The 288,358-nt window shown below is 42.3% G+C and overlaps 4 protein-coding genes and 1 long non-coding RNA gene across 8 annotated transcripts; 3 read left to right on the forward strand and 2 right to left on the reverse strand.

Moving 5' to 3' along the window:
- Positions 1 to 584: 584 nt before the first annotated feature.
- Positions 585 to 24,127, reverse strand: zbtb11 (zinc finger and BTB domain containing 11). The gene is made up of 11 exons (XM_063050563.1): positions 23,660 to 24,127; positions 20,679 to 20,917; positions 18,098 to 18,329; positions 16,080 to 16,987; positions 11,918 to 12,094; positions 10,951 to 11,157; positions 10,104 to 10,248; positions 8,301 to 8,418; positions 5,813 to 5,971; positions 3,428 to 3,603; positions 585 to 2,436 (listed from the first exon to the last, which is right to left on the reverse strand). Exons 1-11 carry the CDS (start codon positions 23,967 to 23,969, stop codon positions 1,865 to 1,867), a joined length of 3,243 nt encoding a protein of 1,080 aa, XP_062906633.1. The 5' UTR covers positions 23,970 to 24,127; the 3' UTR covers positions 585 to 1,864.
- Positions 23,801 to 26,070, forward strand: LOC134347927 (uncharacterized). The gene is made up of 3 exons (XR_010018300.1): positions 23,801 to 23,930; positions 24,101 to 24,279; positions 25,559 to 26,070. It is a non-coding gene; the product is annotated as an uncharacterized LOC134347927 (long non-coding RNA).
- A 4,366-nt stretch (positions 26,071 to 30,436) lies between these two features.
- rpl24 (ribosomal protein L24) lies at positions 30,437 to 46,697 on the reverse strand. The gene is made up of 6 exons (XM_063050568.1): positions 46,644 to 46,697; positions 46,441 to 46,516; positions 40,630 to 40,740; positions 39,486 to 39,622; positions 31,309 to 31,372; positions 30,437 to 30,564 (listed from the first exon to the last, which is right to left on the reverse strand). The coding sequence occupies exons 1-6, from the start codon at positions 46,646 to 46,648 to the stop codon at positions 30,484 to 30,486; spliced, it is 474 nt and encodes a 157-aa protein (XP_062906638.1). The 5' UTR covers positions 46,649 to 46,697; the 3' UTR covers positions 30,437 to 30,483.
- cep97 (centrosomal protein 97) lies at positions 46,691 to 120,069 on the forward strand. Of its 2 annotated transcripts, none has more exons than XM_063050566.1 (11): positions 46,691 to 46,936; positions 51,746 to 51,888; positions 52,769 to 52,927; positions 72,137 to 72,238; positions 72,798 to 72,911; positions 73,145 to 73,311; positions 81,735 to 81,899; positions 85,214 to 85,347; positions 96,303 to 97,077; positions 105,619 to 105,694; positions 114,611 to 120,069. In XM_063050566.1, the coding sequence occupies exons 1-11, from the start codon at positions 46,885 to 46,887 to the stop codon at positions 115,271 to 115,273; spliced, it is 2,550 nt and encodes an 849-aa protein (XP_062906636.1). In that variant the 5' UTR covers positions 46,691 to 46,884; the 3' UTR covers positions 115,274 to 120,069. The 2 variants fall into 2 exon arrangements, with proteins under 2 accessions (XP_062906636.1, XP_062906637.1); XM_063050567.1 differs by lacking the exon at positions 46,691 to 46,936 and adding an exon at positions 47,059 to 47,313.
- Positions 120,070 to 236,938: 116,869 nt separating this feature from the next.
- LOC134347930 (NXPE family member 3-like) lies at positions 236,939 to 277,748 on the forward strand. 3 transcript variants are annotated; one of them, XM_063050571.1, is made up of 9 exons: positions 236,942 to 237,229; positions 237,376 to 237,517; positions 238,225 to 238,359; positions 240,551 to 242,638; positions 246,953 to 247,112; positions 259,415 to 260,202; positions 263,094 to 263,182; positions 269,956 to 270,165; positions 276,033 to 277,747. In XM_063050571.1, exons 5-9 carry the CDS (start codon positions 246,984 to 246,986, stop codon positions 276,581 to 276,583), a joined length of 1,767 nt encoding a protein of 588 aa, XP_062906641.1. In that variant the 5' UTR covers positions 236,942 to 237,229; positions 237,376 to 237,517; positions 238,225 to 238,359; positions 240,551 to 242,638; positions 246,953 to 246,983; the 3' UTR covers positions 276,584 to 277,747. The 3 variants fall into 3 exon arrangements, with proteins under 3 accessions (XP_062906639.1, XP_062906640.1, XP_062906641.1); XM_063050569.1 differs by lacking the exon at positions 240,551 to 242,638 and having other exon boundaries at positions 236,939 to 237,229; positions 263,094 to 263,218; positions 276,033 to 277,748; XM_063050570.1 differs by lacking the exons at positions 237,376 to 237,517; positions 238,225 to 238,359; positions 240,551 to 242,638 and having other exon boundaries at positions 236,939 to 237,229; positions 263,094 to 263,218; positions 276,033 to 277,748.
- Positions 277,749 to 288,358: the final 10,610 nt, after the last annotated feature.

Genomic DNA, 288,358 nt, shown 5'->3' on the forward strand with positions numbered 1-288,358 from the left:
GTGATCTTCCAAAACCACTCTTTACAAGATGGGTTAATACACCAGATACTGGGAAATGCCAGCTAGTCAGACTTTCCTTCCAAAGATATGCAGTGCAGACAATAAGGTGCAAGGCCATGGAAAGATGGAGTCTTGATCTCGCAATGTACCGTCTTGGCCGTGTACCCTGTTGTCTGCCTGCACCATCTCTGTATCTGTATCACTATATCCTGAATTCCATTATTGTTTATCATTTATACTGCCTCAGTGTAGGGATATGATGGAATGGTCCAACTGGGTCTTAAAAAAACTGTACCTCTGAACGTGACAATAACAAGCCCATTTACTTGGTGCTCAATTTAATTTCTGGAGCCCAGTCTGGTGTCCTACAATTATTTTGCATTAGCATCAATATACTAACATTCAAGGTGGCATCATCTTCAAGGCATTTGTGGTTGGGTACTAAAGGCAGTCTGTGATATCTTTAAATGTAATTCAATTCAGGACTCAAGACAACCGAAACGTACTGACACCAAAACAATTTTAATATAAAATTGGTCATCTTTGACAAATAAGAAAATAAGACAAATTAATTGAGATTTTACCTTTTTAATAATTATGCATGAAAGCTTACAGCCAGACAAGACAAATTACAATTGAAAAAAAAAATCCTGATTGCACTTTTAAATAGTTTTTTCCCCTAATATATATTTCTGGAATGCCAAGATCATTAGGAAAACAGCCATTTTTTCTGTGTTCTATATTACATGGAGGTCTTTTGCAAATTATTTTTAAAGTCACATGTACATACACAGTTTGATTAACAGTGACTGAATTAAGAAAATTATAGACATGCATAAAGTCATAAACATATAAACCTATTATATGCACATTTATTTACATCAATTACATTTCACGCATTTGCCCACCAAATGCCTCCTATTTGACAAAGAAAAGTAAACCAAATCTTGTTACCTGAGATTAGTATTTCTAGATTTACAACACTTTCCTTACAACTGAAATTGTGCAATTTCACATAAGAATATAACTATCTTGCGGAATTTCCAAATGCATTCAAGATAGACTTTATCCAAATAAATTCATCACAACTAGCATATGTTCAGATGATGATCCTTTATTAATGATTTTATGGAAGTTAATAGTTGTGGAAGAATCATCAGAACTTAACTTGTCCAAACATTTCTTTAAATAATCCCAACAGGCCTCAAGTCAAAATTAAATTTCAAATCTGGAAATCTACTTTCTACTTATTCAGAACAAGCACTGTGTTTATAAATACATCACCCTGTTCATTTCTAATTCTACTGAATCCTTGCAAAATATACAAGTTAAATGAGGTAAGTTCTTCACTTTCATGCTCAGTTTGTGTATCTGACCCATTCTTGCCTGAATAGTATACATGAAATTTGTTATGAAACATGTGCCCATTTTAAGAATTTCTATGTTTATGTGTTGCAATCTACAAAATTCTGATCTCCTGGATAAAATGCTGAAAAAGGACAGTTTCCACTGATTTTACCAATGCTTAAAATAAGGAAACGACGAAAAAAGCTTGCAATTGCAACTAAAATTGCTGGAAGCTCAAGCTTTACTGCAGAATGCTACTGGCACATCTCATAAATGTAAGCAGTTGAAAATATATTTTGGTTTTAGAACTCAGACTTTTCCTTTATTATTATCGTCACTTACCAACTTTGAATTCCTTCTCTGTGAGGAGTTCAATATACGTTTGTAAAAGTCTGCCAGTTACATAATGCTAACCTTTGTAGGATCAGGATATGATCAGGGAAAATGATTGAACATGAACAAGTTCCCACATTATCTAATGCACACAATCAGTTATCAGGATACGTTCCAAGTATTTTCAGTTTTCTTGCACATTTTCTTCAGCCTCTGCAATATGGGCGACCTCAACTTCCACAGTTTCACCAATTTCATTAAGTTTCTGTCCGTGCTGTTGAGATAGTACATAGTTAACCACCTGCATAATTCCATGATCTGTTAGTGTGGGCAATGCTTCATCTTGGCTTTCCACAGCCACAGCTTCAACAGATTCCACTGAAGTCACTGCTTCAACGGCTTCAACCGCCTCGACAGCTTCTCCAGCCACTATGACAGTCTCAACTTCTTCACCAATTAAATCTGATTTGTCCAGTTCATCTTGCATATCAGCAGCTAAGATTCTGATGGCATGTTCTACTTGTGTTCCCTGATTATGGAACTGAAGTGTGTCTTTCTCTAACATTATTTTGCCAGGAACGTGCTCTTTATGAAACTTAGTCATATGTTTCCGCAAACTACGAGCATCAATGTAGGCATCGTTACATATTGGGCAGACGTAAGGTCGTTCTCCTGTATGTGTTCGCACATGCCGTTTAAGTGAGCGTGCATCAGCCCAGGCTACTCCACAGGTCAAACATTCAAATGGCTTCACACCTGAATAAAAATAAAATCATAATAAAATTATTCAAGCAGCGGAGAACCAATATTATTCTTCAAATATTATGCTGATTTAGCTTTGTCCCTTTTCATGATGGCTGCAGCACCTTTAAATGTTGCTGACCAATTAACATGCAGCCCTCTCTACTAACTACAGCATGTTTTTAATATATTCTATATTAGTTTAGTTTTATGTACAGGCAGTAGAGAAGGCAAAGCATAAAACTGAGAGCTAACTTCCCATTTTAAGACTACTTTTTACATTATTTGTCATCAATAATTTTTCTGCAAAGGTAGTAGGATTTCTGAATAGCATGGGAGTAATTATATTAATAGAATTTTAAAAGTTTCTTTTATCAAAATAACTTTAGTTTTACAGTAATACACACAAAATGCTGGAGGAATCAGCAAGTCAGGCAGCATCTATGGAGGGGAATAAACATTCGATACTTCAGGCCGAGAACCTTCACCAGTCCTAATGAAGGGTCTCGGCTAGAAGACGAGAAATCCAGCACAAAAGAAATGGGAAAAAAAAGCTAAGAGAAAAACAAAATAATTTCTAGATACTAGCTGGAATTGCACTCCCCCATTTTTTTTTTTGCCTTGTACCTCTGGAGGGATTTTCAGTATCAATTTAAATTCCATCCACTTAATCCTACTACTTCAGAAATGTAACTGCAACCCAGCAAAAAAACTTCCACTTCAGTTGAAGAAGGGAGTACAGGAAATTTGCTCCAGCAAGTTTAAGGAGAACATGGCAAACATTATCTAAATAGCAAAATGCCAAACCATTGCGAACTTTGAACAACAGGGCAAGCAGAGGATCAAAGCTTTACATAAGAGGTCATGTAAAGGGAATATAGACAGTGGATTTATTTTGAAACTTCAGTTTTTTTCATAATTATCACAGCATTTCAATCCTGTCATGTTGTTAAAGTATGCGATAATAGAAAGGCAAGGTTTAAAGCCAATAATGACTTCAGTTTACCTTGATGATTATTCATGTGCCTCCGGTATTCTCTAAGTTGTGAAAATTTCTTCCCACAGTGTTCACAAGTACGATCCAGCATCTGCTTAGCTCTGCCTTTCTTGCCATGTGTGGCTTTTTTGACATGTCGCCTAAAAAGAGCTTTTTCGAAGAATTCTTTTCCACAAACATTACATCTGAAAGTAGAAAATATCAACATGGGACTTCCATATGTTTCTTAAAAGTCTCAGCTGATTATTTTTCCACGAGTGGAATTCAGACCTCAACAAGCCAGAGGAATTATGGCAACGAATAGACAACTCTAATCAGAATTAAGTTTAGTTACTTGGCTTTCTAGTAGACACAAAGTATAAAGGTATCTATAAATTAATAAGCAATTTCTCAGGTACAAGTTTCTAATTTGGAATCATGATCTCCTGGCAGACTGACAAGCAGACATCAGTTTTCAACTGCACTGAGGGAACAAGGAGCCCAATCCTGGAAACACAAATCTGGATGCACAAATTACCAATGCAAACCAGAGGTGATAAAAGGATGAGCTGTTTATATCACAGGTTGTACAATTTCTAGATCTCAAATTAGTCATAGAGTTATAAAGCACAGAAACAGGTCCCATAGCCCACTACGTCTATGCTTATCTATACCAATCCACCTGCCTGAATTAATTCTGTATTTGTCTATGCCTTGCCCATTCAACTACCTGTTCAAATGCCTCTTAAATGTTGTTACTGTCCTTGCCTCCACCATCTCCTATAGCAGCTCATTCCAGACAGCAATGATTTTTTCACCAATTTATCCAACCTCTCCTTGTAACTCAGGTCCTCCAATCCAGATAACATCCTTGAGAATCTTTTCTGCACTCTCTCTAGCTTAATCACATCTTTACTGTAGTGGTAGTGTGGCAACCAGAACTGCACACTGAACACCATGTGTGTTGTAACCAAAGCTTTGTCAACTTTAATTATACATCACAACTCTTGTACTCGATACCTCAGCAAATGAAAGCAAAGATGTCAGATGCTTCCCTCAAGTCTATCCGTGCTGCCACTTTCTGGGAAACATAGAAATCTACAGCACATTACAGGTCTTTTGGCCCACAATATTGTGTCAACCACGTAACCTACTCTAGAAGCTGCCTAGAATTTCCCTACCACATAGCCCTCTATTTTCCTAAGCTCCATGTACCTATCTAAGAGTCTCTTAAAAGACCCTATTGTATCCCCCTCTACCACCGTCACTGGCTGTGCATTCCACGCACCCATCACTCTGTGTGGAAAAACTGACACCCCCCTGACACTTCCAAGCATCTTAAAACTATGCCCCCCCGTGTAAACTACTGCAGCCCTGGGAAAAAGCCTCTGGCTATCCACATGATCAATGCCTCTCATCATCTTATACACCTAGGAAATATATACCTGTACCCCTAGCTCTCTTTGTTCAACACTATTGCCCAGGGCAACACCATTTACTATGTATGTCCTTATTTGACTTCTCATATGAGGGGTGATTGATAACTTTGTAGCGTACGGTAGAAGGAGTCAATTTTAGAAAACCCAGCACATTTATTTTTCAGTATAGTCCCCTCCTACATGTACACACTTAGTCCAGCAGTCGTGGAGCATACAGATCCCTTCTTTGTAGAAGTGGTCCACAGCAAGGGTGATTGATTAAGTTAGTGGCCTAAGGTAAAAGGAGATGAGTTATTAACTTCAAACTTTCTGCATTATCACTGAAAGAGTTGAACTGCATGTGCGTGTATCGAGCAGGTCTTGGACCTCCAGGGGGTCCACAGCAGGGGTGAATGATAAGTTCGTGGCCTAAGGTAGAAGGAGATGAGTTATACAGCTCTCGTTACATGCACGTGCAGGTCAACTCTGAGTGAAAATGCAGAAAGTTTGAAGTTAATAACTTACCTCCTTCACCAGCACTTGCATCAGATTTACACTTTGGAGGCATGGTTACAAGGGTAAAGAAGAGAAAAATTTAAGCCAAATACAGAGCTACACACACACACACAACAGTGTTAACGGCAATGTGATCCGACTTAAAATGGCGGATGGTGTTCTCCTTCCTCGAGCCAATGAATTGCTGAAGCCGCGCAATGTTTTCATGAGCATCAAAGTAGTGCGTGTGTTCATTATTACGGACCATTGTATTTAACTCAAATTTTTAATATAACAGGCTTTATGGCAGTCCGTTCATAAGTACGAGTTGTCTGTAAGTTGGACGTTCTTAACCCGGGGACTTACTGTAAACACATCTGATCTTGCATTCTTTAAAGTTTTCATTTAATATTCAAACCATTACGTACATTGATGTAATATAAATAACATTCCTACAACCGAATTGCTATAACTTTTGTAACATACACTGCACTGTACTCACTTGTATGGCTCAGTAACAGAATGTGCTTTTACATGAGAATACCAGTCCTTCTTCCAGCTGTAGCACTTCCCACAGATCTGGCACTGAAATGGTTTAACACCAAGATGCTTGTACATGTGTTGCTGCAGGTCACGTGCTTCGTAAAAACTTCGTTCACATCTACAAAAATGAAGGTATCCTCTCAAAGAAAAAGTTTTCATTTCAACTATAATGAATCTTCCAATAGGTTTGCAGTATCATGATAAATTAGCAATACAAAACTTAAACAGTAAGTGTAAAAATGAAGCCAGGAATCTAAAATTAAATGGCACAATAGAGGATCTTAATATTGAATAATCCAAACATATCAGTTCTGAACTACATTAACACAAAACCATAAATGTAATAATCTCCATCCATTTTTCTACCTTGTGCCCATTCACTCTGACATAAAACAGAACAGTACAACATAGGAATAAGCCCCTCAGCCCACAATGCCTGTACCAATTATAATGACCATACATGGTCTATATCTCATGCCTGTTCATGTGCAGGTATAAATGTCCTTTAAAAGTTGCTATCATATCTGCATCCACAATCTCCCTTGCAGTGCCTACCAGGCACCTCCCAGTCTGCAAAAATACTTAGCTCACAAATCTCCTTTAAACTTACCCCCTTCCCCCTTAAGTTATGCCTTCAAGTATTTCACATTTTCATCTGGATAAAGGCTATCTACCCTATCTACAGTCTCTCATAATTTTATATACATCTACCACATTGCCCTACAGCTTCCAACATTCCAGAGAAAATAACCTAGACTTGTCAATGTTGCCTCTATTCCAAGCAATATCCTATGGAACTATTCTGCACCCTCTCCAAAGCTGCAACATTCTTCCGATAAAGCAGCAAGTAGAACTTCACAAGAATAGTCGCCTCACCATAGCTTTATACAGCTACCACGAGTTTCCAACTTTTATACACAATGCCCTGATCAATGAAACCACACAAATCGTGAGCCACAAGGTCCCTCTGTACGTCAAATCTCCTAAGGGTGTCTTTTATTATATACTTCCCTCTTACATTTGAACTCCCAAATTGCACCATTTCATACTTGTCTAGATGAAACTCCACCTGCCATTTCTCCGTCCATATTTGCAAATGATGTATGTGCGACTATCCATTGACAACGGTCCTTACTATTTACAACTCCAATTCATTTGCCTTCTACAAACTCATTAATCAGCTTACCTAAATTTTCGCCCAGATCTCATCTCATAAATGACAATGGTCCCATCACTAATTCCTGTCAAAACCACTGGCCACAGATCTCCAGTTAGGATACACCCTTTGTTTTCTATAGCCAATTCCAATTTTTAAATTAACCCACCAAGTCACAATGGATCCCATATGCCGTCTATGTAGAGAACTTCCATCGTCCTGCCCTCAATCAATTCATTTTTGCATCACTTAATAAAACTCAATTAGGAATGTGAGGCATGACCTCCCCACACAAAACCATGCTGACTATTTCCAACATGCCCTTGCTTTTCCAGATACGAGTAAGTCCTGTCCAGTAGGTTTCCTATCACTGATGTCAAGGTAGGGAACTTATTTGAGAAGATTCTTAGGGATAAATTCCAGAATTATTCATATTTCCCTTCTAAAACAAGACTGGCTGTAGGACCTTGCCTGTACCTGCAGAAGATGCAAATATCTGTGTCAAAGACACAGAGATATCCTCACACAATGCTCAGGAATAGATCTCACCAGGCCCTGGGTACTACTTCAAAAGACTGAACACCACATCATCCCTCCCAAACATGTCCTAGAACAACATAACCATCCCTGATCTTATTATCATCCGCATTCATCTTCTCCTTGGTGAATACACACATGAAGTAGTATTAAATATCTCACCCATTTACCCTAGTTCTAGACACAAATTCCCTCCTTTGTCCTGGAGTGGTCCTACCCTCGTTTTCAACATAAATATAAAACGACAGATTCTTCGATTCTGCTTCACATATAGTAATGTAATGGAATAGAAACTAATCCTTTACAGAATCCATTTATTTTTATTATGTGAAAATCAATTTTATAAAAAAGCCAGCTCTATAAAAGTATATAATAGCTCTTCTTAATTATTCCAACTTTAAAGATGAAGAATTTGTCAGAGAACATAAAGTGACTTCAGGGAATCACAACCTCATAGAGCATATATGTTGAAAGTAGTCAAGGTGATAAATCGTATCAGAAATTCCCTATGTCAAGCAAATATTAACCTGGATTTTTGTTTTTGTTATCAGTTTTTTTTAAAAAGAAAGATAAATATTTTATAATGATTCTGAATGGCAAGGACATTAAAGAGTCTGAGTTATTTCCAGTTCCTATTTTTTTGTCTCCCTGTCAATGTGCAACCCAAGTATATACACCATTTTCAAACCTAGTTTTCATTGCCATGTAAATCCTATAAAAGACCATTTGTAAATGAATCATTCCACTAACTTACTGGGTACATTGAAAGCTTCTGATTTCAGGTTTCGGCAAATGTCTTTTTAAATGTTTGCTGAGACCGGAGGCACGTTTGAAACATTTTCCACAAGTTGGACAGAGGTACTTGGATTCACCTGAAATGTCAAGCAAAACTTAATATCACTTAAGCACAATATTGAAACAGAATATGAAATGGGGATCAAAATACAAATCAAATGTCGATATAACTGTAGTAGTTGTTTCCCAGTTTATGAAAACAATTAAGGAGAATGAAAACGATAGGCAAGACTAATTAACTTTTGTTCAAGAGTATTCTGTCCTTTTATTCATTGATTAGAGTCTTACGAAGAAACCAAACTCCTTCACATAGTTAACCAGAAATTCATACAGAAGCCAGGGAAGGAGAGCCACAGATGAACACAAGTAGGCTCTTAAGGCCACCTAGTCCACACTGACCATTAACCACACATTTACACCAATCCTACATTAATCCATTTTTATTCTCCCCATTTTCTCATCTACAGCCCACAGATTCTACACTTACCTATACACTAGGGACAATTTACTGTGGCCAGTTAACTTACCAATGTGCAAGTCTTTAGGAAACCCGTGCATTCACATGGAGAACCAGTAAAGCTCCATTCAGACAGGAGCCAAGTCAGGATTGTACCTGTTCTCTGGCACTGTTGAGCAGCAGCTCTACCAAATGTACCACAGGGCCTCATGGTGGTGGTGGGGGGGGGGGGGGTGGTGTAGAAAGAGTTAGGGAGGCAAATGATATTCAATGAACAGACATAGTTAATCTTAGCAACACAGAGAAAATTAAGTAAAAAGTTTATACTGTGGGTGCACCCAATCCAGTGCAACCTGAGACAACTGCTGTGGAAAGGACATGGTAAGAGAATAGAGTTTAGAACACATTTTCAATTTTGAAAGTATCTACAATGCAGCAAAATATTCTCATACCACTTCACAAGGTTGTCAGACGTTTGCTGAGGAGACGTTAGACAGCTAAGAATTGTGGACCTGAAAAGTACATAGACATGAAAAGAGCTGAAGTAAGGATGAAAATTTAAAATCCAGACATTGCTCGATCTGGAAGCAAGAGGCAAACTGGAATTGCAGGAGATTTAAATGTTTGCTGGTTTATAGAGAAAAGAATAAGGAAAGGTTTGGAATAGTGAAGTGTAGTGGTAACAAGGCTATGGAAGAGAATGCAAGTATTCAGATGAGTCCAGAGGCACACTGTGGGGCAAGGAGGTGAGATAGGAGGTCTGAAGTTCAGCTCAGGATAACATATGAAAAGTCACTGAGCCACAAAGGCACAGAAACAGTCCCTTTGGCCATGCCAACTACCAAGTACTAGTCTATCTGAATTCCATTTACCAGCCCTTGCTCAATGGTCTTCTGTTCCTGGCCAATTCAAGTGATTGACTAGATGCTTAAATATTGTGAGAGCACCCATTTTAACCACCTTCATAGGCAGTGCTTTCCTGTTTCCAATCATTCTTGTGGTGAGAATTTCCTCATCATTTCTTGTCTAAACATCTCCCCCGGAACTTAAATCTGATAGGGAGAAATATTTCATTTATCTGGCCTGTCCAAGCCTCTCTGTTTTGTACACCTCAATCAGGCCCCCCAAGCACACACCTCCCTGCCCACCTGAGCATAATTCTAGCTAATAAGATATAACACCACCAAAACAAATGAAGCAAGGAGAGATATCATAATCATCGAAACCTTTCTGGAGAAAGTACACTGAGAACTCATACATTTTCTGCAAACTAGCACGATGGATTCTAACATTTTGTTCCCTTACCTGTGTGAACACTACTGTGCTCCTGAAGACTGCGCTTTGTAGCAAATGATTTTTCACATATTTCACAGCTAAATTCCCTTTTACCTTCATGGTGAGCCATGTGTAGTCTTAGACTGTGTTTATAGCCAAAAGTCTTCCCACATATCTAATGAACAGTGAAAGTTAAATTATTATAACATTTTTTGTTGCCTGATCAACAACCTAAAATTATCCATTCCCATCCTGAAACGTCAATCCCCTTCAGGATTTCGACATTAAAGCACTGTCTACCTTCTCATTTGTTGTTCAACCAGCTGTTATTAGCAATCAAATCTGATCCTGTCCTTAACCACTGTTCACACTTGTAGAAGTGACTAATGTACAAGTAAGAGGATATCATGGTGTTTTCTTTCTTTGCGCAGTGGTGCTGTTTCCCCCTGCATTACAACTATCAGTTTCTGTAGCTGACACCATATCAAAATGAGACCCTGAACATTTCTTTCTTAAATTTGAAGATGACAGTTCCATAATACCTGATTAGTTATTAATTTCTAGAAACTTAGCAATTATAATAGGAATTTATGATCTAAAAGTATATCATTCAAAGAGAGAAATAATATCAAAATAATAGACATGCAATTAGAAAGTTTGCAGAAGTATGCTGCATGTGACTTTTTTCTTTAGCTATTCCAATTAAAAGCACCTTAATTCTCCAAGATTGTCAAATTTAGATGTCATTTCAAAACTTGCTATTATAATATTAAATCTCTGGAGACTCATAGCACTTTTAACAAAGAAAACACTCTGTTCCAGTAGTAGCCACTATTAAAAGGTTCTTCTTAAAATGCAGATAAAAATAAATTCTCACCTTGCACACATGTGGCTTGACACCCGTGTGCTTAAGCATATGAAGTCGCAGGTTATAAGGCTTTGGCAATGTTTTTCCACAGATGTCACAGATGAACTGCCGCTTCGTTCTACCCGCAAGACTCTCATCTATTTGCTCAGTGGTCCTCCTGTGGCGCAGAAGATGTGAAAGCAGGGAAGCTTTGTAGAGGAACTCCTTCTCACAGAGCTAAAGCAACAGGAAATGAATCTGATATTTTGCTCATAGTAAAGATGTTAGAATAGAATATGTTTCACTATTTGCATTAATTCTACTGTCCATTTGTTTTTTTTTCAACAGAAGCCCAGCACCATCTTGATAGAAAGCGTACGTAGACAGCCTTTATTTTTAAAATACAGAAAGTGTGTGCTGGTACTTCACAGGAAGGCATTATAGAGAGACCTAATCACTGACCTTCAGACAAGAACAATGGAGCTAATTCAGCATAGACCATTCCATCTGAATGGATCAATACTGTATCGTATAATTGATGTATCTGTTAAGTTATAATTGAACACAGACCATGAAAATACAGACAATGGCAAGTGCTCTCAATCTGTAAAAATTGCAACTTGCTCCACAAATCTAAAATTCTTCCTATCAAAAGCATAATACTGATACATGCAACACACACAAAATGCTGGCGGAATGCAGCAGACCAGGCAGCATCTATAGGAAGAAGTACAGTCGATGTTTCGGGCCGAGACCCTACGTCAGGACTAACTGAAAGAAGAGATGGTAAGAGACTTGAAAGTGGGAGGGGGAAAGAGATCTGAAATGATAGGAGAAGACAGGAAGAGGAGGGATGAAGCTAAGAGCTGGAAAGTTGATTGGCAAAAGGGATACAGAGCTGGAGAAGGGGGAGGATCATGGGACGGGAGGCCTAGGGAGAAAGAAAGGGATACATTTTACAGGAAGAAGTTATTTTTCAATTTCTCAGAATTCTTACTGGACATTTAAATTCCTTGATTCTGTTGTGGGTCATCATGTGCATCATCAAGGTGTAACGCTTGGGGAAAGCCTTTCCACATTCATTACATTTATGCTCCGCCTCTGCATCATCTCCTTCAATGGTGGTTCGTTTTGGTTGCATCTTTCTACCTCTCTTCACCAGTTTCTGGGCAACCTGTGGAAGAAGGTTTTTCATTTTTTTAAATATAGATACGGGTATCAACAAATACAAGTCTCCAGCAACATAGCTCTACTGTTCACTTGAGCAAAATAAAGCCCTAATTTATACAACAATTCTGATGAAAGAAGTCAAACATGCTGACTATCCCTGTGCTTGTCCAAGGGCAAACGTTATGTGCAGGTGATGGTAGGCAAATAATCTATTCCCAAGTCTCTGAAACGTGGCTCTGAATCTTGCCAAGGAAACCGCTTTGATATGCATAAATATTTGTTATTTATGCAAGTGCTCACAGACTAACAGGCAGGATTAGCACAGAGAATCTTTGTCTATTTCCCTTCACAAAGTCATCAATTAGTAGAGTTAACCATACACCTCAAACCATGACTGGTGCCCAAACTTTGGACATCACCATTATACAGTTTCGCAACTCATTATATGTTGCATTTCATTGAATTACTTGTGGAAAAGATATACATTTTAGCATGCACATAAGAAACAGAAGGCAGCCATTCAGCCCTTCAGTTTCACTTCCTCTATTCCTCAAATGCTTGATGACTCTAATATTCAAAAATCTATTGATCTCCATTTTAAATATACTTAGATACTGAGTATCCACAGTCCTCATGGGTAGAATTTTTTTGTTTAAGATTCACTAGCCCCTGGATATAGAAATTTCCTTTCATCTCTCTTTGAATTACCAAACCTTTATTTTGAGAGAATAACACCAGGTTCTGGACACTGCAGGTGGGAGAGACATCATCCCTGAATCTACCTGGTCAAGCCATTACGATTATGCACATTTCAACAAAATCATCTCTGATCTTCCCAAACTCAAATCCTTCCTTCATGCCACAAACCCACCATCTCAGAAATCAATTCCCAATACTGTGTTTCTTGTTCCCATCGTAGGGGAATGACCAGATGTGTTCAAATATTCCAGATATAGTCCCTTCGTAGCACATAAAACTGTGACAAGACTGCTCAAATGCTATTTACCTTGCTAAACAGAAACTGCATATTAATTCTCAGTGATTCATAGACAAGGACATTCAGGTCTCTCTAGCTATTCAACCTACCATCCACACACAATAAATGCCACTTGTGATTTCAAATCTACTCCAATTCCCTTTTCTCAGAAGCAGCTTAAGTCATTTGGTCGTATTCAACCACTGAAGATGGTAGTTTATCATTAAAACTTCAGGGTAATTATGATGAGCAACAAACGTTGCCATGAACAGACATGTCACAGCACAAGAATGAAATAAAAGTGCCAAACAATGTTACCCTAAAACAAACCAAGAAAAGCAACAGAGAATATTAAATACATTATATGCAGTACAATATTTAGAAAGTTATAAGGGCATTGACAATCAATTCTAGCGCATTTATAATCAAAATCAACCCAAAACTTTTAGTGCTGTAATAAAACAAGGCCTTCACCCTGCCTTGTGCAGCTGGATCCTGGACTTCCTGTCCGATCGCCAACAGATGGTAAGAGTGAGCTCCCTCACCTCTGCCCCTCAACACAGGTACCCCTCAGGGCTGTGTCCTAAGCCCCCTCCTTTACTCTCTGTACACCTATGACTGTGTCGCCCCCATAGCTCCAATCTGCTAATTAAATTTGCTGATGATACTACATTGATTGGCATAATTTCAAATAATAACAGGGCACCCAACAAAGAAATCATCACCTTGACACAAAAAAACCTCTCCCTCAATGTCGCAAAAACAAAGGAGCAGGTTGTGGACTATAGGAGGAATGGAGACAGGCTAACCCCTATTGACATCAATGGATCTGCAGTTGGGAGGGTAAACAGCTTTAAATTCCTCGGCATACACATCACCGAGGATCTCACCTGGTCTGTACGTATGGGCTATGTGGTGAAAAAAGCACAACTACGCCTCTTTCATCTCAGACGGTTGAGGAAATTTGGTATGAGTCTCCATATCCTAAAGACTTTCTACAGGGGCACAATTGAGAGCATCCTGACTGGCTGCATCACTGCCTTGTATGGGAACCGTACTTCCCTCAATCGCAGGACTCTGCAGAGAGTGGTGCAGACAATCCAGCACATCTGTGGATGTGAACCTCCCTATTCAGGACATTTACAAAGACAGGTATGTAAAAAGAGCACGAAGGATCATTGGGGACTCAAGTCACCCCAACCATAAACTGTTCCAGCTGCTACCATCTGGGAAACGGTACCACAGCATAAAAGCCAGGACCTACAGGCTTTGGGACAGCTTCTTCCACCAGGCTATCAGACTGATTTCTTCACGCCGATCAAATTGTATTTCTATGTTATATTGACCGTCTTGTTGTACATACTATTTATTACAAGTTACTATAAATTGCACATTTAGACAGAGATGTAAATATTTTTACTCCTCATGTATGTGAAGGATGTAAATAATAGTCAATTCAATTCAAAAAGTCTAAATATTGCTGAGTATGACACATGAAAACTATAGAAGAGAACTCCCTTAGTAGATTACATCAAAAATATCATGTTGCACTAAATTTTATATAGGTGTCCCCTGCTTTTCGAACACTTTACGAAACCTCACTGTTACGAAAGACCTACATTAGTTACCTGTTTTCGCTAACAGAAGGTGTTTTCACTGTTATGAAAAAAGCAGTGTGCGATAAAAGGCAGCGCGCGCCCCGAGCAGCCAAACTCCTCCCCGGAACTACATTCTAGCTGGCATTGCTTAAACACGTGCCTGTGAGCATCTGTGCTTTATGTCGATTTATTTTGAGCATCTGTTAGCAAGGTGAGTTCTAAGGTATCGGAAAAGCCTAAAAGAGTTCTCAAGGGCGTTACACTTAGCGTAAAACTAGACATAATTAAGCGTTTCGATTGTGGTGAACGAAGTAAGGACAAAGTGAGTTTGGCTTGTGGAAGTTGACAAAGATGATGTTGAAGAGGTTTTGGCATCCCATGACCAAGAAGTGATAGACGAAGAGCTGATGCAATTGGAAGAGAAAAGGATAACAATCGAAACCAAATGCAGTAGCGAACGGATCGAAAGTGAAGTCGTCCAGGAACCGAACGTGAAGCAACTGTGTGAGATTTTCGCTGCAACGATAAAGTACGACTTTAATTTTGAAAGGGTACGTTGGTTTAGGGCATATTCGCAGGATGGTTTGAGTGCTTACAAAGAACTGTATGATAGAAAAATGTGCGAGGCTAAGCAGTCAAGCAAGCCTTCCACATCAGACGACAAACCTCGACCTTCGACATCGAGGCTGCCCTGATCGACAATGAGGTGACACCCCAGTGCCCCACCATCCCAATCCCCGGGCCGTGGACCGATACATTGCCGCGGAGAATGCAGCGGTAGCCGGGACGCACCCAGCACATCTTTAAGAAAAAAGCCGAAATAAACAAGCTAATTAATTAGGTGCCGCCCGGCACGTAAATGTCGTCCCAGATCAGAGGCAATTGCTGACTGCGTCGCCTCTGATCTGCGCTGCGCCGACATTTACGTGTCGGGATGCACCTAATTAATTAACTTGTTTATTTCGGCTTTTTTTTATTAGATGTGCTGGGTGCATCCCGGCTACCGCTGTACCGCTGTTATTTGATATGATTTGGCAGCTTCATAGTTTAAAGGTTACTGGAGAGAGTGTTTCTGCCGAGAGCACTTGCGTGAGACTTTTGCTACGGAGAACAGTGTGGCAATGGTTGTAGAGAAGTATTTCTACTTTATATAGGCTGTGTATTTATCATATCATTCCTGCTTTTACGATATGTTACTGTTAGTTTAGGTTTTATGTGTTATTTGGCATGATTTGGTAGGTTATTTTTGGGTCTGCGAACGCTCACAAATTTTTCCCATATAAATAAATGGTAATTGCTTCTTTGCTTTACGACATTCCGGCTTACGAACCGTTTTATAGGAACGCTCTACCTTCGGATGGCGGGGGAAACCTGTACCTGCACATGAAAAACTCATTTGGAGTTACATTTCATACCTGTTGTGTTGCAGATTTTAGGTTGCTTTTCCTGGCTCGCAATTTCTTCTCTGTGCCTTTGTGTAACCGAATATATCCACCTTCAGCTAAAGTACGTTGTCGTAACCTGCTTTTGTAAGTATCATCTAAGAGGCATTTGGAAGAAGAGGCTACAGCAACTGATTTCTGTTTGTCATATAATTTTGGTGGCCTACCACGCTTTCGTTTTGGCACATCTGACGTACAAGAATTTTGGATCTCTGTCAAATTCTCCTTCTGCTGATTCTCACTCTCATTCCCATTTACAATAGGCACATCCGTCTGTTCACTGGTAGTTGGGGTTTCTGCCACATCCTGGGCATTATTCTCTGTACTTTCCAGATTTGGCGTGCTTACACTAGGCTCCATTGGTTCAATTTGCTCATTGACATGATTGTTTTCAGCACCACCGTTTTCCACAGAGCAGTCGAGAATACCCTGAATTTGCTGAACCGTCAGTTCTTCAGTTGTGTGTGTCGTTTGTGATTCATACATCACAGCATCTTTTGGGGCCTCATCTTCCACACCAGATGCAGGGGCTTCAACAGGTACGGGAATTTGTATAGGCTCTTGCAGTAACACAGTTATGGAGCCATCAGCAGTGCTTTCAATAGCTTCAGGCTCTGGTTGTTCTAAAGTATTAACATCCACAGGCAGCTCCACCTCGGTGGCATGGACTCTGGAATTTACAGTTTTTACATCTCCCTTTTGGTACACAGTAATCTTCCTTTCCTCTAGCTGTTTATGCACATGTTCACACATCTCCAGAACTTCATACATTAGTAGATGACGTGCCAACGTGGCAACATCAGCCATATGACAGAAATCAAATGCTAAGACAGACGTATAAGCAAATTCCAACAATGGAAGAAAACTTGTTTTATTAAAGCCTGCAAAAGAATGTAAAAAGTGAAAAGATTTATAAGGATGTTATTTAAAACTAACAATAATTATAAATATACTACCCAACAGTTTGGTCACTTACTACGTTGGAGCACTCATGTCAAATGTCCAAAAGCAAAAGAATACTAGTACAACTGTCCCTTTTGCAGAATCTCTGGTTGTTATAACCAAAAGTCAGGAAAATGTTGGGAGAACTAGGACACTGTAACTACATATTTCATGGTGTTTGCTTCAACGTTTTAAGAAAAGTATCAAGGATTAAGTTGCACAATTTCTGGGAAAGATATTGTGTATTCATGAAACTTACCGCAGTAAATAGTATAAAAAAACAAGCACAATTCATATTTCAATTAGTTGCTCATAATCAGAAACATGCAAGTTACACAAATCTTTCCATTAAAGACTCTTAAATCCCAAATTTAATATTTATCACAGAAATGAAAATATAATCTCCATTTCTTTATAAAAATCAAAGCAGTTATTTACCCATTACAAGGCAAATTTATGACAATTCACCACAGTATACCAAAAGTCAAATGGAGAAATTTAATAACAAGATAATGAGATGCCCACAAGGGAAAACAAGCACGCAAGCAACCTCATCAAATTTCAGATATTAAAAGTGAAAGATAATAGAAACAAATGATTCCATCATTTCTTCAACTTTTTGAGGAGGGGTCCAGTGGTGAATAAAACGATAAGTAATGTGTTCTGCAAATGAATAGCTGATCCATCATAGTGTCATCAGGGTGCAGAGCATCTGTCTAATTGCACTGGGCCATATGGGTGTGGTAGAGAGGACTCGGGAGAAAAATACAAACAAGAACAAAAAAAAGGAGGAAGCAGGATCACAGTCAAAGAAAATAATAAACATCGTACTTTCCTGGTTTCACTACATATAGCAGCTTTAAAATACTACAATCAAGGCCGCATGAAGGTCAATAAGCGTAAATACTTTTGATTTAAAACATCATCTTTGTTGCCATTATTTCCTATCATTTGATTAATTTCCCACATTCCTTTGCAAGATGAAATAATAGTGCTATTTCTGTGATTTCCAGACATGATATAAACATAGATACTCGATTTTTTCGTACCTGAAAGGTCCACAACCGCTTCATGACTGGAGACTGCTCCCTTTTCAATGAAGAGGTCTCGAAAATATTCACTGCTTGCTGCCAGAACGGACTTGTGTGCTTTGTACTCCTCTCCCTCGATCAGGAGCGTGACATCACAGAACTGGTTGGACAGTCTCTGAAAATTCAACTGTTCTAGCACTATTTGGCAGTGTTTTTCAGATTCCTGTTTCACAAGGCCCTTGCTATCCACCTGAATAAAACAATTTACACGGCAATTCCAAATTTGTGTCAACATGATTTAGGTCAACCAACAATTGTCTGGTTATGAACTTCTTCAGAACTACTAAAAGTGCCATTACTACTTCAACTTGCACTGCTAGAGTGCTTTCAAATTACAGATTGGTTTGATTGTTTCAGGAATCAGAGCAATACTTCTATTTCTGGGGCTATCCACAACAAGTGGTCACAAATATGCAAAACATGCAATAAACAATAAATCATATAAACAATTCTGCACAAAGAAATTTGTCCTGAAGTATTCATTAAACCTACATGTGGCTTTGGTACTGTCGTGACTCCAGGCTTTGGTATGAGAACAGGCAAATCACTAGTTTTAATTACTGTCTTTTTTAAAAAGCTTGGTAGATACAGAAGAAAGAAAGGAATACAAGGGAATCTGGGTAGGTGTGAGATGAAATGACAGATGAGGTTCTTTATATAGAGCATAAACTGGCAGAGATTATTGAACTCAATGGCTAGTTTCCATGCTGTGTAATTCTGTATGACAACGGAATGTGCTGCAAGATATAAATACCTCAGAAAGTGGGGAAAATCAAATCTAGGTTATTACCTAGTGACTTCAGTTTCTGTAGTTGTTTTTAATTGTTTCTTAGTGGTTGGTGTAGGTCAATTAACAGAAATTATCCATATTGCTGGTCATGAAAATGAAGTTGAGCATACTTTTCATAAGCAAGATGTAATAAGGCCAAACTTAAGCGTGCACTGAGTTAAAAATTGAAATAATTTACCTCAAAATTATAGTTTCACATGCTTTTAAAACATTATTTATCTAACTTCAGTTGGAAAGCTTGGAACCATTGGTACTCAAGCCATTGAAACTGAAATCTCGTACTTCAAGACAAGCACTGTGAAATGCAGAAGTCCAGGGCAGACTCCACTACTGACCTTCTTATAGCATCTAGTACTGGAGCTCCTGGTCTTCCTGGGATTACCCAGGATAAAGATTTGGTGGGGGAGGCAGGTGGCACTTGGCTCACAGATCATAGACTGTTTAATCTTAATGGGGACTGAGAGAATCGGAGGCAATAAATAGAGAAGATAAAAGAAAATTGCTTTGGAAAAAATTCACTTAAGGCTTAAAATTATTCCTGTGTATTTTGCATTTTGGTTAACTTTTTAAAAAGCTGATTTTTATTTTAATTGAAAAATATTCAATGCCATGGAGCCTTAACAAGAGTGGATTGAAGAGGATGTTAAATTTTGTAGAAGAACACAGAATGAGGGATCACTTTTTAAAAACATGGTATATAAGGGGTTGTTCATTTAACATAGTGATGTGATCAAATTCCCTCACAGATGATCATACATCTTTAAAATTATCTTCCTCGAGGAGGCAATGCAAACAGAATCAGAATCTTTAAACATTTTAAAGGTTGAGATAAAACAGATAATCAATTAGCAAAGTGGGGGGGGTGGTTCAAAAGGTAAACAAGAGGCATAATTAAAGTTACACAGAGATGAATTGTGATCTTTTAAAAGGCAAAACATGCTTGAAGTTCTGAATGATGAGCTCTTAATATTTTGTATTTATTTTATCATTTAAAAATATCTAATTATCGAGATGCAAAACCCTCTGCTAGCAATGTCAAGCCTAAACTGTGTTGTTGTGAATATCACTAGTATTTTGAGAGCATGGCCTTTTTTAATGTTCTGCTAATGCTTTGATACAGTTCAAAGCAGATCATTAGATTCAGCAGATCAGTTTGGGATGACTGGCACATAATTCTAGGTGGGATGAGTGGGGATGCTGTGATGTGGCCAAATGGATTGCATGATATTGAATATTTATCATCATTTTCTTTATACATCTGGATATATAGCAGCCACAACATACTGCTTTGATCTCTACTCTTAGACATATTTGTTTTCCTACTTCTTATTCTTTGCCTTGACAAGTAAAAAACATGACATAATTGTAGCTTTCTTATCTGCCATATTATTGTCTAGCATCATTGTTAAGTTTACCAGTATGAATGATTATTAAATCTTAACCTTGGTGCAACATGGGAGCATTGAGAAATTTGAGTACAAAAAAACTTATACAGGTGGTTAATTGGTATTACAAGCTGACTGAAACAGCTACCTGCATTCCACACGTAGGTTAGGTTCTTTGTGACTAAATGAATCAAATACTGTGCAAATGGGGCATTTTCTAATCTCCTAGGCTAGCCTAGAAATTAAAACAGTCTAGTTATTATACGTTTTAATAAATAAAACTTAAAATCAACGTGTAAGACTCATACTTTCAGTTGAAGCTCCCCAAAGTCCCTTAAGTACCCATAGAATCAATGGTACTTACAAACACCAACTCCTGCTTTGGGGCCGTTTTCTTTCTGGTAGGCTTCGGGGGAGCTTCAGCTCTTCCCCCCGAGTTACTCAATTCATCATCAGTTTCATTGCCATTACCCGCCACTGGAACGTCTATGCCTAGCTGTTCCAACATTTCCATTGTATCGGCACATACTGACTTGTTTCGATCGATCTTTTCCTTGCATTGAATACATTCCTTGATATAGTCTTTCACTTGCTTAAATATACCTGAAAATGAAACAAAATGGCACTGCTAATTTAGGAAATAAAAGAGAGTTCAATTCATCAAATCTATGAAAAAAAATGGAAAAAAGTGATTTTAAAAAAGACTTCCAAAATTAACCTGGAGGGGACATGGTTAAAAATGATTCACTTGTACTTCTTCCAGTTTAGTGTATTGCATTGAAGAAGCTCACATTCAATCTTTCACATTGAAGTTCCGTTTCTATTCAATACACACAGGTGCCAGGATAATCAAGGACACAACCCAACCAGCCAACACACTTTTTGTCCCTCTTCCCTCCGGGAGAAGGCTCAGGAGCTTGAAGACTTGTACAGCCAGATTTGCGAACAGCTTCTTTCCAACTGTGATAAGACTGCTGAATGGATCCTGACCCGGATCTGAGCCATACCCTCCAAATATCCGGACCTGCCTCTCGGTTTTTTTGCACTACCTTACATTCCCTTTTCTGTTTTTTATTTATGATTTATAATTTAAATTTTTAATATTTTACTATCGATTTGTACTCCAGGGAGCGCGAAGCGCAGAATCAAATATCACTGTGATGATTGTACGTTCTAGTATCAATTGTTTAGCGACAATAAAGTATAAAGTAGGTGATGCTGAGCATTAGTTGCCTGTCATTTCAATTCTCTATACTGGACCTAGTTGGCACAGTGTAAGTCACCAGCTCATCTTTCGGGCAGCCATGTTACAGAACTTCAGCACAACAGTGGCTTCATTAACTTCAGATTCAAACGTTTGCATTAGAACTGGACAGATTTTTCTTTCTCTCTACTGACCTTACCTAAGCTGCTCACTATTTCCAGCATTCTCACTACATCAGATTTCCAGCAACTGCAATGACACATAGCTCACACTACAGGCATTTCCCCTACATGCATCTCCTCCAATTAATAATCTTTCCTCACCACGTCTCAGTTAACCCCTTTGTTCTCCCCACCCCTTTACTTCTCCAAAAGCTAGATTTCTGAATTTTCCTGGTTTTGATTAAAGGTCAGTGGCCGGAAGTGTTATCCCTGTTTTCCACACCACTGATAACGCCTGACCTGCTTTTATAATAGTCAAGAGACTCGTAAAACTTCAGTGCTAAAGTTATGGGAAGGAAAATCAAATACTTCCAAATATCATTGCTTCTCTGAGCATCAAACGCCAATCGATGTCATTCGATTCACTCTCAAAACACCTTTAAAAAGACTTTTTCGATGCTGTCACTGATTAGAATACCCATTACTGATCTTCATAACAGACAATTATCGACTCCATTTACTGTCACCGCCTACTTATCAGCAGTCCCCTCTCCCTTCACCACTGCCCTTGCCCCACCAAATAAACCACACACCCAAGTCACTCGACCGCTAACACATAGGACCACACTCCCCCCATTTCTTCACCAATTATTTGGCATGGAAACGTTCTAAAATCAGGTTGTATTCAAAGTAAATTGTCTTGCCATCACTCTTGTTTTTCCCATTTTCTCAACTCCCTCCACATTCCGATCCCTGTTTTCTCACTCCTCTGCCCACTGTCCCACAACTTTCCTCCAGTTCTGATCCTGTTCACTTTTTCCCCAAAACACGGCTGCTGTCTATACGTTCTCTGCCACCTTCACCGCCTATTCTTCAGAGGTTCTTGATGCCTTCTTCACCACCCGCCTTCCAACAGGTGCTTCAAATAATGTTTTTCCACACTCGTCCCGAGTGAAGTCGAAGCCCCCTTGTGATCGCCCTTCTATGCGCCATCTCCACTAGTACTCTCTCCAAGAAGACCGCCCCTACACCTCAAATACATGGTGGAGGATTACAAATACCTGGAGATACGAATTGACAATAAACTGGACTGGTCAAAGAACACTGAGGCTGTCTACAAGAAGGGTCAGAGCCGTCTCTATTTCCTGAGGAGACTGAGGTCCTTTAACATATGTCTGACGATGCTGAGGATGTTCTACGAGTCTGTGGTGGCCAGTGCCATCATGTTTGCTGTTGTGTGCTGGGGCAGCAGACACCAACAGAATCAACAAACTCATTCGTAAGGCCAGTGATGTTGTGGGGATGGAACTGGACTCTCTCACAGTGGTGTCTGAAAAGAGGATGCTGACTAAGTTGCATGCCATCTTGGTCAATGTCTCCCATCCACTACATAATGTACTGGTTGGGCACAGGAGTACATTCAGCCGAAGACTCATTCCACCGAGATGCAATACAGAGCGTCATAGGAAGTATTCCTGCCTGTGGCCATCAAACTTTACAACTCCTCCCTTGGAGGGTCAGACACCCTGATCCAATAGGCTGGTCCTAGACATTTCATAATTTACTGACATAATTTACATATTACTATTTATGGTTCTATTACTATTTATTGTTTATGGTGCAACTGTAACGAAAACCAATTTCCCCCGGGATCAATAAAGTATGACTATGACTATGACTATGAAAGTAACTTAGCGTCTGATTCAGGGTGAAGCAAAAAACCCGATAACCACCCCCCTTCCACGTCTCGTCCCTTCTTTCCCGCTCCCTGCATCTCCGTTCTTCCAATTCTTAACCAGCAGCTCTGCCAGATTATACCCTACGGCAGGTCCTGAGGGATGTGCACTCCAATTTTCTCACTCCTCCTCCTCTCACATGTGGTTGCCCTTCTCACTATCCTCCCCAAAGTAACTTCCGGTCATGTCTCTAGTCCGGGGTGAGGCACAAGCCCCGTAGCCGTTCTCCCTCCGTAATCCTCACCTCTCCACCAGTAGCTCTGCGAGATGTTCCTCCAAGTCTGGTCCCGGGTGAAGTGGATGCCCTCGGCGCTCTCGTGGAACGAGGCGATCAGCTCCCGGCGAGTGCTGGCCTCCAGCACTACCTCCAACTCATCGAACTCGTCGCGGTCCTTGCGCTTCTTCTGGTAGTACAGGGTTCCGCGCCGCACCACGTAGCAGGCGGCGGCCTTGCGGATCTTCCTCTTGACGTTGCCCTCGGTCCCCGGCGCATAAGGTTCCTTCTCGTTGGTCAGGTACCGGATGATCGCTTTGTAACTCTCCTCGTTCGACATGTCACTGCCCCTGCGGTCAGGCCGGCTGCCGCCGAGGCCTCCCCGGTTTACGTTTAAAAACAAATAATATTTTTAAACTAAAAATTGTTTAGATATTTTATTTATTAAACGTTGGTTGGTTTCGGCCGTAGGGAGCGGGAAAGGTTCCTCGGAAAGATAAAATGGCTGCTGCACAACCGGAGATGACATAAGGCCATCGTGACCCTTGAACCGGACGACCATTCTTTGGCACATGGCTGCTATTGCTCTGTTGGTTAAAGCCGCGACTTTCTTGGGGACGGTCCCTCACGGGACATGTCAGGTGATACGGGTTCGTTCTCAGTTCTTCAAATTTAAAAAAAAATTCATCTGATATTTGTCCTCAGGATAATGGAGAGGGGCCATGGTAACGAGAGGAGTGTCGGCCTTCTCTCCGCGGCCAATGCTGGTCCGAAGTCAGAATGGCTCGGCACTTTGAGGGTGAGAGAAAGAAAACAAACGAACGATCTACAGACAATGAATAAAAATCTTTGATTCCGAAGTCCTGAAAAAAAAAACAGCTCGGCAGGGCAGGTAGTGGCTGTGAAGGACAAATGTCCAATATTCCAGGTCAAAGACCTTTCATCAGAAATGAGAAACGCCCAGTACCTTCCTATTAAAAAAAATACCTGAATTTGTTGCTAAATATAACAAAGCACCCAGGAAAAGTTATTGAGACAATCAACGGCCTTATGAAAGGCCTATATATGTGCCACATCATTCTATAACAGACATCCCACCCTGCAAAAACTCATTTCAGGGAGGTTAGCACCCCCACCCCCTCGCAACACCATATCCCACGCACCCCACCCCCGCCCGTCGACCTCCAAGGGTGTATGTAATACTTTGTTTAGTGATTTTGTCTAATCTGTAAACCAAGTTGGGTATATGCAGCAAATGCGACATTAAAATATGTGCTTATATTATCATGTTTATTCTATTACAACCTTAAGCAAGTCTACAGGGAGTTTGGCCTCATCACGTAGGACATCAATAGCGTAGCTCCTTAGCAGCTAGCCAGCTAGTTTAAATAACGTTAGCTATGCTGTAATGACACCTGTTAAACTCACCTCAACATGTCTTTTACATTTTAACCCACCATGGGCAATAGAAAAGTCACTGTTGCAAACAGTGCAGCGAGCAACACTGTCATTATTTTTGAGGTCGACTGTAAAACCCGCCCACAGAGAAAACTGATAGGTCTACTTAGCAGGGGTCCCCAACATTTTTTGCACCGCAGACCGTTTTAATATTGATAATATTCTTGCGGACCGGCTGACCCGGGGCGGGGGGCGGTGGTTGTTAATCACGACCGGAATATAGGTGATAAGTCAATAGCATCATAACATTTTAAGTAACGTTTCGATATTAAACACACAGCACATATTTTCCACGTTTGAACAGATAAAATCATTGCAACACACCAATATTGCTGAATCAGTACGAGCCCTGGGCTTGTTTTCCTGCAACAAGGCGGTCCCATCGAGGGGTGAGGGGAGACAGCGATACTCGAAGGGGGGTCCTTATGTCCAGTCTATTCCACAATTTAGTTTTCGTTGCATTCATTGCAGAAAACTCCGCTTCGCAGCGATATGATGTTGGAAATGGAAGCAACGTTTTCAGTGCTTTCGTGGCTATCTCAGGATATTTAGCCTTGACTTTGATCCAGAATGCCGGCAGAGATGTTATGTCAAACAAACTTTTCAGCCCGCCGTCATTTATAAGCTCGAGGAGTCGATCTTCTTCCCGCGATGACATGGATGACGCGCGCGTAATGATCTTGCGTGCGTTCAAGTTCAACAGTGCTTGACAGGGAATGAGGAAAGGTGCAAATGACTCATATCGTTACATATCGCCAAATCATATTGTTTCCTCACGGCCCGGTGGTTGGGGACCACTCTCAGCACGAAGAGAGATCAATCAGGATGCTCACTCTCCCTCTCAAAAAAAATCTATTTCCGGGATATTGTATATAATTTCCGGGCATCAGGGAGCCACTATCGATATGCGGGAGACTCCCGGATCTTCCGGGAGAGGTGGTATGTCTGCTATAATACTAATTAATACTGCCAATAAAATGCCATTGCTTGTTGCTAAAAGAACTTAGTACTATAAGAGGTATACATAAGTTATATTGAGAATTAATGAGAACTGTAATGTGTAGAGCAGGGGTTCCTGAACTGTTTTTAATCAAAGGTAGCCTTTTCGTATTCCATTTTCCTTGCAAATTACATTCCCAGAATTGCACAAGTTGGAAAATGATCTAGTTTGCCCTCAACTTGTTGTTCACTAACCCCTTCACCTTCCTTCTGCCTGATACTTGATGTGACTATATATATACCGAGTCAAGATTGCACAAAAGAGCAAACTTTCGTAGACACTGGCCCGCCCTTTATAATCATGAATGTGTTAATTTCGGTCCACATTGTTCAAGCAACGGTAATTGAGCCCACTGAGTCACTGTGGTAAAGCACATTACTGTACAGTTCATTCATGCCTTCTGGATAATTTGGGGATTAACCAATTGAATACACAAGAACATATAAAATTTAGTACTGGCATCGTGAATTTCCAGTGGCCAGAGATGAATACTGTGGTTTTGCCTTGTTCATCGATCCAATAAGGCTATCAATCAGCCTGGCACTTTTCTGTCATGACTCCTGTCACAGTAATAGCACTTCAAATGAGAAGGCCTTGGCGAGCAGGATCAAGGAAAACCCCAAGGCATTCTACAAGAATGTGAAGAGAAAGAGGATAAGACGTGAGAGAATAGGACCAATCAAGTGTGACAGTGGAAAAGTGTATGGAACCGGAGGAGATAGCAGAGGTACTTAATGAATACTTTGCTTCAGTATTCACTACGGAAAAGGATCTTGGCGATTGTAGGGATGACTTATAGCGGACTGAAAAGCTTGAGATATTAAGGAAGAGGATGTGCTGGAGCTTTTGGAAAGCATCAAGTTGGATAAGTCACCGGGATCAGTCGAGATGTACCCCAGGCTACTGTGGGAGGTGAGGGAGGAGATTTCTGAGCCTCTGGTGTTTTGCATCATCAACGGGGATGGGAGAGGTTCTGGAGGATTGGAGGGTTGTGGATGTTGTTTCCTTATTCAAGAAAGGGAGTAGAGATAGCCCAGGAAATTATAGACCAGTGAGTCTTACTTCAAGTTGGTAAGTTGATGGAGAAGATCCTGAGGCAGGATTTGTGAATATTTGGACAGGCATAATATGATTAGGAATAGTCAGTATGGCTTTGTCAAGGGCAGGTTGTGCTTTACGAGCCGGATTGAATTTTTTTGAGGATGTGACTAAACACATTGATGAAGGTAGGTGTAGTGTATATGGATTTCAGCAAGGCATTTGATAAGGTACCCCATGCAAGGCTTATTGAGAAAGTAAGGAGGCATGGGTTCCAAGGGGACATTGCTTTGTGTATCCAGAACTGGCTTACCCACAGAAGGCAAAGAGCGGTTGCAGATGGGTCATATTCTGCATGGAGGTCGGTGACCAGTGGTGTGCCTCAGGGATCTGTTCTGGGACTCCTTCTCTTCGTGATTCTTATAAATGACCTGGATGAGGAAGGGAGGGATGAGTTAGTAAGTTTGCTGATGACACAAAGGTTGGGGGTGTTGTGGATAGTGTGGAGGGCTGACAGAGGTTACAGCAGGACATTGATAGGATGCAAAACTGGGCTGAGAAGTGGCAGATGCAGTTCAACACAGATATGTGTGAGGTGGTAGGTCAACTATGATGGCAGAATATAGCATTAATGGTAAGACTCCTGGCAGTATGGAGGATCAGAGGGATCTTGGGGTCCGAGTCCATGGAACACTCAAAGCTGCTACACAGGTTGACTCTGTGGTTAAGAAGGCATACAGTGCAATGGGCTTCATCAATTGTGGGATTGAGTTTAAGAGCCAAGAAGTAATGTTGCAGCTATATAGGACCCTGGTCAGTCCCCACTTGGAATACTGTGCTCAGTTCTGGTTACCTCACTACAGGAAGGATGTGGAAACCATAGAAGGGTGCAGAGGAGACTTACAAGGATGTTGCCTGGATTGGGGAGCATGCCTTATGCGAATAGGTTGAGTGAACTCGGCTTTGCTCCTTGGAATGATGGAGGATGAGAGGTGACCTGATAGAGGTGTATAAGATGAGAGGCATTGATCATGTGGATAGTCAGAGGCTTTAATACAAATTATTAGAACTAAGACCTCTAAGAGACTAAAGTGCTGTTTCTAGAGATGCTGCCCAATCACAGTGCGTGCAACATTTTCTAGTTTTTTTTCCAGATTTACAGTTCAAAATCAGATCAGGTTTATTATCACTGATGTCATTAAATTTGATTAGTGGCAGCAGTACAAGACAGAATTTGTTGTTACAAAAATAATGTAAAAGACAAAATGATGTAGTGCTTATGGGGTCACTTTGAAATCTAAATAGCTATTTCTGAATCATTGAGCACAACTCTTCGAGCTCCTACATGATGGTAATGAGAAAAGGTACGTCCCGTGTCTTGATGATGGATGTTGCCTTCATTGAGGCATCTTGAAGGTATCATTAGTGGACCTGGTTGTGCCAGTGAGAGTTGGCTGCATCTACAGTTCATACCAGCCTCTTTCAATCCTGCAGTGGAGCCTCCATACCAAGCAGTGATGTGACCAGTCAGAACGCTCTCCACGGTACATTAGTAGAAATCTCTGGTGACATACAAAATTTTAAGTTCCTAATGATGTAGAGGCAGTGGCATTTTTTTTTCATGATTTCATCAATGTTTCAGGCCTGAGATCGATCATCCCAAGATGCTGATGCCCAGGAACTTGGAGCTACTCTCCATTTCCACTACTAACCCCTCAATGAGGACTGATAAGTTTCCCCCCAATTTTCACTCCCTTAAGTCCATCAATTCCTTGAACTTGATGAGGTTCTTGTTGCAGTCCCGCTCAACCATCCTCTACACTTCCTCATTGCCATTTGAAATTTTGCTAACAAAAGCAAATTTATAGATGGTATTTAAGCTATGCCTAGCCTTACAGAGAGCAGAACAATGAACATAGAATCTACAGCACATTACAGGCCCTTCACCCCACAATGTTGTGCTGATCATGTAACCTACTCTAGAAACTACCTAGAATTTCCCTAGTGTATAGCCCTCTATTTTCCTAAGATCCATGTACCTATGTAAGAGGCAACACCTATTGTATCTGCTTCCACCGCCGCTGCCCACTGTACATTCCATGCATCCACCACTGTGAAAAACAATGAGCTAAGTACACATCCTTAAGGTGTAGCTATGCCGGTTGTTAGCGAAATGTTATCACTGACTAGTCTGATGAGGAAGTCAAAGATCCAGCTACAGAGGGAGATATAGCAGCCCAGATTTTGAACCTTGTTGATTAGTACTGAGGGGCTGATAAGTGTTGAACGCCAAACAGTAAACCACGTTTTGCTGTATGTGGTTTTTGATTCTTTGGAACTTTTCCTCAAATGCAGTGAAAGCAAGAATCATTGAGTATTTTTAAGCTTGTTGACAGACAAGAGTGAAATATTAAACAATGCAGGAGACCACAATTTATTTCATCAGTTTGAAGCCAACTCGGGAGCAATATTGCTAATTCTTCCTTTTCTCACAACAATCTGCTGGAGGAACTGATGGAAATTTGCACCCATCCTTTCAGTTTCTTATCCAATAGTTACCTTGCATTTTGCCAGTAAGTGTTAAAAATTAACTTTGTTTTTCTTACAGCCTGTTAACCCACCAGCATCTTTTTGTAACATGGGAAGAAACTGGAGAACCCAGCAACAATGTACATACAAATACAGAGAAGTTCTGGAGATAGTACTCATGGTTGTAATCATGCCACCCTACAGTCAAACCTCTCATGTCCCAAGCCCTTTTCTTTTCTCTAATGCCACTGGTCTCATTCCTTCTGAACAAGGTAGGGCAATCTTCTCGTTCTCTCGCACATTGCGTGTATTTAGGTAAATAATCCCCCCATATCAACTTGGCACATTAGGCCATTTTTCTCTGCAAGGGGTTTCATGGCTTTCTGTTCTAAAAAGCTGCAACATTTAGTTGAAGTTCATAAAACAACAAAATTCCCTTAACCATTGATCAAGCCAACCATTAAATCCTGATCGCTTTTAAGACATTCCATAAACACAAATAGTATGAGCACCGACTACTTGCCACACACACTCCATCTTTTATACCCCACCAGTGATAGCAATTCAATATCGCCAAGCTGAACAGAAATGATAAAAAAAAAGGGTTTCGGTCCATTTATAGGACAAGTCTGCAAAGGACCATCAGCTATATTCCAACCACTCTGACCGTTCTCTCTTTAAAATACATGAAGGTACTAAGATATCAGTTAACATGGCCCAATTTCAAAGATGTACACACAAAAGTTAACTTTTGGCTGAATCAGTAAGATCAAAAACACCACCAGAAGTTATTCAGGCTTTATTTTACAACATACAACTGTAGGTTCTTTCAGCGTTTTCCACCAACACGCGGAGCCTGAGACTTCATCGGCTTGGCAAATTTCTGTTTCGGTGCCGTTTTCTGAGCAGCCTAGAAACAAGTGTAGAAGTGGTGAAATGGATACCAATTCTGAAATTTATATTAACATGTTTAGAGTATCAGTAGATCCATTATTCCACATAAACGACCCCCCCCAAAGCTATCGATTTTTGTCATCTACTTTTCCTCTTAAATTTATGCAATCTTCCTCACCTACTCAAGCAGCTCATGGATTCTACTCACTCTGGGAAAGCCTCTTTCAAATTTGCCACTGTTATTTACACTATCAGTAACCCAGTTACATTTCCTACATCAGGTTATAGTACCAGAGAAATAATCTCGCACATCTATGCTGTCAAGGTCAAGACTGGTTGCCTCTTTTACTCTCCTGGACAGAGTACCCTAGCTTTCTCAAAATTTACTGATACAGCACCAATTTGGTATCTTCACTGCAAAATCATTTTCACTTTCTTCAGTCCCACCAATTTTCTAATCCAAGAATCATTTAAACGAATGTGGTTGTACGAAATTGCTTGCATAAAAAATCTCACCTTTAGTAAAAATATTACTACACTACTAAATTTTAATGTGATTCCAGATTTTCATTCTTCCATCCCATAAAAAAGCAACTTGCATAAATGTTTCATCATATTACTAGTAAATGTTTTATCTATTACTAGTAAATCATACATCTCAATTACATGTCCATTTCTCCAAAGATTATTAATGTCCTGTTGTCGCAGTCCTTTATATAACGAGCACCTTCACAATTAGAAAACAGTAAGAATTTCATACCTTGGCCGTAGGTGCGCTGACTTTCTTTGTTGCAGCTTTGGCTTTCTTAGCCTCCTTGGCAGCTCTGTTATCAAAATAAAAATGCGAGAAGCTTCAGTAATGTTTTTCATTTAATTTCTCCCTATTCCCCCCAATCAATTTTTTTCCTCTACTACCTTGTGTCTGTAATCAAAGAGGATTAACTTTAAATGTTTATTCTTCATAGATGATAGATGCTTCTCAATCTGATGTGCAATGATTTTCTTTTACTCTAACATTACCGACACTTTATCCACGAATACCCAGCACGAAGCCTTGCTCCTCTTTTTGGCAAGCTACCTTCATTTGTTTTCCTTCTTACCTTCTGCCAGAATGCTTTCACCTACATATTATCTCCTGTCAGCAACAGACCTGGGTTGTTTCACACACGCAACTGAAATTCCATTTGTCAGATCTTAGATTCACCTTTCATTTCAGATGTCTCCTAGATTATTCTGCAATCTTAAATGTTCCTCATCACATCCTTAGATTTATGTTCAGTGACTTACATCATTTCATCCACAATAAATTACTCAGCAGCATAAAATCACCTCAAAATTATCTCCTGCAATCCTATATCGACGGAGGATGAGAGGTGACCTGATAGAGGTGTACAAGATGAAGACTGTGTGGATAGTCAGAGGCTTTTCCCCAGGGCTGAAATGGGTAGCACAAGAGGGCATAGTTTTAAGATGCTTGGAAGTAGGTACAGAAGAGATGTCAGGGTTAAGTCATTTTTTACGCAGAGAGAGTGGTGAGTGCGTGGAATGGGCTGCCAGTGGCGGAGGCGAAAATGATAGGGTGTTTTAAGACCGGTCTCTAACCACCAGGCTGCAAAGCATGTGCTACTGGGCCGCAAGGAAACGATATGAGTCAGCTGCACCTTTCCTCATTCCCTGTCATGGCCACTGTTGAGCTTGAACGCACGTGAGGTCATTACACACACGTCATCCATATCAGCGCAGGAAGAAGATCAACTCCTCGAGCTTTCAAATGATGACGGGCTGAAAAGTATGTTTGACATAACATCTCTGCCGACATTCTGGATCAAAGTCAAGGCTAAATATCCTGAGATAGCCATGAAAGCACTGAAAACGTTGCTTCCATTTCCAACATATCTCTGCAATAAATGCAATGAAAACTAAATTGCAGAATAGACTAGACATAAGGAACCCCCATCGAGTATCGCTGTCTCCCATCACCCCTCGATAGGACCGTCTTGTTGCAGGAAAACAAGCCCAGGGTTCCCACTGATTCAGTGATATTGGTGTGTTGCAATGATTTTATATGTTCATACGGGGAAAATATGTGCTGTATGTTTAATATCCAAACGTTATTTAAAATGTTATGATGCTATTGACTTATAAGTGACTGATATAACCATATAACAATTACAGCACGGAAACAGGCCATCTCTGCCCTTCTAGTCCGTGCCGAACGCTACTCTCATCTCGTCCCACCGACCTGTACTCAGCCCATAACCCTCCATTCCTGTCCTGTCCATATACCTATCCAATTTTTCTTTAAATGATATCGAACCTGCCTCTACCACTTCTACTAGAAGTTCGTTCAACACTTAATTCAAGCTCCCCTGTCCTCCAGATAATTGACTTATCACTCTATTCATGCGAGGAAAATATGCGCTGCGTTTAATATTAAATTCCTTAGATAAACCCTTTTAGAAACAAAATTGAGCACAGTAGCCACTTATCATCTATATTCCGGTCGTGATTAACACCCCCCGGAACAGAATCGCCAAAAACGATTTGCAGAAAAAAAAAATCGGCACATACACACATGCGCACTGGTGCCCATGCAAGGCTTCATGGTCATTGTAGTCTTTCTCGGGGTAAGCATAACGTATCTGACTGCTACTCTTGTCCGTTGGCAACTCTACGCCCCCCCCCCCCGCCCGGGTCGGACAGTCCGCAAGAATATTGTAAATATTAAACCGGTCCGCAGTGCAAAAAAGGTTGGGGACCCCTGGATGGATACATGGAGCTTAGAAAAATAGAGAGCTTTGGGTAAGCCTAGGTAGTTCTAAGATAAGGAGATGTTTGGCACAACTTTGTGGGCCAAAGGGCCTGTATTGTACTGTAGGTTTTCTATGTTTCTCTATCCTAATTCATGTCATCAGATATTTCAACAAAGCATTCTATGGCAACTAGAATTGTAACCTGCAACAATTCTTGGGTACTACAGAAGCTTTGTCAGCAAATCCTTCCTTCTGGTCTTGCCCTTTATCGTTCACTTTCTGGACCCGAGAGGGCTAAAATAAAGATTGCAACTTCATTCTCTATGTATTAAGCGTTGCTTCTTTGGCCAAGGGCATCCCACTTCCAACCCTCAGATGACCATTTTATCATATTAAATTTAAACATCACTCTTGATCATTTCAATGCAAATGACATTGACCATACACTGAACATTCTTCCTCTCACTTTTACGATCCAATCTTTCCTGACTCCATTGTTTGCCAAATCAGGCTCTTCCTTGTAGATTGAAAGCAAACTTGCCAGCACTTCCTTCTATCTCCCCATATCGTAAACTCACCAAACACCATGCCCATCTCTCCAAAGTGGTCCCAACTTTTTAAAGGTCATTCATCTACAAAACCCTCAATGCCATTCCCTTTAATTCAACAAGATACTTACTTCCTGTTCATAATCACAGATCTATTTTGCCCTGGCGGTGATATTGTTCAGATAGTTTTGGTGTAAGCTGTTTTATCCACCTCCCTCTGTTTTACTTGTAATAGATTGTTTCACTTTTCTAACCATTCACCCACTGTACATGACCCCACATCCTTACTCTCGAGACCTACTCCCAGATCTGAAGACCACACAAAGGTGGCTTTATTGTCCTATTCTCCATAACTTGGCTGAACTCGCTGTCATATTTGACCTCTCTAAATGAGAGCATGACCACCCTCTTCTCACTGCTACCATCAAGGTGGTAAAGGAGCCTCAGGGCCCATACCACCAGGTTCAGGAACAGCTATTACCCCTCAACCATCAGACTTTTGAACCAGTGGGATAACTTCACTCAATTTGACTTGTCCCATCAATAAACTATTCCCGCAACCTATGGACTCACTTTCAAGGACCCTTCATATCATGTTAGAAACCACAGAAACCATAGAAACTACAGCACAGAAACAGGCCTTTTGGCCCTTCTTGGCTGTGCCGAACCATTTTCTGCCTAGTCCCACTGACCTGCACACGGACCATATCCCTCCATACACCTCCCATCCATGTATCTGTCCAATTTATTCTTAAATGTTAAAAAAGAACCCACATTTACCACCTCGTCTGGCAGCTCATTCCATACTCCCACCACTCTCTGTGTGAAGAAGCCCCTGCTAATGTTCCCTTTAAACCCCGCCCCCTCACCCTTAACCCATGTCCTCTGGTTTTTTTCTTCCCTTGCCTCAGTGGAAAAAGCCTGCTTGCATTCACTCTATCTATACCCATCATAATTTTATATACCTCTATCAAATCTCCCCTCATTCTTCTACGCTCCAAGGAATAAAGTCCTAACCTATTCAACCTTTCTCTGTAACTGAGTTTCTCAAGTCCCGGCAACATCCTTGTAAACCTTCTCTGCACTCTTTCAACCTTACTTATATCCTTCCTGTAATTTGGTGACCAAAACTGAACACAATACTCCAGATTCGGCCTCACCAATGCCTTATACAACCTCATCATAACATTCCAGCTCTTATACTCAATACTTTGATTAATAAAGGCCAATGTACCAAAAGCTCTCTTTACGACCCTATCTACCTGTGACGCCACTTTTAGGGAATTTTGTATCTGTATTCCCAGATCCCTCTGTTCCACTGCACTCCTCAGTGCCTTACCATTAACCCTGTATGTTCTACCTTGGTTTGTCCTTCCAATGTGCAATACCTCACACTTGTCAGTATTAAACTCCATCTGCCATTTTTCAGCCCATTTTTCCAGCTGGTCCAAGTCCCCCTCTGCAGGCTTTGAAAACCTTCCTCACTGTCTACTACACCTCCAATCTTTGTATCATCAGCAAACTTGCGGATCCAATTTACCACATTATCATCGAGATCATTGATATAGATGACAAATAACAATGGACCCAGCACTGATCCCTGTGGCACACCACTAGTCACAGGCCTCCACTCAGAGAAGCAATTCTCTACCACCACTCTCTTGCTTCTTCCATCGAGCCAATGTCTAATCCAATTTACCACCTCTCCATGTATACCTAGCGACTGAATTTTCCTAACTAACCTCCCATGCGGGACCTTGTCAAAGGCCTTACTGAAATCCACGTAGACAATATCCACCGCCTTCCCTTCATCCACTTTCCTGGTAACCTCCTCGAAAAACTCCAATAGATTGGTCAAACATGACCTACCACGCACAAAGCCATGTTGACTCTCCCTAATAAGTCCCTGTCTATCCAAATGCTTGTAGATTCTGTCTCTTAGTAGATTCTGTCTCTTAGTACTCCCTCCAATAACTTACCTACTACCGACATTAAACTTACTGGCCTATAATTTCCCAGATTACTTTTCGATCCTTTTTTAAACAACGGAACAACATGAACCACTCTCCAATCCTCCAGCACCTCACCTGTAGACAGCGACATTTTAAACATTTCAGCCAGGGCCCCTGCAATTTCAACACTAGTCTCCTTCAAGGTCCGAGGGAACACCCTGTCAGGTCCCGGGGATTTATCCACTTTAATTTTCCTCAAGACAGCAAGGACCTCCTCCTTTTCGATCTGTACAGTTTCCATGATCTCACTACTTGTTTCCCTTAATTCCATAGACTTCATGCCAGTTTCCTTAGTAAATACAGACGCAAAAAACCTATTTAAGATCGCCCCCATTTCCTTTGGTTCCGCACATAGCTGACCACTCTGATCTTCAAGAGGACCAATTTTATCCCTTACAATCCTTTTGCTCTTAATATATCTGTAAAAGCTCTTTGGATTATCCTTCACTTTGACTGCCAAGGCAACCTCATGTCTTCTTTTAGCCCTCCTGATTTCTTTCTTAAGTATTTTCTTGCACTTCTTATACTCCTCAAGCACCTGATTTACCCCGTTTCCTATACATTTCATACAACTCTCTCTCCTTCTTTATCAGAGTGGCAATATCCCTTGAGAACCAAGGTTCCTTATTCCTAACGAAGGGTCTCGGCCTGAAACGTCGACTGCGCCTCTTCCTATAGATGCTGCTTGGCCTGCTGCGTTCACCAGCAACTTTGATGTATGTTCCTTATTCCTATTCAATTTGCCTTTAATCCTGACAGGAACATAGAAACTCTGCACTCTCAAAATTTCCCCTTTGAAAGCTTCCCACCTACCAATCACATCTTTGCCAGAGAACAACCTGTCCCAATCCACGCTTTTTAGATCCTTTCTCATTTCTTCAAATTTGGCCTTCTTCCAGTTCAGAACCTCAACCCTAGGACCAGATCTATCCTTGTCCATGATCAAATTGAAACTAATGGTGTTACGATCACTGGAACCAAAGTGCTCCCCTACACAGACTTCTGTCACTTGCCCTAATTTGTTTCCTAACAGGAGATCCAATATTGCATCCCCTCTAGTTGGTCCCTCTATATATTGATTTAGAAAACTTTCCTGAACACATTTTACAAACTCTAAACCATCTAGACCCCTAATAGTATGGGAGTCCCAATCAATGTATGGAAAATTAAAATCCCCTACCACCACAACTTTATGTTTCCTGCAGTTGCCTGCTATCTCTCTGCAGATTTGCTCTTCCAAGTCTCGTTGACTATTGGGTGGTCTGTAATACAATCCCATTAATGTGGCCATACCTTTCCTGTTTCTCAGCTCCACCCATAAGGACTCAGTAGACAAGCCCTCTAATCTGTCCTGCCTGAGCACTGATGTAATATTTTCCCTAACAAGCAATGCTACTCCCCCACCTTTCATTCCTCTGCCTTGATCACATCTGAAACATCGGAACCCTGGAATATTAAGCTGCCAGTCCTGCCCCTCCTATAGCCAAGTTTCACTAATTGCTATAACATCATAATTCCACGTGTCAATCCATGCCCTCAACTCATCCGCCTTCCCCGCAATACTCCTAGCATTGAAATATATACACCTCAGAAGATTTTTACCACCACTCACAACCTTTCTATCAGCGGACTTGCTTAAACTTTCAACATCATTTATTTTCACCCCAGCACTCTGGTTCCCATCCCCCTGCAAATCTAGTTTAAAGCCTCCCCAATAGCACTAACAAACCTCCCTGAAAGGATATTGGTCCCCCTGTAGTTCAAGTGTAACCCGTCTCTCTTGTACAGGTCCCACCTGCCCCAGAAGAGGTCCCAATGATCCTGAAATCTGAAACCCTGCCCCCTACACCAGTTCCTCAGCCACTTGTTCCTCCTCCAAAGCATCCTATTCCTACCCTCACTGGCACCTAGCACAGGTAGCAATCCTGAGATTACCACCCTTGAGGTCCTGCTTTTCAACTTCCTACTAAGCTCTCTATACTCACTGTCCAGGACCTCCTCACTCTTCCTTGCTATGTCATTGGTACTGATATGCACCACGACATCTGGCTGGTCACCGTCCCACTTCAGAATGTCATGCAATCCATCAGAGACATCCTTGACCCTGGCACCTGGGAGGCAACAAACCATCCTGGATTCTCTGTCACGACCACAGAACCTCCTATCTGCACCTCTAACTATCGAGTCCCCTATCACTACCGCTCTCCTCTTTCCCCCCCTCCCTTCTGCACTGCAGAGCCAGACTCAATGCCAGAGATCCAGCTACTGCATAGTCACCCCCTCCAACAGTATCCAATGCGGTATACTTGTTGTTGAGGGGAATGGCCACAGGGGAACCCTGCTCTGCCTGCCCTTTCCTCTTCCCTCGCCTGACAGTGATGCAATTTCCTGTCCTCTGCTCCTTTGGCGTAACTACCTCCCTGTAGCTACTATCTATAATATCCTCATTCTCCCGAATGATCCGCAGGTCATCCAGCTCCTGCTCCAGTTCCCTAACGCAGTTTGTTAGGAACTGCAGCTGGATGCACTTCCTGCAGGTGTCGTAGTCAGGGACACCGGAGGGCTCCCTGACTTCCCACATCCTGCAAGAGGAGCATTCCAACATCCTGCCTGGCATTCTCTCTACGCTAGACAATCTGAACAAAAAACTTACCGGAACCTACCCTGGCCTCTACCTGTTCTCACCGAAGCCTGTTTGAGCCAAAGCCGTCCCACTCTGATGACGGCCGCTGTATATGGTGGTTGGCTTTTTAAACCTTGGCCCGCTACGTCACGCGCCTGCGCAGCGCAGACCCTTCTCCCCGAGCAGTGTTTAGGAAAAAAAACAACTTTTTCATTTCTTCCACTCTTTCTCAGCTGCTTGCTTCGACTGAAACAAGAACCGTTGAAAATTTCTCTTTTTAAACCTTGGCGCGCTACGTCACGCGCCTGCGCAGTGCAGACCCTTCTCCCCGAGCAGTGTTTAGGAAAAAAAAAACAACTTTTTCTATAAATGTTCTCAATATTTATTGCATATTTATGTATTTTTTCTCTTTCATATTTGCAGTTTGTTGCCTTTTGCACATTGGTTGTTTTGTCTACCCTGTTGGGCATGATCTATCACTGATTCTATTATAGTTCTTGAATTTATGGAGTATGCCCACTAGAAAACAAATCTCAGGTGACATATGTACTTTGTTAATAAACTGACTTTGAAGTTTGAATGATCCTACTGGGAATACTATGGGAATCCATTTGAACCAGAGCCAAGCTCTATGCAGGTACTTTTCTTTTCTGGTTCAATACACTATTCAATCTGAAAAATTTCATCAACTTTGCTTCCAATTTCACCCTTTCCTAAACTAGTTTTGATTTTTGGTGATTGGGGTCGATCAATATGTCTGAAAGCCCAGTAATCTTGGCTGAACTTATGTGCTTGAAAAAGCTCCCCTCCTTTCTCCTAGTTGCTTTATCCCAGTCACTTCTGCAAAATACCAATAATCTTCCTTAATCATGCTTGAATAAAAGAAATTAAAATATGAAAAGATCTTGTCCTTAACTTTGGTTGCTGCCCAACCTGAAAGATCCTTTTATATTCCAATGGAGGCAAACAAAATCACTCACCAACACACATTCAGTACCCACCTGATTGCTTGTTCTCGTTGAGCCTTGCGCACTTCAGGCTTCTGATTCCTTTTGGCCATTATCTCAGCCAGAGAAGCACCCGTGATAGCTCTTTGAAACTTCACTGCACGACGAGAGCGCTTTTTCTGTATCTCTTCCTGAAAAAGAAAACGTTTTTAGCCTCATTTCAAGTTGTTAATCGAGCCATTTTGATTACAAGATTCCTATATCTTGCATTTCTTAAACATCCTCTTAGCATGTTATAGAAACATACAAAGTCATAATCCTACATTTTACAATTAAGCCTAAAACCAACCCAGGATTCATAATTATAAGGAGCTTGTAAGATTTTACAAGGTGCTTAATCAGCCACGTCATAGTATGTTATAATGGCAAGGTGTCACTATACAAGGAGTTCTTCATTTTTTTTCACTATTGAACCGAGAAAGGTGTTGGGCCATAAACTATCAAATTAGCCTCTGAAAGAGACAGGTTTCTTCTGGGTGTTTTTTCTAAGACTTAATAGTTATTTGCAAATTAAAATATCAATAGCCAATTCAGTGAGAATTATGCATCTTATTAAAAGAACAAATTGACAACAAAAGATAGAAAAAAAAAATTAAGGACCAATAATTTACAGGTCACACAAAAAACTAATAGTATAACTACCAAGTAAAATTCAGCCTATAAAGTATTTGTGGAGGTGATACTTTAAAGATAAAATACTCCAAGTACACCTTTCTGAGAACACTAAAAATCATGGTATATTCAAGCCGGCAGCATCCATCACCAAGGACCCTCAACATCCAAGAGATGTCGGGTATAGGAGCCCAAAGAAAGACACTCAATGATTCAGAAGGTTCTTCCCCTCTACTCCCAGATTTCTGAACGGTCCATGAACTCAATACTACCGTTTTAAAGAAAAATTTGCATTGTACTGTTACTGCAAAATAGATTTAATGTCGTAAATAGTGAAATCTGAATCTGATTTTCCAAGACCCAACCAAACCATAATCCAAACTTCGGATTTTACTTGATTTATTGTCTCTAAGCACATCCTACCAGAACAAATGTTATAATTTTAGCTGATAAGACCGTACACCTAATTTAATTCAAAAATTGCTGAGAGGTAGTTGCAGTCTCCAAACAATAAAGTGTCACTTACAGACTGGCCCTTTTTGTGTTTGCGCCTGTACAACACAGTCCAGTTGATTTGTCGAGGGTTTCTCTTGGACAGAAATGCAGATTCGCATTTTGAGTTCAGAAACTGGAAAACCTATGAATTGGGGGAAAAAAACAAAACATAATTGACTTTGCCCAGATAGATCCAACTAAGCCAGCGATTATTTTTTAAAGCAGTATATCTGTTTTCAAGAGTGAATTCATTAACTGTTTTATTTGCATAGCTCCTTCAACACAGAAAAAAATGTAGCAAGGGTATAACCAGAGATTCAAAGGTAGATACAAGAACATAAGAAATATTAGTAGGCCATCTGGCCCATCAAGCCTGAGCTGCCATTCAATAAGCTCCACCTACCCACCTTTCCCCCATAACCCCCAATTGCCCTGCTGTGCAAAAATCTATAACTGTGCATAAAATATGTTTAATGAAGTAGTATCTATTGCCTCCCTCAGCAGAGAATTCCAGAGTCATAGCTCTCCAAGAAAAGCAATTCTTCATCTCCAACCCAATTGTATTCCCCTGAATCCTGAGACTATGTTCCTTGGTTCTAGTGTCACTTGTCAATAGAAATAAACTTCCCTGCCTCCATCTCATCTACCCCTTTCATAATTTTATATATTTCTATAAGATCCCTTCTCATGCTATAGAATTCCAGAGAGCAGTCTTAGGTGACTCATAGGCTAACCGTACAATCTCCACAATTGACCTGGTGAACCTCCTCCACACTATCTCCAAAGCCAGTGATCTTTCCTCACGCAACACCAGAACTGCACGCAGTACTCCAGGTGCAGCCTCACCAGTACCCTGTACAGTTACAGCATTACCCCCCTCTTAAATTCAACCCCTCCAGAAATGAAGGCCAATTTGCCATTTTCCTTCCTGATATCCTGTTGTTCCTACAAACCAACTCTTTGTGATTCATGCAGAAGCAATCCTAACCCCCTCTGCACAACAGCACGCTGCAATCTTTCACCATTAAATAATGTTGAAATCCTCGCAGACCTGGACTACATATCAGTATTCTGATAGTAAACAGTTACAATAACAATACCATTTAGAAAGGATGCTATTCTTCAATTGTTTTAAAAGATTATTACTAATTTTTTGAACAGGTTTTCTAAAACGCTTCATTTACATTTCAATATGCCTACTATACATTTAACAATTAAAACAGTGAATGCATGTAAATTAGCAACAGAATTTATGCTTCTTCCTTAATAAAGTCCAATAATTATTGCCACCAATTCATTTAATGATGACCCATTGCTCAAAATTACCATTGCATGTGAGAGAATTTTTTAAAGAAAATTATTGCCAAGTGGGCACACACTCAAAAAGATTCGCCACCCCTGCTTGTGTCCACCCACTTCCTGTGCCCCTCAACTCTGCACCCACCTCCCTAACTTGCACCCCTCCCCATATCTGTGACCCTGCCCCTCCTTGTCTGTGACAACAGTAATGACATCTATCTCCCACAGAGAGGGTATTCCACTCTGACTGAGGAGAATGATTCTTTAATTAATGCAATACATGCAAATGTTGAAAATATAGACGACTATTCAGGGGAAACTGTTAAGTGTGGAGGAAGCTTCATTCTGTTGCCCAACACTGGGAGTTTGTGATAGGATGGTACAGAAAGAGATTCAATGTGTGATTAACACTCTCTTTGCCACTTTCTAAAACACCTCTATATCTGCCTCCACCACCACCCCTGTCAGTGCATTCCAGACACCCACTGCTCTCGTAAAATAAACTTGCCTCGCTCATCGTCTTTAAAATTTTCCTTACTCACTTTAAAACTCTGCCTTCTAGAATATAAAAAACAAGAAACTGGGGGCCAGATTTTTTCTGAATGGGCTACAAGTTTACAGTTTTAATGAAACATTACCAATATATATATAAAAAATAATTTAAACACAAGAGGCAGCAAGTCCAAAGCAATACATACAAAATGCTGGAGGGACTCAGGCCAGGCAACATCTATGGAAAAGAGTAAGCAGTCGACATTTCAAGCCTAGGTCCTTCTTCAGAATTGGAAAGGAAGAGGGAAGGCACCAGAATAAAAAGCTGGGAAGAGGGGAAGGAGGATAGGTGATAGGTGAGTCCAGGTGGGTGGGAAATATATGTAATTGGAGCGAACCCTGAATGAAATTCATGGGAAAATAAGCTATATGATGCAAATGAGGCAGAAAAAATTGCAATGCCATATCACACAAAGGCTATTGCTGCTTTCCATGGAAAACTCAAACTTTTCAGCAACAATACTGGACGCCGCAAGTTTATGCAATTTCTTGCACTGGTGACTCTTTATTGAGCTGCATAGTGATATGACAGCTCAAGCAAAATTCAAAACGCAGCAAGCAAAATTTTTGGATAACGAGCGATATTCGATATTATTTTCCACAGCTCAGGGAGAAAGCAAAGTTGTTTTAAATTGGATTTCCCACCTCTTAGCTTAGTTGAATGTGGTTTTAGTCAAGCTCTTCATCCGTGATCAAAAAAACCATTTTGATGTTGTGAAAAGAGGTGACCTTTAACTAAGTTGCAACCAGATATTCAAAAACTCACTAGTTTGCATCAGTCATCAGGATCTCACTAGATACCCAAAATAACAATATTAAGCGCCTTTTCGTCATTGGTTGGAAGGGTATTAGATATCATAAAGTATCATATTCAGAGCTCTGAAATTTTTTATTTTTCCATATACACCTGTAACATTATTTAACATATAATACCTATAATCTGTTAAAACATAAATAATGACTGTTATAGTAGGATAATTGGTACAGATAACCAAATAAAAAAGACTTTAGCAACCAACAGAGACTATGGATGGTGGAGGCTACAGAAGAAAGGAAAGTCACAAATGGGCCAGAAGCAGAAAAAAGTTGAGATCCACTAGTCTACTGTACATTTGTCTCTCATAAACTTATAAGCTCCATCACATGAGGAATTCTGCAGATGCTGGAAATTCAAGCAATACACATAAAAGTTGCTGGTGAACGCAGCAGGCCAGGCAGCATCTCTAGGAGGAGGTGCAGTCGACGTTTCAGGCCGAGACCCTTCGTCAGGACTAACTGAAGGAAGAGTGAGTAAGGGATTTGAAAGTTGGAGGGGGAGGGGGAGATGCAAAATGATAGGAGAAGACAGGAGGGGGAGGGATGGAGCCTAGAGCTGGACAGGTGATAGGCAGGACGAAGGGTCTTGGCCCGAAACATCGACTGTACCTCTTCCGAGAGATGCTGCCTGGCCTGCTGTGTTCACCAGCAACTTTGATGCGTGAAGCTCCATCACATCTCCTTTCAGCCTCTGCCACTCCAGCAAAAGCCCACGTTTGTCCAACCTATTCCTAAAGCTCCTACTCTAACCCAGGAAGCATCCTCGTTAATCCCTTCTGCCCCACACCCTTCCTGTAATGGGGTGACCAGAACTGCACACAATAATGCAGCCTGTCTGGAGTTCTATACAACAGCAACGTGAATTTCTAGCTCTTAAGACTTAATGCCTTGACCAAAGGCATGTATGCCTTTATTGCCACGTCTACTCATGCAGTCACCTTCAGGAAGCTGTGGACTCGGGCCCAAAGATGCCCCCCCGCCCCACCCCCGGTACCTTGATGTTTTATAAAGCCACAGCACAACCTTCTGACTTGGACTCAGTAGTGCCTCAACCAGGAAAGGCAAGCATGCCTTTATCACTCACCCTCCTCACCTTCCTGACAGTCCAACATGGGAGATATCTTCATGAAACAAGCCATTCATACCATCAATTACTGTCTCAGTTGCATTTCAACACAGCCTCTGGTGAATCACTTCACAAAATAAGCCAATAAAATGAAAAGTAATGTTCATAAAAAGCAGCCCTGAACACCTGGAGGGAAAGAGGGCGCACATGTGCGCACACACACAGTAATTCTACTGGACGGGGCCCAGAAGACAAGTACCAAGCCACCACCAGTGAAACTACTGAACCTGCAGATTTGAGGACACCACAAATGGTGGAGCGCAAACTTGAGGTGTTGGACTGAAAATGATTAAGTCACTGAGTGGAGGCCATGGAGAGATGCACACACAAGGGTGAGAGATTTTAATATTAACAGATTGCTTAAAATTTTTTTGGATGACTTCAAGTTTCTGTAGAGTGAGGAAGGTGAGTCAAGGGTGCTTTAGAATAATTCTGACCAAGAGCAAACAATAGACAGGGATGTGCATCAAATAAGCTGAGCCAAGCCTGGGTGATCTAATCATTAGATTTAAATAGAAGTCAATAGACTTAGCGCGGTTAGAAGGCACAAAAATCTTGAGGATCAAATATAAGTGAACAATTATTTTAATATCCTCTTTCCAGGAATTTTATCTTTCATTGATTCCACTGTATTTCTTTGTATCTTACTGTGAATACCCAAAGAAAATGAATCTTGGGGTAGTACTGTATATGGTGACATATACATACTTTGATAATAAATTTGAACTATGAATTCTGTACTTGGTGCCATTCTTTCCATGTCCCCTAAAATCACAGGTGACACTCACTAGATATTTATTCACACATTTCAGGTTCTCTGCTCTTTCACCAGATTACTGATCAAGATTTGGCAAAATTAAGTGATTTACCTCTTCCTAGTCAGGGATTTGTGGACAACACCCATAAGCAACAATACAGACCAGAGATGAAATCTAGAATCCTGTATACTAAATCAACTTCACGAATTATAAGAACCAAACCTCATTTATAACAAAATATTAAGGAAATGCCATTGGTTTCCATCTCAACCACAGCAAAATCCTAATAAATGTACATGTATGTATCACTGGTTAAACCCTTCACCCCCATTGAGCACAACTACACAGGAAAGCAGCATTCATCATCAGGGACCTCCAACACCAAGGTTATGCTCTCTTCTGACTGCTGCCATCAGTAAGAAGGGACAAGTGCCTCAAGACTCATACCACCAGGTTCAGGAACAGTAACTACCCCTCTTGAACCAGAGGGGCTAACTTCACTCACCCCATCACTGAACTGTTCCCACAACCTATGGACTCACTTTCAAGTCTTCACCTAGTGCTTACTTTATTATTACTATTTCCTTTATTTTTCTATTTGCACAGTTTGTTGCCTTTTGCACACTAGTTGGCACCCTGTAAGTGCGATCTTACTTTAATTCTATTGTGGATATTGGATTGAGAATGTCCACAAGAAAGTGAATCCAGGGGGTTGTATATGGCGACATATATGTACTTTGATGATGAATTTACTTTGAACTTTGAAATGCATATGGCAAATAAAGTTGACACTTGAACAATACTGACTTTCTGTAAAACTTTTGTTATAAAGGAAATTGAAACCTAACAATGCAAGATCCAGATAAACGCATTGGGAAAATTTCATCGAGACCCGATCTCAAATTATTTACCAAGCGATAAAGAATATGGACGACCTATTACATTAGAAGCACCCATTTGAACTTTTCCAGTTAGACAAAACCCAGAAAGCAGACTTCAGTAAAAATATCTTACTACCACGTAAAATAAGAAAGATCAGCAAAGTAGGCAGCCAAATAATAAGTTTAAAGTTTAATTAGCTCAATTATATATAGAAATCCGCCAAATTAACGATAGGGCAGCATCCGATCCAGATGCAAATTTACAATGAAACGTACTAATTAATAGAAATACTTGAAGCTAATCACATACGCTACTGAATCAAATTCATAGATTACAGTTACTAGAAACGAATGTCTATGGGACAACTCCTAAACCTAATGAAACAGTACAATTTGGGCTATTTCATTACCTTCCCGTCAATCCTGGCATAGCGCTTCCCGTGACCGGGGTAGATCTTATACCCGCTAAAACTGCACAGTTCGACCCTGGGAGAGCAAATAGAATGTTACCATTGTTGTACGCATGGAGTCGACACAAAATATAATTTATTTTAGCGTTATTTTGAAATTAAAACAGCGGATGGAAACCGATTAAAATTCAGCTGAAACTTACTTCATGTCGACAACTAAAATGGCAGCGTAGAGAAAGAGGTGGATTGTGGGTAGGTCGTTATGGGGTTCCGCAAAACCATAAAGCAAATTTTACTTAGAAATTTGATCCTCTCAGATATTTTGGAAGAGAAAGTTGCATTATTTTCTTTGAAAATACAAGGATATTTTTTGTTCTTGTAATTAAAGTAGCCAATCAGCTGATATAGCGGTTGCTTGGCGTTCACCAAGCGGGAAGTTGTGTGATGGCGGTTGGGAAGGAAGAAGCTTTCGAGATGACAGTTAAAGCGTTGGAAAGTAAGTGTTTATTTGAAAACCAATGGACACATTACGCGTTTTTTTGAATTTACAAGACTGTATTTTGTATAGCAGCATAATTTATCTGTTGTTAATTCGAGGTAGCGAGTGGATAACGGTGATGTACGCTTTACTGGCCTAGTATTATGCGTATTTGTACCCGTTGGAGTCTGGGTATTGTAGTTGTCTGACTATCCAATTGCTCTGATGTGAAGGGAATGGTGAGAACACTCTGACTACAGCTACCAGGGGACAACAAGCACAATACTTAAACCACTAATGCAAACTGTTATTTCTTTGATAATTTCGTTATAGACAATGTCGCACGATCGCTTTGTTTTTCTTTTGTTTCTTTGTTTGATGCTCTAATTTTTAAGGTGAGTAATGAACGTAAAAACAATGACAGATATAAATATAGAAAGTGCTGGAATACATCAGCATGTCAGATGATATAGTGGAAAATTTAACATTTCATTTCTGAGACCGTTCGTCAGAATTGATGATATGAAACGTTAACTTTGTTTCTCTTTACACAAATGCCGCCCAGTCTATACTTTTAGGTTTATTTTTGGGACTTGCAACATTTACAGATTTTCATTTCAAATTTGGTAGAAAAATATTGATCTTGAAAATCTGAAATAAGAGCAGAAAATGCTGGATATATATACTCAGTAGGTTGGGTGGCATCTGTAAAAAGAGAAACTGAAATTTCAATTTCAGATTGGAGTATAATTACCCCAAAATACATGTATGTTGGAATTAATGTTAGGACTTCTTATGAAACCTTCAGAATCAGACTTATTATCTCTAATTTATGCCATTAAATTTGTTGTTTTGCAATAGCAGTACAGTGCAAAGTCATAAAACTATAAATTACAAAAATAAACAATTTAAACAGCAATAATGTTCATGTTCACAGGCTGTTGAAAAATTGGATGGTGGAGGGGAGGAAGCTGTTCCTAAATTGTTAAGTTGGATCTTCAGGCTCCTGTACCTTGTCCCTGATGGTACAAAAGAGGGCAGGTCCCGGATAGAGAAGGTCCTTAATGATGCATGCCACTCTTTTTGAGGCACCACCTCCTGCCAATGGTTCCCAGTGGTGGGGAGGGTTGTGGCTGTGATGCAGCTGGCTAAGTCAATAACCCTAGCAGTCCCTGGTGATCCTGTGTATTGGAGGATCCATAACAGGATACAACTAGAATGCTCTCCACTAAAAAAAAACTAAAGAAATTTGTAAGCATCATTTGTGATGTATGAAACCCCAGTAAAGTAATGAACTAAAGTCCCTGTTTAAACAAAAGCATTAAGAATTTAAAATACAATTCTGTTTAGTAAGCAACTGTTCAAAACAGCAGATGCTGGAAATCTAAAATAAACAGAAAATACTCAGTCACACTGCTTCTATAGGATGACATAGGTCAAAACATTTCAAAACTTTTTAGAATGCATCTTTTCTAGCCTGCAGACTGCAGGACCCTGTGGTAATTGCAGTTGTTCTAACTGGAGAAATGAGTTGCCAGTAGAATGAAGACGAAGTTAAGTTATAATATAATTTTAAAACATTCAATTTTAACTCTGATTCTCAGCAATGTTTTTTTAAAAAATTATTTGTCTAGCAATTTTGACTGAGCAATTGAGTAATGAACTGGATCTTCCTGTTTTCTTTGGGATCTCTTAATATCCACCCCCTCCCCCCAACAAAATGGAAAACTGGACTTTGATGTCTTCTGAAAGGCAGCATATGCCTGCACTTGAATGTCTGATCTGGGTGAAATGCTGAAACCAAGTAAAATATTGCAATATAATGCAAGCTGTGTTAGTTAATGCAGAGCAGAGTGGTGGGGGGGGGGATATTTAGGAGAAAGCCAAATGTAATGAAACTGTGCTAACCTTCTACTCAGTGTTTTGAAATTCCAATGGTTCAGCATTTGGATCATCAGGTAATAATTGCAGTGCTTCCTGCCAGCTGCTTTAGGCCCCAGATCCCAGGTTCTCTTTATTAAATTTAACGGATATACTGAAAAATTTATTGTATTGAGTAATATCAAAAAAGCAAGGTAATTAAAAGTGTATTCAGGTATTAACAAAATAAGAACATCTGGTAATCCAGAAAATCTTAAACACAAAATAATCCGCAGATGCTGTGATCAAAGCAACACTTGCAGTACGCTGGATGAACTCAGCAGGTCGGGCAGCATCAGTGGAAACGATGAATCGACGTTTTGGGCCAGAACCCTTCGTCAGGACTGAAGAATGAAGGAGGTGGAAGGATTTGAAGAATGCTTGTAGGTTCATTTGAAAGACCAGTAATTTGAAAGACAAAGGGGTGGAGGAGGGGAAGCATCGACATCATAGGCAGGAAAACAATGGGTAGTAGAAAAAACGCAAACAACAGGAATTCTGCAGATGCTGGAAATTCAAGCAACACACATCAAAGTTGCTGGTGAACGCAGCAGGCCAGGCAGCATCTCTAGGAAGAGGTACAGTCGACGTTTCAGGCCGAGACCCTTCATCAGGACTAACTGAAGGAAGAGTTAGTAAGAGATTTCTTACTAACTCTTCCTTCAGTTAGTCCTGATGAAGGGTCTCAGCCTGAAACGTCGACTGTACCTCTTCCTAGAGATGCTGCCTGGCCTGCTGCGTTCACCAGCAACTTTGATGTGTGTTGCTTGAATTTCCAGCATCTGCAGAATTCCTGTTGTTTGCGTTTTTTCTACTACCCATTGTTTTCCTGCCTATGATGTCGATGCTTCCCCTCCTCCACCCCTTTGTCTTTCAAATTACTGGTCTTTCAAATGAACCTACAAGCATTCTTCAAATCCTTCCACCTCCTTCATTCTTCAGTCCTGACGAAGGGTTCCGGCCCGAAACGTCGACTCATCGTTTCCACTGATGCTGCCCAACCTGCTGAGTTCATCCAGTGTACTGTAAATCCAGAAAATCTGCTTGTCTAATGCAATATGTGTGGCTATTGTTTTGGAAGCTTTGAAAGAAAGTAGATAGAATTATTCCAGAGACCACGATGGTGTTTGAAAGGATGTTGTTAAAAGTGATGAGAAGAAAGTCAGAATGGCCAATGCAACAGGAGATTCATTGGGGACTTTCAGATGTCTAGGTCAGTCTCTGAATGCAATCTAATTTTAGGTACTGTTATAATCCAGTCTTTCACAGATCAAAACTGTAAAACTTAAGTCCTCGTTTATTTTTTGTTTCACTGTGCTTATAGTCTTTTAAAATTGTACATTTGCTGCTGTCTAATCATCTGCTCAGGGTCACAGTCCAAAGTGTACATATCCGTCCGTCCTTTGAGGTTTTTTTGTCATTGATTTGCCTGATGACCTAATCTGTCAAATTTCTGATTTTGCTAACTACAGAACCATTGAACTTTAACTGTATATAAGGAGACTGTGCAAATCACGTGCTAGAAGTTAGCTCGAGCAGTACTAACTAATGTCAATGTTCCACATTCTTGTGCAGTCGAATACTTTTTTGTCCCTAATATACTTGCACACTGTGGTACTGAATTATCAGGCTTCTCTGTGTCTCTATAGTTTCCTTTCCTAGCAAATCTACACTATGTCTTATCAAAGGCTTTAATGTTCTGAACTGCAGCCTTACTAATAGTTATTTTATATTTTCCTCCTAACATGTCTGGAAATTTAAATATACTTCCAAATCTAAATTATTTCATAAATCTAGAATATGCAATCAATTTATTGTAAAATATGACCTTTATGTAAGGCATTACAGCTATATTTCTCTCTTGTCCTGCTGAGAGGTCTCAGCCGAAACCTTGACAGTTTATTCTTTTCCATAGATGCTACTTGGCCTGCTGAGTTCCTTGAGTATTTTGTGTGTGTGTTGCTTTGGATTTCCAGCATATGCAGATTTTCTCTTGTTTGTTTCTATCTTGTTTACTTGTCACATGTGAACTAGTCATGACGTCTGCCATGGTCTCCCGTGGTGCTTCTATTAAATATGTGGCTTCATAGCACCACTTCGCAGAAGTTTGTTAAAATGTGCTCTCTTGTGCCTCTGGAAGTCTTTCATAAATTCTGATGTTTTAGGTATGTTTTACACAATAACTGCTTTAGATGTTCTGCTATACATATTCTTTTCCTGCCCTCCTCCACCATGTTGATCTGCCCAGATCTTTCAATTAATGAGTTGTTTTCCAGGATTTCTTGACTATGTTTGTATAATTTATGTTTTTCTTGTCAGTGTTGAGGATCTGATGCTATGTGCCTATGCTTCTGCTGCAAGTAAGTCTTTGCACCTGTGAATATATGTACTTGTGCACATGACAGTAAGCTCAACTTTGCCTCTACAAATGCTTGCTAGCCTGACCAGGTGATGTTTAGTTTTGGTTGACCTAATAGAGAGCTGACAGAATTCCCCTGAATAAGGCATGTTATGCCATTATATTTACATGGTTCAGTTTATTATCAGAGAATGTATACAGTATACAACCTGAAATCCTTAGTCTTTGTGGACACCCATGAAAAACATCCTCTCCTCCTCTAGCAGCAGCAAAGCATCAACCTCCCCTGCACCTATTTCAGCAAAAATGCATCAGCACCCACCACTCACTGAGCAATAGCAAATGTATTAATAGCATTATATTTTTAAACCTTTGATTATTTTCACAAACATTGTATGCATTTGAATTTCAGTAAAATTCTGATTGGTTAAGTGCTTGCTATGATATAACCATACAATTTCATTTAAAAAGAAACAGTTGTAGATGATTAAAATGCATTATATTTTAGGAAATAGGTGCTAATTTTAATCTTTACAATTATTTTTAAGGTTGTGTGGTTGATTTATCAGAGATGGGATTGCAGCATTTTGATACAGCTTCCCTATGCCCGGCAAATATTTTCACCCTAATTTTGGACAAGAACCAACTGACTAAATTGGAAAATGTGGAAAAATGCAGCGACTTAGTGCAAGTAGGTGGTGAAATGGTTGTTCTTCTCTTTGGAAATTTCTAGAAAAGGCATCATTGTTTTGGGTCATTTGACTATTTAATTCAGCTTTCAATTACTTGATTTAAGTTCTCATTTTTATTCTAGCTTGGGATATTTTTCTGTATTACATGGGTTAAATGTGCAAGTTATCTTAGTGTGTGTAATTAAATTAAAGCGTCCGTTAGTTTTGAGAGACCATGTATCTGTGCCTGGAAAGTCTTCACTCTCCAGAGCGCAGGCCTGGGCAAGGTTGTATGGAAGACCGGCAGTTGCCCATGCTGCAAGTCTCCTGTCTCCGCGACACCGATGTTGTCCAAGGGAAGGGCAAGGGCTGATATAGCTTGGCACCAGTGTCGTCGCAGGAGCACTGTGTGGTTAAGTGCCTTGGTCAAGGACACAACATGCTGCCTCGGCTGGGGATCGGACTCACAACCTTCAGGTCGCTAGTCCAATGCCTTAACCACTTGGCCATGTGTGTACAGTATGCCAAAATCAGAGGTCTTCTGTACTGTAAGAAGCAATTCATCTGCTAGGTACTAATTTATGAATGTCTTTGTAAGAGTAAATGGATATTAACAGCTAACAACTTTGCACTTAGAATACTGTATTAGCAGATTAAAAAATATATTATCCCTTAACTGTGCCTGTCACATGGAGAAGCTGGTGGGTTCTGTGGTTGAACTATCAATTAGATCTGTTGCTATTCACAGAAAGTGCAAATTCCATGCAAGTATACTATTTGAAACATGTTTAATTTTGATTAGATGAAAAAGTAAAGTATCAATGAAAGTCTACTATATTGTGGCTAATTCAAATCCTCATTTACAAGTAATGTACTAATTGCTTTTGGTTCTTTTTGCAGTTATCTGCAGCTAACAATCGTCTAGTCCGGATGATTGGTGTAGCAAAGCTTGTCAATTTGCGAGTTTTAAATTTGCCTAATAACAGCATTGGAACTATTGAAGGTCTCAAGGACTTGATCCATCTAGAATGGCTTAACTTAGCAGGGAACAACATCAAGGTACTGTACATTTGTTTATTTCAATCTCAGTTGCTACAACCTATGATTAAAGTGATTGTATTCTGATAATTTTTTCTTCTAATTTCATGACTGAAGTTCAAGTTTAATTGTCATTCAACTGTACACATATTCAGCTAAATGAAACAATGTTCCTCTACAACCAAGGTGCACAATACGGCACGTACGGTCCCAGTACGGTCCCACAGGGCGTGTACGGTCACACAGTACAGTCACACATGGCACATACGGTCACAAAGATAACATAAGCACAAGTCCCTGAGTGCCATGGCCTGAAGATTGTTGGTGCATGGAACTTGAGTGTTTATTGAAACTTTTAAATATTTTAAAGCAATAGGAAGTTAATTTACATGATTGGCAATGTTAAACATTCCTTTAATCTTCCCAGTCTTCTTGATCTATCATTACCTCTACTTGAAACTTCAAATAATTCCAACAGCAATAACTGTTCACCCTCTTTTGAAGAACCTTTGCATCACATTCCTTGCTAAAGCTGCTTCTCATAACTTTTACAAATGTACTTTTTAATTTATCTTGCTTCCTGATAGTACAGTTGCTAACTTATTATTTATATTTTACAAAGGAGCACTTGTTTGAAGCTAAAATTACTGAATGTTTATTTATACATAATGACTGCCAGTATCGTATTTTGTCATTGCTTTTCCTCTGTTAGTTCTATTGCCTGCAGCTTGTGCTGCTGAAACGTTACCCGATAATGCTGAAGCTGTAGCCCACAGACCACACTCTGCACGTCCTGCTAAAAGGGAGGTCTTAATTGTCTACTGTGCATGAAGCTCAGGGTGCTACATATGTTTCTGTAATGCTGAGGAAGTGATCTGGGGTGAGGATCATGGCAGGCAGAGTTGGGCAGGTAAATGGGAATGAGGGTAGATGGGGAAAGAAGTGTTCTGAGGACAACTGTAGCAAATTGTGATGGTTGGCTATGTGGAGACAAGCACTGACAAATGAAATAAAGCATCTACCTGCTGGGAGAAGGCTTTCTTTTGGTCTCTCTGACACCATTACCAACAGGGTCAGTCCTTTTTACCTAACACTGAAGAAAGCCTTTAAGAGTTGAGTCTGGTTCAGTGTTCTTGTATGTCTTGCATGTGTAATAGAATTTAGTTTGCAAGTAGACAGCCATGGTATGTCTGTCATTGGCATTACAGTGCATGTGCTGGAAGCTGTCTGTGCACAAGTGCAGGTGGGAAATTCAGGTAAATTTCTTTGTCACCCCTGTTCAGCACTTACCATCATTTTGTTATTACTGAGGAGAACTTCAAAGGCTTTTTAATGAGGGGGTGATGGATGGTTAAGGTTGAGGGGAAGTTCAAACAGACTGTTATGACCATGTGGTTTCAGATGTTAGAAGTAAATATGAAATGGTATCCATCTGCCCATCATCCTCCATCCCTCCTTTATGTACCAATTCCTATGACCCTGTCTCACTACATCCTTCACTTTATACAGTCCATGTTTCCTTTTCTGTCCTGAAAAAGAGATTCAGTCCAAAATTTTGCCAGATCCTTTCTGCTCAAGGATGATGTTCATCTTTAAAGGACGTGCAGAACAAAGAGAGACATGGGTATAGAGGAGTATAAGTCTATAAAAGTGACAATGTTTTAGACCATAAGAGATGGAAGCAAATTAGGCCATACACCCAGCGAGTCTGTTCGGCTGTCCTTTCTGAGATATGGGGCCCAAAGCTGTTGACAATACTTCAATTGCGCCCTGACTAGTGTCCTTTAAAGGTCTGCATTATCTCCTTGCTTTTGTGCTGTTCCCCTTGAAATAAATGCCAACATTGCATTTGCCTTCTTTATCACAGACTCAACCTGTAAATTAACCTTCTGGGAGTCTTGCACCTCTGATGTTTGAACCTTCTCCCCATCTATATAATAGTCTGCACTATTGTTTCTTTTACCAATTTACATTATCATACATTTCCCAGCACTGTATTCTATCTGCCACATTTTTACCCATTCTTCCAATTTGTACAAGTCTTGCTGCAATCACATTGCTCCCTCAGCACTCCACCATCTTTGTATCATCCACAAACTTTGCCACAAAGCCATCAATTCTATTATCCAAATTATTGACAAATGATGTAAAAAGTAGTGGTCCCAATACTAACACCTGAGGAACACCAATAGTCACTGGCAGCCAACCAGAAAAGGTCCTTTTTATAGTAAACACGAGGAATTCTGCAGATGCTGGAAATTCAAGCAACACACATCAAAGTTGCTGGTGAACGCAGCAGGCCAGGCAGCATCTCTAGGAAGAGGTACAGTCGACGTTTCGGGCCAAGACCCTTCATCAGGACTAACTGAAGGAAGAGCTAGTGAGATACCAGCTCTTCCTTCAGTTAGTCCTGACGAAGGGTCTCGACCCGAAACGTCGACTGTACCTCCTCCTAGAGATGCTGCCTGGCCTGCTGCGTTCACCAGCAACTTTGATGTGTGTTGCAAGGTCCTTTTTATTCCCACTCACAGCTTCCTGCCTGTTGGCCATTCCTCTATCTATGCCCGTATCTTTGCTGAAACGCCAGAGGATTTTATCTTGTTAAGCAGCCTCATGTGTGGCACCTTATCAAATGCCTTCTGAAAATCCATGTAAATGACATCCACTGCCTCTCCTTTGTCCAACCCTGCTTTTTACTTCCTCGAAGAATCCAGCATACTTGTCAGGCAAGATTTCTCTATATAGAAACCATGCTGACTTTGACTTATTTTATCATTAGTCTCCAAGTACCCTGAAACCTCATCCTTAATAGACTCTAATACTTTCCCAACATCTGATATTAGGCTAACAGACCTATAATTTCCTTTCTTTTGCCTTCCTCCCTTAAAGAGTGGAGTGACATTTGTAATCTTCCAGTCCTCTGGGACCATGCCAGAATGAAGTGATTCTTGGAAAATCATGACTAATGCATCCGTCATCTCTTCAGCAACCTCTGTTGGGTCTCTGGGATGTAGTCCTTATGGTCCAGATGACATATTTACCTTAAGATCTTTGAGTTTGCCTAGTAATATATCTTTTGTAATAGCAATGGCACTCACTCCTACACCCTGACACTCACGGACCACTGGCACATTGCTAGTGTCTTCCACAGTGAAGATGGAAGCAGAGTACCCATTAAGTACATCTGCCATTTTTTTGTCCCCCATTACTACCTCACCAACATTATTTTTCAATGGTCCAATATCAACTCTCACTTCCCTTTTACTCTATATACAATGGAAAAATACTTTCAGTATCCTACTTTATATTATTAGCTAGTTTGCTCTCATACTTCATCTTTCCCCTACTTATAGCTTTTTTAGTTGCCTTTTGTTGGATTTAAAAAAAAGCTTCCCAATCATCCAACTTCCCACTCACTTCTGCTACCTTATAAGATTATAAGACAAAGGAGCAGAAGTCGACCATTCAGCCCATTGAGTCTGCTCCGCCATTTTATCACGAGCTGATCCATTCTCCCATTTAGTCCCACTTCCCTGCCTTCTCACCATAACCTTTGATGCCCTGGCTACTCAGATACCTATCAATCTCTGCCTTAAATACACCCAATGACTTGGCCTCCACTGCCGCCCGTGGCAACAAATTCCATAGATTCACCACTCTCTGGTTAAAAAAATTTCTTCGCATCTCTGTTCTGAATGGGCGCCCTTCAATCCTTAAGTCATGCCCTCTCGTACTAGACTCCCCGATCATGGGAAATAACTTTGCCACATTCACTCTGTCCATGCCTTTCAACATTCGAAATGTTTCTATGAGGTCCCCCCTCATTCTTCTAAACTCCAAGGAATACAGTCCAAGAGTGGACAAACGTACCTCATATGTTAACCCTCTCATTCCCAGAATCATTCTAGTGAATCTTCTCTGTACTCTCTCCAACGTCAGCACATCCTTTCTTAAATTAAGGAGCCCAAAACTGCCCACAGTACTCCAAGTGAGGTCTTACCAGCGCCTTATAGAGCCTCAACATCACATCCCTGCTCCTATACTTTATTCCTTTAGAAATGAATGCCAACATTGCGTTTGCCTTCTTCACCACTGACTCAGCCTGGAGGTTAACCTTAAGGGTGTCCTGCACGAGGACTCCCAAGTCCCGTTGCATCTCAGAACTTTGAATTCTCTCCCCATTTAAATAATAGTCTGCCCGTTTATTTCTTCTGCCAAAGTGCATAACCATACACTTTCCAACATTGTATTTTATTTGCCACTTCTTTGCCCATTCTTCCAATCTATCCAAGTCTCTCTGCAGACTCCCTGTTTCCTCAGCACTACCGGCCCCTCTACCTATCTTCGTATCGTCAGCAAACTTAGCCACAAAGTCATCTATTCCATAATCCAAATCGTTGATGTACAACATGAAAAGAAGAGGCCCCAACACGGACCCCTCTGGAACACCACTGGTAACCGGCAGCCAACCAGGATAGGATCCCTTTATTCCCACTCTCTGTTCCCTGCCAATCAGCCAACGCCCTATCCATGTATGTAACTTTCCTGTAATTCCATGGGCTCTTATCTTGTTAAGCAGCCTCATGTGTGGCACCCTGTCAAAGGCCTTCTGAAAATCCAAATATACAACATCCACTGCATCTCCCCTGACTAGCCTACTTGTAATTTCCTCAAAAAAAATTGTAATAGGTTTGTCAGGTAGGATTTTCCTTTAAGGAAACCATGCTGAGTTCTGCCTATCTTGTCATATGCCTCCAGGTACTCTGTAACTTCATCCTTGACAATCAACTCTAACAACTTCCCAACCACCGATGTCAAGCTAACAGGTCTATAATTTCCTTTTTGCTTCCTTGCCTCCTTCTTAAATAGCAGAGTGACATATGCAATCTTCCAGTCCTCCGGGACCATGCCAGAATCTATTGGCTTTTGAAAGATCATTGCTAATGCCTCCGCAATCTCCACAGCTACTTCCTTCAGAACACGAGGGTGCATTCCATCTGGTCCGGGAGATTTATCTACCCTTAGACTATTCTGCTTCCTGAGTACTTCCTCTGTCATAATTGTGACTGTGCACACTTCTCTTCCCTGCCACCCTTGAGTGTCCAGTATACTGCTGATGTCTTCCTCAGTGAAGAATGATGCAAAATACTTGTTCATTTCCTCCGCCATCTCCTCATCTCCCATTACAATTTCTCCAGCATCATTTTCTATCAGTCCTATATCTACTCTCACCCGTCTTCTACTCTTTATATACTTGAAAAAGCTTTTAGTATCCTCTTTGATATTATTTGCTAGCTTCCTTTCATAATTCCTCTTTTCCCTCTTAATGACCTTCTTAGTTTCCTTCTGTAAGCTTTTAAAAACTTCCCAATCCTCTGTCTTCCCACTAATTTTTGCTTCCTTGTATGCCCTCTCCCTTGCTTTAACTTTGGCTTTGACTTCTCTTATCAGCTACGTTGCATTCTTTTTCCATTCATTACACAATACCCAATCCAGTACAGCCGATCCCCTAATGGGCTCAACAACAAGCTGTTCTAAAAAGCCATCTCGCAGACATTCTACAAATTCTCTGTCTTGAGATCCAATGCCGACCTGATTTTCCCAATCCACTCGCATGTTAAAATCCCCCACAATTATCATAACACTGCCCTTCTGACAAGCCTTTTCTATTTCCCATTGTAATTTGTAGTCCACATCACTGCAGCTGTTTGGGGGCCTGTATATAACTGCCATCAGGGTCCTTTTACCCCTGCGATTTCTTAGCTCAACCCATAAAGATTCTGCACCTTCCGATGCTACGTCACCTCTTTCTAATGATTTAATATCATTTCTTACCAATAAAGCCACGCCTCCCCCTCTGCCTGCCTTCCTATCCTTCCGATACACCGTGTATCCTTGGACGTTCAGCTCCCAGAGACATGCATCCTTTAGCCACGTCTCAGTGATGGCCACAATATCATACCTGCCAATCTAGCTGTACGACAAGATCATCTACCTTATTCCTTATGCTATGTGCATTTAAGTATAACACCTTAAGACTAGTATTTGGTACTTTTTGCTTTGATTGCACTGCAACTCATCCCAATGGCTGCAAATTTGCCCCATCACCTGCCTGTCTTTCCTGACGTCTTTACTGCTCACTATTTTAGATTTATTTCTGTTTTCCCCTTCCTCCACTCTATCATTCCGGTTCCCATCCCGCTGCCAAATTAGTTTAAACCCTCCCTAACAGCTCTATTAAACCTTCCCGCCAGGATATTGGTTCCCTTTGGGTTCAGGTGTAACCCGTCCATTTTGAATAGGTCATGCTTCCCCCAGAAGAGATCCCAATGATCCAAGAATCTGAAGCCCTGCCCCCTGCATCAGTCTCTCAGCCAGGCATTCATCTGCCTGATCCGACTACTCTTGCCCCCGCTAGCACGTGGCACAGGTAGCAATCCCGAGATTACTACCCTGGAGGTCCTGCTTCTCAGCTTCCTTCCTAACTCCCGGAAATCTCTCTTCAGGACCTCCTCCCTTCTCCTATCTATGTCATTGGTACCAACATGTACCAAGACAACTGGCTGCATGTCCTCTCCCTTCAGAATATTCTGGACCTGATCTGAGACATCCCATACCCTGGCACCTGGGAGGCAACACACCATGCAGGATCTCTATCAGGCTCACAGAATCTCTTGTCTGTTCCCCTGACTATGGAATCCCCTATGACTACCGCATTCCTCTTCTCCCTCCCTCCCTCCTTAAGTGCCCTTTCCTTGGCTTTTATGCAGTCCCTAACTTCTCTTGTCAGCCATAGTTGCCTACCTCTGCCATTTGAGAACTACTTCTTCTATGGGCCATATGCACCTTGTGAACTATTTCCATTAACTTCAGCCATGTATGCCATACCGTCATCCCTGCCAGTATCCTCCTCCAGTCCATCTGGGCAAGCTCCTCTCCCAAGCCTCTGTAATTCCCTTTATTCCATTGTGATACTGATACATGTGACTTGGGCTTCTCCCTCTCAAATTGCAGTATGAATTCAATCATATTATGATCACTGACTCCTAGGTGTTCCTTTACATTAAGCTCCCTAATAAGGTCTGGTTATTACACAACACCCAATCTAGGATGGCCTTTCCTGAGTAGGCTCAAGCACAAGCTACTCTTAAAAAGCCCTCTCATAGGCATTCAACAAATTCCCTCACTTGTGATCTGACACCAACCTGATTTTCCCAATACCCTTGTTTGTTGAAGTGCCCCATTACATTTGTGTCATTACCCCTATTACATGCCTTTTCCAGCTCTCTTTGTAATCTCAACCCCACATTTTGGCTACTATTTGGGGGCATGTATATGGTTCCCATAATGGTTTTTTTAACCCTCGCAGTTTCTTAACCACCCACAAAGATTCAATATTCTCTGATCCTATGTCATCTCTTTCTAAAGATGTAATTCCATCTCTTAACCATAGAACCACACCACCGCCTATGCCTTCCTGCCTGTTCTTTTGTTACAAGTATATGCTTTCACGTTAAGCTCTCAACTATGGCCTTCTTTCAGATACAACTCTGTGATGCCCACAGCGTCAACGACCAATCTCTAATTGTGCCATGAGTTCATCCACCTTATTACGAATGCCCCGCACATTCAAATACAGCACCTTTAGTCCTGCATTCTTCACCCTTCTAAATTTTACCTCTGTGATATGATTTAACTCTTTGCTCTGACTGCATTTGTACCCAATCATTGGGTTGTCCATCCTTGCATTCATGTTACATCCATCATCTATTTGTAAAGTGCTGGCTCATCTTCAGCTCTATCATACTGGTTCCTATCCCCCTGCCATATTTCTAACAACAGTTTATAAAGCACAAATGCCTCATAAATAAAGACATAGAATACATAAGCAGCTAAGTTATGATGATCCTTTATAAAATGTTGGTCTCTGAGTGACACTGTGCTTCCAGATGCCTGCCACCTTTTCACTTTGACCTTGTCATTTGAGGCCTCCTGTTCTGTTATAATGAAGTCCAGTTCAAGCTTCAGGAACAACACTTCACTTGTCATCTAGGCATGTTAAAGCCTTCTGGACACTATTAAATTTTCTATATTTGGAAAGCATCAAGTTGGATAAGTCTCTGGGACCGGATGAGATGTACCCCAGGCTACTGTGGGAGGTGAGGGATGAGATTGCTGAGCCTCTGGTGATGATCTTTGAATCATCATTGGGGACGGGAGAGGTTCCGGAGGATTGGAAGGTTGCAGACATTGTTCCCTTATTCAAGAAAGGGAGTAGAGATAGCCCACAAAATTGTAGACCAGTGAATCTTACTTTTGTGGTTGTTAAGTTGATAGAAAAGATCCTGAGAGGCAGGATTTATGAACATTTGGAGAGGCATAATATGATTAGGAATAGTCAGCATAGCTTTGTCAAAGGCAGGTCGGGCAGGTGTGACGTCGGGCAGTGAAGCGCGGAAGATTTAAAAGGACAGAAATCCTGCTTCGGGTTTGATTCGAAGAAGGAAGTCTGAGAATCGGAGCGGGAGTGTGGAGGAAGACATTTTTGAATTTTTCGGGTTTTTTTTCCATTGGCGTTCAGAGAGGCGGGACTGCGCAGGCGAGTGACGTCGGGCAGTGAAGCGCGGAAGATTTAAAAGGAACAGAGCCTCATACAGCGGGCAGCGTAGTTTGCGGGCTGCGGAGTGAGCCAGGAGCAGAGTGAAGGCTTAAGGGCTTTGGCTCAATGGGCTTAGGCAGAAACGGGCGAGGCGAGGAAGGTTTGGTATTCATTTTTTTTTGTTGTTATTTGAGGAGAGGGGCAGAATGAGTGTGAGGGCAGTTTGTTGTTCTCGGTGCCGGATGTGGGAGGTCCTGGAGTCTCCAAGCCTCCCAGACGTCCACATCTACGCCAGGTGCACCGAGATGCAGCTCCTAAGGGACCGTGTTAGGGAACTGGAGCTGCAGCTCGATGACCCTCGTCTGGTCAGGGAGAGTGAGGAGTTGATAGAGAGGAGTTACAGGCAGGTGGTCACACCGGGGCCACGGGAGGCAGACCAGTGGGTCACGGTTAGGAGTGGGAAGGGGAAGAGTCAGGTAATAGAGAGTACCCCGGTGGCTGTGCCTCTTGACAATAGGTACTCCTGTTTGAGTACTGTTGGGGGGGCAGCTTACCTGGAGGAAGCGACAGTGGCCGTGCCTCCGGCAGAGTCCGGCCCTGTAGCTCAGAAGGGTAGGGAAAGGAAGAGGAGGGCAGTTGTAATAGGGGACTCGATAGTAAGGGGGTCAGATAGGCGATTCTGTGGATGCAGTCCAGAGACCCGGATGGTAGTTTGCCTCCCTGGTGCCAAGGTCCGGGATATTTCTGATTGTGTCCAAGATATCCTGAAGTGGGAGGGTGAGGAGCCAGAGGTCGTGGTACATATAGGTACCAATGACATAGGTAGGAAAAGGGAAGAGGTCCTGAAAGGAGAATATAGGGAGCTAGGAAGGGAGCTGAGAAAAAGGACCGCAAAGGTAGTAATCTCGGGATTACTGCCTGTGCCACGCGACAGTGAGAGTAGGAATGCAATGGGGTGGAGGATAAATGCGTGGCTGAGGGATTGGAGCAGGGGACAGGGATTCAAGTTTTTGGATCATTGGGACCTCTTTTGGTGCAGGCGTGACCTGTACCAAAAAGGACGGGTTACACTTGAATCCTAGGGGGACCAATATCCTGGCAGGGAGATTAGTGAGGGCGACTGAGGTGACTTTAAACTAGAATGGTTGGGGGGTGGGAATCAAATTAAAGAGGCTAGGCGAGAGGAGTTTAGTTCACAACAGGGGGATGGGAACCAGTGCAGAGAGACAGAGGGGTGTAAAATGAGGGTAGAAGCAAAAAGTAGTAAGGTGAAAAGTAAAAGTGGCAGGCTGACGAATCCAGGGCAAGCACCAAAAAAGGCCACTTTTCAACATAAGGGCTAAGAGAGTTGTAAAAGCGCGCCTGAAGGCTTTGTGTGTCAATGCAAGGAGCATTCGTAACAAGGTGGATGAATTAAAAGTGCAGATTGTTATTAATGAATATGATATAGTTGGGATCATAGAGACATGACTCCAGGGTGACCAAGGATGGGAGCTCAACATTCAGGGATATTCAATATTCAGGAGGGATAGACATGAAAGAAAAGGAGGTGGGGTGGTTAGAGAGGAGATTAACGCAATAGAAAGGAACGACATAAGCTGGGAGGATGTGGAATCGATATGGGTAGAGCTGCATAACACTAAGGGGCAGAAAGTGCTGGTGGGAGTTGTGTACAGGCCACCTAACAGTAGTAGTGAGGTTGGGGATGGTATTAAACAGGAAATTAGAAATGTGTGCAATAAAGGAACAGCAGTTATAATGGGTGACTTCAATCTACATGTAGATTGGGTGAACCAAATTGGTAAGGGTGCTGAGGAAGAGGATTTCTTGGAATGTATGCGGGATGGTTTTTTGAACCAACATGTCGAGGAACCAACTAGAGAGCAGGCTATTCTAGACTGGGTATTGAGCAATGAGGAAGGGTTAATTAGCGATCTTGTCGTGAGAGGCCCCTTGGGTAAGAGTGACCATAATATGGTGGAATTCTTCATTAAGATGGAGAGTGACATAGTTAATTCAGGAACAAAGGTTCTGAACTTAAAGAAAGGTAACTTTGAAGGTATGAGACGTGAATTAGCTAAGATAGACTGGCAAATGACACTTAAAGGGTTGACGGTGGATATGCAATGGCAAGCATTTAAAGATCGCATGGATGAACTACAATTGTTCATCCCAGTTTGGCAAAAGAATAAATCAAGGAAGGTAGTGCACCCGTGACTGACAAGGGAAATTAGAGATAGTATCAATTCCAAAGAAGAAGCATACAAATTAGCCAGAAAAAGTGGCTCACCTGAGGACTGGGAGAAGTTCAGAGTTCAGCAGAGGAGGACAAAGGGCTTAATTAGGAAGGGGAAAAAAGATTATGAGAGAAAACTGGCAGGGAACATAAAAACTGACTGTAAAAGCTTTTATAGATATGTGAAAAGAGAAAGATTGGTTAAGACAAATGTAGGTCCCCTACAGACAGAAACAGGTGAATTGATTATGGGGAGCAAGGACATGGCAGACCAATTGAATAATTACTTTGGTTCTGTCTTCACTAAGGAGGACATAAATAATCTTTTGGAAATAGTAGGGGACAGAGGGTCCAGTGAGATGGAGGAACTGAGGGAAATACATGTTAGTAGGGAAGTGGTGTTAGGTAAATTGAAGGGATTGAAGGCAGATAAATCCCCAGGGCCAGATGGTCTGCATCCCAGAGTGCTTAAGGAAGTAGCCCAAGAAATAGTGGATGCATTAGTGATAATTTTTCAAAACTCTTTAGATTCTGGACTAGTTCCTGAGGATTGGAGGATGGCTAATGTAACCCCACTTTTTAAAAAAGGAGGGAGAGAGAAACCAGGGAATTATAGACCGGTTAGCCTAACATCGGTGGTGGGGAAACTGCTGGAGTCAGTTATCAAAGATGTGTTAACAGCACATTTGGAAAGCGGTGAAATCATCGGACAAAGTCAGCATGGATTTGTGAAAGGGAAATCATGTCTGATGAATCTCATAGAATTTTTTGAGGATGTAACTAGTAGAGTGGATAGGGGAGAACCAGTGGATGTGGTATATTTGGATTTTCAAAAGGCTTTTGACAAGGTCCAACACAGGAGATTAGTGTGCAAACTTAAAGCACACGGTATTGGGGGTAAGGTATTGATGTGGATAGAGAATTCGTTGGCAGACAGGAAGCAAAGAGTGGGAATAAATGGGACCTTTTCAGAATAGCAGGCAGTGACTAGTGGGGTACCGCAAGGCTCAGTGCTGGGACCCCAGTTGTTTACAATATATATTAATGACTTGGATGAGGGAATTAAATGCAGCATCTCCAAGTTTGCGGATGACACGAAGCTGGGCGGCAGTGTTAGCTGTGAGGAGGATGCTAAGAGGATGCAGGGTGACTTGGATAGGTTAGGTGAGCGGGCAGATTCATGGCAGATGCAATTTAATGTGGATAAATGTGAAGTTATCCACTTTGGTGGCAAAAACAGGAAAACAGATTATTATCTGAATGGTGGCCGATTAGGAAAAGGGGAGGTGCAACGAGACCTGGGTGTCATTATACACCAGTCATTGAAAGTGGGCATGCAGGTACAGCAGGCGGTGAAAAAGGCGAATGGTATGCTGGCATTTATAGCAAGAGGATTCGAGTACAGGAGCAGGGAGGTACTACTGCAGTTGTACAAGGCCTTGGTGAGACCACACCTGGAGTATTGTGTGCATTTTTGGCCCCCTAATCTGAGGAAAGACATCCTTGCCATAGAGGGAGTACAAAGAAGGTTCACCAGATTGATTCCTGGGATGGCAGGACTTTCATATGATGAAAGACTAGATGAACTAGGCTTATACTCGTTGGAATTTAGAAGATTGAGGGGGGATCTGATTGAAACGTATAAAATCCTAAAGGGATTGGACAGGCTAGATGCAGGAAGATTGTTCCTGATGTTGGGGAAGTCCAGAACGAGGGGTCACAGTTTGAGGATAAAGGGGAAGCCTTTTAGGACCGAGATTAGGAAAAACTTCTTCACACAGAGAGTGGTGAATCTGTGGAATTCTCTGCCACAGGAAACAGTTGAGGCCAGTTCATTGGCTATATTTAAGAGGGAGTTAGATATGTCCCTTGTGGCTAAAGGGATCAGGGGGTATGGAGGGAAGGCTGGTACAGGTTTCTGAGTTGGATGATCAGCCATGATCATACTGAAAGGCGGTGCGGGCTCGAAGGGCCAAATGGCCTACTCCTGCATCTATTTTCTAAGTTCCTATGTTTCTATGTGCCTTACGAGCCTAATTGAATTTTTTGAGGATGTGACTAAATACATTGATGAAGGTAGAACAGTAGATGTAGTGTATATGGATTTCAGCAAAGCATTTGATAAGTTACCCCATGCAAGGCTTATTGAGAAAGTAAGGAGGCATGGGATCCATGGGGACATTGCTTTGTGGATCCAGAACTGGCTTGCCCACAGAAGGCAAAGAGTGGTTGTAGATAGGTCATATTCTGCATGGAGGCCGGTGACCAGTGGTGTGCCTCAGGGATGTGGTCTGGGACCCCTTCTCTTCGTGATTTTTATAAATGACCTGGATGAGGAAGTGGAGGGATGGGTTAGTAAATTTGCTGATGACACAAAGGTTGGGGGTGTTGTGGATAGTGTGAAGGGCTGTGAGAGGTTACGGTGGGACACTCATAGGATGCAAAACTGAGCTGAGAGGTGGCAGATGGAGTTCAACCCAGATAACTGTGAGGTGGTAGGTCAAATATGATGGCAGGATATAGTATTAATGGTAATACTTGTCAGTGTAGAGGATCAGAGTGATTTTGGGGTCCGAGTCCATAGGACACTCAAAGCTGCTGCGCAGGTTGACTGTGTGGTTAAGAAGGCATACGGTGCATTGGCCTTCATTGAGTTTAAGAGTCGAGAGATAATGTTGCAGCTAAATACGACCCTGGTCAGACCCCACTTGGAGTACTGTGCTCAGTTCCGGTCACATCACTACAGGAGGGATGTGGAAACTATAGAAAGGGTGCAGAGGAGATTTACACGGATGACCTGTTGGGGTACCCTTTGAGAGAAGGGTAGTGCAGTCTGATGTGACCAGAATGAACATTAAATTTTCCTGAATGCTATTGGTATCGCTTTGCTTTGGAAACTGAAGTAGAAAACCTCAGTTTATTGAAGATGAACGACGTGTAGCAAAGCAAATATAGCTCCTCCTCATTTAACGAAGGACATTTTTGATGACATCATTTTTGGTTTATCTGCCACCCTCGTGCCTCTTGTTGTCATTCGGGAGACGTGCAGTCCTTTCATCCCCCGTCTCTTCATCTCTTCTGCTGTTTGTTGTTTGTCTCTAATCCTGGAGACGTGCATGCCTCTCCTCCTCTGTCTCTTCTTCTCTCATCTTTTTTGTCCTGACTCTTTGATCCTGGAGTCATGCGGCCCTGGCCTCATCCGATTCTTGTTCTGTCCCTCTCCTTGCCACTTCCCGACGATGTTTGGCGTCATCTCTTGACCATAATGTCCCCCTTCCTTTTCCACGTGGCATAATTAGGCTGACCATTTTTTTTACCCTAATGCTGGATAGAAGATACGAAGCGCTAACAGTAAAGGATGGTGATTATTCTTGATGATGTAGTTGGCGCTCTCCTAAATGGATGTGATATATTCACCGCTGTCCTTTGACTGTAGCAAACGGTTTTATGGGTGTCTCGGAGTACGTCATTACAATAAGATTTAATTATCTCTTATTGATGGGTGGCAGTTAGATTTGTCCCAATCCTACACATGCTGATGGTGATCAGCAGAATGTAACCCCTCGAAATAGAGCTGCCCTGCCCTTTTGCTCCGGTAGGTGTCGCTGCTGAGGCTGGCCGTGCGCATGCGTCGGGCTGTCGCGTCCCGATTTCCATGATGGCAGATTGGCTCACAGGTTGAAATGGAGACTGTTGATTTTTGGCGAATGAGCAATTTTATACAAATGTATAACCTTGAACTTTGCCTGCATTCTGTAAGTTAGTGCATTTTAACTAGACTTAGCCAAAAAAAGTGCCGCTGTAATGCACCGTTTGTGCTAATTGGAGGTGACAGACAGACAGACAGAGCATGAGAGTTTTAGTAGTATATAGACAGATAGATGTTGCCTGGATTGGGAACATGGCTTATGAGAATTGGTTGAGTGAACTCGGCCTTTTCTCCTTGGAGTGGCGGACGATAAGAGGTGACCTGATAGAGGGGTTTAAGATGATGAGAGGCCTTGATTGTGTGGATAATCAGAGGCTTTTTCTCAGGGCTGAAATGGCTAACAAAAGAGAGCACAGTTTTAAGGTGCTTGGAGGTAGGTACAGAGGAGATGTCAGGAGTAAGTCTTTTTACATGGAGTGTGGAGTGGGCTGCCGGCAACAGTGGTGGAGGCAGATATGATAGGGTCTTTTAAGAGACTCCTGGATAGGTACATGGAGCTTAGAAAAATAGAGGGCTATGGGTAACCCTAGATGATTTCTAAAGTAAGTACATGTTTGGTACAGCATTATGGGCCGAAGGGCCTGTATTGTGCTGTAGGTTTTCTATGTTTCTATCTATGATAGCACATGCTGTTCCTACCTGTTACCATTTTGTCGGTTTTTCTTATTCTGTTCATATATTCATTGAACTTTGCCATTAGCAACACATTTCACAGTTAAAGAAACATAATGTGCTGGTGACTGCCCCATTAACCCATTTGGACTTGGCCTAGAAGGGATATTGTTTCTGTTATAATCATCCTTACCCGATGTTATATCCTACTGAAATTGGGGTTTGACATATATTTGACCTTTATCCACATTCTACCTTTATCTTTGCTGATGAAAATCATAGAATTATACAGGGCAAATTAAGATCCTTTCAGCTTATCTTGTTTATGAGACAAAATGATACAAGTCTGAGATAAGATGGTGCAGATAAGTAAGTGGCCATTCTTTGCATGCAGCTGTGATGGGAATTATCAAATATTTCTGTTTCGGACAACTACAACTGAAATACAGTCACAGCTATGGGTACTTCATTAAGGAACATTGTCTTAAGACCATTTAAAAAAAAAACTTATCATTACTCAAATGTAGCAATATTGGCAGATCCCGGACTGCAGTCTTGGGTCGTGAGTGCAGTTCCCATTTAAGAAAACGGAAGCATTTAAAATGAGTCGATTTGTAGGTAAGATTGAACCTCCAGGTTCTTAGATTTCTCCCCCCCTCCCCCCAACTCTCGACTATTCTGCTGGTGAGTGTACGTTCTTTGGAAAATAAAATTGAAGACCTCAGAACAAGATTGTGGTACCTGAGGGACATCAGGGTAGTCATGGCAGCACTGTATCAGTCCTACTCACCCGACCTGTACATCTAACGGTCAAATGTCATCTATTTTATCTGCTGAGGGAATTTTCTGCCATAATCCTGGTAGTGGTGTACCTTCTATCTCAAACCAACATCAGGCAGGCACTGGAAAAGCTGAGCACTATGATCAGTGGTCACAAAACAGCAAACCCAGATGCCTCCCCTATCATTGTGGGGATTTCATACAAACCAGCTTGAAGAATTATTTGAACAACTGCCATGACCATATCGCCTGTGAAACCAGAGGAGCCAGTACACTTGACCACTGTTATACTGCCATCAATTCATCTAATATGCCATCTTATGCCCTCTCCTGCCCTCTCTTTGGAAAGCCCAATCATCTGGCTGTACTCCTACTCCTGGTGTATAGGCAGAGAATAAAGGTGGTGTACCTGTTAGAGGATTGAAAACCTGCACCAACTAACTGGTGGGGGTGTTAAAGGACATCTTCAGTCTTACTGCTGCAGTTGGAGGTTCCCACCTGCTTCAAAATAATACCAGTGCCCAAGAAGAGCAGGATGAGGTGCCTCAATGACTGTCGCCCAATTGCATTCACATCTACTGTAAAGGGTTTCGAAAGGCTGGTCGTGGCTAGAATTAACTCCTGCACAAGAAAGGACCTGGACCAGCTGCAATTTGCTTATCACCACAGTGGGTCTACAGCAGATGCACTATCACTGACTCCTCACTCAGCCTTGGATTACCTGGACAATAGTAATATTTTAGATTATGAAGACACACAGTCCTCTTTTATTGTCATTCAGTAATGCATGCATTAAGAAATGATACAATATTTCCTCCTGTGATATCACAAAACACAGGACAGACCAAGACTGAAAAAAACTAACAAAACTACATAATTATAACATATAGTTACAACAGTGCAACAATGCCATAACTTGATGAAGAAGTCCATGAGCACAGTAAAAGTTCAAAGTCTCTCAAATGTCCCACATCTCACGCAGACGGGAGAAGGAAGAAAAACTCTCCCTGCCATACCCGACCACGGTCCGACTCTGAGTCATTCAAAAACATTGAGCTCTGATCAGCTCTCCAACACCGAGTACTGAGCGCCATCTCTATCCGAGTGATTCGATCTCCATCTCAGTCGCCAACAGCAGACAAGACCAGGGATTTTGAGGCCTTCCCTCAGGAAGATTCCCGACCACGCAGTAACGACAGCAGCGAACGAGCGTTTCAGAAATTTTTCCAGATGTTCCTCTGTGCTTTCACGGCTGTCTCCATCAAATCAGAATTGTCCACAGCCCCTATTTAACGGATACAATATCATTTTTCACCGGAGGGCTGCGCACGTGCGGCACGCTGCTTCTCTCTCCTCCTGCCTAATACCTATGTCAGGTTGCTGTTTATTGATAACAACTCAACATTCAACACAATTATACCCTCAGTTCTAATCAACAGACTATAAAACCTGGGCCTCTGTACCTCTTTCCAACTGCATCCTTGACTTCCTCACTGGGAGACCACAGTCAGTGTGGATTGGAAATAACATCTCCTTGCTGACGATCAACACTGGCACCCTTGAAGGATGTGTGCTTAGCCCACTGCTCTAAGCTCTGTGTGGCGAGGCAGATCTCAAACGGCATCTATAAATGTGCTGATTACACAACTATTATTGGTAGATTTTCAGATGTTGTTGAGGAGGCATACAGGAGCAAAATAGATCAAGTGGTTGATTGGTGTCACAATGACAACTTTGCAGTCAATGTCAGTAAGACCAAGGACTTTAAGAAGGGGAAGTTGAGGGAAGACACACCAGTCCCCATTGAGGGATCAGCAGTGGAAAGGGTGAGCAGTTTCAAGTCCCTGAATGTCAACATCTCTGAAGATCTATTCTGGGTCCAACGTATTGCTGCAAGTACAAAGAAGTCATGACAGTGGCTATATTTCATTAGGAGCCTGACAAAACTTGGCACATCACCAAAGACTATCACAAATTTCTGCAGGTGTACATTGGAGAGTATTTTACCTGTTTGCATCAAAGTCTGGTAAGGAGGGGGCCACTGCACATTCAGAAAAAGCTGCAGAAAGTTGTAAACTCGCCAGTTCCATTATGGGCACTAGCCTTCCCAGCATCAAATTCACCTTCAAAAGGTGATGACTCAGGAAGGTGGCATCCATCGTTAAGGACTCCCATCACCTAGGACATGCCCTCTTCTCATTGCTACCTTCAAGGAGGAGGTGCGGGAGCCTAAAGACACAACTCAACGTTTCAGGAATAGCTTCTTCACCTCTGTCATCAGATTTCTGAATGGGCAATGAAACCATGCTCACTATCTCATTTTTTTTGTTGTTGCACTCTTTCTGCACTACTTACTTAAGTTAATTTTTAAATATATATTATTGTAATTTGTTTTATTATGTATTGCAATGTATTGCTGGTGCAAAACAACAATTTTTATCACATATGATAGAGATACTAAGCCTGATTCTGATTCGTGCTGACCCTGAAAATGTATATAATATCATTCCTCAGCATCCAGTGAAAATAGATCCAGTCTGTCCAATCTCTCCACTCTGGGCAATATCCCAGTGAATCTCTACTGCACTCTCTCCATTGCTACTACATTCTTCCTATAGCATGGTGATCAGAACTGCACAATACTCTAAATGTAGTCTAATTTAACAGCTGTAACATGATGTTCTAAGTCTTATACGCAATGCAGACATTCATACCAAAAGCCTTCTCTACTGCATTGTCACCACTTTCCGCGAGCTTTTGACCTGCATCACAAGGGCCAAAACTCCTGGTGTCCCTGCTGTTTACTCTGATGTCTTAACAGAATTTGACCTCACAAAGTATATTACTTCATATGTCTGGATTAAGATCCATCTTCCTCCACCCTGCCCTACTTCCCAGCTGATCTATGTCCTGCTATATCCTTTAAAGGCTTCTTTTGCAACCTCTCTCACCAATTTTCATGTTTGTTTGTGAACTTACTAAATTGACCAAATATTGCAAACAGCAAATGCCCCAGCACTGACCTTTGTGACACAGCACTTGTGGCATATTTCAAGTCAGAAAAATGCCCATTCACAACTATTCTATCTCTTATCACTGAACCACTTTTAAATCCTATTTGCCAATGTACCTTGGATTTCACATGCTTTAACCTAAAGGACCAACCTAACATTGGACCATGTCAAAAACCTTACTGAAGTTCATGTAAACCATGCCTATAGCACTGCTTTCATCAATTTTCTTAATGAAGATTCAAAATCCTTCTCCATAATCAAGGATTTGTTCTTCTTGCAGACTGTGGATGCTGTGAATAGCTGTTTATGTCTTCGGCATTTGGACTTATCAGACAACAACATTTCCCTGATTGGTGACCTATCAAAACTACTGTCTCTGAAGGTAAATTGTGTATGCAATTCTCCATTAGATGTTTAAAAATATGTTCCGATCAGTACGTGTTGTTCTCCACTTTTCCTCGGACTGTGAAATACAATATAGTGCGATTCTGGATGCCCTTTGTGACCTGCTATTGAAGGTAGTGGTTTTCATTTTTAAAACAACCTGTCAGTCAAAGGTGCCATACCTAGTAAATGAGCCGTGTATAATTTTTATGTTTGATTTGGACGTAGTCATAATTAAACAGAGCACCTGGAGAGCAGGTGGGGAATTCACAAATTCAAGCCCAACTCATCCACCTCTGGTTTTTGTTGGGGTGGATTGAGCACCCTGCCGTCAGGTTGAGAGGCAGACCTGAAAGTGCGTTTGTCAATAAACCATACTACTAAGGAGATGCCCAGCTCAAATTTTGAGCATTTATATATTTATTACTTCAAAATAAAATGTAATTTATTTTCGATAGCTAGAGCAGAGGCAATTGATGCCTTTCAGTTTGTAAGAAGTTATGGTGTAGAGCTATGTCAAGAAAATTTTCACTCTTAAATTATATTTTGCTCAACAGGTTTTACTTTTGCATGGAAATACTATCACTACACTCCGTTCTACTTCCAATCACCTTCCTCCAGAGTTAAACATTCTATCCCTTGCAGAGAATGAAATAAGAGATCTGAATGAGGTACATCATACTTGATATCATTAAAGTAACAATGCAAGAAGAGCTATTCTTCAATTCTTATGGAATTAATCTATTTGTAACTGTAATGTTCACAGCAAATATCTGTTTACTTTTCAGAAATAACTTACAATAACTTTAGGAACAATAAAATACATTTCCTGGTCTTTCAAGTATCACTTCACATTGCAATTGTTTTCTCCTTGCCTTAAATCACATGTGATGTTGTATGATAGGTTTCCTACCTGGGGTTCCTTCATGAACTGGAGCAGCTGTCAATCATGAATAACCCTTGTGTCATGGCAACACCTTCCCTTCCTGGATTTGACTACAGACCTTATATTGTCAGTTGGTGTTTAACCCTACGGATTTTAGATGGTTATGTGATCTCACAGAAAGAAAGGTAAATAGTTTTCAAGTAATTTGATTTTTTTTCATAACTTATACAAGGTGTTGCTTTAGTTATGACAATTTTTGAATACTGGAGTGTTTTCTATATTAACTTTGTGCAAAAGAATACTAGTAGTAAGGAATTAAATATTTTAATGCCAATACTGTATCAGTTATTCTTGAATTTCATAATGAATAATTTCATGCAACGTAAATTGGTAAATTAAATTAGTAGATTGTTGACTTCCAACAAAATTTCTTAACTCCAATGAACCCCCAGATATACATTCAGTGACCACTTTAATAGGTACTTACTGTACCGAATAAAGTGGCCATAGGGTTTATGTTTGTGGTCTTCTGCTACTGTAGCCTATCCACTTCAAGGTTTGATGTATTGTGCATTCAGAGATGCTCCTCTGCACACCACTGTTGTATTTGAGTTGCTGTTCCCTTCCTGTCAGGTTGAACCAGTTTTCCCATTCTCCTCTGACCTCCCACGTTAACAAAGCATTTTCACCCACAAAGCTGCAGGTCACTGGATTATTTTTGTTTTATCAGCAGCATTTGCTGTAAACTTTAAAGACTGTTGTGGGTGAAAATCACAGAAGTTTTTGAGATACTCAAACCACCCCTTCTGGCACCAACAATCATTTCATGTTCAAAGTCACTTAGATGACATTTCTTCTCCATTTTGCTGTTTGGTCTGAAAAACAACTGAACCTCTTGACAATGTCTGCATGGTTTTATGCATTGAGTTCCTGCACTTGATTGACTGATTAGATATTTGCATTAATAAGCAGGTGTACAGGTGTACCTAATAAAGTGGCCACTGTATGTCATTTTTAAAAAGCATTTCATGTTAAAGATTTTGACTCATTTCAAATTAATTCAGAACCATCAAATTCATTATTTATGAGTATTGTTAGAGTGTAAAGTAGAGCTAAAGTCCAGATTGGATTTATATCAATGACTATAGTTGTTCCTATCCCTGTTGACCTTGCAAGGTACTCAGAAAAATCTAAACATGCAAAGTCCTCATAAATATCAACTACTCTGTTACTAAGTTGAGTAACAGCCTGATGTGGTTGTTGTGACTGACAAAGTGCCAGTCTCTTCCATTGTAATCCTTGGGAACATTATGTCTCTGCAGCACTGTAGTTTTTAGGTGGAAAGGAGCAACCCTTGGAGCCCTAGTCATATGAAGTCTCATAATTGAAGTTCAGCTCATCACTGAACATTTTCCCCCCACTGAAGAATCAGTGCTCCTCCAATTCAGAAGAAGCACTGAAAACAGCAAGGGCACAAAATGTACTCTAGCTGGGAACTTCAATGTCTGCATCCAAGAATGGGTCCCCGTTGTCACTCTTTAACCAACTTGACTGAAATCCATTTAACAGGTTAAATGAAAATGATGAAGACTTCTATGTAATTGGCATTGCTGAATTATTAATAAATTTATAATTTCATAGTTATATTTATCTTCTGGTATGAATGCAAGTATATTTATCTTCTACATGAATGGGACCAAAGGATGAAGAGAAATTTTCGAAAGGAAGTGTATCACATGTAAAATGGGCTTTTGAGTGCCCCTTGGTACATTTGCCTTGTTATGTTTGGTAACTCCAGAAACTAATTGAAACAGAAACATGGGAGCTGGGAGATGCATGTCTACTTTGTTTTACTTTGACATGGCGTAATGACATATGCCATTCATATACCTACTACGTACATATAACCTGTAATGAATTATGTAAACAAAGAATGCTTAATCAAATAATAGTTACAATATTCCTCAAATATTACTGAAATATTAAATACTCTACACTCCTCCCTGTGTAGCTATGAACACCCACTCAATATAGAATCCACAGCGTAGAAAATTTTAAATCATCCCATTCAGGCCTAAAGATTTAACATTGTGAAGGATGCTTTACTCTTCAGGGATAACATCTTTCTGACGGTGCGGGGGGGGGGTCATTCTGTTTGGCAGGTGAAACTTGTGGCTGTGAAACAACCTGGTTCTGGGTCCTCCTCCATGATGGTTGTAGGAGTTGACTCTAGGACTGAAGGAAGTGGTTCTGACAGCTCTGGACACCTTTCTTCTCTAACAATTGACTCTACTCTCCTCAACTGATCGATGCGTCTGATGTCGTTTAGAGAAGACACAATCTCCATCGTGTGGGAGAGTGGCCCAGTTCTGTCCTTAATCTTTCCAAGTACCTATTTTTGATTACCTCTGTAGTCCCTTGCCAGAACCGCTTGTCCAGGAGTGAAACTTCGAAACTCCTTGTTCAATTTGTCTCAGTTGCTTGTCCTACGTACTCCTGAGACTGGGTTTCAGCAAGTCCAAGTGTAAGCACAAGTGACGACCCCGGAACAATATAACTGGTGAGTTGTTGGTTTCGGAGTGTGCTGAATTGCGATATGCGAGGAAATTGGCAAGCTTCTGATTCAGTGTTAGTGTAGTCTGTTCTGCTGTTACTGCTTGCAGTATGTTCTTTAGACTCTGGACAAACCTTTCCCACCAAGCCATTTGTAGCAGAGTGGTACAGTGTGGAGATAATATGTCTTATTCCATTCATTTTCAGGAATGACTGAAACCATCTTGCAATGAACTGTAGTTCATTGTCACTGACTAAGTGTTCTGGGATGCCAATCCTGAAGAAGAGGCTTCTTCACACATCAGCAGTGGCGGCTATCGGAAACAGTTCTGGCCACTTTGTAGCTGCAACCACTACAACCAAGACATTTGTGCCCATGAATGCTCTGGCAAAATCCACATGAATCCTCTGCCAGGGGAATGCAGGCTATTCCCAGGAATGGAGAGGTGCTGCTTTTTGACATCTTCGTGACATGTTGGCATCCTGAACAGTGCATGGCGAGCTGCTTGATCTGCTACGCTATCCCAGCCACCAGGCAAAGCTATAAGCTAACACTTTCATTTTGACCATTCTTAGATGACCACCAACACTTTAGCGCTCAGCTTGGATAGCACAACAATTTTTAATCCCCACATAACAAAATCTCCATCAAGGGCAAGTTCATCCCGGCACTGGTAAAAATGGGGGATCTGGAATTTCTGCTGCACATTCCAGCCATTTTGGGTTGCCATGTAGACCTAAGACTGTGTGGGGTCTTTTTTGGTTTCCCTTTGGGTCATCTCTGCTATAATCCGGAGACTTGATTTTTATTAGGGAGAATCCATCATGAGGAGTGTCCACTTTGGTAAATTTTTCAGGTATTTTCTTTGCCAAGGGTTAATGGGACAATCCATTAGAATTTCCATCATTAGTTGTCCTCTTGAATTCAATCTTGTAAATATGTACTCCAAGAAGACAGAGCCCATCTCTGCAATCAAGCAGCTGCTGTTAGTGGAACACCAGTCTGTTGATTGAAAATGGACATGAGTGGTTGATGATCAGTAACAAGGGTAAACTTTCTCTCATACAAGTACTTGTTGAAACATTTTGCATCCCAAACCAGACTCGAGGCCCCTCTGTCAATCTGTGTATAATTTTTCTTTGCAGTGTCAAGGGAACATTATGCAAAAGCTTTGGGGTGTTCATTTCCATCATTCATAACATGTGACGTGACTGCACCGATACCATAAGGTGAGGCTTCATAGGTAAGCTTCACCAAACGACATAGACCAAAATGTGTGAGTACAGTGTCTAATGTCACTATTTCCTTTGTCTTTTGGAAAGCCACCTCACATTTGCTATTTGCTTTGTCCATTGCCATTTCTTCCTAATCTGTAGTAATGAGTTCAAGAGGTGCAGCGCAGTAGTCGGGTTTGACAGGAACCTGTTATTCTAATTGAGAAATCCTAAAAAAGACTGCAACTTTGACAATTTCTTTGGTCTTGGGGCATTCACCACCACTTGAATTTTTTCAGCATACTTGTGGAATCCTTGTGCATCAATCGTATCACCATAGTAAGTGATGCTTGGTTTAAAGAATTAACACTTGTTTTGTGCTCTGATCTCATAATCTTCTAATCATTTTTATACTGTCCTGAGATTTTGGAAATGTTCTTTGTCATCCTCACTGGTAGTAATGATGCCATCCGCTGAGTGCCTGGGCAACCTTGGAGCACCTGGTCCATAGCTTTCTGCTGGAGTGCAGGTGCACGTGCTAATTCCAGAAATAAGCTGTTACAGCGATAAAGCCCTTTGTGAGTGTTTATAGTTTATACACTTTGGATTTTTCTTCCAGGTCCTTCAGTAGGTAGGCCTCAGCTAAGTCCACTTTGCTGAAATGTTTCCCTCCAGAAAGGTTTGCAAAGATGCGCTTTATCCTGGGCAGAGAGTATTGACTTGCTTTTAGTACTAGGCTGATGGTGACCTTAAAATCACCACAGATCTTGACAGCCCATTCTTCTTCGCTACTGGGAGCACTGGGTTTGACTCAACTTTGGAAAGAATCCCTTTAGCTTCCATGTGAATCTAGCTTACTGGCTGCTTTATCACAGGTGTTATAAGGAACTGAATGGTATTTGTAAAACTTCGGTGTGGCAGTTTCATTTAAAACTGTTTTACCTTAATACGTTTGAGTGTTCCACTGCCATCCTTGAACACTGCTGTGGTGTCATCCAGCACCTTTTGTTTATATAGAAACATAGACCTATCTAAATGTCTCTTAAAAGGCCCTATCTTACCATCCTCCACCACCGTTGCCGGCAGCCCATTCCACGCACTCACCACTCTCTGAGTAAAAAACTTACCCCGGACATCTCCTCTGTACCTACTCCCCAGCACCTTAAACCTGTGTCCTCTTGTGGCAACCATTTCAGCCCTGGGATAAAGCCTCTGACTAATTTGCTTTCAGTTGACTCTTTTGCAGGGTATGTGCCATGCAAATTGTGGATGGATATCCAATCATGGCCCAACAATGCTTGCTGTCCTGTGTTTACCACATACCATTGCGGCTTATTGGTTGTTGTATTTCACTGTTAAATGATTGTTATTCTGACAGGGGTTATCTTTTCTCCAGGGTAAGTCTCAGGTAGATATCTACAGGCTTCAGTTCAGTATCTTTTGAAATGTCATTCAAACTCATTTGTGGAATGACTGAATTAGCTGAGCTAGTGTTGAATTCCATTTTAATTCATTTGCCATTCGCTTCTCATGTAAACCATTTTGCTTGGCTTTTGTTAGTTTTCACATTGTAAAACTCAGGCTTCTGAGTCCTGCATTGTTCTCATTGTTACCAGATTTTTCATCAACAGTATCCTCTTTTTGAAACTACAATATGATTTTTTTTTTCTTTTTCTCTTTCCTGTGAAGTCCATTTATTTTTGTCTGCCTGACATACTCTTTGTATGTGTCCTACTATGTTGCATTTTCTGCAAGTTTTGCTTTTAAATCTGCATTGGTCTGGTGTATGTGAGCCCCTGCCCAATGGTAATACAATTGTTCAGTTAGGCAAGTTTCTGTTTAGACGTTGCAGTTTTGCTCACGCTTACTTTAATTCCTGACTACAACTTACTTACGTCTGACTGCTATTTCCATTGATACAACAATTTTAACTGCTCTTTTAAATATGAGTTGTGCTTCAGTTAAGAGCCATTTTTGAATGCTTTTTTGTGAGATTCCACAAACTAAATGATCTCTCAATCCATCATTAAGCCCAGCACTGAACTGACAATGCTCAGACAATTTCTTCGATTCAGCCACACGAGCTGAAATGGACTCCCTTTCTTTTTGACTCCGCTTATGAAACCTAAAGTGTTCTGCAATCAACAATGGTTTTTGTTCTAAATGTTCCTGCATTTGTTCACAATGTCAGCAAGCTCATTTCAGCTGGAACAATTAAGCTCCTAAGCAAACTATATGCTCTGCTGCCAATTGCACTCAGCAAAACTAGCACTCATCAGCTATTCCATTTGCTTTAAAATACTGCTCAATTTGTTCAGTATACATATCCCAGTTATTTGTTGTGCAATCAAACACGTCTTTATTTCCAATGTAGCCAGCCTTTTCAGCTTTTTATTTTATTTATGGTAATTATCACTTGCTACTCACTCTTTATAAGCCCATGAATTTTCTCCGTTTTCTGCTTTTTAAAGAAAAAATTCTACAGTCTCTGACCCTTGGCGAACTAAAAAGTGTTATGGTTTTGTTTTCCCCTTGCGAAGGAAAAGACATACTGCACTTCAACAGTTAGGTATTCGTCTTAGGTTCATTTTAAAACTTACAAAACATAACACTGGTGGCAAGTAACACCAGAAACTAATTGGAAGAAAAACAAACACGGGAGCCGAGAAATGAGTGTCTACTTCATTTTACTTTAGTGAGGTGCACACATGATGTGGTGGTGTAATGATGTATGCCATTCACTTTTTTTTTAACATATAAGGGGAGGGAACATGGACTCAGACCATGAGAGGCCTGCGTCGGGCACAAGGCGCAGATTGGAAGTCTGTGTGGGGCGCCACTCCTCACACAGACTGGACCAATGTGTGATTAAGTGCCTTGCTCAAGGGCACAAACACACCGCCACAGCTGAGGCTTGAACTAGCGACCTTGAGATCACTAGACGAACACCTTAACCACTTGGCCACGTGCCCAACAATAAACCTGTAATGAATTATGTAAACTAACAAAGAATGTTTAATCACACAATGTATTTACAATATTATTCAAATATTACAGAAATATTAAATACACTACAGATGTCCTCTAAACATTCTTCTATGTACATGAATCAGAATCGGGTTTATTGTCACTGGCATATGTTGTGAAATCTGTTAACTTTGTGGCAGCAGTACAATGCAATACATGATAAATATAGAAAAATGACTAAATTACAGTAAGTATATACAAGTAAGTTGTATATAAGTTTTACATTATTTAAGTAGTTAAAATAAGTAGTGCAAAACAGAAATTGAGATAGTGTTTATGGATAAAAAGTCCATTTAAAAATTAGATGGCAGAGGGGATGGAGCTGTCCCTGAGTGTATGCCTTCAGGCTTGCATATCTCCTTTCTGATGGTGACAATGAGAAAAATGAGAACGCTGCCTGGGCAGGGCGAAAAGCTTTATCAGGGATGCATCTCACCCTAACCATGGACTTTTTACTCTCTTCCCATCTGGTAGGTGCTACAGGAGCCTCTGCTCCCGCACCAGCAGGCCCAGGAAGAGCTTCTTCCCTGAGGCTGTGACACTGCTGAACCTCACATCACAGCGCTAAGCAATATTGCACCCATATTGTACTGTCTCAGTACTTTTATATTTGTGTGCTGTAGCACCTTTTTTATTCGCAGTTATTTTGTAAATAACACTATTCTTTGCATTTCTGGTCAGATGCTAAATGCATTTCATTGGCTTTGTATCTGTACTCAGCACAATGACAATAAAGTTGAATCTAATCTTAAAGAGCCATTTCCTGTGTAGTGGACACCACCTTCCTTGATGCACCACTCCTTGAAGATGTCTTGGATGCGATGGAGGCTAGTACTTTTACAACTTCCTGCAGCTTCCTTCGATCCTGTACGGTAGCCCCCCCCCCCACCCCACCCCACATACCAGACGGTGATGCAACCAGTCAGATTGCTCACCTGTAGACCTGGAGAAGTTTTCAAGTGTCTTAGGTGACAAACCAAATTTCCTCAGACTCCTAATGAAATACAGTCGCTGTCTTGCTGCCTTTTTGTAGCTGCATCAATATGTTGGAACCAGCTTAGGTTCTCAGAGATATTGACACCCAAGAACTTGAAATTGCTCACTCTTTTCACTTATGATCCTTCTATAAGAATTGGTTTGTATTCCCTCGTCTTACCCTTTCTATAGTCCACAATCTACTCTTTGGTCTTACTAATGTTGAGTGCAAGGTTGTTGCTATGACACCACTTAACTAGCTGGTATATCTTGCTCCATATGCCCTCTTGTCACCATCTGAGATTCTTCCCATAATAGTTGTATCATCAGCAAATTTATAGATGGCATTTGAACTATGCCTAGCCGCACAATCATGGTGTAGAGAGAGTAGAGCAGTGGGCTAAACACCCTGCTTGACAAGGTGGATATTTTCAGGTGATAGTAGACTGGAGGAATACTACAGAATATTGCAGATGAGGGTAACTTGAAATATATAAAGATTCTTAATGCTACTATTCCTGAAAAAAGTTTAGAATTAACTTTTGTTTTAATTTTTCTGAGTTGTCACTGAGAAGGCCACTTATTGGTCCAACCCTCATTGATCAATGGAATGATGCCAAATAATTTTGAAGTTTGTGTCATATCCTATTCTTGCTGTCTGTTTGTTATCCATAGAATTGAAATATGGGCTATTAGCTATTTTTCTTCAAGTTTTGCAAGAGGTAAAATTGTTTGTTCAGTTAGCTGTTACTTATTGAATACTTTGCAGCTTCAAAATCTCAACAATATGATCAATAGTGTTTCAATATGCTGTATTAACCTGTTTTGTTTGTTTTAGCCTCAAAGCAGAGTGGCTATACAGTCAAGGGAAAGGTCGATCATTTCGACCAGGCCAACATGTGCAGCTGGTCCAATATTTGGCTTCAGTTTGTCCTCTCACATCAACTCCAGCACTGCAATCTGCAGAGGATGCTAAACTTGAAAAAATTCTAAATAAGCAGAGGTAAATAAAACAGTATCTGTGGTAGATTATCATAGTTCTAAAATGGATAAATACAAAAATTACATGGCAAAATTTTAAATGTTCTCCTTTTTCAAGATGGGGATATTTTTGCATGTTGAATTAGTATTAATGAAGGTCTTTTAATGAATTTTCATATAGCCACACAGAAGCAAAAACTGCAACAGAATTTAATGACTAACTTAATATGCAGAAAGCAGTCATTGTGTAGGTACCAGCTTTCAAAAAAGGACCAGAAGCCGTTGAAGTTTAAAGGATGTGCAGGGAGTTTTGAAATTATATCATTCTGCTTGTATATATTTCAAGTTATTGTATTTGTTTCCCCTCATACAAACGTGAAACCCGGATCTTCATTCTTCTGGCTAGCTTATTGTTTAGACTGAGTCTGACATGACAAATCCTCTATCTCCTGTTTGATCTTAAAGAAACTACTCCACTGACTTTAAGACATCCTTGTCAATCTGTAGCCTCCACAATCTCTTGTTTTAGTCTGCTTTTCACGGGAATACTTATCCTTGTTTCAGATAGTCTCTTCAAGCCTGGCTAATCCAGTTGTTACACAAATACAGATTTCATCTTCCATATGATTTATTATAGTTCATTGCAATTTGTACCCTCCCTACACTAGGTTCTGCCCCTTATTATCATTGATTGTAACTTTGAAATGGAAATTGCAAGTTTCCTAATACTTGTGAGAGAAAACAAGTAATGTGGTTTTAAATGTCTAAAGCTAAAGATATTTGTTGCTACAATCTTCCTTGGGTATCGTATACAAATGGATATTGTAAGTAGATGATGAAAATCATCATTTATAATCCCCATGCAGCTCAAGTAATACTATAAGACATAGGTACAGAATTAGGCCATTCAGCCTATGAGTTCCACAGGTACACTACATTCTGTTTAAAGAAATTTATTCTCATTTCTGTTCTGAAGGGATATCTTTCTATTCTGAGTCTGTGCCCTCTGGTCCTAGACTCTCCCAATATAGGAAACATCCGCTCATGTCCACTTTATCTATGCCTTTCAATATTCTATACACTTCAGTGAGACTCCCCCCCCCCCCCCACACACACTTCTAAACTCCAGTCGGAACAAGCCCAGAGCCACCATTCTTTTGAACCTCTTCTGGACCCTCTCCAATGGCAGCATATCCTTTCTTAGATAAGGGGCCCAAAACTGCTGAGAATACTCCCAAGTAAGTTCTGACCAATGCTTCAGCATTATATCCTTGCTCTTTTATTCTAGTCCTCTTGAAATGATGCTAACATTGCATTTGCTATCCTTACCATTGATTCAACCTGCAAGTTAACCTTCAGGGAATTCTGCATGAGGACTCAGAAGTCTCTTTTGAACCTCTGATTTCTGAACTTGTTCTCAGTTTAGAAAATAATCTACACCTTTATTCCTCCTACCGACGTGTGTGACCATACACTTCCTTGCAGTCTATTCTTACTACCACTTCTTTGCCCATTTTCCCAATCTGTTTAAGTTCTCCTGCTTCCTCAACACAACCTGTCCCTCCACCTATCTTTGTATATTACGTAAACTTGACCACAAAGCCATCAAATCGTCATCCATATCATTGACATAACAAGAAAAGGAGCGATCCTAATTCCAAACCAGATGGAACACCACTGTCACCGGTAGCCAACCAAAAAAGGCTCCCTTTATTCCCACTCTTTGCCTTCTGCTATCTTTTGTGTAATGCCGTGGCTTTTATCTTGTTAAGTAGCTTCAGATGCAGCAGCTTGTCACAGGCCTTCTGAAAATCCACGTAGACAATATCCACTGACTCGCCTCTGTCCTTCCTGTTTCTTATTTCCTCAAAGTATACCAACAGGTTTGTCAGGCAAGATATCTTCTTAAAGAAACCATGCTGACTTCAGACTTTTTGATCATGTGCTGCCAATGCTGCCAAGTACCCTGAAATCTCATCCTTAATAATGGACTCCAGCATCTTACCAAGGAATGAAGTCAGGCTGACTGGCATATAATTTCCTGTCTTTTGCCTCCCTCCCTTCTTAAAAAGTGGAGTGACATTTTAATTTTCCAGTCCTCTGGAACCATTCCAGAATCCGGTGATTCTTGAAAGTTCACTACTAAGACCTCCTGTAATCTCTTCAACTACATTGTTCAGAATCCTGGGGTGTGGTTATATGTTTCAGGTTACTTATCTATGTTTAGCCCTTTCAACTTCTCAGACACATTCTCCTTAGTATAGCGAGTACACTCACTTTTGCCCCCTGACACACTTAAATTTCTAGCATACTACTAGTGTCTTCCACAGTGAAGACTGATGCAAGATACTTATTGAGTTTGTCCACCATTTCTTTGTCCCCCATTGGCACCTCTCCTGCATTGTTTTCTAGCGGTCCGATATCCTCTCGTATGGCAAAAACTTTTGGTATTTTCTTTTATACTGTATTATTGTCTAGTCTATTACTCTTATTGCTTTTTTTTAGTTGCCTTCTATTGGTTTTTAAAAGCTTCCCAATGTTCTAGCTTCCCACTATTTTTTTGCTATCTTTAATGCCCTCTCTTTCGCTCTTATGTTGTCTTTGAATTCCTTTGTCAGCCAGTTCCCTCATTCTCCTTTTACAGTACTACTACTTTGGGATGAATCTGTTCTGCACCTTCCACATTGCTCCCAGAAACTCCACCCATTGTTATGCTGCTATCATCCTTGCTAGTGTTCCCTTCCAATCAACTTTGGCCAGCTCATCTCTCAATCCTCTGTACTCCACTGTAATACTGATACATCTGATTTTTAACTTCTTCCTTTCAAACTGCAGGGTTAATTCTTTCATATTATGATCACTGCCTCCTAAGCACTCATTTACCTTAAGCTCGCTTATCAAATCTGATTCATTACACAACACACTATCCAGAATTGCCTCTCTCCTAATGGGCTCAATCGCAAACTGCTCTAAAAAGCCATCTTGTAGGCATTCTACAAATTCCCTCTCTTGAAATCTACCACCAATCTGATTTTCCCAATCTACCTGCATGTTAAAATCTCCTATGACCTTCATAACATTATCCTTTTTATATGTCATTCCTATCTCCTGGTGTACTTTGTACCTCACTATTCCCCATTTAAAATTAAATCCTTAAAATTATACGTGTATGAACATTTTTCAACTTCAATAAAAGGTTTGAACATATATATATATATTTTATTCAGTGAATATATTCCATAGAATTATGGAGCGATTGCAACTACCTTTGTAAACAAACTGCATTTTAGATTTAACTTAGTAGCTAATATTATACTGCTTTTGGTCTGGCACCAGGCTTCACCAATTAGAATTGATGGAAAAGTTCCAGAACAACAACCATATTCCATGTTCAAGTCCCAATTTGGAGCTGTCATTGTCAAGCGAATACAGCAGTCCAACACAAAGTCACACTGTCTGTAACATGAAAGGTAGGGAGAATGCAGGAACTACAATATATTTTGATTCCAAGTGACTTGATGGTGATTCTCATACCATGCATTCAAAAATCATTCAATCTGTTCGTTATAAGGTGATAATTCTGTCTTTTAAATGTGCTTATTTGACAACTTGTAAGATATTGGCACTTTTTTGAAAAAGCTGCTCATAGTTTTAGAGATTTAATATTGAATGGAGAAGTAAAACAATATTTTGTAGCAATCTGTTTGACTAACTTCATATTTTTTAAAAAGGTTTAACATATCAGAAGACCTCTAACATGTAGTAATCAGAAATTCAGGCACATGAAGTTGGGGCAAATAGATGAACAGATAGCAGTTCAGTAAATGTATAAAATTATTGAGTGGAGTACAAAGAATGTATCTGAAGGTTAGAGGAAGGGTAGATAACAATGTTCATATTTTATTATCATGGTTTGGATTCCTATTTGACTTGCCTGTGGAAGATGCATTTGTTGCCAAAACTGGGAGGAATGAGCATTACATAGGATATTGTTTCCATTAAAACCATCTTGACAGGAAAGATGCCTCCATATGATTAAAGTGTCATTGAGAAACATTCTCACTGCAGATGCTACCTGACCTGAGCATTTCCAGCATTTTGTTTTTATTTTCCTCCAGATAATATGGCACTCTGTTAAATTCAATGGATTCAAATCAAATGTAGCAGCATAAACTTGGCCATTGTGAAATGTTAAAGGATATCAACAGCTGCAAAATTATATCCCACTCTCTGTAACCTTTTGTCTTGACATCTCCCTCCTCTACCATTTTCATCAAACGAGGAGATCAATATTGGTTCAGTGAGGATTATTGAAGAATGAGGTGGATACATTTAGACTTCAGGGGGATAGAGATGAGTAATGTCATATAATGGAATACCGTATAATGTGGAAATTGTGAGGTCGTCTACTTTGTAAAAAAAATTAGAAAGTAGAGCTTTTTAAAATGAGAGGTGAAATGTATTCATGTTTGGAGGGATATGGAAGTTCTTGTAGAAGAATCACTGAAAATTAACATTGACTCAAAGTAATTTGGAAGGCAAATAGTATATAAATCATTATTGAAAGAGGATTTGAGTACTAGAGTAGAAACCTCTTGCACCAATTATATAGAGCCTTGGTGAAACTTTTCCTAAAATACTATTTACAGGTTGGTGGAAAAGATTCAAAGTTATTCTTAAAGCCACATTTTTTTTTGTGTGGAGGGGAGATAATGTCATTTCGACTAATACTTTGAGAATATCTGGTCCAAGATGGTCTAAAGTGGAGGAGGAGTATTTTGAATGGTATTGACAGCCTCAAATTTATGCATCAGCTGTGCACAGAAAGGCTTTCAGACGTTTCTTGCCGCACCTGCAGAAGAATCTACAGTTACCACGTTTTCGGTTGCCTTAGGTCTCACAAAATCAGACTGAAAGTAAGTCGCCCTCAATCCTGATAAACTAAAGACGAATAAGAGACAAGGATGATGAATAGTAATAGGGCATCAGATTGGTAACTATCAAATGTTAAGATGAATGTCAAAGAAAAGTTTAATGTATTAAGATAATGATTGCATTTGAAACCCCCGGTTTCCTTGGCTGCGTAAGTCTAGGGAAGACGACCTCTGGCCCCGCCAAACTCGTGAGATTGAGGTGCCCTTCCACTCAAACCCCTGTTTGTGTGGATGCTGTGTCATTTGCTACCGTTACAAATTAGTGCCACCAAATAACAGACAGTGCTCCGCACACAATTAAAAGATTATATTTTTGAACCTTAATTTGACTAAAAGGATAGAAAAGAACAAAAACCTGCAATCGCCGTTTTTTTGACTTTGTCATGTTAGGCAAAGATCACAAAATCCTACATCTACGGACTCCAGAGCCTGCTGGCCCTGAAACTAGCAGGCATGAACTTCAGATTGCGGCCCCTGCCATTGATGTCGCCGGCGCCAACACCTCAGGGCATATTCAAAACCCGGACTCCAGCAACGACCATGGACACCTTCACAGCGATTGCGCAACCACCAACTGCAACGCCAGCCTTGAACTCCAGGCTGGGTCTTTATGTGCTGCTATTGTGACTCCCGTCTCCCCTTCCCCCACCACCACTCTGCAATCCCGTCTCCCTCAGATCCCACCGTCAGCTCCTGGGTACTCAGAGGCTCCATCTTCCTCTCACCCCAACCATCTCCTCTCCATTGACACCCCCAGCCTCCCCCCTCCCGCCTCTGATCCCAGCTCTCAAGATTCCAGCCTTGAGCTCCAGGCCGGGTCTTTATGTGCTGCTGTTGTGACTCTCGTCTCCCCTTCCCCCACCACCATTCCGCAGCCCCGTCTTCCTCAGAACCCACTGTCAGCTCCTGGGCCCTCGGAGGCTCCACCTTCCTCTCACCCCAACCCTCCCCTCTCCATTGACACACCCAGCCTCCCCCCTCCCCCCTCTGATCCCAGCTCTCATCCGTGCCGGGTCTTTACCATCCCCTCCGACCTTCAACTGTCGGAGGCAGAATGCTCTGTTCTCAGTAAGGGCCTCACGTTTGTCCCCCTTCGCCCACACCTCAGCGAGTTCCGTGTTCGCCATGATGCGGAACTTTTCTTCCGCCGTCTCCGTCTCCGAGCCTACTTCTTCGGCAAGGACTCTTCCACCCCCACCGATGACCCCTTCTCTCGTCTTCAACCCTCCTCTTCTTCATGGACACCCCGCTCTGGTCTTCTGCCTGCTCTGGATCTCTTTATCGCTAATTGCCGACGGGACATCAACCGTCTCGACTTCACCGCACCTTGTCCCCATTCCAACCTCACTCCGTCGGAACGCTCTGCTCTCCACTCTCTCCACACTAATCCTAACCTTATTATTAAACACGCCAATAAGGGGGGTGCTGTTGTAGTCTGACGTACTGACCTCTACCTTGCCGAGGCACAGCGACAACTCGCGGATACCTCCTCTTATTTACCCCTCAATCGTGACCCCACTAAGGAGCACCAGGCCATTGTCTCCCACACCATCACCGACTTTTTCCGCTCAGGGGATCTCCCATCCACTGCTACCAACCTTATAGTTCCCACACCCCGCACTTCCCGTTTCTACCTCCTACCCAAGATCCACAAACCTGCCTGTCCTGGCCGACCTATTGTCTTAGCTTGCTCCTGCCCCACCGAACTTGTTTCTGCATACCTCGACACGGTTTTATCACCCCTTGTTTAATCCCTTCCGACCTATGTTCGTGACACTTCTCACGCTCTTAAACTTTTCGATGATTTTAAGTTCCCTGGCCCCCACCGCTTTATTTTCACCATGGATGTCCAGTCCTTATATACTTCCATCCTCCATCAGGAAGGTCTCAAAGCTCTACGCTTCTTTTTGGATTCCAGACCTAATCAGTTCCCCTCTACCACCACTCTGCTCCGTCTGGCGGAATTAGTCCTTACTCTTAATAATTTCTCCTTTGGCTCCTCCCACTTCCTCCAAACTAAAGGTGTAGCTATGGGCACCCGTATGGGTCCTAGCTATGCCTGCCTTTTTGTTGGGTTTGTGGAACAATCTATGTTCCGTGCCTATTCTGGTATCTGTCCCCCACTTTTCCTTCGCTACATCGATGACTGCATTGGCGCTGCTTCCTGCACGCATGCAGAACTCGTTGACTTTATTAACTTTGCCTCCAACTTTCACCCTGCCCTCAAGTTTACCTGGTCCATTTCCGACACCTCCCTCCCCTTTCTAGATCTTTCTGTCTCTGTCTCTGGAGACAGCTTATCCACTGATGTCTACTATAAGCCTACCGACTCTCACAGCTATCTGGACTATTCCTCTTCTCACCCTGTCTCTTGCAAAAACACCATCCCCTTCTCGCAATTCCTCCGTCTCCGCCGCATCTGCTCTCAGGATGAGGCTTTTCATTCTAGGACGAGGGAGATGTCTTCCTTTTTTAAAGAAAGGGGCTTCCCTTCCTCCACTATCAACTCTGCTCTTAAACGCATCTCCCCCATTTCACGTACATCTGCTCTCTCTCCATCCTCCCGCCACCCCACTAGGAATAGGGTTCCCCTGGTCCTCACCTACCACTCCACCGGCCTCCGGGTCCAACATATTATTCTCCGTAACTTCCGCCACCTCCAACGGGATCCCACCACTGAGCACATCTTTCCCTCCCACCCTCTCTCTGCATTCCGCAGGGATCGCTCCCTACGCAACTCCCTTGTCCATTCGTCCCTCCCATCCCTCCCCACTGATCTCCCTCCTGGCACTTATCCATGTAAGCGGAACAAGTGCTACACATGCCCTTACACTTCCTCCCTTACCACCATTCAGGGCCCCAAACAGTCCTTCCAGGTGAGGCAACACTTCACCTGTGAGTCGACTGGGGTGATATACTGCGTCCGGTGCTCCCGATGTGACCTTTTATATATTGGTGAGACCCGACTCAGACTGGGAGACCGCTTTGCTGAACATCTACGCTCTGTCCGCCAGAGAAAGCAGGATCTCCCAGTGGCCACACATTTTAATTCCACATCCCATTCCCATTCTGACATGTCTATCCACGGCCTCCTCTACTGTAAAGATGAAGCCACACTCAGGTTGGAGGAACAACACCTTATATTCCGTCTGGGTAGCCTCCAACCTGATGGCATGAACATCGACTTCTCTAACTTCCGCTAAGGCCCCACCTCCCCCTCGTACCCCATCTGTTACTTATTTTATGCACACATTCTTTCTCTCACTCTCCTTTTTCTCCCTCTGTCCCTCTGAATGTACCTCTTGCCCATCCTCTGGGTCCCCTCCCCCCTCCTTGTCTTTCTTCCCGGACCTCCTGTCCCATGATCCTCTCGTATCCCCTTTTGCCCATCACCTGTCCAGCTCTTGGCTTTATCCCTCCCCCTCCTGTCTTCTCCTATCATTTTGGATCTCCCCCTCCCCCTCCAACTTTCAAATCCCTTACTCACTCTTCCTTCAGTTAGTCCTGACGAAGGGTCTCGGCCTGAAACGTCGACTGCACCTCTTCCTACAGATGCTGCCTGGCCTGCTGCGTTCGCCAGCAACTTTGATGTGTGTTGCTTGAATTTCCAGCATCTGCAGAATTCCTCTTGTTAACAAAAAAAAAGGGCTCATTTTAATGAAACAGTCAAATGTGCAGAAGTTGGAGCTCAAAGTTTTTCCATAGTCACCGATCCTTAATCGGTCTTGCCTCTGGCTTCGTTGAATCATGGTCTTACTCCAGGTCGAATCCCATGACCTCTTCTCTCCTGTGACTTCCCTTTTCATCTCCTCTCAAACAAAAACCCCAAACCCAACCTCAGTGATCCTCACTGGAGAAACCTCCCCTTAATTCGACCATCCTAATTGGATGACACACATTTCTCCTCATCTCTTATCTTCAACAGTAACCCAAACAGGCTGAAAACAGAACAGACTGATCTTACAGAACTGCTAAATGAAATACGTACAGCATAACAGCAAAAATATGAACCAGAGCATTACATATAAATGGAAGTCAAGTTTATTGTCATTTAACTATATACATGTATATAATGTATACATAAAAAAACAAAATAATGTTGTTTTGAACCAGGGTGTAAAGCTTAACACTTGATAACTTATGAAGGTACAGATAAAATCTACAGATGAATCGCACATAAATAACAAACTAGAGTGCGTTAATTTTAAATATTGGAAGCTGTGGAACAGGTTTACCTGTGACACTTTGAATGCAATGGGGCTGGGAGTTTTAGAAGCCTGATTGCCTGGGGAAGAAACTGTTTCTCATCCGAACGATTCTTGTTTTATTGCATCATAGTCTTCTGTTTGATGGTAGAAAGTCAAAGAGGATACTGGATGGGTGGGATCCTTAATAATACTAAGGGCCCTGTGTATGCAGTGCAGTGCTCCTGATAAATGTCCCTAGTGGATGGTAGGGAGACCCCAATGATTCTCTCAGCTGTTCTCACAGTTGTTTGTAGGGACTAATGCTTGTATGCTCCCATACTTGATGGAGATGCAACTTGTCCAGATGCTCTCGATGGTGCTCCTGTAAAACCCGGTTAAGATGGGGAGGGGGGAGCCTTGCTTGCCTCAATCTTTTTAGGAAATGGAGGCACTACTGTGCTTTCTTGTTCAGGGAGGTAATATTAAGAGACCAGAGAGGTCATTCATGATGTGAACTCCCAGGAACTTGGTGCACTTCACTCTCTCTATGGAGGAGCCATGTAGTCACAGAGAGGGATGGCTTGTCTGCACCCTCCTGAAGTTCACAATGGTTTCCTTTGCCTTCTCTATGTTCAGGCTAGGTTGTTCTTCTCTCACCAATGCACCAGTGCTCTATTTCTTCTCTATACTCTGTCTCGTTATCGTTCTTGATAAGGTCAACAACTGTTGTGTCATTCGCAAATTTGACACAATTTGAGCTGGATCCTGCGACACAGTCATGCATCAGCAGCATGAACAGTAGCGGGCTGAGCACACAGCTTTGGGAGGGTGCCAGTGCTCAGTGTGATAGGATGAGAGATGTTGCTGCCCACACGGACGGACTGTGGCCTTACTGTTAAGAAGTCCAGTATCAAATTGCAGAGGGAGATGTTGAGACCCAGCGAAGACAGTTTCCCCACCACTAGGGTATGAATGTTGAACTGGAGACTATAAACAGCAGCCTGGCATATGTGACCCCATTTTCCAGGTGGGACAGGACAGAGTGGTGCGTTAGTGGATCGATTTGAGCAATAAATGAATTGGAAAGGATCCATTGTAGCCAGGAGGAAGGCTTTAATGTGCTCCATGACCAGCCGCTCAAAGCATTTCTTAATGGTTGATGTTAATGCCACTGGACAACAGTCATTTAGGCAGATTACTGTTGCTGCCTTTGGCACTGGAATGATGGTTGCCGCCTTGAAAACCGAGAGGACAGTGGGTGTTCTAGAGCAGGGGTCCCCAACGTTTTTTTGCACCGGGGACCGGTTTAATATTGACAATATTCTTGCGGACCGGCCAACTGGGGGTGGGGGGGAGGGGGGGTGTACAAGTAGGGCTAAACTCACCTCAACATGTCTTTTACAGTTAGGGTTGCCAACTTTCTCACTCCCAAATAAGGGACAAAAGTAGCAGTCAAATCCTGGGACACTTTACCCCAGGAAAGACTACCATGACCATGAAGCCTTGCGTGGGCACCTGTGTGCGCATACGCGTCCGTGCCGATCTTTTTCCCCACAAATTGGTTTTGCCTTCATCTTCCCGACTATACTGTAAATACATTATTTCTACTTTATATAGGCTGTGTATTTATCATATCATTCCTGCTTTTACTATATGTTAGTGTTATTTATTTTTGGTTTTATGTGTTATTTGGTATGATTTGTTAGGTTATTTTTTTGGGTCTGGGAACACTCAAAAATTTTTCCCCTATAAATTAGTGGTAATTGCTTCTTCGCTTTACGCCATTTCGACATGAAAGGTTTCATAGGAACGTTCTACCTTAGCGGGGGAAATACGGGACAAGGGAGGTCCCATATAGGACAAACCAATTTAGCCCAATATACGGGATGTCCCAGCAAATACGGGACAGTTGACAACCCTATGTTCAAGTTCAACAGTGCGTGACAGGGATTGAGGAAAGGTGCAGCTGACTCATATCATTTCCTCACGGCCCGGTAGCACATGCTTTGTGGCCCGGTACCAGTCCACGGCCCGGTGGTTGGGGACCGCTGTTCTAGAGAGAGATTGAATATATCTGTCAGCAGCTCTGTCAGCTGGCCTGTGCAGTCTTTCAGAACCTGACCTGTTATGTTATTGGGCAGCTTTGCGTGAGTTGACTCAGGTCAGGGTCTTCCTCACCTCAGCTTCAGCCAGGCAGAATCTCTGCTCCCCTGGAGGAAGGGGTGCCTTCCTCGCCAGCACTTTGTTCTGCGCATCTAACCGGACGTAGCAGACACTCAGCCTTTCAGCGAGTGAAACATCCTGGTCACTGTGCCACATAGTAGATTTGTAGTCCGTAATCCTCTGAATTCCCTGCCACGTGCCACATGAGACTCTGGTATTGCAGAAGTGGTTGTAAATTCTCTGAGAATGCTCCCATTTTGCCTTCCTGATGGAGTGGGAAAGTGCAGTTCTTGCTTCCCTGAGAGAGGTTGCATCTCCCAATCTAAAAGCAGCATCACGATCCCTCAGCCGTGCACGGACCCCTGCAGTAAGCCATGGTTTCTGATTTGCCCTCACCTGTGTGTGTTTTGTGATGGTAACATCCTCAGTACTCTTCTCTATGTAGCTGGTCACAGAATCCACATATTCCTCGATGTTAACAAGGTTGCCATAGGTAACAGCCTCCCTGAATATTCTCCAGTTCATATTATCGAAGCAGTCCTGCAGTGCAGAGATTGCACTCTCGGGCCAGGTTTTCACCACCTTTAGACCCATTTGATCACTGGTTTGTATGCTAGAATTAACATAGATAAGTGATCTGAGAGTTTAATGTGAGGTTGAGAGACTACTTCATAGGCACCTGATATGTTCGTGTAAACCAGGTCCAGCTTATCTTCTCCCCGGTAGCAAAATCAACATGCTGGTGGAATTTAGGCAGAACTGCCTTTAGGTTTGCATGGTTAAAATCACTTGCAATAATGAAAATACCATCGGGGTATTTAGTTTGAAAGTCACTGAGGTGAAAGGAAATTACTTATACTACTGTATTCCTGGTTTAAGAAATGGGAAAAGATCCACTTAATTCTGATCACAGCCATTAATTTAAACATGCACTTCCACCATCTCCATTCTGCTCTGTGAAAGCAGTGCATCCAACCTCACACAAGGTATTCATATGTATTCTCCAGTGTAAGTGATGAGTAATTAATACAATTTTGGGTGCAGCAAGAAGATTAGTGTGAACAAATGAACGTAACTTGTTCCTGTTGTGTTCTTGTAGAAATCCTCACAGTTATATTGAATTGAGTTAACCTTATTTCTTACATTCTTCACATACATGAGGAGTAAAAATCTTTACGTTACATCTCCATCTAAATGTGCAATGTGCAATCATAGTAAATGAAATCATAATGAATAAAACAGTCAATGTAACATAGAAATACTGTTGGCCCTCCTTATCTGCGGGTTCCGCATGCGCGGATTCAACCAATCACGGATCCGGAAAACCCGGAAGTTCTCTCTCCAACACTCGTTGTTTGAGCATTTTTTTTTCTTGACATTTTTCCCTAAACAATACAGTATAACAACTATTTACATAGCATTTACATTATATTAGGTATTATAAGTAATTTAGAGATGATTTAAAGTATATGGGAGGATGTGCATGGGTTATATGCAAATACTACGCAATTTTATATAATGGACTTGAGCATCCACATTTTTTGGTATCTGCGGGGGGTCCCGGAACCAATCTCCCGTGGATAAGATTGACTGTACACTCAAATCAGTGTGAATTAATTAGTTTGATGGCCTGGTGGAAGAAGCTGTCCTGGAGCCCATTGGTCCTGGCTTTTATGCTGTGGTACCATTTCCCAGATGGTAGCAGCAGGAATAGATTGTGGTTGGGGTGACTCGGGTCCCCAATGATCCTTTGGGCCCTTTTTGCACACCTGTCTTTGTAAATGTCCTGAAGCATGGGAAATTCACAACTACAGATGCACTGGGCTGTCCACACCACTCTCTGCAGAGTCCTGTAGAAAGGATTTGGAGGCCCATACCAAACTTTCTCAACCGTCTGAGGCACTGTTGTTGTGCCTTTTTCACCACACACCACGTGAGGTCTTCAGTGATGTGGATGCTGAGGAACTTGTAGCTGTTCACCCTCTCAACCCCAGATCCATTGATGGCAATTGGGGTTAGCCTGTCTCCATTCCTCCTGTAATCCACAACCAGCTCCTTCATTTTTGCAACATTGAGGAAGAGGTTGCTTTCTTGGAACTTAAGGCATTTAAACAGGGGAAAAACTAACAATTTATTCACAATCTGGGGCATAAGAACATAAGAAGTAGGAGCAGGAGTAGGCCACCTGGCCTGTCGAGCCTGCTCCGCCATTCAATAAGATCATGGCTGATCTGGCCATGGATCATCTCTACCTACCTGCCTTTTCCCCATAACTTTTTAATTCCTCTACTATGCAAAAATCTATCCATCCTTGTCTTAAATATATTTAATGAGGTAGCCTCCACTGCTTCATTGGCAGAGAATTCCACAGATTTGCCACTCTCTGTGAAAAGCCGTTCGTCTTCATCTCCATCCTAAATCTACGACCTCGAATCTTGAGGCTATGTCCCCTAGTTCTAGTCTTACCTACTAGTGGAAACAACTTTCCTGTCTCTATCTTATCTATCCCTTTCATAATTTTATATGTTTCTATAAGATCTACTCTCATTCTTCTGAGGTATCTAAGGTTCAATGTTAAATGCAATATAGCTAATGGATAACATAACATAGTTATGTTTTGGCTGAAATACTCATTTTTATTTCCTAATATCCAGTTAAAGGAATTTCTAATTTGTTTCCTAATTATGATAGCAGGCTTCTGTCAGTGATGAAGAGGTGATGTTATTGAGTGAAGTTACTGATAGGTAGATCTTGATATCATTAGTTTACATGCAAAAGCTGATCCTGTTTCTAAGGGTACTTGTAGATGAAAAAGATGATAAGACAAAGCTAATTCTTTGAGGCACTCTTTGGAAATGACTATGCAAGAATGGAGGGAGAAAATACTGCTTGAGAAATACTAGCTCAATGTGGGCTTATAGAATTGGATACTAGTCTTGCCAAGATTATAGTGAACTAAAAGGAGGATTTGATTGTAATCATTTAACATAGAAGTTACTTATTTAGTCAAATATGTGTAAATTATACAGCTTGTAAGTTGTGGTGATATCCTTTTATATTTGAGACTTGGCCTGCACGGGCACAAAAGGAGGAAAAAATAACAGACATGCATACATGTAACATTATTTTGTTTTGTTTTAGAACCTGTAATTCGCATTAACTCATGGGTTGCAGTGGGTGGCCATGGACAGCAGCACAAAGCAATTAAGCAATTCTTACCGATTCCTGGAGAGGCTTCAAGATGCTGTCATGGTGAGCTCTTCTTGGAGGATATACAGACTGATGAAGATAAATTGAACAGCAGTCTTCTGTCTTCTGAATCCACGTTTATGCCTGTGACTACTGCAATGTCGCCTCTTTCACCTTCCCATGATTTGACGCTTCCTACAGATGGTCTTACTCCCAGTGATACCTCAGCACCACTGCATTTGGAAACTGGAGTTGACCACGAAAATAATGATGACCAAAAATATCTGAAGGCAGCAAGGACAGCAGAAGATCATGAACCATGGGCGGGAAATTCTTGTGAGAGAAGCAAAGTAGAGAGTGGCAAGATTTTGCATGCATCCAGTCCAATGCAATCTTCTGTGACCTTCACTTTAAGTGAAAGCGAAAACCCAATGTCAGTTGAATTAACAAAGGAGCACTGTTTTCCAGACAACAAGTTGTCAAGTCAGGTGCAAGTGGAAACCATGCAGGAGATGATGGAAGAAGACACAAAGCCAAATAAGTCTGATATGTCTAAAGCAACTGAGGCAACCCCAGAATATATGAATAAAGCAGCTGTAAGGATTCAAGCATGCTGGCGTGGATTCTACACGAGGAACTGGAATCCACAAGCAAAGGAAATACGTTGTGAAATCCGGCTACGTAGGATGCAAGAACATGTGGAATACTTAACTGAAGAAGTATTCAGGTGAAGTATAAGGGAGGGAAGCTTTCTACATTTTTTTTTGAAAATACATAATGCACTCATCCAAAGCCATTTGTCAATCCATTAACTAAATAATTCTCTGATATCATGTTCTCTTCTGTTTTGGTATACTACAATGAGAGTAAATCCAAGTAACAATCTCTGTTTGCTAAGGTTAATTCAACTAAGTCAAAATAACCAGTTGTTGAAACTAATCCAAATTTTCCACCAACTTTTATGACTAGTGGAGTGAGTAGTAGTTTTAGTCTTGAAAGAAAAATAAGTGAATTTAAGCAAATTTGCCAATCCTGTTTTTTAAAAATAAGCAAGGAATAAAATGGCATACAAATAAGTGTTAAACAAGTGTCCAAACACAATATACAGCATTATACGAAGTATTATCTGTGATGTGTCTCTGAGCTTTAAAAGGGAATACCACTGTAGGATAAAGTGTCTTGCATCTCTCAAACAAGTCTCAAAACACATGGATTAAAAGCCCTATTCTGGCTGTATTTCCATGAACATGCATTCAGCTAGTTCATTTTATATGAATGGACTTTGCTATGTTTCTTGCCTGTCTCGCAAGTTCTCCTATATATATCTTAAACATGTAGCCATAAAAGTTCCAGACCTAACTAGTGGCCTAATTACTTGAGTACTAATACTGCAACTATAGATGAATTGCAAATTACAAACAGTAACTGTTACTCCAGTTCTTTTAAGAAGTAACAGGAGTAAGCCTTCTCTCCACCATGCAGTAAGACCATGACTGATTTGACAATGGTTTCAGCTCCACCTACCTGCCTTTTCTCCATAACTCTGCTATGCAAAAATCTTTCTAACTTTGTCTTGAAAATATTTAATAAGGTAGCCTCTATTGTTTCCCTGGACAGGGGATTCCACAGATTCACCACTCTCTGGGAAAAGCAGTTCCCCTTCATCTCAGTCCTAAATCTATTCCCCCAAATTTTGAAGCTGTGTCCCATGGTTCTACTTACCAGTGGAAACAGCTTTCCTGCCTCCATCTCATCTAACCCTTCCATAAATTTATGTTTCTATAAGATTCCCTCCCAGTCTTCTGAATTCTAGCAATTATAGTCCCAGATGACTTTATCTCTCATAGGTTAACCCCCTCATCTCCAGAATCAAACTCATAAGCTCCTCTGCACTGCATCCAAAGCCAATATGTCTCTCCTCAATTAAGGAGACAGGAACTGCATGCAGTACTCCAGTTGCAGCCTCCCCAGTATTCTGCAGGGTTACCTTCCTGCTCTTAGATTCCATCCCTCTAGCACTGAAGGCCAACGTTCCATTAGCCTTCTTGGTAACCTATTGCACCTGGAAACCAACCTTTTGTGATTCATCCAAGTCCCTCTGCACAACAGCATGCTGCAATCTTTCACCGTTTAATTAATAACCTGATTTTTTTTTTCCTTCCAAGGTGGATGACCTCGCATTTACCAATACTGAAATCCATCTGCCAAGCCTTGCCTACTCACAACCTGTCTATAATCTCACCGCAGACTCTTCACATTATCTGCACGATTTGCTATTCCACTCCATTTAGTGTCATCAACAAATGTAGTTTGTTGATTACTGATACCCAGTCCTCTCTTCCAAATCATTAATGTATATTGTGAACAGCTGTGGGGCCCAGCACCAACTCTTACGTCATGCTCCTCACCACTGGCTGCCAACCAGAGGAACACCCATTTCTCCCTCACTTTTTATTAGTTAATCAATCCTCTATCCATGATAATACAGTACCCCAACTCCTTGCATCCTTATGCAGCACCTTAGTGAATGCCTTCTGGAAATCCAAGTATACAACGTCCATCTGTTCGTCTTAATCCACGATGCACATTATATCCTCAAATAAGTACAGTATTTTTGTCAAACAGGACCTGACCTTCATGAATTCATGCTTTTTCTGCCTGATGGAACCACTTCTATACATTATTTTGTCCTTAACGATAGCTTAAAGCATTTACCCACTACAGATGTTAAGCTAAGTGATCTATAAAAAGGTCAAAGTACATTTATTGTCAAAGTATGTATGTGGTGTATGTAATGTATTGTGTGAGTAATTGTAGCGTCAGGGTGCATATGACGTCAGGACATGGAAGAAGTATAAAAATGGAAGTCTGGTGAATAAACGTGGTTGTTCAATCTACAGCGGTGTCTGAGTCACATCAATATTACATGGTGTCAGAAGAGATCACGGAAAAAAAAAGGAAGCAAAGACAGGTAAAAGATGTCACAGTTACAGCCACCGTCAAGTTGAAGCCTACAAGGTCATCTTGCTGAGAACTGGAAAATATGGATCCAGAAGTTAGAGCTGTTTTGCACCGCTAACGGCGTAGCTGAAAAGACGGAGAAAGTGCAATGTGCTACGTTTCTGATTGTGGCGGGAGAAGAGGCAATAAAGGTTTGCAACACGTTTGTCTTCCAAGATGATGAGCAAGGTAAAATTGAAGTGTTGAAGAAAAAGTTTCAAGATTACTGCGAACCGAGAAAAAACCTACCGTACATCCGACACCGGTTTTTCACGAGGGCTCAAGGACCAATAGAGACCATAGACACCTATGTAACAGATTTGAAGAGCAAGGCAAAAGACTGTGAGTTCTGACAACTGCATGAGTCTTTAATATGTGACAGGATTTTATGCGGCATACGAGATGATCAAGTGAGAGGCAGGCTATTGAGAGAGGTGGATCTTACATTAGAAAAGGCGATTGATGCCCCTGTGGCTACGGGGGTCAGGGGGTATGGAGGAAAGGCTGGGGCAGGGTTCTGAGTTGGATGATCAGCCATGATCATAATAAATGGCGGTGCAGGCTCAAAGGGCCGAATGGCCTACTCCTGCACCTATTTTCTATGTTTCTATGTTTGCTGTGCCAGCAAGATTACGTCGTCAGGTTAAAGTGCTCAACGAAGAGATTGAAGTGCACAAAATAAAAACTGTGAAAACTGACAAGAGTAGGACAAAGCCAGCTCCACAGGATGATCAAAAGGAAGTTAATTGCAACAGATGTGGTTATGAACATGGATACAGAAAATGTCCAGCCTTTGGTCAGACATGCAAGTTATGCCAGAAAAGAAATCACTTTGCAAAGACGTGCAAATCGAAGGAGCACACAAGGAAGATGCATGCTGTGGAACAGAGTGAGGGCAACAGTGACATGTTCATTGGCACAGTTGAGTGGAACAGGAGGTATGCATCAAGAATATTGACAATGCAGAGATGGAGATGAAGATGATTGGACTCAAGATCTGATAATAAACAGGAGGAATGTGACATTTAAGCTTGACAGCGGGGCAAAGTGCAATGTAATGTCAGCAGAAACATTCAACTCACTGGACATCAGAGGAAGGCTGAAAAATTCCACCTGCAAGCTTGTTGCATATTTCGGCCACAAGATGGCGCCACTGGGCAGAAAAAGCACTCACCTGTGTGTACAAAGGTCAAAAATACAAGACCAAGTTTGAAATAGTACAGCAACATGTTCCAGAAATACTGGGCAAAGCAACATGCACAAAGCTCGGATGGTGAAGCGAATCTATGGTGATGAAAAAGAAAATGACATTCTCAAAGACTTTGATGACTTGTTTTCTGGATTAGGATGTTTACCAGGGAAACACCATATCCAGATTAATCCAACTATTGTACCAGTCGTGCATGCCCCGAGAAAGATTCCAGTAGCTCTCGGGGATCAAGTAGTGGAGGAGCTACACAGAATGGAACAGATGGGAGTCATAGCAAGACAAATGGAACCGACCGACTGGGTGAATAGTGGGATGACAGTGGTCACAGAAAAAAAGATGAGGATTTGCATGGATCCACAAGATCTCAACCAAGCCATCGAAAGAGAACACTATCCGCTGCTCAGGGTTGAAGAGGTTGTCTCCCGCATGCCTAATGTGAAATACTTTTCAGTATTAGATGCAAATCAAGGTTTCTCACAGATCAAGCTGGATGAAGAAAGTTCCAAATTATGCACTTTCAACACGCCCATGGGGAGATATCGTTTCCTGCGTCTACCCTTTGGGATTTCTTCTGCATCAGAGGTATTCCAGAGATCCGTGGCACAAATGATTGAAGGCCTGGACGGGGTGGTCAACATCATTGATTTGCTGATATGGGGTGATACAATTGAAGAACATGATCAGAGACTGAGGAAGCTCCTGGAGAGAGCACGTGAGTACAACCCAAAACTGAACAAAAGTAAGTGTAAGATCAGAACCACAGAGATCAAATACATAGGTCATGTACTCAGTGCTGATGGGCTAAAACCAGATGATGAAAAGGTCAGAGCTGTGGTACAGCTACTACCACCCAAAGACAAGCAAGAACTATTGAGGTTCATGGGCATAATACAGTATCTTGCCAAATTCATTCCCAACTTATCAGAGGTCAGCGCTCCACTCCGAAAGCTACTAGAGAGCAACACTGAATGGTATTGGGAAGATGAACAAAAGAAAAGTTTTGACACATTGAAGCAGTTGGTTACCAATACACCAGCGCTGAAGTTCTATGATGTCTGTGGATGCCAGTTCGGAGGGAATAGGAGCTGTTATACTGCAGGATGGGAGGCCTGTGGCATATGGATCACGAGCACTTACGGACTGTCAACACCGATATGCTCAAATCGAGAAGGAATTACTCACCATAGTTTATGGGTGTGAGAAGTTCCACCAATATGTATATGGCAAAGAAATCCAGGTTGAAAGTGATCACAAACCACTTGAGAACATCTTCAAAAAGCCACTCCGCCAAGCTCCTATGAGGCTGCAAAGGATGCTTCTCAGGCTACAGAGGTACACTCTCTCAGTCACCTATAAGCCAGGAAAAGAACTGTACATGGCTGATGCTTTGAGCCGTGCTTTCCTCAAAGAGCAAAAGGAAGAGTTGCTAGGAAGAGAGCTGGAGGTCAACTGGGTTACACCTCAGCTACCCATCTCTGAGGAGAAGTTGAACATGTTCAGGAAAGCGACTGCAGATGATCCTGAAATGCAAATGCTAAGATACATTACAATGAATGCATGGCCAACAGAAAGAAAAGATGTTCCAAAGGAAATGCAGAAATACTAGACATTTAAAGAGGAAATCAGCTATGCATCAGGACTAATATTCAAAACGGCAAAGCTCATCGTACCAAACCAAATGAGACAGGAAATGCTCAACGGAATTCATGAGTCACACCTGGGGATAGTGAAATGTAAAGAAAGAGCAAGGGACATTCTCTATTGGCCAGGCATGTCAACTCAGATAGAAGACATTGTTTCTCAGTGTGCTGTCTGTGATGAGAACAAAAACAGCAATCCAAGAGAGCCTCTGCTTCCCCACCCACTACCATGGAAGACCATGGGAGAAGATTGGCACAGATCTCTTTCACCACAATGGTGCAGAATATCTGTTTTGTGCGGAATACTATTCAAAATATCCGGAGATCACCAAGTTAAGTGACACGTCCAGTCGAGGTGTTATTATCGCAATGAAGTCGACATTCACAAGACATGGTATTCCAGAAATTGTCATTAGTGACAATGGTCCACAATATGCCAGTGGTGAGTTCAGAGGGTGCTCGGAAAGCTGGGAATTTCAACACGTTACTTCCAGTCCAGGGCACGCTCAGTCTAATGGACAAGCAGAGAGAACTGTACAAACTGTCAAGAACATGCTCAAGAAGGCACAAAGCAGCAACGGTGACCCTTACATTGCTCTGCTTGAATACCGCAACACACCGATTGAGGGTGTGGGGTTCTCTCCTGCGCAGCTGTTGATGGGACGTTGTCTGAAGTCCAAACTGTCAACATCCACAACTCTACTGACTCCTGAAGGTAATGCTCAAGTACATGACAAGCAACAGTACAAGCAAGTAAAGCAAACGAGCTACTGTGACAGACATACAAGACAGTTGCCAGATCTGCATACAGGTGACAATGTCAGAATACAGAGAGGAGACAGTTGGCAACCAACTATGGTTGTGAACAGACATCAGCAACCAAGATCCTTCATAGTTCGCACGCCGGATGGAAGAGTCGACAGGAGGAACAGGAAGTATCTGCTGAAGACAGGCGAGAGGGAGTTTCCACATATACTGACGTAGAAACAAAGGACACCAAGAGTGATGCAGACCGCAAAGACACAGAGGTCACTCGAGAGACTGACACTGGTGAAGGACAAGCACAGTCACAGTTGTATCACACACGGTCTGGGAGACAAGTCAAACTTCCAGCTCGATACAGAGACTAGACATACATACAGTCTCACACAGTTTGAGGCAAAGTCACACGTGTCATAAGTTCCAAGGTGTGAAATAAAAGGTTTATTAGTCTATGTTAGTAAAAGAAAATACACTGCTGTTAGTATTGTAAGGTACAATGCAGAATACAGTACAAGAAGGTAAGATTTTTTTAGTTTATGTCATGGTTGTTGCACTGTAAGAAGGGCATACCTAGAGGCATTGTTTTGGTAATTCACAGTGTTGTAAAAAAAAATTGAGAAGGGGGATGTAATGTATTGTGTGAGTATTTGTAGCGTCAGAGTGCGTATGACATCAGGACGTGGAAAAAGTAAAAATGTAAGTCTGGTGAATAAACGTTGTTCAGTCTACAGCGGTGTCCGAGTCACATCAATATTACAGTGTACAACCCTGATATTCGTCTTCCTGCAGACAGCTATGAAACAAACACCATGGAACCCGCTCAAAGAAAAACATCACGCTGCCAAAAAAAACAACAAATCACGCAAGTGGCAAAAAATGAGTGAATATTAAATATCAAATTGCAGAGTCCTTGAAATAGTCTAGGAATGTTCAGTTTATTTCAGTTCAATTTAGTGCTAACCCTAACACGTTGACTGTAGGCCGCATAGCCAGTCCGTCCCAATCAAAATCGTGCAGAGTAGCAATAAAAAAAAAAGGAGTAACCAGAAACACATATAACATGAACTTACAGAGCTCTCTAAAAGTTAGTCCAATCCACAAACTGTGCAGATCAAACCTTGCTCAAGACCCATGATTCCTGGCAGCAGCGAGGGAGAGGGAGACTGGTCAAACGCAGGCAGATGGTGCTGAACACCTGTCTGCCTTCTGCTCTCGTCCTTGTTGATTTCAATCTTGCATGTTGCTTTAATCAGTGAGTTGGTTGAGAATTGGAGCCTCTCGTGGATTCACACTCTGCCATTAGGCTGAACACTCTTCTCAATCTGGCTCTCAACCATGCCAAATTCTCTTGGAGACAGCAAAAGCACTCGTGGGCCCAAAAACACATGATTAAAATGTAAATTACAGGTCCCAATTGCACATAGATTAGTAGTATATTTAAAAGAAGAAGTTGTTGGCGTTTCGTGAACTGTCTGCAGTACAATGCCGTTTACTGTTGGCCCCATCTTGCCAGCCTTTTCCTCTATCCCTTTTTAAACAGAATTTTGGTAAATTATCACAAATGTATCTGCTATAACTTCCGCCATTTCTATCAGTCCCCTGGTATGCATTCCATCAGGACACTTATGAACCTTTAGGCTCACTAGTTTGCTCATCGCTAGCTCTTTAGTGACAGTGATTGTATCAAGATCCTTGCCTCTTATCTTGTCCTATCTATAACATCCTCTCTTTGGCATGTTAAGATATGTCCTCCACCACGAAGACCCATACAAAATAGTAGTTCAAAGTCTATATTAATTTTTCTTTCTTATCCTATAAGGGGCCTATGTTCTCTTTAGCGACTATTTTCCGCTTTATATAATTATAATTTTTTTTTACAATCCTTTTATATATTTTGTGCTAGTTTACTATCTTTCCTTTCATTTTATTGCTTGCTTGGTGTTCTGTTTTTCCTTTTCAGGTTTTCCCTATCTTCCTGTTTTCTAATACTTGCATTTGTATATAGGGAAGAGCTCTGCTCTACAAAAAGAAAGACCAAGATGACACTTAATCACAGAAAGGTTTTACTTAATTGTCCCCAAAGAAAATCGTGCAACACCGAAGTATTAACAATTCTTAATGATGAATTAATTGTTATCTCATAAAAATCTTTGTTCAGAGTAGGCTAGGAATCAAAGCACTTAAGTCCTTTAATACTTACTGAAATTAAAACTTCTTAGTGCTTATGCTTGTCCACTATAGCTGGTGGACTATAATCTCCTGTTTGGCCATGAGGTAGAAAACTAAACATGTCAGAGTCATATTTTCTTGAAATGATCCCATTAGGTCAATGTCAGCTCCTCTAAAACCTGCCTCATTATCTCACTTATTTCCCTGGAACCTGTTCTGTCACATGCCTGTTAATTCACTCTGATTTTTGTACCACGTTTCTTAGCGATGGTTAACAGTAATCATTTAACCATTAATCAGCACATCTTTGGTGGAGGTAGAAATCCTAAACGCACTTAACAAATACATAGATCATACACTTCAGGAGCCAGGATGGGCAGGGTTGTAGACTAAGTGCTGTAAAGTGAGATTAGGCTGGATGGCTATTTTTTGATTGCCAGAATGGCTCCTCGTGTCTTCATTTTTTAATCTTTATTTCTCTATGTAGATGGCGGAAAGAGTGTGAACAAGAGCGTATTCAAAGAATGGTACAAGAAGAAGCTGTAAAGTTCTTATGGAACGAGGTAACTACTTTTATTGCATATTGTCCAATCATCTAGACTAAGATTTTACTTAACACTAAAATTCCGATGTCCATGGTGTTATATACACACAGTGGCCACTTTATTAGATACGGGAGTGGAACCCAGCATTGTCTTCTCCTGCTGTAGCTCATCCACTTCAAGGTTTAATGTATTGTGCATTCATATATGCTCTTCTGCACAAACAATTGTAACACATGGTTATTTGAGTTACTCTCATCTTCCTGTCAGTCTAAACCAGTCTGGCCATTCTCCTCTGACCTCTAAACAAAATAAAATTGATTTTGTGTTCATACTTTTCCAAGCTGGAATTTATTCAGGATATTCCATGGTCCATCATCTATATTTCACAAAGAGTAGGTTTTAAAGCACTCTTTATAAAAGACTGTTATAGAACATAGAAGACATACAGCACAATAGAGGCCCTTCAGCCCACAAAGCTGTGCCGAGCATGTCCCTACCGTAGAACTACCCAGGCTTTACCCATAGCCCTCTATTTTTCTAAGCTCCATGTAGCCATCCAGGAGTCTCTTAAAAGACCCCATCGTTTCCGCCTCCACCACCGCTGCTGGCAGCCCGTTCCACACACTCACCACTCTCCACGTAAAAAAACAAACAAATAAACAAAAAACATCTCCTCTGTATCTACTTTCAAGCACCTTAAAACTATGCCCTCTCGTGCTAGCCATTTCAGCCCTGGGGAAAAGCCTCTGACTATCCACATGATCAATGCCTCTCATTATCTTGTACACCTCTATCAGGTCACCTCTCATCCTCCATTGAAACAAGGAGAAAAGGCCGAGTTCACTCAACCTATTCTCATAAGGCATGTTCCCCAATTTTTAAAAAATAATTTAATTTTATTATTTTAATTATTTTTATAAAAGACATTAAGACTTAACACTTTTTATTAAAACACTATTTTATAAAATTATAAAATAAAACTTGGAAGATATGGAATTATACACTGGAGCCAAATGTTTTTGCAGGAGACATTCCAATTATTGAATTGTTTAAAATGTCTCTGAATATTAGACTTCAAAATCTGAGATGATTTGTCAATGTCAAAGGTTCTGGCTAGAGTATTGTTTGCTGTCAATGTCTTATGGATACTTGAGCAGGTGCTCTTGTCTGGTTCTCATCTTTATCTATCCTGATAGCTTGGGCAGGGATATCTTGAAATTGTGTCTCTGCATCTGGCTCTGGTAAGTGCAAGTTTGGTTGGGAAGGGAAACAACTGATGTTTCTGGCTTTTGGGTCTCGTCAAATGTGTTCCCGCCAAGTAATTTTGGATGTGGGCTCAAAGGTTCATTTTTCTGTCAAAGTATGTATGTACAATACAACTCTGATATTTGTCTTCTCCAGATAGCCATGAAATATAGACATCAACCTCCACTCCGCACAAAAAAGAAATAAAATTTGCAAATCTCATATTCTGTACCCCCTCCCTTGCACAAAAACTAACAGCTTGCTCACGTGGAAAATGGCAGCTAAAACATCAAAAACTCAAACCCCCAACCCTCTCATTCACAAAAAATGGTGACAATAACCTCAAATTCCCAAACCCTACCTTGTAAAAAAAAGTAACAATGGCATCAAACCCCCAACCCCTTCTCTGACACACAAAAAGCTAACAGATTGCCCACACAGAAAAACAACAACAAAAACATTGACCTCAAATCTGCAACACCTCCCTCACACATAAAGTAATGTGTCACTTGCTCACCAATCAACAATAAGAAAGATAACACAGAAACTGAAGGAGATCAATAAACAGTACCTATAGAAAGTATTCCCACCCCCAATAGTTTTTATATTTTATTGTTTCACAACATTGAACCACAGTGGATTTAATTTGACTTTTTTGACCCTAATCAACAGCAGAAGACTCTCGTGTCAAAGTGAAAACAGATTCACACAAAGTGATCTAAATTAATTACAAATATAAAACAAAATAATTGATTGCATAAGTATTTACCCCTTTGAGTCAGTATTTAGTAGATGCACCATTGGCAGCAATTCTAGCCTTGAGTCTGTGGATAGTTCTTTATCAGCTTTGCACATTGGACACTACAATTTTTTCCTATTCTTCTTTACAAAAGTGCTCAAACTCTGTCAGATTGTCTAGGGATTGTGAGTGAACAGTCCTTTTCAAGTCCAGCCACAAGTTCTCAATTGGATTGAGATCTGGTCTCTGGACTTGGCCATTCTAGGACACTTTTTTTAAAGTCATTCCTGTGTAGCTTTGTATGTATGCTTGGGGTCATTGTGTTGCTGGAAAACAAATCTTCTCCCAACTCGCAGCTCTCTTGCAGACTGCATCAGGTTTTCCTCCAGGATTTCCCAGTATCTTGTTGCATTCATTTTGCCCTCTACCTTCACAAGCCTTTCAGGACCTGCTGCATCCCCACAGCATGATGCTGCCACCACCATGCTTCACGGTAGGGATGGTGTGTTTTTGATAACCTGTGGTGTTTGACATACGCCAAACATAGTGTTTAGTCTAATGGCTAAAAAGCTCAATTTTGGTTTCGTCAGACCATAGAATCTTCTTCCAGCTGACCTGAAATTCTCCTACCTGCCTTCTGGCAAACCCTAACTGAGATTTCCTGTGAGTCTTTTTCAACAGTGGCTTCCTCTTTGCCATTCTCTCATAAAGCTGTGACTGGTGAAGCACCCGGGCAACAGTTATATGCGCAATCTCACCCATCTCAGCCACTGAAGCTTGTAGCTCCTCCGGAGTTGTCAAAGGTCTCTTGGTGGCCAATGGGAGGTGTATGGAGGGATATGGTCCGTGTGCAGGTCAGTGGGACTAGGCAGAAAATAGTTCGGCACAGCCAAGAAGGGCCAAAAGGCCTGTTTCTGTGCTGTAGTTTTTCTATGGTTTCTAATCTCCTTCTTGCATGGTTATTCAGTTTTTGAGGACGGCCTGCTCTAGGCAGTTTTACAGCTGTGCCATATTCTTTCCCTTTCTTGATGATTGATTCTATTGTACTCAAAGGGATATTCAGTGCCTTGGAAATTTGCTTGTATCCATCTCCTGACTTATGCTTTTCAATAACTTTTTCATGGAGTGCTTGGAGTGTTCTTTTATAGAACATAGAATAGTACAGCACAGTACAGGCCCTTCAGCCCACAATGTTGTGCTGACCCTCAAACCCTGCCTCCCATATACCCCCCCCCACCTTAAATTCCTCCATATACCTGTCTAGTAGTCTCTTTTGCCTTCATGGTGTAGTTTTTGCCAGGATACTGACTCATCAGCAGTTGGACCTTCCAGCTACAGGCGTATTTTTTCTACAATCAATTGAAACACCTTGATCTCCACAGGTCACTTGAAACATAGGTGATCTCTGTTTAACTAATTAAGAGACTTTTAAAGCCAATTAGCTGCACCAGTGATGATTTGGTGTGTCATATTAAAGGGGGTGAATAGTTGTGCAATCAATTATTTTGTGTTTTTATATTTGTGTTTTTAATTCTGATCAGGTTGTAGAGATCTATTTTCACTTTGACACAAAAAAAAGTCTTTTTCTGTTGATTAGTGTCAAATCCAGTGTAATTCAATGTTGTAAAATAATCAACCATGAAAGCTTCCAAGGACAGTGAATCCTTTTTATAGGCGCTATAAACTACAGTCCAATAATCACATAAAACCCAGAATTTCAAAAATATCTTCCCGCCAGCATCAGGGAGTCAGGGAGAGCAGCAGCATACACTCAGTCCTTCCATGAAGAGTGACCATCACGCTGGGTCCAAACACCGCCAATCCCGTGGCCTCCATAGAGAGCGATCACTGACTGCATTCACCTTGATGCTTCAGTCTTCCTCATTTTATTGTCTATTCATAAAATAGCTATCAAATTGATATTAAGTTGTAATAATGATCAAGTTCAGATTTTATACTTGTCCTTTAATTTGCATTCAATTGGAATATCAGGCCATGATAGTCTTGTAGATATTTTTTGTCCATGTTGTTAAAAGTATTAAAAAGACCCGTGCTAGTCAATTGGCTGGAGCATTTATGGACATCTTTGACCTCTCGCTTCAGCAGTCTGAGGTACCTGTTTGTTTCAAGCAGGCTTCAATCTTACAAGAGGAAGGTGGTAACCTGCCTCACTGACTCGTTCAGTAACACTTTCATCCACTGTGATGGAATGCTTTGAGAGGTATGTCACGAAGCCTACCCACTTCTGTCTTGGGAGTGATCGGGATCCACTCAAATTTGCCTATCATCACAACAGGTCAACAGCTGATGCCATTTCATTGGCCATTCACTCAGCTCTGGAATACCTGAACAATGAAGATGCAGATATCCGATGCTCCTCATTGAATACGGCTCAGCATTCAATACTATCATCTCGGCATATAGTAGGGAGAATAAAAATCTGGTCAAATGGTGGCACAACAACAACTTCTGTCAATATCAGCAAAACCAAAGAGCTGATTATCAACAACAGGAAGAAGAAGCCAAGGTCCTTGAGCCATTCCTCATTAAGGGATCGGAGGTGGACACTTCAAAGCTCAAAATAAAATGCATTATTAGAGTACATACATGTCACCACCTACAACCCTGAGATTCTTTTTCCTTCGGGCATACTTAGCAAATCTATAAAACAGTAACTGTAAATAAGATCAATGAACAAGATGCAAATGTAAATAAATAGCAATAAATAATGAGTATGAAATAACAAGATAAAGAGTCCTTAAAGTAAGACCACTGGGTGTGGGAACATCAGAAATAGAATGAGTGTAGTTATCCTCTTTCGTTCAAGAGTAAAGGGGTAGTAACTGTTCTTGAACCTGGTGGTGCGAGTCCTGAGGTACTTGTACCTTCTACCTGATGGTAGCAGCAAGAAAAGAGCACGGCCTGGGTGGTGGGGATCTTTGATGGATGCTGCTTTTCTATGGCGACATCTCATGTAGAAGTGCTCAATGGTTGGGAGGGCTTTAGACCAAATCCACTACGTTTTGTAGGATCTTCTGCTGAAGGAAATTGGTGTTCCCATACCAGGACATAATGTAGCCCAGTCAGCACACTTTCCACCAGACACCTATAAAAGTTTGTCAAGGTTTTGATGACATGCCGAACCTCCACAAACCCCTGAAGAAGTAGAGATGTTGATGTGCTTTCTTTGTAATTGCATTTATATGATGGCAGACATCCCACCCCGCAAAAACTCTTTTCAGGGAGGTAGCACCCCCACCCCCCGCAACCTCATATTCCCCCCCCCCGTCGACCTCCAAGGGTATATGTAATACTTTGTTTAGTGATTTTGTCTAATCTGTAAACCAAGTTGGGTATATACAGCAAATGTGACATTAAAATATGTACTTATATTATTGTGTTTATTCTATTACAACTTTAAGCAAGTCTGTAGCACGTAAATGTGGGCCCAGATCAGAGATGACACAATCGGCAATCGTCTCTGATCTGGGCTGACATTTACATGCCGGGCGGCACCTAATCAATTAGCTTGTTTATCTCGGCTTTTTTCTTAAAGATGTGCTGGGTGCGTTCCGGCCACCGCTGTATTCTTCGCGGCCCGGAAGCTGGGGATCACCGAATTATAAGTCACTTATAAGTCAATAGCATCATAACATTTTAAGTAATGTTTGGATATTAAACACACAGCACATATTTTCCTCGTATGAACATATAAAATCATTGCAACACACCAATACCTGTATCGCTGAATCAGTGGGAGCCCTGGGCTTGTTTTCCTGCAACAACACGGTCCTATTTAGGGGTGATGGGAGACAGCGATACTCGAAGGGGGTTCCTTATGTCCAGTCTATTCCGCAATTTAGTTTTTGTTGCATTTACTGCAAAAAACCCTGCTTCGCAGGGATATGATGTTGGAAATGGAAGCAACGTTTTCACGGCTTTCTTGGCTATCTCAGGATATTCAGCCTTGACTTTGATCCGGAATGCCAGCAGAGATGTTATGTCAAGCATACTTTTTAGCCTGCGGTCATTTGCAAGCTGGAGGAGTTTAACTTTATCCTGTGCTGACATGGAAGATTCACCAGGGACATTCACAAATGGGTCACGGACCCATTCCTTTGCACGTCTTGGGTCACTGATGACCTCGCGTGCGTTAAAATTCAACAGTGCGTGACAGGGAATGAGGAAAGGTACAGCTGACGCATATCGTTTCATATTGCCAAATCATATCGTTTCCTCGTGGTTGGGGACCACTCTTAGCACAAAGAGAGACCAATAAGGACGCTCGCTCTCCCTCTCCCTCTCCTGCTCAAAAAAATCTATTTCCGGGATATTGTATATAATTTCTGGGTGTCAGGGAGCCACTATCGATATGCGGGAGACTCCCGGAACTTCTGGGAGAGGTGGGATGTCTGTGATGGGTCTAGGACAGGTCCTATAAGATAGTGACACCCAAGAATTTAAAGTTACTGACCCTCTCCACTTCTGATCCTCCAATCATTACTGGCTCATGGACCTCTGGTTTTCCTCCCTTGAAGTCTACAGTCAGTTCTTTGGCCTTATTGACATTGAGTGAGAGGTTGTTGTTATTACGCTGCTCAGCCAAATTTTCAATCTCCCTCCTGTATGCCGATTCATTACCCACGACAGTGGTGTCAAACTTGTATATGGTTTTGGAGCTGTACTTAGCCACACTGTGATAGGAGTAAAGTGAGTATAGCAGGAGGTAAACACACATCCCTGTGCTGATGGAGATTGTGGAGGAGGTGTTTTTGTCAACCCAAACTGATTGGGGTCTGTAAGTGAGAAAATCCAGGATCCAATTGTACAAGAACGTATTGAGGCCCAGATCTTGGGGTTTACTGATTTATTTTGAGAGTATGATGGTATTAAATGTTGAGCTGTAATGGATAAAGAGCATCCTGATATATACGTCTTTGCTGTCCAGATATTCCAGGGTTGAATGAAGAGCTAACAAAATGGCACCTGCTGTGGACCTGTTGCTTTGGTAGGAAAGGTGGAGCGGATCCAAGTTGCCATTCAGACAGGAGCTGATATGCTTCAATACCAGCCTCTCAAAACACTTCATCATTGTAGATGTAAGAGTTTCAGTAACTTTAAATTTCTTGATGTTATCATATCAGAGGATCTATCCTAGCACCATAAGTGCCATCACAGAGTGTGCATAGATTCAGCCTGTCACTTAAAACTTCGACTAAATTCTTTTGATGCACAGTGAAGAGTATCCTGACTGATTGCATCATGGCATGGTATGGAAACACCAGTGCCCAGGAACAGAAACTTCTACTGAGAGTGGTGGATACAGTCTAGTCTATTACAGACAAAGCTCTCCCCACCACTGAGGACATTTACAAGGGGCACTGCCACAAGAAAACAGCATCCATCATCAAAGACTCCCACCATCTTCTCCATGCTCTCTTACCAACAACCTCAGGAAGGAGGTACAGGAACCTTAGGTCCCACACCATAAGGCTCAGGAACAGTTATTGCCTTACAACTGTTAGGCTGCTGAAAATGCCTGAAAGTGAATCACAAGGTAATATATGATGACATGTACTTGGATAATCAATTTACTTTGACTGTGAAGCAAAATGTAATGTTTTTCTATAGCTGTCCACCATAGGTCTTATTTATGTCTATACCAACTAGACAACGTTTGTATAGTAAAACTACCTGATTGGTCTCCATCTGTTTGTCTTCAAATCAGGCCTGTAGATTGAAGCCTGCTTACTTGGTAGCATCAGTGGAGAGAAAAGTAAACCTTTATGTCAATCACCTCTGGAGTAGAACTAAAAATGTGGAAAGAAAAGAGACTTCAGATTGCACAGAACAGTGGGAAGGAGAAGAGAAATCAAAATGTAAGATTTCCAATGGAATGAGGGCCAAGACACGTACTGCTGATGCTCGATAAAACAGATGATAAACATACGTTAGATTGTAAATAGGAGAGACAAATGATACTGAGAGAGGAGAGAGGAAATGTGAAATACAAGAGTAAAATTGCCAATTATCTGGGAGATTTTGAATCCTGACAGCTGTAAGGATTATTGGAGGATAAGGTGCTGCTCCTTGGCTGGCGTTGAGCTTCAGAGTGTTGAGCCTGATCAAGAGAGAAGCGAACAGCAGTATGATGTAGAGTTACGAGGTGTATTAGCTTGTGATTCGTTTCACGCAATGTACTATTTAAATTATTGTTTTCTGCTAAAGAAAAGAACCACCTTCCAATCAACAGATAGTATCCGAGGTCAGGAGTGAGTCTGGGTGCTTGGAGCAGTGAACGCTGGAACAGTGCTGTACCACCATGTTGTATGAGCAGAGATCACGCAGACTGTATCTGTACGCCATAGAGCTTACAAGAAAGAGGTGATCTCATTGAAACTTACAGAAATATTATGGGGATTGACAAAAAGGATGTGAAAATACTGGCTAAGGATATCTAGAACTGAAGGTCACCATCTCAGAATAAGAGATTTAACATGAACAGCATGTATAAGGATTCTTTTTAATATCCAGAATGATGTTTCAAAACAGTTGAGGGTTGTGATTTATGTACTAAGGGAAACAGTATTTGATTACTGCACAAAAGTGTTCCTGGGGTAAAGACCAGCTACAATCATTGAATGGTAGAGAAGGCGTGAGAGGCTGATGAAGTTTATCCAACAAAATTGAGATCAATAGACTAATGGATGGATGAGTATTTGTATCACTGCCTAATGCCCTGCTTAAGACTGAACAAAGGATATGCTGGTAGGCCCAAAAGAATTGAGACATTTCAGTACTGGACTGCAAACTCAATAACTTTAAATATTATTGCTTTATAACTTTAAAAATTTAAGTACATTGATAGCATAAATGTAATATGCTTTAATATATTATTCTTGAATCTTCTTAAATTTATTCCTACATGTTCTTGTCTTCTTTTACTACAGGTTCGGAGCCTCCAGGAGTGGCGATTATCAATGATCCAGAAACATAATGAAGTTCTACACCCTGACACAAAGGACCCCATTCTTCTGCAGCCTAACTTTGTTCATCCTCCTATATGCACACCCTTGAATAACCATAAAAGCCTTTCGTCCAGAAAAAGTACTGGCTTGGAGATCTCAGTGCAAGAATTTCCTGACTCAGGATTTCAGTCTTCAGACATCACCCACAATTGTCTTCAAGATTCTCTGAATTCTTGTCAGAGTTCCTCAGATGGGAGCACAAGCACAGTTTTAGAAGCCGACTCTGAATTTAAAAAAATAGACAATGAATGTTTAATGAATGGTCCTGCAGAGCCAACCCGCCGAGATTCCATAGACACAAAATGGAATCAGGAGAACTCCCACGGTGAGCAGGACAGCAGCCTTATACAGCAGTATCTCAATTCTGTAAGGCAGCTGGAGGCTGCTGAAGAGGAATCAAATTGTAGTGGGAGAACAGAATGCAGTAGTGAGAATGATCATGATTCCCTTTGTGGTGCCTCGGTTGAAATGTCTGAAGATGACTGCACTGAAGTTCCAGATTCCCTCTGCCCAGCAGAGGAATGCGTCAGTGATGGACAAGATAAAGACCATGAGCGAATCTCTAAGCATGATCAATTGATATAAATAACTTAATCCATGACCATTTTACAGTAATGCTAATAAGCCCTTATTTAAGTGAAAGCAATACTAAGAAGGTCTAAATTGGTCTAAGGTGCTGGAAAAATATTGGATTCAATACCTGTTCTTCCAAAGAAATTATGCGAGTAAAACGTAATTATGCTAATTAATGTGTTAATTTATTTAATTTCTCCCATCAGCATTTCAACTAGGATTGAATTGCATACTGTGTACAGTTCCAGTTATTCTCCGATTGTAATTCTGATGAGGATGTTATAGTTTGGTCCAGTTATCCATGACACTTGGTTCAAAGTGTGAATAAGTAGGTCTACATCTTCCTTTCAGCATGATGGTATGACTGAGATAATTAAATTTCTGCATCTTATTTGGAAAGTGTGAAATTTTGTGTTCAATGGCAAAAATCTGAAGCTGTTATCAAGAAAGCTTTCTAATTTTTATGTGTAGTGTGGATTAGGGTGATAATTTGATCTTAAATGTGCAGGTCTATTTGTTATCAACCTTTATTTAAATTTAAGACTGAAGGAGGTGTTTCTTGTGTCCCTTAATTTAATTTTTATTTTGTAAGCAAAAATGAAATGACAAATGTATATGGTAATATCAGGACTAAATTGATAAATGTATTATTATCTGTCTCCTTGCTGTTTATTTAAGGTTATGGAAAATAACTGAACACTAAAGTGCATGTAAGTTTGCTCAGAAAAATATAGATTTTACAATAGCAATTTAAAAAAAACAAAATCCAGACTATTCTCAATGTTTGATTTTATGTTTTTTTTCTGATTACCTATTTTCAGTGGCAATTCTTACTGTCAAATGTGCAAAATAAATAATTTTTAACCCTTCCATTTTCTTGCTACTAAATGAAACAGATCTAATCAGGAAATTAAGCAACCTTAATCAATACTAATATTGACAATATCGTTGTGAGTTAACGATATAATGAAGGAGAAAGTTACTAACTGTACAAGGACGGGGAAGATGTTAAGTGAATCCTCCAAATTTATAAAGTGTATAACACCATGGAATGTGCAAAGGTTACTTATAAGCTAGGAATCACGAAGTATTCCTAATCTTCCATGTGAAAGTACTGTGGTGCTTTTATAGGTCTAACCCGAAGAGGATTGCATCCAAGTCAAGATAAAATAAGAAGCACAACATTCTGGATTGTACAAAAGTGAAAATGCAAACTCTTTCTCCTCACCTACTTAATATAACGATGTGATCATTGAATTCTGAAAGTTCTTTATCTCAAGTTGGCGTTTTTGTAACATTATTAAAATTACCATTTTTTTCCCTTTTCAAAATTTGCATAAACTATAATACCTTGTATACAATAGTGTTTTCTTTTGTGCATTAAATAATCATTCCAAATGGTTTGCTTCATTGATCAAATTATCATTGATCCTGTAAGTTATCGAATTTTAGATGTATAGTAATAAATCTTCATCCTGTTAGGCAATGTAATGTTTTGCGTATATCTTTCTGTTTCTTTCTGACACTATGTGAACTGGTAACTGATCTTTGTTCAAATGTTAATGCTTTCTAATTACTGTCTGCTGGAATTATATGATCTAGTCTAAATACAGTAGAACCTGTACAAACTTTAAAGTATTAAAACACTTATGAATTTTACAGATTAATTTTTGATCATACATTGGCTCCAGAAATAGACCACACCCAGATGTCAGACTCACAGCATGTGGTTTTAATCTGCCAGGTGTGGAAGGCCTTCTTGTCAGTAATGTCTCAGATGCCACTAGTATAGCCTGACCCATAGTAGAGTATCCAAATGTGCTTGATGAAGTCTTGATGGTCAGTAATCACCCACCCTCTAAATCACACTAAATAACCACTGACTATTTGAATTGCTTCCAAAACTAATGACATTTCAGACAGCTTTTAAGAGTCTTATGTTCTTTTAAAAAAAGCAAGTTTCCTACTAAACAGCTTCAAACTAAATTGAAATATTCTAAAAGAATGAACATACCTTTTCCTTGTGATTTTTAAAAAAATCCAAAATCCTACAATTCTAATTGAAGTCAGTGCTCCAACAATGCATTCAAAGTTGGAAATTTCCCAGTGAAATTTCTCCATGAAACTACCAACATTTGGCAGCAAGGCCATATCCCTGACTTTTGTTAACTACTTAAAGAAATCTCTGCTATTCCTGCATCTTCAGGTAGCAGATGTGGTAATAATGAAAAATAATGTAAATGCTGAAGTACTGAAAATAAAACTAAATTCATGTAAACAATACAAGAAACAGAAATGTACATTTGGTTTGAATAGATATGTGTGTTTCATCAGAATTGCCTAGAAGCCATTACATTCCATTAAATTGGTGCCTTCTATATGATGCATATTTTTCCCCAAATGTAATAGTTTTTCATCAAATTCCAGTGAGATGATTTGTCAAAATTTAATTTCCTTTCTGTTTTAAAATAGTTTTTCAGACTGATAGATTCTTTCTGATCTCTTTAAGGCAACAATTTGACCCTCATCCTAAATAATCTCTTCAGTGGATGATGTTTTGTGCCCAAGTACATTTTTTCTTCTTTCTGAAATGACTAGTTAATACAATTCCTTCAGGATTTCAATTTGAAAATCCTGAAGAGTTTTAATTAAAGATGAGCAGTTTTCTTATTGGGGTCTTGGATACACTTTTATCTTCAGCAATTTCAATGCAGATTCCAGCAATCTGCTCAATCATTTTCATAATTTTCAGCAATTAAAATAATAAATTTGAAATATAATTTGTAATTCTGTTTCTATATGGCTATATCAAATTGATCTGGTAATGCTTAAGTAATTTATCAGCAAATATATAATTAGGTATTCTCTCAAACTCCAAGATGGATAGTTCAGCTTAACTGCTGGTTGCAGCTCTGGGTGCCACCGAGGGTGAAAAGAGAGAGATGGCTCCTCGGTTGATATTTCATTGAGATTTTGTGATTTGTCTACCATCAGTCCCATGTTGTTCCAATAACTATGATGGGGAATAAGTTATTTCATGTTGTTTGAAACTAGTGCATTTGAAATCTCAGATGTTTGTGGTCTCCCTTTCTGTGAAGATTGATGCAAAGCATTGATCTAACATATTCTCCATTGCATTGTTTCTATTTTATTCCCCAGTCTTGCTCTCCAGGGGACCTACATTTACCATAACTGTCCTCTTCCTTTCAACACGTCAATAAAGGCCCTTGCTGTTTGTTTTGATGTTAGTTGCCTGCTTTCTCTCATTATCAATATTCTCCTTCCTTATCAACTTTTTAGTCTCCTGCTGCTGACTCTTTAAAAATTTACAGTCCTCTGGTCCACCACCAGACCTATTTTATGTGTTCTAGTCCTTCATTTAATACTTTCCTAACCTCATTTGTTTTTCATGGATGGTTCATCTTTCTCCTGGGATCCCTCTTTGTCATTGGAATAAATTTCTGTTGAGTGATGAATTAGCTGTTTAAATAACTGCCTCTGTCCACCATTGACCCCTTCCCTGGTCTAACAAGTTCACTCTGAGCTATTCTAGGCCCTCTACTCCTTTCGTTAGGGAAACTAACTATTCAGATCGGAATAATAAATGGGATCAAATCCATTTTATTTGCAAGATATATCACGTGGAGTCTGCCTCACAATCAGGGCATCCTGGACTCCAAATAAGTAGTGGAAAGTTCCTTTTATAGAGTACATAAACTGAGTGTAAACCACAGAGAAAAACAAGCAAATAGTTACAGCTGTAGTACAAGGTATTTTTAATCATAGAACAGACAGTAATTAAGTTATATGAATGTATGTTCCTCTTTTCTGCACTTTGGATTGCATCTTGATTGCAAAGTACTGTCTGTTGTAAGCCTGAGCTTAGGACAAAAGTTTGTTCGGCTACAAAGTTCAAATAGAAAATTTTGGACAAACAGGTGGCGATGAGTCAGCTTATCGGAGTAGGATAGAACACTTAGTTGAATGGAGCTGCAACAACAGATTCTCACTTGAAGTCAGCAAAACTAAAGAGTTGACTGTCGGCTTCAGAAAATGGAAAGAGGACAAATATGTGCCAGTCATCATTGGGGGATTAATGGCGGAGAGGGTCAGCAGCTTTAAATTCCTGAGCATTTAAGATAGTGGATGTCCTGGGCCCAGCACGTAATTCCAACCATTAAAAAAATGTTAGTGTCTATACTTTTTAGGAAGTTAAGGAAGTTTGGGTTGTTGTTGAACATGTTAACAAATTTCTATAGATGCTTTGTAAGAAATATCCTCATTGAGGGCATCATGGTCTGATACAGCAAATCAAATGTGCAGGAACACAAGTAGCTGCAGAATGTAGTGGATCCACCAAGTGCATCACAGGCACATCACAGCATTGGTGGTATCCGCAGGAGACACTGTCTCAGCAAGGTAACTTATATCATCAAAGATCACATCCCCACCTCCATCCAGGCATGCCGTCTTCTTCCAGCTATCATCAGGCAGGAAGGTCAAACGCCTGAAGTCCCAACCACCATGTTCAAGTACAGCTACTTCCTTTCAACCATTCACTTCTTGAACTGACTGACATAATCCTAATCACTGCAGTTTAACAGAGCTATGACCACTAGAACTAAAATGGACTTCATTTGTTTTGTTCCAATTGCATTGTTAATATAAAATTTGTGTCTAATTTCTGTTCTAGTATGCTTTTCTTGTGATCACTGCTGATATGATACGTGCCAGTGACACTGCTGTAAGTTTTTCATTGTACCTGTGCATATTTGTACTTGAGTATATGACAATAAACTCAACTTTGACTTTGAAACCTGTTGAGTTGTGTTGTTTTCAATAGCTGCTGTTTCTTTAAATAAACTATTCCCCATCACATTTTGTGGTTTTTGAGTAAACCGTGTATGTCTGAGCTACTTAACAACCTATGATGGTATGAGCAACACTCACAACACGCTGGAGGAACTCAGCAGGTCGGGCAGCATCCGTGGAAAAGATTGGTCGACGTTTCGGGCCGGAACCCTTCGTCAGGACTGTAGGGGGAAGGGGCAGAGGCCCTATGAAGAAGGTGGGGGGAGGGTGGGAAGGAGAAGGCTAGTCAGTTCCAGGTGAAAAATTCTCCAACTTCCGGTAATTCCCTCCCCCTCCCTTCCTCTATCCCTATGTCACTCTGCCCCCTCCCCCAGCTGCCTACCACCTCCCTCTTGGTTCCACCTCCTTCTACTACCCATTGTGTTTTCCCATATTCTTTCTTCACCTTTCCTGCCTATCACCGCCCTGCTTCCCCTCCCCCATCCCTTTATCTTTCCCCTTACTGGTTTTTCACCTGGAACCTACCAGCCTTCTCCTTCCCATCCTCCCCCCACCTTCTTTATAGGGCCTCTGCCCCCTCCCCCTACAGTCCTGATGAAGGGTTCCGGCCCGAAACGTCAACTCATTGTTTCCACTGATGCTGCCCGACTTGCTGAGTTCCTCCAGCGTGTTGTGAGTGTTGCTTTGACCCCAGCATCTGCAGAGTATTTTGTGCCTATGATGGTATGATTTCCCTTCACTTTGAAATGCACTCTAACCTGGCTATAGTTGCTGTATTACATGAACATGACACCAGATGGTGCTATACCTCCTGCACTCTTTTTTAGTTTAGAAAGGCCCACTTTACATATGGTAGTGTTTGACAAGATGTCCAACCAACATCTCATTGAAAGCTTGCAAAACCTCTCAAAGGCTTTGAGAACTTCTTTCAGAATGCCATTCTTCTAAACCATGGTGATCTACCATCTGCGACAGCATCTTCACTTCCTGTTTTGTTGGCCAGAAAGAACGTCAATCAGTGAACTGGAATGGAGGTGGCCAATCCTCCCTCACAACCATTCAGGGCCCCAGACAGACCTTCCAGATGAGGCGACACTTCACCTGTGAGTCGGCTGGGGTGATATACTGCGTCCGGTGCTCCCGATGTGGTCTTCTATATATTGGCGAGACCCGACGCAGACTGGGAGATCATTTCGCTGAACACCTATGCTCTGTCCGCCAGAGAAAGCAGGATCTCCCAGTGGCCACACATTTTAATTCCACATCCCATTCCCATTCTGGTATGTCTATCCATGGCCTCCTCTACTGTAAAGATGAAGCCACACTCAGGTTGGAGGAACAGCACCTTATATTCCGTCTGGGTAGCCTCCAATCTGATGGCATGAACATTGACTTCTCAAACTTCCGCTAATGCCCCACCTCCCCCTCGTACCCCATCCGTTATTTATTTATATACACACATTCTTTTCCTCTTTCTCCTTTTTCTCCCTCTGTCCCTCTGACTATACCCCTTACCCATCCTCTGGACTTCCCCCCCTCCTCCTTTTCTTTCTCCCTAGGCCTCTTGTCCCATGATCCTTTCATATCCCTTTTGCCAACCAACTGTCCAGCTCTTGGCTCCATCCCTCCCCCTTCCTGTCTTCTTCTATCATTTCAGATCTCCCCCTCCGCACCCCCCCCCACTTTCAAATCTCTTACTAGCTCTTCTTTCAGTTAGTCCTGACGAAGGGTCTTGGCCCGAAACGTCGACTGTACCTCTTCCTAGAGATGCTGCCTGGCCTGCTGCGTTCACCAGCAACTTCTATGAGAGGAAGATGTAGGTAAGGTTATACAGAGTTTGGTACAACAACAGGTTCTGAGGCCAGTAGCTTCCATTAGCATCTCACCCATTTGGCCAGTAAGGAAACAGATGGTAGTTGGAGATTAGCAATAGACTATTGAGAACTGAATAAAGTAATACTGCTAACAGCCACAACTGTCGCAACTAATCCAGAGACTGTGGTTAAAGAGAATGAAAGAGCACAATGGTTCACAGTTTTAGACAAACGTAATGGATTTTGGTCTATCCCACTAGAACGAGAGTGTCCATACAAGTTACCTTTCAGGGACAACAGTAGATGTGGACTGCCCTACCACAGCGGTTCCATAATTTACCATCTATATTTCACTAGCTCTTTGGGGGAGGATTAACACCGTTTTCAAAACATGAGTGTTTGGGCCAATATATTGATGATCTACTTCTTTGCACCAAAGCCAAGCAGCAACGTTATCAGCAAATGACAGAATTACTGCAAATCTACCTTACTTTGGGACTAAAGGTAAATTCTAAGAAGTCACAAGTGATAAGAACATGATAAGAAATAGGAGCAGGAGTCGGCCATCTGGCCCGTAAAGCCTGCTCCACCACTCAATAAAATCGTGGCTGATCTGACCATGGTCTCATCTCCAACTACAGTATCTGCCTTTTCCCCAAAATCCTTAATCCCTCTACTATGAAAAAATCCATCCAACTTTGTCTTAGATATACTTACTGAAGTGGCCTCCACTGCTTCACTGGGCAGAGAATTTCACAGATTCACCACTGTGGAAAAGGAGTTCCTCCTCTTCTTCATTCTATATCTACTCCCCCAAATCTTGAGGCTATGTCCCCAAGTTCTAGTCCCACCTACTGGGGGAAACAACTCTCCTGCTTCTATCTAGCTATCCCTTTCATAATTTTATATGTTTCCATAAGATCTCCTCTCATCCTTCTGAATTCCAGTGAGTACGGTCCCAGGTGTCTCAATCTCTCCTAATCGTCTAACCCCCTCATCTCTGGAATCAACCTGGTGAGCCTCTTCTGCACGGCCTCCAAAGCGGATACCAAAAGTTTCTTCAGATACATAAAGTGTAAAAGAGAGGCGGGAGTGGATATCAGAGCACTAGAAAATGATGCTGGAGAGGTATTGGTGGGGACAACAATTGTATGGGGCCTATCAACAGCATCAACAGAACTCTACAAAGAGAGATGTTTGTCACAGGATGGTGGTGATTATATACAAGACAGAGAGCAAGATATATATATATGTGTGTGTGTGTGTGTGTGTGTGTGTGTGTGTGTGTGTTCTTGAGGCTGTTAACTCGGAGGCTGGAACTCAGAGACAGACTGGGAACTGTACATCAACATAGAGTCGGGACTTATCCTTCGAAAAGCGGGACTCCTCTTTAACACGACACTAACACGAGACTGGACAGTACATAAGCATAGAGCCGAGACTCAACTTTATCTCCACACCAAGGTGGGACAGGACCATCTGTCGGGTAACAGCAGAACGGTCGGACTTACCCGACAGAGGCAAAGACAAGACAAGACAAGACAGGACCCCCTGCAGGGCAATGGCAGAACGGCCTGATTTATCCCACGGAGGCGAGGACAAGACAAGACAAATCCCCCTGCAGGGCAACAGTAGAACGGCTTGACTTATCCCACAGAGGCGAGGACAAGACAAACACCGAATAACGACAGACAGTTCCATCTCTGCTCTGGGGTAGCTCCGAGTCTCAGTTCAGCCAGCAACCTCAGCTGGCTACAGAAACAGCCAGATCCTTACCTAGCTCAGAGTGGCTGGCAGCCACTCAGCTGGGCCAGGAAACAGCCGAATCCATACCACAAAGATGGCTCCAACTACCGACAGCAAGGCTCCATGAAGCAATGGTTCTCCAACATGGCCTAAAGATGGCAAGAGGCCGCTCTAGCCTTCCACCGGCAGGTTGCTGCCAGGGAATCTTGACAAGACAAACCAGCAGCTCACACTTCTTCTTCTTCTATTTCCGACTGTTTAGACACATCTAGGCGTATTACAGCCCTCTGCAAGATGTATAGTTAATTATAGAACTTCAAGGAACTCAAATTCTCGAATACAACCTAGTCTCACGTATAAACTGAATAATACTCTTCAATCAGATGTTGATTCTCTTTATGGCCAAACAAAGATTTAATAGAAAACCAAAATAAATTTAAGCCAGATAGCCTCTTGAACAACATGCTTCTTTCAATTTTGTATCGATTACAGCTCAGCAAAACATGCTGGACTGTCTATGGACTACCACAGTCACATAATCCAGTAGGATGTTTTCCTATTATCTTTAAATAATAGTTTAGCCCACAATGCCCCAACCTAAGTCTTGTAAATTTCACTATATCTCTACGACTTAAAAGGTACAGTAACAGTCTGAGACCTTTTTAATTAGTGGGTGACTAGAAAAATAATGCCTGCCCCTTAATTCATTTTTCCAATCCTCCTGCCACTTCTTCTCTATACCTTTTTTAATCCTACTTCTCAATTCTGCTCTGCCTAGGGGAACTCTAATTTCTATTTGCCTGCTCTGTAAGGAAGACTTTGCAATGCCATCCACAATTTCATTTCCCTCCACCCCAGCATGCCCAGGTATCCATGAAAATCTAACTGCACAACCCATCTTCCCTACTCTAAACAACACTAAGAGAATCTCAATAACTATGTCAGGACGAGCTTTTGATTTATTCCCTTTTATAGCCTCTAAGGCAGCAGGAGAATCTGAACAGATGATAACCCTACGTGGTCGAGAGCCTTCTACCCACCATAAGGCCCAGAGGATTACTAATAATTCTGTTGCAAAGACAGAAACACCATCTGAAACCCAGTGACCAATCTTAACTCCAAGTTGAGACACATACATCCCAAATCCTGCCCTACTGCTCTCTGGGTCCACTGAGCCATCAGTAAAAATCTTCAGATAAGATCCCCACTTATTTAAATATTCATTTGTGATCAACGCTGATGAAATTGCACTGCTTCCTTGAAGCTGAAAAAGGAGGAATAAGTCTAATCCTGGTTCTGGAAAGAGCCAAAAAGGGACGGGTGGCAAGCAAATTTGGCCAACTATGTCTTCCTCAGTCAGTTTCAATTTCACAGCCCAGTTATTAACCAAATCTAAAAATGGGTATCTTTTAATTTTACTTTGGTACTCCGACTTCCTCTGCAAAAGACACTTTGATGGACAGCTGTGATTGAATCCATTTAGTTTTACCCAATACTGCAGGCCCAACTGAATTCATCTTAAATGCAGAGGAACTTCTCTCATCTCCACACATAATGCCGGGCTGATGTTGTTCTAAAAGCTCCACAACAGAGTCTAAGTGCTTTGGACTGCACAGTGTCTAGTTTTCCAAGCACTGCTGTAGCAGTGGAACCATAAGCAATAAAACCATAATCCATAACTGATCTAATCATAACTAGATATATTAAGTAGTTTCCCACCCTGCTCCCCAGTCGCATCCAGCAATACTTCTCATAACATTTAAAACTTTCTCACACTTTCCGATCCTTTTATCTATATCAACCCTCCAAGTAAGTCTTTCATCAAACCAGACACCTAAAAACTTGAATACCTTGACTCTTTCTAGTGGAGAATCATATAGACACAATTCACAATTAGGAATCTTTCTTCTAAAGCCAAAAATCATGTATTTGGACTTAGAAGCAGAAATACTGAAACCCCATTTATTAGCCCAGTTTTCAATTGATCTTAAAGCCTTTTGTACCTGCCTTAATATATACTTGATGTTTCTTCCTCTTTTCCAGATTGCACCATCATCTGCAAACAATGATTTGCCAAATCCTGTCCCTACCTGATCAAAGATATCATTTATCATGACATTAAAAAGAACTGGACTAATGACACTTCCTTGAGGGGTACCATTTCCTATTTTAACTGACTTGGAGCTTGTTCCACCTATTCTTACTTGAATTGTCCTTTCCTTAAGGAAATCTTTGGTCCAATTAAACATTCTACCTCTAATGCCCACATCGTAGAGTTTAATTAGTAAGCCATCCTTCCATATTGAGTCATATGCTCCTTCAATATCTAGAAATACACTTACCATTACTTCTCTATTTTGAAATGCTTTTTTAATATCATGATCTAAAAGGGCAACAGATTCCATTGTTGATCTTCCAGTTCTAAAACCATTTTGATAGGCAGCAAAATGTCCCTTATTTTCCAAAAAATAAACAAGTCTGTTGGTGACCATTCATTCCATAATTTTACAAAGCACTGACGTTAAAGCTATAGGCTGATACGAACTAGGACTAGATGCGTCCTTACCTGGCTTTAAAACTGGAACTACCACCGCATGCTTCCATTCTACTGGTAATTTTCCTTCTTTCCACACCGAATTAATGCTAGAATTTCTGTTAATACAGAGTCATCTAAATGCTTAAGCAATTCGTAACACAATCCATCACTACCAGAAGTGTTTGAACCTGATTGGACAGCTTCCTGAAATTTCTGAAGGGAGAAAAACAAATTTATGGAGCTATTATCACCCAAACTCCTATCCAATTTCCAACTTTCCTTTAACATAATTTCCTTTAACATAATTTCCTTTCTCAAATCACTTAACTCTCCAGAACTGTGTAATGCTTGGAACACCTCTACAAACATATCAGCCTTTTCCTTATTGGTTACAGCTTCAATAACTCCTTCCAGCAAAGCTGGGATAGATGGTTTCCTATATATCCCTGACATTCTGTGAATGATCATCCATAGCTGCTTTATAGGTGTCTCAGGGCCCAGGGTTCCACAAAATCTTCTCCAACTATCCCTCTTTGCATTCTTAATTACTCTCCTTGCTACTGCTCTTTCCTTTTTATACTCCATAACATTATCCAACACTGGGTACTTAGTTTCCTGTAAGCTCTATTTCTGTTTCTTACTGCTATATCACAATTTTTATTCCACCACGGAACTAATGCTCGAGCCTTAAGTACATTCCGTAGTGGAATAGTCAACTGAGCAACTTTATGAATTATAGAACAGAGGGATTCATTCCAATTGCCTATGGAGCCCTCGCTATTAATCTCTTCTATTATATCCATAGCTTTCTCCTGCTACTCATCCCAATGGGCCAAAGAAAAATTATACCTAGCAGACCTCTCCTCAACTTCTACTATCAAATTTCTACCAAATCTACATAAAATAGGATAGTGATCACTTCCTAGTGTGCATCTGTCCATAACATCCCATTCCCCAACCCTAGCTAAGTTTGAGGAAGTGATAGATAAGTCTAGGTGATTACAAGTATTCTTTACAATATTAAATCTTGTAGGCCTTCCGTCATTTAGCAGTACCATGTTGTATTTATCTAGAAACTCCTCTATTATCGCTCTATTACTATCTTCACTTTCGCTACCCCATTTAGGATTATGGGCCATTGAAATCTCCAACCAGAATACTGGGGATTTTACCTTATTCATAATTTCATCCAATCTGATAACATCATATTACCTGGATAATAAAAGTTAATCAAAGTTATTTGACCACGAGAGCTCCAAACCTCCACACTCTCCACCAGATTTACCTTTTCTGTCAGCTCTCAAACTATCATATCCAGGGATCACAAAATCTAAATGAGGCTTTAACCCTGTCTCCTGTATACAGATCAAATCAGGCTTGTCTTTAAAAGTTGCAACAAATTGTTTTAATTCTTGACCATTTGCAGATAAGCTTCTTGCATTTCATTGTAATATTAAAAACATTCAAATACTAATTATTGGCCTCTTCATCTACATAAAGCCCCTCCGTACTCTCTGATCCCGACAACTGGGAAGTATTCAGTGATTGTTTGTCTGTCATATACTCATGTAATTTTTCCAGCAAAATCTGTTTTATATCAAGGAATCTCTCTGCAGTTCCGACAACTACTTTTATCATATCCAATCTCTTGGCTGTAGTTTTAGCCCCGACCAGTACATCAACAACAAACGCCAAAAAAAGACTCTTTAGTCATCAACAACATGCCTGAAGGAACCATAGTTGGAGAACTCGGAATGAACTGACTCCCCATCATGCCAATCTTTTCTTTACTTATCCTTTGCTCTCTATCAACTTTCTTTACTGCTTCAGCATATGATATTTTTTGTTGGATACTAACATCCTGAATCTGCCTTGCCTTACTAAAATACTTACATCCTCTGAACGCCGCTATATGGTCCCCTCCACAGTTACGGCATTTAGGCACCACTGCCTTACCTGCTTTAATATCATGATCCTCTCCACATTTCACACATCTTCTTTTACTTCGACATGAACCAGCAACGTGTCCAAATCTCTGGCAGTTACAACAGTGTAAGGGAGGCCTAATGTATTCTCTAACTTGATAAGACATGCACCCAAGATAGACTCTAGTTGGAAGAACATCACCCGCAAAAACCAGAACAGGGGAATCCCAATTACCCCCTTCTCTCAAATTTAATCATTTGGCTTCAATCACTCAACCACCTTTAATATTGTCCAAAATTTCCTTTTCAATCATGCCAGACCAAATACCATACACTACCCCCTTAACTCCCTTCCTTTGTTTCAGAGCAATACACTCCACTTTCACAACCAATTTTCCCACCATTTTAGCACTGTTATATTGGTCAATATCTTTGCAACAAATTTTCAGCAATCCATTAGACAAAATCTCAGCCTGGAATCCTTTACCTATTTGGTTTTCTAATGATGCTGCCACTTTCAAAGTATTAAGGGCTCTAAATCTTCCTTCTCCTTCCTTCTGACCTTTAATTTTATACAGAACTATAAATTCCTCCAATTCACCCTTTTTCCTCAATTTGTTGTCTCCCATTACTTCAGGTCTTTCTCTTGAGGACTACCCTTACTTCCAAAGTATTCTACAGTCTCCCACCCTCCCCCTTCAATCTCAACCCCCCTCTCCCTTTTGCAGCCATAGGCTACAAACTAACCCTTTCCAAACTACTAGGCTCCTCCACACCAAAGTCCCCACCCACTCAATCAATCAATCAAATCAATCAATCAATTAACAGCCCAAACTGCCAGTCTGCTTCTCATCCTGCCAGCAGGCAAGGGTTCAAAACATGATCCAGCCCCTCTAACCACCTCCCTGGCCAGCAGCCCACACTCAACCCCAAGGCTACTTATATTCCAAGCATCAAGATGGGAATCAGGTGCCTATGATTAACTCAAACAAAACAAGGGACAGCTGGAAGACCCGGAGTCCTGACTCCTTTGACCGGACCATGAACCGGAATGCGGACTTCACGGACCGGACCATGACAAGAAGAGGAGGTTCAGAGAGAGTCAGTGGGATATTATCTTAAAGATGGGGTGTTAATGAGGAAGTGGAGTCTAGCCACGGTGCTTGCAAGTGAGGATTGGGCTATTGTGCACCCGGTAGTGGTTCCAAAAGTTTACAAGGCTGAAATTTTAAACATGGCTTATAGTATGCCTTTAGGTGGACATTTTGGAGTGAGAAAGACAGTGAATAGGATTATAAAGGAATTCTATTGGCCTAATTTAAGAAAGCATGTTGTGAATTTTTGCAGGAGTTGCCATACCTGCCAGGTTGAGGGGAAACCTAATCAGGTTATTCAAGTAGCACAACTTAAACTGATACCTGCTTTTGGTGAACCTTTTGCTAGTGTCATAGTGGATTGTGTTGGCTCATTGCCCAAAGACTTCAGCTGGTCATCAGTATGTGTAAACAATTATGTGTTCTGCATCTAGGTTCCCTGAAGCCGCGCCTCTTAGAAACATCCAGGCCAAGACTGTGGTAAAAGCACTCAGTAAGTTTTTCACACTGGTAGGTCTGCCCAAAGAAATTCAATCTGAACAGGGTAGTAACTTTACTTCGAGAACATTCCAGCACATAGTTTCTGAGCTGGGGGCTAAACAAATTGTGTCATCCGCATATCACCCAGAGTCTGAAGGAGCCTTGGAACGGTTCAACACCACTCTTAAGACCATGATTAAAACATTTTGTGTGGAAAATGGGATAAACTGGGATGAGGGGGTTCCCCTACTCTTATTTGCTGTTTGAGACTTAATTCAAGAAACATTGGAGTTTAATCTGTTTGAGCTTCCTTTCGGTCACGGGCCCAATGGACCTTTGACCTTGCTCAGAGAGCAGTGGTCTAACCCAAAAGTATGTGTCAGTGTGTTAGATTATGTTTTGAAGTTCCGAGAAAGGCTTAACAAGGCTTGTGACCTTGCAAAGCAGAATTTGCAGAGGTTCAAATTAAAATCGAAAATTGGTTTGATAGGATAGCACCTGTGTGTACTGTTAGGAAAACAAATGGAGTTGTGAAGGCTGGTAATCAGATACCAGATAATTTTAACAAGCTGAATATAGTATCAACAAGACTTGAGAATTTCATTATTTTGAAAGACATTACTGATAAAGATTTATTCTCTGACATAGCAAGACAGTGCACAGCTGCAGTGTATGACGTCACTGTAAGCTCAGCCGAGCCGATCAAAGAACATCCTTACAGAATGAAGTTAGAGAAAAGTAAAATGGTTGAACAAGAAATTGGAAACAAGAAAGAATAAAGAAAGAGAGTGGATGACTGTATTGAAAAAGTGGGAAAAGGCTAAATACCTTACAAAGACTGACCTGTTAAAAGGATACTGGAGTGTTCCTTTAACAGAGAAGGCTAACGAAATATCTACATTTGTGACACTATCTGGACTGTATGAGTACAATGTTTTACCCTTCGGGATGAAAAATGCTCCAGGGACATTCCAAAAGAATGATCAATTTTGTGATTAGAGGTCTAGAAAACACAGGGCCTTATACTGATGATTTAGTGGTCTGGAATGACACGTGGGAAGAGCATATTGCAGCAGTAGAAAAACTATTTGACAGGCTGTCCAAGGCCAATCTTACCGTGAACCTCGATAAGAGTGAGTTTGGCCGTGCCACCGTTACTTATCTTGGCTACATAGTAGGCCAGGGCCACCTGGCTCCAGTACAGGCCAAGGTTCAGGCTATTGCTGAGGTTCCCATTCCGGTGGGCAAGAAAGCTTTAGGAAGGTTTCTAGGAATGGTTGGGTATTACCGAAAGTTTTGTAAGAACTTCGCAGATATTGCTCTCCCCCTAACGAAACTCCTAGGGAAGAGTAAAAGATTTGTATGGAGTGACCTTTGCCAGGAGGCATTTGAACGCTTGAAAACCATCCTGTGTTATCATCTTGTGCTCAAAGCACCTGAATTTTCAAAACCATTCTCTATAGCGGCAGACGCTAGTGACGAAGCTGCTGGGGTGGTATTGTTACAGGAGGATGATGATGATGACATTGAACACCCAGTAGCTTATTTCTCAAAGAAATTTAATGTGCAACAGAAGAGTTATTCCACTGTTGAAAAGGAGTTTCTATCACTTATTCTGGCTTTACAACATTTTGAAGTCTATGTCTGTCCTGCCCAGAAACCACTTGTGGTTTACACAGACCATAATCCATTGGTGTTTTTAACTAAAATGAAGGATAAGAATAGAAGGTTATTAAACTGGAGTCTGATCTTGCAAGAATATGACCTAAAATCAAACATGTGAAAGGTACTGACAACATTATAGCTGATTGTTTATCTAGATGTTAAGTTAGAAGTTGTACACGTTTTGCTCTGTTATCTGATAATTATACACGTATTGTTTCAAATTTTGTAATCTACAGTTAAACTAAAAATTTTGCCTACATCAAAATTTTTCCTAAAAGGAGGAAGGTGTGACAGGATCCTGAATTATCCCTTATGAACTGTGCTTTTAAAAAGAGAGAGAGAGAGAGAGAGAGAGAGAGAGAGAGAGGTGAAGACTGCTCACAGTTTGTTTGGAATTTCTGCAAGGACACTGGCAGCTTCTAAGTTCCTACAGAGAGAGAAGGGAGGAGCTACTTGATGGACAGCTGGTGTTCAGCACAACAGTATTTAAACCAGTGTAATTGCTTGTTTCACAGGACAGGCCACGCAGACACACAAGGGTGTGGTGAAGTTACCACTATCCTGTTCAGGTGCCCCCGAATGTGGGACTGAGGATCGATTACGAGGGATCGATCTGTGATTATTAGTGCATGAAAGAGCGACCCTGTGGAGTCTACTGGTGTGTCTAACCCTCGCCTGGGTTGGTAGACTATCACTTGAAGACGGTGCTCTTAAGTTGGTCAAGTGCTAACCTGTTTGATATACCTGAATTTTATCACTGTATTGTGTAGTTACTAATAAATAGCATTAGTTTACTGCAATACCAGACTCCAAAGGTGTTTTCCATTTCTGCTGGTTCTTTAACCTGTCACGGGGTACGTGACAGTGCCACACATGAATTGACTTACCAGGTTAAGAGCCCATGGTATTACAGGAAAGTTACTAACAAGGTAAGAGGATTGGCTGACTGGTAGGAGGCAGTGAGTGGGAATAAAAGGATCCTTTCCTGGTTGGCTGCCAGTGACTAGTGGTGTTCCGCAGGGGGTTGGTGTTGGGATAGTTTCTTCTTATGCTGCATATAAATGATTTAGATGATGGAATAAATGGTTTTGTTGCCAAGTTTGCAGATGATACGAAGATTGGTGGAGGGGCAGGAAGTGTTGAGGAAACAGGTAGGATGCAGAGGGACATAGACAGATTAGGAGAATGGGTAAGAAAGTGGCAAATGAAATACAATGTTGGAAAATGCAGGGTCATTCACTTTGATGGAAGAAATAAATGTGCGGACTATTTTCTAAATGGGGAGAAAATCCAAATTCTTGGGAGTCCTTCTGTAGAACACCCTAAAGGTTACCTTGCAGGTCGAGTTGGATGTGAGGAAGGGAAATGCCATGTTAGCATTCATTTCAAGAGGTCTAGAATACGAGAGCAAGGATGTGATGCTGAGGCTTTGTAAGGCCCTGATGAGGCCTCACCTTGAGTATTGTGAAGAATTGGGCCCCACATCTTAAAAAAGATGTGCTGGCATTGAAGAGGGTCCAGGGAGGGTTCACAAGGATGATTCCAGGAATGAAAGGGTTATCATATGAGGAATGTTTGATGGCTCTGGGTTTGTACTCACTGGAATTCAGAAGGATGAGGAGGGATCTCATTGAAACCATACGAATGTTGAAAGGCCTAGACAGGGCAGATGTGGAAAGGATGTTTCCCAAGGTGTGAGAGTCTAGGACAAGAGGGCACAGCCTCAGGATAGAGGGGTGCCCTTTCAAAACAGAGATGCGGTGAAATTTCTTTAGCCGAAGGGTGGTTAATTTGTGGAATTTGTTGCCACATGCAGCTGTGGAGGCCAGGTTGTTGGGTGTATTTAAGGCAGAGATTGATAGGCTCTTGATTGGACATGGCATCAAAGGTTACGGGGAGAAGGCCGGGAACTGGGGCTGAGGAGGAGACACAAAAAACGGATCAGCCATGACTGAATGGCGGAGCAGACTCGATCAGCCAGATGGCCTAATTCTGCTTCTATGACTTATTGTCATATGGTCAAATAAAGGAAACTATGGGCCAGTTAGTCTGACCTCAGTGGTTGAGAAGATGTTGGAGTTGATTATTAAGGATGAGGTCTCATGATAAAACAGGCCAAGGGAAACTCTTGCCTGACAAATCTGCTGGAATTCATCAGGAAAATGAAAATGAATGTTGGCATAAAGCAGAAGCTGAGAGAGATGCATGACAACAGAAAATCCTAGACTATTGGCAAAATGAGAAGCCAAGCGACATGGGTTTGAATGAGAAAACAAAAGGCTCCAAAAGGAGGTAGAAATTCTTAAAGAAAGGGTTACTCCTGCCACAGGAAGTCATTCCTGCCTGTGGCCATCAAACTTTACAACTCCTCCCTTGGAGGGTCAGACACCCTGAGCCAATAGGCTGGTCCTGGACTTATTTCCTGGCATAATTTACATATTACTATTTAACTCTTTATGGTTTTATTACTATTTAATTATTTATGGTGCAACTGTAACAAAAACCAATTTCCCCCGGGATCAATAAAGTATGACTATGACTACTGATTTACAGGGTCAGAGAGGTATGGACCTTCTGCATATGAAGCTGTTTCAGTTGAATTGTGAGAAATTGGTTAAAGGAAAAAGTAAAGAAAAAAAAGCAGTTGAACTAATGAAGGATGAAGTGGAAGGATTAAGGAAACAGTGCGGTGATTTAATGACAGCTATGAATGTGATTCAGAAATCAGCACAGGAAAGGAAGGGTAATACAAAGTGTTTACGGCAGATACAAAAGCTGCAGGACCATCTTGCTTCACAGAGAGGAATAATATGTGCTTTTGAATCTGAAAGAGGGGATGAAGATTGATAAAGAGAGGTAGATGGTTGTGATTTAGCAGATGAAGTGGTCAGATACAGTTATGATAATGAGGGAGAGCCATCCCCTGAGGCACCCCCACTGGCATTCTACCAACGGGAGCTGGTGCTCCCATCCGCACAGTTGGTACCCCTATTACTATCAGAGAGGGGAACTAGGTTTGGATTTCAAAATCAGAATGTAATATACACTACACTGTTCAGAGTACAGCAGATGTGCTGGAGCTTTTGGAAAGCATCAAGTTGGGTAATTCACCGGGACTGGATGAGATGTACCCCAGGCTACAGTGGGAGGCGAGGAAGGAGATTGCTGATCCTCTAATGATGATCTTTGCATCATCAATGGGGACGGGAGAAGTTCCAGAGGATTGGCGGGTTGTAGATGTTGTTCCATTATTCAAGAAAGGGAGTAGAGATAGCCCACGATATTTTAGATCAGTGAGTCTTACTTCAGTGGTTGGTAAATTCATGGAGAAGATCCTGAGAGGCAGGACTTATGAACATTTGGAGAGGCATAATATGATTAGGAATAGTCATCATGGCTTTGTCAAAGGCAGGTCGTGCCTTACGAGCCTGATTGAATTTTTTGAGGATGTGACTAAACACATTGATGAAGGTAGAGCAATAGACGTAGTGTATATTGGTTTCAGCAAGGCATTTGACAAGGTACCCCATGCAAGGCTTATTGAGAAAGTAAGGAGGCAAGGGTTCCAAGGGGACATTGCTTTGTGGATCCAGAGCTGGCTTGCCCACAGAAGGCAAAGAGTGGTTGTAGACGGGTCATATTCTGCATGGAGGTCAGTGACCAGTGGTGTACCTCAGGAATCTGTTCTGGGACCCCTACTCTTAGTGATTTTTATAAATGGTCTGGATGAAGAGGTGGAGGGAGGGGTTAGTAGATTTGCTGATGACACAAAGGTTGGAGGTGTTGTGGATAATGTGGAGGGCTGTCAGAGGTTACAGCGGGACATTGATAGGATGCAAAACTGGGCTGAGAAGTGACAGATGGAGTTCAATCCAGAGGTGGTTGAAACCCAGAAGTGTGAGGTGGTTCATTTTGGTAGGTCAAATATGATGACAGAGTATAGTATACTATGGCGGGAGGAGAGAGAAGCAGCGTGCCGTGCGTGCGCAGCCCTCCGGTGAAAAATGATATTGTATCTGTTAAATAGGGGCCGTGGACAATTCTGATTTGATGGAGATGGACACGAAAGCACACAGGAACATCTGGAAAAATTTCTGAAACACTCATTCGCAGCTGTTGTTACTGCGCAGTCGGGAATCTTTTGGAGGGAAGGCCTCAAAATCCCTGGCTTTGCCTGCTGTTGGCGACCAAGATGGAGGTCGAATCATTCGGATAGAGATGGCGCTCAGTACTCGGTGTTGGAGAGCTGATCAGATCCCGAACTTTATGGATGACTCAGAGTCGGACTGTGGTCGGGGCATGGGAGGGAGAGTTTTTCTTCCTTCTCCCATCTGTGTGAGATGTGGGACATTTGAGAGACTTTGAACTTTTATTGTGCTCATGGACTTCTTCATCAAGTTATGGTATTGTTGCACTGTTGTAACTATATGTTATAATTATGCAGTTTTGTTAGTTTTTTTCAGTCTTGGTCTGTCCTGTGTTTTGTGATATCACACCAGAGGAAATATTGTATCATTACTTAATGTATGCATTACTAAACGACAATAAAAGAGGACTGCGTGTCTTCATAATCTAATCTGGTATTAATGGTAAGACTCTTGGCAGTGTGGAGGAACAGAGGGACCTTGGGGTCCGAGTCTATAGGACACTCAAGCCTGTTGCGCAGGTTGACTCTGTGGTTAAGAAAACATACAGTGCTTTGGCCTTCATTAATCATGGGATTGAGTTTAGGAGCCAAGATGCAATGTTGCAGCTATATAGGACCCTGGTCAGACCCACTTGGAGTACTGTACTCAGTTCTGTTCGCCTCACTACAGGAAGGATGTGGAAACCATAGAAAAGGTGCAGAGGAGATTTGCAGGATGTTGCCTGGATTGGAGGGCATGCCGTATGAGAATAGGTTGAGAGAACTCAGCCTTTTTTCCTTGGAGTGACAGAAGATGAGAGATGACCTGACAGAGGTGTATAAGATGATGAGAGATATTGATCGTGTGGGTAGTCAATGGCTTTTTCCCCGGCCTGAAATGACTAGCACGAGAGGGCACAGTTTTAACGTGCTTGGAAGTAGGTAGAGAGGAGATGTCAGGGGAAGTTTTTTACGCAGAGAGTGATGAGTGCATGGAATGGGGTGCTGGCGACGGTGGTGGAGTCAGATACACTAGGGTCTTTTAAGAGACTCCTGGACAGGTACATGGAGCTCAGAAAAATAGAGGGATATGGGTAATCCTAGGTAATTTCTAAGGTAAGGACATGTTTGGCACAGCTTTGTGGGCTGAAGGGCCCGTATTGTGCTGTAGGTTTTCTGAGTTTCTATGTTTCTATATCAAAATTGACACCCAACATACTGCAGATTTAGTTCTTTTAAACAAATGCTTCCATCTCTCCATAGATTTTGCCAGTTAGACTGAGACTGGATTAAAACATTTTCTAATATAGTATCTTTTAATAAAGTCCTTCGTCTTCTGCTCCAATACAGAGAGAAATTTCTCCAAAGATTCTCATCTTCATAGGTAAACAATAGCATTGTTAATAGCTTACACTCAGTGCTGTGCAAACGTCTTGGACACGTACATTAGTTAGAGAGCCTGGTACTTTTGCAAAGTACTGTATTCGTCAATGTGGAGCGAAGGATGTTGGGAGTGGCAAGAGTGGAGCGCCGCAGGAGGGTGTGAGACAGTGGCAGAGAAGGAGTGTCAGGGAGGGGGTTGGGGTGGGGGTAGCACAGGTTAGGACACACATGGCCCTGAGACAGCAGGCAAATTCACTTGATTCTAAATAATTGGTTTACTGATCATTAAAGAATGTCTCCCTGGTGCTTCCCGCTCTCTTCCCGTTTTCCAAACTATGATTCACCTCTCCCTGCTTCTCTCCCACTCTCAGTCCACAATAGGGAACCATATCGGAATCAGCTTTGTCTTCACTCACATTGGAGCATGTAAGACAGGCCATTCAGCCCACTATACTGTGCAGATCTTGGTGCCACTTTATACTAAATGTCACAATTCTTTTTTTGCAGCAACAGCAGTACAGTGCAATTCATAAAATTACTACAGTACCTTGCAATAGTCTTAGGCACCTTAGCTATATATACAGTATGTGCTTATATACTATAGTATACAGAACTGTTCAGCTCAAAATATTGCTCTGATCTTGATGCCAATTTATATTAAACATACTCTTTCTGTGCATCATCCATTTACCTGCATTCCCTTCTTATCTGTGTCTATCTAAGAGCCTCTTTATCACCTATTCTGCTTGAATAACTGCTTTCAGTAAACTATGGATGTTGGATTCATCGATACTTTAGTGCTGTTAAGGGGCCTATCATTAACAACCTTCCACTCCTACTCTCTTTCATCTGCAGGTATTTCAGTTCAGAATCCAAGCTTACAATTCATGCTTCATCCCATGCATCTTTAACTTCTGAGTCAACCTACAGGGAGGGACCGGTGTTACTAAAATCCACTGCCTTACCCTTTGAAACCTCAAAAAAAACCCCAGTCTGATTTGTAAGGCAACCTTTTTTCTCTTCCCTTCCTTCTCTAATATATAAATGTCTCAATAAGATAAATCAAGAATAGTTATTTCCACCAGCAAGCCAACCAGTAAATACACTTAAGGTTGTCAGCGAGGAAGAAAAATCCGACTCTATTTTACGAAGGATTGCCAGTACATAAAAGCATAAAAGTCCAGAGCTCTTATCCCAATTTATTTTATACCCTGATACTTTCCCATATTCATCCAATCTAGAAGATAATTTATGTAACGAATGCTGTGGGTTTGTTAAATAAATCAAAACATCATCAGCAAAAAGATTAATTTTATATTCCTCCTGATTAACTCTAAAACCCATAATATCTGGATCAATTCTAATTAGTTCTGCTAATGGCTCTATCGCCAGTACGAATAAAGCAGGTGATAATGGACAACCTTGTCTAGTTGACCTTTTTAACTGGAATGGTGTTGAAATTTGAGTATTGTTCACTACTTTAGCATTAGGGTTAGTATTTAAAGTTTTAATCCAGTTTATAAAAGATGTTCCTAACCCATATTTTTCTAATACTTTAAATAAAAAATCCTATTCCAATCTATCAAATGTTTTTTCTGCATCCAAGGCTACTACTATACTCATCTCCTCCCTTTTTTGTGCCAAATGAATTATACTGAGTAGCCGAGTTACATTATCTGCCAATTGTCTATTTTTAATAAATCCTGTTTGATCCATATGAATTAATTTTGGTAAATATTTAGATAATCTATTCGATAAAATTTTTGCTATTATTTTATAATCTGTGTTCAACAAAGACATAGGCCTGTATGATGCTGGTTTTAAAGGATCTCTGTCTTTTTTGGCAATACTATTACCATTTCTGTTGAGAAAGATTCTGGGAATTTATGTATTTTTTCTGCTTGATGTATTAACTCCATAAAGGGAGGAAATAATAAATCTTTAAACTTTTTATAAAATTCAGGTGGAAAACTATCTTCTCCTGGAGATTTATTACTTTGGAGTGATCCTAAAGCTTCTTCAACCTCCTTTAATGTAAAAGGCATATCTAATCCCTCCTGTTCATCTGAATTCAATTTTGGAAGAGTTACTTATGATAAAAACCTTTCTATCCTATTAACATCATTTTGTGATTCCGATTGATATAAGTCAGAATAGAAGCTTTTGAAGGTTTCATTAATTTCTAAAGGTTTATAAGTAATTTTATTTGCACTTGTTCTAATTACATTTATTGTTTTGGAAATTTGTTCTGTTTTCAGCTGCCAAGCAAGAATTTTATGTGCTCTCTCACCTAACTCATAATACCTTTGCTTAGTTCTTATGATTGCTTTTTCCATTCTGTATGTCTGAAGCGTATTATATTGTAACTTCTTATTGACAAGTTGCCTTCGTTTTTCTTCTGTCATGTCTTTGAGATTCTTTTCCTAATTTTGTAATCTCTTTTTCCAATTGATCTTGTTCTGCCATATATTCTTTCTTAATTTTAGATGTATACCTTATTATCTGACCTCTCAAATATGCTTTCATCGCATCCCATAGTATAAATTTATCATCCACTGAATGAGAGTTTGTATCCAAAAAAAATTGGATCTGCTTTTTCATAAAATCACAAAAATATTGACGTTTTAATAATGTTGAATTAAATCTGCATCTATAAGCCACTTCTTCCTTATCAGTCATTATTATTGTCATTAATAGAGGAGAATGATCTGACAATATTCTTGCTTTATATTCCATATTTTTCACTCTGTGTTGAATATGCATTGATAATAGGAAAAGATCTATCCTTGAATAAGTTTTGTGTCTATTAGGATAGAACGAATAGTCTCTTTCTTTAGGATTAATTCTTCTCCATATATCAATCAAATTTAAATCTTTCATCAATGATAAAGTTAGTTTTACTACCTTCGATTTTGTGACAGCCTTAGTTGATCTATCTAAGACTGGGTCTAGGCAAAAATTAAAATCTCCTCCTATTAATATTTTTTCATGTGCATCAGCCAAATTCAAAAAAGCTTCTTGTATGAATTTTGCATCATTTTCATTTGGTGCATAAATATTCATGAAAGTCCATAATTCAGAAAAAAGTTGACAGTGTATAATCACATATCTCCCTGCAGAATCGGTTATTACATTTTGTATTCTAATTGGTAATGTTTTATTGATCAAAATTGCTACTCCCGTCACTTTTGAATTAAATGAAGCTGCAACAACACTACCCACCCAATCTCTCTTTAGTTTCTGATGTTCTGTTTCTGTTAAATGCGTTTCCTGTAAGAAGGCTAAATCTACCTTCATTTTCTTAATATGCGTTAAGATTCTTTTTCTTTTCACCAGTCCATTAAGCCCATTAACATTAAAACTCAAAAAATTCAATAAATTAATCATTATTCTTAACAAAGTTACTCCAAACTAAAACATTACTTATCTTCTCAACTCTCATAGTTCCTTGAACTTCACCATGTTGCTATGTGTTTCCCTCCCAATCACCCAGGCAAAAAGAAAAAAATAAAAGATAGATATGATACAAAAAAAGAAAAAACAAAATACCCCCCCACTAATGTTGTGAATGAAATTTTACCTCTTACTAAAGGAGACTATAGCCAATGTCGCTTAGCAACCCAATTTAGATGGCCAGTAAATGATATAAACTATTTAGGTATAAGACTTGATAATGATGTAAAGAATTTATATAAATTTAATTATTTACCACTATTAAAAAATTCAAGAAGATCTTGACAAATGGATGATATTACCAATAACATTAGTGGGTAGAGTCAATGTTGTAAAAATGAATATATTTCCTAGATTACAGCATTTGTTTCAAACATTACCAATACAATTGCCACAGAAATTTTTTCAAGAGTTAAATAAATGTGTGAGAAAATTTCTTTGGAACGGTAAGATGTCAAGAATATCATTGGATAAATTGACATGTAAATTTGAGTTAGGAGGGTTACAACTTCCAAACTTTAAGAATTATTATAAAGCAAATCAACTTAGATTTATCGCATCTTTCTTTGATGATCGAAAACCGGCATGGATTAAAATAGAATTAGACAAGATAGGAGAAAATATACCTGAAGATTTTATATATAAATGGGAATCTAAATGGATACGGGAAAAGAAAGAATCTCCTATATTAAAACATTTGATTGATCTATGGAATAAGATAAATGTTGCTTATGAAATACAGAAATCTTTATTAGCAAGGAGACCTTTGTTCCAAAACAGACTTATTCCTTTTACAATGGATAATCAACTTTTATATAATTGGTACCAAAAAGGGATTAGATCTACAGGAGACTGTTATGAACGAGGTATATTGATGTCATTTGAACAACTAAAGAATAAGTATAAAATATCAAATAACACTTTCTTTTGTTACCTTCAATTAAGGGCTTACTTAAAAGGCAAACTGGGTCAAACAATGTTTTTGCTAAAACCTAATGAAATTGAAATTTTAATTCAAAAAGGAAAAATTAAAAAAAATATTTCTTGTATGTATAATTTGATTCAAAAACAGACAATTAAACAAGGAATCTACAAGTCAAAACAAAAATGGGAAACAGATCTGAATACTAATATTGATGAAACAAACTGGTCAAGACTGTATCTTGACAGTATGACAAACACAATAAACGTTCGACTTAGATTAGTACAATATTATTTTTACATCAATTATATATTACACCACAAAAAATAAATAGATTAAATTCAAATCTATCTGATAAATGCTTTCGGTGTAATCAAGAAATTGGTACTTCCTTACATTCTACTTGGTCTTGTTCTAAAATTCAACCTTTTTGGATAAATTTAAGAGTCTTATTGGAACAAATTACTGGAACTCAATTTCCACATAACCCTGTATTATTTCTATTAGGTGATATTGAAGGGGTAAAACCGAAACTTAAATTGAATAAATATCAGAAAGAATTCATAAAAATTGCACTGGCAGTAGCTAAGAAGGCTATAGCAGTTACTTGGAAATCTGATTCGTATTTAAGTATGAATCGTTGGAACAATGAAATGGCTAGTTCTGTTCCACTCGAAAAAATTGCTTATAATTTAAGAGATAAATATGAAACATTTTTGAATATTTGGCGCCCTTATTTACAAAAGATAGGATGGCATATTTAGTTGCTCCGATGATAAAGATCTTGGTCCCTTGGGGAAAGTAATAAATAAATATACTAAATTTATTTTGAATCCCATGGAGCATGTGGAGACCTTCCACTATCCAGGCGGTTCTTCTTTTTTTTCTTCTTTCTTTCTTTCTCTTCTTTTTAGGTAGGAGCATATATCGGGGGGGGGGAGGGTAGATGTTATCTTTTCATGTATTCACTTTGAAAACTCAATAAAAATTATACTAAAATAAAAGTCCAGAGCTCGACAAGCCGATCGCGCTTTGTGCCTGCTCCACCCTTCAGCTGCCTGTCTCCCTCGACTCCAATGTCCTATATTCTCCCAACATCCTTTGATTCCCTAAGTACTCAGAAATCTATCTTTCTTTGCTTTAAATGAAGACTGAATCTAGCCAGTCCTGTGGGGGTAGGGAGTTCCAGTGATTCCACACGCACCAAGTGAAGAAATTTCCCTTTTTAATCAATAGTCAACTTTTATTTCGAGACGGTAGAAACTGACATGGAATGATCAGAAGTAGTGCTTGAAATGTTATTTTAAAAGGTTTAAGGACGAAAAGGGCACCTACGTTTGGAGACATTAAAATTGGGAAGGATATAGGTAAAAATTGGGAGAACGGGACAAAATCGCAAGATCCCACAGAGAAACGGCAGAATAATAATGGACGAAGTGACTTTTCCGTACAGTGCAAGAGGCTGGAAAATCTCTCATCGGCTGATCACCAGCACAAAATATGCTGTAAACAAATCTCCTGATTACAGTAGCAAAGCAGCTCCATGTCACAAAGAAAGATTGGCGGTCACCCATGCAGATCATTAACCGTTTTCTCTCTCTCCACTCATGACGGCTAAATCCATTATTTACTCCTTTAATATCCCAACAGGTGGAAATAGAGGAAGAAATCGTTTCTTCACAATTATTTTTCACGGTGGCACGAATTTCAAAGCAATGTGGAAGACGTCAAAGCGCCTCTTTCTCTACAAAACAGAACATTACACATAAACGGTACTGCAGGTGCTGGAGATCTAGAGCAAGGCACACTGTGAGCTGGAGGCGCTCAGCTGGTCAAGCAGCGGCCATAGATGGGAATGAGCAGTCGACGACGCCCTTCACCAGGACTTATTACACTCTTTGTTATACTTTGTACAATTCTTATTTCTTCATGTGATGTGTACACTCAATTCAATCATCTGATTATTTATTAGGATTATTTTTCTGTTAAAATAGGTTGCTTATTACACTTCACAGCCCTCTTCCTTATCGGAGCGCCCTGAAGTCACGCAAGACACTGACTAAAAGCGGAGTGGAGATAGGAGACGGACAATGCCGGAAAATGGAGAGACAAATCAAATGCCGGGAGATCTCAGCGGGTGAGGCAGCATCAATGGAGGAAAATGAACGATTGACTATTCCAGTCCACCCGAAATGTCTGCAGTTATTTCTCTACACAGATTCTTCCTAACTCGTTGAGTTCCTCCAGCATTTTGTTTAGCAATTAAAAGCGAAACCTATTTTATTCCCTCGATACCCTGGGGAAGAACCGCGAAAGATTAATTTCCCTTAATACAGTGCACTTTTCTGACAGCTACCTGGCAGCATCGAAAGATAGCAATTCAAATCACACTTTATGAAGGAAAAAAAGAGTAAAGCCTCTACTTGAATCTTTCCTGTTTCCCTCTCGACACAAGATACAATTAAAAAATCGCGGCACAGATTACAGTCTGAATGAATTTTCTGATATTTTTAATGTAGCCGTTTGTTCATTGTACAGTAGCGATAGTTTCCTAGAGAAAACATGGCCACAAGATACGTTACATCATTTTGCAAGAGCTGCCGCTTTTCTCCAGTTTTGTAGATTATCCGTATGTTAGTGCATTTTAAAAGTGGAGTCGCCGAGCGAAAGATTTGCGAGAAAGATTCCCGAAGGATCTTCAATTTTCGTTTGGTATTCACTTGGCGCACGTTAATAATTGTGATAGACAATGTATGACCAACCCAGCGATATGAAATATGTCAAATAATATTTTAGTAATTTGGGTCCCCAACCATGAGTTGGCTTCCGAGAGCCCAAACCGGCAGCTTACATGGCGAGGATTTTTCCCCTAAGCACGAGAATTTAATTGATTTTGTGATACATTATGAAATGTATAGATTAAAGAAAAATCCATTCACTATAAAATAGGTTCGAAAAATAGAAAACCTACAGCACAATACAGGCCCTTCGGCCCACAATGCTGTGCCGAACATGTACTTACTTTAGAAATTACTAGGGTTACCCATAGCCCTCTATTTTTCTAAGCTCCATGTATCTATCCGGGAGTCTCTTAAAAGACCCTATTGTATCCGCCTCCACTACCGTCGCCGGCAGCCCATTCCACGCACTCACCACCCTCTGCCTAAAAAAACTTACCCCTGAATCCCCTCTGCCTACTTCCCAGCACCTTAAGACTGTGCCCTCTTGTGGTAGTCATTTCAGCCCTGGGAAAAACCCTCTGACTATCCACACGATCAATGCCTCTCATCATCTTATACGGGTTGCCGTGCCTTATCACATTTTGCTCCACTCGTGCAGTTGGCAAAGATCGAACCTCCAAACGTTCCGTCAGCAGAATAGCAGTAATCTCGCCAGTTCACCAGCCAAAGTTTGACATTTCAACCACTACATGTTACGTGCCAACCGTTCCAATAGATTGATAGGTACCCTGGGTTCAATGAGTTAAATGTGGAAGAATCGGCTCTGATAATTTCAAAGTTCAAGGCAAATCAGCCAGTTTGTCACACCTAACAGTAAATCGGGCAATTTTGCAATTAAGTTTAACACAGCTCGTAAATGGGCGCTTGTAAATGGGGTCGTACACAACTCAAGCGATTTCCATATCAGGAAAACTTATTCGTTGTACATGATATCTCAAACATTGCATCGCCTAGCAAAACTGATGACATAATAATATCAACTCCTTCCAATTTAAAAGTAGCGCCAAATTCTCATACTTTTATAAAATTAAATTATTCAGTGAAACCTCCTTTGTGTTTGTTACTGTCAACATGGTGATTGTCGAGTAACATTATACCTATGAGCAAGATTCCGACTCCCACAGAAACTAAAGACAAAACATTGATTAACATTTGAATCTTGTCACATTTGTGAGTTTGTGCATAAAACAGCAACTTTGCCAGGACTGAAGTTCTGTAGTGGTAGGGTGGGTATTTCAGGTCAGGGACCCCATCAAAATGCAAACAACAAAACTAGCGAAGCTTTCATTGTAAAACATGTCTTCTCACTTCTCACTTTCTTAGCAAATAGGTCCACTCTGTTTCTTTCTCTGCGGATGCTGCCTGGCCCGCTGAACCCAATCAACATTTTCCCTGAAGACTCAAATGAATACTTTGCTTCGGTATTCACTGCCGAAAAGGATCTTGACGATTGTAGGGATGACTTACAGCAGACAGAAAAGCTTGAGAATGTAGATATTAAGAAAGAGGATGTGACTCTCATAACTACCTCAACTATACCTCCTCCCACCCCATGCAAAAATGCCATTCCCTATTCCCAGTTCCTCTGTCTCTGCCGCATCTTCTCCGAGGATGAGGTTTTCCATTCCAGGACATCTCAAATGCCCTCTTTCTTTAAGGATCGTGGTTTCCCTTCTGCTGTCATCAGTGATGCCCGCACCTGCATCTCCTCCATTTCCCGCACTTCAGCCCTCACCCCATCCTCCTGTCACCACAACAGGGACAGAGTTCCCCTTGTCCTCACCTACCACCCAACTAGCCTCCGTATCCAACACATTATCCTCCGCAACTTCTGCCACCTTCAACAGGACCCCACCGCTAAGCACATCTTTCCTCCTCCACCCCTCTCCGCCTTCCGCAGGGATCGGTCCCTCCGCGACTCCCTGGTCCACACGTCCCTCCCCACAGATCTCCCACCCGGCACTTATCCCTGTAAGCGCAAGTGCTACACCTGTCCCTACACCTCCTCTCTTGCCACCATTCAGGGCCCCAGACAGTACTTCCAAGTGAGGCAACACTTCACTTGTGAGTCTGTTGGGGTCATCTATTGCATCCGGTGCTCCTGGTGTGGGCTCCTCTACATCGGTGAAACCTGACGCAGATTGGGGGACCGCTTCGTTGAGCACCTCTGCTCCGTCTGCCAAAACAAACAGGATCTCCCAGCAGCCACCCACTTCAACTCTGCTTCCCACTCCCATTCAAATATGTCCATACATGGCCTCCTCTACTGCCATGATGAGGCTAAACTCAGGTTGGAGGAACAACACCTCATATACCGTCTAGGTAGTCACCAGCCCCTGGGCATGAACATAGAATTCTCCAGCTTCCGGTAATTCCCTCCCCCTCCCTTCCCCTATCCCTATGTCACTCTGCCCCCTCCCCCAGCTGCCTACCACATCCCTCTTGGTTTTGCCTCCTTCTACTACCCATTGTGTTTTCCCCTATTCTTTCTTCACCTTTCCTGCCTATCACCTCCTGCCTCCCCTCCCCCACCCCTTTATCTTTCCCCTTACTGGTTTTTCACCTGGAACCTACCAGCCTTCTCCTTCCCACCCCCCCCACCTTCTTTATAGAGCCTCTGCCCCTTCCCTCTACAGTCCTGACGAAGGGTTCCGGCCCGAAACATTGACTGATCGTTTCCACTGATGCTGCCCGACCTGCTGAGTTCCTCCAGCGTGTTGTGAGTGTAGCTCAGAGATCTTCCTAAGGATATCGTGATATATGTGTTCAGAGACAATCCTCGAGAGCTTTTCCAGGCAATTTGTCTTCAGAGAGTAATACGTGGCCTAGATGATCTGAGGAGAAGAAAGTGATTATAATATGTTTGCATCCAAATACACATTCAGCTTTGCTGGATATATGCCAACACCGAGGGGAACAAGTGAGGAATTAAAGAATGCGATATTTACTGTTATGGGCATTAACAGAGGAGAGCTGGTAGACACACTAGCCAAATGTTACTGGAGAGGAGGTGAACATCCCACTGCATTTGCTTCCCATTTATGTACAGTGTTACAGGGAGCATATGGCAAGGCCAGAAAGACCAAGCCCACAAAATAACATGGTGGAGACATGGCCATCCAGAGGATTCTACCATGAGCTTCAATGATGGCGTCAGGCCTCACCAACACGGGTGTGTTATGCAAGGCGGGACTAGAGGGGAAGACCTCTAGTGAATGGTGGTGACAGAGGCCGCCCTGTTACCTTTTTATGAGACACTGGAGAATCCCAAACCACCATCAACACCACTGATAGAGTTAAAAAATACACATGGACTAAGATGTTAACTGTCCTGTCCTATCACCAGTGGGATCATCAGTTGATCTGCCACCTGTCTTCAGGAGTTTTGGCCCGGTTATGATCAAGACTCCCTCGAGGTGGTGGGCCAGCAGTGCTAAAGCACCACCTCCCACTGGTGAGCTTAAAAACTTGGCATCTGCCTCTATCAGAGTTGTTGGTCACTTCCATCCAACAGATAGTCTACTCTTCAGGTGTCTATGCAACTACTGAAGGGTTTGCAAGATATGTATACACTGTCTGACTATCTGCCCCTCTGGACATACTTGGTCCACACCCATGCTGATCCTTTCTCTGCTGCCTCAGCTAAAGCCCTGCTGGTTGACTTGATCTCTCTTCTAGTGAAACCAAGGTCACGCAGCCACTTCTGGAGAGTGAACGCAATAAATAACACAAGTTAGGAGATACAAGGTAAAATGTTCCTAAGTGGATTCACAGGACATTCACAAGCGGGACATGCGAGAGTGCCCTTGGAAGTTAGAATAGAGTCATGGCATTGGAACATCCAATAGTGTTGGTGGAATGACACAGAGCAGGAACATATACTGGGGAGTGATTCCATGGCCAAGGGGGGCTTTGTTCTGACACAGTTATTTGTATGATTTGGCAGATACCACCTGATATCAATAACATATTGAGATCCCAGCAGGATAGAATATGCACAACGGGTGAAATGTGGATAAAACCGGAGGAGATGAGCAATGATCAGAAGGTGCAGCAAATCCTTGCACAGAACTCAGACACATTTGCACAGCACAAGCGTGACTGCGCAAAGATGGTTGGCAGTGTGCGCATACAAGGTGCAGACCCCAAACCAAAAGAACAATGCAAACACGAAGAATTCTGCAGATGCTGGAAATTCAAGCAACACACATCAAAGTTGCTGGTGAACGCAGCAGGCCAGGCAGCATCTCTAGAAAGAGGTGCAGTTGACGTTTCAGGCCGAGACCCTTCATCAGGTCTAACTGAAGTAAGAGCTAGTAAGAGATTTGAAAGTGGGAGGGGGAGGGGGAGATCCAAAATGATAGGAGAAGACAGGAGTGGGGAGGGATGGAGCCAAGAGCTGGACAGGTGATTGGTAAAGGGGTTATGAGAGGATCATGGGACAGGAGGCCCAGGGAAAAGGAAAAGGGGGAGGGGGGGAAACCCAGAGGATGGGCAAGTGGTATAGTCAGAGGGACAGAGGGAGAAAAAGGAGAGTGAGAGAAAGAATGTGTGTGTATAAATAAATAACGGATGGGGTACGAGGGGGAGGTGGGGCATTAGCGGAAGTTTGAGAAGTCAATGTTCATGCCATCAGGTTGGAGGCTACCCAGATGGAATATAAGGTGTTGTTCCTCCAACCTGAGTGTGGCTTCATCTTTACAGTAGAGGAGGCTGTGGATAGACATGTCAGAATGGGAATGGGATGTGGAATTAAAATGTGTGGCCACTGGGAGATCCTGCTTTCTCTGGCGAACAGAGCGTAGGTGTTCAGCAAAACGATCTTCCAGTCTGCGTCGGGTCTTGCCAATATATAGAAGGCCACATCGGGAGCACCGGACGCAGTATATCACCCCAGCCGACTCACAGGTGAAGTGTCGCCTCACCTGGAAGGACTGTCTGGGACCCTGAATGGTGGTAAGGGAGGAAGTGTAAGGGCATGTGTAGCACTTGTTCCGCTTACAAGGATAAGTGCCAGGAGGGAGGTCAGTGGGGAGGGATGGGGGGGACGAATGGACAAGGGAGTCGCATAGGGAGCGATCCCTGAGGAAAGCAGAGGTGGGGGGGGGAGGGAAAGATGTGCTTAGTGGTGGGATCCCGTTGGAGGTGGCGGAATGATATGTTATTACGGATATTATGATATTACGGAGAATGATATGTTGGACCCAGAGGCTGGTGGGGTGGTAGGTGAGGACCAGGGGAACCCTATTCCTAGTGGGGTGGCGGGAGGATGGAGTGAGAGCAGATGTGCGTGAAATGGGGGAGATGCGTTTGAGAGCAGAGTTGATGGTGGAGGAAGGGAAGCCCCTTTCTTTAAAAAAGGAGGACATCTCCTTCGTCCTGGAATGAAAAGCCTCATCCTGAGAGCAGATTCTTGCAATTCCTCCGTCATCCCCTTCTCGCAATTCCTCCGTCTCCGCCGCATCTGCTCTCAGGAAGAGGCTTTTCATTCCAGGACGAAGGAGATGTCCTCCTTCACTCTTCACCCTGGGGTCTTCTCTCTTCACCCTGCGATCCCCTCCGACCCCCTCGACTCGTCGCTCGGGACCACCCACGGTGATCAACCAGAGTGCTCCCAGCACGTCCGTCTTCTCCCGGTCTCTCCTGAAAAGCCCGCCAAACACACCGGTTACCAGCCATATGAGAGAGAATATCACCCACAAAACAGAATAACATGGACACCCATTGGTTCATTCCCTACTTATCATTATTGATAACCCAAACAAGCTGCTAGCTGCTAGAAAAAGAATCACTGTCTCAGCAGTTAAGATCACAGAGAAACAATTTTAATTATAACATAGCAAAGAAGCCATTTTGATTAGCATATGCAGTAACATAAAAGAAGAAACCCCTTCCATATATTTCACCAGCACTTTGGAGAAGGGTTAACACCATTTTCAAAACATGAGTGTCTGCTGCAATATATTAATGATCTACTTCTGTAGACCAAAACCAAGCAGCAACATTACCAGCTAATGACAGAATTGCTGCAATTATTACTTACTTTGGATCTAAAGGTAAACTCTAAAAAGGCACAGGTGATGAAACAAGAAGTTAGTTATTTGGGAATGATCTTGACACTGCGAAAAGGAGAAAATGACAAACAAAAAGTAAAAGCGGTTAAGAATCTGCCTATTCCCCGGGAACTGAAAGGGCTGTGGTCCTTTCTGAGGTTGGTGAGATACAGTAGGGATCACATTGATGGATTTTCCACTAAGGCAGCTCCTTTAATGGAGTTACTGAAAAAGAACGTGGCGTGGGAATGGAAATCAGGGCACACCCAGGCCGGAAGTAACCCTTGGGCACTGCGCTGACTCCAAAAGCCCCAAATCCGAATGAACCATTCTCATTGGAGGTGGCCACTAGTGATAGCACCCTCTCGGCAGTGCTATTACAGGAGACACATGGGAAGATAACACCAATAGTGCATCACTCATGCTGGCACAAGGAGAACAGGGGTATACTGTATGTGAAAAACACATGTTTGTGGTTTTCTGGGCGGTACAACATATTCCCTACATAGTGGGACAATGCACTAACAATACTGACAGAACCCATCCCCTTACAATTACTGCTAGATGGAAGGATTAAAGATGGTTCAGTAATCGAAAACAATTGAGAGATAGACATTGCTATTGGAAGGGAGAAATATTTGTGTAAAGTAGTAAATACTACCTCTATGTTCAGTGACTGCCTGGCGTACGAAGGTGGTGAACATGAGTGTCAGGTTATGATAGCAAACGATCCTAAGGGACAATTTTTATCAAAACAAAATGGAGGAATTAGAAGCATATCAGGTAAATAATGCCCAAGGACAAAGACACAAAGAAGAACAAAGAACCCTATTTTAAAACATTTGTAGAAGGCTCCTATTAGGAGAGGATGGTGAGAGGAGAACTGGGTGTGGCATATATATATATGGGATGAACATACCCAGGCCGGGTACGTATAGCTTTAAAGTTACTCAAGACCATGACTGCACAGGCGGCAGAACTGGCAGCTGTAGCATATGTATTTAGCCACCTGGAATATTTCTGCCTGGGTCAGTCATACACTTTGATAGTATGTTTATAACAGCCTTACAGAACACTTGCCTCTGTGGGAAGCAAGATGGTTTGTTTCAACTGACAGAAAGTGCCTCCTATCTGCTGCTTTATTACGATATTTATTTGAAGAAGAAAAGTATATCAAGTGGTAAAGGTGGAAGTCCACTCTAAACTATCTGCTGAGTGGAGCAGGAAGGATGATGAGTTGGTGAAGCTAGGTACATTAATTGGGCAGGAATGGCAGTCGCAGATTGGGGAGATCAGAAGGCAGAAGGAACAACAGGTTAAGATTGTGAATTTAACAGAGGAGCAGAAGAACGATAAAGAATTTCTAAATAATAGAAGGAGCCGGGTCAGAAGTGTACAAAGAGCACAAGGGTGTAGATATTAAAGATGAAGTTGTCCTTTATAAAGGAAAGCTTGTGGTTCCGGAGGGTGGAAGAAACCAGATGGTCCATTGTTACCATGATCTCTGATAAAGGGGGTGTGTTGGTGGTCCTGAGAGAAATGTAAAGAAAGGAGCCCTTCGACACACCAGACCAGTGCAAGGGCCTTGGACTAATTTGCAGATAGATTATGCTGGTCCCTTACCACCCACCCAGGAGGGTACAAATTTATTCTGGTAGTAATAGATACCATTATGAAATGGGGGGGGGGAAGCTTTCCCAGCTAAGACAAACACAGTAAAGGCTACCACAAAGCAAAGGCTACCACAATAATCTTATTGGAAAAGATATTCACTCACTGGGGATTAACCCAGACTACAGAATTCGATCAAGACACATATTTCACAACCTAGATAATGCAAGATGTCATGGCACTTTTCAGGATTAAGCAGAGATTTCATATACCATACACACCACAGTCTAGAGGAACTGTGGAAAGGATGAATCGAACACTTAAAAAATTTGATTTCCAATAATGGTGCAACAGCATGGAACATGGCAAGACGCTGTGCCTTCTGCCCTGATGATAATAAGGAATACTGTGGCATCATCAGTGGGTTACTCCCCTTATAAACTCATAACCTGATGGGACATGAAAGGATTGGAAGACTTGTTAGGATTAGATTTGTCAGAACCCAAAATTGATGGGATTGTGTCAGACAAGTGGGCTCAACAGTTGGTAAAGATGGTGAAAGAGGCCAATTATGTGGCAGCCCACCAAACAGGAAAGAAGAAGCAACAGAGTAAAGCCTACTTTGCCTCAAAAGTCAGTCGCATAGAATTAAGACCAGGACAAAGAGCGATGATTCTAATACAACAACTCACCTCATTTTTAAGTCCAGGATTTGCAGGGCTCTATGAAATTATGGACAAGCAAGTCGATCAGAGTACAAAGTACTGATTTCTCTAAATAAAAGTGGATGGTATCATATCAACCAGCAGAAATTGGTGGAGGAGAAACAGGAAAGTTATCACATCGGCACGTAACAATTGATAATATTTGAGGGTCCTAATTTGGGAGACTTGAGGATGGAACAACTGTTCCAAAAAGATGGGGACTGGTCTCATCAATTGTTGAGTTTCAGTTCCCTCATCCTGAGAGCCAAAGAAGTTTTGTCAAAAAATCAAAGGAAAAGTAAAATATGCCAGTGATTGTCTCTCCTATCCTGAACGAAATTGGGTGAAGAAAAATGGACGCCTTGAGTCCAAAGATAATTAGGAGTTTAGATTGAATGGTCTGCAAAAATAATTAAAAATTATGGTCTTAAAATATTCTATGATTTAAACTAGAAATAAGAGCAGAAATTACTCTTGTGTGTTACAACTTTAATTCGACAGGAAGGGAATAATGTGTTTTGTTGCAATGGAATTAACCGTTACTGGGGCCACGGTCCATCTTGCTCCAGAGCCAGTACAGTGGACAAATGTGTCAGCGGTGAGGTCATTGTTTGGAGAACCCTTGATGAACAAAAACTAATCTCCTCAATGGACACAAGCAATACAGGTTTACAAAGGAGAAATGGAAGCCTCAGATTTGTATTATACTGGGGTGATGGCTTGACAAAGCAGGTATTCCTGAAGGTGGAAAAGTAGAGTTCCTATGCAATAAAAATCTAGAGGTGACATAATTCAATATCCCAGAGAGGAAAATCATTAATCCAATTAAGAGCAGCTTTCAGGTAATGATGGCCACGGTAAGATTACAGTTCTGTGGGATTGCACTCATGTGAATACTTAGTGGGACAAGAGCTATATCGATTTGGATGTCACACCAAGCATTTCTCAAAAGTTGCTTCCATCATTATAAACTGTCCACAGGAGAATCAGATTGGTCGAGATATATCCCTGTTAAGTCTGGATGCAATTACATTTCTGAAGCCCCTTCAAGGTACAACAAAATCTGATTACTGACCGCATAGACCTCATGTCTAAGAAAATGCAGAAAACTGAGATCTCTGCTACATATGCAAGTTGGTTGCTGACCATGATTAGCACCAATTTATCACAACTTGATGGACATCAAGTACCAAATTGGGTATTAGATGAGCAGCTGAAAGAGGTCCGGTGATGTCGTTGGCCGGGTGGCTGAGCAGGTCCTGGAAGCTGGCGGTTTGAGAGAAGTTCGCTCCGGATTTCGACTGGAGCTGGCTCGACTGGAAGCTGGCTGTGTTTTGCTTGATGCGTGAATGTGGTTTGGAACCTGTTGAGGGAAAGAGAGTGGGGAAGGAACGGAAATTGCTGGGAGGGGGTCGTGTGGGTCCAGTAATGGCGGACAAGATAAGAGGCGGGGTTGAGGGAAAGAAAGTAGAGAAGGAAAGGGATAGAGACTTGGGACCAGAGGTAGGCAGCTGGGGAGAGGTGGATTATTGTGAAGGGAGAAATAAAGGGAATGAGGAGGTAGTGAGGGGTTGGATGAATAAAAACCAAGACAAAGGGAATAAAAGAATAAGAAATGATAGTGGAGAAAGCTCAAAGTGAGGAAGATGAACAAGCTCAGAGAGGAGGTGTTGTCATAATTAGGTTTAATGAGAAGGCTCAGGGACATATGAAGAAAATTAACCCGTTTGTGCTAACAACAACTCTGACAAATAAGATAGGGGAAATAGTATTTGCAAAAGTCCTTAATGATGGCAACTTATTGGTAAGATGTGCGAATGAGGAACAACTTGAGAAAGCACTCAAGCTAAAAGAGATAGGAAAATGCAAGGTGGAATACACTGGGAGGTTGGGAGCACAAAACAGTGGTTGTAAAGGAGTGATCACGGGGATACCAATGAGTATAAATATGGAGGAGATAAAGAGGAATATCAAAGGAGGGAAAGTAATGAATGTTCAAAGACTGAAAACAACAAAGGACGGAGTGAGAAAGGAAAGTGAATCAGTATTGATTGAATTTGAAGAAGAAAGAGTGCCAAGGAAGGTGTTCCTGGGTTTCATGAGTTACCCAGTAAGGGTGTATGTGCCAAAACCATTGAGGTGCTATAATTGTCAAAGGTTTGGACACGTGGCTAAAAACTGTAAAAGGCAGAGGAGATGTGCTAGATGTGGGGGTGATCATGAATATGGAAAGTGCGGAACAGGAGTTCAACCAAAATGCTGCAATTGTGGAGGAGCTCATAATGTTGCATATAGTGGGTGTGAGGTTGTGAGACGGGAGACTAAAATTCAAGAAATAAGAGTGAAAAGAAAGATCACTTATGCAGAAGCTGTAAGAATATCAAGAGAACAGGATAATGCTCCTAATGAACAGGGAGCAATAGGGATATGAGAGATGCAACAAAGAACAAATGACAGGATTTATGTAGAGAAAAAGGCTCTAGTAACATTCATTGCAGGAGTGATTAATAGTACGGCTGAGGTAAAGTCAAAAAGTGACAAAATTCAGCTGGTGGTAAAAGCAGCAGTAAACCATTTAGGGTTAGTAGGACTGACATGGGAGGAAGTGAGGGAGAACCTCAGTAATCAGTCAAGCCAGGAAGTGTCATGTGTTGGTTAATACTAATTATGGTGATTCTTTTACAATGGAATGCAAGGAGCTTACTTGCCAATAGCCAGGAATTCAAGCACTTTATTAAAGAAATGGTTGTAAAACCGGATGTAGTGTGTATTCAGGAAACTTGGTTGAAACCAACTTTAGACTTTGTGGTATATGGGTGTACAATGATAAGGAAAGATATAGAAATCTAGGGGGAGGAGGGGGTTGTGCTATGTTAATCAAGCAAGGTATACCATATTGGGTACTGGAAAAAGGAGATGATCAGGAATACATAGTGGTGGAAGTGTGGGAGAGAGGGGAGGGAGTGGTTATAATTAACTACTACAATCCATGTAAAAGGTTGGATTTGGACAGCCTATTAAAGATACAAGGACAAAACAGACATAAAGTAGTGTGGTGTGCAGATTTCAATGCTCATAGCACAATATGGGGGGATCAGATTACAGATCCAAATGGAAAGGTAATTGAAGATTTGATGGAAGAAAGGGATTTGGTGTGTATGAATGATGGTAGCGGCACAAGGACAGATATAACAACAGGAACTGAGTCAGTGTTAGATATTACGTTAGTGTCTAATACCTTGGCTGGCATTAGTAACTGGGGAGTTTGGACTGCTTCAACAGTAGGCAGTGATCACTACCCAGTTTTCTGTTCACTGGGTGAAAGAGTTGAAGTAAGACCAGGTGGCGGAACCCCAAAGTGGGTGTTTGAAAAAGCTGATTGGGGTAAGTTCCAGAAGTTGAGTGAAGAAGGGTTGACAAAGATTGATATTTCTGGAAATGTAGATGAATTAAACAGTCAGGTGACTTCAGCAATTATCATGGCAGCAGAAGGATCTATACCTAGGAGTAAAAATAGGATGAATAGAAAACTGGTACCATGGTGGACAGAGGAATGTTGTCAGGCTGTAAAAAACAGAAATAGAGCATTCAGGCTAGTTAAAAGAACCCATAATATGCAGCATTTGGTTCAATATAAGAAAGCACAGGCAGTGGTGAGAAGAACTATACGTCAAGCTAAAAGGGCAAGTTGGAGGAGTTTTTGCGACAAGGTAGGAAGAACAACACCTGTGGGAGAGATATGGGGAATGATTAAGAGGGTGGGAGGAGATAGAAGGGAATGGGAATATCCAGTAATGATATCTGAGGAGGAAACTGCAGTCTCTAGTAGGGATAAGGCTGAGGTCATGGTCAAGTCATTTGTACTGATACACAGTTCAGAAAATTTGTCTGAAGAAGGGAGAAGAAGAAGGGAAAGAATAATGAGCCAACACCCAGGCGTGTTAAGCAGGAGGGAAGGAACAGATGATATAATTGATGATCCATTTACATTAGCAGAAATGGTGAGAGCAATAAAGAGATCGAGACCAACCTCCCCAGGGAAAGATCTGATATGCTCTGTGATGCTAAAAAATCTAGGAGAAGGAGCGCTCTTGAAGTTGCTGCATTTTTATAACAGAGTGTGGGAGGAGGGAAGATTACCAAGTGCATGGAAAGAAGCAGTAGTAATTCCAATAAGGAAGCCTGGCAAGGATTTGTCAAAACCCACTAGCTACAGACCAATTGCATTAACATCAAGTATATGTAAGATAATGGAAAGGATGATAACAGAAAGGTTATCATATGAGCTTGAGAAAAGGGGAATGCTGGCAAGTTATCAGAGTGGTTTTAGAAAGGGAAGGAATTCCATGGACTCAGTGATTATGTTAGAGACTGAAAAAAGGAAGGCCCATGCAAATAAAGAGTCAGTAGTGGCAGTGTTCTTTGACATTGAAAAAGCCTATGATATGATGTGGAAGGAAGGATTATTAATTAAACTGCACAAGATGGGGGCTGGTGGGATGGTTTTTAATTGGATTAAAGATTTTTTTGTTTGGTAGAAAAATTCAAGTTCGGATTGGATCAGAATTATCAAAACAGTACATAGTGAAAAATGGCACACCTCAAGGTAGTGTGATTAGCCCATTACTTTTCATCATTATGATCAATGATGTCTTCACAAAGGTACCAGTGGATATAGGTAGGTCACTGTTTGCGGATGATGGGGCCTTGTGGAAAAGAGGCAGGAACATGGACCATATAATCAGGAAACTACAAGAAGCAATTGATGAAGTGGTGGAGTGGGATTATGATTGGGGATGTAGATTTTCAGTAGATAAAACTCAAACTGTATTTTTTACCAGGAAAAGGGTTGAGGTAGGGAAGAAGTTAAGGATGTATGGGGTTGAATTAGAAAGGGTTGCATCATTTAAATTTCTGGGAGTTATATTTGATTCACGATTAACATGGGCAGACCATATCAGGAAAGTTGAGGAGAAATGTAAAACAGTAATAAATGTGATGAGATATTTGACTGGTAGGGAATGGGGAGCAAGTTGTTCAGCTTTGAAGAGAATGTATGTGGCTTTAGTAAGATCTGTATTGGATTATGGAAATATAGTATATGGATCAGCAGCTAGGTCTCTTATAAGGAAACTGGATGTGATTCAGGCTCAGGCCTTGAGAGTGTGCAGTGGGGCTTTTAAAATGTCACCAGTGTCAGCACTACAGGTAGAAATGGGAATAATGCCTTTGGAACTAAGAAGGATGCAACTGATGGCAAACTACTGGGCTAACTTGCAGGGGCACAATGATTTTCACCCTACTAAAGGAGTGTTGCAAGAGTGCTGGGAAAATGGGAGGTTTCAGAGGGATACCTTTAGTCGGGTAGGGAATGATATCGCGAAAGAATGTGGAGTATTTGATCTGAGGATAAGTCCTTCAGTAGTTTATCCGGTTGTAGCTCCATGGAAGCTTGTATGGCCTGACATAGACTGGCATTTGTTAGAGGTAAAAAGGAAAGAAAGATATAAAACAGATTTGGTAAATGCATTTAACTGTCATGTGATGGAAAAGTATAGTGATTATACTCACATTTATACGGATGGTGCAAAGGAACCTGAAACAGGAGTGACAGGGTTTGGGGTGGTAATACCAGCAAAAGAAATTGGAATCAGCAGAAGAACATCTAATAAGTTAGGGGTGTTTACAGTGGAGATGCTGGCAGTGTTGGTTGCGTTGCAATGGGTGCAGAAAGCCAGACAAGCCAAAGCATTGATATGTTCAGATTCATCCTCAGTTCTAGCAAGTTTAAGGTCTTTTCACACAAACAGTCGGCAAGATGTACTTTATGAAGTCCTTCAGTTAGTTACAAGAATTGCAAATCAGGGAGGTCAGGTAAAATTTCTGTGGGTTCCAGCACATGTAGGGGTGAAGGGGAATGAGAGGGTGGATGAGTTGGCAAAGAGGGCGTTAAAGAAAGAAAATGTGGAAATGCACATTAGTATCAGTAAAGCAGAGGTTAAGAGTGTAATCTGGGAAAAAGTCAACCGAATGTGGCAAGAAAGATGGGACAGGGAGGGGAAAGGGAGGCATTTATATCAAATACAAAAGAGTGTTGCAGTTACTAGGGTAGGTAATGGAAACAGAAGAGAGGAACTTGTGTGGACTAGGTTAAGGCTGGGGCATTGTGCATTAAACAAAACATTGAAAATGATAGGGAAACACCAGACAGGATTGTGTGAGGAATGTCAGGAAGAGGAGTCAGTAGAACATGTAGTTTTTTGTTGCAGGAAGTATGGGATACAGAGAGAGATGATGAGAAATAAATTAAGGGAGTTGGGGATGCAGGAATTTACATTAAAAGGGTTGCTGGGCATGGGTGAGAGAGCACAAGTCCGGGTATTTTTAGCGTTTTTAAGGGGTACAAGGGTTTTTTATAGGATATGAAGAATAAACAGGAATAGGATACTAGGATGGTCAAAGATGGGAGGGTGAAGTGTAGGTTTGTATATATATATATGTGTGTGTGTGTGTGTGTGTGTGTGATTGGGTGAAGGGATTTACAATGTACGTCTAGTGCACATTCCGGAGCAGAGGGTGGTGGTAATGCACCATTAACCTGGATGCCAACCGCCGTAAGACCAGATACAGACAGACCGGTCCGGTGATGTCATCGTCCAGAACAGCAGCTTAAATCAGCAGCTTCTCCGGAAAAACGCATATTTTGCCCCGTTAATCCATCAAGTATAAGTTCTTTCAAAAATATCTGAATTGATAAGGGGGGCAAGAATGGGAAAAAAGAATGGAGATAAAAAGAGCATCATGGCGGAGCCTATGGAAGAGAGAGGTTGAACGCGCAGCTCTCCTACCCGACTGTATGCTAGCGAGGCTGACGATGGGACTCTTTTCAGGTGAAAAATATGATAAGGATTTTGGAAGAGATAAGGGAAGTCTAAAAAGATATAGAACAGCAACTCAATGATATAAAGTCGTAGAGCTCGCCAACGTCAATCAAAAAATAGCGGTGGCAGAGACTGGAATTGAGAAGATGGAACATCGCGTGCAAAACGTGGAATGGATGCTTAGTAGGACGATAAAAATATTACATCAACAGGAAAGTAAATTGCTTGACCAGGAGGGAAAATCGCAACGGAAAAATATCAGGATTTATAATGTTCCTGAAGGAGCGGAGGGGTTGTCGATGCAGGAGTTTGTAGAAAAATTGCTGCTGGAAGTGCTGGAGGTTCCCCCGACTATGGAGATTGAAACTGAGAGGGCGCATCGTGCACTCGTCCCGAGGCCTCCCGAAGACAGGGAAAGTAAGCGGCGCTCAATAGTACTTAGATTCCTTCGATTTAAGTGCAAGGCGGAGATTCTACGAAGGGCCTGGGGTAAGAAGAGGGTGTTTTGGAACGGGAAGTTAATATATTTCGATCAAGATTACCCCCGGCGGTCCTACAGAAATGGAAGGAATATTCCGAAATGAAACGAATATTAAAGCAAGAAAAGATTAAATTCCAAACCCCGTACCCTGCTAAACTGAGAGTATTCTACAAAGCAGAGATACAACTACAGTATATCAGACGGTGAAAGAGGAGACCACAGACATGAACAACGGAGGACTGCCCGTTAGCCTGGTCAAACCAAGGGAAAGTCCCGAACTGCTTGGGAAATAGTAAGAGAACCGAGAAAGCGGGGGACGGGAACCGGACGAGAGAAGGATATTAGGAAGAGACTGTGAGTTCTCCGAAGACAACCCTCAGCTCCTCCAGAAGAGCCATAAGGTTTGGCTAACTTTAAAAGTGCTGATAAACTAAATGGAAGCAAAAATAGACGGTGATATACCTATCTCAAGAAATACGTGTTATAATGTGGATTTTATATTACTCAATTTTTTTATTCATTCGTTCACTCCTTTTTCCCCACCTAAATGAGAATATATATGAGGAATACACGGGGAAATCATTTCTGTGTAATGGACTAGAATTTTTTACTTACTTTTATAAGTACTGCAGCAGGGGCCCTCAGCTCACGGGTAGGAGGGGCTATCCCCCACGGCTAGATGCTTCCTCTAGCTCAACACAGGGTCATCTAGAAACCCCAGCCTTGGAATCACACCTTCGTTACCTTTTTTTTTATTATTCATGTTTCTTGGTTCATAGTTGTTCAGGGAGTAGATCGATTAAGTTATATTCTGCAAATTTCAATGATATACTAACAGATAAATACACATGGCTAAAGACAAAGTAAAATTAATTTCTTTTAATGTCAATGGACTGTTAAATCCAATCAAATGAAGTAAATTCTATGAAAAATGAAAAAAGAACAAGCCCATGTAGTATATTTACAGGAATCTTACTTAAGTCAGCGGTCTCCAACCACCGGGCAAAGCATGTGCTACCGGGCTGCGAGGAAACGATATGAATCAGCTGCACCTTTCCTCATTCCCTGTCACGTACTGTTGAACTTGAACATAGGGTTGTCAACTGTCCCGTATTTGCCGGGACATCCCGTATATTGGGCTAAATTGGTTTGTCCCGCTAAGGTAGAGTGTTCCTATGAAACCTTTCGTGCCGAAATGGCGTGAAGCAAAGAAGCAATTACCATTAATTTATATGGGAAAAATTTTTGAGCATTCCCAGACTCAAAAAAAAACCTACCAAATAACACATAAAACCGAAAATAAATAACACTAACATATAGTAAAAGCAGGAATGATATGATAAATACACAGCCTTTATAAAGTAGAAATAATGTATGTACTGTACAGTATAGTCGGGAAGATGAAGCCAAAACTAATTTGTGGAAAAAAAATGGGCACATACGCGCATGTGCACATCACATTCGCACGTCACGTATGCATACACAGAGCCCGCGCAAGGCTTCATGGTCATGGTAGTCTTTCCTGGGGTAAAGTGTCCCGGGATTTGACTGCTACTTTTGTCCCTTATTTGGGAGTGAGAAAGTTGGCAACTCTAACTGTGAAAGACATGTTGAGGTGAGTTTAACCCTACTTGAACACTGCTCCCCACACCGGTCAGCTGGTCCGCAAAAATATTGTCAATATTAAACCGGTCCATGGTGCAAAAAAGGTTGGGGACCCCTGACTTAAGTGATAATGAGCATGGAAAATTAAAGAGAATGGGCTTCACTAATTTGTTTTTGTCCTCATATAAATCAGGACATAGAAGAGGAGTTGCTATTCTTAGCTGAGGCAAGCTAAATTTTGAAAAAGTATTCGAAATGGGAGATAAGGAGGGCAGATATATTCTGGTAAGGCGGAATATAGAAGGAAATCCAGTTACTTTATTGAATATATATGCACCCCCAGGAAGTGATATTAGTTTCTTCCAGAAAATTACTAATATTATGGTAACAGAAACAGTAGGTCTATTGATATGTAGGGGAGACTTAAATTTACAATTACAACCAAAGTTAGACTCTTCCAATAGAAAAACTTATGAAACAAAATCCTTACATAAGAGAGTTAATACACTTTTTGAGGATGTTGGTTTAATTGATATATGGAGGGACCTTTTCCCTGACAGAAGGGATTACGCTCATTATTCTGCCCCCCATTCCGTATATACAAGAATAGACTATTTCATAACATTTGGAAAAGATAGAGACAAAATAATCACCTATGGAATTGGGACAATAGATGTAAGTGACAATGCACCTATATATTTATCTGTTGATTCTGACCTACAACCAAAGAATACTATTTGGAAGCTAAATTCAAGACTACTCAATGATTCCTATTTTAAGGAACAAATTAAAAAAGAAATTGGTCTTTACTTGGAATTCAATGATAATGGAGAAGTTTCACATCCCATTCTATGGGATACTCTGAAGGCTGTCTTAAGAGGGAAAATTACAGCGATATCTTCATATAAGAAAAAAATAAGGAGTAAAACATTAGAGGAATTACAAAATAAGCTGAAGGAACTAGAAAAAAAACACAAATTGAGTTTGGCACAGGATACACTAGAGGAAATTTTAAAAATTAGGAATGAAATTAATAGTTTGGCTACACAAGAAATTAGAAAAAATTTAATGTTTCTGAAACAGAGACTCTATGAAAGTGGATCCAAATCAATGAAAATACTGGCGTGGAAACAAAAAAAAGATAGCAGAAAATACAATTCATAGAATTAGGGATTGAAGAACAAAAGTGATTAAAAAAAAAAGCTAAGTGAAATTCAAGAAGCTTTTGATATGTTTTACAAAACTCTGTATTCCAAAGTTCCAGGGGGAAGCATAGCCCAGATTGACACCTTCCTGAATTCTTTAGAGTTACCCACTTTAAGCAAAGAACAAAATAGAACGATGACTGCTGTCATAACTGAAGCTGAACTAAAAATTGCAATTAGGAGGCTTAAATTAAGCAAGTCACCAGGATCAGATGGATATATGGTAGAGTGGTATAAGGAATTTAGAAATCAGTTTTTTTCCTGTTTTGCTCCCCACACTGAACAGGGCTCTAAGAAGGGCACAAATGCCACCCGTGTGGGTTGGCAAACTAACTACTGTTAGAATCCAACTAGGAATCCCTGACCCTCCATGAACAGTCAATGAAGAGAAAAGGCATTACCCGGGAGAGGAGCCTACACTGGCCAGGTATTCCTCGTGGTCCCGATCTCCACATGTTCATGGGGTCCTCCTCATTCACGATGCTCTCTGATTGCTGGAGAGTTACACTGCCTCAGATTTGAAGCTCCTGACTCGTAAAGTGTTCCTAATCAGTTCAACTGATATATCTCCATCTCACTGGCTCAAGCTCACCTGATCCACTTGGGTCATCTTACTGGCTCGGCTCCAGGGCTACAACCAGCATTGTTCTATGCTTTCTGCTCCACCCGCCAACCCTAACCCCAGCCCCAGCTTCGTGCTTTTGTTCCTTTCAGCCTGACTGCTTCAAACCAGACAAGCTAGGTGCCCAAGAACTGAGTCTATTCAGATTGCAACTTCCTTCTCTGACCAGCTTGTCACTTTACATAGTAAGTAGCTACTCATCTGAGAACAGTCTCAGGTTTAGCAGGTCATTAGCTGAAGCTCGTTGTGTTCACACTCATTTGCTCTCATTAGATTATCCCAGAGCAAGAATCAATTCAGAGTTCACAAAGGTCTACAAGGACAGTCTCACAAAATGGTCAGTTCCATCTCCTTCAAGCACATGGCAAGAAAAAAGACAACTGGTTTGCGACATCCACTGTCCTTGATTCATTCAAATTCATGGTTTCGTAGACTGTAGTTCTTTCTGGCCAACATCTCCTTTCTCTTGATCCAAAGATATTTATTTTAGGATTATTATCCTTCTCTCATTCAGTTGACTGCCCATAGGACTGCCAGGGAGCCCCAGCAGGTGTGCAACACTTATATTCTATAAATAATAACAAACGTTTACTTACTAAATTCACACACTTTATACCAACAAGTGTCTCTGCTGTTTCATGAAAGCATTATCCTCTATTTTTTAAATTATTTCAGCCTTCCACGTTCCCAGTTGGTGTACATTAAGCATTACAATTTTGTGGATACATAAAATTAGTATTACAGCAGCATGCAATACCATTCCCACCCATGGATGTATATGAACAATTGCTCCCCAATTCCAAAACTTACTCCAAAAGCCTGGGTCACTCAATATTTCATTTGCCTTTCCAGCTTGGGTTTTAATTTAGGAAGATTGTTCCTGATGCTGGGGAAGTCCAGAATGAGGGGTCACAGTTTAAGGATAAAGGGGAAGCCTTTTAGGACCGAGATGAGGAAAAACTTCTTCACACAGAGAGTGGTGAACCTGTGGAATTCTCTGCCACAGGAAACAGTTGAGTTCAGTTCATTGGCTATATTTTAGAGGGAGTTAGATATGGCGCTTTTGGCTAAAGGGATCAGGAGGTATGGAGGGAAGGCTGGTACAGGGTTCTGAGTTGGATGATCAGCCATGATCATACTCAATGGCGGTGCAGGCTCGAAGGGCTGAATGGCCTACTCCTGCACCTATTTTCTATGTTCCTATGTAACAATAGCATGTGTTGATGGTTTACTTAAGGATATCTATGTATTCTCATGATGTTTATCAACATTGTGAACCCTTTTCAAAGGGTAAGTTGAATAATTTCTACGTGGGGGAATGTGGAACACTGCACTAACATAAAACTTTCCCTTACCATCATCACAGGTACCGAGCACTCTATTAGATATTATGATTATAATGTGATACAATGGCACCCTTTCTCTAACCCATTCTTTTAGCTGCTCATCGAATACCCAATTTGATACTTAATGACCACCAAGTTGTGATAAATTGGCGCTAATCATAGCCAGCAACCAACTAGCATATGTAGCAGAGATCTCAGTTTTCTGTATTTTCTTAGACATGAGGTCTGTGTGGTCAGTAATCAGATTTGTTGTATCTTGAAGGGGCTTCAGAAATTTAACTGCATCCAGACTTAACAGGGATATATCTTGACCAATCTGATTCTCCTGTGGACTGTTTATAATGATGGAAGCAACTTTTGAGAAATGCTTGGTGTGACATCCAAATCGATATAGCTCTTGTCCCACTAAGTATTCACATGAGTGCAATTCCACGGAACTGTAATCTTACTGTGGCCATCATTACCTGAAAGTTGCTCTTAATTGGATTAATGATTATCCTCTCTGGGATATTGAATTATGTCACCTCTAGATTTTTATTGCATAGGAACTCTACTTTTCTACCTTCAGGAATACCTGCTTTGTCCACGCATGTCAAGCCATCACCCCAGTATAATACAAATTTGAGGCTTCCATTTCTCCTTTGTAAACCTGCATTACTTGTGTCCATTGAGGAGATTAGTTTTTGTTCATCAAGGGTTCTCCAAGCAATGACCTCACCGCTGACACATTTGTCCACTGTACTGGCTCTGGAGCAAGATGGACCGTGGCCCCAGTCATGATTAATTCCATTGCAACAAAACACATTATTCCCTTCCTGTTGAATTAAAGTTGTAACACACAGGAGTAATTTCTGCTCTTATTTCTAGTTCAAATCTTAGAATATTTTAAGACCATAATTTTTAATTATTTTTGCAGACCATTCAATCTAAACTCCTAATTATCTTTGGACTCAAGGCGTCCATTTTTCTTCACCCAATTTCGTTCAGGATAGGAGAGACAATCACTGGCATATTTTACTTTTCCTTTGATTTTTTGACAAAACTTCTTTGGTTCTCAGGATGAGGGAACTGAAACTCAACAATTGATGAGACCAGTCCCCATCTTTTTGGAACAGTTGTTCCATCCTCAAGTCTCCCAAATTAGGACCCTCAAATATTATCAATTGTTACGTGCCGATGTGATAACTTTCCTGTTTCTCCTCCACCAATTTCTGCTGGTTGATATGATACCATCCACTTTTATTTAGAGAAATCAGTACTTTGTACTCTGATCGACTTGCTTGTCCATAATTTCATAGAGCCCTGCAAATCCTGGACTTAAAAATGAGGTGAGTTGTTGTATTAGAATCATCGCTCTTTGTCCTGGTCTTAATTCTATGCGACTGACTTTTGAGGCAAAGTAGGCTTTACTCTGTTGCTTCTTCTTTCCTGTTTGGTGGGCTGCCACATAATTGGCCTCTTTCACCATCTTTACCAACTGTTGAGCCCACTTGTCTGACACAATCCCATCAATTTTGGGTTCTGACAAATCTAATCCTAACAAGTCTTCCAATCCTTTCATGTCCCATCAGGTTATGAGTTTATAAGGGGAGTAACCCACTGATGATGCCACAGTATTCCTTATTATCATCAGGGCAGAAGGCACAGCGTCTTGCCATGTTCCATACTGTTGCACCATTATTGGAAATCAAATTTTTTAAGTGTTCGATTCATCCTTTCCACAATTCCTATGGTATAAGAAATCTCTGCTGAATCCTGAAAAGTGCCATGACATCTTGCATTACCTAGGCTGTGAAATATGAAATCCTTATTTCGTAATGGTATCTATTACTACCAGAATATATTTGTACCCTCCTAGGGTGGGTGGTAAGGGACCAGCATAATCTATCTGCAAATTAGTCCAAGGCCCTTGCACTGGTCTGGTGTGTCGAAGGGCTCCTTTCTTTACATTTCTCTCAGGACCACCAACACACCCCCTTTATCATTTGCAGAGTGGTTTCGCACCCCTGGTGTCACCAAATATCATGGTAGCAATGGATCATCTGGTTTCTTCCTCCCTCCGGAACCACAAGCTTTCCTTTATAAAGGACAACTTCATCTTTAATATCTGCACCCTTGTGCTCTTTGTACACTTCTGACCCGGCTCCTTCTATTATTTAGAAATTCTTTATCGTTCTTCTGCTCCTCTGTTAAATTCACAATCTTAACCTGTTGTTCCTTCTGCCTTCTGATCTCCCCAATCTGCGACTGCCATTCCTGCCCAATTAATGTACCTAGCTTCACCAACTCATCATCCTTCCTGCTCCACTCAGCAGATAGTTTAGAGTGGACTTCCACCTTTACCACTTGATATACTTTTCTTCTTCAAATAAATATCGTAATAAAGCAGCAGATAGGAGGCACTTTCCGTCAGTTGAAACAAACCATCTTGCTTCCCACAGAGGCAAGTGTTCTGTAAGGCTGTTATAAACATACATACTATCAAAGTGTGTGACTGACCCAGGCAGAAATGTTCCAGGTGGCTAAATACATATGCTACAGCTGCCAGTTCTGCCGCCTGTGCAGTCATGGTCTTGAGTAACTTTAAAGCTATACGTACCTGGCCTGGGTATGTTCATCCCATATATATATATATATATATACCACACCCAGTTCTCCTCTCACCATCCTCTCCTAATAGGAGCCTTTTACAAAAGTTTTAAAATAGGGTTCTTTGTTCTTCTTTGTGTCTTTGTCCTTGGGCATTATTTACCTGATATGCTTCTAATTCCTCCATTTTGTTTTGATAAAAATTGTCCCTTAGGATCGTTTGCTATCATAACCTGACACTCATGTTCACCACCTTCGTACGCCAGGCAGTCACTGAACATAGAGGTAGTATTTACTACTTTACACAAATATTTCTCCCTTCCAATAGCAATGTCTATCTCTCAATTGTTTTCGATTACTGAACCATCTTTAATCCTTCCATCTAGCAGTAATTGTAAGGGGATGGGTTCTGTCAGTATTGTTAGTGCATTGTCCCACTATGTAGGGAATATGTTGTACCGCCCAGAAAACCACAAACATGTGTTTTTCACATACAGTATACCCCTGTTCTCCTTGTGCCAGCATGAGTGATGCACTATTGGTGTTATCTTCCCATGTGTCTCCTGTAATAGCACTGCCGAGAGGGTGCTATCACTAGTGGCCACCTCCAATGAGAATGGTTCATTGGGATTTGGGGCTTTTGGAGTCAGCGCAGTGCCCAAGGGTTACTTCCGGCCTGGGTGTGCCCTGATTTCCATTCCCACGCCACGTTCTTTTTCAGTAACTCCATTAAAGGAGCTGCCTTAGTGGAAAATCCATCAATGTGATCCCTACTGTATCTCACCAACCTCAGAAAGGACCACAGCCCTTTCAGTTCCCGGGGAATAGGCAGATTCTTAACCGCTTTTACTCTTTGCTTGTCAATTTCTCCTTTTCCCAGTGTCAAGATCATTCCCAAATAACTAACTTCTTGTTTCATCACCTGTGCCTTTTTAGAGTTTACCTTTGGATCCAAAGTAAGTAATAATTGCAGCAATTCTGTCATTAGCTGGTAATGTTGCTGCTTGGTTTTGGTCTACACAAGTAGGTCATTAATATATTGCAGCAGACACTCATGTTTTGAAAAGGGTATTAACCCTTCTCCAAAGTGCTGCTGAAATATAGATGGTGAGTTAAGGAACCGCTGTGGTAGGGCAGTCCACATCTACTGTTGTCCCTAAAAGGGACAAAATCCATTAGTTATGTCTAAAACTGTGAACCATTGCGCTCTTTCATTCTCTTTAACCACAGTCTCTGGGTTAGTTGCTACAGTTGTGGCTGTTAACAGTATTACTTTATTTAGTTCTCAATAGTCTATTGCTAATCTCCCACTACCATCTGTTTCCTTACTGGCCAAATGGGTGAGTTGCTAATGGAGGCTACTGGCCTCAGAACCTGTTGTTGTACCAAACTCTGTATAACCTTACCTACATCTTCCTCTGCTTTCTTTGGAAGCCCACATTGTTCTCTTGGTTTGGGGTCTGCACCTTGTATGCGCACGCTGCCAGCCATCTTTGCGCAGTCACGCTTGTGCTGTGCAAATGCGTTTGAGGCCTGTGCAATGATTTGCTGCACCTTCTGATCATTGCTCATCTCCTCCGGTTTTATCCACATTTCACCCGTTGTGCATATTCTATCCTGCCGGGATCTCAGTACATTATTGATATCAGTTGGCATTTGCCAAATCATACAAATAACTGGGTCAGAACAAAGCCCCCCTTGACCATGGAATCACTCCCCAGTATATGTTCCTGCTCTGTGTCATTCCACCAACACTATTGGATGTTCCAATGCCATGACTCTATTCTAACTTCCAAGGGCACTCTCGCATGTCCCGCTTGTGAATGTCCTGTGAATCCACTTAGGAACGTTTTACCTTATATCTCCTAATTTGTGCTATTTATATCAGTGGTGTTGATGGTGGTTTGGGATCCTCCGGTGTCTCATAAAAAGGTAACAGGGCGGGCTCTGTCACTACTAATCACTAGAGGTCTTCCCGTCTTGTCCCACCTTGCATAACACACCCGTGTTGGTGAGGCCTGACGCCATCATTGAAGCTCATGGTAGAATCCTCTGGATGGCCATGTCCCCACCATGTTATTTTGTGGACTTAATCTTTCTGTCCTTGCCATACGTTCCCTGTAACACTGTACATAAATGGGAAGCAAATGCAGTGGGATGTTCACCTCCCCTCTGGTAACATTTGGCTAGTGTGTCTACCAGCTCTCCTCTGTTAATGCCCTTAACAGTAAATATTGCATTCTATAATTCCTCACTTGTTCCCCTCGGTGTTGGCATATATCCGGCAAAGCTGAGTGTGTATTTGGATGCAAACACATTATAATCACTTTCTTTTTCTTGGATCATCTAAGCCAGGGGTAGGCAACCTACGGCCCCAGAAGGTATTTTGACCAGCCCGCGTGTGTCATACGGAGGTGGCTGGGACTGGACCCAAGTGCAAGACACAGACACTGAAGTACTAGGGACAGGACTAGGATACAGGGTGAGAGCAAGGACATGGACACGAAAACCGGGAACCCGGAACAGGACTGGACAAGAGAGCTAGGAGCCCGGGCTTGGAATCCGAGCCAGAGACTGGACAAGGACCCAGTACCTGGGTCTTGCCTCTGGCTCGGACCCCAGAACTAGGCAAGGATGGGGCTTGGCAGGCAGGCAGAATGAGGCTGGAGTCTTCAGGCTTGAGACTAGAGACTTGAGGCAAGGCTTGGCAGGAGGCAGGAGGTTGGAGTCTTCAGGCTTGAGGCTAGAGGCTAGAGACTTGAGGCGAGGCTTGGCAGGAGGCTGAAGTCTTCAGGCTAGAGGCGAGGCTTGGCAGGAGGCAGGAGGCTGGAGTCTTCAGGCTTGGCTAGAGGCTAGAGACGAGGCGAGGCTTGGCAGGAGGCAGGAATAGCGAACTGGACAAGGACTCAGGATTACGACTAGGCTGGGACTAAGGGTCTGGGCTAGGACTCTGAATCGGATCCCAAAACTAGAGGCGACATGAAGAGGCTACAGTATGGACTCCGAGCCAGGCACTGGGCAAGGACCCAGTACCTGGGTCTTGCCTTGGGCTTGGACCCCAGAACCAGGCATGGACATGACATGGGCTAGGGAGAGGAGGAACATGGAAAAACAGAGCCTCGGTCTCGGGAGAGCAGGTACATGGAACCATGGACATGTACACGGAACACAGAGTTGGGACCCCTCCTTGGGTACAGGACATAGGGCCGGGACTCATGACCCCCCGCGGGGCAATGGCAAGACGGCCTGACTTACCCCACGGAGGCAAGGACAAGACAAGACAAGACAGGACCCCCTGCGGGGCAATGGTAAGATGGCCTGACTTACCCCACGGAGGCGAGGACAAGACAAGACAAGACATAACCCCCCTGTGGGGCAACAGCAAGACGGCCAGACTTACCCCATGGAGGCGAGGACAAGACAAGACAAGACATGACCCTCCGCGGGGCAACGGCAAGACAAGGCAGGGCTTCAGGCGAGGAAACAGAAGGCAGAGGAAGGGATACAAGGAGTAAGGACAAGAAAAATCCAACAGCCACACCCTGGTCTCTGAAGGTATTTATGCAGCCAGCCCCAACGAGCATCAGCTGCCTCAATTAGAGCTCAACAGGAACAGAAACAGGGTAGACAGGAAAACCTGGAGCAAGTATCAATGGACCGGACCGTGAACCGGAAAACGGACTTCACAGACCAGACCATGACAGCGAGCAAATATTGAGATCCTATGCTTATCTGACCCGCAAGTGATGTTTCCTTATTCTGAGTGTTTCACACGACCACACTGATGGACATGCATGGCGTCTTGTTACACTGGCCCCAGGTTCCGTTTTGTTCCAAATCAAACACTGGTATATACGAATGACGGGAAGGCAGACTACCTTATTAATATGTATTAAATACTCTCCGTGCATGCACAGGTTTTCAGATGGGATCGTTCAAATTTGTAAACAGAAACAGCGTCACTGTGTTTTAACAAGAAATCCACGCCAACTATCCAGATATGTGCATGTGCTACAATACTTGTTGAATAACTCATGTTTCGAAATAAAATCACAGAAAAAAATTCCAATGGCAATGAATGCAAAACGCAGGAAGGTAGACACTGAATGCCGAAAAAGCAGTGAAAATGAAGGAAATACCCGTGCCAGCTACGAAGTCTCAAAACATATTGCAGAAAAGATGAAGCCTTTTACAAATGCAGAGTTTGTCAAAGAACGTTTACTGGCAGTGGTAGATATTGTTTGTCCTGAAAAGAAATCTTTATTTGCATCTATCAGCCTGTCAGCAAGAGCGATCACACGGCGAGTTGAAGAAATGTCAGCAGACGTTAAAAGTTGTTTAAGGGATGCCTGCAACGAATTGCATTTTTTTTCAATTGCGCTTGATGAGAGTACAGACTTGAGAGACACTACTCAACTTGCAGTGTTTGTGCGAGGAGTGACCTCAACTTTTTAAATTTTTGAAGACTTTATTCAATTAATTCCTATGAAGGACACGGTTACTGGAGCAGACATTTTTAAAGCTTTGCTGAAAATGATGTCAGAAATGAAACTTGATGTGTCGAAACTAACTGGCATCAGAACTGATGGGGCACCAGCAATGGTGGGACAGAAAAACTAAACTGAGTTCTTTGATTACTAATTGGCATCCTTGGTTAAGCACAAATGATTTTCTAGCATGTGTTATTCATTAATTTGAGGCAAAACATAACTAGATGTATTTAAATGGATAATTCCCATATTTCAAGTTTTTTTATGGCATTTATCTGGCCCATTGTCCACTCATTAATACAAGATCTGGCCCACAGAGGCAAAAAGGTTGCCGACCCCTGATCTAGGCCATATATTACTCTCTGAAGACAAATGGCCTGGAAAAGCTCTCGAGGATTGTTTCTGAACACATATATCACAATATCCTTAGGAAGATCTCTAAGCTGCTGTACTCTGAACAGTGTAGTGTATATTACATTCTGATTTTGAAATCCAAACCTAGTTCCCCCATCTCTGATAGTAATAGGGGTACCAACTGTGCGGATGGGAGCACCAGCTCCCGTTGGTAGAATGCCAGTGGGGGTGCCTCAGGGGATGGCTCTCCCTCATTATCATAACTGTATCTGACCACTTCATCTGCTAAATCACAACCATCTACCTCTCTTTATCAATCTTCATCCCCTCTTTCAGATTCAAAAGCACATATTATTCCTCTCTGTGAAGCAAGATGGTCCTGCAGCTTTTGTATCTGCTGTGAACACTTTTGAATTACCCTTCCTTTCCCGTGCTGATTTCTGAATCACATTCATAGCTGTCATTAAATCACCGCACTGTTTCCTTAATCCTTCCACTTCATCCTTCATTAGTTCAGCTGCTTTTTTTTCTTTACTTTTTCCTTTAACCAATTTCTCACAATTCAACTGAAACAGCTTCATATGCAGAAGGTCCATACCTCTCTGACCCTGTAAATCAGTAGTCATAGTCATACTTTATTGATCCCGGGGGAAATTGGTTTTTGTTACAGTTGCACCATAAATAATTAAATAGTAATAAAACCATAAAGAGTTAAATAGTAATATGTAAATTATGCCAGGAAATAAGTCCAGGACCAGCCTATTGGCTCAGGGTGTCTGACCCTCCAAGGGAGGAGTTGTAAAGTTTGATGGCCACAGGCAGGAATGACTTCCTGTGGCAGGAGTAACCCTTTCTTTAAGAATTTCTACCTCCTTTTGGAGCCTTTTCTTTTCTCATTCAAACCCATCTCACTTGGCTTCTCATTTTGCCAATAGTCTAGGATTTTCTGTTGTCATGCATCTCTCTCAGCTTCTGCTTTATGCCAACATTCATTTTCATTTTCCTGATGAATTCCAGCAGATTTGTCAGGCAAGAGTTTCCCTTGGCCTATTTTATCATGAGACCTCATCCTTAATAATCAACTCCAACATCTTCTCAACCACTGAGGTCAGACTAACTGGCCTATAGTTTCCTTTATTTCACCATATGACAATAAGTCATAGAAGCAGAATTAGGCCATCTGGCTGATCGAGTCTGCTCTGCCATTCAATCATGGCTGATCCTTTTTTTGTGTCTCCTCCTCAGCCCCAGTTCCCGGCCTTCTCCCCGTAACCTTTGATGCCATGTCCAATCAAGAGCCTATCAATCTCTGCCTTAAATACACCCAATGACCTGGCCTCCACAGCTGCATGTGGCAACAAATTCCACAAATTCACCACCCTTTGTCTAAAGAAATTTCACCGCATATCTGTTTTGAAAGGGCGCCCCTCTATCCTGAGGCCCCTCTTATGAAGCTGTTTCAGTTGAATTGTGAGAAATTGGTTAAAGGAAAAAGTAAAGACCCCTCTTGTCCTAGACTCTCCCAGCACGGAGAAATCCTTTTCACATCTACCCTGTCTAGGCCTTTCAACATTTGAAAGTTTTCAATGAGATGCCTCCTCATCCTTCTGAATTCCAGCAAGTACAGACCCAGAGCCATCAAACATTCCTCATATGATAACCCTTTCATTCCTGGAATCATCCTTGTGAACCCTCCCTGGACCCTCTCCAATGCCAGCACATCTTTTTTAAGATGTGGGGTCCAATTCTTCACAATACTCAAGGTGAGGCCTCATCAGGGCCTTACAAAGCCTCAGCATCACATCCTTGCTCTTGTATTCTAGACCTCTTGAAATGAATGCTAACATGGCATTTGCCTTCCTTACCACCGCCTCGACCTGCAAATTAACCCTCAGGGTGTTCTCCACAAGGACTCCCAAGTCCCTTTGCATCTCAGGTTTTTGAATTTTCTCCCCATTTAGAAAATAGTCCGCACATTTATTTCTTCCACCAAAGTGAATGACCCTGCATTTTCCAACATTGTATTTCCTTTGCCACTTCCTTACCCATTCTCCTAATCTGTCTAGGTCCCTCTGCATCCTACCTGTTTCCTCAACACTACCTGCCCCTCCACAAATCTTCGTATCATCTGCAAACTTGGCAACAAAACCATTTATTCCATCATCTAAATCATTTATATGCAGCATAAAAAGAAACAGTCACAACACTGACCCCCTGCGGAACACCACTAGTCACTGGCATCCAACCAGAAAAGGATCCTTTTATTCCCACTCACTGCCTCCTACCAATCAGCCAATCCTCTTACCATGTTAATAACTTTCCTGTAATACCATGGGCTCTTAACCTGGTAAGCCAATTCATGTGTGGCACTTTGTCAAAGGCCTTCTGAAAGTCCAAATATACACATCCACTACTTCCCCTTTATCTATCCTAATTGCAATCTCCTCAAAGAATTCCAACAGGTACATCAGTCAAATAGGACTTTGTACTATCTTGTCCTATGTCACCAAGTTCTCCATCACCTCATCCTTAACAATTAACTCTAACATCTTCCCAAGCACTGAGGTCAGGCTAATTGGTCTATAATTTCCTTTCTGCTACCTTCCTCCTTTCTTAAGAGTGAAATGACATTTGCAAATTTCCAGTCCTCTGGCACCATGCCAGAGTCCAATGATTTTTGAAAGATCATTTCTAATGCCACCACAATCTCTAACGCTACCTCTTTCAGAACACTAGGGTGCAGTTCATCAGGTCCAGGTGACTTGTGTACCATTCAGTCTTTTAGCTTTTTGATCACCTTCTCTCTTGTAATCGTAACTGCACCCACTTCTCTTCCTTCACACACTACATCTGGCACTGCTAGTGTCTTCAACAGTGAAGACTGATGCAAAATACTCAATTAGTTCAGCAATCATCTCCTTGTCCCCTGTTATTATTTCTCCTGCTTCATTATCCAGCAGTCCGATGTCTACTTTCACTTCTCGTTTATTTTTAACATACTTGAGGTAACTTTTACTGTCCAATTTGATATTATTTGCTAGCGTGCTTTCGTATTTCATCATTTCCCTTCTAATGATTTTCTTAGTTGCTCTCTGTAGGTTTTTAAAAATTTCCCAATCCTCTATCTTCCCACTAATTTTTGCTTTGTTATATGCCCTCTTTTCCTTTTACAATAGCTTTGATTTCCCTTGTCAGCCATGGTTATACTATTTTACCATTTGAGTATTTCTTCATTTTTGGAATACACATGTCCTGCACCTTCTTCATTTTTCCCAGAAACTCACGCTATTGCTGCTCTGCTGTCATCCCTGCCAGCAGCTCCTTCCAATTTACTTTGGCCATCTCCTATCTCATATCACTGTAATTTCCCTTACTCCACTGAAATATTGCTACATCAGACTTTACTTTTTCCCTATTAAATTTCCAGTTGAACTCAATCATATTGTGATCACTGGCTCCTAAGGGTTTTTTTTTTAACCTTAAACTCCCAAATGCCTCCGCTTTATTGCATAACACCCAATCCAGTATAGCTGATCTCCTAGTAGGCTCAACAACAAACGGCTCTAAAAAGCTATCTCTCAGACATTCAACAAACTCACTCTCCTGAGATCCATTTCCAACCTAGTTTTCCTGATCGACCTACATGTTAAAATCTCCCATGACTACCATAACATTGCCTTTTTGACATGCCTTTTCCATTTCCTGTTGTAATCTGTGGTCCACCTCCCAGCCATTGTTGGAAGCCTGTATAAAACTGCCATCAGGGTCCTTTTACCTGTGCAGTTTCTGAACTCAACCCACAAGGATTCAACATCTTCTGATCCTATGTCACATCTTTCTACTGATTTGATGCCATTCTTTACCAGTAGAGCCATACCACCCTCTCTGCCTATCTTCCTATCCCTCCGATATAATGTGTAACCTTGGACATTCAGCTCCCAACTACAACCATCCTTCAGCCATGATTCAGTGATGGCTACAGCATTACACCTGGCAATCTGTAAAAGTGGAACAAGATCATCCACCTTATTTCTTTTACTACGCGCATTTAGATACAACACCTTGAGTACTGTATTTGCTATCCTTCCTGATTCTGCATCCCTAACGTTTTGATACTCAGCCTATTGGCTGCAATTAAGTCCCATCACTTGCCTGCCCTTCCTGACAGTCTGACTGCATGCTATCTTTACTTTTTTACCATCCGTCCTATCCTGAGTCCCTCCTCTCTGGTTCCCACCTCCCTGCCAAATTAGTGCAAATCCTCCCCCACAGCTGTAACAAACTTGTCCACGAGAATATTGGTTCCCCTTGGGTTCAACCCGGCACTTTTGAACAGGTCATACCTCCCCCAGAAGAGATCCCAATTATCCAAGAACCTGAAGCCCTGCCCCCTGCACCAGCTTCTCAGCCGCACATTTATCTGCCAAATCATCCTGTCTCTACCCTCACTAGTGAATGGCACAGGCAGAAATCCAGAAATTACTACATGGGAGGTCCTGCTTCTCAGCTTTCTACCTAGCTCTCTAAAATCTCTTTTCAGGACCTCTTTGCTTTTCCTTCCTATGTCATTGGTACCAATATGTACCAAGACATCCAGTTGCTCCTCCTCCCTCTCCAAAATGTTGTGGACACAGTCTGAGACATCTCTGACCCAGGCATCTGGAAGGCAACATACCACCTGTGTATCCCATTCACGTCCACAGAATCTCCGGTCTGTTCCCCTCACTATTGAGTCCCCTATCACTACCACTCCCCTCTTCTCGCTCTTTCCCTTCTGCAACACGGACCCATGCTCAGTGCCTGTAACCCGGTCACTATGGCATTCTCATGGGAGGTCATCCGCCACAAAAGTATCCAAAGCCGTATACTTGTTTTTGAGGGGAATGGCCACAGGGGCGCTCTGCTCTAACGGCCTGTTTCCATTTCTCCTGACCGTCACCCAGCCAAAGGTCAACCAGTTGCTGCTCCAGGTCCCTAGCATGGTTTTCGAGGAGCTGCCGCAGCGTACACTTCACACAGATGTAGCTCCCCAGCAACCAGCACAAAGAGAGCACAACAACGATTTAAATGGATCAGTAAGAGAGAACAAACACAAAGGAAACCCTAACAGGTACTTTACACAGAGCCAATGCCTCTTTTGAGCCGAAGCCTGTCACTCCTACTCTCACCACTGGCCTACTCCCAACAATGGCCTCTCCGCGGATCCCTTCTGTACTTTTTTTTAGTTTGTAGAGCTCTGTTGACACCACTCTCATACAATGGACAAACAGCAGCGAGGCTCTCTTTTTAAATAATCACCGTCAACCTGTGACAAACACCTCTTCTTTGTAGAGCTCTGTTGTTGCTGCTGATAGGCCCCATACAATTGTTGTCCCCACCAATACCTCTCCAGCATCATTTTCTAGTGATCTGATACCCACTCCCGCCTCTCTTTTACACTTTATGTATCTGAAGAAACTTTTGGTATCCGCTTTGGAGGCCGTGCAGAAGAGGCTCACCAGGTTGATTCCAGAGATGAGGGGGTTAGACGATTAGGAGAGATTGAGACACCTGGGATCGTACTCACTGGAATTCAGAAGGATGAGAGGAGATCTTATGGAAACATGTAAAATTATGAAAGGGATAGCTAGATAGAAGCAGGAGAGTTGCTTCCACCGGTAGGTGGGACTAGAACTTGGGGACATAGCCTCAAGATTTGGGGGAGTAGATATAGTATGGAGAAGAGGAGGAACTCCTTTTCCACAGTGGTGAATCTGTGAAATTCTCTGCCCAGTGAAGCAGTGGAGGCCACTTCAGTAAGTATATTTAAGACAAAGTTGGATGGATTTTTTCATAGTAGGGGGATTAAGGATTTTGGGGAAAAGGCAGGTAGGTGGAGATGAGCTCATGGCCAGATCAGCCACGATTTTATTGAATAGTGGAGCAGGCTTGACGGGCCAGATGGCCGACTCCTGCTCCTATTTCTTTTGTTCTTATCACTTGTGACTTCTTAGAATTTACCTTTAGTCCCAAAGTAAGGTAAATTTGCAGTAATTCTGTCATTTGCTGATAATGTTGCTGCTTGGTTTTGGTGTAAAGAGGTAGATCATTAATATAATGCCCCAAACACTCATGTTTTGAAGACGGTGTTAATCCTCCCCCAAAGTGTTGGTGAAATATAGATGGTAAATTATGGAACCGCTGTGGTAGGGCAGTCCACATCTACTGTTGTCCCTGAAAGGTAAATATTAACTGGTATGGACACTCTCGTTCTAGTGGGATAGACCAAAATCCATTATTTATGTCTAAAACTGTGAACCATTGTGCTCTTTCATTCTCTTTAACCACAGTCTCTGGGTTAGTTGCTACAGTTGTGGCTGTTAACAGTATTACTTTATTCAGTTCTCAATAGTCTATTGCTAATCTCCAACTACCATCTGTTTCCTTACTGGCCAAATGGGTGAGTTGCTAATGGAGGCTACTGGCCTCAGAACCTGTTGTTGTACCAAACTCTGTATAACCTTACCTACATCTTCCTCTGCTTTCTTTGGAAGCCCACATTGTTCTCTTGGTTTGGGGTCTGCACCTTGTATGCGCACGCTGCCAGCCATCTTTGCGCAGTCACGCTTGTGCCGTGCAAATGCGTCTGAGTTCTGTGCAATGATTTGCTGCACCTTCTGATCATTGCTCATCTCCTCCGGTTTTATCCACATTTCACCTGTTGTGTATTTTCTATCCTGCCGGGATCTCAGTACATTATTGATATCAGTTGGCATTTGCCAAATCATACAAATAACTGGGTCAGAACAAAGCTCCCCTTGGCCATGGAATCACTCCCCAGTATATGTTCCTGCTCTGTGTCATTCCACCAACACTATTGGATGTTCCAATGCCATGACTCTATTCTAACTTCCAAGGGCACTCTCGCATGTCCCGCTTGTGAATGTCCTGTGAATCCACTTAGGATAACTTTACATTGTTATTTGCGTTAGTGATGTGGATGGTGGTTCAGGATCCTCTGGTCTCTTATACAAATGTAGCAGGGCAGCCTCTGACCCTACAACTCACTGGAGGTGTTCCTGTTTCATCCCACCTTGCATCACACACCCACATTGGTGAGGCACTGTCATTGAGTCTCAGGGTACAATCCCCTGGATAGCCATGTATCCATCTGGTTATATTGATGTCTTGGGCTATCTGGCCCTTCCAATTGCAAACCACCTCACTCTGATCTCTTGCCCTTCTCAGGTTTGGACATTCACTCTTAATGTGTCCCTCTTGAACTTAGACACAGCATTTAAATACTGCTTCTTCAGTTCTCCCTGTTCCATTTCCCCTGTTCTCACTTGCCCCTTGATAGCGTGGTTGTGAGACCTTTGGGGTAGGTCACCTATCCTCATTTCTCCAGTTGTCTCGCTTTTAATAGGCAGCACTTTCCCATGTGTCTTGAAGGTTTATTTGGCCTTTGGTGTCTCCTTTTCCCACACTGTATTCATTTTCCAGTGTAGGGTCAAGTGGGATCAACATTTCCAATGCTTTTCAGATTCATCTGTACAGTGAGACACCAATGTCCTTCTGGGCTCTAGTTCTAAGTGGTCTCAATTTAATGCTGTTTGGTATGCTCCTGTACATAAATGGAAAGCAAATGCAGTGGGATGTTCACCTCCTCTCCAGTAACATTTGGCTAGTGTGTCTACCAGCTCTCCTCTGTTAATGCCCATAACAGTAAATATCACATTCTATAATTCCTCGTTTGTTCCCCATCCTTGTCGTTGTATATTTTATTTATTTTATTTAGAAATACAGTGCAGAACAGGCCTTTTTGGTCCTTCGAGCTGCACCGCCCAGCAACCCTCTATTTAATACTAGCCTCATCACGGTATGATTAGGAAATCACGACATGAAGGAAATCTGGAAGTCGAACCTGACCAGAGGGCTTAAAAAGAGGATCTTCATAGCAGTCTTGGAGTCCATTCTCACATACGGATGCGAGATGTGGACACTCACCAAGACTATGCGAAAGTCTCTAGATGGTTGCTATACATGAATGCTCCGGATGGCTCTTGACGTGAGCTGGCAACAGCACGTGACGAATGTTGAGCTCCATGATGACCTACCAATGCTCACCACTAAAATCGAGGTGAAAAGACTGCAACTAGCGGGGCACTGTCTCCACCACCCAGAGCTACCTGCCAGCCTAGTCATCATATGCCCAAGCATGGGAGGATGAACCCTGGGCGCCCTCCCAAAACTATGGTCAACACGCTCCTAGAAGACAGCGGTGCGGCTAATGCAGATAAACTGAACACACTGATGAGGGAAAGGGAGAAGTGGAGAGTCCGTCATCGTGCCCAACGCCAGCCCCCTTGGCCTGAGTCGTCGTAGTAGTAGTGGTAGTAATCATGGTACAATTACAATGACCAATTAACCTACCTACTGTCACGTGACCAGCAACAATGAATATAGAATTGAGTCAGGTTTTATAAACAAACATAAACATTTATTAAACTCTGCTCAACAATAGCGAAAAGTATTCAAATGACTGGAAGTTAACTGCTATACGGCAACTCTGGAACAGTTCTTAAAGTGGTAAATTCAAACACAGTCTTAAAATGGTAAATTCTAAAGTCCAAATGATTTACACAGTCAATAAGGAGAGACTTCTCTGGAAACGGATTTCTTCGAAGACGTGACGTTACTGTTGATTCTGTCTAAAGGATTCACGATGAAGGAAATAAAACGGCTTAAAGGAACTAACCTTTTCCCTGGTGAATGAACACTGCAAATACCTTCCTGATCTTACAGGGGTTATTTCAGATGCAGGTCACCATTTCTGAACGAGACTCAATAAGGTCGATCCTTTATGAAACCGCCGAATGACACCAACTTTACTCAATCCTTCAGGCTCCCGTACTTTAGTAAGATCTTCACTCTCCAATAATAGACTTACAATAGGAAGGAAAACTCCACTTTAAAACGAAACTGCGTCATGAGACAAATATGCAGCATAACGGAGTAACTGACGAATTAGACAACAAATCAACTGCACAACAACAGGGTCTTCCCGTTGTATCCCTGTTGAGAACATATCATCACGTGACCTCACACTGGCAAGAAAATTACATCACCCCACCATCGCAAGACCATTACATCATGCTCACAAGATTCTCAATTACATCATGGTCAGAAGACAGTCACAAGATATCCACGAGGTATGTAACACTACCAGTATGGCTTTGGACTATGGGAGGAAACTGGAGCACCCGGAGCAAACCCGTGCGGTCATGGGGAGATCGTACAACCTCCTACAAAGCGAGTGTGTATTTGGATGCAAGCACATATGTTCCAGTATCCTTAGCAATTTCTCTCAGCTGCTCTGTCACGAACGTGGTGGTGTATATTATATTCTGGTCTTTTTTTAAATATAATTTTTATTGAGTTTTCAAACTTGATTACCTGGAATAACACTATCTACCCTCCCCACTCCCCTTAACCCCTCCGCCCGATATATAGCCCTACCTAAAAGAAAGAAAAGAAAAAGAAAAAAAAGAAAGAAAGAAAGACTGCCTGGATATTGGAAGGTCTCCACATGCTCCATGGGATTCAAAATAAATTTAATATATTTATTTGTTACTCTCCCCAAAGGACCAACATCTTTATCATCGGAGCACCTAAATATGCCAACCTATCTTTTGGAAATAAGGGTGCCAAATATTCAAAAATGTATCATATTTATCTCTTAAATTATAAGTAATTTTTTCAAGTGGAATACAGTTAAAAATTTCATTATTCCAACGATCCATACTTAAATATGAATCCGATTTCCACGGAACTGCTATAGCCTTCTTGGCTACTGCTAATGCAATTTTTATAAATTCTTTCTGGTATTTATTCAATTTAAGTTTCGGCTTTATCCCTTCAATGTCACCTAATAAAAATAATACAGGGTTATGTGGAAGTTGAGTTCCAGTAATTTGTTCCAATAAAACTCTTAAATTTATCCAAAAAGGTTGAATTTTGGAACAGGACCAAGCAGAATGTGAAAAAGTATCAATTTCTTGATTACACCGAAAGCATTGATCAGATAAGCTTGGATTTAATCTATTTATTTTTTGCGGTGTAATATATAATTGGTGTAAAAAATTATATTGTACTAATCTAAGTCGAACATTTATTGTATTTGTCATACTGTCAAGACATAGTCTTGGCCAATTTGTTTCATCAATATTAATACTCAAATCCGTTTCCCATTTTTGTCTTGACTTGTGAATTCTTTGTTTAAATGTCTGTTTTTGAATCAGATTATACATAAAAGAAATAATTTTTAAAATTTTTCCTTTTTGAATTAAAATTTCAATTTCATTAAGTTTCAGCAAAAACATTGTTTGACCCAGTTTGTCTCTTAAATAAGCCCTTAATTGAAGGTAACAAAAGAAAGTGTTATTTGTCATTTTATATTTATTCTTTAATTGTTCAAATGACATCAATATACCTCCTTCATAACAGTTTCCTATACATCTAATCCCTTTTTGATAGCAATTATATAAAAGTTGATTATCCATTGTAAAAGGAACAAGTCTGTTTTGGATCAAAGGTCTCCTTGCTAATAAAGATTTCTGTATTTCATTATCAACATTTATCTTATTCCATAGATCAATCAAATGTTTTAATACAGGAGATTCTTTCCTTTCCTGTAGCCATTTAGATTCCCATTTATATATATAATCTTCGGGTATATTTTCTCCTATCTTATCTAATTCTATTCTAATCCATGCCGGTTTTCGTTCGTCAAAAAAAAATGCAATAAATCTAAGTTGATTTGCTTTATAATAATTAAAATTTGGAAGTATAACCCTCCTAACTCAAATTTCCACGTCAATTTTTCCAATGATATTCTTGACATCTTACCTTTCCAAAGAAATTTCCTCACGCATTTATTTAACTCTTGAAAAAAATTCTGTGGCAGTTGTATTGGTAGTGTTTGAAATAAATACTGTAATCTAGGAAATATATTCATTTTTACAGCATTGACTCTACCCACTAATGTTATTGGTAATATCATCCATTTGTCAAGATCTTGTTGAATTTTTTTCAATGGTGGTAAATAATTAAATTTATATAAATTCTTTATATCATTATCAAGTCTTATACCTAAATACTTTATACCATTTATCGGCCATCTAAATTGGGTTGCTAATCGACATTGACTATAGTCTCCTTTATTAAGAGGTAAGATTTCACTGATATCACGAGATATTCTGGCCTTGTTTTTACTGCCCCAGTTCCTCGCTCTCAGATAGTAAATAGGGGCATCAATTGTGCACATGGTAGCACCGGCTCCTGTTTGCGCTGGTGGGGGACTTCTCGGGGAGAGGGGCTGCATCATTATTTAAACTCTAACTGGTCGCTTCGTCTGTCAAATCACTCTATATTCACCCTCCTCTGCTTGTTTAATTCCAAAACACATATCTGTGCAGCAAGTTGGCTTTGTAGCTTTTTGTATCTGCTCTAAACACTTTATATGATCTCCAGTGTTGTTCTTTTTATGTACTGATATCTGTACCACTTTCCAAGCCGTCTTTAAATCGCCATACTGTTTCCTGAATCCCTGCACTTCAGCCTTAACTACCTGTGCTTCTTCACGTTTACTCTTTTCTCTAACCAGGTTTTCACTGTAACATACGTGTCAAATCCAGACTTCCTCTATAAGACTTATTCCAGTTGACCAGCTGCAACGACTTCACAAAATATCCGAATCAGAATCTGAATCAGGATCAGAATCAGTTTAATATCACTGGCAGATGTCATGAAATTTGTTGTTTTGCAGCAGCGGTGCATTGCAATAGATAATAAAAACTATAAAGAACTTATATATATGACTCTGTGTGTGTGTGTGTGTGTGTGTGTGTGTGTGTGTATGCATGTATACACACACATATAAAGTTAAATTAAGTTATAATTCAATGCAAGAAGTATCATAGGAAACGCAGATGAGTTCAGCACATGGGACAACACCTGGAATTATGATATTGTAGCCACCAGTGAGACTTGGCTGCAGGAGGAGCAAGTCTGGCAGTTCAATATTCTGGGGTTCCATTGTTTGAGATGCAACAGAGCAGGAGAGATTAAAAGAGGAGGGGTGCATTACTAGTCAAGGAAAATGTCATGGCAGTGCTCAGTCAGGACAAACTGGAGAACACAACTGGTGAGGTGTTGTGGGTGGAACTGGGTAATAAAATAGGTATGACCACTTTAATGGGCCTGTATTGCAGTCCGCCCAACAGTACTAGGGATTTAGAGGAACAAATTCGTAGTGTGTTTGCTGACTGTTGCAAGAAATACAAGGTTGTTATATAAGGTGATTTAAACTTTCCACATATTGACTGGGACTCCCATACTGCAAGAGGACTAGGTGGGATAGAGTTTGTCAAATGTGCTCAGGAAAGATTCCTTAATCGGTATGTGGAAGTCTCAGCAAGACAGTATGTGACACTTGATCTGCTATTAGGGAATGAGACAGGGCAGGTGACAAACATTTTTTGTAGGGGCAAACAACAGGAATTCTGCAGATGCTGGAAATTCAAGCAACATACATCAAAGTTGCTGGTGAACGTAGCAGGCCAGGCAGCATCTCTAGGAAGAGGTACAGTCGACGTTTCAGGCCGAGTCCTGACGAAGGGTCTCGGCCTGAAACATCGACTGTACCTCTTCCTAGAGATGCTGCCTGGCCTGCTGCGTTCACCAGCAACTTTGATTTTGTGTAGGGGAATACTTTGCATCTAGTGATCACAATGCCATTAGATTCAGTAAATATGCAAAACGATAGGCCTGGTCCGCAGGTTGAGATCTTAAATTGGAGAAAGTCCAGTTTTAATGATATTGGAAGGAACTGGCAAGTGTGGATTGAGACAGGTGGCTTTCTGGCAAAGGTGTACTTAGTACATGGGAGGCCTTCAAATCTGAAATTTTGAGAGTACAAAACTTGTATTTGCCTGTCAGAATAAAAGGTAACAATAACAGGTATGGAGAACCCTATACTGCTTCAATAAGTAAGAACTGATTTTAATAATAATGAATAAGAGAAATCCTTCCTCAGAGATGAAACAGGAGAACATGTAGAAACCAAAAATTATTCATATATAAAGTATAAAGAGTAGTCAGTAAAGGTTCCAAAAGAGAAGTATTCCTACAGGTAAAGGTAAGTACCCAGTTGAATGCAGTAGAGAGAGGTAAATAGCAGACATAGATGACATGGCCTCACATCTTTGCCTGCTCTATGATTCAATTCCTGTGAAAAAACATTAAAATGTGTTATAGAAAATTGGAGATTTGCAGAACAAGGTCAAGTATTTCCTTCTGGATCCTCTGCGTTAATGTCCAAGGATGTAAAATGAACTGCAGACTTTGCATTAATGCCTCTTATGCAGCTTTCAGTTGTATGTGCAAGGCTCATGAAGAGCACAAGTAAGACTTGTGTATACCTTCACAGCACTTGGGAGGTCTTCAATGTTGCTTGAGGAGGGCCTGTTAAATCATGAATTCTGCTACTGGGAGCTTGCCTGACTGGGAAAGATATCACAAAGATTGAAAGAGTTCAGAGAAAATTTACATGCTGTTGTCAGAAATTTGAGGATCTGCGAAAGGTTAGGAGCTTATTCCTTGGAGTGTAGGAAAATGAGAGATTTGATACAAAATTATGAGCAGTATAGACAGGTTAATGCAAGCAGGCTTTTTCCAATTGAGTTAGGTGAAATTAGACTAGAGGGCGTAGGTTAAGGTTGAAAGGTGAAATATTTGAAGGGGGAACTTGTTCACTCAAAAGATGGTGCAAGTGTGGAACAAGCTGCCAGCAGAAGTGATGGATACAGGTTCAATTTCAACGTTTAAGAGAAGTTCGGCTAAGCACATAGACAGAAGGGGTATGGAGAGATATAGTCCAGGTGCAGGTCAATGGGACTAGGCAGAAAATCAGTTTGACATTGACTAGATTAGCAAAAGGTCTTCTTTCTGCTCTGTGATGTTCTATGAATCCACGACTTTAACTCAGGTTGTATTATGATGGCACTCACCTGGGCTTTCAATCCACCCACATCCGAATCACGACTCCAGCCTCTAAAATTCTCCAGGAATTTATTTTGAGATCAGTCCCCAACAGCATCGGAGCTAATTTCAAGTTTGTGCACATGGTAACCATGGGTTTGGAATAGAACTAAGATATGCCTAATTTATGAAGCTTGGACATTATACCACAAGCCAACCTGAAGAAGGCAGTCTTCCTATTATTTCAGCAACTTCTCACACATCACCTGGCAAGTTGTGTGTCTCAGTAATGGTGACTAATTTGTCAGTCCATATTGGTGAAGCTGTGTTGACTTTTGTACTGTACCTTCAGAAAGAACGAGTGGACCCTTTATCCCTCTGCAAGGGAAGTTTGATCAAATTAGTAGATTTTTGTTTGACCCGAGTACAGATTAGTTAATGTAAGTAATTCTTTTATTCCTCAGTATTGATTATTTGTTGAAATTAATGTGGAGGCCAGAAGAATGGAATGGGATGGGAAGTTACACAGAAAGGTATAATCAGGCATCATCTGTGGAGAGAGAAGGGGAATTATTATTTCAGGTCAACAATCTTTCATAGGTATTATAGAACAGTTTAAGTATTGAGTATTTGAACAGTTTCTCTTTCTATTTTATTTTAGATTTCCATCATCTACAATTTTCTATTTTGAGATAACGAGGTGCTGTTCCTGGATTTTATATTGAGCTTCCGAGGACTAGTGTTTGAAGCTAAGAACAGAGAGGTTAAAATGAGAGAGGGAGGGAGAGTTCAAGTGACCCAGTAGCTTGCCTGTTAAATGAATCTGTTCTGCAAAGCATGTTGGGAAACCCTAACACAAGGAGAAGCAATAAGGAATGTGAGAAATGGAACAAAAACAGTGGAGTTTTGCCAACTATAGTAGAACAGAACAGGAAGGAAAAGGAAGAGATTTTTGGAAGCACTGAGATGGTAAGCAGAAACATCAAAAATGAAGAGAATTGGAAAGCCATCACCGGAAGATGTAAAGTGGAAGGAAGTTTGATCAAGGTTTCAGTGGGAGTCAGAGGTACTAGCCATTAGTCAATCAGCCACAATAGCGAATAGGCTGGAAATTGAAAGAAAAGCTGATTAACCTTCTAGCTGAGTGTGAAAGTATATGGGTCCAACATAGCTGTAAATATGCTTGAAAGTGAGAGAAGTAAGAGAGCTGAGGAGGACCAAAATGAGAAATATTGCATGTATCCCACAAAGAGATTGAAAGATGGACCCTTTATCAGAAAAAATGAACAATTTCTTCTGTCAGTTTTGTTCAATGTGAGAACAAAAATTATTCTGGTGGTAGATAGTGCTGGTAAAAGAGGAATGATTAGACATCTTTACAAGGAAGAAGTGAAGGGGCATCATACTATCCTGGTGTGAGATGAAGGTGTAAAAGGACTGAAATCCTTGTTGAAAATAAGGTGACGGACTATAGGAAGTCGAAGCAACACACATCAAAGTTGCTGGTGGACGCAGCAGGCCCGGCAGCATCTCTAGGAAGAGGTACAGTTGACATTTTGGGCCGAGACCCTTCGTCAGGACCTGATCTAACCCATCCTGACGAAGGGTCTCGGCCCGAAACATCGACTATACCTCTTCCTAGAGATGGTGCCTGGCCTGCTGCATTCACCAGCAACTTTGATGAGTGTTGCTTGAATTTCCAGCATCTGCAGATTTCCTTGTGTATAGGAAGCCAAATCTTTTTAGTGGCAGAGGACCATTTGAACAGCAATGAAATTTGCAAACTAGTAGACTGCTAGTTAATTCTGTTTATGGTTAGCAATAAGCAAATAAATTCAGCTTCTAAAGATTTATAATGAATAATTAAAAAAACCTGGTATATTTTACTTCTCTAAAAAAGTTCACAAACAAACTTTCAACCTGCTATTCCTTGATTGACTTCATGGGGAATGCAATTCAAAGGTTTCAAAGGTACATTTAATGTTAGGGAAAAGTATACAATATACATCCTGAAATGCTTTTTCTAAGCAACCATCCACGAAGACAGAGGAGTGCTCCCAAAGAATGAATGACAGTTAAATGTTAGAACCCCAAAATCCCCCCAGCTCCCCTCCCTCCCATGTGTAAGTGGCAGCAAGCAATGATCTTCCCCCTCCTCCCACTGGCAAAAAAAACATCAGCACCCGCACCGAGCACTCAAGCTTGAGCAAAGCAACAGCAAAGACACAGACTTGCAGTACTCCAAAGACTACTTGTTCACCTGGTATTTGACATACCACAGGCTCTCTCTCTCTCCCTAAGAACGGAGAAAGAGGTGTCTCTGTTTCACAGTGAGAGGGGAAACATAACAAACAACTCACTGGTTTACGATGTTAAAAGTTTGTTGCATCATTTTTTCTGAGCTCTGTGCCCAAAGATCTCGGGTCTCTGGGCACACAGCCTCAGCTCTCCTGGCCGGACACCGACCTCCGATACCCCCGGTCCCCATAGCCACGAAATCTCGGTCCTCCGAAGGCGAGCAAAGCTCTTAGACTGAGCCCTTGGTGTTCCAAACAATGGCCATTTGTGAGACCCCGGGAGTGGTCCCATTCCCACAAAGAACCATAGACAACCTGCAACTCCAGGTCAGGGTCTGCAAAAGAACCCTGAAAGAGGGAAACAGAGATATTGAAGATGGAAACAGAGCTGTTTCCAAAGGTGCAAACAAAGGAGTCAAGATACAAGGCAGTTCAATTCAATATTTGTGGATAGGTCAGAGCAAATATTATGACACAAACCCCAAGTACCCACAGATGAATGCAAAAAGTTGTTGGAGTGAATTTTGGGTTTAGCACATTTACATTTAGCAAATGACTTCGACCATTAGTCTTCAGATCTGAATATGGATTGTGGATTTGATTTAAATGCAGCTCTAAACAATAGGTTCACAAACCAGGCAGACCAGGAAATAGACATTTAGCTGACTGCCTGCATATGCATGTACCAATCAACATTCCACTGCATGGATGGGACAATGATTGACACTTGTTTTGGGAGTGATGGTGGGAAGATTGTAAATATAGATTCATTTGGATGTCCTGAATTTTCTTTGATCTTTAGCACATAAACGTGGTGCTGGGCCAGGCAGACATTTCCACCGAAAGCATCTCCATATGATGCCTGCTGTAACTCATTTTTCGAATAAAGAAGCCTCTTCATATCCACCAGTACTTTTTGTCAATGACTCATTTACACAACAGCAAAGTAACACTAATACAGATCATCCTCTTTTGCAGAACAACCTTATACTCAAAATGCTGGAGGTACTCAACTGGCATCTATGGAGAGGAATAACAGACGACATTTTTGGCCCCGACCTTGCTTGACCCGCTAAGATCCCCCAGCATTCTGTGCGCATTGCTCTGGATTTCCAGCATTACAGAGTCTCTTGTGTGTATATTGCTTTTCTTTGTTATTCATAAATAGTCTCCTTCATTTGCACTACAGGTGTTTGGTTTTCCGAAAGGCATGCTGGTACGTTAATTAACTACTATAAGTTACTCCTGAATGTAGGTAAGTGGCAGAAAGGAGCTAAAGAAAGTTCCTCTCCATGTGAGAGAGAACGTTGCAGAGCTACAAGGAATGTAGGAATGTGGATCTGTGAAACTCATTGATTTCGTCTGTAAGAATGGGATTCTGGTGGCCATGTGACTCAAGGATAAGTCAATATAACCCACTGCAAAGACTCAGGGCAGAAGCCAGGTGTCATGACTTGATTTTCTTCCATTATAAAGCACACCATTGTACCACATGTTGAAGAGTGAAGCACTTCGGCTACATCAGCAGCTGGACTTTGAAGTAAGTAACTTGCCAAAGTAGTGGAAGCGAAGGAAGAAGGAATATTCCCTCAATTTGGATTTTTCTAATAAGGAAGGAAAACTGTTACAAGGATTACCCCTTAGTAGCAATGATCAGTTAGGCTTGGAGAGAATCTGTAGTTACTGACAAGAATCTTTATTACCTCAGTTCACATGCTCATGAATTCACAGAACTTAATACCTGTGTGCACATCTACTAAGTTTCCCTGACCCTCCATGAAGAGTCAAAGAATAGGAAAGGTAGTACCCAGGAAAAAGAGTCTACTCTGGCCAGGCGTTCCTCGTGGTCCCAATGTGTCCGATGTGAGCCCTGTACATCCATGATCCGGAGCGTTGTCTCTGGTTGAGCCCCCAAAATCATCTATTTTTATACATTTCTTCATCAGGTCAATCTATGATGTTTCAATTTTTGTTGGTTTGAGGTCATCTGACAGACCTGTGTCAGATTCCCATTGGATTGTAACTTCAAAATATTAAAATAACTCAAAGGAAGATATGGGAATCCAAAATGCAGGTCTAACTTTGAGTTTACTTTAAGCGAGGCGTGCACATATCACGTGGTAGCGTGATGATGTATACAATGTATTATTTAAATTAGGGGTCGCCAACCCATCGATCACGATCGACTGGTTGATCTTTGAGACTTTCCCAGTAGATCCCGAAAAAAAATCAAAAATAAATACACAAATACTGTTGTAATGTGAGTATTATAAAAGTAAGTAATACTAATTAGGATAATGGTAATATAGTAATACTTAATCTACTGAAAGGTTTTTGTAAAAAGAGATTGTTTCTGGGTTGCAGGGTTTTAATTCTGTTCTTTCTGCCCAGTGCGCATGTGTGTAGCTCCCCCGCCATCCACCGCGTTTTCAGCGTAGCCTGTGCTGCATCAAAGTGACCAATTAGATTAGATAAGAGTACAGACTGTCGCAAACTTCAATATACGGCAGTGGTCCCCAACCTCCGGGCTGCGAAGCAGGCGGGTGCAGCAGTCACCCAGCACATCTTTAAGAAAAAAATCTGAAATAAACAAGCTAATTAATTAGGTGCCGCCCGGCACGTAAATGTTGACCCAGATCAGAGGCGACGCAATCGGCAATCGCTCGTGATATCCTGATAGCATGGCGGAGGCTCCACGAAAGAAGGCGAAAATGTACAAATTCCATCCAGAATGGGAAGAGGAATTTCTATTTACCTTGGTGAAAGACAAGTGTGTATGTATGTTGTGCCACCAAACACAAGCACTGACTGAGAGAGGGAATCTGGAGCGGCACCACAACACCAACCACCAGGAATTCAAAGACACCTCCCCCCAAAGAGCGCAATTTGTGCTAGGAAAGTTAAGGAGCTGAAATCGGGGTTGAAGGCCCGACAATCGTTTTTCACAAAACATGCTGCTCAAAATAAGGCTGCTATTGAAGCATCACTTCATGTAAGTCATCTTTTGGCTAAACACAAAAAGCCTTTTACAGATGGCGATTTATTCAGGGAAGCAATGGCCATTACTGCAGAGACTGTTTTAATGACTTTAAAAACAAAAACGACATCTCAACCGCAATACATAATATACCGCTTGGCTCTGCAACAGTGACAAGGAGGGTAGAGTCACTGTCAGAGGACGTGGATATTTTTCACTACAACTTGATGAATCCCCAGATGTAATGCGAACAGCTCAGCTTGTTGTATTTGTCAGAATGGCTTTCCAGGATTTTAAAACAAAGGAGGACTTCCTCACTCTTTTGCAATTAAAGGAGAGAACGAGAGGTAAGGATATTTACAATGAGTTTAAAAAAGACGTCTGTGAAAATGACAACCTTATTCATAAACTGGTGGCAATTACTACTGATGGGGCCCCAGAAATGCGCAGTGTGCACATTGGTTTTATAGCACTAAAAGTCAGTGCCTACTTCGGGTCAACTTATCTAAGTGAAATTGCATTTTCACAGATGAAAATTATTAAATTTAAGTACAGGAGCTGACATACTGACAGACACCTCACTAGGGTTACCAACTTTCTCACTCCCAAATAAGGGACAAAAGTAGCAGTCAAATCACAGGACATTTGTGTTTACCCCGAGAGAGACTACCATGACCATGAAGCCTTGCGTGGGCACCTGTGTGCGCACACAGGTACGTGCCGATTTTCTCTCCCCACGAATCGGTTTTGGCTTAATCTTCATTATTTCTACTTTATATAGGCTGTGTATTTATCATATCATTCCTGCTTGTACTATATGTGAAGCACCTTCAATAACTCCAAAAGACTGAAGCTGGGTAAAATACTGAAAGGCTTTTATTCGCTGTACAATACGACATGCTGAGTGTCTGCCCCCGGACTGAGGGGGAGGGGCAAGGCGAAATCACCTTTATACAGGACTCTGTGGGAGGAGCCACAGGGGCAGTCAGCAGAGGGGCGTGTCCAGACAGGTAACCAGTTACAACATATATATGGTTTACCACATTCACCCCTCCTTTTTCTAAAAAGAGTCCCGTGGGGTGAAGTGACTGACAATATTTAAAACAAGTATATTTACAGGTCAAGTCTATCAGGTGGTCGAGTCCGTCACTGTGATCTACGTAGCACCGGCGGTGATTGCACCGGTGATGGCGGTTGTGCTGGCTCCGGCCTGACTTGAGGTGTCAGCACGTTAGGCGTTGTTAATCCCTCTTGCGTGTGTATCGCGCCTGGTATGGGAGTGTCGTGTGGTGTCTGTGTAGGGCTTGGAGTGCGCGGTGTCTGTTGGGTACGTATATTGGTGGGTACAGGGTCAATAGTCACCACGGAGTGTTCAGGGTAGGGGCCCGGTGCTCCTGCGGGCACCAGGTCGCGGATGGAGACCGTATCCTCCCACCCGTCAGGTAAAACCACATAGGCACACTGAGGGTTCGCATGAAGTAAGTGAACCCTCTCGACCATCAGGGAGTATTTATTGCTCCTCGCATGTTTCCGGAGCAGCACTGGCCCCGGGGACATCAGCCAAGTTGGTAGGGTGGTCCCAGTGGTCGACTTTCTGGGAAAAGAAAAGAGCCGCTCATGAGGGGTGGCATTGGCCGTGCATAACAGGGAGCGGATGTAGTGGAGTGCCCCGGGAAGGACCTCCTGCCAGCGAGAGACTGGCAGTCCCTTTGACCTGAGGGCTAAGAGTGTGGCTTTCCACACCGTGCTATTCTCCTTCTCCACCGTCCATTCCCCCGGGGATTATAGCTCGTGGTCCTACTAGTTGCAATACCCTTAGCCAGTAGGTATTGGCGCAGCTCATCACTCATAAACGAGGACCCTCTGTCACTGTGGATATAGCATGGGTATCCGAACAGAGTGAAGAGCTTGCGCAGGGCTTTTATAACTGACGTGGTACTGGTGTCGGGGCAGGGGATGGCGAAGGGGAACCGCGAGTACTCATCGATAACGTTAAGAAGGTACACATTGCAGTTGGTGGAGGGAAGGGGGCCCTTAAAGTCAACACTCAGTCGCTCAAAGGGGCGGGTGGCCTTGATGAGTGGTGCCTTTTCGGGTCGGTAGAAGTGCGGTTTGCACTCTGCGCAGACTTGGCAGTCCCTGGTCATCGTCCTGATCTCCTCAAGGGAGTAAGGCAGGTTCCGGGCTTTCACGAAGTGGAAAAGCCGTGTGACCCCCGGTTGGCAAAGATCTACATGTAGGGCGTATAGCCGGTCGATCTGCGCGCTGGCGCACGTTCCCTGGGATAGGGCATCGGAGGGCTCGTTGAGCTTCCCAGGCCTGTACATGATGTCATAGTTGTAGGTGGAGAGTTCGATTCTCCACCTCAGAATTTTATCGTTTTTGATTTTGCCCCACTGTTGGTTATTAAACATGAATGCGACTGAGTGCTGGTCAGTTAGCAGGGTGAACCTTTTGCCGGTGAGATAGTGCCTCCAGTGCCTAATAGCTTTCACTATGGCCTGGGCCTCTTTCTCCTCCGCGGAGTGCCGAATTTCAGGGCCTTGAAGAGTACGGGAGAAGAACGCCACTGGTCTTCCCGCCTGGTTGAGGGTAGCGGCCAGTGCAAAGTCGGAGGCGTCACTCTCTACTTGGAAGGGAATGGACTCATCCACCGCATGCATTGCTGCTTTGGCAATGTCCCCTTTTATACGGCTGAAGGCCGCGCGGGCCTCGGCTGAGAGGGGGAATGTGGTGGACATGACCAGGGGGCGGGCCTTGTCTGCGTAGTTAGAGACCCATTGGGCGTAATATGTAAAGAAGCCCAGGCACCTTTTGAGGGCTCTGAGGGTGTTGGGAAGAGGGAGTTCCATCAAGGGGTGCATACGGTCGGGGTCAGGGCCAATGACTCCATTCTCCACGACACACCCCAGGATAGCAAGTCGGGTGATTCCGAACACACACTTGTCCTTGTTAAAGGTGAGATTGAAAGCTTTGGCCGCTTGGAGAAATTTTTGGAGGTTGTTGTCGTGATCCTGCCGGTCGTGACCGCAGTTGGTGATGTTATCCAGATATGGGAACATGGCCTTCAGTTGGCACTGGTCCACCATCCGGTCCATTGCCCTCTGGAAGACAGATACACCATTCGTGACACCGAAGGGGACGTGCAGGAAGTGATAAAGCCCGCTGTCCGCCTCGAAGGCAGTGTAAGGGCACTCCTCACGGTGGATGGGGAGCTGATGGTAAGTGGATCTTAAGTCTATGGTCGAGTACACCTTGTACCGTGCTACCTGATTGACCATATCCGCGATACGGGGTGGAGGGTACGCGTCGAGTTGCGTGAACCTATTGATGGTCTGGCTATAGTCCACGACCATCCTATTTTTCTCCCCATTCCGAACAACCACACCTGCGCCCTCCAAGGACTTGTGCTCGCCTCAATGACCCCCTCCCTGAGCAGCCGCTGCACCTCCGACTTAATGAAGGCTCTGTCCCCCGCGCTGTACCTCCTGCTTTTAGTTGCCACAGGTTTACAGTCAGGGGTCAGGTTGGCGAACAGCGGTGGGGGAGGGATCCTGAGGGTGGAGAGGCCGCAAGTGGTGTCGGTAGTGCGGCAGTTGGCATGATGTTGGGTGGGATGTGCGGGTCGGTGTGTGTGTGTGTGTGTGTGTGTGGTCAGTAGCGGGGTATGTGAGGCATTCCTACAAAACTGGGGATTTACAATAGTGATTGGTGGGAGGGGCCCATCATACTCCATTGTCACGCTTTTCAGGTGGCTCTGGAAGTCGAGCCCCAATAGCACAGGGGCACACAGTTGAGGCATGACCAGTAACTTAAAGTCTCGATATTCTGTGCCCTGCACCACTAGCGTTGTTACACAACCTCCGCCACCCCCCCACCCCCCCGGATGTCTGTTGTATGCGACCCGGAAGCCATGGTGACCCTCTGACTTACCGGCTGTATCACGAGTCCTCAATGCTGCACCATGTCCGGGTGAATAAAACTGTCCGTGCTGCCTGTGTCAAACAGGCAGCTTGTCCTGCACCCCTCCACCAGGATGTCCATCATTGACCTTGCGAGCTGGTGGGGAGCGCTTTGGTCAAGGGTCACGGAGGCCAGGGTTGATTCACTGTCTTGGTCCGGCGTGGTGGGGTGCCCCGTGAGCACCCATTGGTTGTAGGCAGTGGGGGGTGGTGCCGACCAAGATGGCCGTCCCCAGGTCTCACACGTGGTGGCGGCGTGCAGGGAAGATGGCGGCAGTCAAGATGGCGACCCCCATGTCTCACACGTGGTGACAGTGTGCAGGGAAGATGGCAGCAGGCAAGTTGGCGACCCCCATGTCTCGCACGCAGCGCTGCTCGATCCTGCTCGCGGTTTGGACTTACAGACCTTGGCGAAGTGGCCCTTCTTTCCGCAGCTGGAGCAGGTAGCTTGTTGAGCCGGGCAGCGTTTCTGGGGTTGCTTCTCGAGTCCACAGAAGTAGCACTTCGCGGACTCGTGACTGGCAGCAGCCGAGGTCGATTCGCCAGCGGGTTGCGGGGTCTGCGGTACCCACGAGGCCGTCGGGGGATCGTATGCCTGGAGAGCCTCAGAGTTATGCAGAGCGGCCTCCAGCATGTCGGCCAGTTCGATCGCTGAACTTAAGGTAAGATCCGCTTTTTCCAACAGCCGCTGGCGCACATACACTGACCTGGTCCCCGTGACGAAGGCATCTCTCATTAGGAGTTCTGCATGCTGTACTGCCGTCAGTTCTTGGCAATTGCAGGCTCGCACGAGCATCTGTAGGGCCTGGACGAACTCAGCACTTGATTCCCCAGGCCACTGGTTTCGAGTCGCTAAACGATGTCGCGCATAGACGCTGTTTATCGGCCGCAGGTATTGTCCTTTGAGTGCGCTCATCGCGCTGTCGTAGCTCAGCTGGTCTCTGATCAGTGAATAGACCCGTGAACTGACCCTGGAGAATAGAACTCTGTGCTTCGCTGTGGGGTCAGTTGCTTTAATCTCCTCTAGGTATGATTCGAAGCAGGCCAGCCAGAGTTCGAAAGCGTTTCCAGTTTCAGGCGTTTGTGGATCGAGATCTAACTTGTCGGGTCTCAGAGTACGTTCCATGCTTTAAAATTACAGCGAATAAAATTGAAGCACCTTCAATAACTCCAAAAGACTGAAGTAGGATATATACTGAAAGGCTTTTATTCGCTGTACAATACGACTTCCATGCTGAGTGTCTGCCCCTGGACTGAGAGGGAGGGGCAAGGTGAAATCACCTTTATTCAGGGTTCTGTGGGAGGAGCCACAGGGGCAGTCAGCAGAGGGCTGTGTCCAGACAGTTAACCCAGTTACAACATATATATGGTTTACCACAATAAGTTAGTGTTATTTTATGTTTTATGTGTTATTTGGTAGGTTTTTTTTGGGTTTGGGAATGCTCAAAATTTTTTTCCATATAAATTAATAGTAATTGCTTCTTCGCTTTATGCCATTTCGGCATGAAAGGTTTCATAGGAATGCTTTACTTTAACGGGGGAAAGACAGGACAGTTGGCAACCCTACACCTCACAGACTGTCTCAGACTGGCTGTTTGTAGTTATGAGCCCAATTTCAGGGAACTAGCAGAAAGTATTCAGCCCCAGTCATCACACTGAATGCAACAGTCAATTTTTACTCATTTATTTTTCGTGTTGAAATAAAATTAAATAATGAAACTTAGAATTAAAGGTGTGAAATATTGTAATATTCTTAAAGAAAGACAGCTATGGCCTGTTTGATATGCTAGTTACAGTGTTTTCTTGTTTGAATTAGTTTGAAAGTTTGACAAAAGTATTTTGTGTAATTCAAATACAATTATCCGAAATAAAAGGCCTCAAATTGGAAGTACAATCTGAGCTGTTTTTTCTCTAAATGATTTAGTAGGTAGATCTTGCCTTTCACTAAGGTCGAGGTGGGCAATCTTGGGCTTAAAAAAGTTGGTGACCACTAATTTAAATGACCAAGAATGCTTAATCACCTATATATACATATTGGAGGATGAACTTTGCCTCAGCCGGCAGGAGATGAAGGAGAACTTCAAGATCCAACACACTGATACAGATCATTATCCAGACATCCCACCCTGCAAAAATTCATTTCAGGGAGGTAGCACCATCAATTTGCGGGAGACTCGCAGAACTTCCAGGAGAGGTGGGACATCTGCAATAGAGTAGCTCCTTAGTAGCTAGCCAGCTAGTTTAAATAACGTTAGCTATGCTAATGAACGAATGACACCTGTTAAACTCACCTCAACGTGTCTTTTACAGTCTTAACCCACCATGGGCAATAGAAAAGTCACTGTTGCAAACAGCGCAGTGAGCAACATTGTCATTATTTTGACCCCTATTAGGCAGGGGTACACTTTAGTGTAGTCTGGGGTGACGTACGTTTTATATTTTTTTTTTGGAACACTCTGCCATGGCGTGCTCTCGCTTTCTCTCACGCTCTCTCACGCTTGTGCTCTCACTTGCTTTCTCTCTCCCTTTCTCGCTCGTGCGCTCTCTCTCTCTCTCATGGTCGCTCTCACGCTCTCGCTTGCTTTCTCTCTGTCTCTAGTAGTTGCTCTCGCGCTCTCTCTCTTGCTCGCGTGCTCTCTCTTGCTTTCTCACTCGTGCTCTCTCGCTTGCTTTCTTTTGCTCATGCTCTCTCTCTTGCTCGCTTTCTCTCTCGCTCACGCTCCCTCTCTCGCTTTCTCCCTCACTCGCGTGCTCACTCTCAAAAAAATTGATTTCCGTGATATTGTATATAATTTGCAGGCATCAGGGAGCCACTATTCATATGCGGGAGACTCCTGGAACTTCTGGGAGAGGTGGGATGTCTGATTATCTGTGGGACCATGTTGTTACTGAGTTGCCACCAATTCCTCACTTGACTGCAGACTGGACAAGTGTTGTGGAGGAGGCTAGGGAGATGATCATCAATGGACTAAACGCACAAGAGAAATTAAAACCCACGCTGGAAAGGCAAATGAAATATTGAGTGACCCAGGCTTTTGGAGTAAGTTTTGGAATTGGGGAACAATTGTTCATATACATCCGTGGGTGGGAATGGTATTGCATGCTGCTGTAGTATTGATTTTATGTATCCACAAAATTGTAATGCTTAATGTACACCAACTGGGAAGGTGAAAGGCTGAAATAATGAATAAATAGAGGATAATGCCTTTATGAAACAGCAGAGACACTTGATGGTATAAAGTATGTGAATTTAGTAAGTAAATGTTTGTTGTTATTTATAGAATATAAGTCTTGCACACCTGCTGGGGCTCCCTGGCAGTCCTATGGGCAGTCAACTGAATGAGAGAAGGATAATAATCCTAAAATAAATATCTTTGGATCAAGGGAAAGGAGATGTTGGCCAGAAAGAACTACAGTCTACAAAACCATGAATTTGAATGAATCAAGCACAGTGGATGTCGCAAACCAGTTGTCTTTTTTCTGGCCATGTGCTTGAAGGAGATGGAACTGACCATTTTGTGAGACTGTCCTTGTAGTCCTTTGTGAACTCTGAATTGATTCTTGCTCTGGGACAATCTAATGAGAGCGAATAAGTGTGAACACAACGAGCTTCAGCTAATGACCTGCTAAACCTGAGACTGTTCTCAGATGAGTAGCTACTTATTATGTAAAGTGACAAACTGGTCAGAGAAGGAATTTGCATGAACATGTGGAGATCGGGACCACGAGGAATACCTGGCCAGTGTAGGCTCCTCTCCCGGGTAATGCCTTTTCTCTTCATTGACTGTTCATGGAGGGTCAGGGAATCCTAGTTGGTGTACACACAGTAGTTAGTTTGTGAACCCACACGGTTTTTAGTTAAAACAGTAAAGGTCATTTGTTGGTAATTATAGATTATCTCTGTGCCTCTCTGATCATTATTATTAAGGGTAGATCCTTGTAACAGCTTGGAACATGGACTGTTCCATGTAGCCAACAAAAAGGCAGGCATAGCTGGGACCCATGTGAGTGCCCATGGCTATACCTTTGGTTTGATGGAAGTGGGAGGAGACAAAGGAGAACTGACTGAGGGTGAGGATCAGTTCTGCCAGATGGAGGAGAGTGGTGGTGGAGGGGAACTGGTTGGGCTGTTGTCCAGAAAGAAGCAGAGAGCTTTAAAGCCTCAGGTGTGGCGGAGATGGAGGAACATAAGACCATAAGACAAAGGAGCAGAAGTAGGCCATTCGGCCCATCGAGTCTGCTCCGCCATTTTATCATGAGCTGAACCATTCTCCTATTTAGTCTCACTCCCCCGCCTTCTCACCATAACCTTTGATGCCCTGGCTACTCAGATACCTATCAATCTCTGCCTTAAAATGACTTGGCCTCCACTGCTGCCCATGGCAACAAATTCCATAGATTCACCACCCTCTGACTAAAAAAATTTCTTCGCATTTCTGTTCTGAAAGGGCGCCCTTCAATCCTTAAGTCATGCCCTCTCGTACTAGACTCCCCCATCATGGGAAACAACTTTGCCACATCCACTCTGTCCATGCCTTTTAACATTTGAAATGTTTCTATGAGGTCTCCCCTCATTCTTCTAAACTCCAAGGAACACAGTCCAAGAGCGGACAAACGTTCCTCATATGTTAACCCTCTCATTCCCGGAATCATTCTAGTGAATCTCCTCTGTACCCTCTCCAACGTCAGCACATCCTTTCTTAAATAAGGAGCCCAAAACTGCCCACAGTACTCCAAGTGAGGTCTCACCAGCACCTTATAGAGCCTCAACATTACATCCCTGCTCCAATACTCTATTCCTCTAGAAATGAATGCCAACATTGCATTCGCCTTCTTCACCACTGACTCAACCTGGAGGTTAACTTTAAGGGTATCCTGTATGAGGACTCCCAAGTCCCGTTGCATCTCAGAACTTTGAATTCTTTCCCCATTTAAATAATAGTCTGCCTGTTTATTTTTTCTGCCAAAGTGCATAACCATACACTTTCCAACATTGTACTTCATTTGCCACTTCTCTGCCCATTCTTCCAATCTATCCAAGTCTCTGTGCAGACTCACCGTTTCCTCAGCACTACCAGCCCCTCCACCTATCTTCGTATCGTCAGCAAACTTAGCCACAGAGCCATCTATTCCATAATCCAAATCGTTGATGTACAATGTAAAAAGAAGCGGCCCCAACACTGATCCCTGTGGAACACCACTGGTAACCGGCAGCCAACCAGAATAGGATCCCTTTATTCCCACTCTCTGTTTCCTGCCAATCAGCCAATGCTCTATCCACGTAGGTAACTTTCCTGTAATTCCATGGGCTCTTATCTTGTTAAGTAGCCTCATGTGTGGCATTTTGTGAGCTGTTTGATGAACTGATTCTTGCTCTGGGATAACTTAATCAGGCCAATTGAGCATAGACGCAAGGATCTGCTAAACCTGAGACCACTCTCAGATAAGAAGCTGCTTATTGTGTAAAAAAAAGTCCTGACGAAGGGTCTCGGCCTGAAACGTCGACTGCGCCTCTTCCTATAGATGCTGCCTGGCCTGCTGCGTTCACCAGCAACTTTGATGTATGTTGCTTGAATTTCCAGCATCTGCAGAATTCCTGTTGTTTATTGTGTAAAATGGCAGGTTTGCAGACGTAATCTTGTCATTTGGGATCCAGGTTAACCAGTTTGAATCAGTCAGAGATAAATAGAACATAAGATGCCACCAAAGGCATGAAGTTGAAAGTGAAGGCTATAGAATAATACTGCTTGTAACCCTGGGCTACACCGATTGTGTATTTAAATTGTGCAAAGCACTGATCTCCTGGTCCTCTGTGTCCTTTCCTTGGTAAATATGGAAGCAAAATACTCATTAAATACCTTGCTCATATTCTCCACATCCAAGCAAATGTGCCCCCCTTTAACTTGGAGAGGTCCCACCCTCTCACTAGTTATCCTCTTGCTTTTGATGTATGTATGGAATGCCTTGGGATTCACCTTAATGCTACTTGCCAATGACTTTCCATGGCCTCTTCTGGCTTTCTTAATTCCCTTCTGGAGTTCCCTTCTGTCTTCTTTATAATCCTTATGTGCTCTGCATGTTCCTAACTTCCAAAGCTCCACATTCTTTTTTCTTGTTCCTCATGACTAGATCCAAGGTTCTTTATCTTTCCATTCCAGTCCTTCCTTCTAACAGGAACCTACCTTACCTGTACTCTATTCAATTGATCTTTAAACACGTTCCACATATTTGACGTGGACTTGCCAAAAACAGGTGTTCCCAATTAACTCTCTTTAGTTCCTGCCTAATGTTCTTGTAATTTGCCCTACTCCAATTTAAAACTCTCCCACGAGGACCACACCCACCCTTATCTATAGCTATCCTGAAAATTAAGGAGTTGTGCTCACTGTTCTCTACTTGCTTACCAGCTGGCAAGTCTGATTACCAGATCCAGTACAGCCCCTCCTCTCATTGGACCATCCACATATTGATTTAAGAAACTCTCCTGAATACACTTAAGAAATTCTGCCCCATCTAAACCTCTTGCACTAAGAAGATCCCAGTTTATATTAGGGAAGTTGAAATCCCCCATGACAACAACCCTATTATTTTTACACATTTCCTTAATTGTTTTTCATACTGTATCTGTTTCTTAATGTCCTGGTGGCTAATGGGGGTCCGTAATATAATCCCATTTGTGTGATTGTGTCCTGGTGGCTATTGGGGGTCCGTAATATAATCCCATTAGTGTGATTGTGTCCTGGTGGCTATTGGGGGTCTGTAGTACAATCTCATTAGTGTGATTGTGTCCTGGTGGCTATTGGGGGTCTGTAGTACAATCTCATTAGTGTGATTGTGTCCTGGTGGCTATTGGGGGTCTGTAGTACAATCCCATTTGTGTGATTGTGTCCTGGTGGCTATTGGGGGTCTGTAGTACAATCTCATTAGTGTGATTGTGTCCTGGTGGCTATTGGGGGTCTGTAGTACAATCCCATTAGTGTGATTGTGTCCTTCCTGTTCCTGAGTTCTACACAAATGGACTCAGTGTCTGAACCCTCCATTATGTCTTCCCTGAGTGCAACTGTGATATTGTCCCTGATTAGTAGCGCAATCTGTTGTGGACTGAGAATGGGAAAGAGGCAGGGAGAGAGGAATCACAGTTGGGAAAAGGAGAAAGGAGGGAACAGGAAGCACTGGAGAGACATTCTGTAATGATCAATAAACTAATTGAAATCAAATGACCTTGGCTGGTGTCTGCACCCACACTGGCTCCCCACCCCCAGCCTGTCCCTCACCTCTCCTGTGGCACTCCATCCTCACCATTTCCAACACCCTTTGCTCCCGTTATGATTATCTCACACATACACACACAAACACACACACACACACACACACACACACACACACAACACACACACACACACACACACACACACACACACACACACACACACACACACACACACATGTATTCCTGTCCACAGAACCCGATGCCAGCAACATGGTGAATGTCGTAGTCGTCACGGACCACTACACCAGATATGTTCAGGTTTTTCCTACCAAGGACCAGCGGGCGACTACGGTGGCAAAAGTGTTATGGGAGAAGTATTTCATTTATTATGGCCTTCCCAGGCGGATACATAGTGACCAGGGAAGGGACTTCGAGAGTAGACTCATCTATGAGTTACTGGGCATGCTTGGAGTTGAGAAGTCAAGGACCACGCCCTATCACCCACAGGGGGATCCCCAGCCTGAGAGGTTTAATTGGACCTTGCTAGACATACTCGGAACCCTGGAGATCAGCAAGAAGAGCAGGTGGAGTCAACATATTGGGCATCTGGCTCACTGTTACAACTGTACACAAAATGAAGCTACTGGGTACTCGCCATATTATCTGATGTTTGGGTGCGAGGCGAGGTTGCCCATTGACCCTTGTTTTGGGACTGATGAGGGTGACTTACCACAGAAACCTTATCTGAAGTATGTGTCTGATATGAGGAGAGAGCTGAAAAGGGCTTATGAATTGGCTGGGGTTGCAGCTGCCAAGCAGAATCGAGGAAATAAGAGGAGGTGTGGTCAAAAGGTGAGGTTCTCCCAACTCCTGCCGGGAGATGAATCCTCAAAAGGAACTTGGAGCTACCTGGAAAGCACAAGTTGGCTGACTGCTGGGCGGCCACACTCTATGTAGTGGAGAGTCAGATGCCAAACCAACCAGTTTTCTGGGTGAAACCAGAGGAGGGGAATGGGCCTGTCAAGATTCTGCATTGGAACCACCTGTTGCCCCTGGGACAAGAGGTGCAGGTAGACCCAGAGCCCGACTTGGAGCCTACACCTAGAAAGAGGACTCTGTGAAGATGCAGGGCGACTGCAGGGCCCACAGCAGGAGAGGCTGGGCCGGCCCCCACCCCTGAGAGGGATACTGATTTGGAGGATGATGATCTGGATGTGTGGTACGTGCTGCCTTTCGCTAACTCCCCATTGGTTGAGGAAGAGATTCCTGGCCATTCTCCCACTGAGTCAGGTGAAGTGTGTGGGGCTATCTGTGGGCAGCCTGGGTTATAGCAGGAGCCTGAAGGAGAGGAAGCGGGGCCTGGACACAGGGCAGAGGGCTCCGAGTTGCAGGGGGGGCATGAGTGATAGATTGGGGGAGGACTCGCCAAGCAGACCCGAAGTATCCCCAGTAGCGTCTGAGTCTGAAGAGTTAGGTGAGGAGGTCTCAGAGAATTAGGAGACCACCAGATAGATTGGCCTATGTAGTGCCTGGGGAACAGGGCATGATCTCTACTGTTGTGGGGAGCTATGTCACTGCCTTTTTCACCTGGATTGGGCTTTGTGTTTTGCAGGAAGGGTTGGCGAATTATCTCAATGTCATGAGGACATGACTAAATTTGGTGGGGGGAGAGTGTAACACACTGTAAGGATTCACTGCTAATGTAATGGCTTCTTTGTAATGTTTCACTACTAAGGCTAATGTAATGGCTTCTCTGTAACATTTCACTGCTGAGGTAACAGTTTCTCTGTAGCAGCAATGTTTGGGTTATGACTGAAGATAACAGTACTATGTTATCTCATGCAATCTCTGATTGCATGTTAGCCGATCAGAGATTGTTGCTCTGTCTTGTCAAGCTGGAAGGATGTTTTTCGTGGTCTTTTGTCGAGGAGAGAGGAAGAGGGAAGATACATGTGGAGTGAGCTGGTAGACCACTGGATGGGGCTCTGAGGGTCTGAAGGTCGGCGATGCTCGAAGGAGATCGATGGTGGAAGAATGATGACCGAGTGACCTACAATGTGCACTTTTGACTTTTCCTTGAATTGGGCCCTTTTTTAATTTTCATTCCTAACCCTATATTCAGACTAAGATTCATAAAGTTCAATCATTTAATTGCATATGGTGTACTGTCTGATATTTTGTGTTGTGGGTTTGTAACTGGGAGGTACATTACACAGCATCCTCACAAACGTGATTTCTCAGTTTGGCGGGTCCAAAGGCTGTTTTCCCCTAGACGAACACGAGCTGGGCAAGCCTCAGGGTTACAATTGTAAATACATAGTTTGATTAAGCAAATTTTGTTTATATAATTCAGTACAGGTAAGAAGTACGTGAATGGCATATGGCATTACGCCACCACGTCATAAATGTGTGCCTCACTAAAAGTAAAATGCAGTAGATATGTTATCCTGCTCCTGTGGTTTACTTTTTCTTTCGATTAGTTTTAGAGTTACAAAACATAACAAGCTGGGTCCTCGTGGGTGAAATCTGCCTCAGTGGTGCTCATCAGCCCACTATCAGCACACTTAAGCCTAACGTCCTAGAGAATGGGTGTCCAAGTCATTTCAGAATTGTGAGAGTGGAATCCGTATGAAAGAGAAGATTGTAGATAACAATCCAAATGCCCTGAAATACTTATTTCTGCTCAACTAGGTGTAGGCAAGCTGGTCTCCTGTCAATTGGAAGTAGGTCGATGGGAGTAGGCAGTTTAAGTGGTTTTGGCATAGACTAGATGGGCCGATGGGCCTATTTCTGTGCTGTACTTCTCTACGACTCTATGATTATAAACTGGCACCGTCCATTGAAAATGTGGTCTTGCCTCAAACCATGAACAAAGAATTAAGCAAAGAGAAAGTCAAACAGCTGGGTAGCTTCCCTTCCTTTCAGCTCTCCATGACAACTCCTACCAAATAGCAGAGAGCAGGCTCTTGGTCGACTCACGTCCCTCAGTCACACATCAAGAAGGAAATCAGAAATGAAAGATCATTACGCAGAGTTCATGGAGAGACTCTTCAGGAACAGTCATGCTGAGTTAGCACCTCCAACAGATCCCAACAAAGAAAACTGTTACTTGCCAAATTTTGGTGTTTACCATCCCTGCAAACCTGCTCAAATACGAATTGTCTTTGATTGTAATGTGCAGATCAAGGACAAATCACTGAACAAGGTGCTCTTGTGGGGTTCACACCTCAATAACAGTCTGTTCAATGTCCTCATGCCCTTCAGAACTGACTCTGGCACAGTGAAGGCGGACGTAGAATAAATGTTCCACAGCTTTCTAGTGAGAGAGGATCATCAGGACCACCTCAGATTCTTGTGGGTTTGTGACCACCAACTGGACAAGATTCTGGAGTACCACATGGGAGCTCATGCATTTGGTAACTGTCCCTCACCAACTGTGGCAAGCTATGACCATAAGAAGACAGCTATTGAGGGAGAGGAGGAAGTCAGGACTGAAGCACCAAGGTTCGTAGAGGGACTTCTGTGTTGATGATGGTCTTAATTAATTTTTGAGTGCAGAAGAAGCAGTCAGCATGCTGAAAGCAGCGCAAGACGTGTTGGCACAGTCTAATCTCAGACTGCAGAGGATTGCATCCAACAGTGCTGAAGTCATGTGGCATTCCCATCTGAAGATCTGGCCAAAGGTCTACAGAATCTTGATCTTGGATAGGACCTCCCTTTTATGAAGCACATTCTGGGCCTTGGATAGGACCTTGTTGCCATCACCTTTACTTTCCAGGCTGTTGATAATGAAAGATCCTTCATGCACCATTGCGTGCTATCGACCTTCAACAGTGCATTTGACTCTCTTGGGTTTGCTGCTCCAGGCAGTATACGGGGATGCTTCATGTCAAGAGAGCTTATGTCAGACACTTGTGGATGGGATGCTCCATTCCCTAAAGAGAAACATGAACAGTGGCATCAGTGGTGTTATAGACTTGAAAATTCCAAGAATCTCCACAACAATTCCCGATCCATAACAATCCAGAAGAAAGAGGTCAGCATCTCCTGTGATGTGTCAACTAAAGCTATTGGTGCTGTTACATAGCTGAAGGTCATAGACACTGCTGGATACAATGAAGTTGAATTCATCCTGGACAAGACAAAGTTTACTCTCAAACAATATCTCACCTTACCAAGGCTTGAAATTCGTGTTGCTGTTCCAGTAGTTGAGATAGCAGAGATAGCAACCATAGAGTTTGATACAGAGCTGAAGATATGAAGTTCTTTACCAACAGCAAGGTTGTGCTCGGTTATATACTAAATGAAACATGGAGATACTATGTTTATGTAGGTAAAAGGATACAATTATAAGGCAATCAACTCAGAAGAGCCTATGGAACTATGTCTCTACTAATCTCAACCCGGCTGATCATGCCAGAAGAGGGCACCAATCTATTCAGCTCGCCCTCTCCTCATGGTTGACCGGCCCAACATTTCTTGTTGATCCCCACCAGAAATGTCACCAAGGCCGGTATTTTCGAAGTGAGATGGTTAAATGGTTAAAGATGGTGCAGTAAGACTGTTTTCAAAACCAGTTTTTGGGGCTATCCTTATTTTGAAAAGACTTCATGATATGATCCTTTAGTTTTGGTAGTCTGACATTCTATGGGTGCCAGGCGAGGAATGTTCTGGCCTCTGGAGGCGCAATTTGTTTTGCATGAACATCACTTCCTGTACGTCGGCTGTTTTTTATATCATTTTTTCAGGGTTTAATTTTGATCCGATTTGAGACACGTAGTGGAAAGACATTCACCTCCTACCTCTCTTTGTTTGCCCTTGAAACAGCAATACCTGTGAGTCTTAGGTTTTTGTTAATATTGGTAAATATTCAGTTGATATATTGAAGGAAATATTATATTTATCATTTATTGCTATTAAGATATCATTTTGCCATGAGTTTACGCAGTATAGTTATGGAGTATTATGTATGTGAATTACCTCGGTCACCACTGATTCTGAGAATAATTGACAGTATTAGTATATTGAGGCATGTGATACAGTACCTGTCCAAATGCTTTTTAAATGTCAGTATTGTACCAGCCTCAATCACTTCCTCTGGTATCTCATTCTATTTTGAGGCATCCAAGGCAAAGTAAGATATGTAACTGAAAATAAACCTATGAACTTCTGATGTCCCAATCTACTTCATCTTGGCCATAACACTTTACTTGTCTACCTGCACTGCACTTTTTCTGTAACTATTACACTAGATTCTGCATCCTGTTTTCCACCAGTCTCAGCCTGTAACGTCAACTTTTTAATCCCTTCCATAGGCGCTGCCTGACTTGCTGAATTTGTCCAGCATGTTGTGTACGATACTTTAAAAGGGCTAAATAGAGTGGATGTACAGAGGATGTTTCCTGTGGTGGGAGAATCTAAGACCAGAGGACACAGCTTCAAAACAGTGGGGTGTCCTTTCAGAACGGAGATGAGGAGGAATTTCTTTAGCCAGGGAGTGGTGTATCTGTGGAATTCATTGCCATAAACAGCTATGGAGGCCAAGCCTTTATTTATATTTAAGGCAGAGGTTGATAGATTCTTGATTGGTTCAGGGTACGAAGGGATACGGGGAGAAGGCAGGAGATTGGGGCTGAGAGGCAAATTGGACCAGCCACGATGAAATGGTGGAGCAAACTCAACGGTCCAAATGGCTTAATTTTGCTCCTATATCTTGTGGTCTTATGGTCTTAAATGTTTCTAGTGTACATGATAATCAGGATAGAGACAACTGGTGTTAACTGATCTAGTAGATTTACTTGAACAGCATCATACGGATAAAAGAAGATTGAACAGGTTATAAACAAGAGAGAATCTGCAGACGTTTGAAATCTCAGCAATACATGGAAAAATGCTGGAGGAATGCAGCAGGCCATGCAGCATCTATAGAAAAGAGTACAGTCAATGTTTTGGGCCAAAACCCTTCATCAGGACCTGGTCCTGCTGAGTTCCTCCAGTATTTTGGTTAAAATGAAAGGTTATTGGTGCAAAAGTAACTCAGAAAAGAAGAAACAGCTTTATGTGAATCTTAGGTAATTACATCCGTAGTACAGATGCACAAATATGGAAGTGCAGAACTACCTCACAGTTCTTCATTCCTGTCATTTGCAGAAGAACAACTTCAACAATTCCATTTCAGTAGAGAAGATTGAAGGAGGAAGGTAATTTTCAGATGATTCTTAGTTTTTGATTTCACTGAGATAATATATATTCAACTTTTAAAGTGCTTGATTAGGTTTTGTTTTTAGTTTTATTTTTTCCTTTCATTTCTATTGGTTTAAATGAATCCTTTTTGATGAAGAGTGATGTTCCATTTCTCTGGATAATCTCTCTGAGTTAGCTGCTGAACAACTTCAGTAGGATTTAGAATTAGAAGATGCCGTACTGCTTCATCAATCATGGAAAAGCCAAATTGAAGGCTGAATTGTCATTGAAAGGTTGGTAATGGTGTGTGTGAGGTTTGTGGGAAGTGAGTGTTAGGGATAGGGGCTCAGATGGTTATGAAGCCTCCACTCAATGAGCTAAGCTCTGTGGTCAACAGCCTTGAAATGAAATATTTCAAGGTCCACTCAACATTGCCAGTGACTTCAACCAGGCCAATGTCAAAAGTGTATTTCCAAAATATTACCATGGACCCAGAAACCCTTGACCACTGCTATCTCAAAGTTCCTACGAAGCTATCATCCATCCACACTTTTGTAAATCAGACCACTAGATGGTGTGTGCTGAAATGGGAGGATCCAGCACAGAAGGTCATATAGTGCTGGTCTGAGGAAACAGGTGAGGTTTCACGCAACTGCTTTGAGTCGGTAGAATGGTCTTCATTCAAGGACACAGCTGCCAGCCTGGATGGGTACATCACCACCATCACAGACTTCATCAACAAGCTTGTTGACGACTGTGCATCAAAGAATTCCCAAACCAGGAACTGTGGATGAACCAGGAGATCCACTCACTATTGAAGTCTGCAGCACGTTCTTCACTCACATTTGTCCATCTCCATTCTTTCATCTTTCTCCTTCAAAGCTCCTGCTCTCCCTTTAGAAAAAATGGCTACCCCGTTCTCTCCCCTATTTTTACAGCCTGGGTCCTGTCTGTGAGGAAGTTGAAGATCCAGCTGCAGATCTGAGTGCTAAGGCCCAGGTTCCGGAGCTTAGGAATCAGTTTATTTGGCATGATGGTATTAAAGACAGAGCTGTAGTCAATGAAAAGGAGCCTTACGTATACATCTTTATTCTCCAAGTGTTCTAAGGAGGAATGTAGGGCCAGAGAGATGGCATCTGCTGTTGACCTGTTGCTCCGGTAGGCGAATTGCAAAGCGTCAAGGTTGACCGGTAGGCTGTGGTTGATGTGTGCCATAACCGATCGCTCGAAGCACTTTATAGCAATTGATGTCAGAGCCACAGGTTGTTCTCTTGAAGACCCTGACCTGGAGTTACGCTCTGACTTCGGTTCTTTGTGGGAATGGGAGCCGTTATCAGGGCCTCACAACCTGGAAGGCTAGTGCGCCTTCAGGGTGCTGGATTTTTGTGCCTCTGGAGGCAGGCTGATTCAAGGCTGGTGTTGCCAACTGATGTGTCGCAAGAGAACACGGAAGATCAGAAAGCAGCGAGCTGGCTGTGTGCCCAAAGACCTGAGTTCTTCAGGCACAGGGCTTGGAAAAGCAACGCAACAGACTTTTAACAGCATAAATTGGTGAGTTGTTTGTTGCGTCGCTGTGAAACAGGGCACCTCTTTTTCCCTTATTAGGGGGAGAGAGAGATTGTGGTTTGTTGAATTACCGGATGAATGAGTAGTCTGTGTCTTTATTGATGCTTTGCTGCCTGCTTGAATGCTCAGTGGAGGGTGCAGATGCTTTTTTGCTGGTGGGGGAGGGGGGTCATTGCTTTGCTGCTGCTTGTGCGTGGGAGGGGGAGCTGGGGGGGCTTTGGGGTTCTAAATTTAACTGTCATTCATTCTTCAGGGCACTCCTCGGTTTTACGTGGATGTTTGCGAAGAAGAAGGATTTCAGAATGTATATTGTATACATTCCTTTGACACTAAACTATTGTAATATTGCCTTTTGGCATGCATTTTCTATTTCCTGTTGTAAATTGTAGACCACATTCTGGCTACTGTTCGCAGGCCTGTATTAAATTCCCATAAGGGTCTTTTCATCCTATCCACAAAGATTCTATATCTTCCAATCCTATGTCACATCTTTCAGGAACTTGATTTCATATTTTACCAGAAGAGCCACTCCATTCCCTCTGCCTACCTTCCTGTCCTTTCAATACAATGTGTATCCTTGGATGTTAACCTCCCAACTATAATCTTCTTTCAGCCATGACTCAGTGCTGCCCACAATGTCATACCTGCCAATCTCTAACTGTAGTTCCAGTATTCTACTTTATTCTGTACACTGCATGAATTCAAATATAACACCTGGTTGCACCTATCATCTGCCAGCTTGTACTCCTCCTCCTCCCTCTACCACCTTATTCTGACATCTGCCCCTTTCTTTTCAGGCCTTTCTTTTCTTTGAAGGGTCTTGGGCTGAAATGTCAAACGCTTATTCCCTTCTACAAATGCTGCCTAACCTGTTGTGTTCTTCCAGTATTTTGTGTGTGTTGTTCTGGATTTCCAACATATGCGGAATCTTTTATATTCGTGATTGGATCTTCACTCAGTGGCCACTTTATGAGGTACACCTGCTCGTTCATGCAAGCATCTAATCAGCCAATCATGTGGCAGCAACTCAAAGCATAAAAGCATGCATACATGGTCATTGTTCAGACCTAATGTCAGGATGAGGAAGAATTATAGTTTAAGTGACTTTGACCATGGCATGATTGTTGGTGCCAGACATTGTGGTTTGCGTGTCTCAGAAACCACTCCTGGGATTTTCACAACATTCTTCAGTGTTTACAGAAAATGGTGCAAAAACAAACAAAAAAAATCCAGTCAGCGGCAGTTCTGAGGGCAACAATGCCTTGTTATTGAGAGAGGTCAGTGGAGAATGGCCAGACAAGTTCAAGCTGACAGGGAGGCGACATAAACTCAAACAATCACATGTAGCAACAGTGACGTGCAGAAGGGCATCTCTGAACATACAACAAGTCAAGCATTAACGTGAATGGGCTACAGCAGTGAAGACCATGAACATACACTCTGTGGTTAATTCATTAGATACCTCCTGTTATTGGGAGGTACCTAATAAGTTGGCCACTGAGTGTATGTTCTGGGCCAGGACAGGTCATTGGAGATGTTACCACCAAGAAATTTAAAGTTGCTGACCCACCAATGGGAACTGGTATGGCTTCTCCACATTTTCTTTCCTGTAGTCAACATCACCTCATTGGTTTGTAGATTTTGGGCATGAGGTGAGGCAGGTGTATGGGGTTGAGTGGGATCTGTGATCAGCCATGATGGAATGGCGGAGCAGATTCAATGGGCCGAATGGCCTAATTCTGCTACTATGTCTTATGCTTCTTTGATAATCTGCTTCTCCGTTATTGAGATTCAGAATCCCTGGATTAAGTCTCTCCGAGATTCTGCTGCTGTCTGATTATGATTTTCAGTGAGGCAGCTTTGCTGAGGCATTTCTGAAAGTCTGTTTCCTGGAGATTCTGCTTCTTTGAACTTCTGCCTTCTGTTCTTCTGCTTTTCTGACTTCCTGCTACTTTTAAAATTCTTCCTACTCTGTCACTTGCTTCCCTGAGACTTTGCATCTACGATATTCTCCTTTGCTTTTCTATGATTCACAATTTCTCAGATTCTGCTTCTCTGAGATTCAGTTTCTGTGCCATTCTGATTCTTATGAGTCACCTGGGCCAGATGGACTACACCCCAGAGTCCTGAAAGAGGTTGTAAAAGAGATAATAGGTGTACTGATCATGATCTTTCAAGAATCACTTGTCATGCTCCCAGAGGACTGGAAGATTGCAAATGTCACTCCACTCTTTAAGAAGGGAGGAAAGGAAAGGAAATTATAGTCCAGTTAGTCTAACCTCAGTGGTTGGGGAAGTGTTGTTAAGGATGATGTTTTGGGGTACTTGGAGACTAATGATAAAATAAGTCGAAGTCAGCATGGTTTCTGTAAAGGGAAATCATGCCTGACAAATCTGTTTGAGTTCTTTGAGGAAGTAACAAGCTGGGTAGACAAAGGAGAGGCAGTGGATGTCATTTTCTTGGATTTTCAGAAGGCGTTTGTTAATGTGCCACTCATGAGGCTGCTTAACAAGATAGAATCCACTGGTGTTACAGGAAAGATATTGGCATAGATCGTGGAATGGCTGACAGGCAGGCAGGAATGGGAATAAAAGGGGCCTTTTCTGGTTGGCTGCCGGTGACTAATGGTGTTCCTCGGGGATCAGTATTGGGATCGCTACTTTTCACATTGTTTGTCAATGATTGGGATAATGGAATTGATGGCTTTGTGGCAAAGTTTGTGGATTATACGAAGATAGGTAGGTTGTGCTGAGGAAGCAATGCAGTTGCAGCAGGACTTAGACAAATTGGAAGTATGAGCCAAAAAAGTGGCAGATGGAATACAGTGTTGGGAAATGAATGATAATGTATTTTGGTGAAAGGAACAATAGTGCGGATTATTATCCAAATGAGGAGAAAATTCAAACATCAGAGGTGCAGAGGGACTTAGGATTTCTCGTGCAAGACTCCCAGAAGGTTAATTTACAGTTTGAGTCTGTGATAAAGAGGGAAAATACAATGTTGACATTTATTTCAATGTGAATAGAATATAAGAGCAAGGAAATAATGCTGAACCTTTATAAGACACTAGTCAGGTCGCACTTTGAGTATTGTCAACAGCTTTGGGCCCATATCTCAGAAAGGATATGTTGTCATTGGAGAAGGTCCAGAGGTGGTTCACCAGGACAATTCCAGGAATGAAGGGGTTAACATATCAGTGTTTGGCAGCTTTGGGCCTGTACTCACTGGAATTTAGAAGAATGCAGGGGGATCTCATTGAAAGCTTCTGAATGTTGGAAGGACTAGATATGGTAGATGTGGAGAGGATGTTTCCTATGGTGGGGGCGTCCAGAACTAGAGGGACAGAATCGAGGTGCAACCTTTTAGAACGGAGGAAAGGAGGGATCTTTTTAGCCAGAGAGTGGTGAATCCGTGGAATGCTCTGACACAGACTGCAGTGGAGGCCAATCTGTGTGTATATTTAAGGAGGAAGTTGATCATTTCCTGATCGGTCAGGGCATCAAAGAATATGGCGAGAAGGCGGTTATATGGGGTTGAGTGGGATCCAGGATCAGCCAGGATGGAGTGGCGGAGCAGACTCAATGGGCTGAATGGCCTAATTCTGCCCCTATGCATTACGGTCTTATTCCTCTCTCTGCAGAAAATAAAATGCCAAACAGCATAACTATATTAATAAAATAAAGCATGGTCTTAAATCAGGGTATTACATTCTCCTCCTTCAAAAATAGGCATGTTCTCATGACTTGGAACTTATCAAACTCATTGGTATCCACTACTTGGATCCAACACACTGAACCACTTGCCTCCACTTAAACAGGCCAGAGCTCCCTCGATCTGTGGAACTGTATATTGTTCTGGGATTGTACGTCTGTTCAGTGTTCTATAATCATCACACATTAGTATTTTCCCCATTCCTTTTCCTCACAACAACTATAGGGGATGCTTAGGGACTCTTCAGCCCAGTGATAATTCCATCTTCATTACATTTCAGTAGGTGCTGCCCAACATTTTCAACCTCTGTTGGTGCTAAGTGGCGAGAGCTCTTTCGGAAAGGTACGTCCTCTGTCACTCTGATGGTGTGGTGAGTACTCTTGGAGCAACCAACATTCCACTCACCAGTAGAGTATTCCACACAGTTCCTCTTTCATTCTCATCGTCCTGCATAGGAGAAACTTGGCTTTCTCAAAAGGTACTCCAAAATCGCAGAATCAGATATCGCTGTGATGATTGTACGCTCTAGTATCAATTGTTTGGCGACAATAAAGTATAAAGTATCTCCTTCCGAAAACTCCAGTTTCAACAACAAGTAACCGTCACGAGGCTAATCATCAGCACTAAGCTATAAATTTCAAGGGGACTGACAGAAGTCAATGGTAAATGTGTCAAATACCTGTTGTATAAAGGATCTGCAGAGTAAAGTAACTTGAGAACCTGTGTCAAATATGGCTCTAGCATAAATGCCTTCAATCTGTATGGATACATCAGAGCCTGGCCCCACTAAGCCTTCAGAAATAGGTTTTGCACCCTAGTATTTCTGTTGATACAATGACTGGATCATATTTGTTCTGGGACATCAGGCTATTCCACTACTGGGTCCCTCTGTACTTTCCTATGTTCTTTTTCCTATTTCATTAACCACTGGTTTACTTTCCAAAGATTTTCCTGCCCCTCACAATCGCGCTTGAAATGCCCACCTTCTCCACATTTGTAACAGAAAATCCCAGGCCTATTCAATCATTACACAGCAGTCATACTTCACTCCTTCTGGGTGAGCTCCCTCTCACCATGGACTTCTAATGAGTTAGATATCACTGTGAATTCAATCTTACAGCAACATAACTCTACAATGCGTTGGGAATACAAAGCCATTTCCATGAAATTAGCAGGTCTAGGGTCAATAAGATTCGGGTAAACACAAAAGCATACAAGTTTGGATGTTCCTTCAAGGGAAAACTAAGGCAATTACTTGTATGAATACTGACTTTACCATTCATGAGAAAGCCACAAGTTAACACCCAGAATAAATATAGATTGAAATTCGTATTGACAACATAATTTAAATGATAACAAAGAAAATAAAGAAAAGTGCCCATTGCTTATCTTTCAGTTTTTATCGTGCACTTAGTCGTTGGAACTCATTGTTGTGTAATCAATCCAGCGCTTGCTTCACTTCATTTGTTCACAATACTGGACAGCTCTGTACCAGTCAGAGTGAAACATAAATCAATACCTATGCAATGTCTAAGGACGAGGCATTGAACTTTCTCAAAGGTCGTGTGATATCCAGCTAGTTAAAAATTGCACGTACATTCTCCATGAGACCAAAGTGTGCGTGAGGATTTTCTGACATTGGTATCTGTCTTTCCAAATGGGATCTGGGTACTTCACCATGTTTGAGTCCATCTCCTTTTTTTCGTCCTTCTCCTTCAAAACTCCTGCTCTCTGTTTAGATAAAATGGCTACCCCATTCTCTCTAGAATGTTCCCAAGACAAATCCTATTGGCAAATTCGTATAAGTATAACTTGTCAATCAGCTTCTTATTTTAAACAGCAAAAAATGATATACTCAATTGTATAATGCAATTAAAGGAATATTTTGTTTCATACAGATTTGCACATTGAGAAAACCTGCAGAAAATAGAATGGCCTACAACATAACTATATTCATAAAATAAAGCATGGTCTTAAATCAGGGTATTACACACACGTATCTGATATTAACGGCCACCTGTCCCTGGTGAAACTGTCACAGAGATTCAGAGACTCTGTGTTATTGAAATTCAGTAAGATTCATGTTGTTCTCTATGGGACAAAGAGTAAGGAGTGTGGAAATTGTGGTGAGGCAAGGTTAAAGCAAGGATAGTCCGGGGAAGTTGTAGCCAAGTGAAACCTTTGAAGTGAGACCTCCATAGACACCTCTGCTTACCACATACGAGATAGGTTGGATTGACTGTAGTCGTGTGTTCTCAAGCCAGACGAGTCAGGCTTCTGTAGTGAGACTTTTTAAAAAAAAATCCTCCTAAAACATAGCATCCCTTTAGACAATAGGGGTATCAGAGACAGGTAACAGACAGCTGTGAAAATATACCAACAATTAAGGCTCTATTGTCTTTACTAACTTCGAATAACTCCAAAATATCATCGGCTGTCTGCTTGAATTTTTGATTGACTTTAACACCTCTATTGTGAATGGTGATTGATCTTGCAAGTAAGGAATTCAAACAAATACAATTTACATTGATCAATATCCATAACTGATAAGCCTAGTCCTGACGAAGGGTCTCGGCCTGAAACGTCGACTGCACCTCTTCCTAGAGATGCTGCCTGGCCTGCTGCGTTCACCAGCAACTTTTATGTGTTTTGCTTGAATTTCCAGCATCTGTAGAATTCCTGTTGTTTCCGTATAAAAATAGCAGTTTTCTGTTCAGACTTCAGAACAGTGTGGGTGATGGGCACACGATGCTCTCCTTGTAAAGTAAAAGGAAGGCTTGAATCTGAAGAGAGCCCATGTTCTGGGCCCAGTTATTTTAATTATTTTATTATCAGCGATGACAGTTACTTCGACATCCTCTTTAACCCTTTTACCAATTTTTATAGATAAACCATTAGAGACGGCTAATGAAACAAAGAAGACAACTAAATACTTTGTTAGTCACTCTTTTTCTGGTAAATAGTCATCGCAAACAATAGGACTCTGCAGGTGTGGACAGCCCAGCACATTTGTAGACGTGAACTTCCCACTATTCAGGACATTTACAAAGACAGGTGTGTAAAAAGGGCCCGAAGGATCATTGGGGACCCGAGTCATCCCAACCACAAATTGTTCCAGCAGCTACCATCTGGGAAACGGTACCGCAGCATAAAAGCCAGGACCAACAGGCTCCGGGACAGCTTCTTCCACCAGGCCATCAGACTGCTTATCTCATGCTGACACAACTGTATTTCTATGTTATATTGTACATACTATTTATTATAAATTACTATAAATTGCACATTGCACATTTAGATGGAGACGAACTAAAGATTTTTACTCCTCCTGTATATGAAGGATGTAAGTAATAAAGTCAATTCAATTCCACACTATGGACTCTGTTTACATTTCTCAGTTCCTCAGTAAAGCAGCCAGCCGAATGAAAGACCTTACACACTCAGGACATTCTCTCTACTAACCTCTTTCATCTTGCAGAAGATATAAAAGCCTGAAAGCACATATCCCTGCAAACACTTATAGGAGGAATGCATTATAGCCATCACCTCCAGCTCAATGAGATCTTCTACCCTAGTGTCACAAGACTATCGATTGATTCTGTACTATCACTTGATTCCCAAATGTGTTAACATTTGAGGGAGGGAGGAGAAGATGGCGGCACGACGCAGTGCATGCGGCCTCTCCGGTGAAATGATATCGTATTTGTTAAATAGGGGCCATGCACAATCCTGATTTGATGGAGGCGGACGTGAGAAGCATGGCGGAACATCTGGAGAAACTCCTGAAATACCCGGTTCGCTGCTGCTGCTACCATGTGATCGAGAATCTCTGGAGGGGAAGGCCCCAAATCCTCGGCTTTGCCTGTTGCTGGTGGCCGGAGCTGGGGTCGAAGCGCTCGGCTGAGATGGTGCTCGGTGCTAGGTGTTAGAGGGCTGGTCGGAGGCTCCAAGTTTTTGGACGGACTGGGAGTCGGACTGTGGTCGGGTGCTTCCAGGATGCTGCATCGGCAAATTTGCGGTGCTGGAAGCTCATGGCAGGGAGACTTTTCTTCCTTCTACCGTCTGCGTGAGACGTTGGGACTTTCAAGAGACTTTGAGACATTTTTTACAGTGCCCATGGTCTGTTCTTCTATCAAATTACGGCATTGCTTGCACTGTTGTAACTATATGTTATAATTATGTGTCAGTTTTTTAGTCTTGGTCTGTCTTGTGTTTCTGTGATATCACACTGGAGGAACATTGTATCATTTCTTAATGCATGGATTACTAAATGACAATAAAAAAGGACTGCATGTCCTCATAATCTAATCTAATTAAGGTGCAAGATCATAACTAGATAGATTGTGAGGACAAGAGTCCATCTTATTGCATTAGGTAATCAATCGACAGTCTTATGACATGGCAATAAAAAGTAGGTAAATAACATTCAGAATTAAAGTTGACCAAAGTGAGTTCAGAGCCACAAAGCCAGCCACAGCTGATGCAGGATCCTGTTAGTTGCAGGCCACCACCTCAGTTCAGCGCAGAGACAAGTAAAATTTGCTGAACACCAGCTCAACCCTCGCCTCTGACCCCGACACCCTGACCTTTTCAATCTGGCCCAACGCTTAAATCAGCCAAATTGGCTCCTTCTTTGCTCTTGGGCCTGGGCTCTGTTGCCTCAATTCAGCCCGTACCTGATTTTTCCAATCTGGCCCGTCACTTAAATTGGTCAGACATTGGCTTGTTCCTTGTTCTCGGGCCCTGGCTCTACCGCCTTGACTCAGCCTCACCTCGACTCGGATCTGCCTCTCTGAATTGACTCCAAGCCTTCTCCAGCAACGGCCTGGCATTAGCTCATTCCTCAGTGTCAGGCCCGGGCCCTGTCGCCCACAATTCGGCGCGGCACGCCACACCACAACTGTCCTGCACTTTCGAGACTTCACAAAAATGCCAGGTCGCACAGCAAGTTCAAAAACTCAACTCCAAAAGGGAAGTTCCAGGCTGTGGATTGCAGTGATTGTTTCACAGATAAAGTGTGATTAATAAAGTAGTTAGTAGTTTTAAAGTTCAAAGTAAATTCATTAGCAAAGTAGATATACTGTATGTCACCGTATACTATCCTGAAATATATTTTCTTGTGGGCATTCACAGTGAATACAAAGAAATATAAAGCTGAACAAACCACCAATGTGAAAAAGACAACAAATTGTGCAAATACATAAAGAAAATCGAAGTAATAATAATAAATAACATTGAAAACATGATTTGTAGGGTTTGTAGGATAATGTAATATTGGGTGACAGATGATACATACTGTTCATAATAGAAACTGTTCTACATAATGCACAGTCATTGAGTTGCTGTGTTCACCTTAGGAGACGGTGTCTGACGTAGTGACACAGTGTAAGGAGACTATTTTTGGTTTGTTCATAATGAAAGTAAAGGGTTGCAGCTTTTGTTAAGCACATAAAATGACTCTCACATGTCTTATTCACAAAATCCTACAAGTTCTTGAAAGTGAATCCATAGATTGTGGCAAAACATATAAAAGTTGCTGGTGAACACAGCAGGCCAGGCAGCATCTCTAGGAAGAGGTACAGTTGACGTTTTGGGCCAAGCCCTTCGTCAGGACTAACTGAAAGAAGAACTTCCCATAGATTGTGGAATCAGTTCAATATTTGGATGAGCGATTCTGGTACAGGAGCCTGATGGTTGAAGGGTAATAATTGTTCCCAGACATGATGATGGATTATTTCATAATCCCAATAGAATGAAAGAGCTCCACAATAAATAAAGGTTCTGTTTTGATTTGAAGTAGTGCAAGGTTAAAAACTCAATGGAGAATATAACCCTTGGGAATTTACCCCTATAACACCAAAAAGTTGCATCTTAAAGGAAAATTACAGTATATCAGTCAGAGCTTCAAGAAGTAGTCCCGTTTATTTATTTTCAAATAGCTCTTGGGTATTTTTTTTACATCCTCTGAGAGAACTGTTTTAACTTGCTCGGTCAAAAACAAGAGAAAATCCGCAGATGCTGGAAATCTGGGCAACCCACACACAGAATGCTGGAGGAACTCAGAAGGCCAGGCAGCATCTATTGTAAAAAGTACAGTTGATGTTTCGGGCTGGAAGGGAAACTCTGCTGAAGGGTCTTGGCCCGAAACGTTGACTGTTCTTTTTTTCTATAGCTGCTTCCTGGCCTGCTGAGTTCCTCCAGCATTTTGTGTGTGTTAACTTGCTCAGTGTCTGCAGAGCTTGGTGAGGTTCACCTATCACAACATCTTCACATTGTCTGAGCTCATGTTAATTAGATCTTCCCTTTCTTCAGCCCAATACTAATGAGAATCAAGTTGAGAAGGAAGCTTAGACTGTTTTTGATCTGTGGTTAACTTCTGTGCTGACAGCTGAAAAATTCTAGATATGAGACACTAATATATCAGCAGACTCACTCCAGAACATAGAATGTAGAAATCTACAGAACAGTACAGGCCCTTCGGCCCACAATGTTATGCTGACCATGTAACCTACCCTAGAAACTGCCTAGAATTGCCCTACTGCATAGCCCTCGATTTTTCTAAGCTCTATGTACCTAAGAGTTCCTTAAAAGACCCTACTGTATCCGCCTCCACCACCATCGCTAGCTTCCACCACTCTCTGTGTGGAAAACTTACCTCTGACATCCCCCTTGTATCTACTTCCAAGCACCTTAAAATTATGCCCCCCCCCGCCCGTGTAAGCCATTTCAGCCCTGAGAAAAAGCCTCTGGCTATCCACACGATCAATGCCTCTCATCATCTTATACACCTCTATTAGGTCACCTCACATCCTCCATCACTCCAAGGAGGAAAAGCCAAGTTCACTCAGCCTATTCTCATATGGCACACTCTTCAATCCTGGCAACATCTTTGTAAATCTCCTCTGCACGCTCTCTATAGTATCCACATCGTTCCTGTAGTGAGGTGACCCGAACTGAGCACAGTACTCCAACTGGAGTCTGACTAAGGTCCTAGATAGCTTTAGCATTACCTCATGGCTCTTGAACTCAGTGCCACAGTTGATGAAGGCCAACACACCATATGCCTTCTTAAAAAAACTGTCAACCTGCACAGACCCCAAGATCTTGCTGATTCTCCATACTGCCAAGAGTCTTACCATTAATATTCTGTCTTCATGTTTGACCTACCAAAATTAACTACTTCACACTTGTCTGGGTTGAAATTCATCTGCCACTTCTCAGCCCTGTTCTGCATCCTATCGATGTCCCGGTGTAACCTCTGACAACCCGCCAGACTATCCACAACACCCCCAACTTTTGTGTCATCAGCAAACTTACTAACACACCCTTCTACTTCTTCATCCAGGTCATTTACAAAAATCACAAAGGGGAGGGGTCCCAGAACAGATCCCTGCAGAACACCACTGGTCACTGACCTCCATGCAGATAATCGGGATGGTTTTATGTCTTGCTTTTTTACTGATGGTTGACACTTTCAGTTCTAACTTTAAATGGCAAACAGTTTTCTTGACTGGAAAAAAGCATAAATGCAGTAAATGCAACTGTATTCAGGGATTCATCTTTGAATCTGGATGAGTATGCTGCAGTTGTTACCGACTTCATTAAAACCTGTGTGGGTGAGTGTGTGCCTACAAAGACTTATTGTACATTCCCAAACCAAAAGCCGTGGATGAACCAGGAGGTATGTCATCTGCTGAAGGCCAGATCTGTGGCATTCAAGTCTGGCGACCCAGGCCTGTACCAGAAAACCAGGTATGATTTGCGGAGGGGTATTTTAAGGGCGAAGAGAAAATTTCGAATGAGGTTGGAGGCGATATCAGATGCATGGCAACTCTGACAGGGTCTGCAAGACATTACTTCATACAAGCAAAACCCAACAGTATGAAAGGTAGCGATGCTTCATTACCAGATGAACTCAATGCCTTCTATGCCCACTTTGAAAGGGTGAACACAACTACAGCTGTGAAGATCCCTGCTGCACCTGAGGACCCTGTGATCTCCATTTCAGAAGCTGATGTTAGACTGTCTTTAAAAGAATGAACCCTCGCAGGGCAGAAGGTCCCGATGGAGTACCTGGTAAGGCTCCGAAAACTTGTGCCAACCAACTAGCGGGAGTATTCAAGGACATTTTCAATCTCTCACTGCTACGGGCAAAGTTCCCATTTGTTTCAAAAAGGCAACAATCTTACCAGTGCCTAGGAAGAATAATGTGGGCTGCCTTAATGACTATCACCCAGTAGCATTCATATTGACAGTGATGAAATGCTTTGAGAGGTTGGTTATGACTTGTGACGCCAAGCAGAGCTATTGGACGATTGATGCTAATGAGAGAGATAAGAAAGACAATGGAGAAACATTCAAAATGCTAATAAGAGAGAAGAGAGGGATTAACGGAAAAGAAACACAATTCAGAATATTGACAGACCGGTTGCTTTGAACGTGAACTGTTTGAAGTTTGATGGACAGGTGATACCCCAGCAGGGGGATAAAAAGAGCAGCTTTGCTAAGGCACGGGACACACCACGAGACGAGACCCTGGAAAGAGCAGTGTACCCCCACAAGTGGTGGGAACTTGGAGGTCCGGTTCACGGGAACCGACCAGAGGCTCACAGGATGTAAAGGTACGATTGGTGGGAACCTGGGGTGTGTGTCCGCCCTTGCCTGGGTGCTGGGTTCGCCGCGGAAGAACGATCGTATACGGAACAGAGGGGTCACAGTTGGTGACCACAGCGGGGATTAAAAGACATAAAAGGGTCTGCCCGAAACCAACTGCGAAGACATCAAAGGTCTGCCTGAACCAAATTGCATCCCTCTCTCTCTCTCTCTCTCCAACAGTACAATAACAGCGATTACTGTGAACTGCACTAAACTGAACTGAACTCTGCTTCGCTTAAGACTGATCATTTTACCCCTAGAGTACGATAGAGCTTGGTTGATTCCTATTACCCTATTTCTGTGTATATGTGTGTATTATTATTGCTAACCTGTTACATTGATATCCTTACGATTAGAGTACTGTATTACCTATGTCTTTAATAAAACCTTATTAGTTCCTAGTAATCCAGACTCCAATGAGCGTTCCATTTCTGCTGGTTTGGCAACCCAGTTACGGGGTACATAACATAAGTGGGGATCTTGTCCGGGATTTTGAACGCCAAAATTGGGACTGGGTAAATTGATTGGGTTAAAATTCCCGAAAGAAAGAAAGGGCAAACAGCAGAAATGGAGATTGAGGAATTTCTAAAGGCGCCAACCTTGGAGGCATTAGAGGATGCCAGGAAATCAGAATTGGCGACTGTTGCCAAACGGTTGAATCTTTTTAAGGGGAAGCCAACAATGAGGAGAGCGGAGATGCACAGAGCTATCATTGAGCATTTGGTATCTAAAGGTGTGTTTCCCCACGGGGAGCTGGAGGTGGTGTCTATGAGCAAAACTGGTGCAGAAGCAGCGCAGCTGCAGATGGAAAAATTGAGACTCGAGCACGAGTTCCGAATAAAGCAGTTAGAACGAGAAGAAAGAGTACAGCAGTTGGAACGGGAAGAGACAGTACAGAAGTTGGAACAAGAAGAGAGAGACAAGCAGTTAGAACGGGAAGAGAGAGAGAAGCAGAAGGAAAGGGAGTTTGAGCTGGAGAAGTTAAGGATGACGCTAGAGAGGGACCAAATGCTGAACCAAGGTGGAGGGTTCAGGGTGACCCAGGAGGTTAGGTTGGTTCCATTTGAGGAGGCCGATGTTGATCGGTACTTTCTACATTTTGAAAAAGTCGCTGCAAGTCAGGACTGGCCGAGGGATAAGTGGGCTGTTTTGCTTCAGAGCGTACTTAAGGGGAAGGCTCAGCAAGCCTACTCCGCATTGTCAGCAGAGGATGTCCAGAGGTATGATGTGGTGAAAGAGGCTATACTCAGGATTTATGAGTTGATCCTGGAGGCATACCGGCAAAGGTTCCGGAATGTGAGGAAGCAGTGGGGCCGCACATATTTAGAGTTTGCCCGTGAGATGCAGATGTATTGTGAGTGTTGGTGCACCTCGAAAGGGGTCAATGGGGATTATGACAGACTGCTACAGCTAATACTGATTGAGTAATTTAAAGGTTGTGTCCCTGAAGGTATGAGGCCCTATCTAGATGAGGAAGAGGCAGAAACCTTAGCCACAACTGCTAAGTTAGCGGATGAGTACACGTTAACACACAAAGCAAAAATTACCCCGAGTAAAAGCTACCAGAAGGGTAGTCGAGAGGGCGGAGAAAGCCAGCCGGAAAAGACAGAAAGTAAGTGGGGATTAGTGAGAAGGATAAGGAAGACAGGAAGCAGTTTGGTGGGAAGTCTCCTGGGGTCGTATGCTATAATTGTGGGAAAGCCGGTCACATTGCGTCCAGGTGTTTTGCCCCAAAGAAGGAGACGGGGAAAGGAAAAACGATGACTCCGACTGGTTGTATTGAGCTGGTAAACAAACCGCTAGGGGAGAAGAGGTCTGATAGAGTTCAGGAAGGGTGTGAGAAGTTTATTTTGGCTGGATTGGTGTCGGTGAAGGAGGGGTCAAACCCAGTTCCAGTACGGATCTGGAGAGACACTGGGGCTTGTCAGCCATTGATCTTAAGGAAGGTGTTAGACTTTAGTTCAGAGACCGAGACTGGGGAGGTCAGTGTGATGAAAGGCATTGGGAAAGGGACTGAAGCAGTACCTTTGCACCAGATACACCTAGAAAGTGACTTGGTCTCCGGACCGGTCACGATAGGGGTGAGGCCCAAATTACCGATGGAAGACGTGGAGGTCTTACTCGGTAATGACCTTGCAGGCGGAGATGTGTACCCAGCAGTAAAGCTGATGAGCAAGCCTGCCAGGACTGAGGACCCGCCCATGAACTCACAGATTTATCCCGTTTGCGCAGTAACTCGGCGCATGTCGAGAAAAGCTGCCAAAGCGAATGTAGATTTAGCCGAGACGTTTTTACCAGCCTTGTACCAGGAGGGGTTAGAAAGTGAGAAGAAGGAGCATAGTGGAGCGGAAGGAAGTGAAGGAGTTGAGGCAAATTTATCATTAGTGAGGAAGGAATTTACACAGGCACAGGAATGAGATGAGGAGCTGATGGTTTTGACAGAGACAGCTCTCTCCAAAGCAGAAATAAAAAGGGAGCCAGTGGGCTATTATGTGAAGGAGGGAGTACTGATGAGGAAGTGGAGACCAAGTACCGTGCCTGCAGATGAGGAGTGGGGGGTGGTACACCAGGTGGTAGTGCCGAAAATTTATAGGGACAAGATTTTTAACCTGGCCCACAAAATACCCCTCGGTGGACATTTTGGAGTGAGGGAAACAGTCGATAGAATTATGAAAGAGTTTTACTGGCCGAACATGAGGAAGGATATTATTGAATATTGTAGGCGATATCATTTATGTCAGGTGGTAGGAAAGCTGAACCAGGTCCTGCCTAATGCGCCCCTTCGACCGATACCCGCTTTTGGGGAACCTTTTTCCTGAATAATTGTGGATTTTGTTGGTCCCCTGCCCAGAACTGCGAGTGGGTGAGAGTATATGATGACTATGATGTGCGCCGCCACCAGGTTTCCGGAGGCGGTGCCCCTGGCAAGCGTCAAGGCTCCCGCAGTGGTAAAGGCACTTGTGAAATTTTTCACTATGGTGGGGCTGCCCAGGGAAATCCAGTCAGATGAGGGGAGTGTCTTCACATCCCACACATTCCGACGGATGTTGGATGAGATGGGAGTAAAGCAGAATTTGACCTCCGCGTACCACCCAGAGTCCCAAGGGGCGATGGAAAGATTCCATGCAACATTAAAGAACATGATTAAAATTTATTGTCAAGATAACACTAGGGACTGGGATGATGCCTTGCCTCTTCTGTTATTTGCCGTAAGGGACACGGTTCAGGAGTCATTGGGGCTCAGCCCATTTGAGTTCGTCTTTGGTCATCGGCCCAGAGGACCCCTGACCTTATTGAAAGAGCAATCGTCCAGTCCGGCAGTACAAGTCAATGTAATTGACTATGTTTTAAAATTTCGTGAGAGGCTTAAAAGGATCTGTGACCTTGCCAAAGAAAATCTACAACACTCCCAAACTAAAATGAAACAGTGGTATGATAGACGTGCCCGTGAACAAGTGTTTCAAGTGGGTGATCGGGTCTTAGTTCTGTTTCCAGTGGTAACCAACCCCCTCCAGGCGAGATTCCACGGTCCGTACAAGGTGATTAAAAAGATAGACTCTTTGAATTATGTTATCGAAATGCCGGACAGGCGTAAGCCCACACAATTAGTACGCATTAATATGTTACAAGCTTACACGATCAGAAAGCAGATCTAGTTGGTGTTATCACAAAAATTAATGAGGCTGGGGTGCCAAATGATAAGGGGAAGACCCATCTTGAAAAGATAAATATGGTGCTGACCAGATTGGAGAACTCTATTGTTTTGGCCAACTTTGCTGATAAGGTCTCTCACTTAACCCCCGAACAGAGCGAGCTGCTGATAAAGCTAATTAACCGGCATGCGGATGTATGTCCGGATGTCCCAAGGTGATGCAAAGGGACGGTATATGACGTTGTTGTCACCTCAGACCAGCCTATTAAGCAACAACCCTATAGGATGAACTTGGAAAAGGGCAAGCTAGTGGAGAAAGAAATTGAACACATGCTAGCCATAGATATTATTAGGCCATCCAAATCGGAATGGGCGCCTCCCTGTGTGGTTGTCCCGAAAGTCAATGGGAGCATACGGGATTCTGTACAGATTACAGAAAAGTGAACGCCATCACAAAAACTGATGCTTATCCCATCCCAAGGGTAGACGATTGCATCGATAAAGTAGGGAGAGCTAAGTACATCACAAAGATCGATTTGCTAAAAGGGTACTGGTGCGTTCCTTTAACCAACCAGGCTAGAAAAATCTCAACATTTGTCATTATACGAGTATAATGTTTTACCTTTTGGCATGAAAAACGCCCCAGGGACCTTCCAAAGGATGATTAATTCAGTCATAAAAGGGTTAAAGAACGCAGAAGCGTATATTGACGATTTAGTGGTCTGGAGTGACGCGTGGGAGGAGCACTTTGTGGCAGTAGAGGGACTGTTTAAACGGCTGTCTGAAGCCAACCTGACAGTGAACCTCGCGAAAAGTGAGTTCGGCCATGCTCAGGTCACTTATCTGGGATATGAGGTAGGACAGGGCCAGCTGGCACCGATGCAGACTAAGGTGTAGGCTATCTCTGAAGTTCCCATCCCAACGGACAAGAGAGCCCTGAGAAGGTTCTTGGGGATGGTGGGCTACTATCGGAAGTTTTGCAAAAACTTTGCAGATATTACCCTCCCTCTTACTATGCTCTTGCCGAAGAATGCAAAGTTTGTGTGGGACGACCTTTGTGAACAAGCCTTCGAGAGTCTGAAGGCGATTCTGTGTCACCACCCTGTATTGAATGCACCTGACTTTTCAAAACCCTTCTCCCTAGCAACAAATGCTAGCGACGAAGTGGCCGGGGTGGTGCTGTTACAGACAGACAAAGAGGAGATTGACCACCCAGTGGCTTATTTTCCTAAGAAGTTTAATGTCCATCAGAGAAATTATTCCACTGTGGAGAAGGAATTACTGGCAATCATACTAGCATTACAACATTTTGAGATTTATATTTGTCCAGCACAGAAACCACTGATAATTTACACTGATCACAATCCATTAGTGTTTTTGGCCACTATGAAGGATAAAAACAAATGGTTACTAAGTTGGAGCCTAGTCTTACAGGAATTTGATATTAAAATAAAACATATAAAAGGAACGGACAATGTGATTGCTGACTGTCTGTCAAGGTGTTAAAACTTAAAGTTCTCTGTATTAGCTGAATAGCTGATGACTACCTGTATATTAGTGTATATCTAATAATGTGCATTCATGCCCATAATTTTTACCCCAGTAAAAATCCTTTTAAGGGTGGGGGTGTGATGCCAAGCAAAGCTATCGGACGATTGATGCTAATAAGAGAGATAACAAAGACAATGGAGAAAATTCAAAATGCTAATAAGAGAGAAGAGAGGGATTAATGGAAAAGAAACACAATTCAGAATATTGACAGACCGGTTGCTTTGAACCTGAACCGTTTGAAGTTTGATGGACAGGTGATACCCCAGCAGGGGGATAAAAAGCGCAGGTTTGCTAAGGCACGGGACACACCACGAGGCCACGAGACCCTGGAAAGAGCAGTGTACCCCCACAAGTGGTGGGAGTTTGGAGGTCCAGTTCGTAGGAACCGACCAGAGGCTTACAGGGTGTAAAGGTACGATCAGTGGGAACCTGGGGTGTGTGTCCGCCCTTTCCTGGGTGCCGGGTTCACTGCGGAAGAACGATCGTATCTTGAACAGAGGGGTCACAGTCGGTGACCACAGCGGGGATTAGAAGACATAAGAGGGTCTGCCCGAAACCAATTGCGAAGACATCAAAGGTCTGCCTGAACCAAATTGCATCCCTCTCTCTCTCTCTCTCTCCAACGGTACAACAACAGTTCAGTTCAGCACTAAACTGCACTAAACTGAACTGAACTCTGCTTCGCTTAAGACTGATCATTTTACCCCCAGACTGTGATAGAGCTTGGTTGATTCCTATTACCCTATTTCTGTGTATATGTGTGTATCATCATTGCTAACCTGTTACATTGATATCCTTACGATCAGAGTACTGTATTACTTATGTCTTTAATAAAACTTTATTAGTTCCTAGTAATCCAGACTCCAACGAGCGTTCCATTTCTGCCCGTTCGGCAACCCAGTTACGGGGTACGTAACAGACTAGACTGAACTCCTGCTTCAGCAAAGACCTGGACCCACTGCTATTTGTCTATCACCACAATAGGTCAACAGCAGACAAAATCTCAATGGCTCTCCACTCGGCTTTAGACCACCTGGACAACACAAACACCTACATCAGGATGCTGTTCATTGACTATAGCTCAGCATTTAATACCTTCAATCCCATAATCCTGATTGAGAAGTTGTAGAACCTGGGCCTCTGTATCTCCCTCTGCAACTGGATCCTTGACTTCCTAAACGAAAGACCACAGTCTGTGTGGATTGGTGATAACATATCCTCCTTGGTGACAATCAACACTGGGGCACCTCAGGGGTGTGTGCTTAGCCCACTGCTCTACTCTCTGTATACACATGACTGTGTGGCTAGGCATAGCTCAAATACCATCTATAAATTTGCTGATGATAAAACCATTGTTGGTAGAATCTCAGGTGGTGATGAGAGGGCGTACAGGAGTGAGATATGCCAACTAGTGGAGTGGTGCTGCAGCAACAACCTGGCACTCAACGTCAGTAAGATGAAAGAGCTGATTGTGGTCTTCAGGAAGGTAAGATGAAGGAACACATACCAATCCTCATTGTTATGAGCAGCTTCAAGTTTCTCAATGTCAAGATTTAAACACCAGGATAGATTGAAAAGGTCAGGGTGTCTGGGCCGGAGGCGAGGGATGGGCTGATGTTCAGTTCACTGCTCTGTGAAGTCTCTGGCTGAACTGAGCCTATGACCTGCAACTAACAGGCTCCTGGACAGGCTGCATTGATGACTGGCTTTGTGCCTGTTGGCTCACTTTCAGTTCTGAATGTTATTTGCTTACACTTTTATTGTTTTCATAATTTATTTTTTCCCCCTGCACATCGCATGTTTGACAGTCTTTTTTAAATGGGCCAATAGACAATCGGTGTGGGAGTAGGCCATTTTTAAATGGGACAATAGACAGTAGGTGTGGGAGTAGGGCATTCGGCCCTGTCAGGCTGCCTGTAAGGAGTCAAATCTCAAGGTTGTATACAGTACACATACTTTGATAATAAATGTACTTCAAACTTTGAACTATTCCTTTTATTAACCAGGGCCTCAATCTCTTTTGAAAACCAAGGGTTCCCTAAAGCTTTTACCTTACCTTTTATTCTGACAGGAACATACACGCTCAGTACTCTCAAAATGTTACTTTTTAAGTGCTCCCACTTACCAAGTACACCTTTGCCAGAAAATAACCTGTCCCGTTCCACACTTGCCAGATCCTTTCTGATACCATCAAAAGTGGCCTTTCTCCAACTTAGAATTTCAGTCCAGGGAACAGGCCTATCCTTCTCCATTCCAGAGGCCCAGTCAGCGGTGAGATCAGAGCACTGAGATGAGGTTACTCGCAGGTCAGTGATGTTTGTACAAAAGGAGAGCCTCACAGGCGTTCAGACTTTCTGGAGGCCTGGTTAATGGCGGGAACAGAGCACTGTGAATTAAATAAAAGTGCAGAAAGGACAAGCAGGGTGGCTATTGTTGTGGCAGCCATTGTTGGGAGTGAGCCAGCAGTGAGAGTAGGAACTTAGAGGCTTCGATGAGAAGAGGCGGAGGCCAAAGAAACAGGCAAGAAGGGTAGGTTTTTCCTTTCATTATTGCTGATTTGGTCTTGGTTGCCCATTGTACAGTGCAGACAGGATGGCAGATATGGCAGTGGAATGCTCCTCCTGTAGGATGTGGGAATTTATGGAACCTGATGGTCTCCCAGATGACTACACCTGTCAGAAGTGCAGCCAACTCCAGCTCATGAACGACGGCATTAAGGAGCTGGAGTTGGATGAATTAAGGATCATCCAAGAAGCAGAACAATTAATAGATAAGACTTTAGAGCAGGTGGTTACACCCAGAGTGCAGAATTCAGGGAGTAAATGGGTGAAGACTGAGAGAGGTAAAGGGAGAAAGAAGTCAGTGCAGGGTCCCCCGGTGGCCATTCCCCTCAGCCACAGGCAGACCCCTTTGGATACTGCTCAAGGGGTTGTCCTATCAGGGCAAGGCAGCAGCAGCCAGACCAATAGCAGTGTGGTCAGCTCTGAGCCTCAGAAGGGTAGGGTGAAGTCAGGTGGAGCTGAAGTCATAGTGGACTTGATAGTTAGGGGGACAGATAGGAGATTCTGCAGCAGCAAAGAGACGCCAGGATAGTGTGTTGCCTCCCGGCTGCTAGGGTCCAGGATGTCTCTGATCAGTTGCAGAATACCCTTGAGGGGGAGGGGGAGCAGCTGGAGGTCGTGGTACATGTTGGTACCAATGCCATAGGCAAGAGAGGGGTAAGGATCCCGTGCAGTAAGTTTAGGGAGTTAGGAAGGAGACTGAAGAGTAGGACCTCCAAGGTGGTAATCTCTGGATTACTCCCGGTGCCACGAGCTAGTGAAGATCAGAACAGGACGATAGCGCAGACGAATGAGTGGCTGAGGAGATGGTGCAGGGGGCAGGGTTTCAACTTCTTGGATCATTGGAACCTTTTCTGGCGAAGGGGTGACCTGTACAAGTGGGACGGATTGCACCTGAACTGGAGAGGAACCAATATCCTGGGGGGGGGGGGGCGGTTGCTAATGCTATTGGGGAAGGTTTAAGTTAGATTTGCAGGGGGTTGGGAATCGATGTCAAGAGGCAGAAGATGGGGTGGTTGGCGCACAAGTAGAGACAGCTTGTAGGGAGTTTGTGAGGAAGGGTAGGCAGATGATAGAGCAAAGATGCACCCAGCCAGTTGGTTTGAGATGTGTCTATTTTAATGCAAGGAGTATCATAAACAAGGTGGATGAATTTAGAGCGCGGATCAATACGCGGAACTATAATGTTGTGGCCATTATAGAGACTTGGATGTCTCAGGGGCAGGAACGGCTTCAGAATGTGCCAGGCTTTAGATGTTTCAAAAAGAATGGAGAGAGGCAAAAGAGATGGAGGAGCGGAATTGCTAATCAGGAATAGTGTCACGGCTGCAGAAAAAGAGAAATTCATGGAAGAATTGTCTACTGAGTTAGTGTGGGTGGAAGTCGTCAGCAGGAAGGGGGCAATAACTCCACTGGTTGTTTTTTATAGACCCCCCCAATAGTAACAGAGACATCGAGGAGCAAATAGGGAGGCAGATTCTGGAACGGTGCAATAATAGTAGGGTTGTTGTGATGGGTGATTTTAACTTTCCTAATGCTGACTGGTATCTCCTTAGAGCAAGGGGTTTAGATGGGGTGGAGCTTGTTAGGTGTGTTCAGGAAGGTTTCCTGACACATTATGTAGATAAGCAAACTAGAGGAGAGGCTGTACTTGATCTGATATTGGGAAATTAACCTGGTCAGGTGTCAGTTCTCTTGGTGGGAAAAAATTTTGGAAGTAGTGATCACAACTCTGTCACCTTTACCATAACGCTGGAGAGGGATAGGAGCAGACAAATTGGGAAAACATTTAATTGGGGTAGGGGGAAATATGATGCTATCAGGCAGAAACTTGGGAGCATAAATTGCAAGCAGGCGTTCTCGGGGAAATGCACGGCAGAAATGTGGCAAATGGCATTCTTCACAGGCATTTTCCACTGAGGCAGGGAAAGTATGATACGATAAAAGAATCGTGGTGTATAAAGGATGTAGAAAATCCAGTTAAGAAAGGCTTATGAAAGGTTTAAGAAACTAGGCACTGTTAGAACTCTAAGAAATTGGCAAGCAGGATTAAGGAAAACATAGAACATAGTATAGTACAGCACAATACAGGCCCTTCGGCCCACAATGTTGTGCCGACCCTCAAACCCTGCCTCCCATATAAGCCCCCACCTTAGATTCCTCCATATACCTGTCTAGTAGACTCTTAAACTTCACTAGTGTATCTGCCTCCACCACTGACTCAGGCAGTGCATTCCACGCACCAACCACTCTCTGAGTAAAAAACCCTCTAATATCCCCCTTGAACTTCCCACCCCTTACCTTAAAGCCATGTCCTCTTGTATTGAGCAGTGGTGCCCTGGGGAAGAGGTGCTGGCTATCCACTCTATCTATTCCTCTTATTATCTTGTACACCTCTATCATATCTCCTCTCATTCTCCTTCTCCCCAAAGAGTAAAGCCCTAGCTCCCTTAATCTCTGATCATAATGCATACTTTCTAAACCAGGCAGCATCCTGGTAAATCTCTTCTGCACCCTTTCCAAACCTGAAGCCCTTCTACAAGTCTGTGAAGAGCAAGAGATGAGCCGTGTGAGAATAGGACCAATCAGGAGTGAGAGTGAAAACATGTGCATGGAGCGGGAGGGGGTAGTGGAGGTACTTAATGAATACTTTGCTTCAGTATTCACCAGTGAAAAGGACCTTGGCAATTGTGGGGATGACTTCCAGTGGACTAAAACACTGGAGCATACAGACATTAAGAAAGAGGATGTGCTGGAGCTTTTGGAAGGTATTAATTTAAGTAAGTCGCTGGGATCAGACGAGATATACCTCAGGCTGCCGTGGGAAGCAAGGTAGGAGATTGCTGAGCCTCTGGTGATGATCTTTGTGTCAACAATAGGGACGGGAGAAGTACCGGTGGATTGGAGGATTGCAAATGTTGCTCCCTTGTTCAAGAAAGGGAGTAGCGGAAACCCAGGAAATTATAGACCAGTGAGTCTCACGTCAGTGGTGGGCAATTTGCTGGAGAAGATCCTGAGCGGCAGGATCGATGAGCATTTGGAGAGTCACAATCAGTTTAGGGACTGTCAGTATGGCTTTGTCAAAGGCAGGTCATGCCTTATGACCTTGATTGAGTTCTTTGAGGACGTAACAAAACACATTGATGAAGGTAGAGCGGTGAATTTCAGTAAGACATTTGATAAGGTTCCCCATGCAAGGCTCATTCAGAAAGTTAGACGCGTGGGATCCAAGGAGACCTTGCTTTGTGGATCTAGAATTGGCTTGCCCACAGAAGGCAGAGAGTGGTTGTAGATGGTTTGTATTCTGCATGGAAGACGGTGACCAATGGTGTTGCACAGGGATCTGTTCTAGGACCCCTCCACTTTGTGATTTGTATAAATGACTTGGATGAGGAAGTAGAAGGCAGTATTAGTAGATTTGCTGATGACACAAAAGTTGGGGGTGTTGTGGATAGTCTGGCGGGTTGTCGGAGGTTACAGTGGGACATTGATAGGATGCAGAACTGGGCTGAGAAGTGGCAGATAGAGTTCAATCCAGGTAAGTGTGAAGTAGTTAATTTCGGTAGGTCAAACTTGAAGAAAGAATATAATTTTAATGGTAAGACTCTTGGCAGTGTAGCGGATCAGTGAGATCTGTGGTCCATGTCCAGGGGACACTCAAAGCTGCTGTGCAGGTTGACTGTGTTGTTAAGAAGGCATATGGTGTGTTGGCCTTCATCAACTGTGAGATCGAGTTCAAGAACTGTGAGGTAATGTTAAAGCTACAGACCGTAGTCCTCACTGCAGGAAGGATGTGGATACTGTAGAGAGAGTGCAGAGGAGACTTACAAGGATGTTGCCTGGATTAGAGAGCATGCCTTACGAGAATAGGTTAAGTGAACTTGTTGGTTTTTCCTTGGAGCGACGGAGGATGAGAGGTGACCTGATTGAGGTGTATAAGATGATGGGAGGCATGAATCACGTGGATAGCCAGACTTTTCCCCAGGGCTGAAATGGCTAACATGAGGGGGCATAGTTTTAAGGTGTTTGGAAGTAGATACAAGGGGGATGTCAGAGGTAGTTTTTCACACAGAGAGTGGTGGGTGCATGGAATGCACTGTCAGCGATAGTGGTAGAGGCGGATACAATAGGGTCTTTTAAGAGACTCCTAGATAGGTACATGGAGCTTACAAAAATAGAGGGCTATGCAGTAGGGAAATTCTAGGCAGTTTCTAGAGGAGGTTACATGGTTGGCACAACATTATGGGCCAAAGAGTCTGTAATGTGCTGTAGATTTCTATGTTAATATGTTCTCTAAATATGATCACTAGATGAAAAGTGTTTCCCTACACAAAGTTCTGTCACTGGCCTTATTTTGCTCCTATTCCTATGCCTTATGGTCTTAGGTGCTTTTTTATTGTCAAGTCTCCCAGGATCTTGTATATTTAATGTATATATAGAAGTGCAACTTCTCTCTTCTAATTTCAAGTAGACTGGAGCCTAGACTCTGCAACCATTCCTCATTCCAGGTGTTAGTCAAGTACAGCCGTACTTTGTTTCCAACACATTCAATCCTTTCTGCACTCCAAAAACTAATGGCCAAATATTTGCTCCTCATTTCCTCTATCCTAGTAATTCCACACTGTTTATTTAGTTTTGCTGAAATTCCCATATTTTGTCTTATTTGCTAAATGTGGTGCTTGGGCATCTTTAGTCGCTTGGGATCACTTTCTTGTTTTTCTATTTGTACTCACTTCCACCGTTCCATCTTAAGTAATCCATGCTGTTATCGACTTACTAATTCCCAGCCAACCTCGATGAAGATACGCCACAGGACCACTGCCAATGCATCTGCTTGCATTAGTCTCAATTATGATTGAGTAACAGACATCCCACCTCTCCCGGAAGTTCTGGGAGTCTCCTGCATATTGTTAGTGGCTCCCTGATGCCCGCAATTTATATACAATATCCTGGAAATTGATGTGGGAGTGGGAGAGGGAGAGGGAGAATGAATCAGAGAATCCCGATTGGTCTCTCTTTGTGCTAAGTAGACCGATCCGTTTTCTCTGTGGGCAGGCTTTACAGTCAACCTCTCTCTCTGTCTCTTTCATTGTCCATCAGTTCAGTTTAGTGCCCTGCAGCGCCATGGCAGAGTGTTCCAAAAAAAGAAAATATAAAACGTACGTCACCCCAGACTACCCTAATTGTGATGCAGAAAGGGCATTCAGCATGGTGCGTCACATTAAGACAGAATTCAGAAGTCAGCTGTCTCACAAGACACTTGTTAATCTGATGTCTTGCAAAATTAACAAATTCATTGATACAGACTGCTATGAGGTTGGGACTTCCGGAAAAATGCTCAAATCTGCCAAGCAAGCCACATCACAGTACAAGGAAAGTTTGCAAAAGAAATAGAAAAGCTCTTTGCATTAGTATTGAGACTGCCAGCAAAATACTCAACAAGGAATATAGATATATGTACAGTGTGTAAATAATTTCAATATGTGATCAAATAAATTGTTGTGTTCTTTCATAATCAAATGTCCTGTATACATACACCCTTGGAGGTCGGACGGGGTGGGGGAGGAGATATGGGATTGCGGGTGGGGGTGGGGGTGGGCAAGGGTGGTGGTACTACCTCCCTGAAATGAGTTTTTGCAGGGTGGGATGTCTGCAGTAATTTATTCTGGCTCCCCCTTACCTCTTCTCCTCACCAGCCTCTGGTATCCCTCCTCCTTCTCTTTCTCCCACGGTCCACTCTCCTCTCCTATCAACAGCCCCTCTTCTTCAGCCCTTTGCCTTTCCCGCCTATCACCCCCAGCACCTCACTTCATCCCCGTTTCTCACGCACCCAACTTTCGCCCTCCCCCACCTTCTTACCCTAATTTTCCAGTCCTGATGGAGGGTCTCGAACCGAAACGTCAACTCTATTTTCCTTCCCACGGATGCTGCGCGACCTGCCGAGACCCCCCCCCCCGCCACAACTTCTGCATTATTTCACCGACATTTAATACTTCCTTGCTTTTACCACGAATCTGCGCGTTTTAATATACGCTGTCCTCCAGAAGGTCGCTGCCGTTTTTCTATTTACTATCGGCCAAGTTTAACCGGAACGCAATCTTCATGGCTGCATCCGTTATTTATAGATCACGTTTGGTGGAGCGGCTAATCGGACCACGAAGCTGAAAGAACAGCCGCAGATCTAATTATAATGATGGCGCCAGACCTTGGAACATAGCACTTCCCAATTAACATAGAGTAATACAAATTCCTTTGCTGTTATTCAATAACATTTTTAATAACTTCACAACTGGATGTATTCTTCGCGTTGCTATCGCTTGCACACAATTGCGTTATGCGCAGAAGTGGATGGCGTGTAAGAGCCGCCGCGTGACTATCACCGCAGTCGACTGCAGAAGGCTGTACGTTGTTTTCTGTCCTATTGCATTGCGAATGCCCAGCTGGTAACCCAACATATAGGGATGCATGCTGCGCCTTTACGTGGCTGTCGTTTACATTTTTCTTTTGCAGTCGACAATGCATCAAATGTAGAGATTAGATAAAAATTATTCGTGGCTCACTCTGCGGAGAGGATAGGTATGGGGGGGGGGTTCTGTACAACTTCGGTCTGATTGGAGGGCACATTGTCAATCATTCAGTTGAAAGCCAGGGAGGTTTTACCGGTTAAGCTCCGCTCGCCTTTGGTCGGATTGGCCCGGCTCTTGCGTGATTCCTCAGTAATTGGTTGAGTGAAAACCCAGCACCAGCAGTTGGGGCAGTGACTGTCAGTGAGTGCATTGCTCCTCAGACTCAGCTGTGGGAGAAGCGTTCGGTTAGGATAAAAGCTTTCTGTTATGCTGTGGGTAATTCCGCTGCCTTTTGAATTACTTTCTTTCCTGCCCGAGGGATTCACAGTTACGATGCAAGACAGACAGATTCCAGTCCTAAAGTGATTGACCAGGTGGGGTCCAAAGTGCTATTTTTGCACGAAAACAAGAGCTGGATTTCTGGTATGTATCGGACGATTTGGATGACTGATTTCCGTGTCTGAATGGTGGTTGACCTTCCGGTGTTTTAAACCTGCACATACTTTATAATGCATCTGAAAGATTTAACCACCCCAAGATGGTTTTACGGATGATTTATTTATTTCTAGTGCCGATAGGTCTTCAAGCATTTCTGAAATACGTATTTATAACTGGCTTCCATGTCTGCACGAGGAGTCCCAGACTTAATCAGCTGAGGTAACGGATATTCAGCGCTCGCCACTTTCCTGACGTTTAGATCGTCACCACTAGGTACCGTCTAAACTGGTGTCTTCGTTTCCTGTTATTTGTTCAGTAACGTTTTCCTTAGCGAGGAGACTCGGGAAATGGAGCAGATCTCTTTGATCCGTTGCTGGTCGTATTTGATCCTCTATGCACTATGAATACCGTTTCCACTAACCTACCACCCTGCCCCATCTTGTCTCGTCTGTAGATGAACTTCTCATCCACCACTTTGTTAGCACGGTGACTTCCTTGATACACTGCGTGTGAGCGTGAAATTACACACTCTGCTTGTGACTTGTACTCTGCTGTTTTCCCTGTCTTCATTCCAGCGTTTGCTCCTGCCTAAACTGTGCTTTGATCTTTGAAGTGCGCTAAGTCATGGGAGCAAAAGAAGGCTGAACTGCCACCCCCCCCCCCGCCTCTCCCCCCGAGTCCGGATTTCACTTGATTCCTTTACTGTCCAGAACCCTATCGATCTTTGCTTCTAATGAACGTCAAGGCTCGGTCTCCATTGCCCTCTAGGATCCGCAATTCCACACATTTCTCATTCTCTGCATGAATACACCTCTTCCCAACAGCCCACTTTGTATTCTGAATTTCTGCTCCAAGGTTATAGGCTTGTTGTTTAAAAGCAAATATCTTTCCCCACATTTAGTCTGTTGGGCTTTTTTTACAAAACATAACATGGCAAATGGAATGAGATCTCAATGAGATCTCCCATTACTTTTTCAAAGGTCTAGAGAACAGTCCCAGTTAAGCAACACACATCAAAGTTGCTGGTGAACGCAGCAGGCCAAGCAGCATCTCTAGGAAGAGGCGCAGTCGACGTTTCAGGCCGAGACCCCTCGTCAGGACTAACTGAAGGAAGAGTGAGTAAGGGATATGAAAGCTGGAGGGGGAGGGGGAGATGCAAAAAACAGTCCCAGTTAACTAGTCGCTCCTTGTGTGGCAAACCCATTACCTTTATGGCAAGTAAACTGTTTGTTAAGGAGTCTAGTGATGTAAATAGAATTCTAGATGTGGTTTACAACCAAGGTCCAATACAAATGAAATAATACTTCCTCTAGTCCTGCCTTTGAATTACTCCGTAAAAAATATTAGTCTTGCATTTGATCACATAAATGCTTGCTGCACCTGTGGACTTGTGTACAACACCCTTGAAGGTCAACACTGCGTAATTTCTTACCATGTAACAAATCCTGTTCTCTTCTGTTAACGTAAGTCAAAGTGGATATCCTCACACTTCTGTATTCTATTCCATTTGCCATGTTTTGCCTACTCAGCTTGCTCCCTCTGTACCTGGATCCTGGACTTCTTAACAGTAAGGCCACAGTCAGTCCACGTGGGCAGCAGCGTCTCTCGTCCCATTACGCTGAGCACTGGCGCCCTCCCAAAGCTGTGTGCTCAGCCAGCTGCTGTTCTGACACATGACTTTGTTGCAGGATTCAGCTCAAACCAGGTTATCAGGTTGGCGGATGACACAACAGTGGTTGGCCTTATCAAGAACGATGATGAGTCAGAGTACAGAGAGGAAGGGGAGCGGCTGTTGGACTCGTGTGAGAACAACTTAAGTCTGAACGTGGAGAAGACCAGGGAAATGATTGTGGACCTTAGGAAGGTGCAGATGAACCATTCCCCTCTGTGTATACATGGCTCTTTCATAGAGAGAGTGAAGTGCACCAAGTTCCTGAGAATTCACATTATGGGTCCCTTAATATCACCTACCTGAACAAGAAGGCACAGGAATGTCTCCACTTCCAGAGGAGATTGATACAAGTGAGGCAGTCCCCCCCCCACCACCCCCATCTTAAGTGAATTTTACAGGCGCACCATTGAATGTGTCCTGACAAGTTGCATCTCCATCAGGTATGGGAGCAGGCGAGCTTTGAACTAGAAGTCCCTACAAAGGACTACGAGAACAGCTGAGAGGATCATAGGGGTCTCCCTAACATCTATCGGGGACACTTATCAGGAGCGCTGCATATGCAGGGCCCTTAGTGTTATTAAGGACCCCACCCATCCATCCAGCATCCTCTTTGACTTTCTACCATCGGGCAGGAGACTCTGACTCTTAATGCATTAAAACAAGAACGGTCAGGGTGGGGAACAGTTTCTTCCCTCAGGTAATTACGCTTCTGAACTCCCTGCGGCTTCGCATTTAAAGTGTCATTGGTTAGTTTGTTCTGCACCCTACAAAATGTATGCGCTTTACTGTGTTAATTTATGCATAATTCATTTGTAGATTTAATTCTTACTTTCCTAAGTTATTGTGTGTTATATGTACGTTATGTGTATTACTGTGCTTTACACCCTGGTCCAGAAAAACATATCATTTGACAGTATACATGTATATAGTTAAATGGCAATACGAGGGGTGATTGATAAGTTTGTGGTCTAAGGTCGAAGGAGTCAATTTTAGAAAACCTAGCACATTTATTTTTCAACATAGTCCCCTCCTACATTTACACACTAAATCTAGCAGTCGTGGAGCATACTGATCTTGGACCTCCAGAAAGTGTCCACAGCAAGGGTGATTGATAAAGTTCTTGGCCTAAGGTAGAAGGAGATGAGTTATTAACTTCAAACTTTCTGCATAATCACTCAAAGAGCTGACCTGCATGTGCATGTAACGAGGGCTGTATAACTCATCTCCTTCTACCTTAGGCCACGAACTTATCAATCACCCGTCTGTGGACACTTTCTGGAGGTCAAAGATCCGTATGCTCCATGACCACTGGACTAAATGTGAAAATGTAGAAGGGGTCTATGTTGAAAAATAAATGTGCTAGTTTTCTAAAATTGACTCCGTCTACCTTAGGCCACAAACTTATCAATCACTTCTCATAAACTTTATTTGTAGCTTCTTGAAACTTAAAACATTTATCTGACATTATTTCAATGTCATCAGCATAGATGGAAATTGGAGATTTGACACCCTCTGTTTTGATGTGTTTAGATATTCAGCATGGTAATAGGCTCTTTCAGCACAATGAGATTGAGACACCCAGTTACACCCATGTCGCCAATTAACCTACTAACCCGTATGTCTTTGAAATGCAGGAGGAAACTGGAGCACCTGGAGGAAATCCATGTGGTCAGAGGAAGAATGTACATACTCCTTACAGACAGCACTGTAATCACATCACACTCATTGCTACTCTACTGTACCATTTTGAATTAGATTGTAAAAAGTGGGCACCATCACTTGTGTTGCTCAACTAGGCACCACCTGTCAATATTGGAACAGTTTCTTGTTCCTGTTCTTGATATATTATTTTTATCTGATAATCAGTTCTCAGTCTTGTCTCCAATTTCATCTTGTTGGTCTTTTGTGTAGCATTTGCGTAATGCCTTTTGAAAGTCCAAGAAAACCAGGTCCACTTGTTTCCCACATAACAAATCCTCAACTTGTTTCCTCAAAGAACCATTTAACATGGAACAGCACAGTACAGGCCCTTTAGCCCACTATGTTGTTCCAACCCTTAAGCTAATGCAAGATCAATCTAACCCTTCCCACCCAGATAGCCCTCCATTTCTTATGATATACATACATATTTAAGAGTCTCTTAAATGCCCCTAATGTATCTACTTTGACCAGTACTCTCACACGTGTGTTCCATGCACCCACCACTCTCTGTGTAACAAAGGGAACTTATCACTGACATCCCCCATATATTTTCTTCCAGTCACCTTAAAAGTATATTCTTTCTTATTATCCATTGTCACCCTGGCACTGGCTGTCAACTTGATCAATATCTTTTATCATCTTCTACACATCTCATCCTCCTTTTCTCCAAAGAGGAAATCCCTTGCTTGCTCAACCTCTCCTCTTAAGACATGCTCTCCAAACCAGGCAGCATCCTGATGAAACAGATCGCCATGTCCCGAAAGCCACGATCTTGACTCATGGAAGAACCATGTTAATGCACTATAGGCACTTAAGGAGTTGGTCAGACAGCCCCAAGGTGTTCGGTGACATCATGGCTGTTCTTTTCCTGTGATGCCATTTTCCAGCATTATACTCAAATTGCTTAATTCCTCTAATAATTAGAAATCTGTGATCTATGTTTTGAATATTATTGGGGCAGAATTAGGCCATTGGGCCTGTCGAGTCAGCTCCACCATTTTTTCACGGCTGATCCAATTTTCTTCTCAGCCCCAAACACCTGCCTGCCCTATGTATCACTTCATGCCCTGACCAATCAAGAATCTTTCAACATCTGCCTTAAATATACTTTCCATAAAGACTCTGCCTTCACAGCTGCTTGTGGAAGAGAATTCTGCAGATTCACCACTCTCTGATGACAGAAATTCATCCTCCTATCCAGATGTCTCTCTATTCTGAGGCTGTGTCCTCTGGTCTTAGACTTTCCCACCATAGGAAACATCCTCCCCACATCCACTCTATCAAGGCCTTTCACCATTTGATAGTTTTCAATGAGGTCACCCCTCATTCTTCTGAATTCTAGTGAATCCAGGCCCAGAGCCATCATACACTCTTCATGTGATAAGCCATTCAATCCTGGAATCATTTTTGTGAACCTCCTTGGAACCCTGTCCAGTTTCAGCACATCCTTTCTGATCTAAGGGGCCTAAACCTGCTCACAATTCTCCAAGTGAGGGCTCACCAGTGCTTTATGAAGTCTTAACATTACACCCTTGATTTTATATTCTCATCCTCTTGAAACGAATGCTAACATTGCATCTACCTTTTTCACCACAGACTCAAATTGCAAATTAACCTTCAGGGAATCCTGCACAAGGACTCCCAAGTCCCTCTGTGCCTCAGTTTTTTGTATTTCCTCTCCATTTAGAAAATAGTCAATTCTTTCATTTCTTATTACAATATTCTCAATGATTGAGTCTTCACAGTCACTCTGGAAAAGACATATGATTAATTCTAGATTGATCAAGCTTATGTTACTTTTCGTAAATCCGCCTGGGTAGAAATCCAATCTGTTCTTTGAGGTTCTAATAAGTGAATCAGCTGATGATGCGTTTTGGGTCTTCCAGAAGGTTGCAACACAAGAGAGTCAAAGGAAATGGATGACATTTGGGTTCGGTGGTTGTACCTAGTTGGTGTCACAGGGATTACTGTTGACGTCCCAGCTGTGGACTTCCTACTATTCAGGACATTTACAGAGACAGGTGCGTAAACAGGGCACGAAGGATTATTGGGGACCCGAGTCACCCTAACCACAAACTGTTCCAGCTGCTACCATCCAGGAAACGGTACCACAGTATTAAAATCAGGAGCAATAGGCTCCGGGATAGCTCCTTCCACCAGGCCATCAGTCTGAGTAATTCATGCTGATACTGTTACGTACCCCGTAACTGGGTTGCCAAACCAGCAGAAATGGATCACTCAGTTGGAGTCTGGAGTACTAGAACTAAGAAAGTTTTATTACAGAAACAAGCAACACAGTAATCGAAAGGATAATAAATGCAACAGTTCAGTGATGATAAACACACATGTGCACAGAATTAAGATAACAGCATCAATCAAGCTCTATCGTTGTCTAGGGGTTAAATGACCAATTTCAAAATGACTCAAAGTTCAGTCCAGTTTGTAGTTCAGTTCGCAGTAATCGTTGCCATGGCGATGGACAAGGTGGGGAAGAGAGACAGAATAGGAACAACTGATCATTCAGAACACTGCTTCACTCACAGACCAGCGGGATGGCTCACAAACAGCATTTGGGCAGGTCCTTGGTGATGTCACCTGAGGTCACCGACTGTGACCCCTCCTCCAGATGCGGTCGATCCTCTGCAGTGAACCCGGCACCCAGGCAAGGGCGGACACACACCGGGTTCCCGCTGATCGTACCTTTCCACCCACTCGTGAGAAGCGTACCGCTTCCAGGGTCTCGTTACCTCGGGTGGCGTGTGTGTCTGTCTTAGCGAACCTGTCCCTTTTTATCCCCCTGCTGGGGTATCGCCTGTCCATCACTTCAAACAGTTCAGGGTTCAAAAGGGGGGAGCCGCTCCAGACAGCTCTTCCTCCCACATCCCTTCATTACACATCTCCAGACGCTGCTCCATTGTTCCTTATCTCTCCTTCCCCTGAGGGCAGGTGGCAGACCAACTGCTGATGCCACTGATGCTAGCCCCGGCCAGCAAACATCTTAATTTTATGTGTATTCTCGTAACAATACAATTATATTTCTAAGCTATATTGACTGTCCTGTTTTACATAGGATTTATTACAAATTACTATAAATTGAACATTTAGATGGAGACATAACGTAAAGATTTTTACTCATGTATGTGAAGGATGTAAGTAATAAAATCAATTCAATTCAACTCAATTCAATGCTGTAAGGAGATGCTTCAGGAAGATGTGAATTGGTCAGGGTATGGCACATGAATTACAACGTGAAAAGTTTAAGTGCAGGTGCAGCACACAGTGTTTTGGCTTTATTCCAACAGGATTTAGATGCCAGTATGAAGATTCCCTGAGCCAGTTATATAGGTCCCTGTTTACACCACACCTGGAATAGCTATGAAATACGTACTTGGTATTCAATGGGGGAGTGTTACGAGTATTGAGCAACTGGATTCCTGGGATGGTCAGTTTGTCTTGCGCTGAGCATTTTCACTGAGTTTCGAAGGAAGAGTGGTAACCTCATGGAAAAGCATAAAACTTGTACAGGGTCTGATGGTAGATTTCTCTTGTCTGTGGAACCTTGCAAACAAGGGACTGATCATTTGGGTCAGATTTCTTCAACTAGCAGGTGGTGACTTTTTTCTCCATGGAAGAGGGTCGTGGAGGGTCATAGGTTGAGTATGTTCAAGACTGCATTTAAATAAGCTTAAAAATCAAGGGATGTTCGTTAGTGCACCGAGGTAAAAAGATCAGCCATATTCTGCTTCAATGACAGAACATGTATAAAGGGCTGAATGGCCTCCTCTTTTATTTGTTTCTTGTGCTTTCATGCCACCATTTGAAAAGGGAGCAGCTTTGCAGCCAGCAGGAGATTTGTGCTGCCTCATCACGGTCAGTTGGACTGCGCACCCAGGATGCCAGTGCCCTGATCCTTCAACAGGGGGGTGACCAGTTCGCTGTCCTTGAGGGAAAATGGCTCCATTCTCCCCCCACCTCCAGGCTTTTGACTTCATTCGCCCATCAGCTGCTGCAAGTCCCTTTGCTGTTAATGATCTTCTCCAGCACTGGCGTTTCCTGGCCACGGCTCGTGACCCTGTGGTGATAAGTCGGCAGCAATTGCAGAATTCTCTTACTTGCACTGCTCCTGTTGTTAACTCTGTTTGAGCTTCCAACTACTTGGGCTGTGGGTTTCTGTTTTAATCTTCCTCACTCCTCTCTTGATAGACTGGATCTGCAGGTCTCCATTCTTAACAGTTGAGGCAGGATCAACCTCTGATCCTGTTCTTGTAGGCACGGTGGCTTTCTACCCTGTAAGCAGCTCATGGAATTGCTCTTTTCCATGACATTGTATTTGTCTCAATGCAGGAAATCTACAATTAACTCTCACGATTACCTGGTCAGTGTACTGGAATTGGAACTGGTCTACATTGTCATGTACTGGGCTTGGATTATTCTTCATACAGATCAAATCATTACACAGTACATTGAGGTAGAAAAAGGTAAAGCAATAACAGAATGCAGAATAAAGTGTGACAGCTACACGCAAAGTGCAATGCAGATCGACAATAACGTGCAAGATCTTACGGAGCGAAATTGTGAGGTCAGGAGTTCATTTGGTCATACTAGGAACCTTTCAATGATCAGATGCAACTCTTCTAATCTTTGCAGTTTGGTGAGACCATTATTTTGCGTTTCCCTCTGGGTTCCTTAGACATTTCTCTTGCTCCCTTCCCATCATCTAGTTACCTCATCTTCATGTTGCCATCTGAACAGTCATTTGGAACAACCAATCACCACCAGGAGAACCAGTACCATTCAAGGTAGAGAAGACAATGAAGGTGAGACAACACCTCTGCATGTGCTCCTGCTCTTCCCGGTACGGCAGCTGGCGTGTCTTGCATTGCCACTATGCATGTGCACACCCCATCATCCTAAACTAGAAGCAGATTTGCAGCCTAACAGAAGGACTGCAGCTGACCTCTGCTGCCACCATGTGGTCACATATTGGATTGCTGCTTCTTTTTGGAATTTGCAGCGTCTGGCTTAGCTGCTATTCGTCCTGCCAAAAGAAACCACATCGAAAATAAAGGCAGTAATTAGCAGTTTTGGATGATACAGCTGTAGGAAAACTGCTGCTTTAATGGTCTTTGAAAGGGCAATCTCTTCTTGCACTGTTAGATTTTGCCTGTTTCACTGTCACCACCTCACTGTGCTGTGCTGCGAAGCCCCTGCCTGTAACTCCATGCCCACAGTTACTGACCCACCACCACTGCCTTTCATACCTCCTGTTCAGAAGATGTTGAGAACATGGCTCCAGCTGATGCACTGCTTCTGATTCCTCCCTGAACCCTTGCCCCTTTTCCCTCAAATCATCTAATTCCACTCCTTCCCACCTGCTTTTGCCCATTTCCATCCATGACGTTCCATGATTTCACCTTCTCCCAACTGGGGAAAACCTTTCCTGATGTGCTCTTCCTAAGGAGAATGAATTGGACCTGAACCATCTTCAATTATTTCATACCCACATCCAGCGACGAAGTTTAAAACTTATGATCTTGTGTCTGGTGCCAATGACTAATCCCTTGCCATTTCCTTGTTTGCCTTTTGATGCTTATTTTGCGGTATTTTACTTTCTTTTTACCTTTCGAATTCTACAAACTCTCAGCTCCCATCATTCCTTCACCTTGGGTACAATTGTTCTCATCCAACACTAACAGCTCCATTCAATTATGATTAGAAATGGGATCATAAGCCACAGGAAAGCCTCTGGTGATTGTCTCTTTTTCTAAGTACCAACTTTACAAAATAATTGCTTCTGTTCTTTAAATATCCTTCCCCTTCGCCCTATCTGCCATGGGATGTATCTGCTGTGTGGGGAAAGTGTTTTGCTTTTATTGTGTTTTCTTCTCTCTCTCTCTGTGTAAGTGCAAAAGAGCAACCTGTTTCCCATGTGCAAGGTGTGACTCCTCAAACTGCTAGCAGATTGACGGTATTGATTAATTTTGCGGTACCTTTTCCAATCTATAAATCCATATTACCATCAGCCACTTCATCCATATCTATGTTTGTGGCTATGTCTTTAATGGATTTGATTGGGTAAGTTGACCATGATTCGGAATTGTTAAACCATGTTCACTGGTGTTTCTCGTTCTGCCTGTTCAGCTCTGGTGCTGAATGAAGACTGACTGGTCTAGAGTGACTTGTCCTGACCATTATTGTTTTTAAGAGTGAGTTCGAATACACTGTCATGTAGACCTTGGGCTTAATTTTGCTTCTTGGTGTTTTAGTGACAAGGTGGTCCTGGGGATTAAATCAGATGCTGTGAGGTAATGGTATTTATTCTTTTTCACTTGCAGATTTACAGAAAGGTGATTATGCATTGGAGTAATGCAACTTTCCAGAATGGATCCAGCTGGAAGACCAATGACTTTTGTCTTCTGCCTACATCGTCTGCTCTTCTTCACACTTGTCCTGCTGACAGTGTTTCTAGTGTATATCAACTTTCCCAATGTGAAGGTACACAAAATAGTAAATGCTTTCTGACAGTCTGGAATACTACCTCTGCTTTTCTTGGCAAAAAAAAACCCTGCATGTTCTGCTGATGATTGCTTTTGTTTCTTCGCAGTTATATATGTTTTGGGTGGGGGCGGGGGTGTGTAGGTAACACGGGCAGGGCCAGCATATATTACCCATCCCGTATTGACCTTGAAGTTGGTGGTTTGCCACTGCAGTCCCTCTGGTGAAGGTACTCCCACAGGGATAGTTTCAGGGATTTAGATCTAGCAATGATAGCATTTCCAAGTTGGGATGGTGAGAAACCTGTTGATGGTGGCATTTCCGAGCCTGTGGTCCTTGGTATCATGGGTTTGGAAAGTGTTGCTGTAGTAGCCTAGGCAAGTAATGACAGTGCATTTGTAGATTAGTACATATTGCAGGGGCCAACTTCATAGAATCAAAGAACAGCTGTGGCTGTGGAAAGAATCCATTCAGCCCTCTGTCTGAACTGGTTGATGGTACCTGGCTAACTCTTTCTCTCCCTCCCCCTTCAGATTCTTATTCACCTGCTTTTTCTTTCTTTAATGCCTCATAGATTCTGCATTCAACATCCTTGCCCTCATAGTGCGTGAAATGAAATTTAAAAAAAAAACAACAAAACAATTTTCTCATTTATTCAATTCTATTTGCTAATCATCTTCATTTCATGACCCTTGCTCCAATGGGAACAGTTTCCTGCTATCCTCCCTGACCTTACTTTTCAGGATTTTAAGGGCCGCCAGCAGATCCCAGTCACAGCCGTCTTTGACATGAATAAACTTCCACAAACCTGGAATGATTTAGGTACATCATTATCAGCTCCAAAGTCTTCACCTTTTTCCTGAAGTGTCACACTCAAAACTGGATAAGACCACAATATGTAGGAGCAGTATTAGGCCATTTGGCCCATTGAATCTGTTCCACCATTTCATCACGGCTAATCCAATTTTCCTCTCAGCCCCAATCTTCTACCTTCTCCCCATATCCCTTCATGCCCTGACCAATCAAGAATCTATCAACCTCTGCCTTAAATATACATAAAGACTTGGCACAGCTGCCTGTGACAAAGAATTCCGCAGATTCACCACTCTCTGGCTAAAGAAATTCCTCCTCATTTCCATTCTAAAAGGATACCCGTCTATTCTGAGGCTGTGTCCTCTGGTCTTAGACACTGTCACCATAGGAAACATGCTCTCCACATCCACTCTGTCCAGGCCTTCCACCATTCGATAGGTTTCAGTGAGGTCACCCCACATCCTTCTGAATCCCAGTCCTGCTGAAGGGTTTTGGCCTGAAATGTCGATGGTACATTTTACCACAGATGCTGCCTGGCCTGCTGAGTTCCCCAGCAGTTTGTGTGTGTTGCAAGGACTCTGAAGTTCCTTTACACCTCAGTTTTTTTTTGTATTTTCTCTCCATTTAGAATTAAATCAACTATTTAATTTCTTCTACCAAACTAATACACTTCCCAAAACTATATTCCATCTGCCACTTCTTTGCCCATTCTCCTAATTTGTCCACGTCCTTCTATAGCATCTCTTCTTCCTCAAAACTACCTGCCCCTCCACCTATCTTCATATCATCTGCAAACTTTGTGACAAAGTCTTCAGTTCCATCATCCAAATCATTGACATATAACGTGACAACAATCAGTCCCAACACAGACCCCTGTGGAACACCACTAGTCACCGGCAGCTAACCAGAAAAGGCTTCTGTTATTCCCACTCTTCTCACTTTTTGCCTCCTGCCAATCAGTCACTGCTTTATCCATGCTAGTATCTTTCCTACGGGCTCTTTAACTTGTTAAGCAGCCTCATGTATGGCACCTTGTCAAAGGCCTTCTGAAAATCCAAGTACACAACATCAACTGATTTTCCTTTGTCTATCCTGTGTCACGTGACTGGCAACAATGAATATAGAATTTAATTGAGTCAGGTTTTATAAAAACAATCGGACATTTATTAAACTCTGCTCAATATAAACAAACAAAAATCTTAACCGGAAGTAAACTGCTATGTGGCCATTTAACAAACCGCCACTCAGTACTAGTTCTTAAAGCGATAAATGCGAAAGGAGTTCTTAAAGCAGTAAATTCAAACACAGTTCTTAGAATGGTAGATTCAAAAATCCAAGAGATTTATACAGTCAATTAGGAGAGACTTTCCTGAAGTAAAGAATTCCTCGAAGACACGATGTCACGCCAGTCCCAGCCGTATCCTGCCTTGTCTGCAAGATTCACGACGACGGAAATAAAACGGTTTAAAGGCACTGACCTTTCCCTCTAGATACTAGATCCTGTACAGCCTTTTCTGCCACTTTTAGCAGAGGCTATCTCATGCAGATCACTCTTTCTTGAACAAATTCAATAATGGCCGATCCTTTCAACCGTCGAACGACTTCTTCAGGTTTCTGTCTTCGCTCTCCAATACTGCTGAAAAGATACATCAATAAACCTGGCAGAAATTAGTTAAACTGCTGGTCCAGCACTTCTGTACCTTACAATAGAATGTAAAAATCCATTTTAAATCAAAACTGCATCATAAGGCAAATACGCGGTGGAGTGGAGTCTCTGGCTAACGTTCTAACTGGAAAACCCCCTGCATCACCCCGGGGGTCTCCTTTTATACCCGAGGTGAACATGTCATCATGTGACCTCACCAGCGGGAAAATTACATCAGGTGACCTCCAAAGACCATTACATCATCCTCACAAGACAGTCACAAGATATCCATGAGGTATGTAACACCTCCCTCCAAAAAAAAATTGTTTTTTTAGGAGCAAAATTTTAACAATTAACTATTTACAAAAAAAATACAAATGTATAAAATTTACAACATACACAGTATACACAGTATAATCATACAACCTTTTACAAACTAGTATACAGTAGGAGTGTTACAAAGGTTAAAATATCACTCCATAAAAAATTTTACATTGTACATTTAACATCTAGATCGACAATCAGCGATCACATTATCTTTACCTTTAATATGGGTGATCAAAATATTATACTCCTGTAACATCAAACTCCAATTTAATAATCTATTTTTGTTTTTCATCTTACTCAAAAACACTAACGGATTATGATCGGTGTAAACTATGAGTGGTTTCTGAGTAGTACCAACATACACTTCAAAATGTTGTAAAGCCAAAACAAGAGATATTAATTCCTTTTCTATTGTTGAATAAGTTCTTTGATGGGCATTAAATTTCTTAGAAAAGTAAGCTACCGGACGATCAACTTCATGACCCTCATCTCTTTGAAGTAACACTGCTCTTGCAGCTTCATCACTAGCATCTGCAGCTAATGAAAATGGTTTTTCAAAGTCAGGGGATTTGAGCACAGGTTGACTACATACTATAGTTTTCAATTTATCAAAGGCCTCTTGACAAGGTTCTGTCCAAATGAACTTTTCATTTTTCTTCAAGAGGTTAGTTAATGGAAGAACAATATTCGCAAAATCCTTACAAAATTTTTGGTAATATCCTACCATACCCAAGAATCTTCCTACCAGTTGGAGTGGGTACTTCTAAAATTGCCTGAACTTTTGCCTGAACAGGAGCTAATTTTCCATGACCCACAACATAGCCAAGGTAGGTCACTGTGGCATGACCAAATTCACTTTTAGCTAAGTTAACAGTTAAGTTAGGTTTTGTAAGTCTTTCAGATAGTTTCTCCACCGCAGTAACATCTGCTTTCCGTGTATTATTTCCTGTAACTAAATCATCAATATAAACATCTGTATCTTTTAACCCATGAATCACACTATTAATTATCCTTTGGAAAGTACCTGGTGCATTCTTCATTCCAAATGGAAGAACATTATATTCATATAACCCGGATGGGGTTACAAATGCAGAAATCTCTTTACCTCTATCCGTCAATGGAACACACCAATAACCTTTTAACAAATCAATCTTTGTAAGGAACTTTGTCCAACTTTATCCACACAATCATCTACCCTAGGGATTGGATATGCATCAGTTTTTGTCACAGCATTCACCTTCCTGTAATCTGTACGAAACCTAATACTATTGTTTGGCTTAGGCACCATAACACACGGTGAACTCCAATTCAAATTAGAAGGTCTAATAATATTATTCTCTAACATATACTTAATTTCTTGTTCAGCAAGTTCACATTTTTCCCTGTTCATCGGATATGGATGTTGTTTTATGGGGTTTGCACCTCCAGCATCTACATCGTGCGTAGCCACGGTGGTTCTTCTAGGAACGTCTGGAAATAAATCCCTATATTTAAAAATGAACTGTTTCATCTGCTCCCTCTGCTCTGGCTGTAGATGATCTAATTTCTCATTAGTATTTTCCAGAATTTTTGAGTTTGGTAACCTGGCAGAAATAATGTTGGGTTTAAAATAAGTTTCAGATGAATCCTCCATTAAGTTTTTAGAAAGATCAGACTCATTATTGAGCACAACAGTCATAGTAGCAGCTTCTCTCTCATAATATGGTTTTATCATATTTATATGACACAGCTCTGTTGGCTTTCTTCGATCTGGGGTTTTTAATTTTTAATCACGTAATCCACATCATTTACTTTAGATTTAAACTCATAAGGACCATGAAATTTAGCTTGCAACGGGTTCGTTTGCACTGGGAAAAGAACCAACACCTTATCTCCAGGCTTAAATGACCTCATTCTAGTGTCCGTATCATACCAAGTCTTCATCTTCTCTTGAGCTGATTTTAAATTTTCCTTGGCCAAGCTACAAGCTTTGTGTAATCTTTCTTTAAATTTTAAAACATAATTCAGCAAATTAGTGTGCACCTCTTTATTAATCCACTGTTCTTTCAACAAGGCCAAAGGTCCTTGAACTCTATGTCCAAACACAAGTTCAAAAGGATTAAAACCTAATGATTCCTGTACCACACAGTATGTCCTAATCATAGTTTTAAGGGTAGAATGGAATCTTTCCAAGGTTCCTTGTGATTCTGGATGATATGCAGATGAGGTAATCTGTTTTGCTCCCAGTTTATAAACTATCTGCTGAAACAATCCAGACATAAAATTACTACCTGGATCAGATTGTATTTTCTTAGGCAACCCAAAATAAGTAAAAAATTTTATAAGAGCCTTTGTCACAGTTTTGGCTGTTATATTCCTAAGAGGTATTGCCTCTGGAAACCTAGACACTGTATGTGCACAGTGTCTAGGTTTGGTCAACAAATATTGATGTCCAGTTTTAGTTTTTGGCAATGGGCCTACACAATCTATAATAATTTTGGAAAATGGCTCACCAAATGCTGGAATCGGTTGCAGTGGGTCACTGGAGTAACTTGATTAGGTTTACTCACAATTTGACACATATGACATGTTCTGCAAAATGTCGCTACATCTTTTCTTAAACTAGGCCAGTAAAAATGTTTAAAAACCTTGTTCATAGTTTTCTTTACACCTAGATGACCACCCAAAGGAATACTATGAGCCATAATTAAAATCTCATTTCGATAAACTTTAGGAACAACTACCTGATGATTAACTTTCCATTCCTCACTTGCAGAAATTGTAGGTGATCTCCACTTTCTCATTAATACTCCCTTTTCAAAATAATATCCTCCTGCCACTTTCTCTATTTCACTATCTGGAAGGGCTTGTTCCTTTAATTTAACTATCTCAGGATCTCTACCCTGCTCTGCTATCATCTCCTTCTGAGATAAAGGTAAATCTTCATGGTCAAACTTACTACCGAAATCCTGATCAAATAATGAAGGTAAGAAAGTTTCTGACACATCCTCAAAATTCGCATCCCGAGTTGAACAGTCATGGGTAGCAACCTCATCCTGTACCTCAGTCTTCTTAGCCATAGCTCGGGTTACAACACAGGAAGAATCCATGTTATAATCCCTCTGTGGTTCCTCAGAATTAGGATTTATTGTCAAATGTACATCAGGAAAAACTTGTCCATTAGCTAAGTCATTCCCTAACAATAGAGCAACATCATTCACAGGTAAACTGGATTATAGTCCTACTTTAACAACCCCTGTATCTAATCCTGACCTTAAATTTACCCTATGTAAATGTACTGGCATAAGGGCACTTCCAACTCCTCATATAGTTTACCTCACCAATGTCAGACTCATCACTAAACTTTAGAACACTGTCTAACATTAGTGATTGAGAAGCTCCAGTATCTCTAAGTATTCTTATTGGTACAGGATTGGATCCCTCTTTCAAGGATACAAATCCTTCGGTTATAAAATGTTCATATCCCCTCTTAACTTGGTCAGACACTTGACAAAACTTCATTGGTATTTATCAAACTCTGTGTTTTTACAGGTGTTTTAATATGCTGCACACAAGCATCTGGGACGGCTTCCTTTTCTTTCTTTTTCAATCGAAAGCAGTTAGCTATCACATGTCCAGGTTTCTTACAGTAATTACAAATGAGACCAAAATGTCTTTCCTTCACATGTCTTCCTTCATCCTTACCTTTCTCACTAACTTCATATTTAATTTCTGGTTTACCTTGACTCTCTGTGCTATTTTTCGTTTTAAAAGTCCTACTTGGAGAAAATTTATTCTTGTGAATTAAAGTATGCTCATCAGCTATTTAGCAGACTCCTGCAATGTAGCAGTGTCCCTTTCATTTAAGTATGTCCTTACTTCAACAGGAATGTTCCTTTTAAAACCCACCAGTAAAATCAACTCTTTTAATTTACTATAGTTCCCATTCACATTTTCAGAGGAAACCCATCTCTCAAAACACACTGATTTCTCGTAGGCAAATTCCACATACGTTTTTTCCACAGATTTCTTCAAATTTCTGAATCTTTCTCTGTACGCTTCCGGAACCAACTCATACGCCTCCAGTATATGCTGCTTCACAGTATCATAATCCAGTGCTTGCTCAGCATTTAAGGCTGTATAAACTTCTTGTGCCTTGCATCTAATTACACTTTGTAACATCACTGGCCACTCTAAGCTTAGAGCAATAGTTTCGAAATGTTGGAAATATTTGTCCCCTTCTGCTTCATTAAATGGAGGAGCCAAAATAACCTCACGACTAGCTACAAACTGTTTCTTAGAACCAGAGGACTGATTTCCCATCTTTAATTTCTCCATCTCCAGCTCAAATTTCCTCTGGTTTTCAGCTTCTCTTTCTTTAAATTCCCTTATTTTATTTGCCTCTCTTTCAGCCATTTCTGCTTTAAATTGCTCAAACTTTATCTGTTCAAGTGTAACTGCATTTCCAGCGTACTCATTGGAAACCTCTTTAACACCTCTTCATCAAACTTTCCCAAACTTATATAATGCTCAGCGATTTTTCTCTGAATTATGGGCTTTGTTGTACCCTTCGTAATTCCTTTAAGGTTCAACCTTTTAGCAATCTCCGACACCTCAGGTTTTCTTGCATTTGCTAAAAACACCGGGTCAGGCGAACCCATAAACTCGTCAATATTCATTGCTGCCGAATACCACTCACACACCAATCAAACAAAAGAATCGGGTATATCCCCCTTTCCAAATAAGATAGGTAATTAAACAAGCACTTAAACTCAAAATCAGAACAATCCCGACAAGTCCCCAATTATGTCACGTGACCGGCAACAATGAATATAGAATTGAATTGAGTCAGGTTTTATAAAAACAATCAGACATTTATTAAATTCTGCTCAATATAAACAAACAAAAATCTTAACCGGAAGTAAACTGCTATGTGGCCATTTAACAAACCGCCACTCAGTACTAGTTCTTAAAGCGATAAATGCGAAAACAGTTCTTAAAGTGGTAAATTCAAACACAGTTCTTAGAATGGTAGATTCAAAAATCCAAGAGATTTATACAGTCAATTAGGAGAGACTTTCCTGAAGTAAAGAATTCCTCGAAGACACGATGTCACGCCAGTCCCAGCCGTATCCTGCCTTGTCCGCAGGATTCACGACGACAGAAATAAAATGATTCAAAGGCAGTGACCTTTCCCTCTGTATACTAGATCCTGCACAGCCTTTTCTGCCACTTTTAGCAGAGGCTATCTCATGCAGATCACTCTTCCTTGAACGAATTCAATAATGGTCGATCCTTTCAACCGTCAAACAACTCTTTCAGGTTCCTGTCTTCACTCTCCAATATTACTGAAAAGATACATCAACAAACCTGGCAGAAATTGGTTAAACTGCCGGTCCAGCACTTTTGTACCTTACAATAGAACGTAAAACTCCGTTTTAAATCAAGACTGTGCCATAAGGCAAATACGCAGCGGAGCGGAGTATGTGGCTAATGTCCTAACTGGAAAACCCCCTGCATCACCCCAAGGGTCTCCTTTTATACCTGTGGTGAACATGTCATCACGTGACCTCACATTGGTGGGAAAATTACATCAGGTGACCTCCAAAAGACCATTACATCATCCTCACAAGACAGTCACAAGATATCCATGAGGTATGTAACACCTGCTTGTTATCTCTTCAAAGAATTCCAACAGATATGTCAGACAAACTTTTCTCTTGAGGAGACCATGCTGACTACGGCCTATTTTATCGTGTGCCTCCAAGTACCCTGAGACCTCATTGACACCCAACATCTTCCCAAATACTGAGGTGAGACAAACTGGTCTGTGGTTTTCTTTCTTTTGTCTCTCTCCCTTCTTGAAGAGTGGAGAGACATTTGCAATTTTCCAGTCTTTCGGAACCATTCTAGGACCTAGTGATTCTTGAAAGGTCATTACCAATGTCTCCATAATCTCTTCATCCACCTCTTTCAGTACTCTGGGGTGTACATCATCTGGTCCAGGTGACTTATCTACCTTCAGACCTTTCTGTTTCCCAAGAACCTTCTCTCAAGTTGTGGTAACTTCACACACTTTATGACCGCTGACACCTGTAACTTCCACCATACTGTTAGTGTCTTCCACAGTGAAGACCGATGCGAAATACTTACTCAGTTCATCCACCATTTTGTAGTCGCTCATTACTACCTCTCCAGCATCATTTTCCAGTGGCCCAATATCCACTCTTGCCTCTCTTTTATACTTCATGTATCTGAAGAAACTTTTGGTAACCTCTTTAATATTATTGGCTAGCTTACTTTTATATTCCATCTTTGCCTTAATGACTTTTTTCGTTGCCTTCTGTTGGTTTTTAAAAGCTTCCCAATCCTCTAACTTCCCACGAATTTTTGCTCTATTATATGCCCTCTCTTTGGCTTTTATGTTGGCTTTGACTTCTCTTGTTGGCCATGGTTGTGTCATGCTTTTAGAATACTTCTTCCTCTTTGAGATGTATATATCCTGTGTCTTCCAAGTTGCTTCCAGAAATTCTAGCCATTGCTGCTCTGTTGTCAGCCCTACCAGTGTTCTTTACTAGTCAATTCTGGCCGGCTCCTCTCTCGTGCCTCAGTAATTCCTTTTACTCCACTGTAATACTGATACATCCGACTGTAAGTACCTAGTTAGTGGCTGACACCATGCTGTATGAAGGTTCATCACAGTCTTAGACCAGAAGACATAAGTCCAGAATTGGGCCACTTGGCCAATCAAATCTGATTCACCATCCCACCATGTCCGATTTGTTACTCCTCTCCACCCCATTCTCCTGCTTTCTCTCCAAAGATTATAATCTTTGACACCCTGACTAGCCAAGAACATATCAACCTGCACTTTAAACATACTCAATGACTTAACCTTCACAACTGCCCCTGGCAATGTAACCCACAAATTTACCACCCTCTGGCTAAAGAAATTCCTTCTCATCACTGTTCTAATTGGCCGTCCCTCTATGCAGAGGCTGTGTCTTCTGGTCTTGGACCTGTCTACTATAGGAGACCATTTCCACATCCACTCTGTCTAGGCCTTTCAATATTCGATAGGTTTCAATTAGCTCCCCCTCCACCCACCATACCTCTTGCTTCTATGAATTATGCCTCCAAGTTATAAAGCCCATGATCCCATCTGCTTTGTTTAGTTATTCCAATTGAATTTTGTGAGGGATTGGTGGGAGGCATTTGGTAGGATGCGTCAGCAAGGTGCTTGATAAACTTCATGAGAAAGATTTACTCTCTATTGGTAAAGGCAAAGTGCAGAATTGAATTAAATATCGGCAGAAAGCAGAAGGCAGTGCTCAATTGCAATTTTACTGACAGGAAGATTGGTGGCAGATGAGGTGCACTGGGCTTATTTCTAGAATCTTGATTTTCGTGTTTATATGTACGTGTGGCCAATTTTGTATCATCCACGTGGTTGGTAGTGAGGAAAATGGTTGTGGTCTACAGCAAGTTATCAATGAGTTAATGTGGAGTTGTGTGGTAAGTGGGTTTCAGTCAGGAGAAGTACAAGTTTAGAGATGGCAATGGGAACAGACGAAAATGTGCAACGGAGAAATCTTGGAGTTAAATCCACTGACCGCAAGGCAGATAGATAAGATTTTATCAAGGTTCAGAGGTACAATTTAATGTCAGAGAAATGTATACAATATACAACCTGAAGCACTTTTTTTTCCACAAACATCCACGAAAACAGAGTAATGCTCCAAAGAATGAACAACAGTTAAACATAAGAACCCTAAAGTTCCTCCCAACTCCCCTCCCTCCCGCGCGTAAGCGGCAGCAAGCAACGATCCCGCCTCCCCCACCAGCAACAAAAAAGCATCAGCACCCACCACCAAGCACTCAAGCGTGAGAAAAGCAATAGCAAAGGCACAGACTTGCAGTTACCCCAAAGACTTTCACCCGGCATTCGACATACCACAGGCTCTCTCTCTCCCTAATAAGGGAGAAGGAGGTGTCACCATTTTTCCCTGTGAGCGGGGAGACATAACAAACAACTCGTTGGTTTACGATGTTAAAAGCCACTTTTTCCGAGCTCTGTTCCCAAAGATCTCAAAGATCCTGGGCCTTTGGGCACAGAACAGTAGATTTTCCAACTCCCCTGCCGACACACGGGTGTCCTGCTGTGACACCGACCCTCGATCTGCCTGTCTCCAGAGCCCCGAGATCTTAGACTTTCAAATCCGAGCTGGACTCCCCAGGCCGAACCCTTGGCATGCTGAATAACGGCCAGTCCTGAAACCCTAAGAACAGGACCCATTCCTGCAAAGAACCGAAGTCAGCGTGTAACTCCAGGGCCTTCAAAAGAATCCTGAAAAGGAGAGAGAAAGATATATTAAAGATGGAAATAGAGCTGTTTCCGAAGATGCTGGCAAAGGAGTCTCTGTTTTGTGCCATTCGCTGTTTAGGTGCATGGGCTGCTGGGCATTAGTGAACGAAGATAATAATGATACCAAATTGTTAATCATCAGTCCGCTGCAGTATAGTGTGCTGTTCTGGTGACTGCATTTACAGGAGGAACTACACAGTGCTAGTGATGATGCAGAGGAACTTGAGGGTATTGCCCAGGCTGGAGAATTGAGAAGGGACTATGATCCTTTTGTGGAGTAACTGACTGGTTTAATTGAGATGCTCAGAATTATGAGAGGCCAAGACAGGGCAAATAAAAACTACTTAATTTCTTTAGTGGGGAAATCAGGAGATAATCATCTGATTGTTACAAGAATTAGAGTGGAGTTGAGTAAATACTATTTGCTTCAATGAATGGTGAGGGTCTGTGGTAAACCATGTATATATGTTGTAACTGGGTTAACTGTCTGGACACGCCCCTCTGCTGACTGCCCCTGTGGCTCCTCCCACAGTATCCGGTATAAAGGTGTTTCGCCTTGCCCCTCCCCCTCAGTCCAGGGGCAGACACTCACCATGGGGGTCGTATTGTACAGTGAATAAAAGCCTTTCAGTATTTTACCAAACCTCAGTCTTTTGGAGTTATTGAAGGTGCTTCAGGGTCTGAAGGAGTGGAAACGGTATATTCAAGAGTTGCTGGATGTGCACGAAGAGCAGCAAGCTGGTGGTCTATGTTCATGTGTTGGGAAGTGGGATTAAAGCAAGGTCTGTTTTCAGCTTGCAGGGACATGATAGGTCAGGTGGCTTCCTGCGCTGTAAATTTCTACAATCCTGTATAAAAAGCATGGCATGGTGTTCAGGAATGGGAAGCACTGAATAGTCATCCAATCTCCTCAGTAATCTGAGAATGCTACATACCCTAAGAATTCTCAGGTCTGGCAGTTTTGAGGGACTGTTTGGCTAAACTCCGAGTTCTCTAGAAGTTATTGGGCAGATCTTCCATGGGTTGATTTCCTCTTCTTGCTAATCCTGAGGCAGCAGTTTTGTTTTTGTTTCAACCTGAGAAGGAGGTACTTTGGTGTGTGTGGGAGGAGGATTGAGACAATGAGTGTGAAAGGAACAGTAAACATGGTCAATAAAATTATTCTTTCTGCAGTTGAATATGTACACAGCTTCTCGATCAGACCTCCAATGGAACAGATGGCCACCTCCAAAGTTTTATTCCACAATACAGCAAGGAGTGGAAATGCGGGAGACTGATTGGGTACACAGGCTGATGCAGTATGGTTATCAGAATCACAGCTTCACCCCAGAAGAAAGACTGGAGGGTTCAGTGCTGTTGAAACTAATCGAATGGCCAAAGCCTCCCAACCCTGCTGTGCCCTTTCTGAAAAGCAGTGACCCGTCGCGTACTCGCTTTGTTATTTTAAATTCTGGAAAGACTTTCTACGTTGGCGATACACTGCAAGTGATGCTTCGCATGTACGATTATGAAGGAAATCCAAAGCAATATGGGGGTGATTACATCCTTGCCCGGATCCACAGCCCAGAGTTAAAGGCTGGTTCAGTGGGAACAGTTATAGACAACCAAAATGGATTTTATTATATAAACTTTAACTTATCCTGGCCGGGAAAAGTCCAAGTGTCTGTTTCCTTGGTTCATCCCAGTGAAGTGATCCAAGTACTTACGAGACTACGTGAGGAACGGCTGGATAGGGTAACTTTTAAAAGTGCCTTCAGATTTGGGACTACCTCAGAGACCACCATGTGCAATCTTTACTTGACTGAAACAAAGCCACTCTGTAATTTCACTGATCTCAGGACTGGGGAGCCTTGGTTCTGTTACAAACCTGCAAAGCTTCCTTGCTCTTCTCGCATCAACCATGCGAAAGGAGCGTATGTGAAAGGCCTTTTGAAAGAAGATGAGGCAATTTATTTCAACAGGTTTGTAGCTTGCGTTATTCATATTTTGCCTCTTCAAATTCTGAGCAAAGTTATGATGTGACTCAGTGATGGGAAGGAAGGCACTTCCTAGCACTGGTTGAGAAGGAGCTGTTAATATTTCCTAGTGCATGGTAATGTAACACTACAGCAATGTGCATTCAAAGCCATTTTAATCCCGTAAACCTTGTGATTTCATGGAAGTGTTAACATATAAAATTAGACTCTAAGCCATATCAGCACATAATGGAGCATATCAACAAAAGATTGGGGTTAAGAAATATGTTTAAGGATATTTAAGAGTCAGAGATTTGGGGAAGGAATTCCAGAGCTTGCAGCTGTGGCTAAGATTGGCAGCATGATTTGATTCGGGGATCTACATGAATTGGACAACAATGAATAACTCTTTAAGTTGGGGAACATAATGGGGAAGAGTGGTACCATGGAGGGATCTTGTTTAAGGGAAGTTTAGGGTTTTATTACTTAGCATTAGTTCAGGTTTAATTACTTCGAGTCATTTCAGTTGAGCCTTCCCAGTGAAGAATTGAGTTAAATGACTGTAAACCACTTTGCTCACCTTCATTGCAGGTGTTTTAAATTGTGACATTAATTGGGACAGGTTTCCTATGTGTTGCTTAGATTGGAATCATAGGGTTAAACTTCAAGAATTTAAACGTCAGTAGTTTCAAACTCAAGGGTTGCTCCACACTGGATGTTAACAGAGTTAGGTGTGGTACCATGTAGTTAACTTTGTGGCTTTACAAAGTTGTTGAGAACCTAACATAAAATTGATTGGCATTAAGTAACATACTGCAGAGAAGAGACAGAGGCCCCGATCCGTAAGATAATTGCCATTGCAGCGTTGTCTGTGGGTTACGTTTAGCAGAAGAGATTCTCTCCAGGACAGATACTCTTGTTCTGTACCCGACTCCAGAATCCTGCTCTCTTTCCATCTCCCTGCCTCCCCCACCCCATAATCTGTGAATCTTGACGCTCCCACCCCCCCCAGCTGTTACTCTTTCCGTTTCTCTTCTGCCCAACAGAGAATCTACCCGTTGACACAAAGGACTGTTGAGTTGAAAACCAGCTGAAATAAAAATGGCGCCCCCTCTGCTAATACCAAGGAATCTCCTCCCTACCAACCCCACTGAATAAACTATGGCTATTGCCTGTTTGAACCTGTTTGTGGGGTAATATTCAAATGTACAGTGCCTTGTAAATGTATTCAGTCCCCAACCCTTTGTTCACATAAATGAATATTACAACCAGGGATTTTGATCAATTTAACTGAGAATTTATACTTGTGAATCACATGTTCCTTATTTTTCTACAGTAGAACCTGAAAAAACAGGGAACATTGTAAGACATAAAAAACTAAAACTTAAAAAACTGAAATATCAGCAGCTCAAAAGTATTCATCCCCCCCCTTACTAAGTACCTGGTTGAACCATCTCTCACGGATATTACAGCCAGAAGTCTTTTTAGTTAAGTCTCTAGCTTTGCACAAAGCGATGGAACAAGATTTGTCCATTGCTGCTTGCAAAAGTGCTCAAGCTGTGCTAGGTTAGTTGGGGAGCATCAGCAGACAGCAGACTTGAGGTCTTGCCAGAGATGTTCAATCAGATTAAGGTCAGGACTCTGACTGGGCCACTAAAGGATGACAGTGTTCTTCATTTGAAGACACTCCATGGTTGCCCTGGCAGTGTCCTTTGGACCTGTCATATTGAAAAACAAACTTCCTTCTCAGTTTAAGCTTTCTGTCAAAGGCTCCAGGTTTTTACCCAGGATTTCTCCGTATGTAGTAGTGTTCATCTTTCCATCGATGCTGTCCAGATTTCCAGTCACTGCTGCTGAAAATCATCCTCATAACATTGTTTTTCAGTGAGCTGCTGCATGGTGTTGCCTCCACCATTCTTTACAGTAGGGACGGTGTTACCTGACTGATGTGCCACATGGACCACTTAGTGTTGCGGCAAAGTCCCACTTTAGTCTCATCCGATCACAAGGTCTTCTTCCACCTCTTCACAGTATCTTCTACATGATGTTTTGCAAAGTCTTTATGGGCAAGGATATATTTTTTTTTCAGCTGGGGCTTCTCCATGTCACTCTTCCATAAATACCCTTTTTGTGCAAGGCCTGGAGACTATGGAGCCAGTTCAGCCGCTGACTTCTGCAACTCATTCAGAGAGACTGTTGGCATCACAGTAGCCTCCTTACAAATGGAGGGGTGGCCTGAGCTAGGCAGTGTGGGTGTGGTTTTGTATTTTGTGACTTCTTCAGGGTGGGTCTCACTGAGCTCCAAGATATGTTCAGTGACATTGAGATGATTTTGTACCCTTCCCCAGATGTGTGCTGCATGATCATTTCCCTGACTTGTCTTGAATACTGTTTTGTGTTTTCATTTTGGTTTGGTCTGTTGAAAATTTACCTTATTGTTGGTTGACCTTATCTTAAAGAGAGAGGGGCTATTTATTTTTATTCATGGAAAACAGTGATCCTCTAATGTTACACACCAGCAAATTGGGTGCATTGGTGAGGAATTATACAGTATTGCACCTGATGAAAGTTAACATAGTAATTACAAAAGGGATGAACACTTTTTCAGCCTCACAATTTTGGTTTTTAAAATTGTTGACAGGTTCTTTTGATTTGACATGATGCACAATGTTTTGTAGATGTGCTCAAAAAATCCTCCTGCAATATATTTTAAATTGATAAAATGAGACAGTAAAATAGTTGTGGGATCTGATTACCGTACCTTGGAAAAGTTTAGGCATTAAACTAATCTAAAGAAGTGGGATATGGCTTCATTAAATGTTTTGTGGAAAAATGCAGTATGGATTTAATTTTTATTATGTTGATAGTGGTTAACGATACAATGTGTTTTCCTACAGGGAATCCAACATCATCAAGAAGGCCTTATTACCCAATATCCCAGGTTACATAACAGTCAAGCCATCCCCTCATGCAGGGAAAGTGGGAGGTAAAGTTAATGGAACCGTCAGATTTTCTTTTAAACGTAAATATTTTAACTGGGCTTTGTTGTTTGACTTAGGAATGTTGTGTCAGCCAGTCAGGGTGCTGGAATTGAGAGCAGGTTCTAGAGAACACTGGGTGGAGAGGTTTTTCTGACAAACACTGGTGTGGATTGAGGCCTTTTTGGTGGGAGCTGGGAGAAGACAGGAGGGAAGATGGCTGAGGATGCCATCCCTGCTGCACAAGGTGCTTTGTGCAGATGAATGGCTTCAAGGAGGAAGGACCGTTACTCCTGTGGGGGAGTCAGCTTGTTTCAGAGTGACATTTAGAAGGTGGTGTGTGCTTTCACATGCCAGCGTGTGAGTTAAAGACAACTTCAAGATGAACTCCAGTTTGTGTGCACATTTGGACTGAGTTAACTGTAATGGGCCTTTTTTTTTCTTTTTCCTACTAACTGTCTGATAAAGCTGACATTTGTAAATATTCTTTATAATTGTATGCAGTGTCTGGTCTGTTATTTCTTGCCAACGTATAATTGCAGAGGGCAGTATTTACACAGTATTCACACAGATTGGGGTTCAGGTGATCGAGACATCCCAACTTCCCGGTTTTGGTGGGACCCAAGTCATAAGATGAAATATAATTTTGGAAAGTGTATGGTTGTGCACTTTGGTAGAAGAAATAAACGGGCAGACTATTATTTAAATGGGGAGAGAATTCAAAGTTCTGAGATGCAACGGGACTTGGGAGTCCTCGTACAGGATACCCTTAAGGTTAACCTCCAGGTTGAGTTGGTGGTGAAGAAGGCGAATGCAATGTTGGCATTCATTTCTAGAGGAATAGAGTACAGCAGCAGGGATGCGATTGTTGAAGCTTTATAAGGCGCTGGTAAGACCTCACTTGGAGTACTGTGGGCAGTTTTGGGTTCCTTATTTAAGAAAGGATGTGCTGACATTGGTCACTAATCCTAACCTTATTATTAAACCCGCTGATAAGGGGGGTGCTGTTGTAGTCTGGCATACTGACCTCTACCTTGCCGAGGCACAGCGACAACTCGCGGATACCTCCTCTTATTTACCCCTCGATCGTGACCCCACTAAGGAGCACCAGGCCATTGTCTCCCACACTATCACCGACTTTATCCGCTCAGGGGATCTCCCATCCACTGCTACCAACCTTATAGTTCCCACACCCCGCACTTCCCGTTTCTACCTCCTACCCAAGATCCACAAACCTGCCTGTCCTGGCTGACCTATTGTCTCAGCTTGCTCCTGCCCCACCGAACTCGTTTCTGCATACCTCGACACTGTTTTATCACCCCTTGTTCAATCCCTTCCGACCTATGTTCGTGACACTTCTCACGCTCTTAAACTTTTCGATGATTTTAAGTTCCCTGGCCCCCACTGCTTTATTTTCACCATGGATGTCCAGTCCTTATATACTTCCATCCCCCATCAGGAAGGTCTCAAAGCTCTACGCTTCTTTTTGGATTCCAGACCTAATCAGTTCCCCTCTACCACCACTCTGCTCCGTCTAGCGGAATTAGTCCTTACTCTTAATAATTTCTCCTTTTGCTCCTCCCATTTCCTCCAAACTAAAGGTGTAGCTATGGGCACCCGTATGGGTCCTAGCTATGCCTGCCTTTTTGTTGGGTTTGTGGAACAATCTATGTTCCGTGCCTATTCTGGTATCTGTCCCCCACTTTTCCTTCGCTACATTGACGACTGCATTGGCGCTGCTTCCTGCACGTATGCAGAACTCGTTGACTTTATTAACTTTGCCTCCAACTTTCACTCTGCCCTCAAGTTTACCTGGTCCATTTCCGACACCTCCCTCCCCTTTCTAGATCTTTCTGTCTCTGTCTCTGGAGACAGCTTATCCACTGATGTCTACTATAAGCCTACTGACTCTCACAGCTATCTGGACTATTCCTCTTCTCACCCTGTCTCTTGCAAAAACGCCATCCCCTTCTCGCAATTCCTCCGTCTCCGCCGCATCTGCTCTCAGGATGAGGCTTTTCATTCGAGGACGAGGGAGATGTCTTCATTTTTTAAAGAAAGGGGCTTCCCTTCCTCCACTATCAACTCTGCTCTTAAACACATCTCCCCCATTTCACGTACATCTGCTCTCACTCCATCTTCCCACCACCCCACTAGGAATAGGGTTCCTCTGGTCCTCACCTACCACCCCACCAGCCTCCGGGTCCAACATATTATTCTCCGTAACTTCCGCCACCTCCAACGGGATCCCACCACTAAGCACATCTTTCCCTCCCCCCCCTCTGCATTCCGCAGGGATCGCTCCCTACACAACTCCCTTGTCCATTCGTCCCCCCCATCCCTCCCCACTGATCTCCCTCCTGGCACTTATCCGTGTAAGCGGAACAAGTGCTACACATGCCCTTACACTTCCTCCCTTACCACCATTCAGGGCCCCAAACAGTCCTTCCAGGTGAGGCATCACTTCACCTGTGAGTTGACTGGGGTGATATACTGCGTCCAGTGCTCCCGATGTGGCCTTTTATATATTGGTGAGACCCGACGCAGACTGGGAGACCGCTTTGCTGAACATCTACGCTCTGTCCGCCAGAGAAAGCAGGATCTCCCAGTGGCCACACATTTTAATTCCACATCCCATTCCCATTCTGACATGCCTATCCACGGCCTCCTCTACTGTAAAGATGAAGCCACACTCAGGTTGGAGGAACAACACCTTATATTCCATCTGGGTAGCCTCCAACCTGATGGCATGAACATCGACTTCTCTAACTTCCGCTAAGGCCCCACCTTCCCCTCGTACCCCATCTGTTACTCATTTTTATGCACACATTCTTTCTCTCACTCTCCTTTTTCTCCATCTGTCCCTCCTAATATACCTCTTGCCCATCCTCTGGGTCACTCCCCCCCCCTGTCTTTCTTCCCGGACCTCCTGTCCCATGATCCTCTCGTATCCCCTTTTGCCTATCACCTGTCCAGCTCTCGGCTCTATCCCTACCCCTCCTGTCTTCTCCTATCATTTTGCATCTCCCCCTCCCCCTCCAGCTTTCAAATCCCTTACTCACTCTTCCTTCAGTTAGTCCTGACGAAGGGTCTCGGCCTGAAACGTCGACTGCGCCTCTTCCTATAGATGCTGCTTGGCCTGCTGCGTTCACCAGCAACTTTGATATATGTTGCTTGAATTTCCAGCATCTGCAGAATTCCTGTTGTTTGCTGACATTGGAGAAGGTTCAGAGAATATTCACTGGAATGATTCCGGGAATGAGAGGATTAACATATGAGGAATGTTTGACCACTCTTGGACTGTACTCCTTGGAGTTTAGAAGAATGAGGGGAGACCTCATAGAAACGTTCCAAATGTTGAAAGGCATGAACAGAGTGGATGTGGCAAAGTTATTTCCCATGGTGGGAGAGTCTAGTATGAGAGGGCATGACTTAAGGGTTGAAGGGCGCCCATTCAGAACAGAGATGCGAAGAAGTTTTTTTAGCCAGAGGCTGGTGAATCTGTGGAAATTGTTGCCATGGGCGGCAGTGGAGGTCAAGTCATTGGGTGTATTTAAGACAGAGATTGATAGGTATCTGAGTAGCCAGGGCATCAAAGGTTATGGTGAGAAGGCAGGGGAGTGGGACTAAATGAGAGAATGGATCAGCTCATGATAATATGGCGGAGCAGACTCGATGGGCCGAATGGTCGACTTCTGCTCCTTTGTCTTATGTTCTTATACCGACCATAGACGTACGGAGACTGAGAAAGGTGGTTTTCTCACCGCTGAGTCTAGTGGCTGTTAACGAGGAGCTTATGAGCTGCATCTCTAGAGACGCCCAGTAAAAAGGGGTTTCCCATAGATGCTGCCAGGACTTCTGAGTTCCTTCAGCATTTTGTGTATGTTGCTTGAATTTCCAGCATCTGCAGATTTTCTCTTGTTTGTCAATTCTGAACTCTTGTGTTGTCACTATGGAGTTTACATGCTCTCCCAGTGATCAGTTGTGTTCCCCCTGAGTGACCAGTTTTCCTCTTGCATCCCAAAAATGTGCTGGTATTATTGACTGGCTACTGACAACTGCACCTAACATAAGTAGGCGGCAGGAGATGACGGGATTGTGGAGAACAAGTTACTGGAACCAATAAAATTCTGAGAGCTGGTGTAGACTTGATGGGCTGAATAGCCTTTAACACAAGCTAGATAAGCAGCTATTAGAAACTCTGCCTGTTTAATATGTAATAATCTGAAGTCCTCACAAGAATATGCAAACTATCATGTTTCAGCCCTTCAGTAGGCTTCCCTCTCTCTAGCTATGTAATTAGTTTCAGTTCTGCAGCCGTCAGATCTGTGGGTCTCTAAATCTGACCCACCTTTGAGAACTGTGACTCGTAGCTAGTTGGCAACATTTATACATTAAGATTTCCAAAGGCACAAAGACACGAAGGTGAGAGTGACTCTCAGCAGGTACCATCTGCAGGTTGGTGTGGAATTGTCGGTGAGGCCTTGCAGAGAATTGGTTATTGCCTTCAGAGTGGAAGTGCCTCTCTCCCATCTTCACGCGACTCCTGGCCCATCTCCCATTTAGCAGGCCTGGCAATGCACAGTCCACATCAGCTCCCTCATGAATACCTTTGGATCATGGTCCTCTCCAGAGATTTCCAGAGCAGAACAGACATGGCCATTCCCTTCTGTCAGAACCTATGTTCCCTCTAAGCTGTGTGCATGTGCACGCACACACGTTTTTCAACCAGCGCACAAAGGAAGTTAATGTGTGCACAAAAGGTTGGTTACCTAAAATAATGTAGTAGTTAATAATTATACTTATTGAAAATAATCTTTGAGCTAAATGTTTCTGTTAACTAGTTAGTTGGTTTTTCAAACACCACAATGCACGTCACTAATTTACATCACCTCACCTCTCCTGTTCCGGTTTGTACAGCTGCATCACGGCAGCAGCCATCTTTGGCGGACAGTGTTCATATTGAAAAGTTTACAAAGATCTGTTTCAAATCCTGTAGATAGCTTACTGAGTTTTTATTGAAAAAGATCAGTCAAGTGACCCTGTGGCTAAATACTGTCACAAGAAATTGATAAACATCACATACAAAGTAGCTTTACAGGTTTTAAATGATGTCTTTGATGAATTGGCTGCACTGAGCAAGATTCTGCAAAAGAGGGGCCTGACACCGAGTGATTCACTTCATTTTGTGTGAGGCAAAATTAACAAGTTAAGAAAGCAGTATCTGGGAGACAATGTTTCGTGGAGTAACAAAGTTAAAGTTTTGCTAAGGCAACAACGTGAAGAAGACATCACAGTAGATACAAGTTCGCTGTTGAGGACTTTTATAAATAGTCTTTGTGCTCATTTAGAAGAAAGGTTTCCTGAAGATGAGGTACAAGAATGGTCAGCTTTTGATTTCTCCGCAATTGCAGATTGTGACTTCACATTTGGTGATGAACAAGTTAATGCCTTATGTCTAAAATATCATGATTTTCTAGCTGAAAATACTGTAATAGTTAGACAGTTTAATGATTTCAAATTTTCCATGCAAGAAAAAATTAAATCCAAACTGATTTCAAACTTTGCTTAAATGGTGGCATTTGTACTTCAAAATGAACAGTTTTGCGACCTTGCACGGTTGATGGACATTGGGGGAACCTCTTGCGTCTAGTCTGGACTGTGAGCGAGGTTTTAGCCTAATGAAAAACAAGCTGAGAAACCGTTTAGGTGAACGTCATTTGGATATGTTAATGAGAATCAAAAGCTATCAATTGGATGGAAGTTCTATTAGCCTAGATAGAGTTTTCAAAGCATGGGTAAATGCCAAAGACAGGGAGAGAAAAAATAACTGAGTGACTTAAATATGTATGTTATTTTGTTGTTATTCTGTGCAGTTTTATGTCAAATATTTTGTAAACCTACATAAACTCTGCCATGTGTGCATTCAGTGCGCACATACTTTTGTCACAGGATAATAAATTTGCACAACATAAGATTTTTGTGCACACTGACTACTAAAAATGAGAGAGAACATTGGTCACAACCAGTAGCATTTGTAGCTGAATTGAATGATGCAGCAGAGTTCACTTGGACATAGCTGCTGAGGTCATGCTTTTGCTTCATCAATGCAAAGATTGTTACTCTTGGAGATCAGATCATCTGTTGAACATTAGAAATAGGAGCAGGAGTCGGCCGTCTGGCCCATCGATCCTGCTCCACCATTCAATAAGATCATGGCTGGTCTGGCCATGGACTCATCCCCACCTACCTGCCTTTTCCCCATAACCCTTAATTCCCCTGAAATCTATCCAACTTGGTCTTAAATATATTTATTGAGGTAACCTCCACTGCTTCACTGGGCCGAGGATTCCACAGATTCACCACTCCTTGGGAAAAGCAGTTCCTCCTCATCACCGTCCTAAATCTACTCCCCCGAATATTGAGGCTATGTCCTTGCTTCACATTTTGCAGCGTATGCATGTGGGTCTCCGCTCTGCACCGGCTAGCTTGTCGTGGACAAGGTGCTCTTAAGGACTGAAGCTGTGTGGTAGGTAACTGCTGAAGGACAGTCGCCCTGCTCTGGTTTTAACTTGTGCAGGTATTGGGTTCATGCTCAGTATGGTGTCAAGACTATTGAAACTGTGTTGCATGCCTGATGGGACCATCTTAGGTATCCATTTTTTGCCAGTGTATTGATACATGTCAGAAATGGAGCATACAGGTCTCCAGTTAATAATACCTTAGCTAAAGATATAAAGCATGTCAGATCTTGTATTATCTGATTTTTCTTTTTAAACAGTTGGAGCTTCCCGAGAATGTACCCGGGGAAAGCCAATGTTATCGCCTTCTGGCTATTATTATAATGACCAGTGGATATCAACAGCCTGCAATATCTGTCGCTTTGACACTCCTGCAAAAATTACAAACTGTCTTCATGGGAAAAAAGTTTATTTATTTGGAGATTCCACAATACGTCAGTGGTTTGAATATTTAACTTCATTTGTGCCAGGTTAGAATTGTATATGAATTACATTTTGTATAAAATTGTTTAAAAAGACTTTTAAATTAAACATTGAATGTCTATTTAATGTCTATCGAATGTTTAACATTAGTTCGGGTACAAAATTGAAGATAAAAACAGAAGAAATCGGCGCCTCGAACCTGCTTCCCCCATTCAATAAGATCACGGCTGATCTGACCATGAACACACCTCCACCTTACCTACCTTTTCCCCAAAACCCTTAATTCCCCTACTATGCAAATATATATCCAACCTTGTCTAAAATAAATTTACTGAGGTAGCCTCCACTGCTTCATTGGGCAGAGAATTCCACAGCACCACTCTTTGGAAAAAGCAGTTCCTAAATCTACTCCCCTGAATCTTGAGGCCATGTCCTCTAGTTCTAGAAAAAAACAGATAGAAAAGTGCAGTGCTCCTTCATTTAGTAAGATCGAGACTGCTCTGACTGTGACCTGCGATAACCTTTTTCGCCCTTGCTTATCAAGAATCTATCTAAAGTTTCTTAAAACTCAGACTGCTTCCACTATTTTTGAGGAATAGTGGATTCAATCTTTTCAAGAAAGTCACAAAGAATCTTGAGAGGAAAAAACACCTTGCAGAAGAATATTGTAAAAACCCTGTTAGTCTCGCATACCTAGGAAATCTGCCAAAGTGGCAAACTTTTGGATGTTATTATATTTGGAAGCATTTTGAGCTAGTATTTTGCTTTGAATATTACACAGTAGAGTTAAAGACTAAACAATCAAATCAACATGATTTTAGAAACATAGAAAACCTACAGCACAATACAGGCCCTTCAGCCCACAATGCTGTGCCGAACATGTACTTACTTTAGAAAATACCTAGGGTTAACCATAGCCCTCTATTTTTCTAAGCTCCATATACCTATCCAGGAGTCTCTTAAAAGATCCTATCGTATCCACTTCCACCACCGTCACTGGCAACCCATTCCACGCACTCACCACTCTCTGTAAAAAAAAAACAAAAAAAACTTACCCCTGACATCTCCTCTGTACCTACTTCCAAGCATCTTAAAACTGTGCCCTCTCATGTTAGCCATTTCAGCCCTGAGAAAAAGCCTCTGACTATCCACACGATCAATGCCTCTCATCATCTTATACGCCTCTATCAGGTCACCCCTTATCCGTCACTCCAAGGAGAAAAGGCCAAGTTCACTCAACCTATTCTCATAAGGCATGCTCCCCAATCCAGGCAACATCCTTGTAAATCTCCTCTGCACCCTTTCTATCGTTTCCACATCCTTCCTGTAGTGAGGCCACCAGAACAGAGCACAGTACTCCAAGTGGGGTCTGACCAGGGTCCTATATCATTGCAATATTACCGCTTGGCTCTTGAACTCAATCCCACAGTTGATGGAGGCCAATGAACTGTATGCCTTCCTAACCATGGAGTCAACCTGCACAGCAGCTTTGAGAGTCCTATGGACTCGGACACCAAGATCCCTCTGATCCTCCACACTGCCAAAAGTCTTACCATTAATACTATATTCTGCCATCATATTTGACCTACCAAAATGAACCACCTCATACTTATCTGGGTTGAACTCCATCTGCCATTTCTCGGCCCAGTTTTGCATTCTGTCGCTGTCCTGCTTTAACCTCTGACAGCCCTCCACACTATCCACAACACTCCCAACCTTTGTGTCATCAGCAAATTTACTAACCCATCCCTCCACTTTCTCATCCAGGTCATTTATAAAATTCATGAAGAGAAGGGGTCCCAAAACAGATCCCTGAGGCACACCACTGGACACCAACCTCCATGCAGAATATGACCCATTTACAACCATTCATTACCTTCTGTGGGCAAGCCAATTTTGGATCCACAAAGCAAGGTCCCCTTGGATCCCATGCCTCCTTACTTTCTCAATAAGCCTTGCTGAAATCCATATACACTACATCTGCTGCTCTACCTTCATCACTGTGTTTAGTCATATCCTCAAAAAATTCAATCAGGCTCGTAAGGCACGACCTGCCTTTGACAAAGCCATGCTGACTATTCCTAATCATATTATGCCTCTTCAGATGTTCATAAACCCTGCCTCTCAGGATCTTCTCCATCAACTTGCCAACCACTGAAGTAAGACTCACTGGTCTATAATTTCCTGGGCTATCTCTACTCGCTTTCTTGAATAAGGGAACAACATCCGCAACCTTCCAATCCTCCGGAACCTCTCCCGTCCTCATTGATGATGCAAAGATCATTGTCTGAGGCTCAGCAATCTCCTCTCTCGCTTCCCACAGTAGCCTGGGGTACATCCTGTCCGGTCCTGGTAGCATCCAACTTGTTGCTTTCCAAAAGCTCCAGCACGTCCTCTTTCTTAATGTCTTTATGCTCAAGCTTTTCAATCTGCTATAAGTCATTCCTACAATCGCCAAGATCATTTTTTGTAGTGAATACTGATGCAAAGTATTCATTAGTACCTCTGCTATCTCCTCTGGTTCTATACACACTTTTCCACTGTCACACTTGATTGGTGCTATTCTCTCACGTCTTATCCTCCTGCTATTCACATACTTGTAGAATGCCTTGGGGTTTTCTTTAATCCTGTCCACCAAGGCCTTTTCATGGCCCCTTCTAGCTCTCCTATTTTCATTCTTAAGCTCCTTCCTGCTAGCTTTAAAATTTTCTAGATCTCTATCATTACCTAGTTTTTTTTTTACCCTTTTGTAAGCTTTTCTTCTTGACAAGATTTTCAACAGCCTTTGTACATCATGGTTCCTGTATCCTACCACCCTTTACCTGACTCATTGGAATGTACCTATGCAGAACACCATGCAAATATCCCCTGAACATTTACCACATTTCTGCCTTGCATTTCCCTGAGAACATCTGTTCCCAATTTATGCTTTCAAGTTCCTGCCGGATAGCTTCATATTTCCCCTTACTCCAATTAAACACTTTACTAATTTGTCTGCTCCTGTCCCTTTCCAATGCTATGGTAAAGGAGATAGAATTGTGATCACTATCTCCAAAATGCTCTCTCACTGAGAGACCTGACACCTGACCGGGTTCATTTCCCAATACCAGATCAAGTACAGTCTCTCCTCTCGTAGGCTTATCTACATATTGTGTCAGGAAACCTTCCTGAACACACCTAACAAACTCCACCCCGTCTAAACCCCTTGCTCTAGGGAGATGCCAGTCAATATTGGGGAAATAAAAATCTCCCATCAAGACAACCCTGTTAGTATTGCACTGTTTCAGACTCTGTCTCCCTATCTGCTCCTTGATGTCCCTGTTACTATTGGGCGGAATATATAAAAAAAAACACTCGGTAGAGTTATTGATCCCTTCCTGTTTCTAACTTCCACCCGCAGAGACTCAGTAGACAATCCCTCCATGACTTCCTGCTTTTCTGCAACCGTTGCACTATTTCTGATCAGCAACGCCACACCCCCACCTCTTTTGCCTCCCTCCCTGTCCTTTCTGAAACATCTAAAGCCTGGCACTTGAAGTAACCATTCCTGCCCCTGAGCCATCCAAGTCTCTGTAATGGCCACAACATCATAGCTCCAAGTATTGATCCACACTCTAAGCTCGTCTGCTTTGTTCATGATGTTCCTTGCATTAAAATAGACACGTCTCAAACTATCAGTCTGAGCGCATCCCTTCTCTATCGTTTGCCTATCCTCCCTCTCACACTGTCTACGAGCTTTCTTGATTTGTGAGCCAACCTCTGTCTCTTCGGTTTGGTTCCCATCCCCCAGCAAATCTAGTTTAAACTCTCCCTAATAGCCTTAGCAAACCTCCCTGCCAGGTATTGGTCCCCCTTGGATTCAAGTGCAATCTGTCCATTTTGTGCAGGTCACGCCTGCCCCAAAAGAGGTTCCAATGATCCAGAAATCTGAATCCCTGTCCCCTGCTCCAATCCCTCAGCCACGCATTTATCTTCCACCTCACTCGATTCCTATACCCACTGTCACGTGGCACAGGCAGTAATCCTGAGTTTACTACCTTTAAGTTCCTGCTTCTCAACTTCCTTCCTAACTCCCTGTTGTCTATTTTCAAGACCTCCTCCTTTTTCCTACCTATGTTGTTGGTACCAATACGTACCACGACCTCTGGCTGTTCTCCTTCCCACTTTAGGATATCGTGGACGTGATCAGAAACATCCTGGACCCCGGCACCTGGGAGGCAAACTACCATCTGTGCTTCTTTCCTGCATCCACGGAATCGCCTGTCTGACCCCCTAACTATAGAGTCCCCTATCACTACTGCCATCCTCTTCCTTTCCCTAACATACATTAATCTTCAGTAAATGTGCATCTAAATGAAGACACCCTTGCACTTTCTGATAAATTCTACATTTGGCTCTGCAGGGTACAAATGCAATACATTATGGGTAGTGTTAGGATGATTATTCAAAGAAATGTATAATGTATGCACAGAGGCGATGAATTACTGTAGAAAACAGGCATTTCTGACTCGTGGAGAAAATGGCTTTCAGGTAGTTCTGAGGTTCAGAATCCTCAAGTAAACTGGAGGTTCTACTGTGAATGATCTCTCAGCTGTCGGGCTACTCAACCATTTCCATGTTCAGCCTTTCTCTTGTCCATGACTTGTGATAGCTTTCAACATCCTGACCTTGTACTTCAGTGGTGTTGGCATTGGGAATTGAGAAAGGGTATCATTATACAGTAGGTATGAATGGTGGTAGATATATAACTGGAGCAAAAGAGATTTCTGGACGACCTTTCCTCTGCAAAGGAAAGTAAATAACAATGTGTTGGAGGAATATTGAGAGTGCTATGAGTGGTTAACTGCTGAATGAATCATTGAGTTTGGAGTTCGAGGCCTGGTGTTCACTGATCAGCGGGTCTGGGCTCGACACTGAGGATTGGGGCCCGGTGTTCGCCGATTGCTGGGTCCGGGCTCGACTCTGAGGATCGAGGCCTGGTGTTCACTGATCGATGGGTCCAGGCTCGACTCTGAGAATCGAGGCCTGGTGTTCATTGATCGGTGGGGTCTGGGATCGAGGCTGGGGATCGAGGCCTGATGTTAGCTGATCGGCGGGCCTGGGCTTGATGCTGAGGATCGAGGTCTGAGGGTTGAACTGTATTGTTGTGCTCTGTTTTATTCTGCTGAACTTTGTGAGCAAGCTATGTTGGCTCTGGAATGTGTGTCAACACTTGCCGGCTGCCCCCCCCCCCCACCGCGCACCCTTGGGTGTGTTGATTTTAAGGCAAATGACACACCTCACCATGTTTTGATGAACACGTGATAAATAATCTTGACTGTTGAATGAAATAATGGAATACTAGAAAAAGAAGCCAATATTTTTTGTGAATGCTGACTTAATTAATGCAGCTAAGTTTAGCAAGTTGGCTTCAATAAGTTGAACTAAACTATTATCAATTCTCATCACTACAGAGTTTCCTTTCTCCTTTGCCCAACCCCAAGCTCATGGACCTTTCCTGGACTGGGCCTCCATTTCCTTTTCTCAGATGCACTGATGCATTTCTCAAAGGTCGGGGAGAAGAGAGAACGTGTGAGGACCCACAGCAGGGTCCTGGGTGCTGTTCATCAGTTTTCTCTCCCTTTTGCAATGATGATGCAGGTGTTAAAGGGGACAAAGAAATATCAAATGAATGAATGAAGTATAAAAGAGGAGGGAAGAATATCCCACGAGTAATATGATTTTTCTAAACTTGGTCTGCACTGAGTGCAGGACTCCACAGTGAGATTTGTGAGTTTTAACTCCTCCATTCGATTAGGACTTTCTGGCTTTCTTTTGCTGTTTGGGCTGTGATTCACCTTTCAAGTTTCACATCTCTCAGCATCAGCAAATCTGTGCTCAACCAGGTCAAACTGTGTCACTATTTCTGTTTCAGGTCTGAAGAAGCTGGATCTTGGCAACCTTGAGAAGATTGGCCCTCACCTTGCAGTTGACACAGAAAACAATATCATTGTGAGCTATCGTCCCCATGGCCCGCCAATCCGGTTCAACACCGTGTCAAGCCAGGATCTACGTTATATTTCCAACGAGCTGGATGGAATTAAAGGAGGGAAAGACACAGTGATAGGCATCACCTTATGGTCCCATTTCAGCACCTTCCCGGTAGAAGTGTACATCCGAAGGCTACAGACTATCCGGAGATCCATTCTACAGCTCTTGGGCAGGAATCCAGATACTGTGATTGCAATGAAGACTGCTAATGTCCAGCATCTTCCGGGTGAAGTCAGTCTTTACAACAGTGACTGGTTCTCTCATCAGTTCGATGTGGTGATGAGAAACATGTTCACAGGCATCAATGTGGCATTTGTGGATGCATGGGAAATGACAGTAGCCCACTACCTGCCACATGAGCTGCACCCCCAACCAATCATTGTCAAGAATCAAATTGATGTGCTTCTTTCGTATGTCTGTCCTAGAAATAAATAAGTACTTGGATCGAAGCCAAGCAAATCATGTGATCCTACCATCAGTCTCATCTTCCCTTCTTGCCCCTCTTCTTTTTCCCTGCAAGGACCTCCCTCTCGCCCTCGCCCTCTCCCTCTCTCTCTGTGTGACTGCCCCCCCCACCCCCCCCACCAACCTGGTCTGCTCATTCCTTACCAATGGCACTTTACCTTGCAGATATAGAAAGTCATGACCTGTCCCATCATCACTTCCCTCACTACATCCAGGCTCCTTCACAGCAGGGATTTGGCTAAATCTCTTCCAGATTGGTCTACTGCGCTTCACGCCCAGGACGTGGCCTCTTTCACACTGGTGAAACTGAGTGTAGACTTACTGATCACGTTGTGGAGCACTGGCAATCTGTCCGCAAGCAGCCTTCCTGAGTTTCTGGTTGTTCAGCACACAGTGCAGGGGGGCACCCATCTGGATGATGGGGAAGGAGGAGCGGTTGTGCATCCTGGCTCTTTGAGGCCTGTTGGTTAGGAAGTCCAACACCCAGTTGCACAGTGGTGTATTTAGACTGAGCAGCAGGAGTTTGTTCACCAAGGTTGGTGGGACAATAGTGTTGAATACCAAACTGAAATCCAGACACAGCATTCTGATACGAGTGTCCTTGTTTACTAGGTGTACCAGGGCCAGGTGCACGACAGATGCGCTGGCATCTGTTGTAGCGTTTCTGTTGGTCAGAATATTGCTGAGTGTCCACTGCGGCAGGAATGGAATTTTTATGTGCCATTACAAAGCACTTCATGATGATTGGCATCCGTGCCATTGGGTGGCGATGATTTAGTTCTGAAGATGTAGAGTTCCTTGATACGGGGATGATGGTGGCTGATTTGAAGCATGTGAGACAGCAGCCTGAATGAGTGAAGTGTGGAAGATGTCCATGAAGACATCAGTGAGTTGGTGGGCAGACAGCCTGAGTATTCGACCTAGGATGTTGTCTAGCCTGGCTTATTTATGGGGTTGACTCTCTGCAGAAAAAGTGAATTGTCTTTAAAAGTGTAATTTTGAGATGACTTTTTATTTTCTAAATGCTATTTTTATTTTCTAAACGAATAAATTTTAAAATGACTTTATTATGACATTATTCATTGTGATTGCGGTTAAATGCATTTTTGCATGCTGACGTATACAGTTGCCTATTTTAAAAGAACCATTACACTGGAGGAATTAATCCCTCTTGTAGAACACCATCACTGTTGGTGGGGCAAATGTGGCATTTGTGGGTACAGGGGGAATGACTGTAGCCCACTACCTGCTGCGCAAGCTGCACTCTTGCACGGTTATTATGAAGAATCAACTGAGCGTACTTCATTCGTATGCCTGCCTTGCTTAGAAAAAAAAAGAAAACCTTGTTTAACAAAGCTTTTAGGGTTTTTTTTTTGAAGAGCTAACCAAAAGTATTGATGAGGAGGGTAAGGCAGACAACTTTGCTTGACTTTAGCAAGGTCTCTGACAAGGTGCTGCCTGGTAGATTAGTCTGGAAGGTTGGATCCCATGGAATCCAGGGAGACCGAGGTAGATGGATTTAAAATCGCCTCAAAGGTAGGAAGCAGAGGGTGGGGTTTGAAAGTTGTTTCTTAGAATGGAAGCCGCTGACAAGTGGCGTGCCATAGGGGTTGGTGTTGGGACCCTTGATATTTGTTATCTACGTATAAAAATGATTTGGACGCAAGTGCAAGAGGGTTGATCCACTAAGTTTGTGGATGCAACAAGATAAGGAAGTTAAAACACAAACACAAGGAAATCTGCAGATACTAGAATTTCAAGCAACACACAAAAAAGTTGCTGGTGAATGCAGCAGGCCAGGCAGCATCTCTAGGAAGAGGTACAGTCGACGTTTCGGGCCGAGACCCTTCGTTAGGACTAACTGAAAGAAGAGCTAATAAGAGATTTGAAAGTGGGAGGGGGAGATCCAAAATGATAGGAGAAGACAGGAGGGGGAGGGATGGAGCCAAGAGCTGGACAGTTGATTGGCAAAAGGGATATGAGAGGAGCATGGGACAGGAGGCCTATAGAGAAAGAAAAGGGAGAGGAGGGAAAAAAAACAGAGGATGGGCAAGGGGTATAGTCAGAGGGACAGAGGGAGAAAAACGATAGAGAGAAAAAGAACGTGTGTGTATATAAATAAATAACGGATGGGGTACGAGGGGTTGGTGGGGCATTAGCGGAAGTTTGAGAAGTTAATGTTCATGCCATCAGGTTGGAGGCTACCCAGACGGAATATAAGGTGCTGTTCCTCCAACCTGAGTGTGGCTTCATCTTTACAGTAGAGGAGGCCGTGGATAGACATATCAGAATGGGAATGGGACGTGGAATTAAAATGTGTGGCTGCTGGGAGATCCTGCTTTCCCTGGCAGACAGAGCGTAGGTGTTCAGCGAAACGATCTCCCAGTCTGCGTCGGGTCTCGCCAATATATAGAAGGCCACATCGGGAGCACTGGACGCGGTATATCACCCCAGCCGACTCACAGGTGAAGTGTCGCCTCACCTGGAAGGACTGTCTGGGGCCCTGAATGGTGGTGAGGGAGGAAGTGTAAGGGCATGTGTAAGCGGAACAAGTGCTACACATGCCCTTACACTTCCTCCCTCACCACCATTCAGGGCCCCAGACAGTCCTTCCAGGTGAGGCGACACTTCACCTGTGAGTCGGCTGGGGTGATATACTGCGTCCGGTGCTCCCGATGTGGCCTTCTATATATTGGCGAGACCCGACACAGACTGGGAGACCGCTTTGCTGAACATCTACGCTCTGTCCACCAGAAAAAGCAGGATCTCCCAGTGGCCACACATTTTAATTCCACATCCCATTCCCATTCTGACATGTCTGTCCACGGCCTCCTCTACTGTAAAGATGAAGCCACACTCAGGTTGGAGGAACAACATCTTATATTCCGTCTGGGTAGCCTCCAACCTGATGGCATGAACATTGACTTCTCTAACTTCCGCTAATGCCCCACCTCCCCCTCGTACCTCATCTGTTACTTACTTTTATACACACATTCTTTCTCTCACTCTCCTTTTTCTCCCTCTGTCCCTCTGACTATACCCCTTGCCCATCCTCTGGGTTTCCCCTTCCCCTTGTCTTTCTCCTTGGGCCTCCTGTCCCATGGTCCTCTCATATCCCCTTTGCCAATCACCTGTCCAGCTCTTGGCTCCATCCCTCCCCCTCCTGTCTTCTCCTATCATTTTGGATCTCCCCCTCCCCCTCCAACTTTCAAATCCCTTACTCACTCTTCCTTCAGTTAGTCCTGACGAAGGGTCTCGGCCCGAAACGTCAACTGTACCTCTTCCTACAGATGCTGCCTGGCCTGCTGCATTGATCAGCAACTTTGATGTGTGTTGCTTGAATTTCCAGCATCTTCAGAATTCCTCGTGTTTACCTTTCATGATGTGTCTTTATTGTTAGGTTTCTCATGATATCTTAGCTATTGTTGGTACAGTCCTCCCCCCCCTTTCCATGCGACACCCATTCAACCACCCATGACAAGGTTACAGATTTTTAAAAAAGCAGGAATTATTGTCAGTAGTCTTAAGTCAGAACTAAGCTGCTGTGTGTACTTTCAGTCCAGTGAACTTTGTGGATCGGATGGGGGCTAGCTGGAAAAGGGAAACCTGTTTCTCTTGCTAACAGCTACTCTCAATCATCCACTTGCCTTCCTGTACATTGATCCTGATTTGAGAAGTCTTCATGCTATAGTAGCAGGCAGGACAATGGGAAAGGGGAAAGGTGCAAAGGTAATGGGTATTTTTCTTGCTGTTGCATTGACCTATAGAGTATGCTGTCCGAGATGGTGTGGGAGAGGAGTGGATAGACATTGTAGAAACTAAATTATTGGTGGCATTTAAAGAGGAAGTGGATAATCTTTTTGAAGATTGCGATACTGTGGTCTGTGAAAGATGAAATGTAACCTGTGGTGGATCAGTCATGATCATATTGAATGGTGGTGCAGGATTGAGGGACCAGGTGTCCAATTCCAGTTCCTGTATTTTTATCTTTGACGTTTTCTTTTCAGGTTCTTGCGTAGTCAGAGGCTTCATCCTACTTAACAGACTTGGTGAGTTAAGGGTCTAAGCAAACTGCCACCAGAGGTGTCCTATTAACATAAAAAGACAAGCAAATGCCTCCGTCCCTGTGTGGAAACAATTGTCTGGAAGATGTAATGATTGGCTCGATGTTACTAACACCAAATGTGGATTTATAGCTCAGAAGTCCTAGCATGGCGAGGTCACAACTCAATATTGTTTTGGTTCCTTTATTTAAAGAGGGTTTCAGTGACATTGGAAGCAGTACATATGATCTTATTGAAACGCATAAGATTCTGAGTGGGGATGAAACTTGGCTTCCGTTTCTCTTGCCACAAATTCTGCCAGAGTACTTCCTACTTTCCTGTTTCTACTTTTAGATTTCCAGCACCTGCAGGTTTTTTTTTGTTTTCATGCACTAGCCTCATTTTGGGCAAAGGGTTTACTGCCTCTGGAACGGAATTACGGTATTCCCTTCTGACTGCACTGAGTTTTGATGCATTTACCAGAGATTTGCAAATCAAGGGTGGTTCTATGAAAGCAACAGATTCCTTTGAGCTGTATGATGAAAAAAATCACAAGGACAATGGATGCTGTATATAGGGCAGGAGAGCAATAGTTTCCTGCAGGCAGGACTGAGAGAAGGAAGATTTGTTGCCAGGTTTTTAGAGAACTGTGTGGGGAGAGCTTGGATGGATTTCAGTCACATCAGCTCTGATGGTGGTTGATGGGAGGCAGAGTGAAATGCTTGATGAATCATTGGGCTGGTCTGAAAACCTATATGCCATACTGAGGAGCAGAGAGCATTCAGTGCCAGCTATGATCTGTACCTTGCAAAGGTCTTGGACCTGCCCCTTCCAGTTTGGAAATGGTTGCCAACTCTATTAGCACATCTGAGGACCCAACCATTGTGCACCATCTGAGGGCCCCTGTATCAGCTTCCACTGAAGACGTCGAATAGAAACTCAGACACTTTCCTGTCATGCTCTGATGGAAACAGCCTGCTGCCATCATGGCTTATGGGGAATGGTGAGTGAGAGGCAATGAATACCAGATAGTTACCAAAAAAATCCACGAGAGGGTTCATAGGAAACTTCTTCACCCAAGGAGTAGTGTGACAGTGAAATCTGCTACAAAGTATACCTGGTGTATCATTATATTTAAAGAGAGTCTGGACAAGCTTGTGAATGAACAGGGAATCAAGGATTACCCTGACAGTAGGTAAGGAACTGTGGGGGGAAGTTCAGGTAATGCAGAAAGTTGGAAGTTAGTAACTCATCTCCTTCTACCCTAGGACACAACTTTATCAATCACCCCTGCTGTGGACATTTTCTGGAGGTCCAAGATCCATATGCTCCACGACTGCTGGATTTAGTGTGTAAATGTAGGAGGGGACTATGTTGAAAAATAAATGTGCTAGGTTTTCTAAAATTGACTCCTTTTACCTTAGGCCACGAACTTATCAATCACCCCTTGTATGTCAATGATTTGGACTATGGGATTAGGCTGGCTGGTGGCGCAGTGAGATCAACGCTGGACTCCGGAGCGAAGGTTCCTGAGTTCGAATCCAGGTCGGGCTACCCATGAGCATGCTTTCCTTTTCGGCCTCATAAAAAATACAAGGGTCAAGTCAGGACTGTCTGGGACGACACGCTTAAAAAAACTATGGGATTAATGGATTTGTGGCTAAATTTGCCGATGATACAAAGATAGGTAGAGGAGCAGTAGTGTTGAGGAAACAGAGAGCATGCAGAGAGACCTAGATAGTTTAGGGGAATGGGCAAAGAAGTGGCAAATGAAACAGAATGTTGGAAAGTGTGTGGTCATGTACTTCGGTTGAAGAAATAAACGGGCAGAGTATTATTTAGATGGGGAGAGAATTCAAAATGCAGAGATGCAAAGGGACTTGGGAATCCTTGTGCAGGATACCCTGAAGGTTAACCTCCAGGTTGAGTCGGTGGTGAAGAAGGCAAATGCAATGTTGGCATTCATTTCTAGAGGTATAGAATATAAGAGCAGGGATGTGATGTTGAGGTTCTATAAGACACTCGTAAGACCACACTTGGAGTATTGTGTGCAATTTTGGGCTCCTTATTTTGGAAAAGATATACTGATATTGGAGAGGGTTTAGAGAGGATTCATGAGAATGATTCCAGGAATGAAGGGATTACCGTATGAGGAATGTCTGGCAGCTCTTGGGCTGTATTCCCTGGAGTTCAGGAGAATGAGGGGGGACCTCATAGAAACATTCCGAATGTTGAAGGCCTGAACAGATTAGATATGGCAAAGTTATTTTCCATGGTAGGGGATTCTAGGACAAGAGGGCACAACTTCAGGATTGAAGGACCTCTATTTAGAACAGAGTTGCAGAGAAATTATTTTAGTCAGAAGCTGGTAAATGTGTGGAATTTGTTGCCACAAGCAGCCTTGGAAGTCAAGTCATTGGGTGCATTTAAGGCAGAGATAGATAGATAGGTTCTTGATTAGCCAGGGTATCAAAGGGTATGGGGTGAAGGCAGGGGAGTGGGGATGACTGGAAGAATTGGATCGGCCCATGATTGAATGGCGGAGCAGACTCGATGGGCTGAATGGCCTAGTTATGCTCCTATATCTTATGATCTTATGGTCTAACCCAGGAGGCGCTCTGGCAAATCTCTTCCGCATCTTCTCCAAAGCCTCCACGTCCTTCCCATAGCATCACAAACAAAATTTTCAGCATTACTTTTTATATGTTGAACCTCTTTGCAACATAAAGATTCTTGCCATTTTCCAATAAGGTCACTTCCTTACCTTAAATATCACCCCCAAGATAGGTTTGATATGAATTCTTGGCAGAAAATCACCAGTGTGAGTGTTTGGCCAAATGGAGCGGCAGCAGGGAAGTTCTATTAATTCCAATGGATAGGTCAGCCAAGATGGTCCTGAGGTTGGTAGGATACAGCTGTTCGAGCTTTAAGATCAGATGACAGCTGACCAGCAAGTGACTGGAGGACATCAGGTGGGTGATTCTTGCCCAGAGAAAAGGAGAGACCGGGATAGTATGACCCAAAGATTCCTAGCAGGGAGGAGGTGAGCATGCCCCTTCTCGAAGGCCTACATGGATGGAGAATGATGACTGTTTGATGCCAGTGAACAATACGACCAAGGGTGACATCTTTCAGATGGTTCTCAAAACTACTTATTTTTCTTTCAAATGTAGTCTTACTACGTTTGGAGCCTGTGATCTACAGCTTGATGTCTGGTTTCGGGCCGGTTGAGCGACCAGGTGCTTTGCTGTCCCTGAGGGGGTTCTGCGAGGTTTCAAGCCAAGTGTGGGGCCTGGAGGCCAACGAGCCTGGAGGAGGGGCACAAGCCCGCCATCGACTCCATTTCTCGCTGATTGAAGCATCGAGGAAGATTGAAATTATTGAGGTGAGCGTGGAAGAAGAGCAGGTGTGCACCGCTGTCTCCCGACCTCTTGCTCACTGATACCGGAGGAAGGCGTCTGTGTCTCTCTCTCTCTCTCTAGCTCTTATCTGCTGCTCCCAGAGGGAGATCCCTGTGTTCCAATGGTCTCTCTCTCCCTCTTACTCGATGCTGCTGGAGCGCTGAGTCTTGGTCAAGGTTTAATCAACATGCTTTGTAGATTGGACTCTGTAATTCACATTATGATGTGTTTCTGATTTCTGGTCACTCCTTTTTATTTGTTGCTATTCTGTGTGAGTTTGGCAGAGCAAGACTGGCTTTGCGGCCTGAGTTAATGAACAACATAGAGCTAGATTGAACTGAACAGAGCTGAACTGAAGCAACACACACAAAAAATGCTGGTGAACACAGCAGGCCAGGCAGCATCTCTGGGAAGAGATACAGTTGATGTTTCGGGCCAGAACCCTTCATCAGGACTAACTGAAAGAAGAGATAGTAAAAGATTTGAAAGTGGGAAGGGGAGGGGGAGATCCGAAACTGAACTGAATATGCCTGGACTGGTTTGATGTTTTGTATTCTGTTTTTTTGCTCTTTTTTTGCCATTTGCATGATTTGTTCTTTTTTTTGTGTGTTGGGTGGGTGTTGATGTTTTCTTTGGATGAGTTCTATAGTTTCTCTTTGTCTTGTGGCTGTTTGTGGGGAAGATTAATAAGAGGTCTTGTAGATAAGGAACCTCTGGAGAGAAGTGATCACAGCATGGTACAATTCCTGATGGTTTGATCACATCTGCATATTTGTATGCATTGAGTTGCTGCCACATAGGCTGATTATTATCAGATGCTCATTAATACAAGTTTCTGATCTTAAAAAAAAGTGGTCACTGAGTGTACATGCAGTTCTGGTCACCACAGTATAGGAAGGACTTACATTGTGCTTGTGCAGAAGACCGTGCCAAAGAGACTTACCAAGATGCTCCTGAATTGGTAATGAGGAAATATTGGATAGGTTGGGTTTATTTTCTCTGGAGCAAAGGAGGCTGAAGGATGATGCAATAGATGTATATAAACTCAGAAGGGGCAGAGATAGGGTTGATAGTCCAAATCTTTTTCCTGCAGTTGTGGTATCAAAAAAAAACCATAGCTCTGAGTTCTGAAGAAAGATTTTTATAACGGATTTAGAGGATTTTTTTTATATAGGCGGAGAGTGATTGATATCTGGAATTTGTTGCCAGAGGGGTTGGGGAAAGAGGCTTCAAAAGATACCGGCCTGGAGTGGGCAAATCGAATTAGAGTGTCTGGGCAAAATGTCAGCATAGATGTGATGGGCCAAAGGATTCCCTTCAGTTAAGGGTTTTGCCATTAATTGTGTACTTTCCCTTTGCAGTTCATCCCAATCTTGCCTGAATTAAACTCCATCTACCACTTCTGTGCATAATTGAGCAATATTGCACATTTTTTCACTCAGCCCTGGAATATCTGAACAGCAAAGTTGCATACATGAGGATGCTGTACAGCTCGGCACCCAGTACTATTATCCCTTCAAAACTAATCAATGAGCTTCGAGACCTTGACGTCAATACCTCCTTGTGCAATTGGATCCTTGATTCCCTCACTTGCAGACCCCCGTCAGTTTGGATTGGCAATAACATTTCTTCTGTAATCTATATCAGTACAAGTGAGCAACAAGACTATGTGCTCAGCTCTCTGGTCTACTTGCTTTACACGTACGATGGAGGGGCTGAGCATAACTCCAGTGCCATACTGAGGTTTGCTGACGACCCCACTGTCACTGGCCGAAGCAAAGGTGATGACAAATCAGCATATAGGAGGGAGATTGAAAATCTGGCTGAGTGGTGCCATAACAATAACCTCTCGTCAACGTCAGCAAGACTGAGGAGCTAATTATTGATATCAGGAAGGGGAAACCGGAGGCCCGTGAGCCAGACCTCATCGGGGGAATCAGAGGTGGAGAGGGGCAGCAACTTTAAATTCCTTGATGTTATTACTTCAGCGCCAGACCTGGGACTAGCACAGAAGTGCAATTGTGAAGAAAGCACTGCAGAGCCACTACTTCAGAAGTTTGGAAAGATTTGGCATGACATCTAAAACTTTGACAAATTTCTGTAGATGTGTGCTGGAGAGTATATTGACCGTTGGCATTATGGCCTGGTGTGGAAACTCCAATGCCCTTGAACAGAAAGTCAGACAGAAAGTGGTGGACGGAGCCCAGTCCATCACTGGTAAAGCCCTCCCCACTATTGAGCACATCTACAGGGAGCACTGTCACAGGAAAGCAGCATCCATCATCAAGGACCTTCACCACCCAGATAATGCTCTCTTCTCACTGCTGCCATCAGTAAGAAGGTACAGCAGCCTCAGGACTCGCTCCATCAGGTTCAGGAACAGTTATTACCCTCAACCATCAGGCTCTTGAACCCGTAGAGAAAACTTCAGTAAACTTCACGCTCCCCATCACTGAACTTTTCCCTTAACCCAAGGGCTCACATTCAAGGACTCCTCATCTTATGTTCTCGATACTTATTGTTTCTTTATTGATTTTTTTTTGCATATTTGCACAGTTTGTTGTCTTTTGCACACTGGGTTGCTTGTCTGCCCCATAGCGTGTGGTCTTTCATTGATTCTGTTATCTTTCTTGGATTTTTTGAGTATGCCCACAAGAAAATGAATCTCAGGGCTGTATATGGTGACATATATGTACTTTGACAATAAATTTACTTTGAACTTTGGTGTCCTTTAGCAACCTTTGACACTATCCACAACACTACCAGTCTTTGTTTCATCTGCAATTTTGCTAAATGACCCTATCCACGTTTTCATCCAGATCTTTGCTGGAGAATTTGATGATTCTATGTGCACTGCCCTGATGATTGTAATTTTTCAGAGATTATCTCTGTCTACTATTTCTCATTTTTAGCTATCTCTCAGATGTTGCCTGTATTCTCCAATGAACCTCATTAGAAATCACCTGTTTAATTCATGAATAATTTCCCAGCATTTCTTTTTAAAAATAGCTCCGAAACAGATTTTAGCCATCGATTCAGATTTCATTATTTCCTTCCCACACCACCAGGCTCAGGGACAGTTAATACCCTTCAACCATCAGGCTAACGAGTGTGGCTAACCACATTCACCTCACCATTGAATTCAGTTCAAATCCCTTGACTCACTTTCAAGGACTCTACAAGTTATGTTCGTGGTTTTATTTACTTACTTATCTACTTGTTATTATTATTATTATTATTATTATTATTCTATTTGTGTTGCTTGTCTTTTGCATATTGGCTTTTTGTCAGTCTTGTCAAGTTTAATATCACCGGCATATATTGTAAAATTTGATAACTTTGTGGCAGCAGTACATTGCAATATATGATAATCGAAAAAATAAATAAATCAATTGCAGTAAGTATATAAATGTATATTTAATAGTTAAATTAAGAATAGTGCAGAAACAGAAAAAAAAGTGAGGTAGCGTTCACGGGTTCAATGTCCATTTAGGAATCAGATGACTGAGGGGAAGAAGCTGTTCCTGAATTTGAATTTATTTAAATCTTACATCCGCCCCACAATGCGAGGGAGTAAGTGTCTTTGCATTATGAGTCCATCGCAGTGTACAGACATGTGAATTTGTAAGTCTAATGGCTTGTAGAAAGAAGCTATCCCTCAGCCTGTTGGTCCTGGCTTTAATGCTGTGGTACCGTTTGCCGGATGGAAGCAGCTGAAACAGTTTATGGTTGGGCTGTTGGGCTATTGGGCTATTATTTGCTTTTTCTTTGAAGGAAAACATCTCCTTTGTTCTGATATGAAAAGCCTCATCCTGAGAGCAGTTGCAGTGGAGATGGAGGAACTAAGAGAAGGGGATGGCATTTTTACAAGTAACAAGATGGGAAAAGGTATATTCCAGGTAGCTGTGCGAGTCCGTAGGTTTATAATAGACATCAGTAGATAAGCTGTCTTCAAAGATAGAGACAGAGAGATCCAGAAAGGGGTGGGAGGTGTTGGAAATGGATCAGGTAAATTTGAGGGCAGGGTGGAAGTTGGAGGCAAAGTGGATGAAGTTGACGAGTTCAGCACGGGTGCAGGAAGCAGCACCAATGCAGTCATCGATGTAGTGTAGGAAAAGTTGGAGAGTGATACCAGTGTAGTCTTGAAATATAGACTGTTCCACATAGCCGACAAAAAGGCAGGCATAGCTGGAACCCATGCGAGTGCCCATGGCTATACCTTTCGTGTGAAGGAAGTGGGAAGAGCCAAAGGAGAAATTATTGAGAGTAAGAGCTAGAAGGATGAGAGGGGTAGTAGAGGG

Source organism: Mobula hypostoma, chromosome 6 (assembly GCF_963921235.1).
Source record: "Mobula hypostoma chromosome 6, sMobHyp1.1, whole genome shotgun sequence".
Classification (NCBI taxonomy): Eukaryota; Metazoa; Chordata; class Chondrichthyes; order Myliobatiformes; family Myliobatidae; genus Mobula; species Mobula hypostoma.

Bases quoted from the DNA above. Each gene is read 5' to 3' on its own strand.
- zbtb11 (XM_063050563.1), bottom strand. From the start codon at position 23,969: ATGTCGAACGAGGAGAGTTACAAAGCGATCATCCGGTACCTGACCAAC. The intron at 11,158-11,917 runs GTAAGAATTCTG...CTGTTGCTTTAG, and splicing joins TCAAGGAATTTAAATGTCCA to CTCTGTGAGAAGGAGTTCCT. The intron at 8,419-10,103 runs GTAAGGGAACAA...TTGACATTTCAG, and splicing joins GCACAGTAGTGTTCACACAG to GTGAATCCAAGTACCTCTGT.
- rpl24 (XM_063050568.1), bottom strand. The intron at 40,741-46,440 runs GTAATGAAATAG...CCCAATTCATAG, and splicing joins ATGCCAGGATTGACGGGAAG to GTTTTCCAGTTTCTGAACTC. The intron at 30,565-31,308 runs GTATGAAATTCT...ACTTGTTTCTAG, and splicing joins TCAGCGCACCTACGGCCAAG to GCTGCTCAGAAAACGGCACC.
- cep97 (XM_063050566.1), top strand. From the start codon at position 46,885: ATGGCGGTTGGGAAGGAAGAAGCTTTCGAGATGACAGTTAAAGCGTTG. The intron at 72,239-72,797 runs GTAAATTGTGTA...TTTGCTCAACAG, and splicing joins CAAAACTACTGTCTCTGAAG to GTTTTACTTTTGCATGGAAA. The intron at 81,900-85,213 runs GTAAATAAAACA...GTCTGGCACCAG, and splicing joins AAAATTCTAAATAAGCAGAG to GCTTCACCAATTAGAATTGA.
- LOC134347930 (XM_063050569.1), top strand. From the start codon at position 246,984: ATGCAACTTTCCAGAATGGATCCAGCTGGAAGACCAATGACTTTTGTC. The intron at 247,113-259,414 runs GTACACAAAATA...TTCTTTCTGCAG, and splicing joins TCAACTTTCCCAATGTGAAG to TTGAATATGTACACAGCTTC. The intron at 270,166-276,032 runs GTTAGAATTGTA...TTTCTGTTTCAG, and splicing joins TTTAACTTCATTTGTGCCAG to GTCTGAAGAAGCTGGATCTT.